The sequence below is a fragment of the Staurois parvus genome, unplaced genomic scaffold (assembly GCF_062004578.1).
Source record: "Staurois parvus isolate SC_StPar_1 unplaced genomic scaffold, SC_StPar_1.0 ptg000059l, whole genome shotgun sequence".
Taxonomy (NCBI): Eukaryota; Metazoa; Chordata; class Amphibia; order Anura; family Ranidae; genus Staurois; species Staurois parvus.
The window spans coordinates 12055511-12343868 of record NW_028317855.1 but is presented as its reverse complement, the minus strand read 5'-3'; the positions used below and the strand labels follow the sequence as shown (position 1 = coordinate 12343868).

The 288358-nt window shown below is 42.6% G+C and overlaps 2 protein-coding genes across 2 annotated transcripts in view; one reads left to right on the top strand and one right to left on the bottom strand.

Moving 5' to 3' along the window:
- SLC22A3 (solute carrier family 22 member 3) overlaps positions 1-19532 on the top strand; it is a 294105-nt gene extending 274573 nt beyond the window's left edge. The window contains exons 7-11 of the mRNA XM_089668612.1: positions 5500-5714; positions 6763-6871; positions 10008-10120; positions 11714-11822; positions 14269-19532. Coding sequence (XP_089524738.1) covers positions 5500-5714; positions 6763-6871; positions 10008-10120; positions 11714-11822; positions 14269-14347 — 625 coding nt within the window. The 3' untranslated portion in view covers positions 14348-19532. The remainder of the gene's footprint in view (positions 1-5499; positions 5715-6762; positions 6872-10007; positions 10121-11713; positions 11823-14268) is intronic.
- A 70561-nt stretch (positions 19533-90093) lies between these two features.
- PLG (plasminogen) lies at positions 90094-281196 on the bottom strand. Its single transcript, XM_089668611.1, has 19 exons — positions 281092-281196; positions 240165-240300; positions 210948-211054; positions 209007-209121; positions 202262-202401; positions 181050-181170; positions 157218-157336; positions 154294-154456; positions 148480-148601; positions 124582-124747; positions 123670-123845; positions 122370-122518; positions 120491-120587; positions 109736-109856; positions 108612-108686; positions 100387-100527; positions 95594-95700; positions 91556-91701; positions 90094-90344 (listed from the first exon to the last, which is right to left on the bottom strand). The coding sequence occupies exons 1-19, from the start codon at positions 281138-281140 to the stop codon at positions 90183-90185; spliced, it is 2412 nt and encodes an 803-aa protein (XP_089524737.1). The 5' UTR covers positions 281141-281196; the 3' UTR covers positions 90094-90182.
- Positions 281197-288358: the final 7162 nt, after the last annotated feature.

Here is a 288358-nt window from a genome sequence, read left to right as displayed (position 1 = left end):
GGGGGCAGAGTTGTGGATGGCTTTGTAAGGTAGTATTTTGAATTTAATTCTTTGATTAAGCGGAAACCAGTGGAAGGATTGGCAGAGGGGGGTAGAAGACACTGAGCGGTTGGTAAGGTGGATGAATCTGGCAGCAGCATTCATGAACTGAAGGGAGGATAGCCTATGTAAAAGTAAGTCAGTGAGGAGGGAACTGCAGTAGTCAAGATGACCAGTAGACTAGGGTAGACTAGGCGCTTTGTGGTGTCATTAGTTGGAAAGGGGCAGGTTTTGGGTAGATTGAGTTTGAGGAAGAGATGTGACATCCAGTCTGATATATCTGTTAGTAAATTAGTGGTGCTTGCAGAAACTAATGATGTAAGCAGAGGGGTAGAGAGATTTGGGTGTCATCAGAATAGAAATAGTATTGGAAGTCATGGGAGGCTATTAACTAGCCCAGGGAGGAGGTGTAGATCAAAAATAGGAGAGGTCCAAGAACAGAACTTTGGGGCACCCCGCCAGAGAAAGAAAGAGAAGAGGAATTAGAGTTGTAACTGACACTGAATGTGTGGTGAGATAGGCAGGATGCGAAGAGTGCAGTCACGAGGACCAAAGGAATTTTTTTGAGAAGGCAGTGGTCCACCATGTCAAAGGCAGCAGAGAGCTACAGGAGTAGGAGTACAGAATAGTGTCCATTGGTTTTAGCCATTAGTAGATCATTTGTGAGTTTTAGGAGACCAGCTTCTGTGAAGTGTTGAGGGCGAAATCCAAACTGAAGGGAATCAAGATGATTGTTGTCAGTAAGATGATAGCTCAGTTAGTTGTAGACCAGACATTGAAGGAGCTTAGAGGAAAAAAGGAGCAAGAAGATGGGGCATAGGTTGTTTAGATTGGTGGGGTCCAAGGAAGGCTTTTTAATTAGGGGGGGGGGTGATTAAGCCATGTTTTAGACCCGGAGTCGGCCACCCATTGATCGCAATCTACCTGTCAATTGCGGGAGGCCAACGTGTAGATGACGATCAGGGCAATGCCCCTAGCCTCTGTCTCTCTCCTTTTATTAGCACAGTGGAGCGAGAGGCAGCACAGTGCTGGATGGAGGGCGAGAGCACAGGAGCAGGTGATTGGTTGCTAGGCGGTCCACATGAAAAATTTACTCTGGTAGCTCCCGTCCGTCATCCAGCACTGTGCTGCCTCTCACTCCACCCTGATGTACAGCCAGTGTAAGGTATGAGAGATATACCTACACACGGCTGTGTGTTGTGAAGGGGGCAAATGTCACTACTTGTGGGGGACAGAGAACTCTTCTTTGGGAGGGGGGCACAGTACACTACCGAGGGGGGGGGCACAGAGGACACTACTGTGGGGGGTGGGGACGCAGAGGACAGTGCTATGCTGAGGGGGGCAGAGGACACTACTGTGAGGGGGGAGAAGAGAAGACAACCAATTGGGGGGTCGGGGTAGAGGACACTACTGTGGGGGGGATGCAGAGGACAGTGCTATGGAGGAGCAGCGGACACTGCTACGGTGGGAGGGGTTGTAATGGCAGAGGACACTGCTATGGGGGGGGCAAAGGGCACTACAGTACGGGGAGGGGGTGCAGAGGACACTTGCTTTGGAGGGGCACAGGACACTGATATGGGGGGAAGCAGAGGACACTACTGTGGGGGGGGGGGAGATGACAGAGGACACTGCTATGGGAGGGAAGTACAGTGGGGCGAGGAGAGATCACTGCAGGGCCACCATTTTGGAGGGGCAGAGGACATTATCATGAGGGAGGGCAGAGGACATTACCGTGTATGTGTGTGTGGGGAGGAGGGGCAGAGGAGACTACCATATGGGTGGGGCAAAGTACAGTGCTGTAGAAGGGGGGCAGAGGTCACTACTATGGAGGGTTCAGAGGACAGTGCTATGTAGGGGGTGCAGAGGACACTGCTGGGGGGGGTGGCAGAGGACACTGCTTTGGGGGGGCACAGGACATTGCTATGGGGGATGCAGACGACAGTGCTATGGAGGGGGTGCAGAGAACATTGCTATGTGGGAGGGGATGGCAGAGGACACTGCTTTGGGGGGGCACAGAACAATGCTATGGGAGATGCAGAGGGCAGTGCTATGGAGGGGGTGCAGAGGACTCTGCTATGGGGGGGGGGGATGGCAGAGGAAACTGCTTAGGGGGGGCACAGGACATTGCTATGGGGGGAAGCAGACGACACTACCGTGTGTGTGGGGGGTTGCAAAGGTCACTACAGTGGGGGGAGGGTGGTGGGGCACTGCTTTGGGGGGAGCTGTGGCGGGGTGTAGAGGACGCTGCTATGGGGGAATGGCAGAGGACACTGCTTTGGTGGGGTACAGGACACTGCTATGGGGAGAAGCAGTGGACACTACTGTGTGTGTGTGGGGGGGCAGAGGACACTACTCTTTGTGTGTGGGGGGGGGACACTACCGTGTGGGAGGGGCAGCAGACAATACTGTGAGAGGAAGGCTGAGAAAACTAGAGTGGGGGGGGCAGCGTACATCACTGGGGATGGGGGGGGTATTAAAGGAGGCAGAGGAGAACACTGTGGAGGGTAGCAGAGGATACTACTGTGGGGGGTGATTTAAAGCGGGGCAGGAAACACTGCTGTGACACACTGTGTTGTTCATGCCATCTTTTGTTTGGGGGTTTCAAATTTTTTTTTTCTAAGGGTAATGCCGCCGTACACTCCCTCATCCTTGAAGATCTTTGATTTCCCTCATGTTGTCCAGGTAGATCTCAACCTTGAAAGGTTACCTACCCCTGTTTTAGAGAATTGTGGAATGACAGAGAACTATTGTAAACAAAAGTGGCTATGTTGGAGTAAAACAGGGATGAATTTTGTCATAGAGGTGGTCAATAGCAGAGTAGAGAAGAGGAGGGTTGACAAGTTTTTACGGGTAACTGTTAGGCAGTTGGAGGGAGAGGCAGTGGAAGACAGGAGAGAGTAAAACTAATAAGGTAATCAGAGAGGAAATGGATTGTTGGAGAGGTTGCACGGTGTACATAGGTAAGAATACAAGGTCAAGGGTGTTGCCATCAGTGTGTAGAAGCGTGTATCTATTGCTTCAGGTCAAATAAGAGGTTAGACTGAAGTTTAGAAGTAGCAGGAGTTTTAGTATTAACAGGGATGTTGAAGTCACCGAGAATGACTGATTGTGGGAATTTCAGAAAAGAGAAAGTAGGGTTGCCAGGCAGAGAAGTCATCAAGAAATATTGACACCAGTTCAGGGGGCCAGTAGATCACAGCAGTTCTTAGCGAAACTGGAGAAAATAGATGAATGCAATGTGCCTCAAAAGGAGAGTGTCAGAAAGGGAGGAGTGTGAAATACCTGATAGTTGCTTTGTGGGGCTAGAAGGATTTCCACTTCACCTCCCTTTTGTCCACTGGGACTGGGGTAGTGAGTCCAGAGAAGATCACCATGGAAGAGGGAAGCAGGAGAAGCTGTGTCGGATTCATGAAGCCAGGTTCCAGACTTCCACATATTTGCAAATGGCAAATTTGTTCTATAAACATGGTTTCTGTTGTCTATTGCTTATTAACCTCATTGGAGTATTGAGACCTTTCAGATTTACTCCCTTGACTGTGGATGCAGCATACAGTCTGTACAAATTTTGTATTCACTTTTCTGGGGACTAGGGTATACTAATCAATATGTCAGCAGTGGGTTTCAGATGCAGATAATAAAGTACACCACACTACAGCAGTAAACTACGTTTTGTGGTGCCCTTGTCACAAGTAACGGGTATGCAAGTTCTGGCAGTGAGAATGAGGGTAAGATCTGGCATTGCAAGCAAATTATGTGGAGTAAAATGAGAATATTAAAGAAATGCAAATAATGAATAACTAGAATGTAGCGCTCATCTCCTTAAGCTCCTAAAACTGTAGGCGGAGCAGAGGTTAGGTGGTGTTAGATGCCATTTTTTGGGCAAGACCAGGCTAGAATGTCAAATGCAGCTTGGGAGCTTTTACATATTCAGTTTGAGGCCCAAAGTGAGATGTTTGCATATCTCATCTGCTATTTAGAATGAAGGTGATTTCCTCTCTACATAGCTGTTAATGCTTAAAAGTAGAGTCTCTTAGAAAGTGTTAGGAGGTTACTGAAAAGGTGTTGCTTACGTTCACAAGTGTTCCTGAATGTTGGGGAGTAGGGCCTCATTTCATGTATTCAGGGTAAACCCATGTCTTTGTTTAGAACAGGTAGAGGACTGATGCTCCAATACATCATAGATGCTACCAGTCTGTCAAAACTGATCAAAACTAACTTCTGAAATGGAACAACATTATATCTGAGATTTTTGGCACCTTCTGGCTCCAAAAACCTAATTCTTAATTTTTGCTTATGTTCCTTCTTCTGGAAGTGTCCATTCTGACTTTTAGACATGTTACCCAATTTTCAGAAAGCCATTCTTCCCTTCAGTAGTATAACTACAATCTGGTTGACATTAAATTCTGGCTGTCAGGTTTTGAAAAGTAGTCTCAGAGAATGTTCCTTGCAGGTCGGCTTGCATTTGATTGACTTCCGCATAAAAAAGGTTAGATCTTCTATAACAGTAGTGGTCAACTTTCTTGGTTTGGGGGCCTCAAATGTTGCCCCTGACATCACCAAAGGGCCACACATAATGTTCAGTAAATACTCATCAGAGACAGCATGCACACAACCAGGATATAGTCACTGTGGGCATGATGCAGGAGATAGTCAGATTGCAGACATGATACAGGAGATGGTCAAACGACTGTGGATTTGTTGGAGACTGGGGACATGTTTTAGGATACGGTCTTAGACTGGAGACATCTTTCAGGCTGCTATAAATATTTGCTACAACAGGACACCAAGGAAATGCAGATTAGCAGGGGCCCCAAGGACCACACAAAAAGTGTCAAAGGACTGCAGGTTGGGCCCCAGGGCTGTAGAGCACTTCTAGGCCAGACTACTGTCCAGTAAAACAGTAGTTACTGAAGATTGGCAAGCTATGTTTGCTAATGAGAAACAAATGTAGGCCACGATTTTTAGGTTAACCAGGGATCTGTTTCAGGAGAGTCGGGTGATATGGCTGTAGTAAGAAAGCATTTAATTAGTACACAAACTCACAACCTAAAACAAGCACTGAAAGGCCACATCAGTCTGTTCACTCTTCTATCTCTTGAACATTAGAAATTATAGAAGCTTTGGATGTCTCGGCTCTTGTCGGCCTTTATTTTTAATCTTACCTGAACACGGGTGATTTATTGGAGGCTTGCCTGCCCAGCAGACTTGTGTTAAATTAAGCCTGTTAATTTTTAAAAAAGAATGTTCTCATGCTGCTTGAACACAGGCTTGGTGAGCTGACAAATAGTTTTATGAATAACTGCTATAGCCCTCAAATGCTTTCTAGAAGCATTGTGCATGACATTTCTTTGACTGAATATTGACATTTATGTTCTTCATATATTTTGGGGAAAAATGCTTGCTGGTCATCATATATGTGCACCTTTTTTTGTTTCTAACAGTAATTTTTTTTTCTTTCAGGTTTACAAGTGCAGTTATCTACCAGGGTCTTGTTATGCGTCTAGGGATTGTATCTGGGAATCTATATACAGATTTTTTTATTTCTGCTGTGGTGGAGTTACCGGCTGCTGTTCTTATTCTAGTCTCGATTGATCGCATTGGGAGGAAACTTCCATTTGCATTGAGTAATGCTGGAGCAGGAATAGCTTGCCTAATAACTGCTGCAATACCAAAAGGTATAAACACAAACCCAAGGATCAGTAACTTTACTAAAGGACATTCGTCACTGTGAATATAAGAGTGATATCTTTTTTTTAATACATGCTGAGCAACCAATCTTTAGTGATATTGTACATTACTATAAAGAACTATTTTCCTCCTAAAATTAATACGGCATAAGATGAATATGAGGCTAAAAAGTTAACTATAACTAGAAGTAGCTTGTGAAAACCATGTTCTAGTTTGTTTTGGATCGTGGACACTTTGTGGAAACTTTTTACTTCACTCCAAAGTGATTTTAGAAGACACCTGCACACAAATGCACACCAGCAATTTTAATGTTTGTGTAAAATAGAATTAATAGTGCAAACATATTTTCAGTAAACTTATAGTGAATGTAGGGTCCTGGGTTTAGTAACACTTTATCTGGTCTCCGACAGTACACAGAACATAGAAATGCAATTTATTTTAATAAATATAAACTGCTAAATACCTTTTCTCATCAGCAGTATATAGCAGTCTTGTGAGTTCTATCATTGTACGGCTGAGCACTGGTTAATCTTGTAGGAATAGTTCTCATTCTCCTCTGAGGCTGCATGACCCCTGACTCTGTCTGGACAGTGCTGATTGCACCCTCCCCCAAAAAAATAACTCTCTAGCAGTACACACCAAATTGAGCATGTGCAGAATTCCTCCTAGGGCTCTGTACATAGATTGTGGACTGTGGATGAAGGGGAGGATAAGAGAAGACAGGATCAAACGGCCTTTTTACACAATGCGAAGGATTAACCCCTTAAGTTCCATAGTGTGTATAACAAGCATGCTTCACTGCATATAAGGACTGATTTTACTGTTGTAGGTTTAGTAGCACTTTAAAGGAGACCCATGCTAGAGAAATGTGTGCAAAGCAATAATGCCTATTGTCAAGCATTGTGGCCAGAATATTAAAGGCACACAATAGCTATTCGTATAGCTTGAGTTTTTGATTTTAAATAAACTGGTTTTATTATTTGTAAGTGTATCTTGTATAAAAAGTACTTTTCATAAATATTTAATGGTTTGCAGATGTCATGTGGCTTAAAATAACGTTGGCCACACTAGGACGACTGGGAATCACAATGGCTTTTGAAATAGTATACTTCATTAATACAGAACTTTATCCAACACCACTGAGGTAATTAAAACAAAATTTTTCTTTTATGGTACACTATTTAAGTGTTTCTACTATAATAACAGGATCATTGAAAATCACCCACTATCAAATTACTTTCTCGCATAAATAAAAACTTTAGATCTTGTTTACATGGTCATGTTAAATAGGAATTTTGCCATACCCATTTGGTTTCCACTTTTAAAGCCTGTACTAACAAAGAGCAGCTTCATGCGTAGCTGATAGAAGCTCTGTCCAAATCTTATTTGCTACCCATGGCAGAATTTTCACTGCTACGTTTAAACCTACACTAAATCAGTTATCTTGTAAAGTTTGAGTGGTATAAACTGGTGGATTGTGGTGGCACACTACGTGGTTGATTTACTAAAGTAAAACATTTTTCTCTGTAAAGTTAGTGGGAATTTGGCAAAGTAAAGTGTTCTGGTTACATTCTCCTGCATATGACTGCATTTTCAAATAAGAACAGGAATTTACTTTTCATTTCAGTGTATTTATATTTCAAACGTTTTTTCTAGATATAGTGAAATGGATTAAAGTAGAACTAAAGGCTAAACTTTTTTTTTGGGATAGCGTAAGAAAAAGCTATAACACATGCACCTGGTGTGTGTGTTTTTTCCCATTAATGAGATTTACCTTCATTTCAGGTCCAATAGCAACCAGAATGAAACAGGAAGTGAATGGTAATCCCTTGTTGTCCCCAGGGTTACTGGAACTAGTGACCCACTGGAAGACTTCTTCTGTTCTTGGTTTACTGACAACTCAAAATTTGGGACTTTCTTTCACTTTCAGTGATAATGGTAAACAGTACAAATAAAGGGTGAAAGCAGGGTCACAGATAGCAATAAAATTCTGACAAGTGTTCTAATTCCTCTCCAAAACAAAAAAGGTTTTGCCTTAATTTTACACTGTAAAACACTTTCATGTTTTTATTGCTTTGTGTCCGGCTATATAGACTCACCTCCCTAATTGTCTGAGCCAGAAAGTAATGAAAGATCCACACCTTTTCTGGTGACAGCTGTCTAAGAATGGAGTTTTCGCCTGACTGGTGCAGATCTCCTCTCGCTTCCTGTTTTCTCTTTGGGACGAAAGGGACGTTAAATCTTCTCAATGGGGCACAGCCTGCAAAATGGGTTTAAATAGCCCCTACCCACTCTATCACGAAAGGCTATGTATACATTTTATTTGTCTTACATTTATTAAGTGAACAGTCATTTCTCACTTAGTGTGTTAACCCCCTTGTTTGCATCTGGCTGCTGTAAATACCCAAGGAACTACAAATCTATACACTGCTCCCATGTTATGTAATTCTGAACGGGATTCTTAACATAGTTAAATGTGTTAAGATGCATTCGTTTGCATTGTATGCTTCTCAAAAGATTATGTAAGGCAATTAGATTCCCAGTTTTCATTTACGCAGGCTTCTTAAGATTTGTCTATAGGACTTGAGCTGGCCATAGATGGAGTGACTTTCTTTCCTGCAACTACAGGTTGCAGGAAAGAAAATCACCAGTTTCCCCCATCATTACAGTCAATGTTGATGAGGAATCCCTCCCATGGAGCCATTGTGCTCTGTTGGCAGGGGGAACTGTCCCCGCCAGGAGAACACAGTTATTACTGGGCAGAACAGTGGCTAAATGGTTAGCACTTCTGCCTGGCAGTACTAGGGTCCTTGGTTTGAATCCCAACCACAATACAACCTGCCTGGAGTTTGCATTTTCTCCCTATGCCTGTGTGGGTTTCCTCCGGTTACTCTGGTTTCCTTCCTAACGCCAAAAGACATGTTGGTAGATTAATTGGTTCTTGTCAATATTGGCCCTAGTATGAGTGTGAGTTAGGGACTTTAGATTGTACGCTCCTTGAGGGTTAGGGACTGACGTGAATGTACAATATATATATACATGTAAAGCGCTGCATAAATTGACAGCACTATATAAGTACCTGTAATAAATAAATAATCATTACTGCTAACGGCTATAATATCCGCTAGCAATAATCACATGTAAAATCAGGCTGATTGATCAACTTGGGTACATTCAGCCTGCATATACATGGTTTGAATCTCAGCTGGTCCCTGGTGAACCTGCCGAGATTATGGCCGGCTTTATTGTAATCAAGAACTGAGGTAAGAAATGGCTTATCTAATCAATGCAATCAGCAGTAGAGATCCCTGACTTTATGACTTCTTCATTGGTTATTGATCTGTTTTAAAAGAAAAGTAGCTTCAATCATCTCTTTATTCATTTGGAATGCAGTTTGCACCAGGGCATTTTGCAAATAAATACACAAAGAACTTTTTTTGTGTAGCACATTGTATGGTGTACTGTGTTTATCAGAAAATTACTTGTAATCAGTCTTACAATGGCAACATGGTACTACCAGCATTAAGATATTATAGAAAGTAGAAGCTTTCTGTTAGCTGATCAAGATGCCTTAGGACAATTTTATAATAGTGGTTCTGATTTTCTGTGTTAACACACAGTATGAACAGGAGAGTAACTATAAGGCTGTTGATAAAATAGCTGTGACAGTAAGGTAGAAGGATCCTGGAATGTATAAATGAACATCAGCCTCTGAAAACTTTGGTAACTAGCACTTATAGCCCCAGTGCACATAGATGTATTTTCATACAAAATGATATCAGTTAAAATGCAGTCCATTATCCAGCACGCTCGTACTATGTGTGCCTACACTAAATCATACTGATTGACACAGATCACAGCAGTGAAAGAAGTTGAATAATAGGGTCATAGAGTAAAAATAAGTTCTTGCAGATCTTCTAGCCCTTTCTCGTGCTGTCCAAAACAATAAATCTGTGGCAGGATCTGAATAGTGAAAGTTACCACTGCATGGGATTCCATTTTTTTTCCCTCTGCTTCAGAACTAGAAAGTTATGGTACACTGTGGAAGAATAGCTGGTACAGAGTTTAAAAATTAGACTTGCCAGTAAGAGGCACAGGAACACTATAAGCAGCAACTCTCTTCACAAAAATGGCTGTAGCATTCACAACCATTACATTGATCCATTGTCAGCACTTTAATGATATTTGCTTAATAATTATTGTGCTTGGTGCAGCTTCTTGGGAATAAGCAAAGTCTGCCTCATTCTTTCTAAATGTCCTTGATTTTTTTTGCCTTGTAGAAATTTTGGTGTATCGTTATGCTCAGGAATGTGTGATTTAGGAGGAATTATTGCACCGTTTCTGCTATTCCGATTGGTTGAAATATGGGTGGAGCTGCCGCTCATTATATTTGGTGAGCTTGTACAATTTTGTAATGGTCATACAATAATTTAATCTGCAAAAATAAACACATTGTAGAACATATACATCCCAAAACCTAAATGGTAAAATGATTGCCACTTTAAAAAAAGTAGGAATGGGAAGCAGACAAAAACAACCTCCCATTTCTAATAGTTCCCTGCTTGTGCTTGCCACAGTAAACATTGCAATGGTTAAATGCTCATTAACCACTTGCCCTCCTGAGGATTTACCCCCTTCCTGACCAGGCCATTTTTTGCATTATGGCTTTCTTTCAGTGGTTTTGATCACCTGTGTGTTTTTTGTTTTTTGCGTTATAAAAAAAAAGACCAACAATTTTGAGAAAAAAACAACATTTTTGCTATTAAACATGTCTAGTAAAAAAAAATTATAAAAATTTAATCTCGTCATATATTTAGGCCAAAATGTATTCTGCTACGTCTTTGCTAAAAAAAATCCCAATACGTGTAAATGAATTGGCTTACATGAAAGTTATAGCATTTACAAATGAAGGTATATATACTGGGATTTTATTTTTTAATTTTTACTAGTAATGGCAGTGATCAGCAACATATAGCGGGACTGAGGCGGACATTCTGACACTGGGGGGAACTGATTTGGTGTCACTGACATCCCCAGTGACACACATATAGCGATCAGTGCTAAAAAAAAAAGCACTGACACTGTACTAATGGCACTGGGCAGGAAGGGGTTAACATGAGGGGCAATCAAAGGGTTAACTGTGTGCTGGTTGTGTTTTACTATGTGCTTCACTGTAAGCACACTGCTTTGGATGGCTGTGCTGTGCACAGCCATCCAAAGCAGTGTGCCCGAGCTGACAGGGAGGAGAACTGTTAGTAAACAACACAGTTCTCCTTCCCATCAGAAATCTTCGGTAATTACCGGGCGCCAGCGAGTAATCACTGTCCGGGACCCGGTGATTGACAGCCCACAAATGGTGTGTTCCCCCTACCTGTAAATGCAAAATCACGTGTATATAGATGTGCATTTGCGCACCCGTGCCGCCCTGTAGCAGTATTTCTGCTGTAGGGCGGTCAGGAAGTGGTTAAAGTAGACTTAAAGGATAACACAGGTCTGCGACTAAAAAGCTGTTTGATTATTTTCATCTAATTTCCATGTATTTTGGTATGCTGAAAACAAATAAAATATTGAAAAAACTAGACGTCATGATTTGCCACTAAATGTAAAATTGTCTGCAAATTTATCAGTTTTTTTTAATTTTTTTTCTTTTATATTATGGGTTTTTAACCAAACTTAAAGTACAAATTTTTTTTCTTGTGCATGGAGTTATACTTTAAGGCTGCTGATTCATCTGAATGGGCTGCCTGATGTACTAAAATGCACCAAAAATGGTGCATTTTTGTAATGCAGCACACTACAACACACTGTAGTGTTACTATGCTTTGTGGTGTATGCATGTCTGTTGGCAAGGTGCATTATTGAGGTGCCATTCAGAATAAATTGCACTGCATCCATGAACTCTTGTTAAGACAGTATAGTGGTGTAAATGGAGCCTAAGGAACATAAAAAAAAACTAAATGCTACTCTTTTATTGATTTCTGTTCAGGAATCCTTGCTCTCGTATGCGGCGGTCTTGTTATGTTGCTACCTGAAACAATGGGAATATCCTTGCCAGAAACAATTGAGGACGTGGAAAATCTTGGAAATCTTGCAAGGTAAGTGCAGTTGATAACTAACTGGTAGATGTCATATCAGTAGGGGCATTTCTAAAATGAGAAACCATGGAAATTAGTTTTGACCAGCAAAAATTAAGATGTGTAAAATAGTAGTTTTTGCTTGCCATACACTTTTTGCTTGTCGTACACATCTTTGCACAAACTATTACAATTTGGAATTTATTATCATTTGTTATGCAATACTCTCATGTCTATGCAGCTTAAAAAAACTTCATAAAATCACTACAGTTTCCCCCCAATCCCCAAAATAAGTCTGTGCAAGGACTCAGGGGCATATGCTTCATAATTCTATACTTGGGGGACATCCAAGGCCACTCAGTGTACATCCACTAAATAGAGACTTACACTTTAATATATGTAAGAACCTTTTGCCAAATTGCCTATGAAGGAGACAGTTATGTGAACTGGCAGGATTTGGAAGATATTCTAATTCAAGATGCATCTACAGAGCATATGATACCGATTTGTAATGCACACAGACGTGTGGGGCTCACTATGCCCTCACACATTGCACAAGTGTGAGGAATGCCGTTCAGTCCTGTGTCTTTGCTGCAGCTGTGATTGTCCCTCACAGCTGCAGCAAAGATCCCTCCATTGTTTGTGTATGGGGAGGAGATTGGGTGCGTGGGGGGTGGGGGCAAGAGGACTGTGATTGGCAACTGCTGAGGCCAACTGCAGATCTTTGCTCTCCCTGCCTACCGGACCTGCTGCTATATATTTGAGTGTGCTGCATAGCATGTTCCCAGCACAGAGAATGAGCTGTGAAATAGCTCTGGATCTTGTACGAATGATCAGGAGGCCAGGTTTCTGATCACTTGGTCACTGTGATAACCACTGTACAACCCCATTCCTGTCTTTTCTCCCCATCATTGGAGAAAAATAGATTATACATTTTTTTTTCCTCTCTAGCAAAGAAAATTGTAAACAAAATGTGTTTAAAAAGAACTAGATCAAGGTTTGATCTAGGTCAGTGGCTGGGTCAGGGTCAGTGTAGTTTTTAGGTAGGATAAAAAAAATTTATAATTTAGTATCTGTGTCAGTGTGTTAGTGCACATTTTGCTTTGCTTTTGCCTATTGTTTCTGGGTCTTACTACCACCACAAACAACAAATAACATACATCTATGTGGTATGGCTGCGAGGAGGATTTATTTTGGGTTGTTCTTTAGTGGTAGGCTATGATAATAGAAATATACAATATAATTTTTTATTATTTTTTTTTTACCATTTTGTGCCAGCTTTCTTTTGCTAACAAAAGAAAATCAGGAGATATCTATTACTATTTACCACCAAATGAAAGCCCAATTTATAGTAGCAGCCATGACAAGTACAATTTTACTAACACATGTCAGATGCAAACTGTGTTCAGACATTATGATTTGTTTTATCTTCATCATGAAGGGGCTAAAGAAAGGGAGTTTGCCATCACAACAGTGAAAAATTGGTTCTAACCAAATTCATATAAGGTTTTCCTTCAAGACTAAATGCTATTTGAAAGGGATAATTTATTGATCAAATTGCCCATTTGGTTCAGTTGTTTTAAAGTGGTAGTAAAGTCTGTTTTTTTACTTGTACCTACAGGTAAGCCTATAAGGTTTACCTGTAGGTACTGTAAATATCTCCTAAACATGCACCGTTTAGGAGATATTCACTTGTACAGCAGCTCCGACGCATGCTTCCTGTAGAGCTGTGTGCCGTAAAAAAGTGACTCCCTCACATGCGTCATCATCGTGCCTCGGCCATTCAAGCCACCGAGCCTGGGAACCCGGAAGAAGGATCAGGTGAAGATGGAAGCCTTGTTAGCAGTGACAGCATGCCGCTGGAAGGCTTCATTTTAAGGCAAGTTTTACATAATGTGCTAGGATGTGGTGCATCCTAGCACATTATGACATTGCCTTGCAGGGGAAAAGTTGTTGTTTTTTTTATTATTATTATTTTTACAAGCTTTACTACTGCTTTAAGCACAATATGATTACATCACTTTCTCCTGACCTCTGTGTCACTTGCTACTGACAACTGAACTCTACATTCCTTTTTACTATACCCAATATTCAGTGCAGTTGAAAGCCACAGTCATTTTTCTTGCTGCAGTGCATTGTGTATTTTGCACTTTGTATGAGTGGGCCTGTGTGCAAGATCATATGTTGGGCCCATCTGTCTTTCAGAAAGCACCACTGATAATAACTAATGATTATCTTGAAGTGGTATGCTATAGTTCTAAGCTAAAAGTAGAGGGGGGAGGGGAGTACAACTTAACCTCTGTTTAGTGCTGCAAGGCTTGCAAACGCAGCTGACATTTGACCTATATATATTGCAAAAAATATGCTGACTCTGCAGATGTTAAGTTATCTTATTATTCATTGTTGTTTTCTCTGTATTGGTATTGTAATCAACTTTTTTTTAACTTTTAGTTAACCTTTGTTTTAGACCTCTAAAACTTGGGGAAAAAGAGAAGATGGACAATGCTGTTTTTCCAGGCCATGTAAAAACTGATTTAAGATTATGACCTTCAATGAAGAAAAACCTTTTGTGAAGTTAATTAGGATTTGTCTGCTACCAGTTTTGTAAATGTGTAAATATACTGTAAGTGTTAAACTTAAATCTGCAATGCGCTCTGTAATACAGCTCCCATAAGTGACAAGAATTGCTATAGGGCATTTTAAACTTTTAATTTTTTTTTATTCCAAATATTTTTACTATTTTACCTTAAGAATGTCATCAAAATTTTGAGATGTAGTAGAATTACCAGGTAAATAATTTTAGTGGAAGTTCATCTACTGTTAGCATATTTGCTGTGCAATATTCATTTTTTGAGTTGCATGTACTTGCATTGCTGTTCTGTTTTACTCTGGGCTTCGTTAATGTTCCTAAGTTCTGCCATTTGCTGTAGGTGATCAGCACACACATGAAGCTGCTCTGTATAGAACAAAATGGCTACTGGAATCCCCCTAACCCTTAGGGGTGTATTTATTAAAAAAAACTGCAGCTATTTGTGCTGCAAAACTGCGTGTATATGTGTTCTGTGTGAATGCTGGCAATATTGTTAAGTTAGGAAGTCAGTAGGCAGTTTCCACTCTAGGATGGATATTCTTAATATATACGAATAGCAAGAATCAAGGAAATATTGCAGTATTGCAACCAGATGTGGATGGTGATCATAGGAAATAGTTTTTTGATCATTGGGCCCATCTAGTGGCCATAATATGGTATTTTCCATATTGACACTATTCTTATGAATGACGAACATCCAATCTAGATAGACAATTACATAAACATATATATATATAAACCATATATAAGGTGCAGCGCTATAATAAATTGGCATATATGACATATAAATATATATAAACACTGAAGTGCAAATATCAAATCACACTGCGGTGAAGTTGAGTGAGATGAATAACAGTCCCAAAATAAATCAAACGTGGGGATCCAAACGATCCTAGTAGGTGCGTGGGATAAGATTCTGTGTAGCACACGGTGAATCTGAGGTAAAAATTACGCACTCACCAGAAGTGCGTCAAAAAAACGCATGTAAGGTTTTATCCTGTGATATCAGATAGCGATCATCCGTTGCCAAGATAGGGATAGAATCCTACACCTTCCAAATCGCCCCTTGAATGCGTACTTCAAGTTTCATAGGCGTATCTCAGGCATGTCACCATCCGGGGTCCCCTTTTAAGGTATATTCTGCAAGTGGGGACTCTGCAGATAAGGCGCCCTTTCTTCTCTTCCTTCTAAAATGTTGGGGCTGCCGGCTGTCACAGCGCCGCCTACTGTTAGAAGGACCGAAGAGACGTCTGGCACAGACAGACAATTGCCTAGTAACATTCAGTTTTGCCAGCATTCCATGGAACAAATGTACATGAGGTCTGAAAAATAAATAGCTGTGGTTTTTTTTATTATTATAAATGTTCCCCTTAGTGGAAGTGCCAGTCATGCATAAGGAGGACCATTGACCTCTCAGGAGAAAAGCAGTGCACACAGGAATGGTGTTTTGTTTTTTTTTTATCTTTTGACCCACAATACTACTGATTTGAAAATGTCATGCGAGTACTATTTTAAATTTCATAGTATATATGATGATTCTAATGTGTTTTTTTTATTATTTTGAGGTGCAGGGATGAACATTCAGATGAGTTTTCTAATTTGACCAAGGATTGTATGCTTTCCATATATGTAAATGCTTTCTCGGTTTCTTCAGGATATTTTGAGCACAGTTTGTAGGTAATTTTTGTAGCAATACTGAACAACCATACAAATATAATTATAAGAAGCAATGCCATCTATGAGGTATAATTTAACCCTGCCCAGTGTTAATGTCACAATCTCCGGTAACATGAAATTGACGTTTAAAACCCACTGGACATTTGAGAGTAAGTTCCACTAAGTTCTCCCTTCTATTAGTTATATTTTACTGTTAACATTTCTATACTGTAAATGATCATTTATTTAGTAATAGCACAAAGCATCATTTTAAATAAGACTGCACCTTTTTCTGTTAAATAGTGTTAAAACCTCCCCTGTGTTTTCATTTCTGTGTGTCCTAATTGGGGAAATTTTCCTCCATTCCCTGTTTTAGAGATTACTGGAACAGGAACTGAGGTGAAATCCCCTCTACTGGAAGCACCGACAACCATAAAACATTTAGTAGAATGGGGAGGGGTTGGAATATCTGCTGGGTATTTTATTACTGTATGTGTCCCTTTTTTAGGCAGATTTTTTTCTCCCTTGCTGTCTGAAAGACAATGGTTGTTTTTTAATGCTTTGTGAATGCATACTGGGGGGAAATTTATCAAAACTGGAGCAAAGTCAGGAGCATCTGTGCTTGACAACTAATAACTTCTGTCTTCAGCTTGTTCAGTTAAGCTTTGACAATGAGAGAATCAGAAGCAGCTATGCGTGGCAAGAAATCGGCTTCTGTCTGCTCCAGTTTTGATAAAATTCCCCTAAATTATCAAGATGCTCCATTGGGCTAGCTTTTACAAGCCGAATGGGCAGATCTGATCCCATTCTGCTGAGCAGTTTATCAATAAATTAGTTTTCTGAACACTGATTTTAGTTGGTTACAAATAACGCAAGTGATAAATAAGGCTGATAAATGACAGTAGTCTTATAAGAGACGGCCTGGATTAGGGAATCCAGTTATTTTTTTCTTCTTACAGATTGTCCAGCAGCACAATTGGTTGCAGATTCCTCCATCCAGTGACTGCATCTGATAAGATGCAGTCAGTGTTTTGCTTATTTTCTACACTGCTCAGTTGGCTCTAATTTCAACCATATTTAGCCGTCTAACCCAGCTTAAAGCCTAACCTAAAGTTTCTTTTGACTCTAAATAGTTTGGACTGATCGCAGCTCAGCCATACACATGACTCTTTGTATTTCATCAATGAATACAAGACTTCTTCTGACTGGTGAAGGTTGTTTACCTCAGGCAGTCAGAGTAAGCCCTAAGTTCATTGTTGAAATACAAAGCTTAATGACAAAGACAAATGAGTCTTTGTCATTAAGACTCATTTTATGAGGTCACATTTTTAGGAGGTGCTTCAATTCTTTACAAAGTTTCTTCTTTCCACCAGGACACCACAAGTGCTTGTGCAAATTCCTCCCCCTATGGAGAGTAGGAGGCGAACCATAAGAGTGGGAGGCATGGCGGTTTGGTGAGTGTTTATCCATAGAGGAGAGGAATTTGCATGAAAACTTGCAAGCAACGTTTTAAAGAATTGAAGCACCTTGTTTTACCCATTTGTCTGTGTAGACTATTTTCATAAAGACTGCACTTTTTGATGTTTATTTCATCACAGCGCCACTGTGGAGTGAATACTTTACATTTTATTGTTTAATGTATGGCCAGCTTTAAATTGCCCATGTATTTAGGCTTGGGATATGTGGTGGTCCTCAGAGTATGTGAGAAAAACCTGAAGGACACCCCAAATCCTCAAATTCTCGCCTATTTTACTATATGCAGTATACAGTATTACTGTTTTCATTTTATGCAGAGGTTTAATTGTACTCTGATGCCAGAACTCATTTTATTTTATTTTTTTTTTAAATGAGACATAGTGGATAAATACAATAGATAAATCCATTTACATGGGATCTTGAATAACAGTAGGGGTCACAAAACACAAAACGTTCAGATCAGAAATCCATAAATTGATGACTCTGACCTAGACACAGAAATAAAACACAGCATTACACAATGGTAACTATGTGCCTTTCATCTGATGACATGAAGTGTAATTATATTTAATTAGTCTGCATACTTGGGATAGCACGAAAATGTCTATACACACACCACAGGAAGAGTGTGGACTATTTGTGTCACTGGCAGTAGTAGTGGGCTTCTTTGACGACAGATGAATTGCAGAAGATACTTAAATGAAGTCATGTTAAGATACAAATATTGTTTCACAGGCTCAGTTCAAGGCTGGTGGCACACTGATCTGTGACAATCTTAGTGGATTAGTATTGGCTGCTAAAAGCAACATAAAGGACCAAATAAAATTTTTGCTCACATGCAGCCCACTGGGTGCATGCCTATGCTCTAGTTGCAAGGATACTCCTAGCTAGAGCAATAGCTGCCTGTGAAAGGAACACTCCAATCCCTTTAGATAGGACAGTTAAGTGACCATAGAAATGAAACAGCAACAGTTGATGCATTATGCACAGTATATATTGTTGTAAATGCTTGCAAAGCTAAAATGTCAGTTTTTTTAAATAGGATTATGAAGTTTTAAATCAAAATTACTTTGACTGCATTTTTCAAAATGTATTTATTTTCAGCACACTGGAGACTCTTTGGGTACAAACTGTACAAAAGTAGTCCCAAAACAGAAGTAAACTAATGGGCAAAATGTTCCATATTTCTAAAACAAAACATTTTGTGCAAGATGCAACAAGACTTATTCAGATTCAGAATACTTAACTCCAAAGAAAAATTATAAAATGCATTGTTGTGTCTGGCTAAAGAATTTCATCCTAAATTCTTCTTGCAAATAAAGTGTCTTATAAAAAAATGCTGAATTGCTCTTACTTCTGATCTGAATGTATAGAATACCTTAAAAGAAGCCTATATTGACAGAATTAGGGAGGCTGCCATTTCTGACCTATTTTGAAAATGATAGCTATCTTGCCTTTATACTTTGATACTGATCTGGAAAGCACGGTGAACTGGGACCTCTTGGTCGCTTAACCGAATAGGTACACAAATCAAGAAAGTAGTGAAGCCATGAAATCAGCATGATAGTTGGGCACCTAGAATTTTCAGCAGAAACATCCGCAATGTCCTCGTCCTATAAAATCCACCTATAGCAGTTGATTAATTATAGGAGGTGATAACTGTGTTTAGTGCTTTTAATATAGTATGCAAAGTCTTTTCTGGCTATCAATATGTTTTAATACTATCTTCAGAATCTATATTTACATATTTTAAAAAAACCTGTTATGCTGGTATGTAGGCAGGAGTAAAAGGGTCCAAAATAAAATCCCAAAGAACTACCCACATTTTGCATTTTTCACAATGGTGTCCTCTGTAAATGATATTACAGTGTATTTTACAGAACAGTATTTTATTTTTTGTTCATAAACATGCTATTTATATTTCAATTATGTGTTAATTCAATAAAAGTTTATACTGTGTTTTTTGGTTTCTTTCAAGATTATACTTCAAAGTAAATATCTGGACATCATAGTGAGTCGTCTCAATTAATTGTGCATTTATGGAAAACAGGACGACTTATTAACATCAAACCAGTTTCTTCAGTGTTTAGTACTTCAAGTGGTTGTAAACCTCAGACGTGAAATATGAACAAACTGTGTCCTTCTATAGTGTGTACTTGATCTCAATTCAGAGCACTAATGGTCCTTCACACGGGAGATTTGTATTCTGATCAGCAGGGGATTTGATCGCTTATAGGAGCGGATGATAGGTCCATGTCTGCTCAGTTTCAGCAGAGCAGACACACAGACCCTGCTCTGCTCTATGGGCAGCTGAGAGTAAATGGATGTCTCTGACTTGGCCCATCCAAACGGAAGAAGTGGTCATTTTTTGTTTTTTGTTTTGTTTTTTTTGCAGGCTTGATTGGACCTGGAGGTAGGTGGGTGTAAACGGGCCCAAGTCAGCTAATACCTGCAGGGTCCATAGTTATGCATGGACCATTCAATGAGGTCCACCTGAAAAATTAACTTAAAAGGACTCTTCAAATTGATACTACACATACACCGCTTTATTTACATTCTATTTCTGTATGTGGATGATGGCATTGTAATTATTTTAATAACAAAAAAAAATGTTTTTCTTAATCTATATACAGCTGTCACATGACCCAGATCTTTCCAAGCCTGTCTGAAGGCAAACATAAGCAGGAGGAGCTTCTAGTCCTCTGCTGCTGGTCACCTGTTCAAAATAAAAAAGCCTTCGGTATACAGAATAAAATAAATATCAATAAATTGTTTTAAATTGGCCTACAAATATATATTTAAAATTAAATCTTTATTATTGTGTGGCAATAACTTGGTGTGGGAGGATTTCTGCCAGTCTCAGGCTGTGTCATGCCCCTCCAGCTTGTGTCTTAGAGTAAGAGGGAGGTGATTCCTCCATTAGTCTACATGTAATATCCAGCCTTCATTGTATTTCGTAGGCATGGAGGAGGAGAGAGGGAGTGGGCTATCATTTACCACTGTGTATACGCCCAGATATGTGACTCTATAGTCACATGGGCTGCTCAGATGTGATAGGGAGGAAATGCCCAGCATAGAAACTGAAAACTGAGCATTTGCAGAGTTGCCACTACAGCTGCAAAATCCCCAGCTGAATTGGGGACTTGAACAGAAAGTGAAGATAGAGCACAGCAGGATCAACCAGGTTTATTGCAGAATACTGAAAACAAATGCTATAGTGACTGAGTGAGTATAAACAACATGTAATACAGCATTTGATAGTTTTTTATGATGTAGGTTTAGTGAAACTCTGTGTCATTTGTCCACTGCCTTTTCCTTCTGTTATCTGCATGAGTTGCTTCTGTCACTTTTGACCTCTTATTGGGAAACTTGTCAGGAGAGGGACATTAGCACACAGCCTGTGAATGACAGCCTCAGCTCTGTTGCTGTATGAAGGGGGGGGGGGTCCCTACCCTCCAATCAGCTCTCAGAGCTCTTATGAGATCTGCAGAGTGTACCTTCAGCTCCCTGTCCCCTGCTTTCTGGAAGCTCGGACAAGCTGTATAAATTATGGGCTTTGAAAAATGTAGAGGAGAAAGGGCTCTAGTTAAACAAGTATGTACTGTGGATGGGTGGCCGCTGTATGCAAAGCAACATACCTGTACGTCACTGCCTACTTGTGGGTTGCGGGCATGTGCATGCGAGCCCCCCCCCCCACCCCTGGCCAGCACCTGCTGTGATTGGCAAGAACCTGCTGACAGGCTCCCGCTGTGTACAATGATTCATGGCCGGGACCTGCTAATCGGCTGTGTACAATCAACACAGAGCTCTCTACAGAAGGACCATTGAGAAACTTGGAGATCTAGTAGTAAAATAAGCATTCTTTTGCACACATTACACATAGTTAGGCACACATTTAACCCCCTGATCGCTCTAGATGTTAACCCTGTCCCAGCCAGTGTCAGTACAGTGACAATGTATAATATTATCACTGATAATGGTATTAATGTCACTGGTGATGTCAGTAGCAGTTCCCCTCAGTGTCAGTTTTAGATTGGCCACCACACTATCGCAGTCCCACTATAAGTTGCTGATCACCACTGTTGGTAGTATAAAAAAAAAATAAAGAATTCCAGTATATATACCATAGTTTGTAGATGCTGTAACTTTCACGTAAACCAATCAATATACACTTATTGGGATTTTTTTTTTATCAAAGGCATGTAGCCGAATACATTTTGGCCAAAATTTATGAAGAAATTTTATTTTATTTGATATGTTTTTTACCAGAAAGTAAAAATATTGTTGTTTTTTTTCAAAATTTTCATTCTTTTTTTTCGTTTATCAGAAAAAATAAAAAATCCAGTGGTGATCAAATACCACCAAAAGAAAGCTCTATTTTTATAAGAAAAAAATATAAATTTTGTTTGGGTACAGCGTTTTATGATTGCGCAATTACCAGTTAAAGTAGTGCAGTGTGCTATAGCAAAAAAAAATGGGCTGGTCATGTAGGTAAAGTCATCTGGCAGTATGAAAGTGGTTAATGATCTTTGCTGTTGACCTTTGACAAAATGTGATCTGTACAATACAGAGTTAAGTATCTCAAAGCTAACCAACAAGGTAAAGTAAAAAATAAACCCAGTTACTAAAATCTCAGATAAACCTAACCTGTAAAAATGTTCACTATTTTTAAATCTGTGTCTTTCACTAAAATAATCTTTGGGGATTCTGCCATTATGGTCCTTGTATAAGCACTTTTTGATATAAGATGACAATACATTATACCTGTGCTCCTTCATTGTCAAACCTTTACATAGCCTTTCAATAGAGACTCCAAGTGTCCATTTAAACACACATTGAACAGACATGGAGCACTGTCACCATTATAAAACCTGCCCCAGCAAATGCCGTCCAGCATCCCTGAAGTGCATGCATGTAGACAGCAAATTGCTACAAAGGAGATCAGCAGTTCGTCACGAAACACAATTTACTTTAGCGAATGAAGTCTGTGTTCGTATTGCATGTACTTTAAATGCACCAAAGATTTACTTACGTGCATGTAATTTAAATCAATCTAAACATTAGTGTTTAAAAAAAAAAAAAGTTGACATTTTTATTGAAACCAGCATGACAAATATTGGGCAAATTGAATTGCAGTTAGCAAAGACTTGCCATTTCTTCCAAACATATTGCAGGGCAATTTCTCAGAACAGATAGGGAAAGCCAAAATGAGGAATAATGCTCTGATTGACCCTATTACTTAAAAAAAAAAAAAAGACAGAGCTTATTAGAGATATGCAAGTTAGAGACAATTTGGGTAATAGTGATCATGGTGTAATAACGTTTGTCATAAGAAAAAGACATGTTGGTATGACAAGAACTCTAGCTTTTTTTTTTTTCTTTTTATTTATAATGTCCATAAGCTGCGATCCATATTGTGCACCACTCAGAGTGACCAAATATTTGCAACAAAGGGCACACAAGGCATGTGAGAAGTGTTTTTTTTTTTTTTGTAAGTGGTAGTAAACCCTCTTCTGAAAAAACCCTAGAGGTCTGTTTTGTCATAAACCCTGCCTGTTAGTGGGTAATGCGATCTGAGCCACGTATGACTCCTGTACGCATGCATGGGAGTGACATTACCGTAGCCTGGCCATTCAAGTGACCAACGATTCGGAACCAGGAAAGAAGACTGGGTTAACATGGAAGCACGGGGACCAGGGGGAGCCGTGACAACCCAGCGCTGGAGTGCTCCGTTTGTACATACTAATACATTATGACTTAAACCTGCAAAGAGGCCCATTTTTTCTGTTTCTCAAGGAGACTTTACTACTGCTTTAAGAAATGAATTAAAGAAGTGCATTAGTCATTATATTCTATTGGATAAGGAGCATAAAAGAACAAAATTAAAACCTGTTGCGGCTAAATTATAGTGTAAAAACAAATTGGGAAAAATGTTTTTTATAAGGTAAAAAAAAGTAGAAGGAACACCCTCAGCATTCCTTGTAATGCAATAAGAAATGCTAGGAAGCAATCGGGATAAATCGTGAGCAATCCCAATAAGTGTATATTTATTGTTTTGTGTTAAAGTTATAGCGTCTACAAACTATGGAATAGATACTGGAATTTACGCAGCTTTTACTTTCTGACTGCCTATCACATTTCTTGAGGTGCTAAAATGCCAGAGCAGTATAAACCCCTCCCAAATGACCCCTTTTCGGAAAGTAGACACTCTAAGATATTTGCTGAGAGGCTTGTTGAGTTTGTGGAAGATTTTTGTTTTCCATAAGTTTTTGCATAAAAAAAAATATATATTTTTGTCATTTTCCAAACTTGTCAGTTAAATGATATATTACTCACACATGCCATGGGTACATGTTAAATTACACCCTAAAATATGTTCTGCTACTTCTCCCGAGTATGGGGATACCACATGTGAGACTTTTTGGGAACCTAGCCGCATACAGGAGCCCGAAATCCAATGATCCAATACGTAAATTCCTCATTTCACTTCCTCGCTACCTAGCACAGTTTCAGATGCTATGAAATTCCAGGATAGCACAAAACCCCCAAATGACCCATGTTTGGAAAGTAGACACCTCACACTATTTGCTGAGAGGCACATTAAGTCAATGGAAGATTTTTTTTACCACAAGTTTTGGAGAAATGACAAAAAAATGTTTTTTCTTTTACATAAAGTTGTCATTTAAATTATATAATGCTCACACATGCCATGGGTAGATGTGGAATAACACTACAAAATATATTCTGCTACTTCTGAGTATGGGGATACCACAGGTGTGAGACTTTTTTAGAGCCTAGCCGCATACAGGAGCCCGAAATCCAATGACCCCTTTGAAAGCCTAAAGGTGCATAATAATCTAATTTCACTTCCTCACTTCCTATCACAGTTTCAGAGGCCCTGCAATGCCAGGATACCCCCCCTCAAATGACTCCTTTTTGGAAAGTAGACACCCCAAGGAATTTAATAAGAGGCATATTGAGTATTTTGCAGATCTAATTTTTTGTCATAAGTTATTGAGAAATAAAAAAAAGAAAAGAAAAATACATTTTCGTTTTCTTTCTTCATTTTTCAAAAATTTGTGACAAAAAAGATCTGCAAAATACTGACCATGCCTCTTAGCAAATACCTTGGAGTGCCTACTTTCCAAAAAGGGGTCATTTGGAGGGGAGGGGGCAGATTTGTACTATTCTGGTATTTCTGGCAGTTCTTAAGACAGAGACCAGGTTGGCCAGGACTGGAGGGACAAAAAAAAGTGGGTGTCACGTGTAAGTCTATCTCTGCTACAGCCACAACATCTTTTCTGGGGTGTCTTAGGTTGGGGTACCAGGAATGGTATTAGGAACATGCCTCTCATGCAGCTGGCTCACTGCATCTGCGTTGGGGGTTTGGACCACAGCACCTTTTGGTTACAAAAGGGCTGTGATGATCTCTTCCTGAAATATTAGGAAGGATCCACTTCGTCCAGTTGCTTTGTAAAGCAGAAAAGTGTTGTACAGAGTACAATAGTGTACAACTTTTTAAGTACAGCTTCATCATCTGGTTGTTGAAGTCCACCCCTACCATGTTAAAGCTATAGTCGTAGACACAGAGGGACTTCTCAACAACACCAGTTGCCGTGCAAATTTGGACTGTCGTGTCTGCGTGAATGGAAGACAGGACGAAAACATCCAATTTGTCCTTCCACTTCACTGCAAGCAGTTCATCATTTCTCAAGCAGGCTTCCTCTCCTTTTTCTTAGTCAGGTATTTATAAGTCATTAGGGCAAGCTCCAGCGATTAGGTTGCCAATTCCAAGATTGTACAAATGTCTGAATAGTGGCACGCTTGTATAAAAATTGTCAACATATAAGTGATAACCTTTATGGAACAAGGGTGACACCAAGTCCCAAACTATCTTGCCATTGCTCCCCACGTAGTTTGGGCATTCGGGGGGCTTCACATGACTATCTTTTCCCTTTTCCAGTGGTACCAACTGATTGGCGCAGAGCGAATGTGATTCCAATTATTAAAAAAGGAATAGGACACTGTATATACCATGAAACTAAAGACCAGCCAGCCTAATATACAGTAAATAGTATATCATGTATTTGAGGAAATGGTTATGGATACTATACAGAAATGTGCCTTTGATAAGGGTGTCAAAAGTGACAACCAGCATGAAGTTATGAAAGACTGTTTTTGTCAGACCATACTGTTTTCGTTCTATGACCAAGTGAGAAATTGTATGGCGGATGTCCAGTGGATGTAGATTTTGCAAAGGCATTTGATACTGTACTGTAAAATATAAGGTCTGTTGGAGTTAATTAAATTATGTTGATAAGTGGAGTTAAAAACCGGAGTTGGAAACTGGAGATAACAGGAGTCTACTAACCTGTAAGTGACAACTGATTGTTCCTGTTAATATTGTAACTGGGATAATGTGTGCTAGCAGGGTTGAAGGTTTTGTGCAGTGCACAGTGTGCCACATGTATGCAGCAATGGAGCAACAGCTCCAGGATGGATACTGCTGCGACAGATGTGAGCGGGTTGCCATTCTGGAAACTCACATTAGAGATCTGGAGGAGCAAGTTGCAACACTGAGCAGAACCGACAACCTTGAAAGGGGTCTTCTGTTCTCTAAGCAGGTAGCTAATGGGATTGATGTGGAGGGCGGAGGGGATAATCAGGATTATCAGGTAGGAAGATGGGTTACTGTAACGAGAGGGAGTGGTGGAAGCTCACAGAAAAGGAAGGCCAGCCCTGGTTTTGTGCACCCAAACAGATTTGCCAAGTTGGGTGAAGATGTGGGGGTAGCAAGCTCAGGGGTGGCAGCCCTGGATGTCACTGCTATCCCTAACAGCCGGGAGGGCACACCATCTGGGAGGGGTGGTGAGGGTAGTGCAGGAAGGCCTGGACAGCTGGTGGTAGTAGGGGATTCTATAATCAGAATGACAGAATAATTTGTCACCAGGATCACCTCAACCGAATGGTTTGCTGTCTCCCTGGTGGTAGTTGATAAATTACTGGGAGGGGCTGACATGACCCAGCTGTCTTGGTTCATGTTGGAACCAATGACAGAATATATGGAAGGTGGAGGCTCCTTAAGAATCAATTTAAAGAACAATTTAAAGGCAGATAAGAAGGTTCCCATGTTACAAACAACCAGTGGAATTTGTACCATTTGTATGAAAATAAAAAATATGCAAAATAAGTGTGAACAAGGTGTCAATTGATTAAAATGTTTGTTCACCAATGGCAAAAGTCTGCCAAGCACATACAGGAAAAATAAAAATGCTCAATTTTAAGAGAGCTAATTTTCCAAGACTGAGAGCTGCTCTCCAAGACTTAGACTGGGAGGGAATATTGGCATCAATGAACACAACACAGAAATGGGAGTTGTTCAAAAAGACTGTATGTGAACACATTGCAAAATATATTCCCATGGGCAACAAGTTAAAAGGTTATAAATCAAACCTATGTGGCTTACGGCCAAAGTTAAAAAAGCTATCGATAATAAGAAAAGAGCTTGTATTAATTAAAAATATAAAGGAATCATTTAAACATTACAAAGAATTTAACAAAAGAATATGCAAAAAGGAAATAAAGGTAGCAAAAATTGAAAACGAACGACAGATTGCAAAAGATAGCAGGACCAACCCCAAAACATTCTTCAAATATATTAAAAGTAAAAAGGTCAGATCCGTGCATGTAGGCCCTTTACAAAATAATCTAGAGTGGGTGACTGGGAACAAAGAGAAGGCAAATGTATTATATACCTTCTTCAGCTCTGTGTATACAAAGGAGCATGGGGAAGCTCTTGTCCATAATGGGCATGGTATTGACCCAGCTCCAGATGATCCATATTGGCTCACAATTGATATGATCCAAAAATATTTAGACAGAATAAAGGTGCATAAAGCACCAGGACCGGATGGCATACACCCACGGGTCCTTAAAGCATTGAGCTCTGTCATTTCAAAGCCATTGTTTCTAATTTTTAGAGACTCTTTATTTACTGGCATAGTACCACTGGATTGGCGTAAGGCCAATGTGGTGCCTATATTTAAAAAGGGGTCAAAATCTTTACCAAGTAATTATAGACCTGTTAGTTTAACTTCTATAGTTGGGAAGATACTGGAGAGTTTAATAAAAGACCACATAGACGAGTTCTTGCTGGAAAAAAAAATATTTTAAGCAACAGACAGCATGGATTCATGAAAGACAGAAGTTGTCAAACAAATCTGATTTATTTTTGTGAGGAGTGTGTAAGGTAAAGTCTACAGGCTTGGAAAAATCTGTATGAAAATGGATAGAAAACTGGCTAAAGCTCGTATTCATAGAGTAGTGGTTAATAATTCATACTCTGAATGGTCTAGGGTTATTAGTAGTGTACCCCAAGGTTCAGTGTTGGAACCCTTACTTTTTAATATATTTATAAACAATATAGGGTCTGGGATTAAAAATAGCATTTCAGTCTTTGAAGATGACACCAAGCTGTGCATTGGAATAACGTCCTTACAGGCTGTCTTCAATTTACAAGCTGACCTCAATGCACTATTTAATTGGGCAACTATGTGGCAAATGAGGTTTAATCTTGATAAATGTAAGGTTATGCACTTGGGGGCTAAGAATATGCATGCATCATACATACTAGGGGGATAACAATGGGGGAATCAATGGTGGAGAAGGATCTGGGAGTTCTAGTAGATCACAAGCTTAACCACTTGCCCTCCTGAGGATTTACCCCCCTTAATGACCAGGCTTCTTTTTGCTACTTGGCACTGCACTAATTCAACTGATAATTGCGCGGTCGTGCAATGCTGCACCCAAACGAAATTTACGTCCTTTTTTTCACACAAATAGAGCTTTCTTTCAGTCTTATTTGATCACCTGTGCGCTTTTTATTTTTCACGCTATAAACAAAAAAAGACCAAAAATTTGGAAGAAAAATGATATTTTTTACTTTCAGCTATAAAAAATATATAGTAAACTCAAAGTTAGTTATAAATTTAGGCTAAAATGTATTCTGCTGAGGGGCGTGTCCAAGATGGCGACCGTACGAGTCGCATGACTCGGAGCTCCGGCAGAGACACTAACAATCCGCTGCCATCCAGGCGGCAGTGGACCCGGAGTGTCAGGCGGAGGCACCGCGGCACGAGCGGGAGCACAGCGGAGGTGAGCCGGGTGAATATCGCCCCCCTCCGTGGCGGCAAGCCATTGCGGCCTGTTGAAGCCGCGGCTGCGGCTGACATCACTACTGCCCGGGAGCCGGGTGAGAGCAGTTGGAGGTAGGAGGGGGCTCCTGTGGAACAGAGACCCCCTTCCCGGAACAGCGGACAATCCCCCCTGGCCTATTGGACCCCCCACACTCAGACCAGGGGATACGGCCTGTAATAAAGGCCTCTAGGCGCCCACACTACCATAGGCCTTACTGAGCCACCAGAGGGCCCAAAAGCTCCTCAATCCCTGCAGCCCTGCACCTGGGGAATACAGAGGGGCCCCTTGCTTGTACCCTGAGGAACCCGAGAATCAATACTCTACAGGGTTGGCGCAGACACTAGGATCAATACTCATTGACCGCCACTTACAATCTGAGGCCTTCATTGGAGCCCTCGATCATCCTACAGAGTAGCACATAAGTTTATAAGCACAGAGGGGCCAAGTTTGGGCCCAGAAAACATGATGGCTTAGTTACAAGAGCCCTGACACAAGGAGGTGGAAGTTTTGATACTATCAAGGAGAGACACCGCTGCTATGGGGAAAGTGGATAGGAGACCTGCTACCCCACGGTCTAGATCCCCCCGCCAGCCTAACGGTCCCACAAATCTCAGCATGCCGGAGTTATTCCGGTCTCAGACACCAGATCACACTGAGGCCTCCGCTCCTGCTTCTCTCACACAGTTGCTTCACAAGACGCCTCACTCGCAAAGTAGGCACACAGCCACAACACCCACAGCCTGTCGTCTTGATACCCCACCTCTTACTATAGAGGATTCGAAAGCGGTTGCATCAGATATTAAAGAGACCCTCTCTGCTGCGATTGCAGATTTACATATCGACATGCAGGCAGTGGCCCAAAGGCTTGAAGTGGTGGAGGATAAAATTATCACACAAGACCTTGCCATTCATGATATACGCACGCTGGTAGATATGCATACTATATGTCTAAGAGAGTTTGATCGCCACATCGAAGAGCTGGACAACAGGGGGCGACGTCATAATTTAAGGGTATGCGGTGTCCCTGAAACAATTGAATCCGGTCAACTTACCCAATCGCTCTTAGCCATTTTCAATGATCTGCTGGAAAGACCGCAAGAGTCTCCTATTGAGTTTTAACGCCTCCATAGGGCAATGCGCCCTAGAGGTAGAGAGACTGACCCCCCGAGAGATGTAATTTGTTGCTTAGTCGATTTCCGTCTTAAAGAAGAAATATTACGTAGAGCAAGGGATCGCAATCGTGTGATCTTTAATGGGGCAGACATTAAATTTTTTCAAGATCTTTCACATCTTACCTTACAACATAGAAAGGACTTGCGCCCTTTATTGGATCTACTACGCTCAAGGGGTATTGCTTACCGCTGAAGATTCCCATTTGGCCTCTCAGCAACACACATGGGGAGATCAGCGCTCCTGAGATTCCCGGAGGATGTAACACCATTTTGCGAGGCCCTTGACATTCCTAAAGTGGACATACCCAATTGGTCAGGTGTATCCCACCTCGCATCCCAGGCGGAAGAAGAACCGATGGAGGCACACTCTGCTGGATATCAGGGAGGAACAAGGCGACGCGGACTATCCCACTACACCTCGTCCTCTCCTGCAAGCCAACGGCTCAACTTTGGGGACAATCGTCCAGCCTCTCCAGCACGTTGTAAGGCACGTCATGAATGACACTTGTCCGTTCCCCCCTCCCTCACATCAGTGCATTACCGCTTATCCATTTAATGGCTTTTCTCGCATCTGAGCTAATACTTCACATGCCTTGCCTTCAAATCCTGGTTCAATTTCACCTCCGAAGGAAGTCCTAACCACTTTGAGACAGGCGCCAGGGTATGTGTATTATAATAGACTGTCCGCATTCTCATGTACAATATCTGCTCATTATAAGTGTACACCGATTTTGATTGTGGACACCAAGATTATGTTGGCTCTTGCTTTTTGCAGGCTGCATGGCAGTGGTGTTCACAGAACCTTAGTCAATACTCTTACCGACTATTAGTTTGTGGGATCGGTCAATGATGACCTTTCGCACCATGCTGGTGGCCTCGGCCGAGGCCGGAGCGTGTTGCCATTTTGAGATCCAGTGCTGCAGACTGCTTATTTTCCTTGTTTTATGTCTGCGTCACTGAATCATAACATACTTTGCAGATGGTTTCCCCAGATAGGACAGGTCATGCGATTGTGATCTTATGTATATCGTATTTTGGTATACTGAGGCCTCCCTGAGTTGCCTGCCAGGTACGTTTGATGATCCATGGGCTATTCCGGAATGAGCCTTATATTTGTGAGTTCATATGTGACACTACAGTTCTGTGATACTGCTGGTACAGATCTATGCCTTGCCTAAGCACATACCTCGCCCATTATGTTTATCCGCAGAAGTCTTAATTACCTATGCGCTCATGGGACCTTTTTCTTCCCAATACTGTCCCCTCCTACGCACACACAAGCATCTAGATTTATGCATTCACAAGTGAGATAATGCGGGTAATGCACTACTGCCCCTCCCCCTTCCCCCAAGTATCTATTCCATGTCACCTCCCCCAAAACTTACAGCTTAACTGCCTACACATCCTTCTCAGTTTTGGGTATGATTACCCTGGAAATCTAGGTTTCACCTAGTTCTCAAATACCAGCCTTTTAACTGCCTTTCGACTTGATGTGGCAGCAGGTATACGGAATAGGATTTCACTAATACGTTATTCACACTATCAATGTGCTTTGAAGTTGTGTTAGTTTTTAACTACGTGTATTTGATTTATGTTGGACTGCGCTCTCGACCGGCCACTACTACATGATACTTCCTTAGTGGTTTTTCATAACCACATGCATCTGGAGTTTGACTTTCATGTACGGTGGTGGCCTGTCGTACAGCGTACCACATCCCAGTTGAGATCAATATTTCTCTTATATTAGGACTATTGAGCTGCAGTTTAACCTGAGGATTGGCCCTTGACCTACATTTATGATTGTTATTGCATTACGTATTTGCTATTTCTATGACTTCATATACAACTAATGTTGTTTCAGTCTACATTGATATATTATAAGAGATCTTATCACGCTGTCTTTTTGGAATGCACTGTATGAAGTATGACCAGGCACAGATTAAACGAATCGCTACTATTATTTATTGCTTACCTTGTGATGCTATAGTATTGTAACTGTATAACTGCACCACACCCTGTGACATGGTCGCACCTTGATGCCCTCCTCAAATATATTACACATGACTAAACACATTAGCAATGGCCCTCAGACCATATTCCCTATATACCCACGAGTGACCACCTCGAATCTCACACACAAATGATTACCTACTGTAACTAACACACCTTTATATGTATTAACGCATACATGTATCCCCATGCTACCATGTGAGCCTCTCTCCTTCACAATTAGCTGACATCCACCTACCTCCTTGTGTCATGGCTTTCTTTTATTAGGCTTTACATTACACATGCTTTTTTCTTACACGATACCTGGTGGGCCCTTGAGGTTTTTGTTGGGTCTGTCCTGAGGCACCTCACAGAGGCCGCCGCTGGATCTGACACAACTCCCGTCTCTACTATACACCCATACACAATACACCAAATACCTTCTCAACGTATAAGACTACTTTTACAGGACAGCGTAGCAGGATTACTCGGTCCCCGGAGTTTATTTCTTTTGAGAAGTATTGGGATTAAACGTCATCACGTCTGTTTTTGAATGTGACTGACTAATGCTCCTCACCTATATTGTTTTCTGATTTCTTGAACTCTTTTTCTTTCTCGCTTTCATTTCTATTCCTCTTCTCTACCTCCGTCCTTCCCCCAATCACCCCCCCCATCAGGAATGGACTCAGCACTGGTGGTGGGACTCACCTGCCGTGTGGGCTGCAGTACCAGGGCTGACCAGCGGGTGCTCTCAGCAGCTAGAAGCTCACTCCTGCAGTCAGCCAACACCTGGGGCTGATTGCAGGAGGTGTATTTAAGGAATGACCAGGCCTGTGATCAGGGCCTTGGTGTATGTTTCCCATGAGCCCCTGTACCTGGTATCCTGTGTTCCTGCCTATCTGCCTAGTTGCTGACCCTGCTTTGATCCTGACCTCTGCTGACCGTCTCCTGTTGAACCCCTGGCTTGCCTGACCATCCTTCTGCCTGATCCTCTGTACCGCGCTGCCCGTGAGTTACTGAACCCGGCTTGTGACCCTGACTATTCTCTGCCTGCTCCTCCAGTACCTCACTGTCCGCACGTTGCTGACCTGGCCTGCCTGACTACGCCTGATGCTACCCTGCTATCAACCACATCTCAGAACCCTGTTCCCACTCGCTGCACATATCCTGCGTTTAATCCTGTAAAGAAGCCCTCTGTAGCAACTGCTCCTTCCTCTGTTCCATCCTCCAGCTCTTCTCTGTCTGCAGCTGCTCCATCTGTTTACAGACCTGCGTTTACTTACAGTGCTCCAGTAACTAAAACCAGGAAGAAGCGAAAATTATTTCCAACCAGTACCATCCTGCCAGTATCCAAATCAGTCAGCCTGCGGTCTGAGAACCCGCCTTCTGTTTAGCCTGATGCCCGGATGCCTGATGACCCAGTGTACGCTACCCAGCTGGATGATCCCACCCGGCCTGATGACCCGATCCAGCCAGATGACTCGTTGCCCGCTGTCGTGCCAGATGACTCGTTGCCCGCTGTTGTGCCAGATTGACTCGTTGCCCGCTGTTGTGCCAGATGACTCGTTGCCCGCTGTTCTGCCAGATGACTCGGTGCCCGCTGTTCTGCCGGATGACTCGGTGCCCGCTGTCGTGCCAGATGACTCGGTGCCTGCTGTTCTGCCAGATGACTCGTTGCCCGCTGTTCTGCCAGATGATTTGGTGCCCGCTGTTCTGCCAGATGACTCGGTGCCCGCTGTCGTGCCAGATGACTCGGAGCCCGCTGTCGTGCCAGATGACTCGGTGCCCGCTGTTCTGCCAGATGACTCATGGCCGCTGTTCTGCCAGATGACTCGTTGCCCGTTGTTGAGCTTGGTGACCCGGTGCCCGCTGTCGTGCCAGATGACTCGGTGCCTGCTGTCGTGCCAGGTGACTCGGTGCCTGCTGTCGTGCCAGGTGACTCGGTGCCCGCTGTCGTGCCAGATGACTCGGTGCCCGCTGTCCTGCCAGATGACTTGTTGCACGCTGTTCTGCCAGATGACTCATTGCCCACTGTTCTGCCAGATGACTCGTTGCCCGCTGTTCTGCCAGATGACTTGTTGCCCACTGTTCTGCCAGATGCTTCGTTGCCCGCTGTCGTGCCAGATGACTCGGTGCCCGCTGTCATGCCTCTGTCCGCTGCCCAGCCTGACGTGCCTCTGTCCGCTGCCCAGCCTGACGTGCCAGCCTCTGATGTTTAGCTAAACTGGCCAATAACTGATTCCCAACCAGCTCCTGGAAATCCTGTGTCCAGCGACCTGCCTTCCTGGGTTCCCCTACATAAAGAGAAGTCTGCCAGCAGGAAACCCAGCCAGCCGGTTGACTCCGGAAGTAAGATATTCAGCCAGTTACCTGACCCGGGCGGTGCAACATTTTGCCCACTAAGGACTGTTTGGAGCGTCCTGAGGCCGCTCCTTGAGGGGGGGTACTGTCAGGAATGGACTCAGCACTGGTGGTGGGACTCACCTGCCGTGTGGGCTGCAGTACCAGGGCTGACCAGCGGATGCTCTCAGCAGCCAGAAGCTCACTCCTGCAGTCAGCCAACACCTGGGGCTGATTACAGGAGGTGTATTTAAGGAATGACCAGGCCTGTGATCAGGGCCTTGGTGTATGTTTCCCATGAGCCCCTGTACCTGGTATCCTGTGTTCTTGCCTATCTGCCTAGTTGCTGACCCTGCTTTGATCCTGACCTCTGCTGACCGTCTCCTGTTGAACCCCTGGCTTGCCTGACCATCCTTCTGCCTGATCCTCTGTACCGCGCGGCCATACTCCAAAAAGTACATATGCTGGAATGCTCACATAAGCGCTCTAAAGCTGTCGATTCTGCGTACGAACTAGACCAAGCCCGCAAACAACTTCGAGACATAGTGGAAAAGAAAACAAAGCGTAATTACATTTTAACTCAAAAACTCTTTTACGAACATGGAAATAAGTGCGGTAGGTTTTTAGCCCGGGCCTTGCAATCTAAAAAAGCGTCTCGTACCATCTCTCAACTTCACTCTAAATAAGGTCACTCACTTACCACCTCCACGGATATCGCAGCCGAATTCGAAAAATACTATACCTCCCTGTACAACCTACCTTTACCACCCAAACCATTAGGGGATGTTAGATCACGTAAGGTCATTATTCAGTCTTTTCTTGCTCAATTCCTCCCTAAACCCATTCCCCAGTCTCAAGCAAAAGAATTAGATGGTGTTTTGACGCTGGAAGAATTGCAACAGGCCATTGCACAATTAAAACCAAGCAAAAGCCTGGGACCTGATGGACTTACAACCACATATTACAAATCTTTTGTTGACGTCTTAGCACACCCATTCCTAAGAGCTTTCAACTCACTAGATACCCCAGGACATTCCATGCGCCATCTCTCTGAAGCGCATATCACACTAACTATCGCCCGATATCCCTATTGAACGTCGATCTAAAGATTTTTGCCAATATATTGGCCAATTGCTTATTGCATATCATAGATCCTATTATCTCAACTGACCAGGTGGGGTTCGTTCCCGGTAGAGAGGCTAGAGACAACACGATCAGGGCAATCAACATACACCATTGGTTAACACAGAAGAAACAATCTGGCTTCTTCCTTTTTTTAGACGCTGAAAAGGCCTTTGACAGATTGGCATGGGACTACATGGAAGCAGTTCTGGTTGGCCTTGGGCTCCCTCCCCGTCTTTTGAACTTTATCATGTCGCTATACATCGCACCAACTGCTAAAGTGAGAGTCAATGGCCTCCTTTCAGAAGCCTTTTCCATAAGCAATGGGACTAGACAGGGCTGCCCATTATCCCCCCTCTTATTTATCCTTACGTTGAAACCTTTCTTGAATTGCATTAAATGGAATGACAATATTAAAGGGATCTCTATAAATGGCAAAACTCACAAAATAGCGGCCTTCGCTGATGACATATTACTCTTCTTGACACATCCACACATTACACTACCTAACCTACTACAAGATCTCAAACTGTTTCAGTATTTGGCCAATTTTAAAATAAACTTCAATAAATCCCAAGCACTCAATATCTCCCTAACCCAGGATGCGCTTAGACAAGCGAAATCTAATTTCCCCTTCACGTGGCAATCAGAAGCCATCACCTATTTAGGAATCCAATTGCCAACCCATCTTACAGAGCTCTACGCCAAAAACTTTTTACCCATCCTGCGTAACATTACCAAAGATCTGCAAACTTGGGATAAACCGTTTTTCTCTTGGTTTGGCAGAGCAGCTATCCTCAAGATGAATGTGCTTCCAAGACTTTTGTACCTACCACAAACGATTCCAATCTAATTGCCCAACTCCTTCTTCAAGTCCTACAAAACAATATGTACCTCGTTTCTATGGAGTAATAAACGCCCTAGAATTGGTTTTGACCAACTGACCATGCTCAAAACGTGTGGAGGTATAGAGCTACCTGACATCTCCCGTTATCACAAAGCTTGTCAAATGGCAAGAATAGTCGATTGGTCCACGAACCATGCGCGCAAGGCCTGGGTTGAATTGAAGACTGCTTTTTCAGGGACCCCGCTCGCCACCGCCCCTTGGCTTCTTACCTCTCACATTCCATCTGAGCTTAAGGAACACATTCTCATAGGCCCTACTTTGTCCTGTTACCATCAGATCTGCAGGAATACAGCATTCTCATCCTCCCCTGGTCCACTCACTCCGGTCAGATTGAACCCAGACTTCCCCCCAGGTATGTCGCATACCTTTCTTGCGTGATCTGGCCTCACAGACGGCGTGAGTCTGCACCACCTCTTCAAGGACGGATTGCTGTTATCCAGAGACCTCCTTATGAATAAATGGCCTACTTTGACCTTAACGCAGTGGATGTATAGACAACTCCACCACTTTATCCACAGCTCACCCCATCTAAAAGAATATACTAGACATCTTACCCCCTTTGAGAAACTTTGCTCAACGGACTCTCCCCAGAGACATGTTATATCCCTGCTCTATACATGTATCAAAAACACCAGTGACCTCTCAACCAGGAAAGCTTGCAAGACCTGGAGCGCTGACTTACAAATCCAACTTTCGCCTGCTGACTGGGACCACATATATGAACACATACACAAAGGATCTATATGTGTCTCCACACAAGAAAATAACTTTAAAGTATACTCTAGATGGTATAGGGTACCATCCCTGCTTCACCGCTTCAACTCCAACATTTCTGATTTGTGTTGGAGATGCCATCAAACGATGGGTACACTCCTGCACATTTGGTGGGAATGCCCGTGGTTGCAAACCTTCTGGGATAAACTTCAATCTGCAATCGCACAAGTTACTATGTATGCCCTAGACATTTCCCCTGCACAATTTTTGCTTCATCATACCGCTCTTCCATTTCGGACATACCGCAAATCTCTTGCCATGCACATGGTAAATGCTGCAAATCAATGTATCCCAGTCCACTGGCGCTCAACACATGTTCCCACTATACGAGAATGGTTTGCTAGGATCAACAAAACTGAGGAAATGGAGGAACTGATTTCTATAGCTAAGGAACATCCCGAGAGATTTAGGAAAACATGGGCATGCTGGAGTCATTTCAAATCCACTTCTACCTATCATCTAATAGTAAAGGATCAATCTATATCCCCTGACTAAATGTCCTAATACAATGCGGTTTTGGGAAATACCCAGATCACCGGGGACACTTTTACCACCGATCTTGCACGTACCATATTCTAAGCCTTATTACTACCTTTCTGGCTTGGCTATTGCTTAGGGAAGTGATCCAATTTAACTTTGTATTACCTATACATTCTACTGTCACTTAACCCCTTACTCCCCCCCCCCCCCAAATTATTTTTTTTTTTTCCCCCATATTCCCCCCGCCATCTCATCCTACATTTCTTTTTCTTACTGTCCTTCTTTCAGACCTCCTTTTTTTTTCACACCTGTTATACCAACTTATCATTCATTCTTCACCAACCAAATAGAGCATTTACTTCCACACAGATATGACTAAATGCAACTATATCATTCACTCAAGTTACAAATACGTAAACCATGACTTTCACAGCATCCAATGCTTTCCCTACTTTAATCTTCATATCACCTGCTGATATTCAAGAAGTGACAACAAATACATACATCGATCCTCTTTCCTCTGCGTATCCACTGGTTTACATTGTATGCCTGAAGTAATGTTCTACCACATTTTGACTTGTATTACAGTTTACAATATGTCCCGTCTGCGAAACAGGAGGCACCGTGTCATGTTTATGTTCTGACTGTGATCTATGGCTGTATATGCTCTATATGCTATTTTGTTTCTTCTTATATTAATAAAGTATTTTTGGAACCAAAAAAATGTATTCTGCTACATGTTTTTGGTAAAAAAAATCCAAATAAGTGTATATTGATTGCTTTGTGTGAAAGGTATAGCGTCTACAAACTATGGTATAGATACTGCAATTTACGCCAGTTTTTTGCTATACAGCGCTGCGCTAGTTTAACGGACAATTGTGCGGTCATGCAATACGATACATAAATGAAATTTATGTTCTTTTTTTCACACAAATAAAGCTTTCTTTCGGTGGTATTTGATCGCTTGTGCATTTTTTATTTTTTCGCTATAAAAAAAAAGGCTGACAATTTTGAGGAAAAAAAACAATATTTTGGACTTTTTGCTATAAAACATGTCCAGTAAAAAAAATTAAAAAATCAAATTTCGTCATAAATTTCGGCCAAAATGCATTCTGCGACATGTCTTTGCTAAAAAAAAACCCCGCTACGTGTAAATTAATTGGTTTACGTGAAAGTTATAGTGTTTACAAATGGTGAGAAAGATACTGGGATTTTTAATTTTTTTTATACTAATAATAGCGGTGATCAGCGACTTATGGAAGCAATCAGTGACTTATGGCGGCAATCAGCGACTTATGGTGGGACTGTGGGACTGCGGTGGACATTCTGACACTGGGGTGAAACTGACTTGGGGTCACTGACATCCCCAGTGACACCAATACAGTGATCAGTGCAAAAAAAAACCACTGACACTGTACTAATGGCACTGGGGAGGAAGGGGTAACTTTTTTATTTACTGAAAGGGTTAACTGTGTGAGGGGAGTGTTTTGCAAACAAACGTGGTTTTGCCCAGCTGTGCCACCCTGCCAACGTATTTCTACAGTGGCTGGGCGACATGTGGTTAATAATGGCATGCAATGCCAAGCTGCAGTTTCTAAAGCGAACAAAATCCTCTCTTGTATTAAAAAGAGGTATGGACTCCAGAGAGAGAGAAATAATTTTACCCCTGTACAAATCATTAATAATACAGTTGTGACCAAAATTATTCAACCCCCACTGAAATTGAGTGTTTTGGCCAGTTTGACATTGCTTTTGATCATTCAGTCATCTTGCTTACATTTACATTAAAGAGGCACTTGTAGGTCAGACAAATATAACATAACAGTTATAATGAAATAACCACAAATGTCTTTTCTGTGCTCACAGCATTATCAGTTTTATTCAACCCCCAAGTGACATTCAATCTTAGTACTTAGTACAGCATCCTTTTACAGTTATAACAGCTTTTAAACGTGAAGCATAGCTTGACACAAGTGTCTTGCAGCGATCTACGGGTATCTTCGCCCATTCTTCATGGGCAAAGGCCTCCAGTTCAGTCACATTCTTAGGCTTGCGCACTGCAACTGCTTTCTTTAAGTCCCACCAGAGGTTCTCAATCGGATTTAAGTCTGGTGACTGCGATGGCCACTCCAAAATGTTCCAGCCTTTCCTCTGCAACCATGCTCTAGTGGACTTGGAGGTATGCTTGGGATCATTGTCCTGTTGAAAGGTCCAACGTCTCCCAAGCCTCAGGTGTGTGACGGACTGCATCACGTTTCCATCCAATATCTCCTGGTACTGAAGAGAATTCATGGTACCTTGCACACGCTGAAGCTTCCCTGTACCTGCAGAAGCAAAACAGCCCCAAAGCATGATTGACCCTCCACCATGCTTCACAGTAGGCAAGGTGTTCTTTTCATCATAGGCCTTGTTCTTCCTCCTCCAAACATAGCGTTGATCCATGGGCCCAAACAGTTCTAATTTTGTTTCATCAGTCCACAGAACACTATCCCACAACTTTTGTGGTTTGTCCACATGGCTTTTGGCATACTGCAGTCGACTCTTCTTATTCTTTGGAGACAGCAAGGGGGTACGCCTGGGAGTTCTGGCACGGAGGCCTTCATTACGCAGTGTGCGTCTTATTGTCTGGGCTGAAACTTCTGTACCCACATCTGACAAATCTTTTCTCAGTTCCTCAGCAGTCACACGGGGACTTCTCTCCACTCTACGCTTCAGGTAGCGCACAGCAGTCGAAGTCAGCATCTTCTTTCTGCCACGACCAGGTAGCGTTTCAACAGTGCCCTTTGCCTTGAATTTGCGAATGATGCTTCCTAAGGTGTCTCTTGGTATGTTTAACATCTTTGCAATCTTCTTATAGCCATTGCCCTTCCTGTGAAGAGAAATCACCTCTTCTCTTGTCTTCCTGGACCATTCTCTTGCCTTCACCATGTTTGTAACCACACCAGTAAATGTCTAGAAGGAGCTGAGTATCACAGTCATTTTAAAGCTGCCTAATTGGTGCTTATTATGCTTGATTGCTGCTCGGTGACATCCACAGGTGTTTTCAATACCTGATGGAAAGCACCTGTATGAACCTCTGTTCTTCAGAGTGGTAGTCTTTAAGGGGTTGAATAATTGTGGCAATGAAGAAACCACATAAGAACCATTTACTACTGTATTACATAAACAATTGATGTCATTTTAGTTGCATTTGGGTAGTTACAACGTCCTTGTAGGATTTGATTCTGAATACAATTCCAAATGTACACTATAGTCCCTAAACCCCTTTACAGCATTGGGGGTTGAATAATTTTGGTCACAACTGTACCTCATCTGGAATACGTAGTTCAGTTTTGGGCACCAATTCACAAAAAAAACATTGGGGAACTGGAGAAAGTACGGAGAAGGGCAACCAAACTGATAAGAGGCATGGAGGAGCTCAGCTATGAGGAAGGATTAGAGGAACTGAATTTGTTCTCTCTTGAGAAGAGGAGATTAAGGGGGGATATGATCAACATGTATAAATACATCAGTGGTTCATTTAGTGAACTCGGTGTAGAGCTATTCACCCTGAGGTCATCACAGAGGACAAGGCGGCACTCTTTACATCTGGAGCAAAAGGAATGTAATCTCCAAACACGGAAAGGTTTCTTCACAGTGAGAGCTGTGAAAATGTGGAATAGACTCCCTCAAGAGTTGGTTCTTGCCAGTTCAGTGGATTGCTTTAGAAAAGGCCTGGATTCTTAGATACACAGAATATAACTGGATACTAACATTTATAGGTAAAGTTGATCCAGGGAATATCCGATTGCCTCTCAGAGGATCAGGAAGGATTTTTCCCCTGCAGGAGCAAATTCGATCATGGTTTGCTGTGTTTTTTGCCTTCCTCTGGATCAACTGTGGGTATAGGATTATAATTTTTTTTTTTTTTTTATGGTTGAACTGGATGAACTTTGATCTTTTTTTAGCCAGACTAACTATGTAACTATGTACATTGATATGATATTAGTTACATGTATGGGTCCAGAGAGTAGTGATCAATGCCTCTTTCTCTGAATGAACTTAAGTTTTAGTATTAACGATATGGAAGTTGGAATCAAGACCTCAATTTCAGTGTTTGCTGATTATGCAGATAAATAATTCAGCACAGGATATAGCATTAAGGGAAGTAATCAAGTAACAAAATTATGCATCACTCATATATATAAAAAAAAAACCAAAGTCTATTCCCCCAACTCAACCCCCACAGGAGGAGAGCATGTGGCATCGAAGGGTGAGTGTGGCCATATTGCACTAACAATGTAGACGCACACCCCTAAACCATGCACTCCTGAGCCCTGCACTCATAGTATGTAGTGTGCATCCCCTGTACTATGTCTGTAGTCTCTGGTCATCTCCAGTGCTATGTCCGCAGTCTCTGGTCATCGCCTGTAATATGTCCGCAGTCTCTGCTCATCTCCTGTACTATGTCCGCAGTCTCTGCTCATCTCTTGTGCTATGTCCGCATCTCTGTTCATTTCCTGTACTATGTCTGCAGTCTCTGCTCATGTCCTGTACGATGTCCGTAGTCTGAGCTCATCTCCTGTACTATGTCCTGTAGTGACTTTTGGGGGACTATTTATTAAAAACATGATTTCATTCCAACAGTAACAAGCCCAGCCATCTGTTAAGGATTAACCTTTCTTGGTGAGAATTCAAATGACCTTCTAGTGAAATTACACACACAATGAATGGAAGAAACCTGTTCCAGAGACAATAGGTTATTTGAATTTCTACAGGTTGTTAAACAGGGCCAGAAGAGATAATAGTGAGAGCTGATGTCGGTGACTATAAGACTGGCAAAAGTATGTGTTATCAACAAGTGCCATTGTCTATTGGAATTGAGGAGATTTCACCTACAAAAAACTAATTATAAAGTCAAATACAAGGTTGGACTTCCAAACAGTGAGTCACCACACCTGACCAAAATAACAATGGTGAGACGATACTTGTAAGTCTGGGAAGATTAAACAAATCCTTGGGGAGAGTAATGAACCAACAAACTTCTCAAACGAAAGTTACAAGTATAACTGGTTGTTTACCCTATTATCTTAACAATGGACAAGTAAACAGAGGTTTCCTGTTCAGGGAAACGTCATTCCTAAAACCAAAAGGTGAAACTTAGAACTTATATTTCTACCCACAAAGACATTAAAGAAGAGACATATTATTCACACTCTTTTTCAAACAAAAATATATTCAGCAGAGTTGGGGATTGCATACCACTAAATTAAGTATGAAATGGCGAAAAGTAAGATATTTTGTGAATTGGTATCAGTTGTATGTTTCCATCAGAAAGCAAATGTTTCACACAAGTTTGAACCTCAGGGAAATGAATAACTGAATACACATATATCTTTCTATGGTTCCTATCCAGAACATTAGAGGTAGACTCAAATATATTTGGATAAGATGTATATTTAATATCTAAAATCACCTTGGTTTCCAACCGAGGCATGAGTCATCATTAATACTCAAATTGTTTTGTGATCCCTGACTGCCCCCCAGTGGACAGGTGAGAGATATCTTAGGTACATACACCTCTCAACTGGCCAATCAAAAAGCCTGTAGGGAGGGTCTTTTAGAACAATGGTTTGGATGGTATAAAAAAGCCATGCACCTCATTTGAAAAAAAAACAAACATAAGCTGAAAAGCAAGCTGAAAAACTCATACTAAGAAAAATAAGAAAAGCTACAGAAAAACCAAGGAGATCTGAAAAGCTGAAGAAATCTGACGAGGCTGAAATCTATCCCATCTGAAAAACTCAAAGACCTTTTAATACTATTTCTCAATATTTTCTAACTACTAAAACTTCTACTAGACTCCTAAATCTCTGAACTTCTACCATCCTATACTTTTTCTCCACACTACACCTATCTCTCACTTGCTCCCTGAGGCCATTCTTCTGGAGGCGTTTCAATTGCCAGCTGAATCCACTGGGGAGGCGTCATAATCCAGGTTCTGGGTGTGGTGAGACTGTTAAGAATTAATAATGTATTGTATGTTTCCTCTCTGGTATAGAGTGATAATAATTGCATTGGGGTGATAATAACTGCATTGGGTGTTCATATATAGATAGAGAGATCCATATTATTACTGCTAGGAATTGTTTGGTGTCATATTGAAAATCTACATATTGCATAATTAATTTTCATTGGTTATAGTACGATTTATCAGGGAATATTTTCTCCCATTCCTATGGCCACGTTTTGGGAGAAATGATCCCTGAAGTACTATAAACTACCACTCATCACTAAATTTGATTTTAATCTTTATTATTATTATTAGAAAATTGTTTGGTGTATAGAATTGGTATAGTATATTTTTGATCGTGTGTACCAGTATTCATTTATTACCAGTCTTTTGCGTTTTGTGTTAATATATATATAATTTTTGTACATAAATAAATTTATCTATTTATTATAAGGCAATTTTTGTGTGTATGGTACAAAATCATACTGGCTAAAAGGACTCAAGGTATAATAATAAGTGGTGATCAAATTATTAAGGTGTCCAAATTATTGGTTCATTAAATATTTGCCGTATTTTAACGGCTGGAGGCACTGTGATATTTTATTTAAGGGAAAAGGACATCGCCCTTCATAAGTAGAATAAATTCTTACATAAACCACCACAGTCCGCAGTCTGTGCTCATCTCCTGTACCATGTCCGCAGTCTGTGCTCATCTCCTGTACTATGTCCGCAGTCTCTGGTCATCCCCTGTGCTATGCCCGCAGTCTCTGGTCATATCCTGTGCTATGTCTGTAGTCTCTGGTCATATCCTGTGCTATGTCTGTAGTCTCTGGTCATCTCCTGTACTATGTCTGTAGTCTCTGGTCATCTCCTGTACTATGTCTGTAGTCTCTGGTCATCTCCTGTAGTATGTCCACATCACAGGTAGGCTTTGACCTTATGCATTTCACCTTAAGGTGAAACGTCATCAGATGAAGAAGTTAGAGAATAAAATTCACACACATAGATTGAATTGGATGGCCCTATCTTTTTTCCAACCTTATAAACTTTAACTATAGTAACTGATTTGATAATGTTTTATATACTAAAGAAAATATATATATCAATGAACACAATTCATACTGATAAACCGCCACTGTGGAAAACATTAAGTAAACATTTTTAAACATACTGAAATAATGTCAAAGTGAATGCACTGGAGAAGTGTGGCATTCTCGCAAAAACTCATTCTGGAGTCGTTTTTATAGTGCCTTTTTTTCGATTAGCAGGCTAATTTTACGTAAACATTCAGGACTTTGGGATGAGTGATGAGCTTTCTTTTGAGCACTTGATAGGCAGTAGGATGAGTCTGAAACACTGTGCAGTACAGTACAAACCATAATTTTTCCTTTGTCCACTGGACTATGCAGCCCTGCTTTATACCATTACAAATGTGTATAGTGCCACCTGCAGGAGTAGATACAACTTTAAAACAAGGCAGCCCCTGCTGGTGGTCAACACATCAACACGTGAAGCAAGCTGTTATTATCCTAGCATCCAGTAGTTAGGACTTACACATTTTCTTCTGAAAGTCCTTGTTGTTTTGGTGTACTTCACACAAGTTGCTGGCTGGGTGACAGGCCTGATAAGATCCTTGTTGTCTCCCTAGTTTAAGCCACCATAGGCGAGTGCAGTTTTTGGCTGATGTATGTTTGGCTTCAATTGCTCAGTTTCGTTGTGCGCAATATGTGGGACATTTTTCCCTGGGAAGGTACCAATGACCAGCCCTTTGAATGGTTTGTCGTTATCACCCTTCACATGCCAGCAGCACCTCAATCTTGGACAGTGGTGTCCTGCAGGCAGCAGTGCTGATGGCTGGGGATCCAGACAAGCATTTCTGGAGCTGTGTATCCATTCCCACCCACCTTTCCACTCACAACCCTCTTTCTAGGTGGTGGGTATCTTGGGATAAACTGTGTCTCTAAGGTTTTCCATAGGGGGTTATCACTGGGGATAGAGAGGTGGCTAACTTTGTAGATGGAGCACACTGGTCCTTCTAAGAGGTAAATGGCACTTTGGTAGACTTGGCTGCCTGAGAGGAGGGAGTTGCAGCTGACAGTCCGGGGGCCCAGTTGAGATCAAGGCACTTTACCTTGGGTAAAATGTCTTACAAGCAAGGGAGTAAGCCCTGGCTGCTTTTTGTTGAGAGTTTCTGTCCTGATTACTGTTCTATTTCTGCTGAGAGAGACTGATTGGTCAAGGGATGGTTCCCCGCATACTGTCAGCACAACAAGACTTAACGTGTGCAACTGCACAATGCTTTTTCTGCTTTTGACTCACCGTGTTTTAATGCGTTTTTTAGCGTTAGAGCATTTTTTACGGCTAAAAAACTCCTCTAGAAACCCACTGTTTTTTTTCCAGCCAAAAAACGTCTCTGCCAAAAAACATTGATTACAGTCTATGAGTGCATGGACACATAGGATAACATGCTGGGGAGTTTACTGGCTGTAGAAAAAAACATCAAAAGCCAAAAACATCAGCAGTAAAAATGTCCAGTGTGCATGAGGACTTAGAGGCAGGGTTGACCATCTTGGGGAGTGATAAGGAAGCATCCACCTCAACCCTGCTTAACTGGTTGCCGACCAGCCACAGTGTTTTTACTGAGGCAGGGCGGCACCGCTGCGCAGAACGACGTTTTTAAACGTAGGTCTGCAAAACAGGTAGGGATCCCGCACAAGGCCACCGATCGTGGTAGCGGGTGTCAATCACCGGGTCCCGGCCAGTCATTACCCGCCGGGTCCCGGCGATTACTGGCAATCACTGACAGGGAGCATGGCTGCAGTGTTTACACTGCAGCTCTGCTATCTGTCAGTTCCGAGCACGCTGATCCTGAGAGAAGAGTTTATCTCTTGGGATCAGCGTGTTCCTGTGAAGTACACCCCCCGCCCCCTAGTAAAACACTCCCCTCACACAGTTAACCCGTTCATTATAAAAAATGTTAACCCCTTCCTCCCCAGTGCCATTAGTACTGTGTCAGTGTTTTTTTTTTTGCACAGATCACAGTATTGGTGTCACTGGGGATGTGAGTGACCCCAAGTCAGTTCCCCCCCAGTGTCAAAATGTCCGCCGCAGTCCCACAGTCCCACCATAAATCGCTGATCACTGTCATAAATCGGTGATCACCGAGTAAGTTGCTGATCGCCGCCATTATTAGTATAATAAAAAAAAAATCCCAGTATCTTTCCCGCCATTTGTAGACACTATAACTTTCACGTAAACCAGTTAATTTACACATATTGGGATTTGTTTTAGCAAAGACATGTCGCAGAATACATTTTGGCATAAATTTATGACTAAATTTGATTTTTACATGTTTTATAGCAAAAAGTCCATATATATATATATATATATATATATATATATATATATACGTGATTCGCGCTCCCGTGGTTTTCACGCCCCTCCCAGATAGCATCAGATTGCCCGTCAGTACACCAGTCATCACATTTAACCCCTTGATTGCCAGGAGCACGCTCATGCACAATAAACCTCCATTGCTAGTATAGTGTCTGAACGGGTCATTATCTTTGATCAGATCAGCACTATACCAGCGTTCACATTAGTATAGCGTCCCCAAAAATGCAGCGTTAGCGGGATCAGCCCCGACACCTGCCAGCACCTGCGTTTAGCCCCTACGCTTACCCCCCCTTCTCCCTCAGCAAGAGCAGTGTCAGTAGGTCACTGTCACTTGATACATTGCACACAAAACCATAGCGTTTGCAGAATCAGGCCTAATCTCTGTTAGCACTTGCCGGTAAATTTTGATGACTCTCATATGCAGCAGAGTGCCATAACTAGTGCCACTCTACCTTTTGGTGAACTGGCGAGTACCAGCGGTCTAGTACATCTTCACCTACCTCCTTGATTTTTGGAGCTGTTTTTAATGGGATATCTGTATGCGTTGATTGTGGATCAAAGCAATTTATATGCACAACAATTTATCGCTGCCAACCCAAATTCAAACCTTGCCAGACCAGTCGCATGGAAACTCATTACGGTTTTCGAATTTACATTTTTTTGGGCCTAACCCTTAGCATGGGCATTACTAAAAGAAATGAATTGCGGTTGTATTGGTCCGCAGACCCGATTCATCATATGCCCGTGTTCTCTGCTGCCATGGCCAGGCATAGATATGAGAGTATAATGTGTTTTATGCATTTCAATGACAATACACTCTGTCATCCTCGGGTAACCCTGAATTTGACCGACTCCACAAAATTCAGCCCCTCGTAAATCACCTTAACCAAAAATTTGCAGATGTCTATATTCCCCAGCAAAACACAAAACATCTGCGTTGAGTCCCTCATTAATTTTTCTGGCCGCCTTGCATTCAAACAATTTCTCCCCTGCAAGCGTGCCAGATATTGGGTCAAGATGTAGAAGACCTGTGAGAGGGCAACAGACTATACTTATACGTTTCGAATTTACGAGGGAAAAGATAGTTACGTGGAGCCCCTTGGATGCCCAGACTACATGGGGAGCAGTGGCAAGATAGTTTGGGACTTGGTGTCATCCTTTTTCCATATGGGGTACCACTTATACGTGGAAAATTTTTATTCAAACGTGCCACTATTTAGACATTTGTTCAATCTTGGAACTGGTGCTTGTGGCAAAGTGTGACCTAATGTGTGCCCACCATTAGAAGTGAGTGGATGCAGTGCGGTATATTCTAATGGTGGGCATACCACACACTTTTTCTGGCAGAGATTTCTTCTCATTTTTTCATTCAGTCCACAGACTGCATACAAAAAAAAAAGAACACAGCATATATACCCAACAAGGATCAGCGATGTACTGGTACATCACTGGACTTTGAATGGTTATACCAGGATGATGCCTACAGCTGCAGGCATCATCCTGGTATCGTTTTTTTCAGCCGGCGATTGGCTTTCATGTAAAAGAAATTCTAGTTGCTAATTAGCTGCAGGATTGCTTTTACAGGCAGTGGGAGATTATGCCCCCCTCCCCCGCTGCCTTCCATAGCCTTCTCGGGCTGTCCCGAGCCATTGGGGAACCTGAGAATGCAGCCGGTGTTTCTGCCAGCTGACCATAGAGCTGATTAGAGACCAGAGTGGTGCCAATCATCTCTATAGTCTAAGAATTTGGAAGCTACAAGCATTTCATCACTTCAGTTTTGCAGGATATAAACAGCACCATTTGTAAATTGGGAAAGCATCTGATCACACCGATTTTGGTTTGATTAGATAATGTAAGGGCAGAGGAGATATCCAGAGTCTGATAGACCCCAGATTTCTCAAAAAAGAATATATGACAATACCCATTGAAGTTATAGGGGATATTTGCATTCCCTGTTATAGCATTAAAAGTGATAAAAAAAAAAGATGAAAGGTACAATGTAAAAATAAAATAAAATCAAAATAACTAAAAAAAAAAAAAATTGCCCCTCCCATGAGCGCACACCTGTGTGCACAAGCCTTGACCCTGTGCCGTTATGTAAACAGCGGTTGTACCATGCATGTGAGGTATTGCTGTGAACGTCAGCTCAAGTGCAGTAATTCTAACACTAGACCTCCTCTGTAAATCTAAAATGGTAGCTTTTAAAGGCTTTTAAAAATTGCAGTACCCATCATTTTATTCACTAGGGTGTCTGCTTTAAAAAATATATAATGTTTGGGGGTTTAAATTAATTTCCTAGCAAAAAATACTGATTTTTTTCATGTGAACAAAAAGTGTCAGAAAAGGCTTGGTCTTCAGGTGGTTAGAAGAGTGAGTGATGTGTGGCATAAACTTCTAATGCTGGGCATAGAATGCCCCCACCACCCAAAACGACCCCTTTTTGGAAAGTAGACACCCCAAACTATTTGCTGACAGGCATGTTGAATCAATAGAAGAATTTATATTTTTACCACAAGTTTTTGGAAAATGACAAAAAAAAAATTTTTTTTTTTACGCAAAATTGTCACTTAAATGATTTACTGCTCGCACATGCCATGGGTATATGTGGAATTACTCCCCAAAATACATTCTGCTACTTCTCCCGAGTATGGAGGTACTACATGTGAGAGACGTTTTGGCAGTCTAGCCAAGTACAGGACCCCAAAATCCAATAAGTACCTTCAGGCTTTTAAAGGGCTTATCTCCTCATTACACTTCTAGACTACCTATCACAGTTTCGGAGGCCCTGAAATGCCAGGATAGCACCTAACCACCCTAAATGACCCCTTTTTGGAAAGTAGACACCCCAAGCGCAGCGCTGTATAGCAAAAAAATGGCTGTAAATTGCAGTATATATACCATAGTTTGTAGACACTATAACTTTCACACAAAGCAATCAATATACACTTATTGGGATTTTTTTACCAAAAACATGTAGCAGAATACATTTTGGCCTAAATTTATAACTAACTTTGAGTTTACTATATATTTTTTATAGCTGAAAGTAAAAAATATCGTTTTTCTTCAACATTTTGGGACTTTTTTGTTTATAGCGTGAAAAAAAAAAAGCGCACAGGTGATCAAATAGCACCAAAAGAAAGCTCTATTTGTGTGAAAAAAAGGACGTAAATTTGGTTTGGGTACAGCATTGCATGACTGCGCATTTATGAGTTGAATTAGTGCAGCACTGAGTAGCAAAAAGAGGCCTGGTCAGGAAGCGGGGGGTAAATCCTCAGGAGGGCAAGTAGTTAACCCATTTTTGGGTCAAACACGTCAGAATAAAACTATGAACAGATTATGTAGTCATGGACTTTGTGTGGACATATTAAAAAGAAACAGATTACCATAAAAACAACTTTATTACGTACCATTAAAAATCTATTACACCATATTTAAAATTACTCTTCACAACATGCAAAGATTCTGATTACAGTTCACATCTGGACTCAATGCATTTCGAGAATCCTTTAGGAGCACATATGACAGAATCAGTACACTAGAACCCAGCCATACAGGCTGGATTGATGTGAAGTGAGAAAAAACTAAGATACTTATCAAAAGCCCCTTCTTTAGAATATACAGTATGTGTCTTGACGGCTTTGACTACCATGCTGTCTTTATGACTTATTTACATTGGATCTGGATGGTTCCCCATTGGGAAGTTGGTCCCTCTATTTTAAGATTATGTATACAAGACCATTGGCTGTTTACTGAATGTACCTGAATTTTCCAACTGAGAGGCAGTGGCTTCACCTTGGCTTATTCATATGCACCTCTATGAACAACGTGCACATGCTATGAATCCAGTGTACCCTACTGGCTGATATTACTGATTAGGAGTGGGTTCCAGTGTACTGATTCTTTCACATGTTCTCCTGAAGAAGCATTCCCGAAATGCATTGGGTCCGCATGTGAACTGTAATTGGAATCTTTGCATGTTGTGAACCCTGTTGTGGACAGTAATTTTTATTGGTACATAATAAAGTTGTTTTTGCGGTACTCATTTTCTCTTCTATATGTCCACACAAAGTTCATGACTACATATTCTGTTCATAGTTGTACATGATTTGCTGGGATATGGACATATAGCACACACAGTCTGGGTTTCTCTCCCGTTATAGACATATCAGAGTAAGGCTTGATCTGGGTTGACTTTTCACATAGCTTTATTGTTCCAGGACAAGATCAGAGAAAATTGAGGTCACTGGAGAGTGGCTGACTTGTTTGGTTATCAGATTTATGTCCATCAAGGGAAACTTGGCCCAGGTGGTTAATAAAAATTCAGAGGTTTCTACTTGAACCTCTTCATGGCACCAAATAAGGGCAAAGTCTGACCTGTCTTGGATCTCAAGGCATTGAATGATGTTGTCAATATTCATATATTCAGTTGTGGTAGCCTTGCATTTGGGAGCTTCTTAGTATTCATCCATCAAGAATGCATACTTCCATGTACTCACCTACTGGGGGAATCTGTGCTTTGCTTGTGTTTCACGGCAGTGGAGGAGCATTACCTGTTGGCAGTTTTGCCATTCAGCCTAGGTATTGCCGCTCAGGTGTTCACCAAAATATTTATTGTCAGTGATATCTGTCTTGAAGTAACGATGGATACTGATTGTGGGGTACCTGGATGAGCTTCTATTGAGTACAGTCTTGCCATGAACTGGAGTCCAAACTGTCCATTACCATCCAGACTCTAGAGGGCTTTGGGGGATTTTAGAGATGTTCTCACTGGTTCAATAAATTCACCTGGAATACCTGAGCCTGTCCTTGGATACCAATTAGGCTAAAGTATTTTCACTGTTTGAAAACCTAAGGAAAAAAAATATCAGGTCCACTTACTAAAGTGCAGTTGCTCATCTATTCGCCAGTGCATGTAGATTCTGGGTCTCATGGTTTCTTTCAAAGTGATTCCACCAGACCTGGATGTTAGCCAAAATAAGGAAATATCTAGCGACTCCGTAAAGTCTTAAAAAATAGTGCCTTTATTTACTCACATGGTAAGATCCAGTCCAAAAATGGGTCTAACACATTTCAGCTATAGAGCTTTCATCATAGCATCTTGGTGTGAATAAAGAGTCTATTACTGAAGACAATAACAAGTTGCTGGCTATTTCCTTGTTTGGGCTTGTATCTTAAAGGTTAATAGAAACTCATGCCTGTTCATCTGTGTTTTCCATTCTACAAGTGCCAGGAGGTCGAACGCATCTTCTTCTTTTCTTTTCTTTTCTCAAGGCCATATTGCTTCAGCCAGAAATCCTTTTGCAGTGGAACAAAGTCTCCCCTGTATCTGGACAGGGAGATCAAGGTAAGTGTTCCGGCAAAATGATTTCTAGTTTGGTGGTTTCACTCTCCTTTGCTCCTAACCAGGAAGTCTTTTCATCCTCATTGCTAGAAATAGTAACTACTATCGGCTGCCTTCTCAGCTGGGAAAGTGTACTGGGTCTCCAGTCCACTGGACGTTCTTGGTGCCAGGAGGAATCCCTTTTTTCCCCAGCATTGTGCTGGAACTTAGGGTGATCGTGTGGATCCAGTTTCACTGGAAGCACCTTCTGAAGGAACACTTGGTCACGGTGCAATCAGCAGTAGCAATATAAACCATAAAGGGGGAGTAGAGACCTTGGCAGCAGCACTGAAAATATCTTGCACCCAGTGTTAGGCAGAGAGTTGAGTGCTGGTCCTGTCTGCAGTACACAAAGCAGGGTTAGAAATCTGACAAGCAAACTATTGAAAGGGTCTAGATTAGAAAAAGTGGGTTCTTCGTCCACTACACAAGATCAAATTTGAGGGGATTTTGGCAATCCAAGTGGTTCTGGTTGGGCCTTGAAGGTCATGGAAATGCAACTCTCATTCTTTTGGTTGTGAACAACCCTTGAGTTCTGCTGCTATGAGAAAAGGCCTGTTTATCACCCTGCTTTACAGTCACAGTTTTTAATAGCATGGCTGTTGCCACGTGCTAAGTGAAAAAGGGCTATCAGATGTCCACACCACGTTTGTAAGTCCACCTCTTGTAAGAGTTATTATTGTGCTTGGAAGACCTACTTTGTGTGGTGATTCCCTAAGAATACATTCTTACTCCTTCCGTTGCCCACATTCTGACTTTTCTCTTGTGCGAGATGGAGCAACAGTGGGTCTAAAGCACAATTAAGTGACAGGTGTCTGCATTAGTGGTACTATTTCAGTGTCCACTGGTCTAGCTGCCACTTGTCTGCAGCTTTTATTCAGGGCATTATGCACACTGCCCCTCTGGCCAGGTCATCATCTTCCCCGTGGGACCTTAACCTGGTGTTTGTGCTTCTAAAACACTTTTGGAAAGTGGTTTTCCTGTTAGCCATTACTTCAGCATTTAGAGTTTCTAAGCTGGTTACATTGCCTTGCAAGCCTACATGGTCCTTCATGAAGGGTAAGGTTGTTCTGTGCCTGAGTCTCTACTTTCTGCCTGATGTGGTATCAGCTTTTCCCTTGAAGAAATTGTGTTCCTGTAACTTTGTCCCAAGCTAACCAACCCTAAGGAAAGTATTTTACATTCCTTTAGGTGTAGTCAGAGTGTAGCGAATGCTATAAAGCCCCGTGAGCCACTGTTTCCAGTTACAGTGCATTCTATGAGAGCGCTAAGTACATCTTGAGCTTACTGCCATCAAACATTTATTTCATAGGTATGTAGGATGGCACCTTGGTTGTCAGTTCATATGTTCACCACATTTTACAAGATGAATGTGGCTCATTCCAATTTAGGGCTTACCATTTTGCAGATGACCCTCTGACTGACTTGTTTTCTTTTTAGCCTGTCATCTTGGTAGCACGGCATTGAGACTTCCCAGCTAAAGCAGAGTTGTGTCCTCCAATTAGCAAAAAAGAAAATTTTATTTTGTACTCACCATAACATTCTATTCTCTATTTATTGGAGGAGAAAGCGAATGCCTTTCTGGTTTTGCTGTTGGCCATGTGTGTGTATAATTTTTTTTTCCATGCTTTGGTATTTTGTTATTAATTGAGATTATTCACATGGCAAGGGGGGGGGGGGGAGGGACAGGAGTGCTGCAAGGTGCTATATGTTAGACCCAAGTACATCAATATTTGGTGAGTAGAGATGGGTTTTATGTTCGAGTCAAACATATGTTTGACTTGAACAGCTGGTGTTCGGTGTTTGGAAAACACACAAACAGTACTGGCATTCAGCGGGCTGTTCACCTGCCGCTCCCCACAATGCACTGCACCCCACAATGCACTGCGCTCTCACAGGTGCTATGCTTTGGTCAATCACAGCTAAATTCACTGTGAGAGCCATGATTGGCCAAAGTCTTGGTGACTTTAGCCAATCATGGCTCATATTATATAAGGCTGCTTACACAGCAGCTTTGTGTAGTGTGTTGGTGGAGTTAGGTGAGGATAGTTAGTGGTGTGTTAGGAGACAGTGTAGTCAGTGTAGTGCAGTGTAGTGGTGTCAGTATTTTTTTTACAGCACTTCTGTCTCACTGCTGTTAAATTTTCTGTTTCTTTGTTAGATTTTTTATTTTTGTAGTATCGGGTTCTGTTGCTGCATTTTTAATTTCCCCCCTTCTGTGACGCATGTGTTCCTCCTTCTGCATCAGCAGTAGTTTCCTTTTTCTTTTTTTTTTTGGGAATACTTGCTGTTCCTCCTTCTCGTTGTTCTTCTTCCTTCTGTGTCACCATTTTTTTGGGCTTTCTGAATTTATTTACATTTATTTTATTGTAACTTTTTTTTTGCCACAGCAGCAGTAAAAAAAAAAATCTATAATTGCTGCACCCCCTATTTGCTGTAAAAAAGCACCCAAGCACCAAATTCCCATCCCACACTCAAAAATAAAAAGTTATAAAAATCTCCTAAAAAGAAAACCCCATCATGTCTGAAGGGCCAACAAGGAGAGGCAGACACTCAAAGGCAGCTAAAAGAGTGCGAGAAGCCTCTGTGTCCACTGTGAAAAGTGGTGGTCATGAACATGGTGTATCCTCTACAGGTAGGGCGCGCTTGTCCTTTTTTTCCAGTGCTGTGTTATTAAGCCACAACATGCAGAACAGGTGGTGGAGTGGATAACTAAGCCATCCTCATCCTCTGTCACCTAGGCTCATACTAGTTTGCCTTCCACCGCAGCTGCCAAAGCGGCCTATTCCAGATGCTCCCTGTCCACCACAGCTGCTCCCTCTGTAAGAATCACCTGAATTATTCGATCGCAGTAGCAGTCTCATGCTGCTGGAGAATGCTCTGGTGTTGGTTCCCATGTTGAGGAAGGGAGTGACATGAGCCCAGAGAGAGGGGGTGCCAATGACGGACAAGAAATTGGCAGTCATGTTACCCCAGTCTCGGCATACTGCCAAGTTGGCTCCAGTGACGAGGAGGGAGGGGATGATGAGGACACTGACTGTAGCTGGGTGCCTGAGAGAACAGAGGAGACAAAACTCCATCGAGTCAGGCATAAGGCCAGCCACCCTATTGCATCACACGACAGAGCTCCACAGGTGCAGGGTGCTGTTGGCTCCCCGCTGACTTCCAAAAGTTCATTGATGTGGACTTTTTTCAACACATGTGCAGCAGATAGCAGCATTGCTGTTTTCAGGCTCTGTCTGAAGCAGATCAAGCATGATCAAAACAGCAGCCACTTGGGCACCACATGCTTGACAAGATATACAGTTGTGTTCAAAATAATAGCAGTGTGTTGAAAGAAGTGAATAAAGCTCAAAATCCTTCTAATAGCTTTTATTTCCATACACACAAATGCATTGGGAACACTACACATTCTATTCCAAATCAAAACATGAAGAAAAATATATAAAATTTGTGTTGTTCCTCTAAAAAATTTAAGAAAAGGGAATATTAGACTGTTCAAAAAAAATAGCAGTGTTTGTATTCTTTACAAACTCAAACATTCACTATATAAAAAGAAAAATGTTTGAAGATTTTGCTTTTCTTTGAATCACTTAATTAATATTTAGTTGTATAAGCACTGTTTCTGAGAACTGCTGTACATCTGTGTTGCATGGAGTCAACCAACTTCTGGCACCTGTGAACAGGTATTCCAGCCCAGGATGATTGGACTGCATTCCACAGTTCTTCTCTATTTCTTGGTTTTGCCTCAGAAACTGCATTTTTGATGTCACCCCACAAATTTTCTATTGGATTAAGATCCGGGGATTGGGCTGGCCACTCCATAATGTCAATCTTGTTGGTCTGAAACCAAGATGTTGTACGTTTACTGGTGTGTTTGGGGTCGTTGTCTTGTTGGAACACCCATTTCAAGGGCATTTCCTCTTCAGCATAAGGCAGTATGACTTCTTCAAGTATTCTGATGTATTCAAACTGATCCATGATCCCTGGTATGCGATAAATAGGCCCAACAATGTAGTATGAGAAACATCCCCATATCATGATGCTTGCGCAACCATGCTTCACTGTCTTCACAGTGTACTTTGGCTTGAATTCAGTGTTTGGCGGTCGTCTGACAAAATGTCTCTGGCCACTAGACCCAAAAAGAACAATCTTACTTTCATCAGTCCACAAAATGTTGCGCCATTTCTCTTTAGGCCAGTCAATGTGCTCTTTGGCAAATTGTAACCTGTTCAGCACGTCTTTTTTTTCAACAGTGGGACTTTGCGGGGGCTTCTTACAGATAGCTTGGCTTCACATAGGCGTCTTCTAATTGTAACAGTACTCACAGGTAACTTTAGACCTTCTTTGATTTTCCTGGAGCTGATTGTTGGCTGAGTCCTTGCCATTTTGGCTATTCTTCTATCCATTCGAATGGTAGTTTTTTGCTTTCTTCCACGTCTTTCCGGTTTTGGCTGCCATTTTAAAGCATTTGCGATCATTTTAGCTGTGCAGCCTATCATTTTCTGCACTTCTTTATATGTTTTCCCCTCTCCAATCAACTTTTTAATCAAGGTACGCTGTTCTTCTGAACAATGTCTGGAACGACCCATTTTCCTCAGAATTTCAGAGAAAAATGCACTGTAACCAGCATGTACAACATTTGCTGCCTTCCTTCCTTAAATAAGGACAATAATTGCCACCTGTTTTTCAAATAATGAATGACCTCATTAATAGAACTCCACACTGCTATTATTTTGAACATGCCCCTTTCAATTAATGATTCAATTACACAGAATCAGCAGCATGCATGTCATGACTGTTGGGTCTGTTGGATTTCTATTACTCTACTACACCTGCTAGTAAATTATTTGTCATGTAGAAATATCATTTCTACCAAAAACAGTGATCAGGTTAGTGATGTCTGACTGCTATTATTTTGAACACAACTGTATGACGACCTGCCATGCAGCCCGTTGGCAACAGCACCTGAAAGACCCACATCCAAAAAAAGTGCAGACTTCTCCTTTGCTCCTCATCTGGGATCTCTATCCCTACTATAATATCTCAAGTCTTCTCAACAGCCTCCAGAGATGGGTGATGATATAGCAATGGGTGTCACAGGTCCTTGCACCCATTCTGTTAGGTGTACACCACCTGTTGATTTCACCAGGTTAATTTTGCTACCCCAGTTGCTGAACCGTAAAAAAAAATCCCCACCCATCCACATGCGCAGTGTCTAAATGCTAACTTGGCCAAATTGCTAGCATTACAGCTGCTGTCTTTCCATCTGGTGGACTCTGCCCCCTTCTGTGAATTTGTGGAATGTTCTGTACCACAGAGGCAGGTTCTGATACTTTTTTTTTCATATAAGGCCATTCCAGCTCTGTACCTTCATGTGGAAGGCAATGTTTTGGCCTCGTGCACAGGGCAGTCAGCAGCAAGGTCCACATTACTGCTGGCACATGGTCCAGCAGGCAGGTCAGGGATGTTACATTTCCTTCACTGCTCACTGGATAACTCTGCTGGCAGCTGAGAAGGATGCAGGACAGGGTTCAGAGCTAGAGCTTGTTCCACCACCACCAAAGAGCTGGTGGTGATTCTGCCACAGCTGTCTTCTCCACCCTTTCCTCTTCCTCTATGGCCTCTATGGCCCAACACTATATAAGACAGAGGGGAAAATACTCTCCCAGAAATTTTTTTTTTTTAAAAATACATTAAAATTTTTTTTAGGGGACTTTTAACGGGAACCCCACCCCCAAAAACGAAAAAAGAATGGGGTCCCCCTAAATTCATTACAGACCTTTGACCTGAGCACATGCCTGGTAGGCCAGGAAAGTGGGGGGGAACGAACAAGCAGCTTCCCTCCGTGCACCTTACCAGGCTATGTGCGTGGCATTGGAATCATGTTCCCAATGCCAATGGGGACAAGGGCCTCTTCTCCACAACCCTTGTCTGGTAGTTGTGGGGGTCTGTGGGCAGCGGGGCTCATTAGCATCAGGGTACCCCTTTAAATAAGAGGGCACCCTGATGCTGCCCCCCCTTGTGAATGAGTAAGGGGTACTTGTACCCCTACCCATTCACTAAAGGGTTAAAATTGAGAAAAAATAGAGACCAGACTTTTGAAAAAATTCTTTATTGAGAAAAATAATTGCTTCCATCTGACCGGCAACTGTCATCACCGCTAGCTCCACCCAATTGTTGATGACAGTTCTGACAGTTGCCGGGCAGATGTAAGCAAGTGGCCAGAGCTAGTGGTGATGTTTATTTTGGCAAGTCATCATTGTGACAATGCTGGACGCCGTGATTGACAATGGATTACAAAGCTAGAACCATTTTTTTTTTTGCTTTTTTTTTTTTTAAAATAAAGGACTTTTTTTTTTTCAGTAAAGGATTTTTTAAAAAATCTGGTCTCTTTATTTATTCTCAATTTTAACCCTTTAATGAATGGGTAGGGGGTACAAATACCGCTTACTCATTCACAAGGAGGGGGGCAGCATCAGGGTACCCCCTTATTTAAAGATGTACCTGATGCTAGTGAGCCCCCCTGCCCACACACCCCCACAACCACAAGGCAAGCGTTGTGGAGAAGAGGCCCTTGTCCCCATCGGCATGGGGACACCGTCCAAGAGGCCCTTGTCCCTATTGGCATGGGGACACTGTACCTATGTCAAGAGCACGTGTCCTGGTAACGGTCGGGCGGGGGCACTCGTTCGTCACTCCCCCCTTTCCTGGCCTACCAGGCATGTGCTTGGATCAAGGGTCTGGTAGGAGATTATGGGTAAATCCATGCTTTTGTTGCCTCATTTTTGGGGGGTGGGGTTCCCATAAAAGTCATACCAGGCCTACCCTTCACACTTTTTAAAAAAAAAAATATTTTTACTGTGGGGCCCCTCCTAACCTTCCTACCAGACCTAAAGGGTCTGGTATGGCTGTTTTCTTTTTTAATAAAAATTTCATTTTTAAAAAAAAAATGTCAATCCTGCTGCAGCATGTTCTATATATTGTACAGATGTGCAACTTTGCAGGTAGATTAAGGGACCCCCCCCCACCCCCAGCATGATATTTAAATTAATTTTTCTTTTTTTTCTTTAGGCAATGAAAAATTACTTCCCCTTTAAAAAAGGTATTTTTTTAATTTTTTTTTTCACTGATTCATGTACCTCAGGGCAGTACTCAAGTCCCCCTATCACTTTTATGGCCAATAACTTGCAATCCTTCAATATTGGTACTTTTGAATTTAAACGTTTGAGTCCCAAAGACTTGCATTGAGTTTGAAGTCGAACTTTTGTTAGGTTTGACTGTTCAACCGTGACCTGATCATGTTGGTGTTCGGCCCATCACTATTGGTGAGATTCTTTATGGGGTGATTTAGTTGTTGGTGTCATTATTGGTACCTTGCTACCATTTGATGATTGTTGTAATCCTTAATAATCATTCTTGTTTTTTTCATTGTAGTTATGGATGGATAACTAGGAGGTGACACTAGAGTGGACTTTTGTTATTATTGTCGAGGACTGTTTAGAGTCAGATTATTTCTGGGGGATAATCCAGTTTTTCAAGTTAACTGCTAAATTGAGTGACTATGTGAAATATTTAATATACTCTGGGTGTTTCTTCTGTTGAATGTTACATTGAGATACATGTTTTTTAGAAATCATTTTAGGGGTGTGAAAAATGCTGTAAAGCAAGAATGTGAATGCTTTCAAAAATATATATTTTAATTGTTTTTATCATTTTACAAAATGTAAAGTGCAAAGAGCAAATAAAAATCTACATCAAATCAATATTTGATGTGACCTCCTTTTAACTTAAAACCAGCATCAATTCTTACACTTGCACACTTAGTACATTTGCACAAAACCAGGGATTTTGTGGGATTAGTCAGGTGTATGATTAACCATTTATATCAAGCAGGTGCTAAGGATCATAAATTTCATTTGTAGGTAGAAACACAGTCATTAACTGAAACAGAAACAGCTAAGCGGGAGACTTGAAAATGGGTGAGGGACAGCCAAACTCTGCTATAAGGTAATGTTGTGGAAGACAGTTTCATGTCACAGGTCATACACCATGGGAGAGGGCTTGCTGTCTGGACTGGGACACTGCTGAGTTGACTGGTCGGGAGTATAAGGGAATCTGTGCGCTGTCCAGGTAGGGACACTGCTGCTGGTGCCATATGTTAAGGTGCAGAAACTGAAAGGAGACATACTTTGTTGATTCCAATGCTTGCACTTTCTGGGAGGTTTTCCTTTCTTGGACTACCATCTGCGGAGGTTGTTTCTGCTTTTTTTGGTGGTTCTTCTTTGGAGTCCAGATGTAGAGGAGAGATTTATAGAAAGTTCCTGCTTTATCCGCTGATAGTCTGTGACAAAATACTGCGCATTTTGACCATTTCTTCTAGGGACATCCATATTTTCCAGTAAGAGGCTGTTTGTTTAGGTTGGTGAAGACTTTTCCTCTCCTAATGATATCCCAGGGACAACTTTCTGGAATTCTGCGGGTGGACTTGCTCACATTTACAGTTGCAAGAAAAAGTATGTGAACCCCTTGGGATTACATGGAGTTTTGCATGAATTGGGCATCAAATGTGCTCTGAACGCCATCTAAGTCACAACAATAGAAGAACACAGTCTGCTGAACATAATACTACACATACATTAGATGTAATCACATACATTACACGTAATCCCAAGGGGTTCACATACTTTTTCTTGCAACTGTATGTCCATTTAATTGCACCATTTGCTCTATGGATGGGACTATTCTATTTATATTCAACCAAAATATTAGCTTTGATTGTTTAGTGCTGCACCTTTTTAATTTATATGTTGTAGATTGTATCCTGAAATATTGTGTCAGCTGCTGTTTTTAAGGTTTAGAATTTTTTAACCTTTAGGAATCTGCTTTTGACCCAAGCGAGATTGTTGTTATGCTATTATACACCATGGGAAGAGTGAGCAAAGCAACAAGACACAAGGTAGTTATACTGCAGGGGGCGGAGCCCCCATGTCACGTCTCTAACCCATGGGTGAATGATCCCTCATTTAAACATACTGATTTGATTTAAATCAGGAGTGATGGTGGAACTTACTGATTGTTTATGTATTTTTTTACATTTTGTTTACTACACTATTGAAATAGTGGTGTTACCTACTGGGTTATACAAGCTGTTCTAACCTGATATTAGGTTTACTAGCTAGAATGGTGACACTTATATGCATAATTCACTCCTAAACACACAGCACAACATTTATTCTGTTTTTTACTGTTTTAAAAAAACACGGCTATGTGGAGCTCTATCCGCCCAGCTACCTCATCCATTCACAATGTTCTGAGAATAGGAAAACTACAAGTCCCGACAGCCTTTGCAGCTGTCGACTTGTAGTTCTCAATGAACTAGCAGGACGCTGTTGAGTGCTTTAGGTAGTTTATTGGGGTTCCTGTCAGTGTGTAATTGCCTGCCCATATTGGAGGTACAGGTAGACAGATACAAAAACAATCTGCAAGACCGTGGCATTACACCCACGATCTGCTGAATGCATATTTTTTACCTGCAAAAAAAATGTGCATCTATTTTTTTTATGTAAAGGTAAACCTATCCTCTAAGCAGTAGTATTTAGTGTTTCTTGAGTGCAGCTGTGGAAGATCTTATTGGTTTATAAGCACCAATCACAGTTTTTTGTTTTTGCTTTTAGTTATACTGCATCAGCAAGTTCTCTTCCAAGCAAAGATTTCAATGCAGACTGTTATTTCAAGTTGTGCTGTTCAAGATTTTTTGAAGAAGCACAAAGAAATGGGTAACGCTGAGGACCGTAGACACAGTGGTTGGCCAAGGAAAGTTGGTGGAAACCACTGGGGCTCAGGTACACACATCTACTGTCCGGAGAAGTCTGGCCAGAAGTGGTCTTTATGGACATATTGTCCGACGTGGTAAACAAGGATAAGCAACTTAAATATGCACAAAACCATATGAACTGGGGTGCAGAAAAATGTCATCAGGTGCTCTGGTCTGATGAGCCAAAATTTGAATTATTTGGCTGTAGCAGGAGGCAGTTTGTGAAGGGCTGGAGTGTGGTACAGTATTGAATGTCTGCAAGCACCAGTGAACCATGGTGAGGTTTCTTGCAAGTTAGGGGCTGCATTTCTACAAACAGAATTAGAGATTTGATCAGGATCAATGGTGTCCTCAGTGCTGAGTGTAGCAATCATGCACACAGAGATGGACGTGGTCATCCATTTTGCTCCAAACCCCTCCATTTGGTATCTCTCTCTCTCTCTCCCAAATCAGCTTTCCACATCCCTCCTCCCTCTCTGTTGAGTAACATGTGGTCTGTTTGATGCAGATCACAGGCAGCAAACTCATTGGGATGGCGTCATGGTTATAAATCTCACAACTAGCTGGTGCCCCTCTGTCTACGAGACTCTTGCTGGAGAAGGGGTCATAAGGCCATAAACTGAGCCTCCCTGAGCTTCAAGAGACATTCCAGGGAGTCATAAAAACAGACTTACATTTAAAAACTCACTTTTTCATATAATTTTATATCTCCAAATAGGAAATAATTACACAAACATGGAACACATATTCGGATGGCTCACGATAAGACAAGTCGCCTGGTATATTACACCCCCTATCTGACATACACAGGAGAGCAGAAAATTATATCTCCTTAACCGTTCAAGCAGATATTTCATATCTAACCGTTCAGCAGATGATTCTGGGTATTAATCTACTCGTGGATAGAATGTTATATGTACCTAGGAAAAGTTTTTGGCCATAGTATAATTTGAGAAGGCTTTGGTCAAAGCCTGAGCTCCCCGCCTACACAACCCCCTCCCCAAATGAGGTGATTGGTTCTCTGAGTCAGGGAAACACCCTATGGAGTTCCTAGAAAAGCTAAGCTGAGTTGAGCTGAGTTGAAGAATTCTCCCTTTTTTTACATCGGAACCAACTTTGGGAGAAAACGACTTTTGCTCAGAAAACTTGAAAGCTGCTTAACCCAAGGCTTTTGGCAAGTACTTTATCTATCTAAATTCCTTTCTGTTATCTCTTTGCTGTGCTATTGCTTTCTGTATATTTATTTATATATTGGCTACATCTTTTTCTGTATATATTTTTATTGCACCCTTTTGACCTTTTAGTAATAAATCTTACTTTCTGAAAGTGTTGAACTTCTAAAGCTCTTTAATGCAAACTCAGAACCCCTGCCTCTGAAAAGTACTACTGTGTGTGTGTTTTAAACTTCGGTATATCGCTGCCTGCGGTATACCGACAATTATTCAAACATCATAGTGTTATTGCTGATATTGCCTAGTTTCCTCTTTCTCTGTACAAAAAGGAGGTGGTGGCAGTGTGAAGGGTTAATTGCGTAATTAACCTGACCCAGTAACAATCGCGCTCAGGCTGCAGGTACATCGATTCTGGTCCATTAGCTGGAAAATTGTTGTGCAGGGTGCAGCTGGGCATGGCATTGTTACACACGTGACAGTGTGGTTTTAGATTGGCTAGTCCTTCGGTCATGAGTTTGGTGAGAAGGGCTGGGGTCTGACGCCGCAATCGTCACACTGAGAAATACAGGCAAAAACTTATCCATCATGTCATACTGTGATGGATTTGGTAAAATGGCTATTTCGTTTCCTATTGAATATATATATATATATATATATATATATATATATATATACGCTATTTCTATAAGTTTTATAAATATTTACTTTTATACTTTAATACATATGTTGTGTGAATATTTTCTGCCTGCTGGGCTTTGTGGTACTATAAGAAATCCTTGCTTAAGAAATGTCTGCTCACACACGCAGACCCCCTCCCACCGTGTGATTTGGGAAACAAAGGAATGTTTTTCTTCTCTATAAGATAAGATGGAAGAAGATCACAGCTATACCATGACGGAGATTGTTTTCGTGTGGAAATGACCAATCAAAGACTAATATAATGCTTATGCTGTTGTCACATGACTCTTGCATCATTCTGCATATATAAGTTCACTTTCTCATTATAATAAACTAGAAGCATTCATAGACTGAACTTGTGTGACAGCGTGAGTTTCTTCCAGTGTGCGCACATTCCAAAGCTAGCGTCATAAATTAGGACAGGAACAGATAAGCACCGGACATTTTTATAGTCCTCTACTAAAACAGCTGATGCCGAAATCCGGGACTCTGGGTAATGAACCCGTAGCCAGCCGACCTGAAAGGGCATTAGGTGTCAGTCAAACCGGACGGGACAGAGAGCTTGATCACCTCTCGGAGCATGGTAAGATATATTTTGTTATCTTACCATTGCTTATCCTGTCTTTGTTGTTGATTCATACCTGTGCCTAGTACGGCTGCTAAAGGTCACTAAAGGCAGGTAACTTTGCTTGCCCGGAGTTTATTTCAACCTTACCTGCATGTGCTTATCTGTTACCTGGGTCTCTGTTGTGTGTTTTTATGTATCAGTCTTGAGGTGGAAGAGGAGTGGACCTACTGAGGGTTTTGACACATAATTTCTCTGGGTGTGGTAACCTTGTGTGTTGACCACGAGAGGAGGTGTCGAGTACGCGTCACGGTAGTGTGGCAGCGTGGTGCCTTAGCCATGTTTGGGGCTAGGAAGAGTTACTCAGTGATCTGTACTCATAGCCCACCAAGATAGACTGCTATGTTATGTCCTAAATGTGTGTCTGTGAGTTAATGTTTGCCATTCATAACAGAAGGTTGGGGTTTGTTAAGGGTTAAGGAAAGTTTGGACAGCAGCCTGTGAAGTGTCTTAGATTCCTGTTAGGAAGGACAGAGAAGGGGGGAGGAGATGGGTCAGATGCTGATAAGACCCCTAGAAAGGAATGTTAGCACGTGACCTGGTTGCACAGAGGGAGGGGGAGGAGTATGTGAAGGGATTAGTTAAGTTAGTGAAAGTATGTGGAATCACAGATAAGGGAGGTCATTTACAGCCAGAAGAATGGCGAAGAAAAAAAAAAAAGAGAAGAGAAGAAAGATGTCTTAGTTGACAAATATTTGCTGAAGACAGCAAGAAGCTTGGTATAATGTAGCCAAAGTTATCCACAAAGAGCAGTGGACAGAACAGGTATTGCTACAGGAAAAAAAAACTGTTTATGTGTACCATTTAATGTGTTAAATATTGAAAAGGATTACTGGCATGTCATATTGTGAAGAGGTGTGAAGGAAGTGAAGCAGTTAAAAAGTTATCTAAAGTAGCGTAAGTTTGTAAGCTGAAGGTCAACGTTGCCTGACTTCAGGACTGGCATAAATCATTGTAGGAACATACAGGAATTTTATGTGATAAAGGTTTACTGAACGTGACAGAAGCTTGGTAAAAAAAAAAAAAAGAAAAAACTGCAAAAGCGTTGCATAAAGAAGAATGGTTGGAAGAAATTCAATAAAATGGCGATTGTATACTGTATGTGTATCATAAAATTGAAAATGGAAGTGTGCTAAAACCACGGCCCTATGATGATAGAATTCAGAACAAAGGAGGCCAGGAACAGTCCTGCCCAGCCCAGTGCACTTCCTGATGGCAGCCATCTTGCTGCACCTGCTTTGTCCCTTCCTGCCCAGCCCAGTACACTTCCTGATGGCAGCCATCTTGCTGCACCTGCTTTGTCCCTTCCTGCCCAGCCCAGTACACTTCTGATGGCAGCCATCTTGCTGCACCTGCTTTGTCCCTTCCTGCCCAGCACACTTCCTGATGGCAGCCATCTTGCTGCACCTGCTTTGTCCCTTCCTGCCCAGCCCAGTACACTTCCTGGAGGCGGCCATATTGATACACCAAATTAGACAAATGGAAGGCCAACTCCTCGAGTGAGCCGCCTCTCCCCAGTGTGTCCGGTCTTCCAAGTCAATGGTACATTCTACGTAGCACCGGATGTACTGAGCAGAATCCCAAGTTGTCTATGGTCCACAGGACCCGAAGATATTGGACGTTTAAAAGGTACCCCCAATTATGGTGGAACTGAAGCCTGGAGCTCCCCTACCCAGGAAACCACAGTACCCACTGAAATCCAAGGCCATTTCGAAGCAGGTCAAGTCCCTTGTGGCAAATGGTGCACTCATACCTTGTACCTCTCCATGTAATACACTTTTGTTCCTGATAAAAAAGAAGACACCCAAAGGAGAACCAGAGAAATACAGGATGGTACAGGACCTCCGAGCAGTGAATGAAGCCACTGACTTAGAGACACCTATCGTTCCAAATCCCCACACTTTACTCACAGGGGTACCTCCAACAGCAAAGTATTTCACTGTGGTGGACCTGGCAAATGCATTCTCCAGCGTTCCCTTGTATTCTCCTTGCAGATACTTCTTCATTTTTATCCATGAGGGGCAGCAATACACCTGGGAAGTTATGCCACAAGGGGGCGCAAAATTCCCTGAGCCAGTTTGCCAAAGCTATGACCACCATACTGGGCACGTGGCAAAAGGAACATTCGGCAGTGGTCCTTCTTCAATATGTGGATGACTTTCTCCTCTGTGCTGATGACCTGCCCACGGCTGAAGAAGCCTCAGAGAGTTTACTATGTTACTTGGCACACCAAGGCTGTAAGGCCTCTAAACCGAAGTTGCAATGGTGCTCTACAACAGTCATGTTCTTGGGCCGCTGCCTCTCACATGGAACAAGGCATCTTACGGAGGAAAGAGTTAAGGCCATCCAGAACTTGCCACTGCTGTTAGGCCAGAAGCCACTCCACGCCTTTCTTGGCCTCATATCCTACTGTAGGTCATGGATTCCTGATGTTTCTTGGTTTATGCAACCACTCTACGATGCTCTCAAGTCTGAGCCCTTCCATCTGTTCGAAGAGGCCGACTCCAACTTTTTTTTTGGCTCTAACATGCTTACTTTCTTCAGCCCCAGCCCTAGGTCTACCAGACTACGAGAAATTTTTTTTTGTTTTCAAACTGTTCGTGTCTGAACGCCAAGGCCACGCCACGGGGGTCCTAGCTCAGGAAAATGGAGGGCAAACCAGACCCATTGGGTACTATTCTTGCCATTTGGACCCCGTAGCTAGGGGTGGTTCTTCATGTCTAAGAGCTGTCTTCACTGCTCAAGCTCTGCTGGATAAGACCTCTGATATTGTTCTGGGACATGAACTTGTTCTTCTGGCACCGTATGCCATTGCTGCCATTTTAAACCAAGTCCAACCTAAACATTTGTCCACAGCAAGGCATCTTAGACTACAGTGTCCCCTCCAATTTCCTGATAACGTCACTCTCTTACGTTGCCAAACCCTGAATCCGGCCACTCTCCTCCCAATTGCTGAGGGGGGTAATGAAGATAATGCAGAAAGTGGAGAGGATGATGGAGCCACTGAGCCTCATAATTGTCTTGAAGTGATGAAAATGGAAACCTTCCATCTCCCCAAAGTGAGTGAAACTCCACTGCAGGACCCAGACTTCACCTTTTTTGTTGATGGTTCCAGATATGCAGATGATGGAGGCAAATATTATACAGGATTTGTGGTCACTACTGCAGACACAGTCCTACAGGCAAGAGCCCTATCGCCAGCAATATCTGCACAGGGAGCAGGACTTCAAGCACTCACAACAGCATGCCAGATGGCGGAAGGAAAAAGGGCCAATATCTACACAGACTCCAGATATGCCTTTGGGGTGGCCCATGACTTTGGACCCATATGGAAGGCAAGAGGATTTATGACTGCGGCAGGTACGTCCATAAGACATGGAGCAGCCATTGGACGACTGCTGGAAGCACTCCTTCTACCCATTCAAGTGGCTATTCTGAAGGTAAAAGTTCATGGGGAAATTAAACTCCTCAGAAGCCAAAGGCAATAATCTGGCAGATTTGGCAACAAAACGAGCGGCCATGGGACCACCAGAAATGGAAGGAGAGGAGACCGGAGAGTAAGAACCAATATTCATTTTACAGACCTTACCTGTGGACAGAAGCTACCTCAAGGAACTCCAAGAAGCAGCAAGTCCAGAAGAAAAAGAAAGCTGGAGACGGAGAGGAGCTATTTTCAAAGACGGTCTGTTTGAGTGCAACAAGAGGCTTTGTTTACCCAAGAATATGTTTCCAGCTGTAGTCCAGTGGGCACACGGAGCAGCCCATCTGTCAAAGAGCCTCATGAACTCTTTTATCAACAAGTACTATATAGCGCCTGGAATCACCACATTGACGAACAATTTTTGCAGAACATGTGCCATCTGTGCAAAATGCAATCCGGGACGCACAGAGAAGACACCACAGAAACATTTGGCCAAACCCCTATACCCTTTTCAAAGGATACAAATTGATCATATCAAGATGCCAAAGAGTGGGCGGTTGAGTACACCCTAGTGGTGTTGGACATATTTTCCAGTTGGCCAGAGGCCTTTGCTGTAACTAACATGACTGCTAAAACAACTGCGAAGAAACTCTTCACTGAGGTTGTATGCAGATATGGGCTTCCAGAGGTGATAGAGAGTGACTAGGGCCCTGCCTTCACAGTTTCAGTAACCAAAGGAATATGGGCGGCATTAGGAGTCACTCTGGCGTTCCATACCCCCCAAAGTAGTGGAAAAGTAGAAGGAATGAATGGCACTCTGAAAGCCAGAATGCTAAAAATGGCCCAAGAGACTGGCATGAGTTGGCCAGACAGTCTGCTTATTGCCCTATTTAGTGTCAGATACACACCAAGGGGAGAACACTCCCTATCCCTTTATGAGATTTTGTTTAGCTCAGCCCCCAGATTTGGTTGTTATTTTCCACAACAGTTGCAATTACAATTTGATGTGTTAACTGATTATGTGACTGTATTATCACGTGAATTAACCCGTATCCATGTCCAAGTGTTTTCTCCATTCCAGATCCTGAGTCAGATACAGGAACTCACAGCCTATTACCCGGAGATTGGGTATTAGTAAAGACATTTATGAGGAAACATTCTTTTGAGCCAAGATATGATGGTCCCTTCCAAGTTCTGCTGACCACAGCCCCTTCTGACAAGGTGGCCGGGAAGAACACTTGGATACACGCCTCCCACTGCAAGAAAGTCTCAACCCCTGAGGAAAAGGCGTCATCTACACCATGACAACTATGTTGTATATCCTTTTTCTTATAAGTCTGACAGAGGCTCAACAGGTGGATATCACCGAAATAGGTGACACCACTATATTTTGGTACAACTCATCCAACACTCATGTAGCTATATTCACCCTTGATTTCTGTAGTATAGATCCCATGTGGTGCTATGACCATAATCTATATGATCTTGACACAACGAGCATGTTCCGATAGTAGTGACCAGGTATACATATGTGTCATGGATGAATACTGGGGACCAAAAGATTAGAACCAGATTGGAAGGGATTTGGACTGGTGAGTATGCTCTTGCAAAGGCCATTATGCCTCTCCACATCCTAGCAGAAAATACCCATGACCCAATGCCTGGCCGTAGGAGGAAGCAAAAAGCTCCTTCTGGCAGTTTTGACCCACATGTGTATAGATGCTATTGGAGTCCCAAGGGGGGTGCCTAATAAATTTAAAGCCAAAGACCAAGTAAAGCAGGCTTTGAATCCCTGATTCCCATGATAACTGTTAATAAAAATGTAGATTAGATAAATTACATATACTACAACCAACAGAGGTTTGTGAATTACACCAGGGATGCCCTTCAAGGAATCGTTGACCAGCTAGCCTCTACATCCTACATGACATTCCAGAATAGAATGGCTCTGGACATGATTTTAGCAGAAAAAGGAGGTGTCTGTAAAATGATAGAAGGAACCGGAACATGTTGTACATATATTCCTGACAATACTGGCTCGAATGGTAAGGTTACTCTGTCTATAAAGAAATTGGAAGATCTGTCAGTTGAGTTGAAAAAGAATTCAGGGATCACAGACTTGTGGGATCAATATTTCAGTTGGATGAGTGGGTGGCAAAAGATACTTGCCCAAATAGAGGTAACTGTATTAATAATTCTGATTCTCCTGGTTCTGGTTGTATGCTGTGTTATGCCATGTGTGAGGAAATTGATGAGCAAAGCTGTAGACAACAGAACACCTACCTTCCTGAACCAGGAGCAAGAGGATCTCCATATGATAGATGAAGAAACACCTTATAACCCATTACGGTCCCTCTCTGCCAATAGTAATTTCACAATTTTGTAGGGATAGCATCTGACTTCCTTATGTACAAAGTCTGTGGCAAGGGAGGTGATGAAATAGTCATCACCTGTCTAACGTACAGCATAAAAGAGTTCCAAGGTACATAAGGACAGATGAGCTAGGCTTTATAGGGACAGAGTAAAATAGTAATTTTAAGGGGGGACTGTGATGGATTTGGTAAAATGCCTATTTCGTTTCCTATTGAATATATATATATATATATATATGCTATTTCTATAAGTTTTATAAATATTTACTTTTATACTTTAATACATATGTTGTGTGAATATTTTCTGCCTGCTGAGCTTTGTGGTACTATAAGAAATCCTTGCGTAAGAAATGTCTGCTCACACACACAGACCCCCTCCCACCGTGTGATTTGGGAAACAAAGGAATGTTTTTCTTCTCTATAAGATAAGATGGAAGAAGATCACACCTTTACCATGACGGAGATTGTTTTCGTGTGGAAATGACCAATCAAAGACTAATATAATGCTTATGCTGTTGTCACATGGCTCTTGCATCATTCTGCATATATAAGTTCACTTTCTCATTATAATAAACTAGAAGCATTCATAGACTGAACTTGTGTCAGCGTGAGTTTCGTCCAGTGTGCGCACATTCCAAAGCTAGCGTCATAAATTAGGACAGGAACAGATAAGCACCGGACATTTTTATAGTCCTCTACTAAAACAATACCACCACGGAGGCATGTGATTGGCCCCAAATTTATTCTGCAGCAGGATAATGACCCCAAACATACAGCCAATGTCATTAAGAACTATATCTTCACTGTAAAGAACAAGAAGTCCTGAAAGTGATGGTTTTGCCCCCACAGAGCCCTGATCTCAGCATTGAGTCTGTCTGGGATTACATGAAGAGACAGGGATTTGAGGCAGCCTACATCCACATAAATATTGATTTGATTTGGATTTCTCTGCTGTTCATTTACTTCCACTTTGTTAATTTATATAAAAAATAAACTCTGCTATTTCTGAAAGCATTCTTAATTTACAGCATTTTATCACACCTATCTGTTTATAAACATATTTTTTTGTTTTTTCTCAGCATTATGGTGGACAGATGTGTACATTTTCCTGTGATGTTGGATGATCTAATTTTTGTATAGATGTTTGTTATTATACTGACTATTTTGTTGATTGGTATGTGTTATTTTGTGTTTTTGTCCTTTCTATAATGGATTGTCTTTTTTCTGTCAACTTGTGTCCTGGCATATTCATCCTGAGGAAGTAGAATACCCATAAAAAGCATAGACTAGCAATTTAGTTAGGATGTGCCTGGTCATATATACACCTTGAATGATTTTATTGTACCAAGAATGGACTTTTAAACATTTGTAATAAAGTATTAACTATTTTATATACTTTTGGGAAGTGTCTTATTAATATTTTCCTGGGGTATTAATCTTAAAGTCCCTACTTTTCTTTATATTTTGGTTTGTTTAATTTATTACACACTGCTTTAGCTACTAGGTATCCTGTTGCCTTTTTTCTTATTTCTAAATGTAGTCAGAGCGTTTGTCATCTCCTTTTTACCTTGCCTGTTGTGTATATGTTCATGTGCCAGTGTTGTTGTTTATGTTAGCTTTTAGACTTTAGCTGGCCCACTGACATCACACCTGTGTCTGCATGCTTTAGGATGGGAAAGCCATGATGGTCATGTTAATACTTACTATCCTGACCTTGGGGTGGACACTAAGGGGGAAAGAAGGATATTTAAATCTGCAATATTGTCAGAATACTTCTCACTGTCAAGGGGAGAGGTGGTTTCTCTCTCTCTCTCTAATTTACTCACAGTGATTATTCTTTTTCTCTCTCTCTCTCTAGCTGGTCCAATCAAATTATTTTCCTTCACTAATCAATGCAGTGGTTGTCAGCACTGTATGAAGTGTATGTAGTCTTGCTACATACAGCATACTGCACTGTGTTCAGGTAGCAGGATGAAGACTTCCTGTTCCTGGAAATTGTGTCACAGGACCTTTTTTATTTTACAAAAGCTTCCTCTGCTTGGCTGAGATTGCGATTGTGATATCAACTGCCAACCTCTCTAACTTGGCCCATCAGGGGAAGCCTTGCATTCATTCAGAAAATACAAAACTGCTCAGCCTGACTAGATTTTGTTCCAGGAGCAGGATGGAAAGTTCCTATCCTGCTGCTGGAAAACATTGCTATATACTGTGTGTTGCTAAGGCTACATACAGATTTTACAGTGCTTGCAGCTGATGAATGTGTTAGCGAAGGAAATTTAAAGCTCACAAAAACATATGGCCCAGTTCACATATGAATGATTTGGAATCATGGGCTAAAATTTGGTCTTAGAGCTTCTTTGGAGCGACAATTGTACATACAGTGAATCAGCTGCCCTATATGCGACATGGTTTCGGCTATGCAATATGTTAATGGGGCCTTAGACTTTAATATTTAAAAGTTTGTATCCATTTCCTTTTTTCACTATGCTTATACTTCTTTGCTTTTGAATTTATTCAGCCATTTCTGTTAGTCACTGGAAAATAAATATACTTTCCAAAGAATAGAATAGAAAGACAGGGTTTCCTAACCCTAATGAAGCACATAATTTGAAATTCTAAATCCATTCTGGAGTTGCAATGACCCATCAGCACCCAGGTTTTGAGGGGTAAAGGTGACTTTGGAAGCATTTTCTTCTTCATAAGCCTTTGACTTTTCTCTTATAGAACATTTATTACTGCTGTAAAGAACACTATACAATTAGAAACATGAAAAGAAAAATTTGCTACATTTTATTTCCATAATTGTTTATCTCTACGTGAAGCAGATATACTGCCCCTAGAAGACTAATGCATTGATATAGACCTAAAGCAGTACATGATGATGCTGGATAATTAAGTAGTTTCCCCTTCTTGAAAGAAAAAAATCTGCTACAACAGTTTAGTTCCATAATTGTCTATCTCCATCTGAAATGGGCTTATTGCCAGAAACACTATGCTGACCTCCTTCAGAGATGTTTTAGGCTTTTGCATTGATAAAGACAGTATATGAGGCTGCTGGGGAAGTATACAGACCTGTGGTGGCATTTACACCTGTGCCTTGGTAAATTAGAACATAGAATGCCTTAAAGCAGAGCTCCACTCAAAAGTGGAAGTTTCGCTTTAAGGACTGGTTACCCGCTCCCCGTTAAGGATTGGCACCTTTGAGGAGTGGGTACCTGAAATTGACAGGTACCCGCTCCCACTTCCGCTGTGATTGCCTAGGAATCAGAAGTGGAAATTGTCCTCCCCCCCCCCCCCCGTAGTTTTGGGATACATGAGAGGTCCCAGAAGACTATAGGACCATTCACAAAGCACAGCACTACTCGTGCATGCGCAGTCACAGCTGTCACAGCCGGGTACCTACACTGAAGATGCCAGTGCCGGGAACACAGGGCTGCGAGGGGGACACCGTGGGATCGAAAGACGGGTAAATGTCTAGTTTTAAAAAGTCAGCAGCTACAGTTTTGGCCTTTTATTTTCACTGGAACTCCACTTTAAGGCAGGGTAATGGCTTAAATCATTAGTGCTCTAAATGAACTTAAAGTGTTACTAAACCCACAACAGTAAAATCAGTCGGTATATGCAGTAAAGCATGCTTGTTATACTCACTGTGGAACCTAATGAGTTAATCCTCTGCATTGTGTAAAAAGGCTATGTAAGGGCTCATGCACACGGGGCATTTGGAAAACTCTTCTGAATGATGGAAACTGACTGCTGGAAAACGTAGGTTAAAAAACCTTCCCAAATGCCCAGAATGCACTGAAAAATAGTAAATGCACTGTAAAAAGTGTATTTTTCCCAAAAGATTTACATTTGAAAAATCGCTGTGCAAATACTGTGTAAAAAATTTCAACACCCACCATTTTATTCTCTAGGGCCTCTGCTTTAAAAAATTATATAATGTTTGGGGGTTCAAAGTAATTTTCTAGCAAATGTTTTTTCATGTGAACAAAGTGTCAGAAAAGGCTTCGTCTTCAAAAGTGGGTGATGTGTGGCATAACCTTCTAATGTTGGCCCTGAAATGCCCCCCCTTCTCCAAATGACCCCTTTTTTGGAAAGTAGACACTCCAAAGTATTTTTAAGAGGCATGGTAAGTATTTTGCAGATCTCATTTGTTGCCACATTTTTTTTGGAAAACAAAGAATGAAAACAAAAATGTATTTTTCTTTTCTTTCTTTTTCAAAACCCTGTGACAAAAATGATATCTGCAAAAAAATACTCACCATGGTGCTTATCAAATTCCTTGGGGTGTCTACTTTCCAAAAAGGGGTCATTTTTGTGGGGAGTTTGCACTATCATGGCATTTTAGGGCCTCCGAAAATGTGATCGGTAGTGGGGAATTGATATGAGGAAATATGCCCTTTGAAAGCCTGGAGCCTTGGGGGCCTTTATGTAGATAGGCTTCCAAAAAGTCTTTCACATGTGGCATCCCCATGCTCAGGAGAAGTAGAAGAATTTGTTTTGGGGTGTTATTCCACATATACCCATGGCATGCATGAGCAATATATTATAAAAGTGACAACTTTGTGTAATTAAAAAAAATTGTCATTTTCAAAAAATTTGTGGCAAAAAAAATGTTCCATGGACTCAACATGCCTCTCTGCAAAATCATTGGGGTGTCTACTTTCCAAAAAGGGGTCTTTTTTGGGGGGGGGGGGGGGCTGCAGTCAGAAAGTACAAGCTACGTCAGAAAAGTAAAAGCTACGTATAGCTACATGGTATATACAGTCAGGTCCATAAATATTGGGACATTGACACAATTCTAACATTTTTGGCTCTATACACCACCACAATGGATTTGAAATGAAACGAACAAGATGTGCTTTAACTACAGACTGTCAGCTTTAATTTGAGGGTATTTACATCCAAATCAGGTGAACGGTGTAGGAATGACAACAGTTTGCATATGTGCCTCCCACTTGTTAAGGGACCAAAAGTAATGGGACAATTGGCTTCTCAGCTGTTCCATGGCCAGGTGTGTGTGTTATTCCCTCATTATCCCACTTACAATGAGCAGATAAAAGGTCCAGAGTTCATTTCAAGTGTGCTTTTTGCATTTGGAATCTGTTGCTGTCAACTCTCAAGATGAGATCCAAAGAGCTGTCACTATCAGTGAATCAAGCCATCATTAGGCTGAAAAAACAAAACAAACCCATCAAAGAGATAGTAAAAACATTAGGTGTGGCCAAAACAACTGTTTGGAACATTCTTAAAAAGAAGGAACGCACCGGTGAGCTCAGCAACACCAAAAGACCCGGAAGACCACGGAAAACAACTGTGGTGGATGACCAAAGAATTAATTCCCTGGTGAAGAAAACACCCTTCACAACAGTTGGCCAGATCAAGAACACTCTCCAGGAGGTAGGTGTATGTGTGTCAAAGTCAACAATCAAGAGAAGACTTCACCAGAGTGAATACAGAGGGTTCACCACAAGATGTAAACCATTGGTGAGCCGCAAAAACAGGAAGGCCAGATTCGAGTTTGCCAAACGACATCTAAAAAAGCCTTCACAGTTCTGGAACAACATCCTATGGACAGATGAGACCAAGATCAACTTGTACCAGAGTGATGGGAAGAGAAGAGTATGGAGAAGGAAAGGAACTGCTCATGATCCTAAGCATACCACCTCATCAGTGAAACATGGTGGTGGTAGTGTCATGGTGTGGGCATGTATGGCTGCCAATGGAACTGGTTCTCTTGTATTTATTGATGACGTGACTGCTGACAAAAGCAGCAGGATGAATTCTGAAGTGTTTCGGGCAATATTATCTGCTCATATTCAGCCAAATGCTTCACAACTCATTGGACGCCACTTCACAGTGCAGATGGACAATGACCCAAAGCATACTGCAAAAGCAACCAAAGAATTTTTTAAGGGAAAGAAGTGGAATGTTATGCAATGGCCAAGTCAATCACCTGACCTGAATCCGATTGAGCATGCATTTCACTTGCTGAAGACAAAAGTGAAGGGAAAATGCCCCAAGAACAAGCAGGAACTGAACACAGTTGCAGTAGAGGCCTGGCAGAGCATCACCAGGGATGAAACCCAGCGTCTGGTGATGGCTATGCGTTCCAGACTTCAGGCTGTAATTGACTGCAAAGGATTTGCAACCAAGTATTAAAAAGTGAAAGTTTGATTTATGATTATTATTCTGTCCCATTACTTTTGGTCCCTTAACAGGTGGGAGGCACATATGCAAACTGTTGTAATTCCTACACCGTTCACCTGATTTGGATGTAAATACCCTCAAATTAAAGCTGACAGTCTGCAGTTAAAGCACATCTTGTTCGTTTCATTTCAAATCCATTGTGGTGGTGTGTAGAGCCAAAAATTTTAAAATTGTGTAGATGTCCCAATATTTATGGACCTGACCGTATATTCCAATATATATACCATAGTTTGTAGATGCTATAACTTTCACACAAACCAATTAATATATATGTATTGAAATTTTTTTTACCAAAGACATGTAGCAAAATACATTTTGGCCTAAATGTATGACTAACTTTGAGTTTATTGGATATTTGTTTATAACCAAATATGAAAAATAGTTTTTTTCCAAAATTTTTGGTCTTTTATTGTTTATAGCGCAAAAAGTAAAAACCACACAGGTGATCAAATACCACCAAAAGAAAGCTTTATTTGTATGAAAAAAAGGACATAAATTTTGTTTGGGTACAGCATTGCACAACCATGCAATTACCAGTTGAAATAGCGCAGCAAAAAATGGCCTGGTCATGAAGAGGGGTAAATCCTCTGGAAGGCAAGTGGTTAATGATGGGACGGTCCGGTGGGTTGTTTTTATCTTTATGTATTTTTGGGACAATATAAATATTAGGAACTCTGCAGGCTTCTGGAACTAGATATTCTTCTCTTTCATTCAAAATTTGTTTCTTTAGTCCAATCTTCACCAGATCATCTAGTTTTTTCTTGCATTTCAATGTAGGGTTTCCTAAGTTTCTGATATGTGTCACCATCATCCAAAATCCTCTTAATTTCATCTTGGTATGCTTTTTTAGACAACACCACAATTCCCCTTCCTTTGTCTGCAGGGCGAATTGTAACGTCTTTCCTTTCTTTCGGGTTTTTTTTATCTCTTTCCTTACCTCAATAGGATTTAGTGTTTTCTTAATTCTTATCATTTTGCAGAAAACTTTGATATGTTTATTATCCGTAAGGAGGCAGGTTGAATATTGACTTATTTTTCAGTGGGCTTCCTGTATCTGTAATTCTTCCTTGTGGATTGGACAACATGTACTTCTTAATATTCACATTTCTTAAACATTTTTGTATGCCTACAAATGCTTTAAATTTATTAAAAAAATTTTGTGGAGCATATTAGAATCTCTTATTAAAAAAAAAAAATTAAAACCTTCACCTCCTCCTTTGACAAATTAAAGAAGTTTGGTGCAAGCCCTGCATCTGCTTTTCTTTCTGGGCTTTTTATTATCCAGCTGGCTCTGTCTTCTCTCCTGGGGGGGGGGGGGGGTGTGATTTGTATCTGCTTTGATCTAAAACAGGCCTAGGAGATCTCTTCTGACTATAGCTTCCATAGGGATTGTGCTGGGGAGACCTACCTCTCCAATAGACATCCCTCAGTAGAAATACCAACACCTGAGATTATACATTTTCCTCATCTGAAATGCTTAACAGATGTGATCCCTGCACTTGACCCTAATGCCTAAATGCTCCTCTTGCTAGTAAGAGACATTCTGAGGGTGCAGAAGGTGCATGAGCAGATTAATGGACCCATAATGCTCCTTATGCATGTTTAGATTTATTTTGGGTCATAGTTTGAAAGGTATGTTTAGGTGGAGATTACACACCGGCAGATGTGAAGTCATTTAAGACAAACATGCTGTATAGTGGGCGCACTTCTCTATTCAGCCCAAGTACCAGCTTTATGCGAGTAAGAGACCTTTAATGATTGCAAACAGCCATGCACCCCCTCACTATGCTATTCAGGAATTCGATGCATGAACAGTTTAGATTACGTGTTCGCTAGAACTCCAAATGGTGAAAAACCTGTTATGTCCATTGAAGACAGTATGTGCCTTGATATAGCTGAAAAAGAGATGTTTGTTGATGAAGCAAATCACTGGGCAGCACCCCTACCATTTCACCAAACAAGCAAACACAGAAGAGACTATAGTGTTCTTTTGCAGGAAAACCTAAAATGAACAATTTAAAAAAAAAAGAACATTTTGTTAACTATATGCAAAAGATCTTTGATCATCGCCAAGCAGAACCTGTCCCACCATTAAAACAGGGCGAGGACACGGTACCTACTAATCTTTGGCATCTATCACCCTCAAACAGCAGGGCAGATCAAGATAGTTTAACCATTAGCCGCCCGGCCAATGGCCGTTTGGCGGCTTCAGATGTGCCTCTTCATTCCGGGTGCATGCCATTTGGCGTGCTCCCGCACATGCGCCGTTTGCGGTAATGCAGAGCGGCGCAGCAGCGGGATCTGTCACGGGCCGTGCACCTCGGACACGGCCGATGACAGATCCGAGTACCGGCTCCCGTTGCTGGTACCATGTGACCTGCTGTGACCAATCACAGCAGGTCACATGACAGTTGTATACAATGGATGGCTTCATTCATGATGCCATCCATTGTATACTAGTGCCTAGCTGTGAATGGTCACAGCTAATCACATGCACATGTCATGTGATTAGCTGTGACCAAATCACAGCTAAGCACAAAAAAAAAAAAAAAAAGCTGAATGAATCGATTTCATTCAGGTAAATGCTTGCTTATAGCAAAGTAATTCTTTGCTATAAGCAAATTGTGTAAAAAAAAAAAAAAATACTGATCACTTCCCCAAAGTAGTACAGTGTTACTATGGTAACATTGTACTACTTTGGTCATAGTAAAATATGAAAAAAAAATCTTAAAAAAAATAAAAAAAAATGTAATAAAAAATTAAATATAATAAAAAAAATATATATATATATATATTTTTTTTTCATACTGTCACCAGTCAGTGTCCCTGTTAACCGCCATGCCAGTTATATGATGACGCTGTACTGCACTGGTGACAGTATGTAAAAAAAAAAAATAGTGAAAATAATTTTTTTAATTTTCTCATTTTCCGAAAAATTATGACATAAAAATACAACTTCAAAAAACTCGCCATGCCTCTTATGAAGTACGTCGGACTGTCTACTCCGCAAAAAGGGGTCATTTGTGGGATATCTGTACTGTTCTGACATTCTTGGACCTCAAGAAATTAGATTGGCTGTCAGTACTTCAGGATTGATCAATATTCAGATCTATACCATAGTTTGTGAACTCTATAACTTTCCTACAAACTAAAAAATACATCCTAATTTGGGTTACTTTCACCAAAGACATGTAGCAGAATACATCTCGGCCTAAATTTATGAAGAACAATTATTTATTTGTAAACTTTTATAACAGAAACAAAGAAAAATGTGTTTTTTTTTCAAAATTTTTGGTCTTTTTTTGTTAATTTAGCAAAAAATAAAAACCCCAGCGGTGATTAAATACCACCAAAAGAAAGCTCTAGTTGTGTGAAGAAAATGATAAAATTTTAGTTTGGGTACAGTGTTGTATGACCGCGCAATTGTCATTCAAAGTGTGAGAGAACTGAAACCTGAAAAATGGCCTGGGCAGGAAGGTGTAAAATTGCACGGTATTGAAATGGTTAAGATTCTAGTGCTCAGTACAAAGATATCTTATTGAAAAAAAATTTTAAATTATATAACATAAAAATATCACCAATGTGTTTAAGGAGCCATAAGTCTTCTGAATATCACAAAATGAGTTGTGCCATGCATGCCTCTACCACATATAACATATAACTGCTCACCTCCAAGATTTGACCTGTGAATTGAAAATGAGGTCAAATTGCGCTTGATAACCTCAGGGTTATTGCTAAGGTAAAATGCAAACTTCAGGCTTGTTTGATGAAATTTGTATAGGTTGTGCTACACTATTTTCCATATATATTTTATTACTTGGGGGTGTTGTGAGATCACTCTGTCAGTGTTTTAGCTAGCAACCACTATTCACAATTTATGAGGTCACGTTGAATTTTGTGTGACTGCGCTGATTGCTTTTAGTATTATTTTGTATCTCATTGAATGACATACTTCTTAGTGGCCCTGATTTGAATAATACACTTAGGTGTCCTTTTACATTTCTGCAAGTAACAAGTTGCAGTTACTACAACAAATGTTTTACTGTTTCGTAGGTAGAGAATATCACCACAGCTACTTGATGTTCCTTTGGGTTCAAGACAATGACCTTGACAAAGAAATTTACAGAGTCCAGGATGAAAGCGCATGTCTTTGGATATAGTCCTTCGCCTTCTGTAGCCATTTATGGTCTAAGACAAATGGCTAAGCAGGGAGAGGGCAAGTATGGAGAAGACATAAAAATAAAAAAAAAGATTTAATCTTAGGAAATTTCTATGTAGATGACAGATTTACCTCTGTGCCTACTGAAACTGAAGCAGCCAATCTCCTACAGAGAGTTAGGGAGATGATTACCGGATCGAATCTAAAGAAACACAAGGTGGCTGTTATGCCGCCTGGCAGAGTCTCTAGCAGCCCACCGCACGGACGCTCCCAGGGCGCGGGGTCTAAGTCCCAGCCTGCTGTTCACCAGGGCCCCTGATGGTGGGGATGGACTTGGTGCAGACTGAAACCAGGTCGCGACCCCCGAGTGCGTCCTGCGGTGGTAGAGAATACTGACAGGGGAGTGCAGGAACGGAATCTACTTGGAAGAGGCAGACAGATACACAGGTCTGACCCAAACCGGATGGATGGATGGATGGATACGGTATGCGTGGTCAGACAGGCCGGTCGGTATTATGCGGGCAGCAAGGTACAGAGGAGCGAGCTAAGAATGGTCAGGTCACAAGCCAGGTTCAGCAGGATGCGGGCAAATACAGTACCAGGGATCAGACAGAAGAGTAGTCAGGCAAGCCAGGGGTCAAACAGGAGAGAGCAGGATCAGGAACAAGCAGAGGTCGGCAACGGAGTATACAGCAACACAGGAACAGGATACAGGACACAGGATACAAGACCAAACGGCAACTAACATACCTGTTCCTGCGTTTAAATAGCCCGCCTCCCGCTGTCATTGGTGCCAGGCGCGCGTCCGTGATCCCGAGTGCGCATGCGCGAACCCCGCCGCTGCCATGCGCGGCCAGGTCCTACCGCCCGCCGGGTAGAGAGAGTGGGTGTTCTGCGCATGCGCCGCCCGACGCGATGCCGCAGAACACCTGGATCCTGACATTGCCCCCCCCTACGGGCAGCCGCTGGATGCCCAACAGTTCTCTCTTGCGTGGGTGGTTGTCAAAAAAATCCCGAATCAATCTAGAGGCATGAATGTTCTGGGAGGGTTCCCATGAGTTCTCCTCTGGACCATACCCTTTCCACTTAATGAGAAACTGGGTCTGACCCCCCCTCTTCCTACAGTCTAGAATTGTCTCAATTTCGAATTCCTCCTCCCCATCAACGTTTATGGCATCAGGAGGCCTAGATCTCCGGTTCGGGAATGGGTCCGGTGCCGCGGGTTTCAACAGCGATACATGAAATACCGGGTGTATTCTAAAGGATTCCGGGAGTACGAGCTCGTACGCCACTTCGTTAACCTTCCTCTTTACCTGGAATGGGCCCATAAATCTCGGTCCCAATTTCCGCGATGGGCATATCATCTTAAGGTTTGTTGTGGCCAACCAGACCTGGTCCCCTGGGTGTAACATAAGCTCCCCTCTTCTCCTTTTGTCAAAGGCTTTCTTACTGCCCTCCTGGGCCTTCAGGATTGCTTCTTGTAAGACCTTATTGTTTGCAGAAAGGAAGTGCAACATGTCCTGTGTAGCTGGCACCGAACTTTCAGGAATTGTGTCAGGTAAAAAGGTCGAGTGGAAGCCGTAGTTGGCAAAAAATGGGGATTGCTGAGTAGTCGAGTGGCTAGCATTGTTGTAAGCAAATTCGGCCAGTGGTAAAAGAGTTAGCCAATCGTCCTGAAGAAATGATGTGTAACATCGGAGATATTGTTCCAAGGTCTGGTTTGTACGTTCGGTCTGTCCATTGGTCTGTGGGTGATATGCCGAGGAGAGAGAGAACTTGATTTCCAAGGTCTCGCATAGTGCTTTCCAAAATTTGGAGGTGAACTGGGCACCCCTATCCGAAACTATATCCTTAGGAATTCCATGGAGTCTCACCACCTCTCTCACAAAGATTTGCGCCGTCTCCGCAGCGGATGGTGTGTCTTTGAGAGGCAAGAAGTGGGCCATCTTGGATAGGCGGTCCACAATCACGAAAATGGTGGTATGGTCTTGAGATGGAGGAAGTTCCACAATGAAATCCATCGAAATCATTTCCCACGGTCTGTTGGGTATGGGTAATGGTCGCAGGAGCCCCCAAGCCTTGTTCCTGGAAGGCTTATTCCTTTGACAGACCGCGCAGGTCTTTACGTAAGCCTCGCAATCTTTGGACATGCTGGGCCACCAGAACATACGTTGTAGAAGTTCCAACGTCTTCCGGGTCCCGAAGTGCCCAGCCAGGGGATGGTCATGGCAATGGCCCAAGACCGTGGTGCGAGATTCGTCAGGTACCAAGATTCGTTCTCCTTTCCACCATAATCCGTCTCTATTCTGTAGTGGCACCCCTGGAACCTTTGGAGCCCCTATGGATGCTGCCTGTAGTTGGGAACGTAGCTCAGTCTGTAATGCCAAAAAATTACCAGACGACAGGATGGTGTCAGGTTTGTGGGCCTCCTTTGGGTCTTCGAACATCCGCGAAAGAGCATCTGGTTTCGTGTTCTTTGATCCAGGCCTATAAGTGATATGAAACACAAACCGAGAGAAAAAAAGTGCCCACCTAGCCTGTCTTGGTCTCAAGCGCTTCGCCGTTCTTAAATATTCAAGGTTCTTGTGATCCGTAAAAATCAATATCGGGTGCACGGCTCCTTCCAGCAAGTACCTCCACTCCTCCAATGCTGCCTTGATGGCCAGGAGTTCTCGGTCCCCTATGTCATAGTTCTTTTCGGCCGAAGATAGTTTCCTGGAGAAAAATGCCACGGGATGCATCAGTTCCTTGATGCCCTTCCTTTGGGAAAGCACAGCCCCAACCGCGTTTTCGGAAGCATCCACCTCCAAGATGTAGGGTAGTGAAGAATCAGGATGGCTCAATACTGGGGCCTCGGTGAATAACCTCTTTAGGGACTCAAAGGCTTCCTGCGCCTCAGATGTCCACTTGAAACGCACTCCCTGCTTGGTAAGTTGCGTGATGGGGGATACTAGGCCTGAAAAGTTCCTAATGAATTTCCGGTAAAAATTAGCAAAGCCAATGAACCGCTGAACCCCTTTTTTATCTAACGGCACCGGCCATTCCAGAACTGCGGAGATCTTCTGTGGATCCATCGCTATTCCAGTAGTAGAAATAATTAAGCCTAAGAAGGGGATACTGTGCTGCTCAAAACTGCATTTATCTGCCTTTGCGTATAACCCATGCAAACGGAGCCTTTCCAGCACTACCCTGACGTGACCCCTATGCTCCTCCAGAGATGCAGAAAAAATTAAGATATCATCAAGATAGATGACCACAAAAATATCCAAGAAGTCCCTGAACACATCGTTAATGAAGTGCTGGAAGGTGGCGGGGGCGTTACACAGACCGAAGGGCATTACCAGGTACTCAAAGTGCCCGAACCTAGTACGGAAGGCAGTCTTCCACTCATCTCCCTCCCGAATACGGACCAGATTGTAAGCCCCCCTCAAATCCAACTTCGTAAAAACAGATGCAGTCCTGAGTCGCTGAAACAGTTCTGGTACTAAAGGAAGTGGGTAACGGTTCTTTACCGTGATCTTGTTAAGCTCCCTATAGTCCACACAGGGCCTTAAGGATTTATCCTTCTTCTCAACAAAGAAAATACCCGCCCCGGCCGGGGATGTGGAGGGGCGTATGAACCCCTTCTGAAGATTTTCCTCAATAAATTCCTTTAGTACCCCTAGTTCTTTTTCTGACAGAGGAAAGATCCGCCCGAAGGGTACCTCAGATCCCGGGAGCAGATCGATTGGACAGTCGTAGGCCCTATGCGGAGGAAGATTGTCAGCTCCCCGCTTACTAAATACGTCAAGGTATTGATGGTAAACTGAAGGGACGAGTTGTGTCAGCTCCATGTCAGTATCTACGCAGAATAGTGTGCGTGGAGCCTCCGGCTCATGTGGACAACAATGCTCTTAGCAGTATGTAGAGCCGAACCGGAGGGTACCGGCTTTCCAATTAATCTGGGGGTCGTGGGCCCGCAGCCACGGAAGCCCCAGAATAATTGGAAACAGAGGGGAGGAGATAGCATTCAAACACAGGAATTCCCGGTGAGTCTCGGATACAGTCACACAGAGAGGCGGGGTCTCCCGATCCACCACCCCAGACTTGATCCGAGATCCATCGGCTAGGAAAATATTAAACCCACATTCTTTAACCTGTAAGGGAATCTGTAATCGAGCCGCGAAGTCCAGATCCACAAAACAGCTACAGGCCCCGGAATCAATGATCGCTGTTGCCGTCACGACCCTTCCGGGGAGCTGGAATGAAATGGGTACCGCTAAATAATTGACATTGTGACTGGCTGTGGTAGGTGTGGCAGAGTAAACAGAAGTGCACTTATCAGCCTTCACCGGACAGGAACGTACCATGTGGCCAGCTTCCCCACAGTAGAGGCACAGGTTGTTGCGGCGGCGTCTTTGACGCTCTTCAGGTGTTAGGGAGGGACGAGCTAGCCCAACTTGCATTGGTTCCGGCGTATCCAGGGGTTCTGGATTGCGATTCCCAGCAGTGCTACTGACTGGTCCTGGAGCATGGGGAAACATCCAAGCAGGCCTCAGGCCCTGGCCTGACCTCTCCATCCTGCGTTCCCGCAAGCGTCGGTCGATCTGAATAGCCAGGGTCATGAGATTTTCTAGTGTGGCTGGTATGCCTACCCTGGCTAGTTCGTCTTTCAGGGACTCAGACAGGCCTATGCGGAACTGGTTGCGCAAGGCAGCGTCGTTCCATTGCGTGTCTCCCATCCACCGCCTGAACTCACCCGCATACTCCTCTGCAGGCCTACGACCTTGCCTGAGAGACTGAAGGGCCGATTCAGCTGATGCTGCTCGTTCGGGATCATCGTAAAGGAGGCCCATCGCTTCAAAAAATGCTGCCACAGATTCCAGCTGAGGTGGTTGCTGGATCTCTAATAGTCGATGCGCCCATTCTTGGGGTTCATCCAGTAGCAAAGAAATAATAAACCCCACCTTCACGGTTTCTGTCGCGAACGTACGTGGCTGGAGCCTAAAGTACAACAGGCAGGCATTACGAAATGCTCTGAACTTGGTGCGATTCCCACTGAATCGTTCTGGGACAGGAACATGAGGTTCTGGCATAAGTGTAGGTGTAGGTGCTGCTGGTCCGGCCAGGGTTTCAGTGGTACCACTGGCCGGAGCTGAGGGACTATGATCTTGGGGGGCCGAAATAGTGGTGGTTAGGGTCTGGATCCGACCATCCAGGTGATTATAGCCCTCCTCCAGCGCCCTTACCGCCTGAGTAAGAGCCGCCAGATGCTGGCACATATTTTCCAGGGGGGAAGGTCCTCTTCCAGGTTCCGTCATCTTTTGGCCGTTTGGTACTGTTATGCCGCCTGGCAGAGTCTCTAGCAGCCCACCGCACGAACGCTCCCAGGGCGCGGGGTCTAAGTCCCAGCCTGCTGTTCACCAGGGCCCCTGATGGTGGGGATGGACTTGGTGCAGACTGAAACCAGGTCGCGACCTCCGAGTGCGTCCTGCGGTGGTAGAGAATACTGACAGGGGAGTGCAGGAACGGAATCTACTTGGAAGAGGCAGACAGATACACAGGTCTGACCCAAACCGGATGGATGGATGGATGGATACGGTATGCGTGGTCAGACAGGCCGGTCGGTATTATGCGGGCAGCAAGGTACAGAGGAGCGAGCTAAGAATGGTCAGGTCACAAGCCAGGTTCAGCAGGATGCGGGCAAATACAGTACCAGGGATCAGACAGAAGAGTAGTCAGGCAAGCCAGGGGTCAAACAGGAGAGAGCAGGATCAGGAACAAGCAGAGGTCGGCAACGGAGTATACAGCAACACAGGAACAGGATACAGGACACAGGATACAAGACCAAACGGCAACTAACATACCTGTTCCTGCGTTTAAATAGCCCGCCTCCCGCTGTCATTGGTGCCAGGCGCGCGTCCGTGATCCCGAGTGCGCATGCGCGAACCCCGCCGCTGCCATGCGCGGCCAGGTCCTACCGCCCGCCGGGTAGAGAGAGTGGGTGTTCTGCGCATGCGCCGCCCGACGCGATGCCGCAGAACACCTGGATCCTGACAGTGGCTTCCAATAGAAATTCAGTACTGGAAGTGTTTCCTGCAGATGAAAGCGCTAAAGCGTTAAGGAATTGCTTTAAGTGTCAAACCTATGCCCCTTCAATGGAGTTTAGGAGGAAGTTGGAATCTACAGACCAACAGTGTTACCTTTCAAGTGTCCAGGGAGGTAAAGCCATACACATGGACAGATATCATGGCAATTGAAAATGGTCCTTACGATCCACTTAGGTTTGCAGCCCCAATCACTATGCAAGGTAAAGCCTTAGTTAGAATGCTCTCAATAGAACAATGTAACTGGGATTCTTCAATATCACCAGATAGAAAAACTCAGTGAAGAACATGGACAGAAGACATGATTGAAGATGTCAGTATTCCCAGACCCTATGTGCCAGTGTTGCTAACATCTACAGTGTGAAGAGAGGTATGTGTTTCTTCTGATCCTTCTACTGTGTTGATAGCAGCTGTAGTGTATCTCAGGGTCATAGACAGTAATGGTCAATGTCATGTGGACTTTATTCTTGGAAAATCTAAACTAGTGCTATGACCAGCCCACACAGTGCCACATTTAGAGTTACGTGCAACTGTTTTGTCAGTTGAGCTAGCAAAACTGATTATTGAAGAAATGCACTTTGGACTTGATGCAATTGAATATTACACAGACCGCAAAATTGTGTTATAAAATATTATAAAATAATCTAAACGTATCCTGAATATAACCTATGTATGTCTCAAACAGCGTAATCCACATTAGAAAATCCACTAATCCTGATCAGTGGCATTACGTTACCACTAGTCAGAACCCAGCAGATCATAGTACCAGACCAATCACTTAAAACATACCAAATGGTTCTCATGCTCAAATTTCTTACATCAAGCAGATACAAATAATCAACCTGAAGCCAATGTATTTGACTTTATTGATCCAAATTCTGACAGTGAGATCAGACCTGAAGTGAAGGTTTTAGTAGCCAAAGTGTATTAACACCAGTTAGGTTCACATAGATTTTTCAGATTCTCAAGTTGGAAGTCTCTTGTGAGAGGTATAGCAACACTTATTCGTATCAATAAATCTTTTGCCAACAGCAGTTAAAAATATTTATGTAAAGGCTGGCATTGTTTCAAAGGGTTATGCCATCCATAAGATTTCTTGCAAAACAAAAACACTTGATTGTTGCATGAAGTCCTCACTACATTGTTGACTGAAGTTGCAGCTATAATGAATGCTAGGCCATTGGATTCCATTCCAACAGACACTGAGAGACCTGAAATTCTTATACCAGCAATGCCCTTGACTCAGAAGACTTGTGCAGTATTAGCGCCAGCTAGTGAAGTACAAGTTGCTGATACCTTTTGGAATTGCTGGAAGCTAAATTTGTCATTCCGACAAACAATAAGAAAGTGGAAAGAGGAGAAACCAAATGTCCAAGTAAGAGATTGTGATGTTGAAAGACCCTCAAGCAAAGCGCAATGTATGGCCAATTGGTCCTATTTTGAAAGCCATTCCCAGTGGTGATGGTAAAGTTTGCAAAGTAGAGGTTAAAATCAGGGGACTGTTAAAGTCTACGTCTGACCTGTGTCAGGTTTGATCGTTCTTTTCCAGACTAAAGAAAAACATTTTTTTAAAGCACCCTTGCCCTCTGAACATATATGAAAATGCAAGCAGCACATGGGGAGCACACATGTATGTAAACAGCAATTGTGCCACGCATGTGAGGCATTGTCGCAGTAGTCAGAGTGAGAGCAATAATTCTTTGGCCATAATTCCTGATTAACTCCAAACTAATAGCCCCTAAAGTAACGCTTATGGACATTTTTGGGTACCGTAATGTTTCAACATTTCTCAGATGGACACCATTTTAAGGCCTTTGTTTTGGTATCTGTTTTATTCAATGCAACCCTATCTTTTGTATTCTACCAAAGAAATGGATATTATATAGTATATAGCACTGTGTGTAGCAGAATTATTAGTTTTTTTCCTAAAAACACGTATTTGATGAACAGTTACGCAAACATTGTGTGACAAAAAATTGCAATTGCCATTGTTTTACTCACGCCGGCACCTCCCTGCCCTTTAAGGGGCTTCTGACGTCGGGAGGCGGAGCGGGGTTTAGGGTCATATGACCACTGTGATTGGCTGTCACAGCAGTCACATGATTTAGAAAGGTCCCAATCGCAAGGGGAGATCGGGACCTTTCCAAGGGGCACCAACACATGTGCTAGGAGTGTGCAGGGCATGCGCTCTCAGCACATGTTTGTTTACAAATGGTACGCAAATATGCGGTCGCATTGCGTCAGGGCCCAGCTGCCAAGAGGCTACATATTTGTGTACCGTCGGCTTGAAGAGGTTAAGGTTCTCATTTTGGTCCACTATGCCCAACCCGGCGACTCTATGCACTATTCATCCTTTTGGCTATGGGGGGAAGGTTCACACTCGGCATCTTTGCCTCCTCGTTCTGTACTGTACATTCCCAATTTAACATTTCTACCTCATTCTGCACATCATCTTCTGTAAATCATCTCAGACTATAATCAGACCCCCTTTAATCCATTCCCAATATTTAGCACAATTTTAACCAAGCCCACTTTTTATTATTTTTTTTCAGTTCCTAGGGCCCACTTTTGATCTTGCACACGGGCCCACTGATTTCATGATACGCCCCTGTTCAAGCTATATTATAAAATCAACTTAATGGCAATATGATACAAAAATCAATACTTAAAAAAAAATATATTTCTTATTGATTCCAAATGTTTTGATGTGGGATTTCAATGGTCTGATTTTCTTGCATTTCACACTTTACAGGTTACAGGAGGAAAAGGTTTAAGTGGGGGGCAAACAGCCCAATAAAAGATAAAGATAGCTGCAATCACTAATAATTAAGGTGAGCAACACACTTGAGAAAAAAACATAACTTTAAAGCGAAATGCCAAGATGTGTATATGCCCCCTCGTTTAAATTCTGCCCTTATTAATGCTTCAAAAAATCTTGATACATAATGACAGCACACCTCTTTGCAAGTCACTTAATGACATGGTGCCACTCTTTGTTGCATTCTCTTCTGATTCCAGAGTGTAGGATTTGTAACTTCCTGGGCTCCCACAGAAAGAGAGTTGAACAACACTGGAGAGGTGCAGTGCTGGACTGAATATTCTAAGTGGGACAGCACCAGGGATCAGCTAAGTATAGCATTAAGAGCTTTTTTTTATATATTCTAGAGAGTGAGGACTGGTCTTTTTTTGCCCTAACTGGAGAAAATTATCTTTGTCTGGAGTTACACTTTTGGAAATTATAATGAAAACAACATGCATGTAATGAGACTACTATTCAATTCATTACAACTGACAAAAAGCATATTTATTTTGTGACATATTTATCAGTCTCTTTTGTTCATTTATAATTAAACATCAGCACTATTGGTGCATTAATTTGCTTTCATTGTCTGTTCAATCCATGGGATAAAGCGAGACACCCTTACATATACTCCTGGCTTCATGGGCTGAGCGCAGCCAAGACCCCATGAGGTTACTCCTTGTAAAATATACTTTTCCCCATCAAAGCAAGACAAAGGTCCTCCACTGTCACCCTGAAAGAAATCAGAAATACTTCCAATTTTCAATAAACATTTAGGTGTAACATTTTTATTTTATTTTTTTGAAGAGGTGTGACCTCTCTTTTTTTGTCTTATAGGGGTTTCCCCAGTCCCCACCCCACTTGTTCTGGCTTTGTAGGGAGGAAAAGTTGCAACTATAAAATACAGAAAACTGGCATTTGGGTGAAACCAAAAAAACTCTTATGTCCAAGAAGTGAACTTTAGCCCACCAAGCAGGGATTTCACTGCTGTTTACCAGGGGCTTTTAAGAATTAGGAACTCCTCTATATCTTTGTTTAGAGGGATACAGACCAACTTCCTACCCTTTACTATTACAAAAAGCAATGTTAGGAGATGATCAACATCGGAAGTATGAAGTTGTCTTGGTTTTAAATCCAGTAGTTGAAAATATGAAAATCACTTATGCACATCCACTGATGGTTAGATGATGAAGTATATGTGAATAATTCTAGTGGTTGCAAATGACCACTGATTGAATTATATGGTCTAAAGCTATGGTACCATTCTTCCAATGGTCTTTTTTTTCAAACTTGTGGCATTTGTGTTCAGATTGCCACAATGCAAAATAATTCCAAATTTAAGTGGAAATGTATACTAAACCCTTTAGATCAGTAAACCTTTCCTACCTAGTGTTTGGATTTTTTTGCCAGGCATTGAAAGCATTTGTCAGGCACCCCCTTTAGCAGTCATGTTAAAGTAGCCTTAAACTACATATGACGATTTAAGACATTTATTGGATTAAATGAACAATATTCACCTTCCTGATTTTTATTTATTTAATCTTGTAAGTAATATGTTTAATTGTTTTCACTGTACACTGTAAACATAAGACTGAAATAAATGTTTGATTTATATTTTTTTACATTTTTCTAGGAAGGTAAATTACAGTTGTCATTTTCTATAGGCAATACATTGCACCAATCATAAGGCATCCAAAGCTGGCCATGTATTCAGCCCAGTGGGCTGAATAAAAAAAGACTGATCCAATTGTATACTGACAGCAGGGAGACTCACCACTGTAAGGATACACAGATCAGTGCTGACTGAGCAGTTTTCATCCAAATAGATTACCTTTTGTTCAACTACAGTGGTCACACATAGATTAAAATTTGTCTGGTCCCTCCTGAATCGAATTTTGATCCAAATATGGCCACCTTAACCAAGCAAAGGTTAGATTATCTTACCTGACAACTGTCAATTCCTCCATGGATGTTGCCAGCACACAGCTCCCGGCTTGTCACTCTGTTATTAAGGTATTCTGGACTGTTACATACTTTATTTTCAATGACAGGGAAACCAGCTTCTTTAAGCACTCCTGCTTTACCAGTGCCTGGAATAAATTACAAAAATGTTAGTTATAAAGCAAAACATTAAAGCTAAACTACAGGTAGTTAAAAACACATAAATTAATGCAGATCTCTATTAATTAATACATTATTAAATATATATTTAAAATGTAAGCAATATAAGTAATTGGATTTGATATGGTATCAATCTTTTACAGTCCCTGTACAGCAGAGTTCAGACTGGGGGATGGAGAAGAAGCACATGAAGCCACTAAGTCATGTTGCCATGCAAGGAGCATATAGATAGAAGAGAGCTGAGCAACAGAGAGATGAGTTCATCAGTGTGCTCCTTTCAAGATCCAATAACTGGCAGGGGGAGGGCACTGCTATTTTACTTCAGCAGAGAAAACGTAGGTCTCTAGCACTACTAGACAAGACTGTGCTGTTTGGAGAAGCTGCATAATTCTCAGGACTGGATTGAAAGAAACATGAATCTTTTAGCAGGTGAAACTGCCCTCCATATACAGTATGCATTTCATCTGTATATTTGGTTGTTTGGAGTTCAGCTATGCTATCACGTAGCACATTTCTTGCAGACTTACTAAAACAATGGAAACCATACAGGTCCAAACCACTATATGCTTGAGTTTCATGCCACCACCATACTTATAATACCCTGGCCTGAGGTTCTGCTTTAGATATGATATCTATATGCCCTATCAATGGATGAATTAAAGAAGTGTAAAATACACAGAATAGGAACACAAAAAAGTTACTTCCATATAGTGATACAGAATGCAGAGAAGAATGACTGACTTAATTCATTATAGTAAGCTAAGCAAGCTAATAATGTTCTGACAAGCAAGCAAAAACAAAAATATAAAAAACTAACAATGAACTGTTCTGATCCTCAAAGGACTAAATGGACTAACTGCATTGTTAATACTAACAGTAGTAACACTAACAAAAGTACACCCAGCTGTTAAATAGTAAAACTATATAAAGAAAGTCTGAAAAAGCTCAATAGTGAATATTTTTTGACTAGATGTATTAAATAAGCGTATTTAAAACAAAACATACATTAAATGCTGTGTAATTTCTGGGGCTAGTTGCCAAGTCCAGACTAGTACAAATGCGTTTAGTGTGGGGAAATTATGGGGGATCATCATTTTGGAAGTGAGATGGTTATCTTGGTCATCAGCTTGGAAAAGCTGTGGCCACCAATATATATGTGAGGGATGTAGGAGGCCATAAATGTGTGTGTGTGTGTGTGGGGGAGTGCACATAATCATCTGGAGGACGTACTGGTTGTTGTCATTCTGCACGAGTAGGGATTGCGGCCATCAGTGTAGAGGTGTGTATTGTGTGACTAGATGTGTGGTGGGTAATCACCCTTTCAGCGGTGCTGGAGGTGGACATCCTACTGCCATGCTCGCTACCTCTACATCCTGGTATGCCTTGTTTAATATGTGGGGTGCATGAGCTGCTAGAACACCTGATGGTATGACCAACATGATCACAACATTCTACACCATTGCATCGAAAATTGCTTTACATTTGACAATGTAGGCAATATTAAGGCAATGACTGGTTAGGTTTGAATTTCTGGTGATTTCAGAGAAAATAATGCTTGAAGCTGAGACAGGTGTACTTTAAGAAATGTATTGAGAGTAATATGGATACCATTGCTGATATCCTTCTAAACATTTGAGTTGCCTGGCTGCCATGCTGTCCTCTTCCATCCAAACTTTCAGCAACGCATTCAGTAAAACAAGTGCAGCAAAATGCAATAAAACTGCATTGGGTTCTAAATGCTATAGTGTCCAATAGAATCCAGTCTTAAAGAATAATGTTTTCCTATCAAAAAGAGAGAGAATATTACATCCTAACTAGAACCTAGCTGATGCCAGTAATATTCTTTAAATCTATGCCCAGATGTAGGCCCCTAAGCCAAACGTTTCAGAACTCAATAGGTACGTATCCTGGGGTCCTTGATAATCCTTGAATTTTGGAAACAAGTGGTTAATGTGAACATGGTAGGCTGGGATCACCAGCCACTCTTGACCCAAAATTATGTCTCTTGGGTATATTGGGAAACCTAGAGTTCAATAGATCATCTTAATCCAGGAAATATTATTCCTAGCCAAAAAGGAGATAGCCAAACAATAGATGTCTGCAATACTCCTGATAAGAGTGTTGGATAGCTGATGTCAATGCCAATGTTCATATATTAATAGTGGTTGTGCAGCCAAGTTCAACATAATTTGGAACAGAGGGAAAGCCCAGTGGTTCATCTGTGATGATCGGGAGTAGTTTCTTCTACTTCCGTATAAAGAATGGAGCCAATGCCTAACCCATACAGTTCCCAAGCTCTATTTCTTCACATTACCTATATTAACTACTCAATATAAGAGGTATGTACCTTATCTATAGCTGGCAGTGTGAAGTAGTGATCAAAAAATGTATTTCTCCTTAAGTGGTTTGCCTTATTGCTGGTTGTATCATTTCTTCCTAGAAATCCAGTTGACATTAAAGAATAAGTTTACCTTTGGGAACATGTTCCATGTGCCACCCGTTTTTAGTGTGGAACATGTAGCATGTTCCCACTGCTGCAGCCTCTCCCCAATCCATTGCCTCTAGTGACAGCGAGTCGGGGATCTTCTCCCTCCACTAGCTGTCACTATTTTAAAAAAAAAATGTGTGAATGGGAAAACTACAACTACCTTCAGCTTTTGCGGCTGACAGCTTGTAGTTTTCAATGAACTACCAGAGCACTAGTGAGCACTCTAGGTAGTTCATTGATAGTTCCTGTCACTGTGTAAATGCCTGTTCGTGCAAGATAGGAGCAGACAGGTTACACTGACAGTCTGCAGGAGTCTTGCATTGCACCCAAGCAATGCTTTACAGACTCCTAACAAATAAATACATTCAATTTTTTTAACATGCAGAAAGATGTGCATTAATTTATTTATTTGTAAGGTGAACTTATATTTTAATGAATGGCTAAGTCTAATCTCCATGATATACTGTACACTTGTAAAACCTTTACTTACGTTTCCTGTTTGTGGCATATTTGTTTATGGATGTAATGTAATTGTTCTCTATGCTATGTCAGTTCACTTTATTCACAGCTTAGTATTTAGTTCACTACTTTACCACCCTGTCTTTATGTGTTTGTTTGTTTTAATTAAAAGAAAACTTTTCATTTGAAACTGCAGCTGCTGTAATTTTCTAAAATTGTCAAAAATTAAATGCAATAGGGCAACCTGGAGACATTCTGTACACTGTTGGTGTACAGAATGCCCACAGAAATGTAATTTCCTGCTTTGTGATTGGATCACTGGATTTCTGACATCTGCCCTAAGATACAAGAAACATTTTAGGTGTCTCCTGCGATAGAAATTTCATTTTTGGAGAGATACTCCCCAAGGATTATTTACTTCTAAAGGGATAGAGGTGCTACAGCTTTATTCATCAGAACACCGAAAGTGCACCAAGTGGGTAAATTGAACTGGAACCCTCTGTTTGGGAATCATTCTGGAAAGGACATAGTGAAACAAAAAGCAATTTTTTCAGAACATGAAAAAGTAGAAATCTGCTACAAAGTTTGTTAAAATCCCTGCAATGTACATTACTCACAAGGGAATGATTTTGCTCAATAAAAGTGGAGTTAATTATAATCAGTTCCCTTGATTCACAGTTTAGTAACCCCAGGCAGATGCACTGCTATGCCTGCTCTTGTTTTAGAAACATGACTGTTCTATAGTCATATTATAAATCATTGTCATGACATAATCCTAGGTATGCAATCATTTAACCTGGATGGGGTAGGATGTTAGAGCAAACTGCAATGTTGTATGTACAGTATGTAATCGCAGTAATGTGTGTAATGGGACAGCATCAAGATTTATTATGTTAATCATATATCAGTTTTACCTTGTGTCTCACCCCATCCTGTTACATAACATTCAGACTTGTCGGGTACCACATAATTTTCAGGTGGTAGGCAAGCAGGGAGAACTTCATCTGTTATTAAAGCTGGGCTATAAAATAAATATATCAACTATTTTATCTACAAATGAACAAATTGAAAGTTTATATTAAAAATGTGATTCTAGCGTTACTCATAGATACTGTATAAGCATGACTAATCAATCAACACTAATCAGTACAATTCACTAAAGGTTGAGATTCACAAGCATTTGGAGGTCCATGTGGCATTTGCTGCCTAATGTACCATGCTATTTGTAACACAGAGTGAGGTCTGGTAGGCACACCATTTATCTGTACCCCAATCTGTGATCTGCTGTATCCAAAGGACAGACCGATCACAGATCATGCCTCTGTGTGGCCTCAAGGCTGCACACAAATGCCATAAATGTAAGAACATACCGGTATATCCTTCTGGATCAACAAAACTCCCACTAGGCAATTTTTATTGGCTGGACAGCAAAAAAGAAAAAAAAAATGTAAAAAAGGAACCCGCTTAGATATGATTTTGTTTGATTCACAGGCAGTGGGGCTGAACAGGTCACAATCTTTGGGATTCGAAAGACATAGAATTTGAACCCCATTGAAGTAAATTAGGAAGCATGCTTCTGTTTTGCAGGCTTCTGGAAGGTACATACAACAGCCAAATGCAACAAAATGGCATGAGAAGTCCAGCGAGGACATTTGTTCAGCAGTGTGGAGGGCAATTTTAGGAGGTTTTGAGAGTAATATAAGGAAAACACAAATCCTTCAATTTACAGTTTTCTGTGTGGATGGTCCTATAATGCTGTACATGCTGTTACGGAATTGCTAACGAACATTTTTGGAACTCCCAACAGCGACAGTGTTTTTCGGTCAACATTTTTTTTGTATACCTTTGTACAGAGCATCAGCAGCACCCCAAAAACATTTTTTTTTAAAAAGTGTCAGGAAAACTAAAAGGCTTTTTTTCTTGTAGTGTGAGCCTCAACTGGGTGTGTTAGCCATGCATTGGTCTGCTCCCCCAAAAACCCTTATTTCAACATTACCAGTGGGCAAAAGGTTGTTTTAGCAGTTCTAAGCTATAACTAAAAACTCCACAGTAGGTATCTGTCAACATAACCAAAAATTAGAACTTTTGCCTGATGTAAATATGTAAAAATGGGTAATAGTTGTTAGTATTGTTGTGGAAACAGGAGTGCACCGACAGGAAAAGAATGCAAACTCCTCCAGTACAAATTAATTCCTGCAGGAACCTCTTTCAGAGAGTCGCATTTATAGGATTCAGCAATAGATGACAAAGTCCAACAGAGTACTGTACTTGCAAAATAATACAATGATCAGAAACCTCCAGAGTACCCAGTTTTCCAGTCATAATAAGCATATGGACACTCCACATCCCATATACTGTATGTCCAATCTATAATATACACCAGGTGGCTTGCATTCATGCAACAATGTATCCTATATTCCAGAACCTTCCATAATAACACCTTTTCTTAACAAATAAAATTTCCCCCTGAAATACCATACAACTGACCCTGGAGGGGTTTCTGATTGGCTGATCATACACATTTCATTTTGCTGTTAAACAAGATGAAAATTCCAAGGTCAGCTGTAGTGTTTAAAACCATTGTTGCTTATGACAGTAAACAACTGCCCATTCGACCAATTAACATTTTTCTCAGTACAGTTACAGTTTGCCCTTTGAATATATTGGACATAGGAAGAGTCTATCAATTGTATCAATCTTGATGATTTCCCATTTAATGTGCAAATGGAGGTTACCTGTCTATGCCTGTACATGTACCTGTCTATGCCTGCACATGTATATACACTATATTGCCAAAAGTATTGGGACACCTGCCTTTACATGCCCATGAACTTTAATGGCATCCCAGTCTTAGTCCGTTGGGTTCGATATTGAGTTGGCCCACCATTTGCAGCTATAACAGCTTCAACTCTTCTGGGAAGGCTGTCCACAAGGTTTAGAAGTGTGTATATGGGAATGTTTGACCATTCTTCTAGAAGCACATTTGAGAGGTCAGGCACTGATGTTGGATGAGAAGGCCTGGCTTGCAGTCACCACTCTAATTCATCCCAAAGGTATTCTATTGGGTTCATGTCAGGACTCTGTGCAGGCTAGTCAAGTTCCTACACCCAAAACACTCATTTATGTTTTTATGGACCTTGCTTTGTGCACTGGTGCACTGTCATGTTGGAACATGAAGGGGCCATCCCGAAACTGTTCCACAAAGATGGGAGCATGAAATTGTCCAAAATGTCTTGTATGCTGATGCCTTGAGAGTCCCCTTCACTGTAACTAATGAGCCAAGCCCAACACCTGAAAAACAACCCCACACCATAATCCCCCCTCCACCAAACTTTACACTTGGCACAATGCAGTCAGGCAAGTACCGTCCTCCTGGCAACCCCCAAACCCAGACACGTCCATTGGATTGCCAGACAGAGAAGCGTGATTCATCACTCCAGAGAATACGTTTCCACTGCTCTAGAGTCCAGTGGTGGCATGCTTTACACCACTGCATCCGACACTTTGCATTGTATTGCTGATGTAAGGCTTGTATGCAGCTGCTCAGCCATGGAAACCCATTCCATGAAGCTCTCTATGCATTGTTGTTGTGGTAATCTGAATGCCGCATGAAGTTTGTAGGTCTTTAACTATTGACTCTGCAGACAGTTGGCTCACTCTGAGCTTCAGCATGTGCTGACCCCGATCTGTCATTTTAGGTAGCCTACCATTTTGTGGCTGAGTTGCTATTGTTCCCAGTTGCTTCTACTTAATTACAATACCAATAACAGTTGACCTTGGAATATTTAGTACCAAGGAAATTTCACTGATGGACTTATTGCAAAGGTGCCAAACTATGACGGTACCATGTTTGAATTCACTGAGTTCTTGAGAGCGACACATTCATTCACAAATGTTTGTAGAAGCAGTCATCATGCCTAGGTGCTTGTTTTTATAATTTTATATATGTGTGGCCATGGAGGTGATTGGAAAACCTAAATCCAATGATTTTGAGGGTGTCCCAATACTTTTGGCAATATAGTGTGTGTGTGTGTATATATCTATATATATATATATAATACACTGTATATTATTGTGCTGTATTATATGAGGTATTATAGACTTTTCATTTATTTTATACTTTTTGGGGTTATTAGGTACAATAGCGATTTTAGTTGTTGGTTTTATCATTTGGTTCATTAGGGGTTTACATACTGTACATATAGTTTTCATTTAGTGTGGAGTGGTTATTGTTTCTTTTTACTACCTTTGTTGGCTTCCACCCCAGGAGTTTCTTCCTACAGCTGGGTCTTGACCAGGATCTGGCTCTCACACTGTCAAGGGTCAGGTTTTTGCCCTTCTATTTTGTTGGTCTCTTTCTCTTTGAGAATTTTAAAAAAAGGGGTCTCTCAGCTCCCCTAGCCGTTCTCCTGTAACTCAATTGGATCTAAATTGCATTCTCTTTGGACACTGTGGTTTGAACACATTAGAGACACTCCTCACTCTACAGTCACCCACGAGGTAGTGTTTCTTGGAGCCATCACCTCTGCAAGGTGCATTTCTGAACTGGTGGCCCTATCCTGCAGGTAGTCCTTGTCTAAAGTAGGTTCTGCTTTTCACATCAACCAGGGGGACACGAATGCTTTTAGTAAGGTAGATTTTTCATTGAGTGTGTGTTTTATCTGAACTTCACCAGGGTATGAACCTCACCAGACCTGGTGAAATTCACAGTAAGGTGAATAAAATGTATTGCCTGGCAACACACTGAGCTATGCTAAGCCAAGCATGTTGGTGACTGGACAGATAATGAAGCTATTTACCTACAAATTGTAGCATGAAATTGGACAACAGGGATGCAGAGTCTGCTTAGAATAAGCTGAGAATTTGCAGTGAGTCTCCTTAATGCTTAAAGTTCAGCTGATGATTGAAGCTCATGGAGACCAGGATTACTGCTAGGGCCTGGATATACATCTGCTGCTAAGTATCCAATTCATAAAATATTTTGAATACATTTTGCAGCAGTGCAAAGATATACTGTTTCTACTGACTTCAGCCAAGTGAATTTAGCTGTAACACTAAGTGCTACAGCCAATTCAAAACTTTTTAACAGTGTGTTTTAATGCTGAATGTTGTTGCAACTACTTATGTAAGTGGATCATTTTAAGAATCCATAAAAATGCTGCTTAGTTACTGATACTGGCATTAGGCTACAGATTATTGAATCAGTTGTGTGAGAATTGTTTAGATGGTTGACTACCTAATTGGTGTTGTGTTTGTATTCTCTGCCGTATAAATAAATGCCCATGTAAAAAAATTAATACTCCTTGCTGATTGTTTGTTTTTTTTTTTTTTATTTTGAATTCGAACCATTGTCAGGTTTTTAGGTATTTGCATTTTCAATGGTGAGTCTCCCCAGTTCCTTTGCCACTGGAAAGGTTTCTCCAGACAGCAATAAAAGCATGTTCTAATTCATCACCAATTGTTCCAAAACCAAACAAAAACATTAAGGGTGAGTTATAGTTTAAATTACTAGCATGATTTTGGAGCATGAGCAGAAGATGGAGCTCCTGAGGAAATCAATGTAAACAAACACAGAAAGCACTCATTTCATTGATATAGTGCTGCAAAGACATTTATAAAGCGCTTACAAGTTTGTCAGCCATGTAATGAGATGGTCAGCATAAGTTTATGCCTATATGAACCAATAAAATGTAAGACAATTTATTACCTTTTCAGTTTCAATAGTGCTATATCTGCATTTGATGGTTCCAGGAATATCTTCTCAACATCTCTGACTTGCTTAGATGGTTCATTGCTGACTTCTTTATGGATTCCAAGATGTATTTTGTAATATGATGGTTTGCTGGAACTGTATAGCAAAATGTGGACAAAAGTCTTTGTTAACTATGTATTATTCTGATATACAGAAATGAATATAAGTTGTACTTTATTTGAAATAATGACCTTGTTAATCATTAATTCTGTTATTAGTGGCATCATTCATTCATCTGTGTATACAGAACACTATATGCATAAATAAATAGTGTTTTCCAAATCAGTCCCTCGAGGACAACCTGTGGTGCACTTTTTCCAGACATTCAGGCAGCATCACAAGTTTAATTAGTAGCAATTTAAAATGGCTATGCTAACCATTTCAGTTGTGACTTACTGAAAACAAAACAGGCACCTAAAATCATGTGGCTCATATGTTTAATGCAATCATAACTTATACCGGGCTCCCCCCATGGTGTGTGTGCATCGTGAACTGTTCTAGTCTCAACATCTGAAAGATGTTGCAGTGTGAGGCAGTGCAGAGTGCATGAATGACATAGGTAGTCACATCTCCTGCACACAGTGATGATACCATAAGATGCACAAATAATGCACATGTGTGGGATTTTATTCCCTGATGGCATTTTAGGCCAAGGTTTTAGGTCTTTGTAATAGATGCTTGAAGATTCAAAGATAGTACTTGCTTGCTTCCTGGCTTGAGTGACTAAAGCAAAGATAAATAGTTCTACAATGGAGCATATGACGGTGTACATAGGTATATTCAGAGGTAATTCATTTATAAACACATAGTTTGTGAGGTTGAATAAAGACACCAGCCCATCACTTTCATCCTGAGTGAGTGCCTGTGTGTGTGAGAGAGACACTACTATTCTCCTTATCCTTGTACATTGCACTAGCTAAGAAACATATATATTTTTATATATATTTTCCAACTGTGGAAGGAAGATCCACATTCTTACCACTCTAATAGTAAAGAACCCCTTACACATTTGAGAATGAACCACTTCTTGTCCATCTTAATTGTATGGCTGCATGTCTAGTTTCCTCCCAATGCTGCAGTAACCATTCACAGATTTGTATATTGCAGTCATATTCCCTCTTAAGCATCTGTTCTCAAGGGAGAATAAGTTTAATGTTTGTAGTCATTCCTCATACCTGAGATCCTCCAGCTCCCTTAACTTTTTTGACCTTTGCTGGATTTTTTCTAGTTCAAACTTTCTGAGGTTTGGTGACCAAAACTGGACCACATACTCAAGGTGTGACCAAACCAGAGTTTTGTAAAATGGTAAATTGTAATGCCCTTTATAATGCAGGCTAAATTTCTGCTGGCCTAGCTTGCTGCAGCTTGGCATTACATGCTATTACTGAGTTTGTAATCTACCAGGTCTCCCAGATCTTTTTCCATCCTTTCCTCCCCCAGAGACTCTCCCCCTAGCAAGTAAAATGCATGCATATTCTTAGCACATTAAGTTTATTATTTTACGTTTTTCAACAGTAAACCTCATCCTCCATATAGATGCCCACCCTTTTATAAAATAAAACTAAGATTTCAAGTTGCTGTATCTTGCTGTGAAGTTGTAGCCCTGCTTAGCTTTTTGTCATCAATTTTATTATGGATCTCCATTTCAGATCAAAGAGAAATTAAAACATACCTGTTGTGTGGTGCTGAAAAACAGGCCTAGTAAAAGCCATGTTTATGTTGACTAATATAGAACAATAAAATATTTATATACTTCTTAGGCTACATGCACACTGGGCTTTTAATCCCTGTGTGTGTCATTTCCTGGCATTTTCAGGTGCCTGGCACACACAGATACAGCACACAGCCCTGCTGCCAGCAGCCTGTTAAAATCTATGGCAGTCTAAAAATATGCAGTGGCTGGACGCTATATTGAATAATATGTGTGTTTAGGGCTGTATGCGTTCATGAACATACGCCCAGATTGCAGAATATTTACACGTTTGTGAATGCATATGACCTGAGTAGCGCTAGGTACAGCGTCCAGCCAACATGTATTTTAGACTTTTAGAGATTTTGACAAGTTGCTGACAGCAGTGTGGAACACTGCACCTGTGCCTCCTGGGCATACAAAAAAGCCAGGATTTATGTACAAGAGCAATCACGTGACCGCCAGAGCCCCATTCACCCATTCGCATAGTCTTCAATTGCTCAGGGATCTTGAGCATTTGATCCTTACTCTGCTGTTTATCATTGCAGTCTATGTGAATTGGTGGGAATGGCTCTGATGGCCACAACATTTTTTTTAAAAAAAGGAGATTTATATGTAAATAACATTATGTAAAACAAATCTATGAAAGCAAACTATATCAGACTGCGAGAACATCTCCTGTGCACAGCCTTCTTCAGGTCCCCCACAGATTATCAATTGGTTTCAAATTCGGGCATTGGTTGGGCCATTTTAAAAATGTGATCTTCTGGTGAAGCCATTCTTTTGCCAATTTGGAGTTATACTTTGGGTCATTGTGCTAAAAGTTAAAATTCCTCTTCATCTTTTTAGCAGAGCACAGATTGTTTTATGCCAAAATTGACTGATATTTGGAATTGTTCATAACTCCCTCCACCTTTACTAAAGTTCAAGTTCCAGCTGAAGAAAAACAACCACTGCTACAAATACTACTATGCTACTACAAATACTGCTGCCACCACCATGCTCCACTGTGGATATAGTGTTGTGCAGTGTTGGTTTTGCACCAAACACACTTTTTGGAATTATAGGCAAAAAATGAAATCTTGGTCTCATCAGACCATAACACATTTTACCACATGCTTTTGGCAAACTTAATGTAGGTTTCTGCAAATGTGACCAAGCTTGGATGTTTTTTTAGCAAGAAAATGCTTCCAACTTGCCACTCATCCCCCACAGCCAGTACTTGTCAGAAATTCCTGCAGCTCCTTTAATTTTGCTATAGACCTCTTGGCAGGCTCACAGATTAGGTTCTCTTTCTTTTTTAAGCAGTTTTGGAGGAATGTCCTGTTCTTGGCAATGTCACTGTTGTGTCATATTTTCTCTAATTGTTGATGACCATCTTATCTTCCCTATGTTATGGGGTATATGTAATGACTTGGACATTACATATACATATTACATGTGTATCCTTACTGATACATTCCAACAATGAGATCCCTTTGATGCTTTAAGCACCAGAAAAAGATCAACATTTTGGAATGACCCAACCAGAGCCCGGACCTGAATCCAATTTGATTTGGAGCGCATTTGCAAGGAAGAGTAGGCAAAGATTCCTAAGGCAAGATGTGCCATGGTGATAGACTCCTACCCAAAAAGACTAAATGTTGTCATAAAATCAAATGGTGCTTCAACAGATTATTAGTTTATGAGTGTGCCTATTTATGCAACCACAATAATGTAATTTTTTATTTTTAATTGTATTGCACAGATTATAGGTCACGGTGGCAAAAAATTCAGAAGTGACTTTATCTTTATCTGATTTTGTATATCTCAAAAACCCATTTTTACAGGTGTGTCTATTTGTTTTATATTCACTGTGTAGCACTATTTGTACACTCTTTGTGGCTACTGGGGTATGATGGTGCCACCTGTATAGTATTTAAGAGCAGAATCCTTATAATCTGTGTGATCAGGACAAGATCTCTAACAAGCGCTAGTGCCTCCACTCAATTGGGACTTGTGGATAACAAGTGAAATCCCAACTGAGAAATGTATCATCCAAAGACAGTAATCCACACAGCCGTGTATATGAAAGTCCATGTATTGAAGAAATAACATTCAGTGAACCATCAAACATAAAGTATCTTCAAAACAGGAACATTAAAGCATTAACAGTCTTTTCTGCATGTCTCAGTGAGGGGAGGCTGCAACACTTACAGTCTGAGTTCTCTCTCTCTCAGGAGAAACCACACTTCCCTCTTTTTCACAAGTCTCTCTCTGATGACCTCATCCTCAGTGCCCAGAGAGCATAGCAGCCATATTGGAAAAGGGCAAAACAAACACTGCATAATAGAAGTATACCCTGGAAAATGGGCAAAGAAATTATCACATCACTATATTCTCCCCCTGCTGAAAATCCTTCCGACCCGGCAAGGATATACACATAAAACAACAACAAAATGTAGCAAGTTAACATCATTGTCGCCTTCTGCAGACCACGTCTCCAGAAGCAATCTATTACAGAGATTAGCTGCAAAGAAAACATGGTTAGTAACAAATAGGCATCATGGTAACCAGTCTAGAATGGGCTGTAATCATGTCCATCAGAACATGAGGTTGTACAGCATAGTTCTGTACAGCATAGCAGGGTCTTCCCAAAGTGTCATAAGTAAACAGTGGTGGAGGTCGTCGAACATAATCTCCTCTCCTCAAGCCCTCAGGCATTGGTCCAGATAAATCTGGGACTGCACTAGTGGGAAAACTTGGTGCTCCAATTATGCCTGGAACTGTAGGCACAAAGGTTTGGGCTGTTGGCTCAAAAGCAGGAGTAGTTGGGTTCAGACCTCCCCTCTGAGGAAGACCCCCATTAGTAATAGGTGAAGGAGCCTGTATAGGAGACTCTGGTGGAGGTGTAAACCAGTCATTGTCATCACACTGTTCTCCACTGTCTGCACTAGGCACATCATTAGAATCTGTAGCAATATCAGGTTGTGGTTCCTCATCCGCAGTAGCAACTTGTGGTACTGGAAGCAAGTGATTCCTATGCCAGGCTTTGATCTGACCCTCAGGTCCTCGAATCTGGTAGACTGGAATTCTAGGCAGTTTTTCTATAACTTCAAACAACTAATTTCTCCAGCGATCAGCTAACTTATGCTTGGCTGAGGGTCCCAAATTGCGAAGAAGCACTTTATCACCAGGTTGCAAGTCTTTGTAACGAACTTTGGCATCAAAAGCGTCTTTTATTGGCAGCATTTATTTTTGCAGCATTTTCCTCAGCCATTTGATAGGCCTTTGTCTGGTACAATTATAGGCATGTACAATAGCTCCGACATGTCGGCTCCAGGTTTGTTTAGCACCATTAGGGAGGGTACTCAACACATTCAACAAGGTACGATTGAAACACTCAGGGAGAGCATCACCCTCTGGATGATAAGGTGTGGTTCGGCTCTTGTCGATGTTAAGCAATGTAAACAGCTCTTCAATTAGGCGATTTTCAAAGTCCCATCCCTGGTCAGAGTGAAGTCGATTTGGCAGTCCACAATGAACAAAAATCTTCTCCCACAACACTATGCCCACAATTACTGCTTTTTGATCTTTGGTGGGATAGGCGATCTTTAGGAGGTATGCGCCTGGATCTCTCTCTAAAGGGGGTGCTATCTGTTAGGCGAATACTGTGTTATATACTTTTAGCACACCCGACATCCATGTCATCAGTAGAGAAAACATCATTGTATTCCATTAGCTGCTCTTCTAGTACTTGTTTGTGCACTGCAGGACTATCAGCATCATTAAGGTGAAAGTCTAATTTGGTTTCTTTCTCCTCGAGCTTGGCAGGGTAAGAGCTAATGGTTTCCACTGGGTAACAATAGGCTACCTCCTGCCAGGCTGGTATTATAACTGGGTATGTGGTAACATTCCAAACAGTAACAACATCCATTCTTGGACATTTTAAACGATAGTCTTTCCTTTCTGGTACCATCTCCCAGCCATTCTTTGCAGCCTCTTTCGGATCAGTCTCTAGCAGGAAAAAACTACCATTTGCACCCAGTGAAATTTCCACATAAACCCACAACACTCTCACTCCCCAAGCTGGAAGTTCTATGGGATGCCATGGATTCCCCACACATCCTCCAGGAAGATCAGGAGCAAAAGTTTGGCAGATATTTTGAAGTTCTGGAGCAACAGGCAGTGAAGGTAGAGGAGTACCCTGTTGTGGCTGAAGAAGCCTTATGAAAGCAGCCTGAATGGCTTCAACATTGGAACCCACAATCATAGGAGCATAGTCACTACCCCCGGGTGGAGGGCTCACATAGGCAGTGACTTTAAGTGGGGGATCCTCATCAGCTGTCACACCAGGAATGCGAAGCTCAACTTCCAGACAACCATTCAACCCACACCATAAACAGACATAGTGTCCATAGGTTTCAAAGGGAGGTGGCTTAAGTATTGCTGATAGAAGGGTGTGTAGATAATAGTCAGCTGAGAGCCAGTGTCAAACAGAGCAGTAGTGGGTATATCATTAACAAACAAATTGAAAGTACATCGCGGCCTACTCCAAGCAGTTTAGGGAACATATGTTTTCTTGATTTTCCCTGTTTTCTTTTATACATTTGTCCAGCTTTACTGTGAATTTCAGAACTATCAGCAAGCAGTGGACACTGACGAACTGTGTGGCCTGCTTGTCCACACAAGAAACATTTAATGTGGAAAAGAGGCTTATCACTGGAGGTTTTATCAGCAGATAGAGCTCTAGGCTGTGGAAGTCTACCAACTTCTTTATTTTAAGCAACAGTCTAATTTTTGTGCTCACCCAAAGAACTCTGATAAACTTTGCTTTTAGAAGGGGTACTAAAAAGGATATCAGCCTCCTGTTTCTTTACTTCATTCATAGTTTCAGTAAAAGTAAAGTTTCTCTCTCTCAAAACAGCTCTTAGGACCGCTGACATTGGGTGATGCGGCAGTTAACCCCTTTATGATTTCAGCAGTCCTTAATTTATCAACATCTGTAGGAGAGATGACCTTTTCAGTGAGCAATCTTCCTAGAAGCACTTCTAGCCTCCTCACAAACACAGAAACATCCTCTCCCTCTTTATGCTTTGTCTGTTTAAAATCAGCAAGCATCTGATCCGGGTCACGGTGCAGTCCATAAACATCTGTCAAAATATCAATATATTCTTGAGCAATGGTACTCACATGTGTGTCCTTGTAAGCTCTAACAATAATGGATGCTGGTGGTTTTAAGCTTTCCATGATGCGCTGTTTTTTCTTTTCCTCTGAGCAGGTCCATTCCTAAATCACTTGTTGTGCAAAATCTTTCCACACTTCAAAGCTTTCTGCACCAGCAGGGACAGGTAGCACTCCTGAAAAAGCCTTTAATTTGCGGTAAGAATCAGCATGTAAATTCTGAGCAATGACTTCAGTGACTTTTAGCAGCAGATGCTCAATATTTGTTTCCTGCTTAGTGGCTGTAGCAGGCAACATTACAGTCTCTCCTGATGAAGCCGTTGTATTCAATGGTTCACACTTTACAGGCAGGGCTAATAACTTTCGCCTCACTGGAGGTGAAATCACTGGAAATACTACAGCACAACCAATTGCTTCAGCCCCCTTTGGATTTATGCAAAAGGGCCCTTTAACTGGATTTAAATCCACCTCACTGAGACAGAGATAATGGGTATACAGTTCACAACTCTCATCTTCTTCTCTTTTATCCACAAGAGTGGCATATTGCAAGGTTTCATTTGCTTTTAGTGCCTCCTGCAGTCTGTGGGAACTCACAGTGATATGCACATATGAAATAGCAAATGTCCTTTCAGGTGGCAGTCCCTCTTCTAGGGCCCACTGCCTCACAGCTTCTGTTGATAACAGTGACATGGTCTTTCCGTAATGTCTTGATCCAAGATATATTGATCCAGCAGTGCCTCCAAATGTAGCGCTATTTGTACACTCTTTGCACCTACTGGGGTATGATGGCACCACCTGTATAGTATTTAAGAGCAGAATCCTTATAATCTGTGTGATCAGGACAAGATCTCTAACAAGCGCTAGTACCTCCACTCAATTGGGGCTTGTGGATAACAAGTGAAATCCCAACTGAGAAATGTATCATCCACAGACAGTAATCCACACAGCAGTGTATATGAAAGTCTATGTATTGAAGAAATAACATTCAGTGAACCATCCAACATAAAGCATCTTCCAAACAGGAACATTAAAGCATTAACAGTCTTTTCTGCATGTCTCAGTGAGGGGAGGCTGCAACACTTACAGTCTGAGTTCTCTCTCCAGAGAAACCACACTTCCCTCTTTTTCACAAGTCTCTCTCTGATGACCTCATCCTCAGTGCCCAGAGAGCATAGCAGCAATATTGGAAAAGGGCAAAACAAACACTGCATAATAGAAGTATACACTGGAAAATGGGCAAAGAAATTATCACATCACTACAATTGTATATAGTAAAGCATGCACACGTGGGTTGAATGTCACTTTAGTAATTAAATATTATCCATACCGCTCTAAGCAATGTTTCGCTGTGACAACCCATTCACGGTCAATCAAAGTTCCACCACAGAAGTGCAGGTGAAAGCTGTAAAATAGAGAAACATTTCAGTGAACACCAATTCTTATAGAAAGGCATGTGAGGAGTAGACAAAGGAGTCAGAACCAAGTGTGAAATCATTGTTAAACACAGGGTATTGTTTGTTGTACTGAAGCTAACTGAAGAAAAATTTAGGGCTACATGCAAATAATTATGTATATATACAGTATGTATATATATATATATATATATATATAGTTAGGCAAGTTATACTTGCACAACTGACATTTTACTAGACATGTATTTTGGATTGCTATGCAATGAATGGTTAGCCAACATAATACACAATATGTATACAGGCCTATAGAATGATAAAATGAACAAAATTAAATTATGTTGACACTATATGGTTGATATACTAAAAGCTTGATTTGCTAAGCCCTGGGTCAAATTCCCTTGCAAAATGCTATGTCTTTTTAAAAGTGAGCAGTCAATTTGCTTTGAATCCACCCCTATATTCATCATTCCTCTCAGCAATTTTCTAGGGGGTACCACCCTGGAAAGTCCTAAAATGTATTTAACCCTTGACAGTTTTTAACAATATCAGGTACATCTAGTAGTAGTCAAATTCAAATGCAATAGTTCTGTAATGGTGAAGATGTTTCATCACTTACAAAAAACTTCTCCAGAGCCTAGAGTGTCAGGAAGATGCTCCAGCATTTATATTCACATTCTAGTGTGCCCTAACTCAATCAGTAGGCAGTGTAGATATTGATTGTCCACAAGAAGGATGGGACCATAGTGACAAGAAAATTTGAAGAAGCAGAAGGGTAAATTTGTCTTGATCTAATAATTATTAACAGTGTAAGTGGTTGTTGCTTGGTAAAGCCTATTCTTTCCAAAATAGAATGTTAAAGCAAATGACATTTTTAAAAACCTTCATATGAACGTTTGTTAAAAAATCTACTAGTGTATACCCAACTTTAGCCAAGGAAAGTTATTATCTTCCAGTAACCTGGAAGTATTTGCATGAATTTTACAGTTAAAAAGTTCTGTAAGCAATTTTCTTGAAATGACAAAAACAGGGCAACATTTACCTTGTTCGAAGACTAATCTGCCAAGGCCAAGAATATGGATACGATTCACATCCACCTACTATTCTTCCATAACACTTTCTTTGTTTTTTTTTTGGCTTTCCACATTCAATTTCTGTTGAGGCTTAAACAGTAAAATACATTAACATCATATCAGTGGAGTACCGGTGCATAGCATTCCTTAAATACTTCAACCCCTGTATCTTTATACCCCTTATGGACTTTCCACTATGGGCAAACTTATTTGGCAAGAACTTTGTCATTACTTTAGATAACCAAGTAATAAATGCATTGTGTTTTGGTGGACCAACTAAGCTTTGTGATGGCAATGTTTTTTTAACAATTATTTCATTTTCTATGTAATCTATAGACAAAAAACATACGTGGTGAAACATGTCTCCTACACATGCTCTCAGCCAAGCACTGAAAGGTGGAGCCAGCTGTCAATCAGGCAGACCGGTAAATAACCCACTATCAGGGGAACAAAAGTAAAGGTACTCTTGTGACTCTTAAGGGAAATTTAGCCAAATGCTTTGGCCATACTTCTCTTTTAAGAAACATTTTTTTACTTGTAAAGTTGCTTTACCTAAGGTAATATTCAGATCAAAGGTCACACCTATAGGTACATATGAATGAAAAAGTAAATACAATACATTGTTACATTGTATTTACTTAATAATACATAGTTAAATTGTATTTACCTAATGGCACTTACAGACAATGTGCAAGTGACATTTTACTCAGGAGCACCTGCATTTTGTATGAAATAGCAATTCCTGGCTGTTATTGTGACAACTGGTTATTTCTGATAATAGCATCGGGAAAGCGTTGGCAAAGAGGGAGGAGCTGAATGGAAGAGTCCTAAAGGTTTGGTGAAGTTTTTAAGTGTATTCTCTACAATTTTCGTCTTCAAGTTGTTAATGATTGTTGCCAAATTGAGGTACACTCTGCAAGGTACATATTCAGTTAAAGCAAACCCCCTTTTTATGCATTGCCCAAACCATATATTTCAGTGCAAGGTTACTCTACAGGCTGGATGCAGAAAAGCCTTGTTTTAAAGTCAATGAAGTCTGGGTTATGCGTTCGTAGAGGTGCAGTACAGGACTGGAAAGATTTTAAAGAGGCTGCACAGTACTGGGAAAGCTGTATTTTGGAGATCTGCTTGGAGCAGCATTTCAGTGAATAGTACAGCATATAGTAGCAGAGTGTTGTACTTTGTTAGCCACCCATCAGTCCAGAAAGTTTGGAGATTAAGTTGATATCCTATATTGGGCAACTTTTGGGGGTTTCTTTCCATAAAGTCTTTTATTGAAAACAGATTATATCAACAAGACTAGCATTGCAGAATCATTTTTAAATGAGACTATTACATCAGAAAGAAAGAAAATGTGTAGAACAGTCATATACAGTCAGTTTACAGCAAAATACAACTCAATCCAACATCAAGTGTCTACAGAGGAATAGGAGTATGCAAGCCATATTCTGTCGGAAGAATAGTTCTATCAACCTACTGAGTATAAAGAACAATCAATAATAGAATTCCATCCTCAGCTGTAGTACACCAGATTTACAATCATAACTGGACTGCTGAGAAGTAAGAGAAAAAAAAAACCCAAGAGATGAGCGAATAGCAAACAATTGGTCTGCCTCCCACACAAGCACATGACCTATCACCTCAGAAATTCCAAGAATTTCAACCCCCCCCCCCCACTGACAATGTCTGGGGGGGAAAACCGAAGGGGGCATCTTTAAATACCCAAAGGAAGGTCATCCAGTAAAATCATTCAAACATTTCTCAGATAATACACAGTGAACTTAAAGCAAATCCAATCAGACCAAACTGTGTGAAATTTCTGCATGTTTTCATTTAAAACATAAATAAGCTTTTCCATTTCCTCAGTTTTAATAATTCTCATAAACCACTCTCTAATCGTTGGGGCAGTCTGTGAGTGCCAGTGGAACGGTATACAGATTCTAGCCGTATTCACCATGTGCAAGGCTAGGGACTTGAAATATGTCCTTCGAGGGAGGATAGAGTAATGCAATAGATATTGAGATGGAGTGAAATTCAAGGATAACGCAGTAATTTGTCAAATAAAACCTTATTTGTTTGGTTATGTACAGCAGACCAAAAAGGTGTCAGAAGGTTACAACTCCACCATATATATGAAACATAGATCCCTCCTGTCAGCCACATCTCCAACACAGGTTAGATACTAAGGGGTAGCATTTATGCAAGAGCGGAGTCCTATACCATCATGTTCTAACTTTGTAGGCATTTTCCTGAACCGCTACGTTAAGGGATCCCTTGTTCACAGACTCAGTAAGCTTTTCCCAGACATCATCCAAAAATAGGCGTTGAAGCTCCTTTTCCCAAGCCCCTCTTGCCTTATCTGATACCTCCAAAGAAAAGCCAGTAACATGGAGTATATTGTCGAAATCAAATGAGATTGAGATCTTTCGAGCACACAAGGATTCAAAAGACGTTAGGGATCTAGACCACGGTTGTATAGCGGTGGCAGGTTGTAGGAAATGCTTAATTTGTCTATAGGTCCAGGACGAGAAGGTCTTAGTAGGGGAGATGGATCAAGATGTGTAAGCAAGACAAATTTCCCCCAAAGAAAAAAATGACAGCTCAAAATATCTCTGTGAGGCCACTCAAAATTTAGGAACGTGCCTGAGAGCCCAGGTGGAAAATCCATATTGTGTCGGAGGGGTGTTAAAGGACCAGAACTAGATGGAAAAAGTGGGGATTTACATGCCTCTTGCAAATTTTTAAGTGACAAGTCCTTCTCCAGATCCACCCATGCTTTCCTCGCAGCATGGATATACCTGTCTACAACACGAACGAACAAAAACACAAACTAATTGGCAGGCCAAGTAATATCTATGGAGGTCCGGGAGTCCGATACCCCCTTGCAATTTTGGGAGGGTGAGCTGGGAGTAATTAATATGGGGCGTCGAGTTCTTCCATAAAAATTGTAAGCATGCCGTTTTATACATTTTAAAGAAGAACTTTGGAAGAGCGATAGGAATGGTTGCATCAAATATAGCAGTCTAGGAAGTATGTTCATTTTAACTAGCGCCGCCCTCCCAAACCAAGAGACATTAAGACTGGCCCACCGCTGGAGGTCACATTGACTTGTAGTAAGAAGCTGTTTAAAATTTCTATCATAAAAGTCAGCCAAGGAAGCTGGAATCAGTATACCAAGATAGGTAATAGCGCGGTCTTGCCAATGAAACAGGAAGTGATCCATATATTGAGCCACAACCGACTGCAGCAAGGAGACATTCAGAGCGTAGGATTTGTAAAAGTTGATCTTCAAATTGGAAAGGGTATAGAAATTGTCACGATCGCGGCATCAGACCCCAGACCTTCTCACCAAAATTGTGACCGAAGGACTGGCCGATCCAAACCGCAATGTGATGTGCATAACAATATCACACCCAGCACAAAGATTTTCCAGACTACAATCTATGTACCTGCGACCTGAGCAATTGTTACTGGGTCAGGTTAATTACGCAATTAACCCCTTTTACACTGCCACCACCTCCTTTTTGTATAGAGAAAGAGCGTTATCAGTTATAACACTATAATGATTGAAATAATCGTCTGTATAAAACGGACCGCAGGCTGGTTATACAGATGTTTAAACCAACAGTAGCGTCTCTTCAAAAGGCAGGAATTCGTAAATTGCAATTAAGGGCTATAGAAACAGTTCAACACTTTCAGAAAGGAAGATTTATTACTAAAAGGGTCAAACAGGTGCAATAAAAATATTTACAGAGAAGATGTAACTAAGATATATATATATATATATATCTATACAGTATATATAACAGCACAGCAAAGAGATAACAGGGAGAAGTTAAAGGGTTAAGTTACTTGCATTTTAAGCCTTTGATGTAAGCAGATCCAAGTTTTTTAGAGCAGAATGATGCTTTGATCTCCCGCTGTTACGATGGAAAAATGGGAGATGTCTTTAATTCCCCTCTCTTAGGCTTGACAGCTGGTTTTAAAGTTTCCCGGCAGGGGGTGGTTCTGAAGTAACAAACCAATCCCTTGTGCAGGGAGGGATCCTCGGGCGAAACCCTAAACTGGAGCCCACATCGTTCATAATTCATATTCTGGTTCATAACTTCCCAGCTGCACAAGCTACAGTCCACCCGCAGGTATTTTATTATGCAGATAATCCTGAGGATTATTTAGATATGAATTATGAAATTATATGTGGCATGGTTCGCGAGTTCTATGTTTCGGCTCCCCTGATGGTCCAAGACAATTAGAATGACCCATCAAACTGTTTGTCTGCTCATTGGCCATCTGACGAGGGGTATGGTTTTTATGTAGGTCTCTCATATTCCAAGATATGAGACATAGTGGAAAAATGGAGTTTAGCAGAGTTTATCTGATTCTGTCACCTCAACTGGGTTAGGCTCATCAGGTCAGCATTTCTTTCAACTTCTGGGAAGGCTCCTTATCTGTTTTACGAGGTGTGAAAATACACAGGATCTTTGGACAGTGGTGCACCACGTGGCTCCCTGCTGGGATCTGGCCTGTGACACTTTTAACACACACACATCTGTCACTGTGCCTCTCAGGAAGGAAGAAGGGAAGGAGAAGGATGAGGGAGAAATGGATACCCTTAGCAAGATGGAGTCTGAAACCAAAATGGTTGAACCACGTCCATCTCGGATGCGTGCGTTTGTGACAGAAATGGTCTAGTTCGCAAAGCAAAACAGGCAAAGAAAGTTAAGGCACCTGTAAGAACAACATGAGATCGTCAGCAAGTGCAGCCACCTTGTATTCCCTACCTCCTACTGAAAGGCCCTTTATGTCCATATGCGATTGAATTATATACAAAAAGTGTTCCAGCGTTAAAACAAAAATTAAAGGGGGGATAGGGCAACCTTGTCGAGTGCCATTGGTTATAGAAAAGGCCTCTGACAAATGACCGTTAGCTCGGACTCGAGCAGTCGGATTGGAGTACAATGCCAATATATTGGCCATCATCCTGGGAAGCAATCCGACCGCCCGAAGGACCTCTTGCATATAGGGCCATGCAACCCTACCAAATGCCTTTTCGGCATCAACGGATAGAAAGAACCCCTGGGTTTGGCTAGTCGTAAGCCAGTGATGAAGGTTAAGAGCTTTAATGGTATTATCACAGGCCTCTCTGCTCGGGACAAAACCCACCTGGTCTAGTCCTACCCAGGAGGGTAACAAAGGAAGCAGTCTATTTGCTAACATTTTTGTGAACAGTTTTAAATCAACCTTGCCTGTATTTTACTTGCCGGACCTTTGACAAAGTGGACATTTGATAAGTGGAGTTAAAAAACTGGAGTTGAAAACAGGAGATAACAGGAGTCTACTAACCTGTGACAACTGATATTTCCTGTTAATATTGTAACTGGGATAATGTGTGCTAGCAGGGTGGTTTTGTGCAGTGCACAATGTGCCGCATGTGTGCAGCAATAGAGCAACAGCTCCAGAATGGATACCGCTGCTGCAGATGTGACCAGCTTGCTCTCTGGAAACTCGCATTAGAGATCTGGAGGAGCAAGTTGCAACACTGGGCAGAACCAACAACCTTGAAAGGGGTCTTCTGCTCTCTGAGCAGGTAGCTAATGGGATTGATGTGGAGGGCAGAGGGGCTAATCAGGATTATCAGGTAGGAAGATGGGTTACTGTAATGAGAGGGAGTGGTAGGGGCTCACAGAAAAGGAAGGCTGGCCCTGGTTTTGAGCACCCAAACAGATTTGCCAAGTTGGGTGAAGATGTGGGGGTGGCAAGCTCAGGGGTGGCAGCCCTGGATGTTACTGCTATCCCTTACAGCTGGGAGGGCAGACCACCTGGGAGGGGTGGTGAGGGTAATGCAGGAAGGCCTAGACAGCTGGTGGTAGTAGGGGATTCTATAATCAGAAGGACTGATAGAATAATTTGTCACCAGGATCGCCTTAACTGAATGGTTTACTGTCTCTCTGGTGCCAGGGTTCGGCATGTGGTGGACCGGGTTGATAAATTACTGGGAGGGGTTGGGCATGACCCAGCTGTCTTGGTTCATGTTGGAACCAATGACAGAATACATGGAAGGTGGAGGCTCCTTAAGAATCAATTTAAAGAACTAGGCTGCAAGTTGAAGGGAAAGACCTCCAAGGTGATATTCTCTGAAATATTACCTGTGCCATGCGCAACTCAGGAAAGACAACGGGAGACTAGAGAACTCAATGCATGGCTGAAGACCTGGTGTAAGAGGGAAGGATTTGGGTTTCTATAGCACTGGGCTGACTTTTCATTGGGGTGCAACCTATATGCTAGAGATGGTATGCACCTAAATGGAATGGGGTCTACTGTGCTAGGGGAGAGGCTGGAGGAGTATTTTAAACTAGGATCGAGGGTGGAGGGAGAATTAGATTATAACGCGGTAGACAGATCAGACAGGGGTCAGTACTTATTGGTGGGTGGAATGGGGAAAGATGGGGGGAAGGCTATGGTAGATGATAAGAAGGTTCCCATGTTGCAAACAACCAGTGAAATTGGTACCATGTGTATGAAAATAACAAATATGGAAAACATGTGTGAACAAGGTGTCAATTAATTAAATTGTTTGTTCACCAATGCCAGAAGTCTGCCAAACAAAATAGGTGAGTTGGAAGCTTTGGTGCATGAAGAGAACTATGATTTAATTGGTACTGCTGCATCTTGGCTTCATTCTTCACATGACTGGGCCATTGATATTCCTGGCTATGTTCTCTTGCGGAGAGACAGGGTAAATAGGAAAGGTGGTGGGGTCTGTCTCTATGTGAGAAATGATCTCAGAGTGAGTGTGAAAGATGACCTAGTTGATGGAGAGTGTAATGAGGCTGAAGTATTATGGGTGGAACTGCACATGGGGATGCATACTACGAAGGTAATTTTTGGAGTTTGTTATAGGCCTCCCAGTGTTAACGATGAGGTGGAAACTCAGCTCCTTGCACAGATAGAAAGGCTGCAAGGGCTGGGACAGTGATAATAATGGGGGATTTTAACTACCTGGAAATTGACTGGAGTAATGGTAATGCAGGAACAGTTAAAGGGCAAAAATGTTTAAACCTACTACAGGACAATTTTATGGTACAGCTCATAGAAGCCCCTACTAGGAATGATGCTCTTCTAGACCTGGTAATCTCAAACCACGCAGAGCTTATTACAAATGTCCATATAACAGAACATCTGGGTAGCAATGACCATAACATGATTTAATTTATTATTAGCTGTAAACAGTGAGCACATATGGGAAAAATAAAAATGCTCAATTTCAAGAAAGCTAATTTTCCAAGGCTGAGAGCTGCTCTTCAAGACTTAGACTGGGAGGGAATATTGGCATTGATGAACACAACACAGAAATGGGAGTTCTTCAAAAAGACTGTATGTGAACACACTGCAAATATATTCCCATGGGCAACAAGTTTGAAAGGCTAAAAATCAAACCTATGTGGCTTACGACCAAAGTTAAAAAAAATATAGATAAGAAAAGAGCTTTTATTAAATATAAAAATGAAGGAACAGTATCATCGTTTAAATATTACAAAGAATATACCAGAATATGCAAAAAGGAAATAAAGGCCACAAAAATTAAAAATGAACAACAGATTGCAAAAGATAGCAGGACCAACCCCAAAAAATTCTTCAAATATATTAATAGTAAAATGGTCAGGTCCGAGCATGAAGGCCCTTTACAAAATAGGGACAAAGAGAAGGCAAATTTATTTAATACCTTCTTCAGCTCTGTGTATACAAAGGAGCATGGGGAAGCTCTTGTCCATAATAAGCATGGTATTGACACAGCTCCAGATGATCCACATTGGCTCACAATTGATATGATCCAAAAATATTTAGACAGTATAAAGGTGAATAAAGCACCTGGACTGGATGGCATACATCCACGGGTCCTTAAAGAATTGAGCTCTGTCATTTCAAAGCCATTGTTTCTAATTTTTATGGACTCTTTAATGACTGGCATTGTACCACTGAATTGACGTAAGGCCAATGTGGTGCCAATATTTAAAAAGGGGTCAAAATCTTTACCAAGTAATTATAGACCTGTTAGTTTAGCTTTTATAGTTGGGAAGATACTAGAGAGTTTAACCAGTTGCCGCCCGGCCTATAGCCAGATGGTGGCCGGACAAACAGCTCGTCCGTCTGGGTGGACACTATATGGCGTCCTTCCAGGCATGCGCATTGCACCTGCCTGCAGGGCAGCGCAGCGGCACGATCTGTCACCAGCCGTGTACCTCAGACACGGCCGATGACAGATCTGTTTACCGGCCTCATTGCCAGTACCATGTAACTTGCTGTGACCAATCACAGCAGGTCACATGACAGTTGTATACAATGGATGGCTTCCTTTCATGCCATCCATTGTATACAAGTGTGTCTAGCTGTGAATGGTCACAGCGATCACATGCACAGGCTGGGCCAATCACAGCCCAGCTGTGTCATGTGATTAACTGTGGCCAAATCACAGCTAAGCACAAAAAAACCCCTGAATGAATCGATTTCATTCAGGTAAATGCTTGCTTATTGCTTTCGAGAGAGATGCAGGCAGTCACCAAATTTTGGTCTGTTGGACCCGTTCAGAAAAAGACAGACAAAGACAGTGTGATAGGATGATGGTCAGATAGAAACATCGGCTCTATCGTAGCGTGAGTTAGTAAGGGGAGGTCCCGTTGGGAAAGAAAAAAATAATCTATTCTAGAGTATTTATTATGAGGAGCCGAGTAAAAGGCGTTATAAAATGGTGTTATAAAATGCTTTATAAGGGATAGCTGCATGACCTGAAGAAAAATCAACTAAGGGGTTCAATTGAAATCTCCTCTGACAACTAGCATCCTGGCCTGGAAGATAAAGAGGTCTCCAACAGAATGAAAGAGACTTGTTCATTGGGACAATAAACATTCACTAAAGTGATCGGGTGATTTGCATAAGTGCCTTTTTAGAAAAATATAGCGACCATCTGGATCAATAAGGGTATCAGAAAGCTGAAAAGGGGCATTTTTGGAGATCAAAATCGATATGCCGTTAGTTTTAGCTTGAGAATTGGTAGCATGGTATACCTGAGGGTATTGCTTACTAAATAGTCTAGAAATAGAATCTGTCCTAAAATGGGTTTCTTGTAAAAATAAGAAATGAGCCATTCACGAAGAGGACGTGGGGCCAGTGAAGTTGGATCCAGGAATCTGCGATGGGTGTGCGATCTCTGTGCTTTAGGGGAAGGGTTGCTAGAGACTGGCTTCCATGGTTCCAAGGGGAAGTAAAAAGGGTATCACTCTGGGAGATCCATTGGAGTGATGTCAAGATCAGTACAAAAAGCAAGGAGATCCTCGGGGGTGCAGAGAAGGGCAGTGTGTCCCCTGAGAGTTGCAGACAAGCAAAATGGAAATTTCCACCTATAAAGGATTCCTCGCATCCTGAGAACATCCAACAGAGGTCGCAAAGCTCTACAATTTTGCAGTGTGAGCTGCGATAAGTCCTAAAAGAGCTTAATCAATTAAGTCATTATATATATAATGTGGTTACTTTCTCTGGCTTTACACATGATTTCCTCTTTGAGTGGAAAGTTGACTAGGCAGCATATAATATCCCGCGAAGGCTCTGAATACCGAGGTCGGGGTCTTAAGGCTCTGTGAGCCATTTCCAATTCTATAGGGGTATCTGGGGTTCTACCCATTAAATCATTGAAGATTGAGCATAAAGCAAGTTGTACGGCTTCTGCTTCCACAGCCTCAGGTATCCCCCGCGCTCTAATGTTATGGCATCTGCCCCTATTGTCCAAATCTTCAATGTTTCTATGCATGTCCAAAAGATGCAGGAGTTGGGCGTCATAGGCACGCTGAAGTTGTTTAATAGCATCTGTGTGTAAATGAGAGGCCTGTTCCATTTCATCCAGCCTAGTTGCTAAAGCTTGTATGTCCGCCCTGAGATCACTAACAGCCATGGTGACTGTATTCTTGACGTCTGAGGCCACTTTCTGGAGGTCAATGAGGTTCACACACTTATTGGAGAAAGTGTGCATTGTCGTGTCACCCGCGGGAGGCGGGGAGTCTGAGCAACTGCTCGGGGTGCCGGAGGTCCCAGTCTGAGAGGCCGCATGGCTGTCCGAGGCCTGTGTCCAGAACAGCTCCGGGATATGCTGAGAAAGTTGCGTACCTGGATCGTTCAGTGCCCGGGGGTCTGGTCACTCTGTCCGATCTTTCCCATAGTCGGTCAGTGCGGTGTTCTCTCAAAAAGATGGGTATTAGTCCCCTGTTGTGCCAAAGCTCCTGAGCTAGGTGGCCATCTTGGACAGTGGTCAAGTCCTGCCCTCGGCAACTTTGTTTTTAGAAAACAACCTTTACTGTAAGAAGCCCCCTTCCCTAATACCATTACAACTGGTACCACCCAGGCCTGATGTCACACAACTTCAGTAAGTGTCAACTTACTGGTAGCTTATGGCAGTGGATAGAATGAAATACAGGTGATTTTCAATAGTTGACATTGTTTTCTTGAAAATATATGATCAATTTGCAAAATTTACAGTAAGTTAAATACTATCCCAAAAGGTATGCATATTAGAAAAATGTGCATGTGTAACTGAGGTTTTATGGCAACAGCTAAATTAGGAACAAAGTACATGACTATCACTGATAATTTTTTTGTAATATCCCACAGGCTACCACAAATTATAAAGCTTCATGTTATTTTATAAAAGTAATACAATGAGTATGCAGAACATTTACCACAAGTAGGAATTTCACAGTAATCCCAACTGACTGGGCCAGGACTTGCTATAAAGCACCATGGACCATTTATATCTCCATCAGGGTTCCTGCAGTACTGTGATAAGAAAACACAAAGGTGCATTTTAGAAATAAACCTTTAGTAAACTGTAACTGTACCTACAATGTTGTACTTTATCCACTTCAATATCGGACGCTTTTACCCCCTTACTGCCCAGCTACATTTTCAGCTTTCAGTGCTATAACACTTTGAATGACAATTATTCAGTTGCACAACACTGTACCCAATTGAATTTTTTATCATGTTGTTCACACAAATAGAACTTTCTTTTGGTGGTGTTTGAGCACCACTGGGTTTTTTTTATTTCCTGATAAACAAAAAAAGAGCAAAAAGTTTGAAAAAAAGGTGTTTTTCCTAGTTTTGCAAATAAATAATCTCTCTTCATAAATTTAAGCCAAAGTGTATACTGCTACAATTACTGCACAAACTATGGTGTATATATATATACAGAATATATATGGATATATATATTCCTATATATATATATACTGTTTATATATACATCAATCCTGATGTACTGCTCTCATTTCTTAGGGCCCGAACATACCAGGACAATACAAATACACCCCATATGACCCATTTTTGGAAAATAGACAGTCCAAAGTATTTAGTCAGAGGCATGGCAGGTTCTTTGAAGTTGCAATTTTTCTGTGACAATTTTTTGGAAAATTAATAAATTAAAAAAAAGAGGGGGGTTTCACATTTTTTACATACTGTCATCAGTGCAGTACATCATATAACTGGTGTGGCAGTGATGAGGGACACTGACTGATGACAGTCTTTAAAAAAAATAATAATACAAATTTTTCAATTTTTTTTTCTTTTTTATTACATTTTTTTTTCTTTTTTTCTTTTTATATAGACAGTACTGTGACTAGAGCAATACAATGTTACCACAGTAACTGTTTTTTTTTCTTTTACACACTATGATTGTTTATAACAGTGATAATCTTTGTATAAGTACCCATTTTTTTCTGAATTCCATTATTTAGTGTATACTATTGTGATTAGCTGTGATTGGCCATTGCACAGATGGGTTGTGATTGGCCCTGTCTCTACCATGTTATCACTGTGACCAATCACAGAGATCAACACAATAGTACACAATGAATGGTATGAATGGAAGTCATCATTCTGATCATCATGTGATCTGCTGGTGTTGGTCATAGCGATCACATGCTACCCTCAGCAACCTGGTACAGTGATCTGTCTTCTGTGGTGTCTAGTGGACACAACGGGTTACATATTGTGCAGCAGTGTGGCCCAATCCCGGGAAGACATCATATGATGTCCACCAAGAAAGGGAGAGCTCTCGCCCAGCCATCTTATTACAATAGCCCCGGCAGGAAGCAATTATAGCATATGACGTATTGATATGCAATACCCTTTTCAATATAATCACATTTATAAAGCTAGTGACCTATAAATAATTCAGTAAAATTCTAATTAAAGGCCAATTTCTATCTGCTTCAGTGGCAAAAGCAGCATGCTATTGACATCAGTTTGAGCTGCTTCTGAGATAATTCAGAACATTTGTACTGTAGTTGACCTGCATCAAGTTGCATTTGCATTCCCATAGACTTGTATTGGAAGAGTTGCAGTTCTGCAGCAAACACAAGCCAGTTGGCACAGGCCCTAAATCAAATCTTTCTGCTGAAATCATTATAGAAAAGAAAAAAGGCATTCACTGTAGTAGAGTATCTAAGCTGCAGAAAGATAAGGGATGTAATATTTATACCAATGATATTATCAAAAATGTTAAATACATAAATATTACATTATCATTATCTGATGGTGTTTATTCTTAAACAACCTTACATTTTTATCTAATCCAGCATCTGGGTGAGTTGTTGGCGTGAAACTGTTGTGTGGATGAGGTGTCTGGGAGCTCCATTCTTGACAAGTATAACCTTTAACAGTGGCCGATCTTGTACCACGATAATCTTGACCTTTACCAATAATACAATCTGAGAGATATATATAAAATAAAGCTAATTAGCATTGTATTGTGCTACTGGATTTAGCCTTGTGTGTTGCTTACAAATTAGGAATTTTAATTTGTTAGGTGCCCTAGGTATTTTAAACCAAAAGAAAATGTAATTCATACATTGCTATATTTTCTATTTGAATCTTAATTTGAAATAAAAAGAGTAGATTCTTACTAAAGAATTGAGAAGTTACTAAAGTGCACCGGAAATTTAGAGAGTCAGCATACAAAGTTTTCTCTGAACATACCTTTGGTAGTCCTTTATAGCACCACAGGAGCTCTAAGGGACCTGCACTAACATTCTGCGGACACCATCCAGATTTCAATAGAATTTCATTTTCAAGACACTCTTAAATGTACCAATGAATAAACTGCCAATAACTGTATAGTCCACTGCTTTGGAAATACAGTATCAATTTTAATATATGAAGGCCTATTTAAAAAGATCAAAACACAGCAGCCAATTTCACCTTATTTGTCATTAAAATGTATTAAAATTTGAAATTACAGTTATGTGTGCAAATCCATTGAATTACACAGGGTGCCTTTCTCCAGATTCTCTCCATTTAAAATAACAGATTGTTTGCTTTAAAAAAAGTCCCTATAACACAGTTATCTGCAACATACATTTCAAGTTTTTTTTTACCTCCGGTAAAATATGATGACATTAAACGGATAGTTCTCTGAAGTATGCTTACAGACTGTAAGAAATACAGTCTACAGTAGCTTCTAGGAGCAGAAAAAATGCTAATAACAGCTTCTAGGAGCTAGAACAAAAAAAACGCTAGTGTGCATGGAGCTTTAAGGCCTATTCACACCAATGCATTGAGGTAATGGTAAAATGCTTGCATTACTGCAACACGTGGTATCACACAGTGTAACGATGTGCATTGATGTGTGTTGCAGCATGCATCAAAAACTACAATAGTGATTTTTCCTACATGTGGTCCAAATCAAAATGAGTGTACTACTGTAAGTGTAAAATAAAGCAGTATCAAAGCATGTTGTTGGTCATGCATTACCTCAACACAACTGTGAACTGAAAAATATATATTTCAATACACAGATAATGCTTGTTTTAGAGAATGGGTGTTGTTTAAAGTGACAAAACTGGGCTGTTTGTCTTCTTGCCTGGACTGCTGGATACTAGAGTAGGCTTTGTTGTCTGTACAGGCTTCTGTTCTATAGGTGGTACATCGGTGCATTTCTTCAGGTTACAATACTCCCATCGTAGACTAGGATCTGTAGTATAACACCATGGGCTTTTGTCATCATCTGGATTTCTGCAGTAATTCTTTTCCAGTCCCCTGCAATATAAATGTAATGTGTGTGATTCCATTTGTTTTCTCCAAGGAAATTACTGCATGTGATGATCACAATGGGCAACACAAAAATTGAACCTACCAAAAAATTGTCATGCATTAATCTCTTATCTATAAAATATGCTTTCAGGACAAATATTAGCGGTTAACCGGCCCATAAACTATGTGAATTTCACCCACTACATTTTTAACCAGTTGAAATTCGCTACATAGATGGCTCTGCCCCACCATCCCACCTGACTTCCTGCAATTGAAAAATCAAAGAAGGACAGAAAACTGTTTGCTGAATAGTAGCTGCATTCACTCAGATGTGAATGCCAGCTGTCAAACTACAATAGCCACAGTGGGAGATTCATCCATATGTGCTATATAGCGTGGAAGAAATGAATCTGTTAGATTTACCTTTTTAGTTCAGTCCACTGGCTGAATTAAAAAATCTAATTGCATATGGGCAGCTTTAGGCAGATCGTTTGTCTTAAAAGTGGGAACAGACAAATCGTAATTAGGTCTATTTGGCAGGAACTGGCTGAATTTTGATATATGTGCGGCCCTCCCTGTTTGACAGAAGTCAATTGTTAGGTTGATTTCTGTTGAACAGCCATACTGGTAAACATTCATCAATCAGCAGCTCTTAGTTCTATCACCACTGAGCACACTTTCACACATTCTGCTGCTTCCATCGTTTTGGTTTGTTCTCTGTAATAATGGCAGCATCACTTACGCATTTGGAAATTTAAAAGGTGTCTTGGTATGTGAATGTGGCACTTGGGAGTTCCAGTCCTGACATCTTTTACCAGAAATTGTCATGTAAGTTGTGCCTCGGTATTCGCCTCCTTTTCCTTCATAACATTCTGAAACTCCTGTAGGTGTGGTAGGCTCAGGTATAACTGTAAAGAAAAATGTAAAAATTAATGTAATATAAATTACTATGCACAGTAGAAAACATTCATATGGTAAATACTTGGATTCTAAATTGCAACATACTTACCTACTCTTTGTTTCCCACAGCTTACTATCCCTTGATATGATAAGTTGACCAATGGTGAGGTGCAGAAATCAGAAAGAGGCAGAATAGGGCTTGAATTTCAAAGTAGTGGAACTTGCCTCGCTATACCCAAAGTTAGTAGCAAGTGCCTATAGGTACTTGCTTTGTACTCCCACCACCAGTTTAGTAGCTTTAACCTAAGCACAGGTTTACTTTAAAAAGCTAACATCTTCCACAGTGGTAAACTGTTATGTACAATTATGATAGGAGAACCTTTCATAGCTGGTAAGATTGAATAAAGACACAAGTCCATCCAGTTCAACTTGACACTACCATATTCCATATCCCTGTTCAAAGAAACACATCTAAAAGTTTTTTTAACTTATCTACAATCTCCACTGACACCACTACATATGGAAAGAAGGTCCACATCCTTACAGCTCTAAGAGTAAAGAATTCTTTATTCAATTAAAATTAAACTGCTTAGGTTAAATAGTTTCCTCCCAATGCTAGAGTCACCATTTATAACTCTGGACCCTGGATATACAGCGGCTTAGGTCAGTGCAGCTGTTGTCACACAAGCCTGTACATATCAGCGGCACAGCATCCTACAGCCTACAGAACAGCAATGTTTGTCTAATGGAACTGTTATACAAGTCAGTTTGTGCACCATCCATGTATATAGTGGAAGCAGCCAGCATTACCACTTGCCATTCTGTTTTCTGCTTATAATGCCTTCTAAAACAAGCCTAAGAGTCTAAAAACAGATTGTGTTTCACAAACAACCTCCAGACACACAGCTAAGCAATTAATACATTTCTCAAAGACTCTCAGTTACCACTTCCATTGTCAGCACTATGTCTCAGCAAAACATTGCACTTTCTGTAGAAGCTGAAACGCAGAAACAACAAAAGTCTTACCAGATCAGGTAGTAAGCAGACAAGGTAATAGCTTGGTTAAACCAACTTGGTAGGCTGAACAGAATTACGAGTCTTATAAAGAAGAACTGGCTAATGTTAAAGCGGTAGTAAACTCTACTTAAAAAAAAGAAAAAAACAAGTTTTCCTCTGCAAGACAAAGGCATAATGTGCATCGCATAGACTGTACTTTAACCGCTTAGGGACCACCCACAGAAAATTTACTGCTGTAGGGCGGCCGCTTTGCGCAGTATCATGTATATACACATGATTCTGCATTTGCAGGTAGGGAAAGCGCGCGATCGCCCTATCCACACCGTTGATCGCAGCCCTGGGTGTCAATCACTGGCCAGTGATTACCTGCAGGCGTTCGGTGATTACCAGCGATAACTGACATGGAGAAGGGCTGTCAGTTTGGACACACTGCTCAGGATGGCTGAGCACAGCCATCACGATCAGTGTGCTTTACAGTGAAGCACACACTACCACCCCCTAGTAAAACACTCCCATTACACAGTTAACCCTTTGATCGCCCCCAAATGTTAACCCCTTCCTGCCCAGTGATAATAGTACAGTGTCAGTGCTTTTTTTTTTACCACTGATCACTGTATTGGTGTCACTGGGGATGTCAGTGACACCAAGTCAGTTCTCCCCCAGTGTCAGAATGTCCGCCGCAGTCCCGCTATGAGTCGCTGATCGGCGCCATAAGTCGCTGATCACCGCCATAAGTCACTTATCAACTCCATTATTATTATAAAAAAAAATTTACAGTATCTATACCGCCATTTGTAAACGCTATAACTTTCATGTAAACCAATTAATTTACATGTATTGGGATTTTTTTTTAGCAAACACATGTCGCAGAATACATCTTGGCCTAAAGTTATGACGAAATTTTATTTTTTATTTTTTTTACTGCACAGGTTTAATAGCAAAAAGTCCAAAATATTGTTTTTTTCTGAAAATTGTCTGTTTTTTTATAACGCAAAAAATAAAAAATGCACAGGCGATCAAATGCCACCGAAAGAAAGCTCAATTTGTAGAAAAAAAGATGTAAATTTCATTTGGGTGCAGGGTTGCATGACCGTGCAACTGTCAGCTAAATTAACGCAGCGCCTTAATGCAGACCGCTTCTTTAACTGCTTACTGACCGCCCTATATCAGAAAAACTGCTACAGGGTGGCCCGGGGGCGCAAAATCACGTGTGTATATATATGTCATACGCGCACCTGTGGTTTTCACGCACCTCCCAGATAGCATCAGCTTGCCCGTTAGTACACCACTAATCATAGTTAACCCCTTGATTGCCAAGAACACGCTCATACACAATAAATCTCTATTGCTAGTATAGTGTCTGAATGGATCAATATCTTTGATCAGATCAGCACTATATAAGCGTTCACATTAGTATAGCATCCCCAAAAACACAGTGTTAGCGGGATCAGCCCCGGCACCTGCCAGCACCTGTGTTTAGCCCCTGCGCTTACCCCCCCTTCTCCCCCAGCAAGTGCAGTGTCAGTAGGTCACTGTCACTTGATACATTGCACACAAAACCGCAGAATCAGGCCTGATCTCTGTTAGCAGTTGCCGGTAAATTTTGATGACTCTCATATGCAGCAGAGTGCCAGTACTAGTGCCGTTCTACCTTTTGGTGAACTGGCGAGCACCAGTGACCTAGTACATCCTGGTCTTTCACATACTGCAGTATCACTTTGTGATGTGGCGAGTCCCATAAATGCAGTACAAGATGGTGCGATAGTGAGCACAAGTAGTGTCTCACAGCCACCTAGAATTCGTACACAGGCTTGTAGAGCCCCAAGTATCCTTCTGCATGTGCTTGCAAATCCTGATTGGCAGCCCACAAATTCTGCGGCACCCGTACTTCCACCCAAATTCAGGTGGAAACAGCAAATTTAATTACTCCCCTTGATTTTTTGGAGCTGTTTTTCACGGAAGATCTGTATGCATTGATTGTGGATCAAAGCAATTTATATGCACAACAATTTATCGCTGCCAACCCAAATTCAAAGCTTGAAAGACCATTAAGGTTTCCAAATTAAAATTTTTTCTGGGCCTAACCCTCAACATGGGCATTACTAAAAAAATTAATTGCGGTTGTATTGGTCCACAGACCCAATTCATCATATGCCTGTGTTCTCTGCTGCCATGGCCAGGCATAGATATGTAAGTATAATGTGTTTTATGCATTTCAACAACAATACACTCTGTGGACCTAGGGGTGACCCTGAATTTGACTGGCTCCACAAAATTCGACCCCTCGTAAATCACCTTAACCAAAAATTTGCAGATGTCTATACTCCCCAGCAAAAAAATCTGCGTTGATGAGTCCCTCAATAATTTTTCTGGTCACCTTGCAGTCAAACAATTTCTCCACAGCAAGCGTGCCAGATATGGGGTCAAGATATATAAGACCTGTGAGAGGGCAACAGGCTATACATATAAGTTTCGAATTTACAAGGGAAAAGATAGTCACGTGGAGCCCCCCGGCTGCCCACACTATATGGGGAGTAGTGGCAAGATAGTGTGGGACTTGGTGTCATCTTTTTTCCATATGGGGTGCCACTTATACGTGGACAATTTTTATTCAAGCGTGCCACTATTTAGACATTTGTACAATCTTGGAATTGGTGCATGTGACACCGTGCGACCTAATGTGTGCCCACCATTAGAAGTGGGTGGATGCAAGGTGGTATATTCTAATGGTGGGCATACCACAGACTTTTTCTGGCAGAGAGTTATTCTCTTTTTTTTCATTCAGCCCACAGGCTGCATACAAAAAAAAAGAACATAGCATATATACCCAACAAGAACCAGTGACGTACTGGTACATCACTGGAATTTGAATGCTTCTACCAGGATGATGCCTACAGCTGCAGGCATTATTCTAGTATCGTTTTTTTCAGCTGACGATCGGCTTTCATGTAAAAGCAATCCTAGTGGCTAATTAGCTGCAGGATTGCTTTTACAAGCAGCACGAGCCAATGCCCTCCTCCCCCACTGCCTTCCATAGCCTTCTCGGGCAGTCGCGTGCCATCGGGGAACCTGAGAATGCAATAGGAAGAAGGGTCAGCAGCACACCAGAGGATAGATGAATATAGTGTGTATTTATTGATCCATAGGACACATAGGACACACAAAACACCAGGACATACATGCAGGACTTGTTAACACTTTTCACACAATCTCGTGCTTAATCATAACAGAGAAAACAACAAAAGTGCTTTCTTATATAGGTAATAGTTAATAAAGAACACCTGTCCTAATCAGCACTCCTGAATCGTGAGGGTACGCCTACTAATACATTGTAACAAGACATATAAAACCATTGTATCAAACATGTAGCAGAATACATTTTGGCCTAAATTTATGACTAACTTTGATTTTACTATATATTTTTTATAGCCGAAAGTAAAAAATGTAGTTTTTCCTAAAAATTTTCGGTCTTTTTTGTTTATAGCGAGAAAAATAAAAAGTGCCCAGGTGATCAAATACCACCAAAAGAAAGCTCAATTTGTTTGAAAAAAGAACGTAATATTTGTTTGAGTACAGCATTGCATGACCGTGCAATTATCAGTTGAAATAATGCAGCACCGAATAGCAAAAAGAGGCCTGGTCATTAAGGGGGGTAAATCCTCTGGAGGGCAAGTGGTTAAATATACTGGACCTCTCAAAGCGGTAAAACACTAAAAGGTCACAGGAAGAATTAAAGGAATTTGATGAGCTTAATCTAGAGAGAGACAGTTTAGTACTAAAAACAAAGACAAAGGCAGAAGTGAGAATCACACAATTTAATACATCTAAACCTCATCCCTCTGCATCTACAAAACACTCCTCAAGATCCACCAAGTCTCTACAATCAAGATCTTCCTCTCTCAACCTTAAAACTTGTTAAAGCCGATGCCGAAGCTAAAACCTCTAAAATCCAGACAGCCTTTGCCCAAAAGAAAGCAAAGATGGAAGCAAACACTTCAGAAGCTGCAAGAAAGCGTCATTGAAAGCAGAAATGGAAGCAGAAAGTGCATGTAAGAAAGCAGAGATTGAAGCAGAAGCCACTGCAGCTGCATGCAAAAGAGCAGAGATGGAAGCAGAAGCTTCACACAAGAAAGTTCAAATGAAAGCAGAAATGGAAGCAGAAACTGAATGCAAGAAAGCACAGATTGAAGCAGAGGTAAGAAGGAGCTGCATGCAGGAAAGCAGAAATGGAAACAATGGGCTTTGGAGAAACAATACCACACCACAGCCATGGCAAAGTTAAAGGTTTTAGAGTACAATGCTAGCAAAAGTGAAGGAGGTAACAGCAGCAGACTCAGTTGCATTGTAGGCATCATATTCCTCACATGCTTTCCCAAAAGTTCAACTCCAGGTCACAGCAGTTGTACCCCCCCCCCAACCAAAGGTCAGTACATTGTGCCTACCACCTCTCAAGGAAAAATTGAGAACACACACAAAAAATATAGACTTAGCAGACTTTTAAGGCATCCACATATAAATACTATATAAAATCAAATGACTTTTTCATTATTTATTCACATAATTAAAATATAAAAATAAATTTGAAGCATGTTTACATATAACAACAAATAGCAAATAGCCCCAGATGGAAATAAGTAGCTTGACAGAAACAGGTGCTATCCCCTATTGGGCAAACCTCTTGGGGTCTTCAGATGTTGAAACTGGATCTAAGTTTTTGCCCCTCAAAAACCCTGATAAATTTGATTTAGTAAAATATATTTATCTCTTTGCTCGCAACCATACAAATATTTTTTTGAAACACAATGTACTGATATTCTACAACAACCTAGGCATGATAAATTTCAAGGATTTACAGTACTATGGATGATTGTTGAGCATTGAGAGATTTGATGCAGTTAATACATGAGAACACTGCTCTCCCAATACAGACACAGAGATACGACAGCCTCAAGTATAGTTAAAATAGCACAAAATACAACTTTTGATTCCACCATTGCAATTTCATATAACATACCTATTAAGAAAAAGTCATCCAAGTTTCCCTCCTTGCAGTCATGTCCATGTGTTTTGACTTTAGATGTGTCTTTAGATTTTGGCCAATTAAGAATGGTATGTACCAATTACAGTAGATACGGTCAAGGAATTTGAAAAGGAATTCAATTAAATCCGACTTAATGGCTCATCTGAGGTTTTGATAGACAAGGACACCTGGGAGTTCCTACGTCTTCCATGTTCCTACAGTTTACTATGCCTAAAACCAACAAAAGTCTACAAAGCCCCTCTGGAAGATCCATAGTCTCTGGGCTTGATTCCATCTCAGCGAGCTAGTTTGTAGATGTTTTGCCTTACACTACACATTACATGTCTGCCTTCATTTATCAAATATACTATGGATATACTTAAAATATGGAAGGCACGATAATTCCTACTTCTGTACTGTTAGTGACAATTGACATTGAAGCCCTCTATTTCAGTGTCCAATGTGAGACAGGCATTCTCACTATTAAGCAGCTCCTAAAAGAACAAGATACATCCATTTGGGCATTTAATGAGTTTGTACTTTTGCTACTTGTATTTATACTGACAGTGCTTTTTTTTCAGAGAATACGTGCAGGTACTCCCCCCTTCCAAATCATCCCTTGTCTCCTCCACTATACACCTCCAAGCACTTTGTTTCATCCCCAACCCACCTCTTGGTACAGCCCCTTTTAGAAAATACAGAGCCAATATTCACTACTACCAGATACAGGGCAATGGGGACTTACTGCACCCCATTGTATGCAAACCTGTACCTGGGGGATTGGGAGAGGAATCTGTTTTCAGATGAGGCCTTCTTCATGTACCTATACATGCATGTGCATATATGAGATCCTTGCTATGTGGACAGTTACCAGGAGAAAATTAGAAGCATTTATGTTGGCACTTAATACAAACATACAACTTAAAATTCACAATGAGTTGCAGCTCAAATTTTTTTGGACTTATAAATTGTTATTCAATCAGATGGTGCACGTAGTACAACATTTTACAGGAAGCCAACATGGGTAATACTATTTTACATGTGCATAGAGCACAACCGACCCCACTTACTGTATTTGTAGTATCCCATACAGCCAATACAAAGTTGTATATTAGATTGAGGCAATTGGCAGGTTACTCACAAGAGGATATTGCAACAAACTTTTAAAGATATCTTACTGAAGAGCTAAGTGACAACAATGCTCCAAATTGCTATTTTAAAACTGCCCCAAAACATCAGTTGATACAATCAAACTAATAATGACTTATTTCAACCAAACCCATATTACATGGGACATGATACTTAAATATTGCTGCCTACTAGCAAATGATCCCATGATAGGTAGGTACTAGAGATGAGCGAAGAAATGAAAAATTCGATTCGGCTGATTCGGCGAATTCCAGTGTGAAATTCGATTCGATGCGAATTTCTCCGCTACGAAGATGACTTATTTAAAGGGTTTCTAGGCTTCAGAGAGCCTTTAAATTAGTGCAGAACACTGTACCTTTAATTTAAATGCCCTTGGAGATGAGGAAGGAGAAGGAGAAGGAGAAGGATGAGAAGAAGGAGAAGGAGAAGGATGAGAAGAAGGAGAAGGAGAAGGGTGAGAAGAAGGAGAAGGATGAGAAGAAGGAGAAGGATGAGAAGAAGGAGAAGGAGAAGGATGAGAAGAAGGAGAAGGAGAAGGATGAGAAGAAGGAGAAGGAGAAGGATGAGAAGAAGGAGAAGGATGAGAAGAAGGAGAAGGATGAGAAGAAGGAGAAGGATGAGAAGGAGAAGGATGAGAAGGAGAAGGATGAGAAGAAGAAGGCTGAGAATAAGGAGAAGGATGAGAAGAAGGAGAAGGAGAAGGATGAGAAGAAGGAGAAGGATGAGAAGAAGGAGAAGGAGAAGGATGAGAAGAAAGAGAAGGATGAGAAGGAGAAGGATGAGAAGAAGAAGGATGAGAAGAAGAAGGATGAGAAGAAGGAAAAGGATGAGAAGAAGAAGGATGAGAAGAAGGAGAAGGATGAGAAGAAGGAGAATGATGAGAAGAAGGAGAAGGATGATAAGAAGGAGAAGGAAGAGAAGAAGGAGAAGGAGAAGGATGAGAAGAAGGAGAAGGATGAGAAGAAGGAGAAGGATGAGAAGAAGGAGAAGGATGAGAAGAAGGAGAAGGATGAGAAGAAGGAGAAGGAGAAGGATGAGAAGAAGGAGAAGGATGAGAAGAAGAAGGATGAGAAGAAGGATGAGAAGAAGGAGGAGAAGGATGAGAAGAAGAAGGATGAGAAGAAGGAGAAGGATGAGAAGAAGGAGAAGGAAGAGAAGAAGGAGAAGGAGAAGGATGAGAAGGAGAAGGATGAGAAGAAGGAGAAGGATGAGAAGAAGGAGAAGGATGAGAAGAAGGAGAAGGAGAAGGATGAGAAGAAGAAGGATGAGAAGAAGGATGAGAAGGATGAGAAGAAGGAGAAGGATGAGAAGAAGGAGAATGATGAGAAGAAGGAGAAGAAGGAGAAGGATGAGAAGAAGGAGAAGGATGAGAAGAAGGAGAAGGATGAGAAGAAGGAGAAGGATGAGAAGAAGGAGAAGGAGAAGGATGAGAAGAAAAAGGATGAGGAGAAGGAGAAGGATGAGAAGAAGGAGAAGGAGAAGGATGAGAAGAAGGAGAAGGATGAGAAGAAGGAGAAGGATGAGAAGAAGGAGAAGGAGAAGGATGAGAAGAAGGAGAAGGAGAAGGATGAGAAGAAGGAGAAGGAGAAGGATGAGAAGAAGGAGAAGGATGAGAAGAAGGAGAAGGATGAGAAGGAGAAGGATGAGAAGGAGAAGGATGAGAAGAAGAAGGCTGAGAATAAGGAGAAGGATGAGAAGAAGGAGAAGGATGAGAAGAAGGAGAAGGATGAGAAGAAGGAGAAGGAGAAGGATGAGAAGAAAGAGAAGGATGAGAAGGAGAAGGATGAGAAGAAGAAGGATGAGAAGAAGAAGGATGAGAAGAAGGAAAAGGATGAGAAGAAGAAGGATGAGAAGAAGGAGAAGGATGAGAAGAAGGAGAATGATGAGAAGAAGGAGAAGGATGATAAGAAGGAGAAGGAAGAGAAGAAGGAGAAGGAGAAGGATGAGAAGAAGGAGAAGGATGAGAAGAAGGAGAAGGATGAGAAGAAGGAGAAGGATGAGAAGAAGGAGAAGGATGAGAAGAAGGAGAAGGAGAAGGATGAGAAGAAAAAAAATGAGGAGAAGGAGAAGGATGAGAAGAAGGAGAAGGAGAAGGATGAGAAGAAGGAGAAGGATGAGAAGAAGGAGAAGGATGAGAAGAAGGAGAAGGAGAAGGATGAGAAGAAGGAGAAGGAGAAGGATGAGAAGAAGGAGAAGGAGAAGGATGAGAAGAAGGAGAAGGATGAGAAGAAGGAGAAGGATGAGAAGGAGAAGGATGAGAAGGAGAAGGATGAGAAGAAGAAGGCTGAGAATAAGGAGAAGGATGAGAAGAAGGAGAAGGAGAAGGATGAGAAGAAGGAGAAGGATGAGAAGAAGGAGAAGGAGAAGGATGAGAAGAAAGAGAAGGATGAGAAGGAGAAGGATGAGAAGAAGAAGGATGAGAAGAAGAAGGATGAGAAGAAGGAAAAGGATGAGAAGAAGAAGGATGAGAAGAAGGAGAAGGATGAGAAGAAGGAGAATGATGAGAAGAAGGAGAAGGATGATAAGAAGGAGAAGGAAGAGAAGAAGGAGAAGGAGAAGGATGAGAAGAAGGAGAAGGATGAGAAGAAGGAGAAGGATGAGAAGAAGGAGAAGGATGAGAAGAAGGAGAAGGATGAGAAGAAGGAGAAGGAGAAGGATGAGAAGAAGGAGAAGGATGAGAAGAAGAAGGATGAGAAGAAGGATGAGAAGAAGGAGGAGAAGGATGAGAAGAAGAAGGATGAGAAGAAGGAGAAGGATGAGAAGAAGGAGAAGGAAGAGAAGAAGGAGAAGGAGAAGGATGAGAAGGAGAAGGATGAGAAGAAGGAGAAGGATGAGAAGAAGGAGAAGGATGAGAAGAAGGAGAAGGAGAAGGATGAGAAGAAGAAGGATGAGAAGAAGGATGAGAAGGATGAGAAGAAGGAGAAGGATGAGAAGAAGGAGAATGATGAGAAGAAGGAGAAGGATGAGAAGAAGGAGAAGGATGAGAAGAAGGAGAAGGATGAGAAGAAGGAGAAGGATGAGAAGAAGGAGAAGGAGAAGGATGAGAAGAAAAAGGATGAGGAGAAGGAGAAGGATGAGAAGAAGGAGAAGGAGAAGGATGAGAAGAAGGAGAAGGATGAGAAGAAGGAGAAGGATGAGAAGAAGGAGAAGGAGAAGGATGAGAAGAAGGAGAAGGAGAAGGATGAGAAGAAGGAGAAGGAGAAGGATGAGAAGAAGGAGAAGGATGAGAAGAAGGAGAAGGATGAGAAGGAGAAGGATGAGAAGGAGAAGGATGAGAAGAAGAAGGCTGAGAATAAGGAGAAGGATGAGAAGAAGGAGAAGGAGAAGGATGAGAAGAAGGAGAAGGATGAGAAGAAGGAGAAGGAGAAGGATGAGAAGAAAGAGAAGGATGAGAAGGAGAAGGATGAGAAGAAGAAGGATGAGAAGAAGAAGGATGAGAAGAAGGAAAAGGATGAGAAGAAGAAGGATGAGAAGAAGGAGAAGGATGAGAAGAAGGAGAATGATGAGAAGAAGGAGAAGGATGATAAGAAGGAGAAGGAAGAGAAGAAGGAGAAGGAGAAGGATGAGAAGAAGGAGAAGGATGAGAAGAAGGAGAAGGATGAGAAGAAGGAGAAGGATGAGAAGAAGGAGAAGGATGAGAAGAAGGAGAAGGAGAAGGATGAGAAGAAGGAGAAGGAGAAGGATGAGAAGAAGGAGAAGGATGAGAAGAAGGATGAGCAGAAGGAGAAGGATGAGAAGAAGGAGAAGGATGAGAAGAAGGAGAAGGATGAGAAGAAGGATGAGAAGAAGGATGAGAAGAAGGAGAAGGATGAGAAGAAGGACAGTTCTGTGACAGTTTCTGTCTATTTCTGACAGTTCTGGGACATTCACTCCATACAGCGGTTTCAACCGCTGTATGGAGGGAATGTCATAGAACTGTCAGAAATAGACTATTAATGACAGTTCTGGGACTGTCCTTCCATGCAGCGGTTGAAACATTGTATGTATTTGTTTCCATAAATGGATCCATTTATGGAAACAAATACATACAATGTTTCAACCGCTGCATGGAAGGACAGTCCCAGAACTGTCATTAATAGTCTATTTCTGACAGTTCCATGACATTCCCTCCATACAGCGGTTAAAACAGCTGTATGCAGTGAATGTCCCAGAACTGTCATAAATAGTCTATTTCTGATAGATCTGGGACATTCACTCCATACAGCTGTTTTAACCGCTGTATGGAGGGAATGTCATGGAACTGTCAGAAATAGACTATTAATGACAGTTCTGGGACTGTCCTTCCATGCAGCGGTTGAAACATTGTATGTATTTGTTTCCATAAATGGATCCATTTATGGAAACAAATACATACAATGTTTCAACCGCTGCATTGAAGGACAGTCCCAGAACTGTCATTAATAGTCTATTTCTGACAGTTCCATGACATTCCCTCCATACAGCGGTTAAAACAGCTGTATGCAGTGAATGTCCCAGAACTGTCATAAATAGTCTATTTCTGATAGATCTGGGACATTCACTCCATACAGCTGTTTTAACCGCTGTATGGAGGGAATGTCATGGAACTGTCAGAAATAGACTATTAATGACAGTTCTGGGACTGTCCTTCCATGCAGCGGTTGAAACATTGTATGTATTTGTTTCCATAAATGGATCCATTTATGGAAACAAATACATACAATGTTTCAACCGCTGCATTGAAGGACAGTCCCAGAACTGTCATTAATAGTCTATTTCTGACAGTTCCATGACATTCCCTCCATACAGCGGTTAAAACAGCTGTATGCAGTGAATGTCCCAGAACTGTCATAAATAGTCTATTTCTGATAGATCTGGGACATTCACTCCATACAGCTGTTTTAACCGCTGTATGGAGGGAATGTCATGGAACTGTCAGAAATAGACTATTAATGACAGTTCTGGGACTGTCCTTCCATACAGCGGTTGAAACATTGTATGTATTTGTTTCCATAAATGGATCCATTTATGGAAACAAATACATACAATGTTTCAACCGCTGCATTGAAGGACAGTCCCAGAACTGTCATTAATAGTCTATTTCTGACAGTTCCATGACATTCCCTCCATACAGCGGTTAAAACAGCTGTATGCAGTGAATGTCCCAGAACTGTCATAAATAGTCTATTTCTGATAGATCTGGGACATTCACTCCATACAGCTGTTTTAACCGCTGTATGGAGGGAATGTCATGGAACTGTCAGAAATAGACTATTAATGACAGTTCTGGGACTGTCCTTCCATGCAGCGGTTGAAACATTGTATGTATTTGTTTCCATAAATGGATCCATTTATGGAAACAAATACATACAATGTTTCAACCGCTGCATTGAAGGACAGTCCCAGAACTGTCATTAATAGTCTATTTCTGACAGTTCCATGACATTCCCTCCATACAGCGGTTAAAACAGCTGTATGCAGTGAATGTCCCAGAACTGTCATAAATAGTCTATTTCTGATAGATCTGGGACATTCACTCCATACAGCTGTTTTAACCGCTGTATGGAGGGAATGTCATGGAACTGTCAGAAATAGACTATTAATGACAGTTCTGGGACTGTCCTTCCATGCAGCGGTTGAAACATTGTATGTATTTGTTTCCATAAATGGATCCATTTATGGAAACAAATACATACAATGTTTCAACCGCTGCATTGAAGGACAGTCCCAGAACTGTCATTAATAGTCTATTTCTGACAGTTCCATGACATTCCCTCCATACAGCGGTTAAAACAGCTGTATGCAGTGAATGTCCCAGAACTGTCATAAATAGTCTATTTCTGATAGATCTGGGACATTCACTCCATACAGCTGTTTTAACCGCTGTATGGAGGGAATGTCATGGAACTGTCAGAAATAGACTATTAATGACAGTTCTGGGACTGTCCTTCCATGCAGCGGTTGAAACATTGTATGTATTTGTTTCCATAAATGGATCCATTTATGGAAACAAATACATACAATGTTTCAACCGCTGCATTGAAGGACAGTCCCAGAACTGTCATTAATAGTCTATTTCTGACAGTTCCATGACATTCCCTCCATACAGCGGTTAAAACAGCTGTATGGAGTGAATGTCCCAGAACTGTCATAAATAGTCTATTTCTGATAGATCTGGGACATTCACTCCATACAGCTGTTTTAACCGCTGTATGGAGGGAATGTCATGGAACTGTCAGAAATAGACTATTAATGACAGTTGTGGGACTGTCCTTCCATACAGCGGTTGAAACATTGTATGTATTTGTTTCCATAAATGGATCCATTTATGGAAACAAATACATACAATGTTTCAACCGCTGCATGGAAGGACAGTCCCAGAACTGTCATTAATAGTCTATTTCTGACAGTTCCATGACATTCCCTCCATACAGCGGTTAAAACAGCTGTATGCAGTGAATGTCCCAGAACTGTCATAAATAGTCTATTTCTGATAGATCTGGGACATTCACTCCATACAGCTGTTTTAACCGCTGTATGGAGGGAATGTCATGGAACTGTCAGAAATAGACTATTAATGACAGTTGTGGGACTGTCCTTCCATACAGCGGTTGAAACATTGTATGTATTTGTTTCCATAAATGGATCCATTTATGGAAACAAATACATACAATGTTTCAACCGCTGCATTGAAGGACAGTCCCAGAACTGTCATTAATAGTCTATTTCTGACAGTTCCATGACATTCCCTCCATACAGCGGTTAAAACAGCTGTATGCAGTGAATGTCCCAGAACTGTCATAAATAGTCTATTTCTGACAGTTCTGGGACATTCACTCCATACAGCGGTTTCCGGCAAAAAGTGTATGTGCAGAGTTCCTCTATTCTGCAGATACACTTAGAGGAGCTCTGCAGATACACTTAGAGGAGCTCTGCACATACACTTTTTTCCGGTTTGGAATTATTCTTATTTTCATCCTACTTCTTCTTCTTCTTCTTCATCCTCATCCTCATCCTCTTCTTCTTCTGAGGATGAGGATGAAGGAGAAGAAGAAGAAGAAGAAGAAGTAGGATGAAAATAAGATTAATTCCAAGCCGGCAAAAAGTGTATGTGCAGAGCTCCTCTAAGTGTATCTGCAGAGCTCCTCTAAGTGTATCTGCAGAATAGAGGAACTCTGCACATACACTTTTTGCCGGCTTGGAATTATTCTTCTTTTCATCCTACTTCTTCTTCTTCTTCTTCTTCATCCTCATCCTCAGAAGAAGAGGATGAGGATGAGGATGAGGATGAGGAAGAAGAAGAAGAATGAAAAGAAGAATAATTCCAAGCCGGCAAAAAGTGTATGTGCAGAGTTCCTCTATTTCTGACAGTTCTCTCACAGCTTCTTCACATGTACAGCGGTTGAAACATCTGTATCCTAAATGGAAACTAATAGATACAAATTGTATCTATTAGTTTCCATTTAGGATACAGATGTTTCAACCGCTGTACATGTGAAGAAGCTGTGAGAGAACTGTCAGAAATAGAGGAACTCTGCACATACACTTTTTGCCGGCTTGGAATTATTCTTCTTTTCATCCTACTTCTTCTTCTTCTTCTTCTTCTTCTTCTTCATCCTCATCCTCATCCTCTTCTTCTGAGGATGAAGAAGAAGAAGAAGTAGGATGAAAAGAAGAATAATTCCAAGCCGGCAAAAAGTGTATGTGCAGAGTTCCTCTATTTCTGACAGTTCTCTCACAACTTCTTCACATGTACAGTGGTTGAAACATCTGTATCCTAAATGTAAACTAATAGATACAATGTTTCAACCGCTAAACATGTGTTCCTTCTGTCAGAGAACTGTCAGAAATAGCGGAGCTCACTGCAGGGACACTTTTGCCGGCTGATCGGGAAATGTTCGATTCGCGCACCCGAAGTAGGCAAAATTTCGGTTTCGACACGAATCGAATATTTCCTGAAATTCGACTCGAATTCCGGTTCGCCTAGTTCGATTCGCTCATCTCTAGTAGGTACCTATGTCTGACCCCAGAGATTGTGTACAGACATGGCATATCTATTCGGGACAAATTTACTCAGGGGGGGGACACTTGTATATGGAAATGCACCTTTAGGTGCTGGCAATGCCCACAATGACCATGGATAGAAGATACAACTGTTTGGTTACCCATTCATGAGTTATCCTACCACATCACTACATCGACTGTAGGTATTGTCAATTAATCCTATTCAGCTGTGTTCATCTGTGTTGCCTTTTATGTAGGGAAAACTGTTTGACCTTTTTTGATGAAGGATATACAATATATTGCCAAAACTATTGGGACACCCCTCCAAATCATTGGATCCAGATGTTCCAATCACCTCTATGGCCACAGGTGTATAAAAGCAAGCACCTAGGCATGCAGACTGCTTCTACAAACATTTGTGAAAGAATGGGTCACTCTCAGGAGCTCAGTGAATTCAAACGTGGTACCGTGATAGGTTGCCACGTGTGCAAATTTTCTTGTTACTAAATATTTCAGAGTCAACTGTTGGTGGTATTGTAACACAGTGGAACCAACTGGGAACAACAGAAACTCAGAACAGAGCGGGGTCGGCACATGCTGAAGTGCACAGTGCACAGAAGTTGCCAACTGTCTGCAGAGTCAATAGCTAAAGACCTCCAAACGTCATGTGGCCTTCAGATTAGGACAGCAGTGCATACAGAGCTTCATGTAATGGGTTTCCATGGCCGAACAGCTGCATTACATCACCAAGAGCAAAGCAAGGTGTTGGATGCAGTGGTGTAAAGCACGCCACCACTGGATGTGTCTGGATTTGGTGGTTGCCAGGAGAATGGTACTTACCTGACTGCATTGTGCCACATGGTGGAGGGGGATTTTGGTGTGGGGTTGTTTTTCAGGGGTTGGGCTTGGTCCCTTAGTTTCAGTGAAGGGAACTCTTAGGGTGTCAGCATACCCAGACATTTTCGACAATTTGGAGATGGCCCTTTCCTGTTCCAACATGACTGCACACCAGTGCACAAAGCAAGGTCTATATGTACTTTTTGTACATGGATGAGCGAGTTTGGGGTGAAGGACCTTGACTGGCCTGCACAAATTTCTGACCTCAACCGATAGAACACCTTTGGGATGAATTAGAGTGGAGACTGTGAGCCAGGGCTTCTTGTCCAACATCAGTATCTTCTTGTTGGAGGCTGCCATTTTGCTGAAGCCCAGAGCCCTTGAGTAGCACTAAATCTTTAGGTTGTTGGCTGACTGACCTTTAGTGGATATGATTTTTGGCACAGTCCCCAAAAATAAAGAGCAACTGAGTTTGTACACTGTAGGGTGAGACAATTGGATTGATTTACTAAAACTGGAGATTGCAAAATCTGGTGCAGCTATGCCAATCAGCCAATCAGCTTGATCAATTAGGTTTTCACAAAAAAGCTGGAAGCTGATTGATTTCTATGCAGGGCAGCACTCTCCGAATTTAGTAAATCAACCCCAGTGTATTACTGGATTTTAAACAGCATAGGCACTTATTTTTAATGTTTTACACAGATATAACAGCAAAAAAGGCCAGCATGAATTAATCTAGTAGGTCTTAACTTTCTGACTAGAGTTCTGCTTTAAGCCTAAGAATAAGGTGCATAGACCCTATGATATGGACTTTATCACGGGTTTTAATTACCAATATAGGCAATTGGAAAAAACATTGTTAAAAACACTGACCAGTTTATGTAGCAATCCCACTTTGGGTAAAATTTTACCAAATAAACCTTCTTTTGTGTATAGTAGAGAGCTCTAGGTCTTACGAACACAATTGTACATAATATCCCTGATTCCCCAATAAAACAGTAATGTTTTTAAAGTTTATTTTTTTAAGCGTGGAAGATGCCTGCTGTGTAAAATGGTTCACAATCAGCTTTGGAAAAAGTCCAGTTTTCTATCATATCAGACTTTAAAACAATACCCCAACAAAAAAATGTATCATGTGCAACAGCACGCATGTCACATACATATGCCATACATATGCGAAAATTTATAAACAGCACCAGTTTTTTTTACTGACAAAAATCATGAAATTTACTGACATAGCCACATTTTTTACTGACACTTCAAAAAATACATAAAGTGGCCATTTTCAGTTCAAAACAGTGCAAATATCAATATTTAGGCTACACGTGTGTAGCTAGTGCTATCAGCAATGTGTTTAAGGTATAACAAAAGGCAAAGACATATTTTTCCAATTATATAAAGGTCAGGTTAATATAACCCAATACAGAGTACTTCTTTGCATTGTAAGGGGGAACTCTGTGGACCCTGACATAAAAGGGAACAATGTGAACCCTGATGTAAAGGAGAACTCTTAAGGCTCTGATGTAAGGGGGTCTCTGGTCACCACAGCCCCCTCTTTACACTAGAGTCCACAGAGCTTCCCCTTACATCACAGCCCACAGAGACTGTAGACATACTACAGGAGATGGTTAGAGACTGCGGACATTACACAAGAGATGGTCAGAAACTGCATACATGGCTGGGGAGGCAGAACATATTACATATTTAGATAAAGCAAGAAGGGTGGATAGGTTAACAGCTATTAGAGCCAAGTTAACTCATGGGGAAGAGTGACCAACTCATGGAAGTCTGCATTTAATGTGATCCAGGTATCTCATGTCTATATCCACCTTGAGTCATATGATAAAATATGTTGATGTGGTCCAGCACAATAAAGAAAACTCTGAAGAGCCATATAATATATTACAATAGACTTTCCTGTTTACTACCGGGTCAAAACCTCTGTCATTTCAAAGCCATTATTTCAAATTTTTAGGGACTCTTTAATGACTGGCATAGTACCACTGGACTGGCGTAAGGCCAATGTGGTGCCTATATTAGACCGCCCCCCACCCGCCATATAAGGAAATGATGGGCGCAAGGTGGTTCTATCGTTCTGGGAGGACAAGGTGGTTCCATCATTCTGGGAGGACATCATATGACGTCTTTCCACTCTAACCATGTGTGGGACACAGTGGATCACCGATCAGCGGAAAGAGCCGATGACTTCGGCTCTGTCATATAATCAGCTGTGTCCAATCACAGCTAATCGCATGTAAATAAGGAAATGCAGGTTACTGGCATTTCTCTCCTCTTGAGCGGTCATGCTGACAGCTCCTGAGGAGAGGAGAGCCGGTAATCAGCATTCCTCAGAGGGGACATCTACACTGACCATCAGGGCACTGATGATCAGTGCCCTGATTATCAGTGTAGCCCCATCAGTGCCACCTGTCAGCGTCCATCAATGCCACCTGTCATTGACCATCAGTGCACATCAATGCCACATATCAGTGCCCATCTGAGCTGCCTTTCAGTGCCAACTATCAGTGCCAGTCAGTGTCACCTATCAGTGCCAGTAAGTGCAGCCTATCAGAACCCATCAGTGCTGCCTATCAGTGCCAGTCAGTGCCACCTAACCGTTCCAGTCAGTGCCACCTAACAGTGCCAGTCATTGCCACCTATCAGAGGCAGTCAGTGCTGTCTATCAGAGCCAGTCAGTGCTGTCTATCAGTGCCACCTATCAGTGCCACCTATCAGTGCCATATATGAGTACTGCCTTTCAGGGCCCATCAGTGATGTCTGTGAATGCCCACCAGTAATGCCTGTCAATGCCCATCAGTGCCACCTACCAGTGCCTCCTCATCAGTGCCGCCTATCAGTGCCCATCAGTGCAGCCTCATTAGCACACATCAGTGAAGGAGAAAAATTACTAAATTACAAAATTTTATAACAGAAACTAAGAAAAATACTTTTTTAAAATTTTCAGTTGTTTTTGGTTTGTTTATCAAAAAATAAAAAAACCCAGAGGTGATTAAATACCACCAAAAGAAAGTTCTATCTGTCTCAAAAAAAAATTGAAAAATGTCATATGGGTACAGTGTTGCATGACTGCGCAATTGTCATTCAAAGTGAGACAGCACTAAAAGCTGAAAATGGGCCTGGGCAGGAAGGGGGTGAAAGTGTCCGGTTGGCAAGTGGTTAAAAATGGATCAAAATATTTACCAAGTAATTATAGACCTGTTAGTTTAACTTCTATAGTTGGGAAGATACTGGAGAGTTTAATAAAAGACCAGATTTCTTGCTGAAAAAAAAACATTTTAAGCAACAGACAGCATGGATTCATGAAAGACAGAAGTTGTCAAACAAATCTGATTTCTTTTTATGAGGAGGTGACCAAAACTTTGGACAGAGGGGTGGCGGTGGATGTATACAATACTTGGATTTTTCAAAAGCATTTGACACAGTTCCCCTCACATGGCTAATGTGTAAGGTAAAGTCTATGGGCTTGAAAAAAATCAATTTGTAAATGGATAGAAAACTGGCTAAAAAGATCGTATTCAGAGAGTAGTGGTTAATGATTCATACTCTGAATGGTCTAGGGTTGTCAGTGGTGTACCCAGGGGCGGACTGACCATTTGGAAACTTGGGCACTGCCCAAGGGCCCGGGGTCAGTAGGGGGCCCCATGAGATGCCCCTGGTACCTTTTTCATAGGCTTTTTTGAGTTTGGGCAAGGGCACAGGGGCCCCATGATCCCCTATTGCACAGGGGCCCCGTGATCCCCTATTGCACAGGGGCCCCATGAGTTGTCAGTCTGCCCCTGGGTGTACCCCAAGGTTCAGTGTTGGGACCCTTACTTTTTAATATATTTATAAATGATATAGGGTCTGGGATTAAAAATCCCATTTCAGTCTTTTCAGATGACACCAAGCTGTGCAGTGAAATAACGTCCTTACAGGATGTCTTCAGCTTACAAGTCGACCTCAATGCACTGTTTAATTGGGCAACTATGTGACAAATGAGATTTAATGTTGATACATGTAAGGTTATGCACTTGGGGGCTAAGAATATGCATGCATCATACATACTAGGGGGGTTACAACTGGGGGAATCAATGGTGGAGAAGATACTGGGAGTTCTGGTAGATCACAAGCTTAATAATGGCATGCAATGCCAAGCCGCGGTTTCTAAAGTGAGCATAATCCTCTCTTGTATTAAAAGAGGTATAGACTCCAGAGAGAGAAATATCATATTACCCCTGTACAAATCATTAGTAAGACCTCATCAACCAAACTGATAAGAGGCATGGAGGAGCTCAGCTATGAGGAAAGATTAAAGGAACTGAATTTATTCTCTCTTGAGAAGAGGAGATTAAGGGGGGATATGATCAACATGTATAAATACATGAGTGGTTCCTATAGTGAACTTGGTGTAGCGCTATTCACTCTGAGTTCATCACAGAGGACAAGGGGGCACTCTTTACGTCTGGAGGAAAAGAAATTTACTCTCCAAACACAGAAAGGTTTCTTCACAGTAAGAGCTGTGAAAATGTGGAATAGACTCCCTCAAGAGTTGGTTCTGGACAGCTCACTGGATTGCTTTAAAAAAGGCCTGGATTATTTCTTAGATACACATAATATAACTGGATACTAACATTTATAAGTAAAGTTGATCCAGGGAATATTCGACTGCCTCTCGGGGGATCAGGAAGGATTTTTTTTACCCTGCAGGAGAAAAATGGATCATGCTTTGCTGGGTTTTTTGCCTTCCTTTGGATCAACTGTGGGTATAGGATTATAACTTTTTTTTTATGGTTGAACTGGATGGACTTTTGTCTTTTTCAGCCAGACTAACTATGTAAAACCTGGTTGTTTCATAGAAACAAAATCCAAAGTTAATTGCCCCATTTCAAAATAAAAAAGGTAGATTATAGAACCTGCAAGGTTTAGTGTTGGGTGGGTTGGTGTATGGTATGTATGTGTTGTATAACTATATTTTCAATAAAATATATCAAAGCTAAATAAAGCTAAATTCCATTTTTTTTTATTTTATTTTATTTTTTTTACATGTTAGTGCTGCTGATCCCTTCAAACCTCTTTCCTCATGTTGAGCAGTAGTAGCACACCATTACTCAGGGTTAGCTTTCTGATGGTGACAAAGTACAATATGTCTAAACAATGAACATCAGCATGGCCACTTAAAGGCTTCACTGGAAGAGCATATGACAGGGAGACAACCCTGGAGAGGAAATGGGAAACAGAGCATTGTCAACCATAACAGAGAGTGCATGAACATGGACCTTCATGGCAGGATAACTAGGTATTATTCAATTGAATACTGCAGATCTAAAACATCAAACATGATTATGAAAATGAATTAAAGCATAGAGAGATTTTAGTGTTTGGCTTTAGCTGTACCTCAATACTGTTATATAAATTCCATATAAAGCAGCACTCATGTGCTGGTGGTGAACATGCTGGCAGAAGGACAGAGCAGAGGCATAACCTACCAGTGTCCTGTTTCTCCTTCACTGTCCAATTAATGAGCTGTGAGTTTTCATAGATCTTGCTTTAGAGCTGTAGCTTTAGTGAAAGACCAGTCTTGGCTGTCTATCAAGGTGCTAGGTGGCAAGACTGGCTGCAGAGGATTACTTACACGCTGGCAGGAATAACACTACCTATATAAGCATTTAGTGTTTAGTTGTTTGCCTGAAGTTGAATTTGAAGTACAGTTGCAAGAAAAAGTATGTGAACCCTTTGGGATTATGTGGAGTTTTGCATGAATTGGGCATAAAATGTGCTCTGAACGTCATCTAAGTCACAGCAATAGAAGAACACAGTCTGCTGAACATAATACTACACAAACATTAGATGTTGCCATGGTTTAATTGTACATAACATGTAAACATTCACAGTGCAGGGAGGAAAAAGTATGTGAGGCCCTAGCTTAATGACTTCTCCCAGAGCTAATTGGAACCAGGAGTGAGCCAACCTTGACTCCAATCAGTGTGATGATATTGGATGTGTTGCTGACAGCTGTCCTGCCTTTCAAAAACACACACCTGTTTTGGGTTTACTGGTTTCAAGAAGCACGGTCTGATGTGAACCATGCCTCGCAGAAAAGAGCTCTCAGAAGACCTACGATCAAGAATTGTTGACTTGCATGAAGCTGGAAAGGGTTCCAAAAGTATCTCCAAAAGCCTTGATGTTCATGTGTCCACGGTAAGACAGACTGTCTACAAATGGAGAAAGTTTAGCACTGTTGCTACTCTCCCTAGGCGTGGTCGTCCTGTAAAAATGACTGCAAGAGCACAGTGCAGAATGCTGCATGAGGTAAAGAAGAATCCCAGAGTGTCAGCTAAAGACCTACAGAAATCTCTGGCACATGCTAACAGTTTTGTTGACACATCTACAATAAGGAAAACATTAAACAAGAATGGAGTACATGGGAGGACACCACGGAGGAAGCCATTGCTGCCAAAAAAGAATATTGCAGCACGTTTGAAGTTTGCAAAAGAGCACCTGGATGTTCCACAGCACTACTGGCAAAATATACTGTGGACAGATGAAACCAAGATTGAGTTGTTTGGGAAGAACACACAACACTGTGTGGAGAAAAAAAGGCACAGCACACCAACATCAAAACCTCATCCCCACTGTGAAACATGGCGGAGGGAGCATCATGGTTTGGGGCTGCTTTGCTGCCTCAGGGCCTGGACGGATTGTTGTCATTGATGGGAAAATGAATTCCAGAGTTTATCAAGACATTTTGCAGGAAAACGTATGACCATCTGTCCGCCAACTGAAGCTCCGCAGAGGATGGGTGATGCAACAGGACAATGACCCAAAGCATACAAGTAATTCAACAAAACAATGGCTGCAACAGCACAGAATACGCCTTCTGGAGTGGCCCAGTCAGAGTCCTGACCTCAACCCGATTGAAATGCTGTGGCATGACCTTAAGAGAGCGATTCACACCAGACATCCCAAGAATATTGCTACACTGAAACAGTTTTGTGAAGAGGAGTGGTCCAAAATTACTCCAGATCGTTGTGCAGGTCTGATCTGCAACTACAGGAAACATTTGGTTGTGGTTATTGCTGCCAAAGGAGGGTCAACCAGTTATTAAGTCCAAAGGTTCACATACTTTTTCCTCCCTGCACTGTGAATGTTCACATGTTATGTGCAATTAAACCATGGCAACATCTAATGTTTGTGTAGTATTATGTTCAGCAGACTGTGTTCTTCTATTGTTGTGACTTAGATGACGTTCAGAGCACATTTTATGCCCAATTCATGCAAAACTCCACGTAATCCCAAGGGGTTCACATACTTTTTCTTGCAACTGTAAATAGGTTTCTGTGTTGATCAATGTTAATGATATTTAAAGAAACAATGCCACCTTACCCATTCAGGGCAAAGTGACATTGCCTGTGTAAAGTCTATCGTCCAACCAAATTGTGTGATTTTGGAGCTGAGCAGGAGTGGTGATTTCACCCACTCTGTTATGTGACAAATGATTGGCTGCTAGGCCCCAGCACTTCATCATGGAAGAAGGTTACATGTTTCCCCATACCCATAATGTTCAGTTGCAGCTACAGTAGGAGTGTTAAGGAGCACCAGAGATGTAAATATAAGGTGATTGGGGGTGGGCTTTACACAGACACTGTCACTTAGCCCGGAATGGGTAAGGTGACATTGTGTCTCTAAAGTCTTCAGATTAAATTCTAGTTGTGAAACAAGGAGAAACATTATGCACCATATAATAAATAGCTTTACCAATAGGTTGCAAATCACAGTTGGGTATTTCACAATATTCCCATCGTGTTGCTTTGTCTGTGGTATAACACCAGGGCATTGTCTCCCCATCAGGGTTTCTGCAATAATTCTTTTCTAGATTCCTAAAAAAAAATATTTTGGTTTAGAAAATATCATATAAGTATGTCAAAGCAGGTCAGATGAAAGGTTTGAACTAAATATGCTGATTACCTTTCTACTCTTACACACTTTATTAGGTTTTCTCCATTCTTTGGTTTTGATTCATGGTCCTAGCTATCCCAGTCAGTGGCATCTGGCTATATACCCAACTGTGCTTCTGTTTAATGTTCTGGCACTAGCCCTACCTGGCTATATTTTGTCCTTGATTACAAATTTGCCTAATGACTGATACCCTAACCTGTTTACCTGTCACTTGTCATTTGTTGGCCTCGTTCTGCCTGCCATATTAGTTATAATCCTGCTACTAAGGCTTTGGTAAGGAACAGCAACAGGAGCACAGTCTACACCTTGAAGAGAGCATATTTCCCATCCTCAGCCATTCTATTCCATCTACATGGATCATAGTTCTCACCTAGGACCCTCGCAGAAAGTTGGAGTATACAAATAGTATCTGTACTGAATGCAATTTTGAAATTGTGCTCCCTCACTTGAAGTAGCATGATTTCAAAGTCACAGGTCAGTGGAATTTCTGGTGCGACTTGCTTTATATCTGTGCGACTTCATGCACAAACGTCTATGCAAGTTGCACGTGAAAACGCAAAAAATCATGCAGGAACCTTTTTTTCGGTGCAGCATCGCAAAGTTGGAGCCGCACCGATTTGAACAGTTCCATTGCTGACAATAGGGTGTGACTTGTCATGTGAGTTGGAACTGTCAAATCGCATGACAAGTCGCACCAGTGTGAACGGAGCTTATGTGTCAATTTATTACAGCCATTGTATAAATTAAAAAAAACACAAAAGACACTATAACACATTGGAGATTCCAGAACACGTCTTCTAATCGACACTGCAGGCTGCAACTCTGTTAAGTATTTCTCACCTGGTATAGTATTAGGAAACTAGAATTTCTCTGTCCTTGTCATGTGAAATATATAAAACTCTCCAAATATAGACTGTGAAATGACCAGAGAAAATATTTCTCAAATGTAATATCAATTAACTAAAGAGGTGTACACGCTATAAGTTATTTTTTCGTTCAGTCTAGTGCGTTGAACAAAAAAAAAGGAGAGATTGCTGTACTAACACAAGTGATGTTGGTGCTGCGCTTTCTCCCGCTGTGTCTTTGTGTTTTGACGTGGCGTGCCATTGGTTGTGCTGATTGCATGCTGGTCTGATGCTGATTGGATGCTCGTCCGATGCTGGTTTTCCAGCATGCCCCTTCTACAGAAGCTGGTTGTAAGACCTGCTTCTGCAGAACAGACAGCTGTACATGCAGGCCGAAAGGTGGCCGGTTCCTGCCAAACCAATCCTATTTGGACGGTTTTTGGCCCATGCATACCAAGCTTTAATGACCAGGCACAGTGCAAAAGCACTTGTTTATTCTTACATTTGGCCCATTGTTCTTCACATTTAAATGCAATCAATCTCTAATAAAGGTAAATATGACTGCCTATAGTTCTGTAACATTGAACATTGTGACTGAAGCATAGATCATTTTTACAAAGGTGCTACTGAACTTTTTAACCACTTGCCTACTGGGCACTTTCACACACTTTCTGCCCAAGCCAATTTTCAGCTTTTAGTGCTGTTGTACTTTGCATGACTATTGCGTGGGCATGCAACACTATACACAGTACAGTTTTAGCATTTTTTAGATATATAGAGCTTTCTTTTGGTGGTATTTAATCACCTCTGGGTTTTTTTATTTTTTGCTAAACAAACAAAAAAAGACCCAAAATGTTGAAAAAAAATGTTTGTTTCTTAGTTTCTGTTATAACATTTTGCAAACAGGTAATTTTAAATCTTCACTGATGTGCACTGAAGAGGCTGCACTGATGGGCACTGATATGCAGCACTGATGGGCACTGATATGCAGCACTGATGGGCACTGATAGGTAGCACTGATGGGTACTGATGAGGCAGCACTGATGGGCACTGACGAGGAGGCACTGATGAGGCTGCACTGATAGGCGGCACTGACTGGCAGTACTGATGGTCACTGACTGGCGGCACTGACGATCAGTGACTGGCGGCATTGATAAACACTGCCATGTGGCACTGATGGCCACTGACAGCACTGATCAACACTGACTGGCAGCACTGATGGACACTGACGAGGAGGCACTAATGAGGTTGCACTGATATGGGGCACTGATAGGCAGCACTGAAGGTCACTGATAGGCTGCACTGACTGGCAGCACTGATGGGCACTGACTAGCAGCACTGATGGACATGGACTGGCGACACTGATGATCACTGACTGGCAGCACTGATGGACACTGTTGGGACTGCACTGATGGACACTTTTGGGGCTGGGGGCTGCACTGGACTGCCTCTGACTTTCTAAATACACTTGCCAATTACCGGCTGGCCTCTCTCCCAGAAAGTGCAACCAATAACCGACAACTGTATTTGCATTGTGATCAGCTATGTCATTGGACACAGCTAATTACGTAGTAAAAGGCTACTGTGATTGGCCCTTTATCATGTCATGTCATCAGCTGCGTCCAATCACAGCAATCACACAGCTCACCAGGAGGCGCGGTTCTGGAGGACATCATATGATGCCCTCCCAGAACTAGATGACTGCACTGTAGCCGTCATTCGGCTATAGCTTGGTCGTCAAGTGGTTAAGCAACTTTTTTTTACTATAAAACATAAGGAATGCTGCGCTACATTCAAATCATAGAGAAATGTGAATGTGGGATCCCAAAATATCAAATAAAATGTGACAATGTTATCAATACAGATCAATACGTGTTCATTGATAATATCATAAATCAAATAAATAACTCAAAACATGTGGAAACACAAAAACCATATCTATATATATGTGCATCAACCAAAAATACACATATATATGATGTAATCACACGTGCCTATTGTGAAGTGAAAATAACCATAATAATGGTACACACAAATTAATATCTCAAAGTCCAAAAAATATATTGTTGGTGACAAAAACAGTAAACGGTGCTTCGAAATTATACTGTTAGTGACCACAGGTGAAAAAACTCGTGCAGGTTTCTGGGTGTATACAGATCTGAGAATCCAACCACCATCTGGATTAGCCTCTCACCTCATCCCTTCGACCCTTGCGGATCAAAGAGCAGTAGTGGATCCCTCTCACAGATCCTCCAAGCAACAAAACACTCCAAAGGCAGTTTTCTCAGAGTATAATATTCCCACTATGGCTCTTCTCCAGGAAAAGTTGTAATATCAATCTCTCAAAATGAGACAAAGGAATCCTCCCATAGTGTAGTATATTTAATTATACCATAGGAACATGTAGCATATTTACACTGTAACTTACGTAGCAGCCAGTCCAAGAAAAAACCTCATGCTTTCAGATGAGGATATATCTGTTGGGTGTACAGCTGAATGCACAGGTGTACCAAGATGGCCGCCACGCCGGAAATACGTCACCGCGTTAAGCCGACGCGTTGCGTCACAGTGTCATGTGACTTCATCAGGGCTGTCAATCACAGTGACGATCACTCTTTAAATACCCAGCTTGTTAGAAGGAACCACCTACATAGGAAGGGTTTTCTTCAGCATAATTCCAACACTACTTCCTGCGGCCATAACACTGAAGACCACAGGGGACTCCTATGTAAATACTGCATACTAGTAACTACAGCAGGCACATCTATACAGGGATCATCCGAGCACTGTATAATGATGCACCTACTAAAGTAAATATACCTAATTCTTATAAAAAACAACAAAATGCCCTTATATCAAATTCCCATTTTAATTAAATTTTATTAAAAGCAAAAAATATATATTGTTTATTAAATTTAAAAATTAAAATAAATTAAAATAAAATGAAAATAAATTAAATTAAAATAAAATAGACCATCTCTCACATAATTACACATGCTATTATCAATCCTTGTTATAGTAAATATCCGCATATGATCTCTAATTATATATACCAAACCTACAACCAATTATTTTGTATAATTATCTGGAAATATATATATATACCTGTGCACAGGTATATATATATTTACCTGTGCACAGGGCATTTTGTTGTTTTTTATAAGAATTAGGTATATTTACTTTAGTAGGTGCATCATTATACAGTGCTCGGATGATCCCTGTATAGATGTGCCTGCTGTAGTTACTAGTATGCAGTATTTACATAGGAGTCCCCTGTGGTCTTCAGTGTTATGGCCGCAGGAAGTAGTGTTGGAATTATGCTGAAGAAAACCCTTCCTATGTGGGTGGTTCCTTCTAACAAGCTGAGTATTTAAAGAGTGATCGTCACTGTGATTGACAGCCCTGATGAAGTCACATGACACTGTGACGCAACGCGTCGGCTTAACGCGGTGACGTATTTCCGGCGTGGTGGCCATCTTGGTACACCTGTGCATTCAGCTGTACACCCAACAGATATATCCTCATCTGAAAGCATGAGGTTTTTTCTTGGACTGGCTGCTACGTAAGTTACAATGTAAATATGCTACATGTTCCTATGGTATAATTAAATATACTACACTATGGGAGGATTCCTTTGTCTCATTTTCAGAGATTGATATTACAACTTTTCCTGGAGAAGAGCCATAGTGGGAATATTATACTCTGAGAAAACTGCCTTTGGAGTGTTTTGGTGCTTGGAGGATCTGTGAGAGGGATCCACTACTGCTCTTTGATCCGCAATGGTCGAAGGGATGAGGTGAGAGGCTAATCCAGATGGTGGTTGGATTCTCAGATCTGTATACACCCAGAAACCTGCACGAGTTTTTTCACCTGTGGTCAGTAACAGTATAATTTCGAAGCACCGTTTACTGTTTTTGTCACCAACAATATATTTTTTGGACTTTGAGATATTAATTTGTGTGTACCATTATTATGGTTATTTTCACTTCACAATAGGCACGTGTGATTACATCATATATATGTGTATTTTTGGTTGATGCACATATATATAGATATGGTTTTTGTGTTTCCACATGTTTTGAGTTATTTATTTGATTTATGATATTATCAATGAACACGTATTGATCTGTATTGATAACATTGTCACATTTTATTTGATATTTTGGGATCCCACATTCACATTTCTCTATGATTTGAATGTAGCGCAGCATTCCTTATGTTTTATATTTACTGAATCACTGGTATATGATTTAATGCTAGCAGCTTCCTTTGGGATTTATACACATATTTATTTGATTTACTATTTTTAGTTTTAAATTAACACTTGGGAGCGCAGGAGGTTCACACCATCAACTTTTTTTACTGACACAACACAGAGGGCCTCCTCACACTTGTCCCTTCTGCTGTGGTGACGCACACAGACACAATAACATGCAGTATTTTACACTTGAATTGGATTAAGGCATTGCATTTGTTTTAAATAGGCTGCCAGTGCATGGTAATGGAAGCAAAGAAAACTAGCACTGCACTTGTGTTGTGGTGTGCTGCAATGCAGGTCTGTGGCCACCTGTATCTGTGTGTTGGGGTGACATTTTAAATGTATGAATTCTAAATCAATGCCACTACAATGCACCCCCCAGAGTGCCTTGTGTTATTACAACACAATGGTATGAAGCCAGCCTTAAGGCAGAAGTGTGATTGCACCTCTGACTATAAATTCTTTGCCAACTGACTTATACTAAATATGTAAACAAGCACAATCTCTTACTTGCAGGGGTAGTTCTCTGGGGTTCTGGAATGGGCGTGGGGTTCCTGGGTGCTCCAAGCCTGACAAGTCTTTCCTGATGCTGTGACAGCGATATTTCCTCGATATGACTCACCATCCCCAGACAAACACTGCAATCCCGGTGGTGATGGAGGAGGATTAGAGGCTTCAAAATGGAAAAATAAACCTTTAAAAATACTTAAATCTAGTTTTATGCAATATTTTCTCTTCATATAATTAGTGTAAATCTATGCAATGGGTAAAGAGTTAGAACATTTTGGTTTCCACTATAAAAATACAAAGAATTTGTCATTATACAATAAAGGATAGCTAAAAAGAAAAAAAAACAAAAAACTCAAACATGTTATATATAGTTTTCAAGTGATGGCTGTATTCATTGTTTTTGGCTTTTTTTTAACCTGATAATCCTACAAAGAACATTTTTCCTGCCCCAGGGTATCAACACTCACTGGCTGTATTATATCGATGAATCAGCAGTGTTGTCTCCCTAAGTTGTTCTCCCTATTTGAACAAAAAACACTTTCTCCTCTCCATTACATAGGTGGGAGCGGGTTATGTAGTTTATAAAAGATAGCTGGGTCTTCTGCTAATCTTGGTCAAGATTCCAGTTCAGTCTGCTGGACGTTTTTACAACTCAAGATTTATGGCAAGATTATCAGGTATTTTTCTCCCATGGTAAAAAAGTTATTACCTTGAATAAAGAAAACAAATGCAGCCATTAGATATAAGGATTGGTAGGTATTTTTAGTTTTGGGTTTAGATATGCTTTAATCACTCCTGCTGGCTGACAGCTGGGGTCCAGTGCTAAATCCAGAAGCTGAAACAATCAGGTGCTAGACTACTGTTCCTTAACAGATCCATCAGTAGGAGTGTGCTGTAGAAGTGAATGTAAACACAATGCTTCCATATTGTGTTTACCTTGGGAGCGTTGTGACTGGTGCCACTCTGTCCAGCTTCACCCTGCAGCAGTAGATTGCTGGAATAGGCTGGCTGTTTGCAAAGATAAAAATCCAGATAATATATATACACACACAGACACACAGTATATTATACATACACTATAGTGCCAAAAGTATTGGGATGACTGCCTTTACACGCACATGAATTTAATGGGATCCTAGTCTTAGTCTGTAGGTTTCAATATTGAGGTGGTCCAGCTATAACAGCTTCAATTCTTCTGGGAAGGCTGTCCACAAGGTTTAGGAGTATGTATATGGCAATGTTTGATCATTCTTCCAGAAGTGCATTTATGAGGTCAGAGGCACTGAGGTTGGATGAGAAGGACTGGCTCACAGTCTCCGCTTTTAATTCATCCCAAAGGTGTTCTATCATCTTGAGGTGAGGACACTGTGCAGGCCAGTCAAGTTCTTCCATCCCAAACTCACTCATCCATGTGTTTATGGACCTTCATTTGTGCACTGGTGTGCATTCATGTTGGAATAGGAAGGGGTCATCCCCAAACTGTTCCCACAAAGTTGGGAGCATGAAATTGTCCAAAATGTCTTGGTATGCTGACTCCTTAAGAGTTCCCTTCACTGGAACTAAGGGGCCAAGTCCAACCCCTGAAACACAACCCCACATCATAATTCACCTTCCACCATATGTTTTACTTGGCACAATGCAGTCAGGCAAGTACCATGCTCCTAGCAACTGTCAAACCCAGACACGTCTATTGGATTGCCAGACAGAGAAGCGTGATTCATCACTCCAGAAAACACGGCTCCACTGCTCTAGAGTCCAGTGGCGGTGTGCTTTTCACCACTGCATCTAAAGCTTTGCATTGCACTTGGTGATGTATGGGTTGGATGCAGTTTCTTGGCCATGGAAACCCATTCCATGAAGCTCTCTGCACACTGTTCTTGTGCTAATCTGAAGGCCACATGAAGTTTGGCGGTCTTTAGCTATTGACTCTGCAGACAGTTGGCGATTTCTGCGCACTGTGCGCTTCAGCATGTGTTGACCCCGCTCTGTCGTTTTGACTACCACTTTGTGGCTGAGTTGCTATTGTTCCCAGTTGCTTCTACTTTGTTATAATACCACTAACAGGTGACTGTGGAATATTTACTAGCAAGGAAATTTCACAGAAATTTGACGGAGCACTCTTGAATTCACTGAGCTCTTGAGAGCGATCCAATATTCCACAAATGTTTGTAGAAGCAGTCTGCATATCTAGGTGCTTGATTTTATACACCTGTGACCATGGAGGTGATTGGAACACCTGAATCCAATGATTTGCAGGGGTGTCCCAATACTTTTGGAATTATAGTGTATATATTAAAAATAAATACTCCCTCCTCAGTTTAATCACTATGTCACACACTCCTACTGATGGATCTGTTGGATGATCTGGATGACATTTGTGTTTACTGTCAAGTGTCAAAAGCAAATTTATTCCCAATAAAAAAACAACAAATAAATATAATGTACCCAAGTCTGCGATCAAATTAAAACCCTACTTGCCCCCCCCCCCCAAAAAAAAAAATGTTTAACATGTTAGGGCACACTACAAATACTAAAAGTATAATGTGCAGATTTGAGACATCGCTGAAATGAAAAAAAAATGTTCTGGGACCAAGGGAGAAATGTTTGGAAACTCTGTTAAGAAAAAGAAATAGTAAAAAAGATAATTATAACAAAGGTCTCATGTAGCAAATTATGAATATACAGTAATATAAGGACCATTCCTATAGTTTTGCACCTATGAGACTGTCTGAGTTATTTAGTAGTTTTGAGGATCCACCAAAAATTGTTACTGATTTATGTAAAACAACTGAAAAAAAATTTTGCCAATGCATTAAATTCAAAAGTTTTCTGCACAAAAGTAATCACCATGCTGGTTTAATAATGACATTTTAGAAAAGTGACCTGTACAATAAATATAAAGGCATTAAAACTTCAGCACTCACTGCAGCGTGGAACATTGCAGTATTCCCACCGCTTGTTTGGGTTAGTAGTAAAGCACCATGGTCGTGGTTCTCCATCTGGATTCCGACAGTAATTCTCGATGAGATTTTTTTCTGGAATGCTAAAAACATACATACAATTTATAAGATCTGATGCATCAAGTGCTGGTAAACTGGGTGATATTCAATTGTAATTATCTCTCAGAATCACGTTAGTTGGTAATTAATTTAAACTCAGTAACGGAAAATAAGCATACTGTATAATGATAAAAGATAATTACAAGTGAGTGTTTACAGGATATCACGTGAGTTTTTTATTCATTATGAGTACTGGATTTAAATGAACAATAAACATTGTTATTTGTGTTGTTCATGTGTTGTTACATGATAAGTACTAGGAGTTATGTTCTAAATAGAGATACTCCTCTCAAACCACTAGTGCTTAAAGTGGACCATTTCCTCGCTTTTATTAAAAATCATTTTAGCTTGCAGACCATAAATATAAGGCTAATCCTTATTGTATATAACGCTACAACACAACAAATCTGTGTTCATAAATAAGTAAATAACTGTCCTCCAAAAACGTGTTTATAAATTTGAAATGTCTCTCTCCCACTTATTTGAAAGCTACAATGTAATATGTAACTGAAACACAGTGTCCATTTGATTAGGTGCACGATCCATTTTTCATGTTAACTCCTTATGTGCATACTTCAAACAATCTTCTTGAAACATCTTATTCCCCACTGTGAACAAAATCCGATCACTTCCAGTAAATGTTACCACCCCTCCTTTCCATGTTCTCATTTCTTCTGCTGCCTGGCCCCCCTGTATGCCCCAATGTAGTGCTGCCAGCTCCACCCCCACCCTTATTGCCTACTGCTGCAGGGATCGTTTGAGGATGGGGAGCAGGGGAAAGGGCTGGTAAATATGTAAACAGTACTGATCACTTACTGTGTTCATTCATAACCGAAGCATTGTAAACTGTTTTCTATGCTTCAGTTTGTGAATGAGCAGGGAGACTTTGCAGAACTCTTCCTGTTCATTTATTCTGTGCAGATGAGGCTGCAGAGATGGACATTGAGGAGATAGTTCTCAATCTTATTTTTCTGTATGAAAAGTGAGACATCAGAGGTCTTTTTAGACCCCTAATATTTCAACAAAGTCCCCCCATCAGCGCTGGTAAAAAATTTAAAAAGGAATAAAAAAATGTAATAGGGAGGATGAAATAGCTTTATATGCAGAGGATGCTCTAGTGTTTTTAGGGGCTATGACTGGATCAATAGAGCGCCTGATCTTTCTTATTAACTTTTTCAGGTTTCACTATAAATTGGAGTAAGTCTATGCTGCTATAAAGTAACCCATTACAAGATCCCATGCCATTAGCAGCCTCCCAGGTAAAAGTGTAAGAAACATTGGCATATTTATGAATTTTAATACAGAAGGATGTCAAACAATATGGTATAGGTTGAATATAGACCCATTAATAGTTAAACTTAAACAGAAGACTAACAGTTAGTGTAAATTATCACTGGCAGTAGTGGGGAGATGTTAAAAATGTTATGGATGCCACAGTTGCTCTATGTATTGCATAATGCTCCAGTGTAGTTACCCATGGTCATTTTTGAAAGAACTGAGGCTATATTCCAGGCATTGATGTGAAAACAGTGAAGGGCAAGGATTAAACTACATACATTACAAGAGGCTAAGGAGATGGGTGGATTGGCAATCCCTGCTCCTTTCCTGAATTATTTGTGGCCCAGATAGAACATATGGCAGCATGGTTGGAATCAAATGTAGACCCCTTTAAAGGTGTGATAATAGGGGTATTGGGAAGTCAGAGGCTGGTAGATAGTTTGGAGGTGGGAGAATTTAGGAAAGAGAAGCAATATCCAATGATGGTTATGATGGATAAGGTATGGGACAAGATTAAAATGTATTTTGAATATGGGGGATATAATGATTACACCCGCATAATATTAAAATTACAGGGATTTGGCCAGTGGCAGAACGTGGCCTGGAATATATCCCACAGTTACATCAGGGCCAGGGTCAAGTTATGAAGGAGTTTTGTATTTTACAGGATGAATTCAATTTACTAAGTGCTTTTATCAATACTAATTGCTGTTTCTGGCTTGGAAACGGATTGCACAAAGGTGGTTGTCCAGGACTCCCCCAAGTCATACACTATGGGTTAAAATGGTAAATGAAGTACTACAAAAGGAACATATGGTATATTATCATAGAGGTGGTTCGGATAGATATGTTAAAATATGGGGTAAATAGGTTAATAATATAGTTGTAATGCCTATACAGTGGGTAAGGGAAAGGTTAATGGATAATGAAGATATGGTTCTTATAAAATAAATAATTAGTCCCTAAATGTATAAGGAAAAACAGAGACAAGTAGAGAGGATATGTTTATATATGTGTTGTAAGGTTGAAAGGAAGTATGTTGTTTTGTGGGGAACTAAAAAAAAATGGAAAAGGAAAAATAAAGGTTATTGTAATGAACATGAGTATTAGGCTAAAGAATATGATGGATATGCCAGTCTGGTAGATTTTATCAATAACTTTGTCTAAATGATTTGTATATCACATATAAGTATGATTTTATGTTGTTTATAGTCAGTCTGTACTATATTGCTCTGTTTTTCAGTAAATTGTTTCTATTTTCTATGTGCGTGGGAGAATGCATTTGAAGATGTTTGTAAGACTTTATTTATCTTTAATATCAATAAAAAATTAAAAAATAACATTGTAAAAAATAATAAATACAACATTGTAAAAATATATAACAAAAATAAAATAAAAAAAAATTAAAACTACTGACACTGTCTTCTGCCCTACTGACACCAAGAACTCTGCCCTACTGACACTGTCCACTGTCCTACTGACACCATCCACTGCTCTACTGACACTGTCCTCTCCCTTACTGATACTGTTCACTGTTCTACTGAGTGACATCACCCTCTGCTTTACTGACTGACACCATCCACTTTCGTAATGATACCAACCATTCACTACTCTAGTGACACCGGTGGTATCAAATGATATACAGACTGGTATATCTTTATGTTGAGCAGGTATCTTCTTAGGGAAATTTTTTTTTGTTTTTATTTTTAATAAAAAAACAAGAAACTGGGAAATTCTGCTAGGTTTCAACATATACTCCCTTTTTTGTAACTCTGAGGATTACGTTAGTGCCAAAGAATCAAACATTTCCAACTGTGAAATTTCTTTCAGCTTGAAATTATACTTGATAGTACATCTTCCATTACTTTGACTGACCTCAAATGTGGATACTTGAATGATCCACATTCCTGATGATCCAAACCCTACATTTATATCTGGTAAATTGGGAAATGATCAAGAGGCCACAGCATATTTTATAAGCTTCACTTTCACTTCCACTTTCAGTAATATTATGAAACTTGTAGAAACTTGTAGCATTCTGATACCTAGTCCCCAGCTGAACACTGCATTTTGATTTAGGCTATTTACCACTAGTATTTTGAGGCTATTTGGATCAGGGTTACATTTAAACAATTGTAAACAGCTTTGGTCCAGAACCCTTTAAAGGTTTGATTACACTAGCAGCTGGGGGGTGGTAAAATCAGACAGTTGGGCAACAGTTTTAATGCTCCCCTCCTCCAAACACAGTAATGCACCCGCACAGAACTGTAACCATGCTGAAGTAGCAAAGCAGTGCTTCATGGGCATGGCAAAAATTAAATGGCATGCCACAGTCAGCAGATGGTACCATCGCTGAACACGACCCATTCAAATGAATAAGGCTCTGCTGGAACTGCATGCCATGCACATGATTGCAGTGCAGTTGGTCAACATTTTGAGTAATAAAGGAGGTGGTGAGGAGGCAAAAAAACACATCCTCACCGTGTGTCGAACGCCTCTGAAAAGCAATCCAGTGTGAAGTGGCATGCACTGGTGCACATGTGAATAAGGCCTAAATGACATTGGCTCCAAGCATGCATTGGCATACATAAGAATCCATTTACAGCTTTCCTAAATAAGCGTGGCAAGGTGACCTTCAGGATTTAAAATATTACATTGCTTCCATATATATATTCTCTGCAACCAATCAAGTTATAGCTAACGCTTTTAAGGCTCCTGCCATCACCTTTATCAATAAAGAGACCCACCTTATATGGATGATGGTTAAGGAAAACTCTTTGCTTTGAGTGTATTTACTTTTATATAGAATTTTCACTTATCTTAGTGAATAATGTTGTAAGGGGAGTCTAAATAGCAAAAGGAATAGTGCTACAACCCCAACAGTCCACAGCAGTCATCAGAATGGAATAGAGAGCAGCGTGCCTAGATAACCGCAGTACTACAGCATGGTAACCTTCAATATAAAATTTGAATCCAGCAGCACAGCATCTCAAAAATTAGAACAATGCAATTTGATTTTCTCATCTTAAAAACAGAACTCAATGCCTGTACATATTGGCGCGTTTCAGCCTCCTACAGAGGCCTTGGTCATAATTGTTGTCTTCCCTTTGCACCTCCTCTCCTTGGAAGCACCACAGAATAGGGACCACTTCCCCCACGTATGCTAAGTTCACAGCATTCAGCTTCCTTCACCAAGTATAATCAAGGTATCTTCATTAGGATACAGTACCAGGCTCCCCCAATGTCCCTTCCATAGCTCTGACAAGTTTGGCATACTTCCAAATGACACACTCATTCCCAGGCGCCATAGTACTTATATCAGATGACTCTGGCCTGGCCTAAAAGGCCTTTTGCACCCCACTCACAACCTGCAGAAGACTGTAAAAAGAGTCAGGGAGACCACGCTGTTCCTTTTGAGTTCTGAAAAACCTTGCCTGAGATTTCACTCCTGTAGACAGCCCTGTAGGTCAGTATTGGATTTCATTATTGTAGCTCTGGGGTGTTTGGCTTCCATTCACTATCTCACTAATCTCTCTAGGCCCCTCCCATTATGGCACTCATATGGGCACTAACTCCACCCATTACATCACTAGAAGAAAGTTTTCTGTAAAAGGGGCCCAATCCCAAACCCAATCACCACTTTCCCTATACCAGACAAAATTGGCAACAGTGGCAAACAAGCTAACTGCATCTGCCAACAAGGAGAAATATTGAAAATTGACTTTGCAAAGAAAACAAAATCAAGCACAAGGAAAATTAAAAACCAAGATTTTCATGCACATGATTGGATGGTTCAAGTCAGCTCAACTTCACCTCATCTTTTAAACTAAGTGATTTTTTTTTCCCAAGTGAATGTTCACTTAGCTTAGTGAATGAGATGAAATTGTGCTCACTTTTAGAGATGAGCGAATTATTCAAAAATTCGGTTCGGCTGATTCGCCAAATTCGCCGAATAAATTCGCTTCGAGCCGAATATATTCGCTGCGAATTTAACTTATAAAAAGGGTGTTTCTAGGCTTCAGAGAGCCTTTATATTAGTGCAGAACACTGTACCTTTAATTTAAATGCCCTTGGAGTCTGCTGGGGAAGAGAAATAATACTGTCAGTCAGTATGACATGCAGATGAGTGCCGTCGATCTTAGAATCACCGCACACTTCACTCATTTGGGCAGTCACGGGGCCAAAACCAGAGTGTGGAGCCACAGTGTGGCGGTGGAGGCAGCAGCAATGGGAGGCCATACAGCACCCTATGACAAAATGGAACCCACCAGCAGTGTGAGGAGACCTGAAAGTGGCACATGGCAGAGTGTGGCGATGGAGAGAGCAGCAATGGGAGGCCGTACAGGGACCCATGACACACTCTGGACCTGGCAGCAGCATGAGGAGGCGGTACAGGGGCCCATGACAGATTACGGGCCAGGCAGCAGCATGAGGAGTCGGTACGGGGGCCCATGGCAGATTACGGGCCTGGCAGCAGCATGAGGAGGCGGTACAGGGGCCCATGGCAGAGTGGCGGAGCGTAAGCAGCTAAAATTGAAGGCCATACAGAGGCCTATGTTAAAAAGTCCCCCCAGCAGCAGCGTGGGGAGACGACTATCAAGAGTCCAATGGCAGAGTGGCGGAGCAGAAGCAGCTTCAATTGAAGGCCATACACAGGCCTAGGTTTAAAAGTCCCTCACAGTTAATTCCAATAACGAACTCTACTCCTCCGTGCAATCTACTTACGAGACCCTGGGCAGGTCTGGGTCCAATTTGTGGTAGAGACTGGTTTTGTTCAGCCATGCTTGAGCGAGTAATAACAGGTCTGTGCTGCCCTTTGGTGTCTGGCTTAATGCGCACAACACTGAACGTCCCAGCGTTTGTCAACGATTTGCCGTTAAGTGATGCAAACCCGCTGAACCACGTTCATGAGGAGCCGGTACAGGGGGCCATGAATCAGTATGGACCTGGCAGCAGCGTGAGCAGACGACAGAGGCACATGGCGCAGGGTGGCGGTGTAGGCAGCATTATTCTGAAGCCATACACAGGCCTAGGTTAAAAAGCGGAAGCCGTCAGCAGCGTGAGCAGACGACAGAGACACATGGCGCAGGGTGGCGGTGGATGCAGCAGTATTCGGAAGCTAAACACAGGCCTCGGTTAAAAAGCGGAAGCCGTCAGCAGCGTGAGCAGACGACAGAGGCACATGGCGCAGGGTGGCGGTGGAGGCAGCAGCAATGGAAGGCCATACAGCACCCTATCACAAAATGGAACCCACCAACAGTGTAAGGAGACCTGAAAGTGGCACATGGCAGAGTCTGGCGATGAAGTCAGCAGCAATGGGAGGCGGTACAGGGACCCATGACACACTCTGGACCTGGCAGCAGCAAGAGGAGGCGGTACAGGGGCCCATGGCAGAGTGGCGAAGCGTAAGCAGCTTAAATTGAAGGCCATACAGAGGCCTATGTTAAAAAGTCCCCCCAGCAGCAGTGTGGGGAGACGACTATCAAGAGTCCAATGGCAGAGTGGCGGAGCAGAAGCAGCTTCAATTGAAGGCCATACACAGGCCTAGGTTAAAAAGTCCCCCCAGCAGCAGCGTGGGGAGACGACTATCAAGAGTCCAATGGCAGAGTGGCGGAGCGGAAGCAGCTTCAATTGAAGGCCATACACAGGGCTAGGTTAAAAAGTCCCCCCAGCAGCAGTGTGGGGAGACGACTATCAAGAGTCCAATGGCTGAGTGGCGATCCGGGAAGTCAGCGTTGTGATTGCAGATGCAATGCAGAAATTCTACGAAGTAATGCCGTGGGTGCGAAGAAGATCATATACCGTCGTACTTCCATCCATAAGACGGAACAACCTGCGAACCGGGAGCTTTATTGCCCTGACCCGCTGAGCAGCTTCTGGGATACCCAAGAGGCCCATGGCAGAGTGGCGGAGCGTAAGCAGCTTCAATTAAAGGCCATACAGAGGCCTATGTTAAAAAGTCCCCCCAGCAGCAGCGTGGGGAGACGACTATCAAGAGTCCAATGGCAGAGTGGCGGAGCGGAAGCAGCTTCAATTGAAGGCCATACACAGGCCTAGGTTAAAAAGTCCCCCCAGCAGCAGTGTGGGGAGGCGACTATCAAGAGTCCAATGGCTGAGTGGCGATCCAGGAAGTCAGCGTTGTGATTGCAGATGCAATGCAGAGATTCTATGAGGTGATGCCGTGGGTGCGAAGAAGATCATATACCGTCGTACTTCCATCCATAAGGCGGAACAACCTGCGAACCGGGAGCTTTATTGCCCTGACCCGCTGAGCAGCTTCTGGGATACCCAAGAGGCCCATGGCAGAGTGGCGGAGCGTAAGCAGCTTCAATTAAAGGCCATACAGAGGCCTATGTTAAAAAGTCCCCCCAGCAGCAGCGTGGGGAGACGACTATCAAGAGTCCAATGGCAGAGTGGCGGAGCGGAAGCAGCTTCAATTGAAGGCCATACACAGGCCTAGGTTAAAAAGTCCCCCCAGCAGCAGTGTGGGGAGACGACTATCAAGAGTCCAATGGCTGAGTGGCGATCCGGGAAGTCAGCGTTGTGATTGCAGATGCAATGCAGAGATTCTATGAGGTGATGCCGTGGGTGCGAAGAAGATCATATACCGTCGTACTTCCATCCATAAGACGGAACAACCTGCGAACCGGGAGCTTTATTGCCCTGACCCGCTGAGCAGCTTCTGGGATACCCAAGAGTTTGGCTTCTGTGGGGAATATGGTTGAAAACTGAAACTTAAAGGCATGTTGACGGAAGGGCACCAGTGTCAGTGCTCCGGAGGGAATATAGCTTCAAAGCTGACACTTAAAGGTATATCGACGGTCAGAGACCACAGGAAGTGGAGCTTGCGTCTTAAATCGACTGAATGTGGCAGACGTGAAACGTCTACGGGCCGTATATGAAACGGGTTGTTCCTCTTTCTGGAATAAGTGTTGGAAATGGCCACTCTTTTTGGTGTGGCGTTTGGTCTATTTAATTCCGATAACGGACTCTACTCCTCCGTGCAATCTAGTTACGAGACCCTGGGCAGGTCTGGGTCCCAGCATTTGTCAACGATTTGCCGTTAAGTGATGCAAACCCGCTGAACCACGTTCATGAGGAGCCGGTACAGGGGGCCATGAATCAGTATGGACCTGGCAGCAGTGTGAGGAGACCCGAAAGTGGCACATGGCGCAGGGTGGCGGTGGAGGCAGCAGTATTCGGAAGACATACACAGGACTAGTTTAAAAAGCGGAAGCCGTCAGCAGCGTGAGCAGACGACAGAGGCACATGGCGCAGGGTGGCGGTGGAGGCAGCAGTATTCGGAAGCCATACACAGGCCAAGGTTAAAAAGCGGAAGCCGTCAGCAGCGTGAGCAGACGACAGAGGCACATGGCGCAGGGTGGCGGTGGAGGCAGCAGTATTCGGAAGCCATACACAGGCCTAGGTTTAAAACTGGAACCCAGCAGCGTGAGCAGACGACAAAGACGCACATGGCAGAGGATGGATCTGGCAGCAGTATGAGAAGGCGGTACAGGGGCCCGTGGCACAGTGTGATGATGGGGGCTACAGCAACTGGATGCCAGAAAGTGGCCGATAGGGCTATATACTGCATGGAATTATAAAGTTGTAAAGACAGCGGCCTGTAAGGCTATACACACTATAACAATCATGACTTGATTGACCATTGGCCTATAAGGCTATACACAGCATGAATATCATGACTTATTCTGAGAGTGGTTTGGAAGGCTATATACAAAAAGTAATTCATGAGCTGTCCGGACAGCGGACAATAAGTACATATATACAAATCAATTCATCAGCTGTCCAGCCAGCGGCCTCAAAGGCGACACATATAGAAAGCAATTCATGAGCTGTTCAGACAGCGGCCTCTAAGGAGACAGATATACAAAGCAATTTCCGAGGTGTTCAGGGAGTGGCCTGAACGGCTAGGTTATTACTAAATATATTTTTGTGGCCAAACATCGGCCTATAAATAGATGTCTACACAGTGACAAAAAATTATGTCGCCAGACAGCGGCCCCTAAGGCGACAGATATACAAAGCAATTCCCGAGGTGTTCAGTGAGCGGCTTGAACGGCTAGGTTATTACTAAATATATCTTTCTGGCCAAACATCGGCCTATAAATAGATGTCTACACAGTGACAAAAAAGTAGGTCGCCTTACAGCGGCGTATCCTACAAATTGACATTATAAGAAATGGTTTAGACCAAAAAAAAAAAAAAAAACTTTGATGCGATGCTATACCTTAGTAGATTGTGGAAAGTCGACAAGTCAAGCGTAACTGTGTACATTACAGAAAATCTTAACAAGCAACCAAACATGTGGCCAAACCGTGACCGATACAACAAGTTAACAATGTAAGAAACAGGAGGGGGCCAAACCGTGGCCAATAAATAAACAGTCCACCTCATTGATGAGATGGACAACACGTGCCAAATAAATATTTAAAAAAATTGCTATTCCATCGGTCTGGAACTGGTCGACTATAAATAATTAAAAAGTTTAAATTCATGTGACAGTCGTCCAGCGACGTATAAATAATTTAAAAACACCAATTCATGAGGGGCCCGACCAGCAGAGTATAAGTCATTAAAAAGGTTCAATTCATGTGACGGTCGTCCAGCGAAGTATAAATAATTTAAAAACCCCAATTCATGAGGGGCCCGACCTGCAGAGTATAAGTCATTAAAAATGTGCAAAACATGAGTCGGCCGACCAGCAGCCTCTCAATAAAATATATATACAAATGTACGGATCAGGTGGAGGTCTTCCATTTGTCCCTAATAACATGTTTGGGGCATGATTCATGGCGGATTTAGTCAGTTGTGTCAGGAACTGGTGGTTTGAAATCCAGACTAATCCACGCCTGATTCATTTTCACAAACGTGAGTCTCTCCACACTTTGGGTGGACAGTCGTGTCTTCCGCGGAGTTACAATACCTCCTGCCGCACTAAACACGCGCTCCGATGCCACGCTACTGGCCGGGCATGACAGCCTTTCAAGGGCAAATTCAGCTAGTTGGGGCCAAAGGTCAAGTTTCGTTGCCCAGTAGTCAAGGGGATTGTCTACCTCGGTTGGCAGGGTGCTGTCCAAGTAGGCCCAAGCCTGTTGTTTGAGGTCCTGCTCCAGGTCCACCTGATGCTGCTGCTGCTGCGGCTGGTTAGTAGTTTCCTCACTGCGCTGGTGAAGAAAGCTACTCATCATCGACTGCAGACTGAGGCAGCCGCTGCTGGTGGAGCTGCCACTGCTCCTACCACCCCACCCCTCCCCTGCTGCCATGGCAGCGGAACGCGAGCGCACAGGGCCCACAGTGTCTGAGGATGGACGTTGGCGCAGAAAGGCAGAGACCAACTGACTACATAGGTGGTTTTTATAGTACTTTATTTTGGCCTCCCTCTCAGCAGGTGTGAAAAAGGCCACCATTTTTGAACGGTAGCTAGGGTCCAACAAGGTGGACAGCCAAAAGTCATCCCTCTGTCTGATGGTTATTATTCGGCTGTCGCTACGCAAGCATCCGAGCATGCTATGGGCCATTTGTGCCAAGGAATGCGAGGGACTCCCTGCCTCCATCTCCACAGCATACTGCCACGGTGCGTCTGGGTCCTCTGTCTCCTCCTCCTCCTCTACCAGATGCTCCTGCTCCTCCACTCCTGTCCGCTGAGTGGAAAAACCACCCATTTCACTCAATAATTCCTGAGCACCAATGTCCTCCTCTACCTCCTCCTCTTCTTCCTGTCCTGCCCCCACAGGGGTCATGTGGCGTTGAGATCTGTGCGCCACGTCTACCGCACCCTGACCAGCCATTGTTAACAGCATTTGTTCCAGGACGTGCAACAGAGGAATGACGTCGTTCATCCCATAGTCCTGCCGACTCACGAATAGCGTGGCCTCCTCAAAGGGCCTGAGCAAGCGGCAGGTGTCACGCATGAGCTGCCAATGGTTGACATCTAAGTTACACAGGGGAGTACCTTTATCCGCTTGTAACATCAGGAAATCGGTGATGGCCTTTCGCTGTTCGTAAAGGCGGTCTAACATATGTAGGGTTGAATTCCACCTTGTTGCAACGTCGCAGATCAGGCGATGCTGTGGAATTCCGTTCTGCCGCTGCAGTTCAAGGAGGGTGTGCTTTGCGGTGTAGGAATGGCTGAAATGCATGCAAAGTTTACGTGACATTTTAAGGATGTCTTGCAGTGGGATGGTGGATTTTAGGAACCGCTTGACAACCAGATTGAACACGTGAGCCATGCATGGCGCATGGCACAACCTTCCTTGACGCAGAGCAGACACCATGTTCTTTCCGTTGTCGGTCAACATGGTTCCGATTTTCAGTTTGCGCGGAGACAGCCATCTGTCGATTTCTCTGTTCATTACACTCAGAAGTTCCTCCCCTGTGTGACTACGTTCGCCAAGGCATACCAGGTGCAGCACAGCGTGACACCGTTGCGCCCTGCACATGTGATATGCCGGTCGGGTAATGGGACTTGGCACGGGGGTGGCGGCTGAGGACACGGCGGAAGAAGAGGTGGTAGAGGCGGACATCTTTGCTGGACCAAGGACGTGCAAACGTGGAGGCAAAAGCGGCGTGACCTGTCCAAGTTGCTGGTGCGGCTGTGACGGCACCACGTTCACCCAGTGGGCCGTAAATGACATGTACTGTCCCTGACCGTAGTTACAGCTCCACACGTCGGCGCTGCCGTGCACTTTGGCAGAGACCGACATGCTCAAAGACTGGCCCACCATCTCTTCTACATGTGAATGCAGGGCTGGCACTGCCTTTTTGGCGAAGAAATGCCGGCTTGGCACTCTCCACCGCGGCTCGGCACAAGCCATCATTTCTCCGAAAGGTGCTGAGTCCACCACTTGGAAAGGGAGGGACTGCAGCACCAGCAACTTGGACAGGAGGACGTTCAGCTTCTGCACCGTCGGGTGCGTGCTCGCAAACTGTTGTCTCTTGGAAACGGATTCCAAGAAAGACTGCTGACGGAATCCGTGAAGAGGAGTAGCAGGAGAAGGAGCATCTGAACGAGCGGAAGATGCCAACGAGCGACAACTCCCCTCAGCAGAGGTGTTGGAGCCTTGACTGGCTGATAGAGGGCGATTGACGTCGGGTGACGGAGCAAGTAACGGAGCGGGGGCTGGGGCAGGCAGAACCGCCGTATCTTTATCACGGTTTTCCCAGGCCACCGAATGGTGACGCTGCATATGCTGACGCAACGCTGTAGTCCCAACATTGGCCCCCTGGCCACGCTTGACTTTCTGGCCACATAGTCGACATACGGCTACGTTTACTTCCTCGGGTGGCTTGACGAAAAATTGCCACACCGCCGAGTAGGAAACTTTGCCCCCGCTAGTCCTCACTGGCTGACTGCTACTTCCTCCGTGCACACCGGCACCACTACTGGCCGTGGTGGTAGGCTGCAGTGGAGCTGGTGCTCTGCTCCGTGGCCGTTTGACTCCACTGACACTGCTGCGACCCTGCTGCCTCCTGGGCAACCCACCGACTGTTTTGCTCGCTGGCAAGCTGGCACCCTCTTCTCCTGATGATGCGGAAGCAATAGCCTGATGACGACGAGGCTGCCAAGTGTGATCAGCCTCATCATCATCAATTAGGGTCTCCGCGTCACTACTAGCCCCCTCGGCTGCGTGTGGGTCAGGAGACAGACCTGTCTCTAGACCGGCTACCGAGCCACTCTCCTCGCCAGTACTTCTTCGCCTGGCTGCTGAAGAGGCGGATGTCTCCCCCCGTTCCTGACCGCCCTCTGTTAGCTCTTCCTCACTGTACAGTGGGGCTGAGCCCACAGCATACGATACTTCGCTTGGTGAGGGAACACCAAAGGACAGGGGCAGGTCGAGGACACGTGATTTCAGTGGGCTTGCTCCCGGGCCATGCCAACTAACGGTTGTGTCTGACGTACCCACCGACCGTTGGCTGTAGGTGTCAGAGGTGACCTGGGAAGAGGAAGACGACCGAGTCAACCAATCGATGACAGCAGGGTTGTCGGTGGAGACACGACCGCTGGATGACACCGGGAGCACTGGCCTCTGGCTGCGACTAGTGCTGCCTCGACCCCTTCCTCTGCTGCCACGTCTGCTCGCTCCTGAAACATTGCCTCCTCTGCCACTCCTCTGCGTGTTGTCTGACATACTCTTTAATTCAATAAGCACCCCAAAAATAAAACCGGATTTAACTCTTTGAACGTACAATAGTGGTTGTGAAGCAGAAAGTCAGTTTATTTAGCACAATCGGTCAATTGCAGCTTGCCGTTGGCTGTAAACTGTACGTTTATGTCACTGGAATGCACTAATCACCCAAAAAATATTACCGCCACCCGGCGTGTATATGGATTTAACTCTTTGAACGTACAATAGTGGTTGTGAAGCAGAAAGTCAGTTTATTGTACACAATCGGTCAATTGCAGCTTGCCGTTGGCTGGAAACTACATTTATGTCACTGGAATGCACTAATCACCCAAAAAATATTACCGCCAGCCGGCGTGTAAATGGATTTAACTCTTTGAACGTACAATAGTGGTTGTGAAGCAGAAAGTCAGTTTATTGTACACAATCGGTCAATTGCAGCTTGCCGTTGGCTGTAAACTGTACGTTTATGTCACTGGAATGCACTAATCACCCAAAAAATATTACCGCCAGCCGGCGTGTAAATGGATTTAACTCTGAACGTACAATAGTGGTTGTGAAGCAGAAAGTCAGTTTATTGTACACAATCGGTCAATTGCAGCTTGCCGTTGGCTGGAAACTGTACGTTTATGTCACTGGAATGCACTAATCACCCAAAAAATATTACCGCCACCCGGCGTGTAAATGGATCTAACTCTTTGAACGTACAATAGTGGTTGTGAAGCAGAAAGTCAGTTTATTTAGCACAATCGGTCAATTGCAGCTTGCCGTTGGCTGGAAACTACGTTTATGTCACTGGAATGCACTAATCACCCAAAAAATATTACCGCCAGCCGGCGTGTAAATGGATTTAACTCTTTGAACGTACAATAGTGGTTGTGAAGCAGAAAGTCAGTTTATTGAGCACAATCGGTCAACTGCAGCTTGCCATTGGCTGGAAACTGTACGTTTATGTCACTGGAATGCACTAATCACCCAAAAAAATATTACCGCCACCCGGCGTGTAAATGGATCTAACTCTTTGAACGTACAATAGTGGTTGTGAAGCAGAAAGTCAGTTTATTGTACACAATCGGTCAATTGCAGCTTGCCGTTGGCTGGAAACTGTACGTTTGTGTCACTGGAATGCACTAATCACCCAAAAAATATTACCGCCAGCCGGCGTGTAAATGGATTTAACTCTTTGAACGTAAAATAGTGGTTGTGAAGCAGAAAGTCAGTTTATTTTGCACAATCGGCAAACTGCAGCACCAACTGTGCACGACAGCCACCAAAAAAAAAAGCGTGTATGTCACTTTAAATTTTCGATTCTTTGATAGCTGTGGCCCTAAGTAACGATTCTGTGTCCCTGAGTAACGATTCTGTGTCCCTGAGTAACGATTCTGTGGCCCTAAAGTCTCTGTGGCCCTAACTCACACAGACTTTACACACAGGTCTGTCTCTCTTGAATGACCGGAGGCTAATGGAGAATTCTAAGATGGCCGCGATTTATAGCTCCACCATTACACAGTGCTGGCTGGCTGCTGATTGGCTAATGCGATCACATGTCATGAATGCATTATGGGTCAGCGCGCCTTGTCTGCGCGCCTTCCCAGAGATCCCTGCCCCATCTTCTCTGTCCATTTTCTCCGTCGCCACACATGTCGCCGCCATTTTTGGGAAAATTCGATTCGTGCATCCGAAGTTTGCTAATCTTCGGATTCGTCGCGAATAGAATTTTTCCAAATCTTCGGAACGAATTCCACTTCGTCATGTTCGATTCGCTCATCTCTACTCACTTTAACAATCCAATCAGGTGTGAACAAAATACTTTTTTTTGTTTAATTTTTCTATTCACATGATTGGATATTCTTTGCAAAGCCAATTTTAGTTTATTTAAATTGACTTCACAAAGTAAAAAAATCACTTTTAACCCTTCGCTGCCAGAGACTTTTTTGCACACGTTTGAAAAATCATTTTAGGCCTGAAGATTACACAAAACCCCCAAACATTATATATTTTTTGAAAGCAGACATCCTAGAGAATAAAATAGTGGTAGGTCCAATATTTTTTGTCAAATTATATTACTGAAAAAGTTCTAGGAAACCCCAAATTTCAGTAAAAAAAAACACAATAAATTAATTTTAGGGCAAACTAACAGAATAAATTACCCACTTTTTTGGTAAAATATAAAAGACAAGGTTGCGCCTAGTAAATAGATACCCAACATGTCAAACTCTAAATTTGTGTGCGCCTATGAAATGGCGGCAAACTTATTAACCCTATATTTTCTATAGACGACACTTTAAAAGCCCCTACATGTCCATCGGTTTAGTGTTATGGAGGAGGTCTTGTGCTAGAATTATTGCTCTCCGGTGTGCACAACAATGTGTATCACAATCAACGTTTTCACGTTTAGGCTTCAGGATGTGTGCATTTACATTTGTATGTGTGTATATATGGGGGTGGGGGGGAGGGCTCAGACTTTTTTTGGGGGGGATGTTATATCCTTTGGTGTAACTTCATTTTCTCGCAATTTAAAAAACTTTTTTTTACTTAACTTTTTTTTTCATCACATAAAGAACACAAAGTCTCCTATGTGATGATTTTTAGGTGACAGGTTCTCTGCATGTCTCCTCTGGGCCTCACTGGATGTATTGAAATGCATATTGCATTGCAATACATTTCTTCCTGGCAATCCTAGCTGGGGAAAGTGACAGCCATGACCCGGAAGTGATGTCAGTTGGCCAGCTTAAAGCGAAGTTCCACTCACTGTAAAAAAATAAAAGTCAGCAGCTACAAAAACTGTAGCTGCTGACTTTTAAAAAACAGCCATTCACCTGTCCCATGATCCCGCGTTGCCCCCGCCGCAGCCCGTTTCACTGGCCGTCCTGTATTCCAAGCGCCGGCATCTTCAGTGTGGGCACCCGGCTGTGACAGCTTGCGGCTTCACAGCCGGGTGCCCACTGCCATGTGCGAGTAGCGCTGTGCTTCCAGAATGGCCCCATCATCTTCTGGGACCTGTCACATGTCCCACAAGACTTAGGGGAGGGAGGGTAGGAGGACAACTTTAGTTTCCGATCGCCTAGGCGATCGCAGTGCAAGTGGGAGCAGGTACCTGTCAACTTCGGGTACCCGCTCCCCAAAAGTGCCAATCCTTAATAGGGAGCAGGGGACCAATCTTTAAAGCAGAACTTCCCCTTTTGGGTGGAACTCCGCTTTAAACATGCATTGCAATATGTGTGAGCAAAAAATCCCTATTTTTTATTGCAACGTTTGCTGAAAATGGTAATTAGCAGTGTGGAGAGGGTTTCTCCAGGAGTTCTACACCCCTTTAGCACCTAATAGATACTGTAAATGCATGTACAAGCTATTGGGATTTGAGCACAGGTATATCTTGTTTGTTCCATTGTGGGTCAGTAGCCAGACCTAAACCTGATATCTCTCCCCCACTTTGTGTCTGTTTGCATCAGGTTGGCATTGTGTCCGCAGTAGCATTTGCGTTGGCAGAGCAGAGTAGGACCGGCCATAGAGGGATTACTTTGACGCAGTTGGCTGGCTTAAACATGTATTGCAATATGTGTGAACTAAAAGTCCTTATTTTTTTATTGCAACATTTGCAAGAAAGGGTAATTAGCAGTGTGCAGAGGGTTGCTCCAGGATTTCTAGTGTTAACATGTAGTTACACCCCTTTAGCACCTGATAGATAAATGCATGTACAAGCTATTGGGATTTGAGCACAGGTACATCTTGTTTCTGGAAGTGATGTGATACATGTCTCCTTCTGTGTCACCGCTCTTCTCCCCCCCCCCCCACCCACCATGTCGGCTCTGGACCCACAGATAGGCAATAGGTATAGGGCAGGGGTCTGCAACCTTTAAGACATAAAGAGCCACATGGACCCCTTTCCGAGAGGGAAAAAAAGACTGGGAGCCGCAAAACCATTGCAACATTTAAAACAAAGCCGACACTGCATATATTGCAAAAAGCGCTCTGGTCATGAAGGGGGTTTAAGAGCCCAGTAAGCAAAGGGTTAATCAGGGCCACAGTGTATCGTCATAATCACAATCATAGCCTTAGGTCAGTGGTGGGCAACCTTTTTTTTCAACTGAGCCAAATCTCACCAAAACCACGATTGAAATTTATTTTGAGAGCCACATTTTTAAAACTGAAAATACATCCCCCATATAGTAATTCACCCCCCATAGTAATTCATCCCCCATATAGTAATTTATCCCCCATAGTAATTCATCCCCCATATAGTAATTCATCCCCCATAGTAGTTCATCCCCCCTATAGCAATTCATCCCCCATAGTAATTCATCCCTCATATAGTAATTCATCCCCCATAGTAATTCATCCACCATATAGTAATTCATTCCCCATAGTAATTCATCCCCCATAGTAATTCATCCCCCATATAGTAATTCATCCCCCATAGTAATTCACCCCCCCTATAGTAATTCATCCCCCCTATAGTAATTCATCCCCCATATAGTAATTCATCCCCCATATAGTAATTCATCCCCCATAGTAATTCATCCCCCATATAGTAATTCATCCCCCATAGTAATTCATCCCCCACATAGTAATTCATCCCCCATAGTAATTCATCCCCCATATAGTAATTCATCCCCCATATAGTAATTCATCCCCCCTATAGTAATTCATCCCCCCTATAGTAATTCATTCCCCATATTGTGTCAATCCACTTACCTTTGCTCCGCGCGTTCCTCGCGCCGTGTTCCCGCGCCGTTTTGGTCTTCAGGGCGGACTGTGAGAGGAGAGGAGTTCGTCACGCTGCCCCGCCTACATCCTGACAGCCAATGTTTGCCACGCTCCGCGGGCCGGATTAAAAGGTCCGCCGGGCCATAGTTTGCCCATTGCTGGGCTAGCTGCAGAGTCCTGACTTTTGGGGCGGCCGCCCGAGAGGAGGGAGGGGAGCTGGCGCCCGGCACACAGAAGAGCCGCATTAAAATGTGTAAATAGCTGCGGCTTGCTGACCACTGAGCTACGTCAACCCTATTGCCTGTCACCTGGTGGGCAGTGTGCTCCGGAGCTGCAGCAAAGGTGAAAAAGAGCCGCATGCGGCTCTGGAGCCGCGGGTTGCCGACACCCGGTATAGGGGATTGCAGCCTCCCAACTGCCTCAACCTGACAGGCAGGAGTCTGCCTGTCAGTTTTACATATATATATTGCTTAAAATTCATATACTGTCTCACCCTGCTTTGCACATGCTCTATTGCTCTCGATTTTTTGCCACTTTACAGAAAATGTAGAGGCCAATCTGCTGACAGCCTAAAGATTTACTGCTGCTCAGGACTGTGGGCTTCAGCAAAATAGCAGATTCCAGCAAGAAGAAACAGGAAAAACTGGAAACAATTTACAGCCCACACTAATTTTGGTAGCATAATTGTTAGTGTGGAGTGTATTTTCCTTTTAAAAAACATTATTTTTATGAAGTTGTTATGGTGAAACTTCTGCTTTAACCGCTTCCTGACCACCCTATAGCAGAAGTACTGCTACAGGGTGGCAGAGCTGTGTAAAATTACTTATATATGTGATTTAGCAGTTCCAGGTGGGGGGGGGGGGGCGTACGCGCATACGCGCACCATCATTAACAGCCTCAGCTGTCAATCTCCTGGTCCCAGCAGGAGATTCCGAACCGACACCTGGCGATCGCCAAGTATCACTGACAAGGGAGAGACCTGTGTGTAAACAACACAGGTCTCTCTCCTGCCAACAGTAACATGCTGCTGTGTATATCTCTGCACAGCAGAGAAATACACAGCAGCATGTTTCCCTAGTAAAACACAGGAAGAAGTTGGAGTGTAACCGGGTGCCAGATCACTTCCAAAACTTAAGTAATATTTGAGTGCCATGTCCTAATTGTAATAATCAAAATTTGAAGGAAAAAGGGGGGGGGGGAAGGTTGCTAATAGGATGGGATTCATCTGGTGGCTATTATGTCTCCAGTCACAAAGGTGTTCCTTGTATATGGTGGGCTGTGGGACATTGCCTGCGGGGATAGTATAACTATTATCTTTTTAAACTGCAAAATGTTTTTCCATGACATATTGTCACAATAAAGTACAAATGATTTTACCAGTAGGTGTTTGGAATCTCTGTGCCTTTAAAGTCCATTTGCAACCTATTCCCCCCCCCCCCTTTTCCTTTCAAATTTTTAATGTTTCCCTATTAAAACACACACTGCACACACAGTAAAACAGCACACAGTACACAGTCAACCCTTTGATCGTCCCAGATGTTAACCCCTTCCTGCCCAGTGTGATTAGCACAGTGTCAGGGCTTTTTATTAGCACTGATCACTGTATTAGTGTCATTGGGATGTCAGTGGCAGTTAGTCAGTTCTCCCCCAGTGTCAGAATGCCCGCCGTAGCCTTGCAGTTCCACTATAATTCGCTGATCCCCGCTATTGCTAGTATAAAAAAAAATTCCAGTATATATACCGCCATTTTTAGACACTATAACTTTCACATAAACTAATTCATTTACATGTATTGGGACATTTTTTAGCATAGACATGTAGCAAAATACATTTTGGCCTAAATTTATGAAGAAATTAGATTTTTAAAATTTTTTACTGGATATGTTTTATAGCAAAAAGTCAAAAATATCGTTTTTTTTTGTCAAAATTGTCAGTCTTTTTTTGTTTATAGTGCAAAAAATAAAAATGCACAGGTGATCAAATACCACTGAAAGAAAGCTCTATTTGTGGGGAGGAAAAGGAGATAAATTTAATTTGGGTGCAGCATTGCATGACCCCAAGTAACACAGTGCCATATTGCAAAAAATGGCCTGGTCAGGAAGGGGGGTAAATCCTCTGTAGGGCAAGTGGTTAACAAAACTCTTGAAAAGGAAAGTAAAACATGCTCTTCTCCTTTAGTAAATCAGGGTCACTGTTTTTTTTAATTTGGAACCACTGGACAGAGAACTTTCCATGCACACATAAAACCACTTTATTTAGCTTGCAGGCTTCTACTGTGTGACATTTGATTTGCAATAAGTGAAGGCCAACTCTAGCTAAAGCTGTTTTTAGCATTGGATAGAGTTTGTAAGGAGTATGTAAGCAGGTGCTTCCAAGGGGCTAGTGTTTTTTTTCTATGCTGACTCAAATTCCCAGTTATCAGGGTCATGTCTGCTGTCTTTCCTGTGAAACTGTTATAATGTTGTGTACACTCTGTCCTTAGGATGACCTGCTAGGTGGATGGATCCTAGGAGAAGGAGTTAACATTGCTGGCCAGGTTTTCCTACCATAATTGTGAGAGCCACTGCCCCCTACAAGTCATCCCATACAAACGGGCTCTTCTGTGCCCCCAGAGGTCTCCCTGCTGAAATACTGCCAATATGTAGGCTGTCATGATGCTGGACTGAGCCCCAGCTGGGGAAGGTCATGACTCCCTGAGGGAATGGGGACCTGGGAACTTGCTACACTTTTGGGTACCTAAGATGGGCTGATTGCCTTTTAAGGATTATTGCCAGACATGGACTTTAAGAACTTTGTGCTATCTCTTGTGGATTATTGCCTTTATGGACTTTTGCCTCTAAAGAACTATAGACTTGCGGCCACTCAGGTATGATTACCGAATGGGCACTAGAGCACATCTGTACAGGATGTTATGTGAGTAGTTGCTTTACAAGAAATGTTCCTGTTTGTTTACAGGGGTCAAGGGTACTGTAGGTTAGAGTAGATACAGTACATTTTAATCCAGCATGTAGTTTGCTGTCCAGTCTAGGCTATTTTGTCTTTGCTAGGAACAACCGTAAATGTATAATTTCTCAAACAGCCAACCAGCCAGGGAATGGGTGACCGGAGTAGGGTGATGGTTATTCTGGTGGTGAAGGGGGTCAAGTGCTTGGCACTTTCTCTTGGGGCTGGTTCCCCACATACTAAGACCAGGTCCATGGCACAGCATACCTAGGGACCTAGCCTGGAGGTCACATGAGAGTATGTTATGTAGAGGGGGCCCCAGAGAGAAAGCAAGCACGCAGTTACAGAGTGAGGTTAATTTCCTGTATCTGTTGGTAACTGTGGTAATGCCACTGGGAGTGAAGTGACAGGTACTGCTGGGTTCATGGACACTGGTGCAGGCTTTGCAGCACCAATTCCTAAATACTGCACACCTGACAATTGGTGTTCTCTAATTTTAGTCTAGAGTGCTTAGCGTTAACAGTACAGCCAGTTAGCCTCGGGTTGCTAGAGGGTTAATTGTGTTCATTGCAGCTTGCTTCTAAATCTGTAGTTTTGCTTTAATGCTGATTTCACATGGTAGGAAACTCCTTCCTAGAACCTAGGCAATTAGCAAGTGTAGTTCTTAGTGTCCCCCACTATGGCGCCCAAGCCTGTTAGGGATTTCCGGCAAGACGAATCGCGATCAGAAATGCGCATGCAGATTGGAATTCCCGGAGATGAATTACCGGTTATGCGCATGCGCGCAGAAATGCACGATCGTGCACGCGCACGGCAAAGATTGGTGCCAGACGGCCTATTTAAAGAGTGTCTCTGCCCATGTTGAGTGCTGACTGGTCTTCAGCTCCCCCGTGTCCTGCTTGTTCCTGTGTGATTCCTTTGTTGCTGACCCGGCTTGTTCCTCACCTGACTCTGATTGCTCTCCTGATTGATACTGGTTCCTGACTTCGGCTCTGCTCCTGACCTTGGCTTTCCTTCTGATTCTGTACCATGCTGCCCGACTGCTGATGACCCTGGCTATTCCATAACACTGCTCCTGTCTCTTACCCTCACTACCTACCTTGCTCTGGTGCACGCCTGGCAATCTACAAGACCCGCTCTGCTTGTTACTACTATGCCTGAATCAGAAGATCATCAGTCTTCCAGAGTCATCATCTGCAAGAGCTGCAAACAACAACTACTGGCGCTCTTGTTCCCCTGGGTCTTAGACTCCCTCTGTTTCAACTCCATTGGGTCACGGCTAGTGACACAAGTGAGACCGACCTCGTCATTTCAATCTCCCATCAGGTACGTGACAAAGCCCCACCTACAAGTAGAACATCTGAGGTGTTTTATGGTTTTCTTTATTACTGTTGGTAGCGTTTCTTTCACTTCTGTATGGTCAACAAGGCAGCCAAATCTCCATTACTGGAACAAGGACAGCCTATCCAAAGGCAAAAAAAAAGTTTTGGCTGAAGATGTACTGTATCTAATATATTAATGGTGGCATGTCCAAGAAATTTTTTCTTTCTATAATTTGTCTATAAATATAGTTTCTTGAAGCTGTCAGTATAAGTTAAGTGTTGTAATAGCAAAACATTTTTTTTGTTTTGAATAGAAAGGAAGGGTTGGAACCCCTGTTTATTTTTTATGTTTGCTCATTTCTCCATTGATAACTGTCTAAGAAGGGAATTTAGGTGGAGAGATTCCCCCTCACTTCCTACATTACAGGAAGTAAAGGAAAATCTCATAAATGGGACACAGGCAGCAAACAAAATTAATCAATAGGAGTTTTATTTCTTCTGTAACTTATGCAAAAAAAAAACCATTTACCTTTTTCAAAAATACTATATCTTACAAATATACAATGCAAACACATACATAGATTGCATTAACAAAACCCAGGGACAAAACAGGGATTGGTTCTCACACTTTCACACAAATAGGCGTCACTTAAGACAGTAAAGGGGTGTTTCAGGCTGAGACACCAGCTAGCTATAGCAAAGGCCATATTTAATATTGATGTTTTCCCTGGCACACATGTATGATGACAATGAAATATATTTCAAGATAGACTTCATCTATTTCCTCGCAACCAATTTTCCATGCTTGTAATGATATTTAAACCTGTAAGAATTACAGAATTTGAAGCAGAATGAAGAGCTCCCTCATTCCTCTGATTTGCCAAGGTACAGATTCAGAGATGGAGATGCTAACACATATTAGTAGCTAGCATCAAGAGGTAAAAAATAATACATTTATGATAAAATTTTTTTATAAGAATAAAAAATTATCGGTTTTGGTACGGTCCCTTTTACATAGTTGCCCTAGGCATAAGCGTGTTATGGCAACTCTTTTCATATAGAGATGAAGGAAGCCAATAATTTCCAAGTGCCTAACTGAAGAGTAATGAGGGGTTTACTAAAAAAGATTCATTTGTTTACTACTGCACATATAGGTAATTTTAGGACATAAAGTACACAATATTCTAGTAACAATGGCAGGATTTCTATTTACCTTGATTTTTTTTTTAGTTTCTACTTTGGAGCCCTTGAAGCTAAATGCTTATGTAGTATTCTGAGAGCAGATCTTTCCACTGCAATCTTACCTTGCAGGGTTGTAACCATGAGAATGAGGGGTTTGTAAATCCCATTTCTGACACTCCAAATCGGACTCAGTCTTTGAAATTTTCCCCTTGTAATTTTCTCCACTGCAATGAAAGCAATCCTCTGCAGAAGAAGCATTAAATCTTGGTCAATATTTTCCATTGATACAATAATATGCCATGTCGCATAATCACATCATGAAAGCTTGCATAATTCATTAAAGTGATATTAAAGCTTCCATTTCATAAATTAAAATAATAAACATATTATACTTACCTGCTCTCTTCCTCTTCTTGGGTCCCCTGATGGCGCTCCTGGCTCCTCCACCCTGCCCAGTGCCCCCATGAAAAGCTGCTTTTCATGAAGGCACTCGTGTGGGCTAGCTCCCAAGCCTTTCTGTCTGCGTATATTGACTCTGGATTTGATTGTCCAGAGCAGGAGCCAATGGCTCCCACTGCTGTCACTCTGACCAGTAGTGAGGAACAGAGCTGGGAGACCCACAGTTATTATCCACAATACTGGATCAACATGGGCTCAGGTAAATATAAGGGGATGAGGGTAGAGTCTGTGACACAGAAGGTTTTTTACCCTAATGCATAGAATGCATTAAAGCATAAGTTCACCTTTGGGAACATAGAAAATAGTGCAGTACATAAAAAAACTATCAAAATGAGTGATGTAGCAAATCAGTGAATAAAACAAGATAATTTATATCTAAATGTGTCACAGTATAACCAACAACAGAATAATAAACAATAAAGTCCTTCCAATGTAAATCTGTAAACTTATGGTATCAATCACGAAATATACTGCAGGACTTCTCCAGGGCTTCACTCATCCTCTGGAACTCACTACCCCAATCCATCAGACTGTCACCTACCCTTCTCTCCTTTAGGCGCACACTGAAAACCCATCTCTTCAGGGAAGCCTACCCCACCCTCACCTAACAGCCGATCTCCTCCACTCCTCCTACCACTCCATCCCCCACAGCCACTTCCTCCTGTGCCACTATCCCCTCCCTCCTAGGTTATAAGGCCAAAAGAGCAGGGCCCTCGAACCCCTCATATACTGTTTTGTTACTGTATTGTCTCATGCACTGTCCCCCACTACTCTGTACAACGCTGCGCAAACTTTCTGGCGCTATATAAATACTGTATAATAATAATATAATAATAGTGTTCAATCCCACAAAGTGCTCTTTATCCAGTGCAAGGTCCTCTACCACTATGCACTCACCAGAGAGCTACTTGGTCAGTAGCATGTATATCATGAGGTCTATGACATCTGCTCTCCAGCAACTTTACCAGTCTGGTTAGACCCTAAGGAGACATGCTCACCACACAGAGCCCCAGGGTTGATATATAGTGTAGTAGTTTTAAAGGGAACACAGGGTGGAATACCCATAGGTAAAACCCCCCAAGGAATTCCGATCATGAATATAGAAGACAGGAGAGGAAAAACTCTTTCCGTGGGTATGACCACGAAATGGTTGTCCACTCAGGTTTTAGGAGGATTTTTGGAAATTCCTACAGACAGAACCCTCAATATTCATCTGATGGAGGACGTAATGGAGGGAATGGAGGAACACCACCTTATCGTGGTTATAATAAGGGAACACCATCATATCTGAATGGTAATTACCAACAGAATGGAGTAACTCCACCTTATCGTGGTTACAACAAAGGAACACCATCATATCAGAATGGTAATTACCAACAGAATTTCCAGGTGCATTTTGCAGGAATAGGCCAGCCCAGAAAAAGGAATATACACACAGAAGAGACACAAGAGGTGTAAAGAGGGTCAATAGACCCCAAAAGAAGACAAATGTAACCAACGATGCTATACTTAATCTGAGTAAGACTGTTTTGATGCCTGAGGAGCTAACACTATTGAATAAGGGTTTAAAATATGCTCCTCAAACAAGTCTGAATACATTTCAAACATACATTGATATTCATAAAATGACTAGAAATGTTTGTTTGAAGAAGTATTTTCTGCAAAATCCTATTATTAGGAATTCACAAGGATTAAAAGATGTAAAAAATTCAAATTTGAGAAATGCTTGCAAGTTTAACCCCCCAGCTCGTAACGACTCCCTTATTACTATTTTTAAACAATGGTCCTTAAGATATAGAAACATTAAAGGTCAAACAGGCAAGACAGTTGCACAATATTTCGACAGGGATCACTAGCCTTTTGGAGAGAAAAGATCTGGTTATCAGACCAGCTGATAAGGGGGGAGGAGTAGTGATCTTGTACAAGAAAGGCTATGTGGATGAGGCATACAGAATACTTGATGATGGTGAGATCTATCAGGTTTTATTGAAAGACCCCACATCAGTGTATAAAAGAGATCTAAAAAAAGATTATAAAATTATTCTATAATGATGGAGTTATTAACAAAACAGACTTTGTATGCACAACAGCCCCCAGACTACCTATTTTATATTGCCTTCCGAAGATTCATAAAGATCCGGTTCATCCCCCTGGATGTCCTATTATCAGTGAGATTGGCTCTTGGTTCTCTAGAGCTCGAGAATACATTGATTTTTTTTTACAACCTTTAGTAACTGAAACTCCAGCTTTTTTAAAGGACACAAAACAAGTCCTGAGAGACATTAAGGATATTGTGACTACCCCCTCTACCTTCCTTTTAACAGCAGATGTTGCCTCTCTGTATAGCAATATTGGACACAAGGATGGGATGGGAGCTGCAGAATATTATTTAGCAGAAACAGATGGTATTCCCAACATCCAAAAATCTTTCATATTAACACTACTTGATTTCACCATGTCCCATAATTACTTTTGGTTCAACAAGAGGTTTCATTTACAAACCAGGGGGGTGTCTATGGGAGCTAAATTTGCTCCCAGTTTAGCAAATCTCTTTATGGCTAGGTGTTAGGAAGACATCATTTATTCCAGGGACTGGCTTGAATTATTGTTTTACCAATGATGCATTGATGATGTTGTGTTTTTATGGCAAGGGGATGAAGAGTCTCTGAACAATTTTGTCGGCACTTTAAATAACAACAATTTGACCATTAATCTCACGCATTCATACAGTCGGAAAGAAATCAACTTTCTTGACTTGACATTAAATAATTATGGCACTAAGATTTTCACTAAATCACATTTCAAACCTACTGATAGGAATGGGTTTATTCCAACTGAGAGTTCTCATCATCCTCTTTGGCTGAAGAATATACCTAGTGGTCAGTTTATAAGAATTAGATGTAATGGTCAGAACATAAGTGATTTTGACTCACAAGCTGATATTTTAAGAAGTAGATTTCTTGAAAAGGGATATCAGGCAGCCTCCTTAGACAATATCATCGGGACGCGCATGCGCGGGTCCGCCGGAACGGACATGTCCGCCTGAGGCTCCGCAGCATAGCGGGGGAAGAAGCCTCCCAGACTCCACGCCCACCCCTACTCAGCCCGGTGCCCCATCCAGTTGCTGTGACATCCTCCTGCTGGGATGGTCCAGGGAGTCACCAAACATCAGCCACAGGCCAAACCCATAAAGGAGGCCCTGGCTCGAGCTACATCTAAGAGGGCTACCACTGCTGCATCTGTGACACAGACACAGCCATATGTAGCCCTGCAGGCTGGTCATCCCAGATGCACTTCGGATGGTGAGTCAGATTCCGACCTGGGGACACCAGTACACTCTCTGACCTCTGACCTCACTTCTTCTGATCTTCTCAAACAATTTGAAAAAATGCTACACAAAGCCCTGAAACAGACCTCAGACCTTATTACTGACAAAATGTCTAAAGAAATCCGCAACCTGGGACAATGCACATCTGACTTAGAACACAGGGTTGATGACCTGGAACCACTCTCCATACCCACTCTGACGAACCTGAACTCCTACGTGATGAAAATCTGACTCTACAGTCCCGTCTGGGGGACTTTGAGAATAAGGACCTCATGATATACATGCTACTGACCTTTCCACAGTCACAGCCCTGTTCCAAGAGTTGGCCCTGGCAATACCCATCGAACTACTTGAACCAGACAGAGTTCACCGTGCACTGGCCCCCTGACGCCCAGAAGGCGCACCACGTAATATTATTGCCAAATTTCACTACTTTCGCACAAAGGAGCAGCTTCTAGAAGCAGCACGTAATGCAGGCCCTCTAACCTTCCAGGGCCATACCTACCAGCTATTCCAAGATTTGTGCCCAAATATGATTACCAAACGTAATCATAACCCCACCTCCAGGTCCTTCAGCAACATGACATAGTGAACAGATGGAGCTTCCTATTTGCGGTTTGATTCTCTTTACAATCTCGGGACTACACCTGCAGGACCCCTGATGACCTACTTGACACTCTGTGGAATCTCCAACTTCAACCCCGAGCAGCCACTCCAGAAGGCTCTCGTCAACGGTCGGCATCATGCTCTCTGCAAAAAAGCCGCCCTTCTCACTCTGCCATGGGTCAACTTAGCTCCTACAAGAGAGGTCTATATTCCTCTTCAGCTCTGGTCCCCCAGTACTCAATGGACTGTATTTTACAAGTACAATGGATCCCCTTTATTGCCCTCCGTTGGGCTGAGTCTTCTCCTAAGACCGTCTTCCTTGGCCCCCCTGTAGTTGCTTGATGCAAATGCACTTCACCCTCCTTGATGGCTACGGTAGAACACCCCTTAGCCTGACTTGGCCTACAGGCTGTTGACTGCATTAACGAAACTTGAGGTTTTTCTGTTCGGTCTGTTGTAACTGTTATGTATGGTTACAGAAGCATCATTTGGCATATTTGGGAGGCCTGGACCTGGTGGCACTGACGGCATCTTACAACTTCAACATTTTATCATCCTTTATAGGCTGAGATGGCCAGAAGTGCTGCCAAGCCCTTGGAGTTCCTCAACATCTCGGGATCCTAGGCTCTTGCTGATCCAGCGAGAGCCTACTAACATATGTTTGTATTTGGGCTGTTTTCCTTCCTATGTTTTTCACTGTGTACCCACCACTAACCATGCAGTACTGGGTTTTTGTACTGCCTGGGTTACCTTTGTCCCCCCGGTGTGTCCGCTATATGTATATCCCATTGGGCCTTTGCTGCCCTATTTCTTTACTACCAGGGTTTGTTTATCACTCTCTCTCGCTCCCCCGTGTGACTTCCCTGTTTCTCTTCCCCCGCTCTATTTTTTCTTTTCCCCTCGGCACCGTACCGTGTACACACAATTTCAGACTTACCACTTACTAGCAGACCATGCTTCCCCACCATGGGTCCCCTGAATATCTTTACTCTGAATGTTCAGGGCCTTAATATCCCATAAAAACGTAACAAAGCCTTCCGATCTTTTGCTCTCCAAAAGGCACATGTCATCTGCTTGCAGGAGACACATTTTACTACTACTTCCACACCAAGATTTTTTGGTCCCCAATATCCCCAAGTTTTCACTGCTTCTGCAAAAACCAAGCGTAGAGGAGTCCTTGTAGACCTTCCACCGCACAGCCCATTTTACACATCATACCGAGATCAGAGATCCTGAGGGTCGGTACCTCCTCCTATCGGGGCTTCTCCTCATTTATGAAGTTACCATTGTTACCTACTATGCTCCCAACCAGGGCCCGCTACCGTTCCTCTCCCACCTAATGACTATCATCGAGTGCCATAAGCTTGGTACTCGCGGTGCTTGTTTGTTTAGACTCTAATTGCATATTATACCCCTTTCTGGACAAATCCCCCCAACCGCCACTCCCGCTGTCCTGCAAAGTCTCCTTCCAACAACTTCTGCATTGTCATTCTTTAGTCTATACGTAGAGAGAGCTTAATCCTGTGAAACGCTGATATACTTTACTCTCACCCCCACAAAACATTTTCGCATATCGATCATATTTTCACGACTGTTGTCTCTTCTTCTCGACTTCTCGCCTCTGACATCCTCCCCATACATTGGTCTGACCATAGTGCTGTCATCACGTCCATCTCATCCTTAGCTTCCTTGACAATGGATGCCTCTTGGTTTATCAATGACAACCTACTATCCCATCCTTCACATAGCCTGGACATAGAGAAAGCTCTTAAATAGTATCTGTCAATGAAATCTTTTTTAAATAAAGAAAAATGTCAGCTGCGCTCCCCCCTTGAGGCTAACTATACTCAGGTTCATCAGGCCTTCTAAGCCACTCCATCGTCCTGTAACCATCAGACCCTTGAGCAATCCCATTTGGAACTGGATCTCTTTCTCACAGACCAAGTGGAACTCTCTTTTCGTAGATCACGGCACAAGTACTATACTAAAGCAAACAAACCAGACACATTCTTAGCCCTCTCACTCCCCAGACTAGATCGAGGCGCTAAGCCAATCTGCCTTCGGGTATCCCAAGGCAGTCACACTAACAATCAGTGCGTATATTAAAAGTTTTCCACAAACACCTGTCTCAACTATACTCCCAGTCAGAACCCTTTGATCTGCCTCATGCTGAAACCCTCTTAGCTCACCTTACTTTCCTGCAACTGTCAGCACATCATCCTGTGAAATCCTTGAGAAACCAATCACACCTGTTGAAACTTTGAGTGCCACCAAGGCCCTGAAGGTGCATAAGTGCCCAGGCCTGGACGGCTTCTCCTCCGCCTACTCTAAGAAATTTGCTCACCTTCTTTCCCCAGGCAAATGCCTTCAATGCCATCCTCGCGGGTCAATCCTATAGACCCGAAACAGTGATGGCCACTATCTCCATGATCCCAAAACCCAACACAGACGACTCAGTATGGTCCAACTATAGGCTCATTTCCCTCCTAAATATTGAGAAACTCGCGAAAATCCTTTCCACCCGCCTTAACCCATTCATAGGCTCTCTAGTCCACAACAATCAAGTAGGCTTCATACCCTCACGCCAAGTGGGTGACAATGTAAGACACTTAGCCATCCTATCACACTTAGCCCGTACTTGCAAAATCCCCATTTGCTACCTATCTTTAGATATTATTAAGGCCTTTGACACGGTCTCATGGCCTTACCTCAACTTCATTCTATGTCACTGGGGTTTTGGGACTTGCTTTCTGTCATGGATTTCCTCCCTGTACTGTGAACCGGCCTGTGTTAGATACCTGGGGCACAAGTCAGCTGCGTTTTCAATTCTTTCTCCGTTACTCTTTGCTGTAGCCATCAAACCATTGGCCCTCCTGATAAGAGCTGACCCTGATATATGTGGACTTGAGTTGGGAGGTTCTCATCATAAGCTTTGTCTCTTTTGCTGACGACGTGCTCCTCTTTCTCACCTCCCCACTGACTTCCACTCTGACTTTACTCTGACTCCTTCAGGATTTTGGCCAAACTTCCGGCCTTCATGTTCCCAGAAGTCAATAGTGTTAAATATCTCCCTACCCCTTCAGGAGTTGACCCACCTGCAGCAGGCTCTGCCATTTACCTGGTCTCAATGCTCCATTCCCTGTCTAGGCATTAAACTGATGGCTAACCCGTCAAGCCTTTATTCTGCCAATTACCTACCTATGCTAGCCCACCTTACTAACCTCATGACCAAATGGTCCTCCCTTCCATTGGCATGGATGGGTAGAATCACAGTATTGAAAATGTCCATTCTTTCCAAAATCCTATACTTGTTTAGAGTTCTGCCTATTCCAGTGAAAGCAAACTTCCTCCGCATTTTGCAGCGACAAGCTTTTGTATAAATCTGGGCTTCCATCCGCCTTCGTATACCTCGAGCAACCACACATAAACCCTGGGTCTCCCAGATTTTACTAAGTATTACCAAGCTGAGCATCTTGCGCAATTGTCTAAATACCACGTGGCACACGAAACCCCTCAATGGGTTGTAATTGAATTGGTTGATTGTGACCCTCTCTCAGTCACTAACCTCCTTTGGCTTAGGTCTCCAGATTGTCGGCCACTTTGTAATCCAATAACTTCTCATTACGTTTCGCTCTGGGACAAACTAAAGTCCCGCTATTCTCTCCAGTTGCCGCACAACCCCTACTTTCATACCTTCGGAATCCGACTTTCTCCCCAGCCTGGTTCTCTCCACACTCCTTCATGCATTGGTATTCAGCAAACTTGCTCCGTACACATCACTTTTTGACCAACAAGAACCTCAAGTCCTTTTCTTCCCTTCGTGAATCCCACTCTATACCGGCGTCGGAAATCTTTAGATATCTCCAGCTGAAAAATTTTTACGCCCTGCTCACTGCTCAACTCCATTCAGCCCGATCTATGACATTTTTGAATGCTCTTGCTACAGGAACCCTCACAGGAAAGGCTTTATCTCCGCCCACTATAACCTCCTTTCAACCCCTGAGTCTTCGCCAACCCCTACCTATGTCGCTAAGTTGGAGAAAGATCTTGAACATCAATTGAGTCCTAAAGATTGGGAAGGCATTTGGTTGGCTACCAAATCCTCCTCGCAGAATGTAATAGCTGTAGAGACTAATTACAAAGTATTGACCCAATGGTACCTGGTCCCAGCGAGGATTGCTAAATATACTCCCAGTTATTTCCCTAATTGTTTTTGGGGCTGTGTGGTGGTAGGAACATATTTTCATATTTCGTGGTCTTGCCTGGTAACCCAAGCTTTTTGGGCCGAAATTTTTCATATGCTGTCCTCCTCTGTTCCCTTTCTTGGTCTCCTTTATACTTTCCTTCCTCTTTCTAACCTGCTACCATTTTTTTTTCTTCATTAATTTTGCATGGAACCTATAGGTAGTTCTGAGGTTAATCATAACCATGCTTTACCCCCTTTGTATTGCATTTTCCCAAATGTTTCATTGTGGTTCCCAGTTGTATGGTTTCACATGATACTTTTCTCCTTGCTTTTAAGCAACATGTTCTCCAATACTTCTGTATACGTATTTACATGTCTTAAGCTTGTTGCTAGCTTGGAAAATCAATAAAATGTTTGAACAAGATAATATCAGGTGGCTGAGTTGGAAAGAGACACTTTACTCCCAGAAGGTTATTATATGTTCTGGGATGATGTGTCCCTATTACTAATTTCTCTGTTCAACATTCGCAGATTAGGAACATTATTACTAAACATTGGGGTATTCTTAAAAATGATTCAGTTTTGGGGGATTTTCTACCAGAGAAACCAGTAAGCAGTGATTTTTCGGAGAGCCGCCACTTTAAGAGATAGGATTGCACCTAATGTGGTTGATCCCCCAAAGGAAGTTTCATTTTTTTCAGATTTAAAACGATTTTCCCCTTGTAATCGATCCATGATCTGCAAATTAGGGGGAGTCAGACGTAGTAAGGTTGTTTCTTTCACACACAACACAATTTCTAACACAATTGGGAAAAACTATTTCATTAATTCCTTTATTACTTGCAATAGCTAATATGTTGTGTATTTGCTTGAATGTTCTTACAATAAACAACATATTGGGAGAAAACAAGACGTATGAGAAATAGAATGAGGGAGCATTTGTATAACATTAAGAAGGGGTTCAAAGAACACTCACTTTCTAAACACTTTAGAGATTGCCACCATAGGAATCCAAAAGGTATTAAGTTTACAGGTATTGCTATTATACACCCTCATTGAAGGGGATGTAACAAACGTAGGTAAGTGTCCATGCTTGAGATGAACTGGATTTATGAGATGCGTACATTTGTACCCCGGGGCTTGAATATAGAAATTGATAAAAACTGTTTTATAGACAATAGTTGAGGGTTATATTGTTTATAATCCCTGTTCTTTTTATGTTAATGATTTGTATTCTATTTTATATTATGTTGCAATGGTATTTTTAAATTATTATTAATTTTTTACCAATGTGAATAGCCTGCTATTTGATTGGAGGTGTAGGTCTGAGTTCCTCTAAAATTGAAAGCGTTATTACATTGGCATAACGGTCTAGTATTTCTCCATTTTTATTAATTTCAATTTGATTCCTTTTTTTTAAATCTATTAATGATGATCACTATTAACCATCTGGTGTATAACTGTATATTTGTAGTTGTTTGCCCAGGTGATGTTGATACTATCACAAGGGTTTAATATGTGAATATCAGCTTTTTTTGGAAGATACAGGTAACCATTGTACTATAATGGTATGGTGCCGCTTCGCAGGCTGTTTAAATGGTATTGAATTCTGACGTCGGCAATGGATGTACTTGTGCACAAAACGCGTTGGGTAGAGCCTAGGTGCTGATGTCACACTGCCGTGTCTGCTATCTGAAGAAGCGGCCATCTTGGTATGTGATACATTGATTGTTCCATGTGGAAATGTTTTATATGTGTTATGGACCGACTGGCGGTAGCCTCTAGCGCTCTACAGACCAGAATTCCCCAGGGCGCAGAATCTAAGTCCCGACCTGCTTGTTCACCAGGGCCTCTGATGGTGGGGATGGACTTGGAGCAAGCCGAAACCAGGTCACGGCCCCTGGGTGCACCCAGCTATGGTAGAAGCACTTGGCGTTGGTATGTAGCAGGTGAGAGCCTGATGTGAGGAGGCGGAATGAGCAAAGTCAGACAGGCCAGGTCGGTAACAGCAGGGACAGGTCGGTACAAGCAGCAGGCAGGAGAATAAACGGGTCACGGTCCAGGTTCGGCAACAGGAGATCAAACGTACAGGATTAGACAGGAGAATGGTCAGACAAGCCAGGGATCAGAGCATGGGGACGGTCAGCGAATCAAGGTCAGGCAGGGTCGGCAACAAGGCAATCTCAGGAAACACAGGATACAGGTAAAGACCATACGGCAACTAAAGCACATACCTGTCTTGTTTAAATAGGGCGCCCTGCGCCCTCATTGGTGCCAGGCGCACATCCACGATCGCGAGTGCGCATGCGCGACCACCGCTGCTGTCGCGGGTCCCCAGGTCCTAATGCTCGCACGCTAGTGCGCGCTGGCCTACTGCGCATGCGCAGACTCGTGCGCCGCGGTAAGGTCTGGGGTCCCTGACATTGCCCCCCCCTACGGGCAGCCTCCGCAACCAGCCTCGAAGGAGAAATCAGGTGGGCATCCGAAGGAATTCCTGCATCAATCTGGGGGCATGGACATTTTGAGCAGGTTCCAACGAATTCTCTTCTGGCCCATAGCTTTTCTACTTGATAAGGTATTGTGTTTGACCGCCCCTTTTTCTGCAGTCAATAATTGTCTCTACCTCGAATTCCTCTTCCCCAGCAATGTCTATGGCCTCTGGGGGTCTATATCTACGATCTGAAAAAGGATCTGATACTGCGGGTTTCAACAAAGACTCATGGAAAACGGGGTGTATTTTAAGAGATTCGGGAAGTGCTAATTTATATACCACTTCATTGACCTTGCATTCTACTTGAAAAGGGCCCACAAATTTGGGTGCCAATTTCCTAGATGGGCATGCCAGTTTCAGGTTGGTTGTTGCCAACCAAACCCGATCCCTGGGGTGTATAACCAATTCCCCTTTTCTTCTCCGGTCAAAAAACTTCTTGCTATCTTCCTGGGCTCTAGCCATTGTTTCCTGTAATAATTTATTATTGGTTGAGAAGAAATTTAGGTTCTCTTGGGCTGCTGGGACTGAGTTCTCTGGGACCAGATCTGGCAGGAAAGTAGGGTGGAACCCATAGCTGGCGAGGAATGGGGATTGATTGGTGGCAGAATGATTCACATTATTGTAAGCAAATTCCGCCATCTTGCAGAAATGAAGTGTAACATCTAAGATATTGTTTGAGCATCTGATTGGTCCGCTCAGTCTGTCCATTAGTCTGTGGATGATACGCTGAGGAAAAAGATAGCTTGATTTCCAAACCCTCACATAAAGCCTTCCAGAATTTGGACGTAAACTGAACTCCCCGATCCGAAACAATATTCTTTGGTACACCGTGAAGTCTCACTATCTCCTTAATGAAGACCTGTGCCGTTTCGGAAGCGGATGGTGTCTTTTCCAGTGGAAGGAAGTGGTCCATTTTAGAGAGACGGTCCACCACTACAAAAATTACGGTGTGATCGTGTGAAGGTGGCAGTTCCATGATAAAATCTATGGAGATCATGCTCCAGGGCCGGTCAGGTATTGGCAAGGGTCGCAACAGGCCCCAAGCCCTGTCTCTAGTGGGTTTATTCCAATTACAAATAGGGCAAGTTTTAACATACGTTTCACTATCTTTGGCCATACTTGGCCACCAAAACGTGCGTCGTGCCAATTCTAGGGTCTTGTGTATCCCAAAGTGATCCGCCAATGGATGATCATGACAATAGCCTAAAACCAGGGTCTGAGCTTCCTTGGGTACCAGGATCTGTTCCCCCCTCCACAAGAGACCTTCCCTGCTTTGTATTGAGGTTCCAGGTAGATCAGGAACCCTGGTGAATGCAGCCTGTAGTTTAGACAAAAGCTCAGACTGGAGCAGCAAGAAACTACCTGCCAGTAAGATGGTATCCAGTTGGGGTGTTTCTCTAGGGTCTTCAAACATACGGGAAAGAGCATCCGGTTTTGTGCTTCTAGACCCAGGTTGATAGGTGATATGTAGATTGAACCTCGCAAAGAATAGTGCCCATCTGGCCTGGCGTGGTCGGAGGCATTTAGCTGTCTTCAGATACTCTAGGTTCTTATGGTCGGTATAGACCGAAATGGGGTGTAGGGCTCCCTCTAATAGATACCGCCACTCCTCTAATGCTGCCTTAATGGCTAACAATTCCCGATCCCCGATATCATAATTCCTTTCCGAGGGGGAGAGCTTCCTAGAAAAGAAGGCTACCGGGTGCATAAGTTCCTTGGCACCTACCCTCTGAGATAATACTGCTCCTACCGCTACTTCTAATGCGTCCACCTCTAATATATACGGTAACGATGCATCGGGGTGGCTCAGGATGGGAGCTGTTGTGAACAGTTTCTTTAAAGCCTCAAAAGCAGCCTGTGCTGCTGCGGTCCATTGAAAACGCACCCCTACCTTTGTGAGTTGGGTGATGGGCGCTACCAGGCCTGAGAAATTCTTTATAAATTTCCTATAAAAATTTGCAAACCCAATAAATCTCTAAACCCCCTTCTTATCTGTGGGGGCCGGCCATTCTAAAATTGCCGTGATTTTCTGAGGGTCCATAGCAATCCCAGTGGTAGAAATGATTAGACCCAAAAACGAGATACTACTCTGTTTGAAACTGCATTTTTCGGCTTTGGCATAGAGCCCGTGCTGGCGAAGTCACTCCAGCACGCTCCTGACATGCCCCTGATGCTCCTCCAGAGATGAGGAAAAGTTCAAAATATCGTCTAGATAAACAATTACGAAAACGTCCAAAAAGTCTCTAAAAATATCATTCACGAAGTGCTGAAACATGGCCAGCACATTACATAACCCAAATGGCATAACTAAGCATTCAAAGTACCCGAGCCGAGTGCGAAAAGCAGTTTTCCACTCGTCCCCTTCGCGTATACGGACCAGGTTATAAGCGCCCCTGTGATTAAGTTTTGAAAAAATAGAAGCCGTCTTTAACCTCTGGAATAACTCAGGGACCAAGGGAAGGGGGTAGCAATTCTTGACTGTGATTTTATTTAAGTCCCTATAATCGACACATAGTCTCAGGGATTGGTCCTTCTTCTCAACAAAAAAGATTCCTGCCCCAGCCGCTGATGTGGAAGGGCGGATAAAACCCTTCCGAAGGCTCTCATCAATATATTCTTTCAGTGCCCCCAGCTCTCGTTCTGACAGGGGGAAGATTCGGCCGAATGGTATTTCAGATCCCGGGAGAAGGTCAATAGGACAATCGTAAGCCCGATGCGGGGGAAGAATATCTGCTCCCCGTGGGATAAAAATGTCAAGAAACTGATGATAGGCCGCAGGCACAATTTGGGCTAATTCGGTATCGATACTCACACCTAACAAGGTTGGTGTATCTAGTGGTAACCTGGGTAAGCAGTGCTCCTGGCAATAGGACGAGTGAAACTGAATCGACCCGGCCTTCCAGTCAATTTGGGGGTCGTCAGCTTGTAGCCAGGGAAGCCCCAAAATAACTGGAAATAGGGGGGATGCAATGGCGTCCAAACGGAGAAGCTCTTGATGATGCCCTGCCACTGTGGTGTGTATAGGAAGGGTCTCCCGATCTACCGTCCCAGTTTTTATGCGAGACCCATCCGTCAAAAAAACGTTTAGGCCATGCTCCTTGGAGAGCAAAGGAATCTGCTGCTGGGCTGCGAAGCTAAGGTCAATAAAGGAGCTACACGCCTCGGAGTCAATAATAGCTGTCACCTGTACGATTCTTCCGGGGAGCTGAAAAGACACAGGCACAGCTAAGTGAGTGGGGTTGCCTGTGCACACAGTAGACATAGCAGAAATAATGGAAGAGCACTTATGGAACTTCTCTGGACAGGAGTGCACCATGTGACCGGCTGCTCCGCAGTAGAGGCCTAGATTGTCCCTGCTGTAAGGAATAGAGGGCTGCCTCAGCCGAGGCTGTCCGATGCGGGTCATCATAAAGCTGCGCCATTGCCTTGAAAAAGGTAGTAACGGAGTTCAGGTGTGGGTGGTGAGTCTCCATCAGGCCGTGAGCCCATCCCTGGGGTTCACCCTGCAACAAGGATATAATGAATCCTACCTTCACAGATTTAGACCAAAAGGTCCAGGGTTGGAGATCAAAATAGAGCTGGCAGGAGTTCTGGAAGGCCCTGTACATTATTCAATCCCCATTGAACCGCTTGGGTGTTGGCACTCGCGGTTCTGGCGGAGGGATGGAGAATGCTGCCACAGTGGGAGGTTCAGTGGAGCTCCTGGCAGCAGGTGCACTCACCGGTTCTGATGTTATGGGAATAGGTGTTGCTAGGCTCTGAACTTGTCCCTCCAAATGTTTATATCCATCTTCTAGCGTTTTAACGGCCTGTGTGAGTGCCGCCAGGTGTCGGGACATCTCTTCCCAGGGAGAAGGTCCTCCTCCAGACTCTGTCATGGCCGTATGGTTTTGTTATGGACCAACTGGCGTTAGCCTCTAGCGCGCCACAGACCAGAATTCCCCAGGGCGCGGAATCTAAGTCCCGACCTGCTTGTTCACCAGGGCCCCTGATGGTGGGGATGGACTTGGAGCAAGCCGAAACCAGGTCGCGGCCCCTGGGTGCACCCAGCTGTGGTAGAAGCATTTGGCGGTGGTACGTAGCAGGTGAGAGCTTGATGTGAGGAGGCGGAATAAGCGAAGTCAGACACGCCAGGTCAGTAACTGCGGAGACAGGTCGGTACAAGCGGCAGGCAGGAGAATAAACGGGTCACGGTCCAGGTTCGGCAACAGGAGATCAAACGTATAGGATTAGACAGGTGAATGGTCAGACAAGCCAGGGATCAGAGCGTGGGGACGGTCAGCGAATCAAGGTCAGGCAGGGTCGGCAACAAAGCAATTTCAGGAAACACAGGATACAGGTAAAGACCATATGGCAACTAAAGCACATACCTGTCTTGTTTAAATAGGGCACCCTGCGCCCTCATTGGTACCAGGCGCGCGTCCATGATCGCAAGTGCGCCTGCGCGACTGCCGCTGCCGTCGCGGGTCCCCAGGTCCTAATGCTCGCACACTAGTGCGCGCCGGCCTACTGCGCATGCGCAGACCCGTGCACCGCGGTAAGGTCTGGGGTCCCTGACAATATGGCATATTTTTATGATCATTAAAACTGCTACACTATATATATCAACCCTGGGGCTCCATGTGGTGAGCATCTCTCCTTGGGGTCTAACCGGACTGTAAAAGTTGCTGGAGTGTAGATGGCATAGACCTCATGATATACATGCTAATGACCAAGTAGCTCTCTGGGTCTAACTGGACTGGTAAAGTTGCTGGAGAGCGGATGGCATAGACGTCATGATATACATGTTACTGACCAGGTAGCTCTCTGGTGAGTGCATACTGGTGGAGGACCTTGCACTGGATAAAGAGCACTTTGTGAGATTGAACACTGTCTATCGTGATTGACACCCTAAGTTTACAGATTTACATTGAAAGGACTTTATCCGCTTGCCGCCCTGCCACTGTGTATATACGTGTGCAGGGCGGCAGTGGAGCGCAAAAGCACGTTTTAAAACGTGCTCCGCGCTCCTGACACATTCGTGGGTAGGGGGCGCGCGCGCGCGCTCCCACTGACCCGCGGGTGATACGATTCGATCCAGGAGGGATCGATCATTAGATTTCAGCCAGTGATTTCTGGCTGAAATCACATGATCGGTCCCTGTCCTATCCTGTCCTGTGTTGATATTTACACAGGGCAGGATATGATGTCATTCTTCTCTGCCTGGACACATTCCGTTCCAGACAGAGAAGAAGACATCCAAAAAGTGAGTACACAAGCACTACACTACAGTTAGAACACACTAGGACACATTTAACCCCCTGATCGCCCCCCCCCAGTTAACCCCTTCACTGCCTTGTCACCAGTGTCACTGATCAGTGAAGCGATTTTTACTGATCAGTGTCGCTGGCGACTTCCGATAGAGTTAGCGCCCCTCCCAGATTGCGCCAGTTTGCCCGCCAGTACACCAGTAATTCCGTTTAACCCCTTGATCGCCCCCCCCAGTTAACCCCTTCACTGCCCTGTCACCAGTGTCACTGATCAGTGAACCAATTTTTACTGATCACTGTATCAGTGTCGCTGGCGACTTCCGATAGTGTTAGCGCCCCTCCCAGATAGCGCCAGATTGCCCGCCAGTACACCAGTAATCCCGTTTAACCCCTTGATCCCCCCCCAGTTAACCCCTTCACTGCCCTGTCACTAGTGTCACTGATCAGTGAACCAATTTTTACTGATCACTGTATCAGTGTCGCTGGCGACTTCCGATAGTGTTAGCGCCCCTCCCAGATAGCGCCAGCTTGCCCGCTAGTACACCAGTAATCCCATTTAACCCCTAATCTCCCCCCCCAGTTAACCCCTTCACTGCCCTGTCACCAGTGTCACTGATCAGTGAACCTATTTTTACTGATCACTGTATCAGTGTCGCTGGCGACTTCCGATAGTGTTAGCGCCCCTCCCAGATAGCGCCAGATTGCCCGCCAGTACACCAGTAATCCTGTTTTACCCCTTGATCGCCCCCCCCCCCCAGTTAACCCCTTCACTGCCCTGTCACCAGTGTCACTGATCAGGGAACCAATTTTTACTGATCACTGTATCAGTGTCGTTGGCGACTTCCGATAGTGTTAGCGCCCCTCCCAGATAGCGCCAGTTTGCCCGCCAGTACACCAGTAATCCTGTTTAACCCCTTGAATGCCCCCTTCCCCCCCAGTTAACCCCTTCACTGCCCTGTCACCAGTGTCACTGATCAGTGAACCAATTTTTACTGATCACTGTATCAGTGTCGCTAGTGATTTCCGATAGTGTTAGCGCCCCTCCCAGATAGCTCCAGTTTGCCCGCCAGTACACCAGTAATCCCGTTTAACCCCTTGATTGCCCCCCCCAGTTAACCCCTTCACTGCCCTGTCACCAGTGTCACTGATCAGTGAACCAATTTTTACTGATCACTGTTTCAGTGTCGCTGGCGACTTTCGATAGTGTTAGCGCCCCTCACAGATAGCGCCAGATTGCCCGCTAGTACACCAGTAATCCCATTTAACCCCTTGATCCCCCCCCCAGTTAACCCCTTCACTGCCCTGTCACCAGTGTCACTGATCAGTGAACTGATTTTTATTGATCACTGTATCAGTGTCGCTGGCGACTTCCGATAGTGTTAGCGCCCCTCCCAGATTGCGCCAGATTGCCCGCTAGTACACCAGTAATCCCATTTAACCCCTTAATCTCCCCCCCCAGTTAACCCCTTCACTGCCCTGTCACCAGTGTCACTGATCAGTGAAGCGATTTTTACTGATCACTGTATCAGTGTCGCTGGCGACTTCCGATAGTGTTAGCGCCCCTCCCAGATAGCGCCAGATTGCCTGCCAGTACACCAGTAATCCCGTTTAACCCCTTGATCGCCCCCCCCCAGTTAACCCCTTCACTGCCCTGCCACCAGTGTCACTGATCAGTGAACTAATTTTTACCGATCACTGTATCAGTGTCACTGGCGACTTCCGATAGTGTTAGCGCCCCTCCCAGATAGCGCCAGTTTGCCCGCTAGTGCACCAGAAATCCCATTTAACCCCTTGATCCCCCCCCCCAGTTAACCCCTTCACTGCCCTGTCACCAGTGTCATTGATTACAGTGAACAGATTTTTACTGATCACTGTATTAGTGTCACTGGTGACTTCTGATAGTGTTAGTGCCCCTCCTAGATAGCGCCAGTTTGCCCGCTAATGCACGGGTTTTTTTTTACCAAAAACATGTAGCAGAATACATTTTGGCTTAAATTTATGACTAACTTTGAGTTAGGCCCGGCGGACCTTTTAATCCGGCCCGCGGAGCTAGGCTCCTCTCACAGTCCGCCCTGAAGACCGGTGTAGCATGAAATCTGTCTCCTATGAGGATCTGTCCCCCTCGACGTATCTGCGCATGTGCCGGAGATCGCCGATCGGCTGCTAATGCCTGAAACTGGCACATGCGCAGATGCGTTGAGGGGGACAGATCCTCATAGGAGACAGATTTTCATGCTACACCGGAGCGGCGCGGGACACGGCGAGAGGAAAGGTAAGTGAATTGACACAGGGGGGACTTGGGGACTTAATATGGGGAATGAATTACTATAGGGGGAATGAATTACTATAGGGGGGATGAATTACTATATGGGGGATGAATTACTATGGGGGATGAATTACTATAGGGGGGATGAATTACTATATGGGGGATGAATTACTATATGGGGGATGAATTACTATATGGGGGATGAATTACTATGGGGGATGAATTACTATATGGGGGATGAATTACTATGGGGGATGAATTACTATAGGGGGGATGAATTACTATGGGGGATGAATTACTATATGGGGGATGAATTACTATGGGGGATGAATTACTATATGGGGGATGAATTACTATGGGGGATGAATTACTATGGGGGATGAATTACTATATGGGGGATGAATTACTATGGGGGATGAATTACTATGGGGGTGAATTACTATGGGGGGATGAATTACTATATGGGGGATGAATTACTATATGGGGATGAATTACTATATGGGGGATGAATTACTATATGGGGGATGAATTACTATAAGGGGGATGAATTACTATATGGGGGATGAATTACTATGGGGGATGAATTACTATATGGGGGATGAATTACTATGGGGGGATTAATTACTATATGGGGGATGAATTACTATATGGGGGATGAATTACTATATGGGGGATGAATTACTATGCTTACTATGGGGGAATATTACTATACTTACTATGGATGACACATACACATCATTCATCTACTCTTGGTCCGGCCCCCGGGTCCAATATATGAACCCATTGCGGCCCTCAAGTCAAAAAGTTTGCCCACCCCTGATCTATACCATAGTTTGTAGACGCTATAACTTTCACACAAAGCAATCAATTTACACTTATTGGGATTTTTTTTACCAAAAACATGTAGCAGAATACATTTTGGCTTAAATTTATGACTAGCTTTGAGTTTACGATATATTTTTTATAGCTGAAAGTAGAAAATATTGGTTTTTTTTTTTAATTTTTGTGGTTTTTTTTGTTTATAGCGCAAAAAATAAAAAGCGCACAGGTGATCAAATACCACCAAAAGAAAGCTCTATTTGTGTGAAAAAAGGACGTAAATTTCGTTTGGGTACAGCATTGCATGACCGCGCAATTATCATTTGAATTAGTGCAGCACTGTATAGCAAAAAAAGGCATAAATTACAGTATCTATACCATAGTTTGTAGACGCTATAACTTTCACACAAAGCAATCAATATACACTTATTGGGATTTTTTTTACCAAAAACATGCAGCAGAATACATTTTGGCTTAAATTTATGACTAGCTTTGAGTTTACGATATATTTTTTATAGCTGAAAGTAGAAAATATTGTTTTTTTTTCAAAGTTTTTGTGGTTTTTTTGTTTATAGCGCAAAAAATAAAAAGTGCACAGGTGATCAAATACCACCAAAAGAAATCTCTATTTGTGTAAAAAAAAGGACGTAAATTTCGTTTGGGTACAGCATTGCATGACCGCGCAATTATCATTTGAATTAGTGTAGCGCTGTATAGCAAAAAAAGGCATAAATTACAGTATCTATACCATAGTTTGTAGACGCTATAACTTTCACACAAAGCAATCAATATACACTTATTGGGATTTTTTTTACCAAAAACATGTAGCAGAATACATTTTGGCTTAAATTTATGACTAACTTTGAGTTTACGATATATTTTTTATAGCTGAAAGTAGAAAATATTGGTTTTTTTCAAAAGTTTCGTGGTTTTTTTGTATATAGCGCAAAAAATAAAAAGCGCACAGGTGATAAAATACCACCAAAAGAAAGCTCTATTTGTGTGAAAAAAAGGACATAAATTTCGTTTGGGTACAGCATTGCATGACCGCGCAATTATTATTTGAATTAGTGCAGTGCCAAACAGCAAAAAAAGGCTTGGTCATTAAGGGGGGTAAATCCTCTGGGGCTCAAGTGGTTATTGTTTATTATTCTGTTGTTGGTTATACACATTTAAATATAATTTATCTTGTTTTATTCACTGATTTGCTACATCACTCATATTGATAGTTTTTTTATGCGCTGCACTATGCGCTGCACTATTTTCTATTTACTTTGCAATAAAGATTTTGTCACCATTTTTTTGCACCAGCTGCTTTCTAATCAATAGAACATGTTCTCAATGCTGCAACCGTGCCCGCCGTCAGATTTGAAAACAGCACGGCCGTGTGGGGCTCCATGAATGAATGAACTCCATGAATGAATAAACTGCAAGTCCTGACAGCCTTAGCAGCTGTGGGCTTGTAGTTTTCAATGAACTACCACGGTGCTTTGGAGCGCCATGGTAGTTCATTGAAGCTTCTTGTCAGAATATCTGCATGGCTGCACATCTCTGTAAGGCAAGTAGATATTCTGACAGGTCTGCAGGAGACCTGCAAGACATCAGCGATCTACTGACCGCTGGTGCAATGCTTTCCAGGCTCCTTTAGACAAAAATAACAATTGCACAGTTTTTGACATGTCCAAAAGGTGAACTTATCCATTAAGGCAAAAAACACCTTGAGGCTTTAGAACCACATTAAAGTTTTACTTTGAGTGTTTAAGTACCCTTAGCCTTAAAAAAAAGAGTTGCAGATTGCAAAAGATGCATGGCTTTACACAGCAGCTGATTGGCCTGGAGAATAGTGCTTTTATAGAGTGGTGAAATTATTTGTTGACGGTTATAAGTAAATTTACCCTTATACTTAACATATAATTAAACTTATACTCACCTTCACATTGGGGAAGGTTGCAAAATTCAAATCTAACCATGGGGTCTGTAGTGTAACACCAAGGTCCATTTGGATCTCCATCTGGATTTCTACAAAAATTTGCCTCAAGCCCATCATTTGGAAACTTTTCAGGAGTTAGGCTGGACAAGAAAAAAATCAGTGACATATTAAAGCACCATAATGTAAAACATGCTAACCATGTCTTCATATGCTAATGCAGCAGGGGGATTAATAAAAAGTGAGAAAAGTTTGTGTCAACTGGAGCTCAGCCAATCAGGTTTTAAATTTTCAATTTTCTAAGATGTGTGAAAAAAAGAAGATAGAATCCGGTGTGTGTCCCCCCACACACACATGTACATACAGAAATGCTCGCACTTTGGCGCCTGAAATTGCCTTACAGGTCATGTACCCCCACGCACTCCTGAGTGGGAGCAATAATTCTAGCATCAGAGCCCCTGCATAACACTAAACTGATGACCTGCAGGAGCTTTTAAAGCATTGTCTATGAAAAAATATAGGGTACTGAGTTTTTTGCCATTACATGGACGTACAGGTCATCAGTTTAGTGTTATGCAGGAGTCCTGATGATAGAAGCTTATTTCTTTTCTTGGGGGGGGGGTGCAAGTAGCTGGTCTTGCTTAGGGTGCAAAATAGTCTAGCACCAGCCCTGTAAATCTGTACCCTGTATCTTACTGCCAGAACACTCAGTGTAAAATGCTTGTACTGGCATGTAAACTACTTGTATGTAGGTGCTTGTAGACACGTATCCAGCCATACGGCATTTAGAAGTGTATAATTCTTCATTCACTCCTCTAGCTCCACTAGAATAAATTTCTGCATGTACTGTATTTGCGTAAATGGATGCATGTGCTTATGCCCAATTACAAGAGTATAGGTGGAAATTACTCCACAATATTAATCTCAAATGTAGGACTTGGGAATTTTTTTTTTCATGATGCTAAACACTCTGCTCTAGATTACAGAATTAGGATATGGCTGTTCTCTATGAAAAAAAAAATAGCCTTTGGTCCTAAAAGGTAAATTTTTTGCTCCTGTGTACACAAGCCCTTACTGAAGTCATTATAATTAAGATCATATACAGTAGATGAATGTCATTATTGTAAATGCATTATTAAGCATGGCACTTACCTGCACTTTTACCAAAAGTTATTGATTGATTATAATCAATATTTTCTTGTGCGTTTAAGAAAAATCCTCTTTTAATCTAGGTTATTATGTGCTCTTCTTTCTATTGTTTCTCTTTTATCTCAGCAGTCTATAAATAATACACACACGCACATATACTATACCAATTATACATACATTATATTGCCAAAAGTATTGGGATGCTTGCCTTTACACGCATGTGAATTTTAATGGCATTCCAGTCTTAGTCCGTAGGGTTCAATATTGAGTTTGCTAAACCTTTGCAGCTATAACAGCTTCAACTCTTCTGAGAAGGCTGTCCAGAAGGTTTAGGAGTGTGTCTATAGGAATGTTTGACCATTCTTCCAGAAGCACATTTGTGAGGTCAGGCACTGATGTCAGACGAGAAGGCCTGGCTCGCAGTCTGTGCTCTAATTTATCCCAAAGGGATGGACATTGCTTTGTGCACTGGTGTGCAGTCATGTTGGAACAGGAAGAGGCCATCTCAAAACTGTTCCCACAAAATTGGGAGCATGAAATTGTCCAAAATGGCTTGGCATGCTGACCCCTTAAGGGTTCCATTCACTGGAACTAATGGGCCAAGTTGGTTACTTCTGCATGCGCTGACCCCGCTCTGTCATTTTATAAGGCCTACCACTTCGTGGCTGAGTTGCTGTTGTTCCTAGTTGCTTTCACTTTGTTATATTACCACTAAGAGTTGACTGTGAAATATTTAGTAGCAAGGAAATTACATAGAAGGACATGTTGCACATGTACCACTCTTGAATTCACTGAGCTCCTAAGGTTGACCCATACTTTCACAAATGTTTGTAGAAGCAGTCTGCATGCCTAGGTGTTTAATTTTATACACCTGTGGCTGTGGAATTGATTGAAACACCTGAATCCAATAATTTGGAGGGGTGTCCCAATACTTGGGCAATATAGCCCAGATGGAAGAAAAATCTATTTTGAATATATTTTAAAAACATTCTTCCCAAATATATTGATATAAAAAAAATCTGAAGAATATACTTAAAAAATATATATGTTTAAAAAATATTTTTCATATATTTTGTCAAATATAAAAAACGCATTGCAACATAGGGAAGAATATTTTTAAAATAGATTCGAAATAGATTTTTCTTCCATGTGGTAGTGTATACAGTGTGTGTGTATATATATATATATATATATATATATATATACAAGGAACACTTTTTAATCAGAGTATAGCATCAAGTCAATTAAACTCCTTGTATGTTGATCTGGTAAGTTAAGTAGAAGAGGGGGTTGTTAATCAGTTTAAGTTGCTTTGGTGTTATGAATCTAGATAGGCGACAGTGAGACGGCCCCCAAAACAGGAATGGTTTTACAGGTGTAGGCCACTGACATTGTTCTCCCTACTCATCTTTTCTGACTGTTTTTCACTAGTTTTGCATTTGGCTAGGGTCAGTGTCACTATTGGTAGCATGAGGCGATACCTGGACCCTACAGAGGTTGCACAGACAGTCCATCTCCTTCAGGATGGCACATTAATACACGCCATTGCCAGAAGGTCTCAAGAGCATGGAGGAGATTCAAGGAGATAGGCAGTTACTCTAGGAGAGCTGGACAGGGCTGTAGAAGTTCCTTAACCCATCAGCAGGACCAGTATCTGTCACAATCCGGCTCACAGGGAGAAGTGCGGTTCTCCATTTTACCCCAAACTTCGGTATTTTGGTACTAGAGCAGACGTTATCCCCTCATTCCCCCTCCTTCAGGAATGCAACTTCTTTCTGTTACCTGTTTGCTGTGCTGTTGTGCTCTGTATATTTATATATAGATACTGTATATTGGTTACATCTTCTTTCTGTAAATATTTTTACTGCATCCTTTTGACCTTTTTGGTAATAAATATTACTTTCTAAAAGTGTTGAACTGTTTCTATAGCTCCTGAATGTAACTTCCAAATCCCTGCCGCTGGAGAGCGCTACTATGAGTATTTAACCCTCTGTATAACCGGTCTGTAGAGATAGCGGGATACTGACGGTTAACCAATCATCCTAGTGTATTGCTGAGTTTCCTCTTTCTCTGCATAAAAAGGAGGTGGCGGCAGTGTGAAGGGTTAATTACGTAATTACCCTGACCCAGTAACAATCGCTCCCAGGCTGCTTGTACATAGATTGTGGTCCAATTAGCTGGAAAATCGTTGTGCAGGGTGCAGCTAGGCGTGGCATTGTTACGCACGTGACAGCACGGTTTTAGATTGGTTAGTCCTTTGGTCACGAGTTTGGTGAGAAAGGCTGGGGTCTGACGCCCTCACAGTATCCAGTATCTGCTCCTTTGTACAAGGAGGAAAAGGATGAGCACTGCCAGAGCCCTACAAAATGACCTCCAGCAGGCCACTGGTGTGAATGTCTCTAACCAAACAATCAGAAACAGACTTCATGAGGGTGGCCTGAGGGCCCGACGTCCTCCAGTGGGCCCTGTGCTCACTGCCTGGCACCATAGAGCTTGATTGGCATTTGCCATTAAACACCAGAATTGTCAGGTTTGCCACTGGCTCCCTGTAGTTTTCACAGATGAGAGCAGGTTCACCCTGATCACATGTGACAGATGTGAAAGGGTCTGTAGAAGCCGTGGAGAACGGTATGCTGCCTGTAACATTGTTCAACATGACCTTATATAGTGGTGGGTCAGTGATGAGCTGGGGAGGCATATCCATGGAGGGATGCACAGACCTCTACAGGCTACAAAATGGCACCCTCACTGCCATTAGGTTTCAGGATGAAATTCTTGGACCCATTGTCAGACCCTACGCTGGTGCAGTGGGTCCTGGGTTCCTCCTGGTGCGCGACAATGCCCGGTCTCATGTGGCAAGAGTATGCAGGCAGTTCCTGGAGAATGAAGGATTTGATACCATTGAATGGCCCCCACGCTCGCTTGACCTAAATCCAATAGAGCACCTCTTAAATATCATGTTTCGGTCCATCCGACACCGCCAGGTTGCACCTCACACTGTCCAAACGCTCAGTGATGCCCTGGTCCACATCTGGGAGGAAATACCCCAGGACACCATCCATCGTCTCATTAGGAGCATGCTCCAATATTGTCAGGCACGCATACAAGCATGTGGGAGCCATGCAAACTATTAGGGATGCACCAAAATTTCGGCCACCGAAACATATCGGCCGAAAATAGCTCTATCGGCATTTTGCTGATAGAAAAAATGTAGTAGTTACCGGGAACTGTGAGTACTGCAGATGTGGGGGGCAGTGGAGAGAGGCAGGAGAGGTGCAGTGTATACAGTGACTGACTGTCACTATGTCAGTGCCGGTTTTTAAATGCAATTGCTATTTTTTTTTTCTTCACTATAGCTCAGAGAATCAGCTGTTACTTTCCCCGAGATAAAAGAAACAACATTTCTTTTTAGTTTCTTTCTTGAGCTAAAAGAAAAAAGTTTCCTTTAGCTCCAGGGAAAGTGACAGCTATGGTGAAGAAAAAAAAAGCTGGCAATTGCACTCACTGCCCCCCCCCCTTACAAAGAGGACCTATCACTTATATGCTATCACATAGTAGACTATTGGTCCTCTATGTGATAGCAATAAAATTATAAGTTGAAAAAAAATATACATGGAAGTAGAAAAAAAAATTGGAGCCTCCCTACCCCCACATATGCAGACATTTCGGTATCAGTTTCAGCACAAGAATTTTCATTTCTGTACACCAATACAAACTACTGAGTACCATTCTGAGTTTCTGCAATGAGAGATGTTGGGGTGTCTTTGAATTCAGTCCTCTGTAGGTTGATAATTTGCATTTCCATCAAACGATGGGGCATCCTTACATTCCTAACACATTACCCAGTCCATATCAGTATAGATATCCAGCATGATATTTTTCCCCATTGAGAGAGAGGCACAGTGGCTAAATGATTAGCACTTCCTCCTGGCAGTATTAGGGTCGTTGGTTCAAATCCCAACCAGAGCACTACCTGCCTGGAATTTGCATGTTCTCCCTTTGCCTGTGTGGGTTTTCTCTGCATACTCTGGTTTCCTCCCACACTCCAAAGACATGCTGGTAGGTTAATTGGATCCTGCCTAAATTGGCCCTAGCTTGTGTATGTATGATTGTGAGTTAGGGATTTTAGATTGTATACCACTTGAGGGTTAGGGTCTGATGTGAATGTACAATATATATGTAAAGCACTGCAAAAATTGATGGTGCTATATAAGTACCTATATTATTATTATTATACAGTATTTATAAAGCGCCAACAGTTCGCTCAGTGCTGTACAATACAATGGGAGACAATACATGCGACAGTACAATAACAATACAATGCGATACACGAGGGGTTCAAGGGCCCTGCTCCTTGGAGCTTACAATCTAGGAGGGAGGGGATAGTGGTACAGGAGGAAAAGCTGTGGGGGATGGAGTGGTAGGAAGAGTGGAGGAGGTCAGCAATTAGCAGGGGGTGGGGTAGGCTTCCCTGAAGAGGTGGGTTTTCAGGGTGCGCCTAAAGGAGAGTAGGTAATAGTCTGATAGATTGGGGCAGGGAGTTCCAGAGGATGGGTGACACCCTGGAGAAGTCCTGGAGGCGGGCATGGGAGGAAGAGACCAGGGAACTAGAGAGAAGGAGGTCTTGTGAGGAGTGGAGAGTGCGTTTTGGGTGGTATTTGGATATTAGGTCGGTGATGTAGTTTGGGGCAGTATGATGGACAGCTTTGTACGTCAGTGTTAGGATTTTGAATTTGATACGTTGGGCAATGGGAAGCCAGTGGAGGGATGGGCAGAGGGGGGTGGCGGAAACGGAGAAGTTGGTAAGGTGGAAAAGTCTGGCTGCAGAATTCAGGATAGAATAAAGTGGGGATAGCCTGTGGTGAGGCAGGCCAGTGAGGAGGGAGTTGCAGTAATCGAGTCGTGATATGATGAGGGAGTGGAGGAGCTGTTTAGTGGTTTCTGGGGTTAGGAACGTGCATATTTTGCCGATGTTGCGGAGGTGGAGTCTGCATGAGTTTGTTAGTGATTGGACTTCGGGCTGGAAGGATAGATTGGAGTCAAGAATGACACCAAGTACTCTGGCCTGTGGGGCGGGCCTGATGGTGGCATTGTTGGATGTGATGGAGAAGTCAGTAGGGGGTGGTGTGCGGGCTGGGGGGAAGATTAGGAGCTCGGTTTTGGAGACGTTCAGTTTAAGGAAGTGGAGCGACATCATTCAGTAGGCTTGTGATTCGGGCGGAGACTGAGGGGGTGAGGCGAGGGGTTAAGAGATAGATTTGCGTGTCGTCGGCATAAAGGTAGTAGTTGAAGCGAAGGGGCCCGAGGACAGAGCCTTGAGGGACCCCAACAGAGAGGAGGAGTGAGGGGGAGGTGGTAGCATTATAGGTAACTCTGAAGGAGCGTTGTGATAGGTAGGATGAGAGCCAGGAGAGAGCAGAGTCTCTGTACCTATAATACAAAGATATATATATATATATGATAAATGTACATATTCTCTTAAGATAACAAAAATTGCATCATTTCCAATTATGAGGAAGTAAAAATAAGTAAAATCAGCATTAGTAAATGCATTTGAAATAAACACGTCATATTATGAATGATAAAAAAAATACTCTACTTTGGTAAATGGGGGGTGTTTGATGCCCAATCTTGACATGTTTTCCCAGTCTTTGTTTTAGATTCAGTTCCTCTGTAATCCTTTCCACTTCCAGAAATGCATTCTTCAAGGTAAACTACAGAAAAGATACATGAATGAATTAAATGAAATACAGATTTTGTTCCTAAACAGCCGTATTAGCATTGTTTTTTTTCTTTCTGGTGTGCTGTGTGAATGGGAATATATAATAAACATATAGTAAAGGTTTTTCAAATTTGACCGCAAAAGTGGAAATACACTTTAGGTCCCGTTGTTTGCTGACAACACACAGCATTTTTGTGAACCGAATGTTCACTGCCCTGCCAAAATTTTTTGCTAAACTACTCAATCATTCTGACTCTCAGATCTCTACAACAAAATTTCTAGTCATTCTGTAGTCCAAAATAAGAACTAGAAGGGTTCTTTGCAATAACCCTGAAAGTGTGCAGATGGCACTGTGAATTTCTGTCAAGATGAACATTTTTTTTCCACATTTTTGAACAGAAATCATAAAATGCTTCCAAAGGTATATTAAACAGACTAAAAAAGAAAGATACAAGAAGTTTATTGCTAGGGTTTACATAGACTTTAAACACTTCACGTCCTGCCCATTTATATAAACAGTCGGAAGGGAGCAGTGCAGGAGCGGGTTGTTGTTCATAAACGGCGCCTGCATTTTCAGGTTGTGCGTGCTTCCTGGGAGCGTGCAGCACTGCGATCCGGTGCCCGCTGCTGTACGGGACCTCTGTGTGAGGTCCCGATCAAGTAATCACTGATTGGCCAATCAGTGATCACATGAATACTTCTGACATCATTACGTACTACGTGTGAAATCTGTGAATGATCACAGAGATCACATAGTACAAAGCTATTCACAACAGCCTTGTACCATGTGACAGTATTTCTCAATGGCTGCAGGAATGCAGCCAGAGAGAAGGAGAAATGATTGCTTTTACAGCCTTTATGAGTGTAAAAGCAATCAGTGTAAACAAAAACAAAAAAAAAAATCTTCATCATCCTCCACAAGTAGTACAGTGTCACTATGGTGCTACTGTACTGCTAGGGAGACAGTATGTTCAAAAGGAAAAATAATAATATAATAATAATATAAAAACAATTTACAAATTTTATTTTAAAAATTATAATTTTTGGTTATAAACCAATTTGGGTTTTATTTTTACTAAAAAGATAACCAAATAAATTTATGAAGATTTATGAAGAAAGATTATTTATTTGCAAAATTGTAGAAGAAAAACACTTTTTTTCAAAATTTTTGGACATTTCATTTATATAGCAAAAAAAATACAAATCCCAGTGGTGAATAAATACCACCAAAATAAAGTTTTATCTGTCTTAAAAACATGCTAAAAAATTCATATTGGTACAGTGTTGCAAGACCGCGCAATTGTCATTCAAAGTGTGATAGCACTGAAAGCTGAAAATTGGCCTGGACAGGAAGGTGCTAAAAAAATCTGAGCTTGAAGTGGTTAAAAAGAGTACAAAGGTTAATTTGCTTACAGAATGTAGTATCTGCAGGTATGTTTGGTTGGTCCACATTTTCATATAATTTGACAAATTTTCAAGAGATAGAGTTTTAAGCCTCTTTCACACGGGGTGAATTAATTTGTGCCCTGTGCAGGGCTATGTTTACTGACACAAGGATGCACGGGTGTTGTGTGCATCCCCATGCCAGTAGTCCTAAAGCTGTCTATTGGAATGCAACAGTTGCACGGACAAAGCCTTTGGTCCCAATGTGACATCTGTGTGTATGCACACAACATCCATGTTCCAGTAAACAGGGTCCTGCATGGAGCAGGTATTAATTTGCCCTGTGTGAACAAGATCTTATATATGAAAACTTCTAAACATAATCTAATAAGTATAAACACAATAAATAATAAATGATGCAAACTGAGCACATACGTTTTTTTTCGTATATAGCTACATCACTCCTTCGATGCACCAATGAAGACTTCTGATTGTCAAGAAGCGTAAGACATAGTTGGTTTTTTGAACCATACAAAAAAGATCTGAAGGATGTAAAAAATAAAATTAGCAATTAGCAAATTAGTAAAATTAGTATATGCAAACGAACAGCTTCTTCAGAGATTCCATATAAAGTGACAAGAGGCATAAAATCTACTCTATAAATCAGTACTTTCTGACTGCATTTTGAAAACAGCAATATTAAATAATTGTCCACACTGGTGCTGAAAAGGCTGTAAAATATCACTAAATATACATAACAAGAAAAATGTATGTTAACTGATACTAGCACACAAATGACAAACTCCATGGTATATCAGAAGGAATTTTAGAAAGGTATTAAAATATAACTAAAAGCAAAATGTGTTCTTTTATGCTTAGATTGAGTAGAAAGGAACTAGAATGTGCCAGGTTTTTATGCAATATAAAAAAAAAAGAACAATATTTTTTACTTTCTGCTATAAAACATATTCAATAAAAAAGAATTAATTTCTTCATAAATTTAGGCCAAAATGTATTCTGCTACATATTTTTGGTAAAAAAATCCTAATAAGCGTATATTGATTGGTTTATAAGTTTAAGTTATAGTGCCTACAAACTCAGGTATATATACTGGAATTTTTTATAATGTATATATATATACTAGTAATATATATTAATAATCAGCAACTTATAGTGGAACTGTGATATTCCAGCAGACAGTCTCACACTAACTGACGCTATGTGGGGATCAGTGACACTAATGCAGTGATCAGTGTTAAAAACATACACTGTCACTGTATTAACCGCTTGCCGCCCTGCCACTGTGTATATACGTGTGCAGGGCGGCAGTGGAGCGCAAAACCACGTTTTAAAACGGGTTCCGCGCTCCCGACACTTTCGCCGGCAGGGGGCGCGCACGCGCTCCCGCCGACCCGCGGGTGACACTATTTGATCCAGGAGGGATTAATCATTAGATTTCAGCCAGTGATTTCTGGCTGAAATCACATGATCGGTCCCTGTCCTATCCTGTCCTGTGTTGACATACACAGGGCAGGATATGATGTCATTCTTCTCTGCCTGGACACATTCCGTTCCAGACAGAGAAGAAGACATCCAAAAAGTGAGTACACAAGCACTACACTACAGTTAGAACACTCTAGGACACATTTAACCCCCTGATCGCCCCCCCCCCAGTTAACCCTTCACTGCCCTGTCACCAGTGTTACTGATCAGTGAAGCGATTTTTACTGATCAGTGTCGCTGGCGACTTCCGATAGAGTTAGCGCCCCTCCCAGATAGCGCCAGATTGCCCGCCAGTACACCAGTAATCCCGTTTAACCCCTTGATCGCCCCCCCCCTCCAGTTAACCCCTTCACTGCCCTGTCACCCAGTGTCACTGATCAGTGAACCAATTTTTACTGATCACTGTATCAGTGTCGTTGGCGACTTCCGATAGAGTTAGCACCCCTCCCAGATAGCGCCAGTTTGCCCGCCAGTACACCAGTAATCCCGTTTAACCCCTTGATCGCCCCCCCCTCCAGTTAACCCCTTCACTGCCCTGTCACCCAGTGTCACTGATCAGTGAACCAATTTTTACAGATCACTGTATCAGTGTCGCTGGCGACTTCCGATAGAGTTAGCGCCCCTCCCAGATAGTGCCAGATTGCCCGCCAGTACACCAGTAATCCCGTTTAACCCCTTGATTGCCCCCCCCCCCTCCAGTTAAACCCTTCACTGCCTGTCACCCAGTGTCACTGATCAGTGAACCAATTTTTACAGATCACTGTATCAGTGTCGCTGGCGACTTCCGATAGAGTTAGCGCCCCTCCCAGATAGCGCCAGTTTGTCCGCCAGTACACCAGTAATCCCGTTTAACCCCTTGATCGCCCCCCCCTCCAGTTAACCCCTTCACTGCCCTGTCACCCAGTGTCACTGATCAGTGAACCAATTTTTACTGATCACTGTATCAGTGTCGCTGGCGACTTCCGATAGAGTTAGCGCCCCTCCCAGATAGCGCCAGTTTGCCCGCCAGTACACCAGTAATCCCGTTTAACCCCTTGATCGCCCCCCCCTCCAGTTAACCCCTTCACTGCCCTGTCACCCAGTGTCACTGATCAGTGAACCAATTTTTACTGATCACTGTATCAGTGTCGCTGGCGACTTCCGATAGAGTTAGCGCCCCTCCCAGATAGCGCCAGTTTGCCCGCCAGTACACCAGTAATCCCGTTTAACCCCTTGATCCCCCCCCCCAGTTAACCCCTGCACTGCCCTGTCACCAGTGTCACTGATCAGTGAACCAATTTTTACTGATCACTGTATCAGTGTCGCTGGCGACTTCCGATAGAGTTAGCGCCCCTCCCAGATAGCGCCAGATTGCCCGCCAGTACACCAGTAATCCCGTTTAACCCCTTGATCACCCCCCCCTCCAGTTAACCCCTTCACTGCCCTGTCACCAGTGTCACTGATCACTGAACCAATTTTTACTGATCATTGTATCAGTGTCGCTGGTGACTTCCGATAGAGTTAGCGCCCCTCCCAGATAGCGCCAGTTTGCCCGCCAGTACACCAGTAATCCCGTTTAACCCCTTGATCGCCCCCCCCCCCAGTTAACCCCTGCACTGCCCTGTCACCAGTGTCACTGATCAGTGAACCAATTTTTACTGATCACTGTATCAGTGTCGCTGGCGACTTCCGATAGTGTTAGCGCCCCTCCCAGATAGGGCCAGTTTGCCCGCCAGTACACCAGTAATCCCGTTTAACCCCTTGATCACCCCCCCCCAGTTAACCCCTGCACTGCCCTGTCACCAGTGTCACTGATCAGTGAACCAATTTTTACTGATCACTGCATCAGTGTCGCTGGCGACTTCCGATAGTGTTAGCGCCCCTCCCAGATAGCGCCAGATTGCCCGCTAGTACACCAGTAATCCCATTTAACCCCTTAATTTCCCCCCCCCAGTTAACCCATTCACTGCCCTGTCACCAGTGTCACTGATCAGTGAACCGATTTTTACTGATCACTGTATCAGTGTCGCTGGCGACTTCCGATAGTGTTAGCGCCCCTCCCAGATAGTGCCAGTTTGCCCGCTAGTGCACCAGAAATCCCATTTAACCCCTTGATCGCCCCCCCCCCCAGTTAACCCCTTCACTGCCCTGTCACCAGTGTCATTGATTACAGTGAACAGATTTTTACTGATCACTGTATTAGTGTCACTGGTGACTTCCGATAGTGTTAGCGCCCCTCCTAGATAGCGCCAGTTTGCCCGCTAATGCACGGGATTTTTTTTACCAAAAACATGTAGCAGAATACATTTTGGCTTAAATTTATGACTAACTTTGAGTTTACGATATATTTTTTATAGCTGAAAGTAGAAAATATTGTTTTTTTTCAAAATTTTTGTGGTTTTTTTGTTTATAGCGCAAAAAATAAAAAGCGCACAGGTGATCAAATACCACCAAAAGAAAGCTCTATTTGTGTGAAAAAAAGGACGTAATTTTCGTTTGGATGCAGCATTGCATGACCGCGCAATTATCATTTGAGTTAGTGCAGCGCTGTATAGCAAAGAAAGGCATAAATTACAGTATCTATACCATAGTTTGTAGACGCTATAACTTTCACACAAAGCAATCAATATACACTTATTGGGATTTTTTTTACCAAAAACATGTAGCAGAATACATTTTGGCTTAAATTTATGACTAACTTTGAGTTTACGATATATTTTTTTATAGCTGAAAGTAGAAAATATTGTTTTTTTTCAAAATTTTTGTGGTTTTTTTGTTTATAGCGCAAAAAATAAAAAGCGCACAGGTGATCAAATACCACCAAAAAAAAGCTCTATTTGTGTGAAAAAAAGGACGTAAATTTTGTTTGGGTACAGCATTGCATGACCGCGCAATTATCATTTGAATTAGTGCAGCGCCAAACAGCAAAAAAAGGCCTGGTCATTAAGGGGGGTAAATCCTCTGGGGCTCAAGTGGTTAATTACTCTGGCTAGGAAGGGTTAAACATCCAGGGCAATCAGGGATAACTGTGTGCCTACCTATAAGTTTTGTGTACACTCTGTGCTGTTTTTACTAGGCAGTCTGCTAGACTTTATTCCCTGCTTTGCAGGGAAAGAAAATCTAGCAGATCACTGCTGACAGAACACAGCTCAGCCTTGTTAACATAGGCAGAGCTGTGCTCTGTCAATGTCCTTGGCGATCAACAAGTGCCAGCATTCCATTGTCTGGCACCTGTTGATCAGCTTCTGATCAACAGGGAAAGAAGGAGAGTCAGAGAAAATCCGGGTTGAAAGGGTCTTTGCTCATTTGCATATAATTCATTATATTGATAAGATGTTGAGACATGCTGTAGTCTTATTATATTCATATATGTTGTTAATTTTGCAAAATCCTTTAGATATTTGGAGGTGTAAAAAAATTTCCTTACATGGGTCTGAGAACCCTTTATTTACAGCCCACATTCTGATTTCATGTGATTCCCTGACACGTGACCCCACCCTGTCACCGAGCATGGCTGGAGATGTCACTGCCCAGACAAGGAGTGGCCGCTTCACTCCCCATGTTTTACGGTGGCGGGGCTTGGGCCCGGTTGGCCCTTTGATGTTAAGTTTCTATGTCCTTTCAGGAAAGGCATCTAGCCTACCTGATCCATGGTTCATTGTGTTTTCTTTTGTTATAGTGGCTCCTAGAGCCCTACTTCTATTGTTTTATGTTTTTGTTTTTTTGATAACTTTGGTGATGGTAGTCACACACAATTTTGTGAATGTCCCGATCACAATTTGGGATCTGGGTTGTTTCATAAAATGATACTGACAGATTTTATCTTTTAAGATGCAGATATAGATGCTCCACTGATTAGACAATCTTTTTTACATATTTTTCAGATGGTCATAATAATGCTGACTAATACTATTTTTTTTTGCCATGGTGGTTCATTGTATCTCACATAATGTCCAGGGTTTCAATTCCCCAACCAAGCGTAAAACGGCCTTCCTCCAGTATGGACGCCTAGAGGCAAAGATTATTTTATTACAGGAAACTCATTTCGCAGCCGCTAAACACCCCACATATTTCCACAGATCCTACAAGCAGGGGTTTTACACCTTACATTCTACTAAATGTAGAGGCGTTGCAATTTTTCTTCACAACTCGTTCCCCCTTGACGTTCAACATGTTCATCATGACCCTAAAAGCAGATTTATCATTATTAAAGGCACTCCTTGGGGTCGTGCACTCACAACAGCAAATGTTTATGCACCTAATGTGGCGCAAGCATCCTTTTTTCACATTTTTTTACAGTTCTTGATAGGTTCTTATCCCCCCATTTATTGGTGGGAGCAGACTTTAAGTTGGTAGCTAACCCCCTTTTAGACAGAAGTTCATCCTCACCTTCCTCCCCAGCCTTTCCAAAATCCCTCACTAAATAACTAGAAACATTCCAACTGGTAGACTCCTGGAGGGCACATAATATGGGAGTGAGAGACTATTCTTTTTACACCCACCCACATGACTCTTACTCTAGGCTGGATTATATCTATTGCTCCCCCATATTGCTAGCCAACTCCAGGAAGGTGTGCATACATATATGCACTTGGTCGGAGCACAACATAGTGGCACTTTCTATCACTTTCATTGGTCTAGCACCTGCCCCCTACTCCTGGAGACTTAACAATTCTATGCTTACAGATGTTAATTCTCGTCAGAAAGTAGTTACCTCTATCCAAGAATACTTTCAATTGAACGCCACTCCTGATATTTCCCCGACTACTCTGTCGGTGGCCCATAAGGCGGTCCTTAGAGACGGCCTTATATCCATGGCATCATCTAGGAACAGGGAGCGGTGGAAACAAATTCAGAAACTTACCCAGGAATTAGAAATGCATTATAGAACTCATGTTGGCAATCCTTCTCTCCTTAACAAAAAGTTGATATCACAAAAGAGGCTAGAACTGAATACTATACTATCCCAGAAAACTGAAAAAGCTTTACGGTGGTCTAAGGCATCTTTCCTATTACATAGTAACTCTGCGTCTACTATGTTTGCACGGAAACTGAACCATTCTATACAGCCTCCACATATATATAAATTACGCACTAAAAATGGTACCATCTCCTCTTTACCTCATGAAGTATTGGGTATTATTGAACTTTCCACTCTATTAGCTCCCCCACAAACGACTTCCACCCCTCCAGATGGCTCATGTCTTGATTCTCTACCCCTCCCTGCTCTCACACCCTCTCAGATAGGCTCCCTTAATGCCCCATTTTCCATGGAGGAGATAACCTGTGCGATCAGCGCACTGCGAGCTTCTACAGTACCAGGCCCAGATGGGTTTATGGCTAGTTACTATAAACATTTTGCCCCCGTGCTGGTTCCTTTCTTGCTGTCATTGTTCAATGATACTTTGCAGGGTGGGAAGCTTCCTGAGGAGATGCTGTTGGCTAATATGTCCCTACTACCTAAACCCCTAAAAGATCATCATCTACCTCAAAACTATAGACCCATCTCAGTGATGAACAACGAACTTAAAATATTCAGCTGTATTTTGGCAAATAGACTGGCCCCTATTATCTCCTCTTTGGTCTCACCTGACCAATCGGGTTTTATTCCGGATAGACTTATCACAGAAAATATAGGTCTCACACTAAATGTTATTCAAGATGCTAACTTACATTCTAAAGAAGTGTTGTTACTAAGCCTGGACATTAATAAGGCCTTCGATAGTGTCCTCTGGCCCTATATGTTCTCACTGTTACAGTAGATTGGCTTTCACGACGAATTTCTGTCTGGTGTACATGTTTGTATGCCTCCCCCCAAACAAGAATTAGACTCCCAGGCTGCAACTTGGAATTTTTTATGCTGGGCAGGGGCACCCGACAGGGCTGTCCACTTTCACCCTTGCTATTTGCACTAATTTTGGAACCCTTGGCGATTGCTATAAGAACACACCCAAACACCTTGGGGTATCCCCTCTTGGTATCGCAATGTAAATTATGTATGTATGCAGATGATGTCATGCTTTTCCTTACTAACCCATTAGTATCACTGCCGAATTTATGTACATTATTGAATGAATTTGCATCCATATTGGGCCTCACTGTAAATTTTACCAAATCAGTTGTTATGCCTATTAATGTTACTGGTTCCCTGGGTGCATCTCTCTGCAGCTCTTTCCCATTTCGTTGGGCCACAGATCGGATCTCCTATCTGGGTGTCTATCTTACTCCTAGCTACTCAAGCTTATTTGCAGTTAATTACCCACCATGTGTGTCACGCCTTTCTACTTTGTTAAAGATCTGGCATGGATACCCTATCTAATTTTTTGAGTCATGGCAGTGAAGATGAATGTTTTGGCGAAATTACTATACTTGTTTCGAGCACTCCCAATTTCGGTCTAAAAATCATTTCTAGATCATTTTCAACGCGTGATTAATCATTTTATTAGTGTAACAAACGACCTCGTTTTACTTCATCAATCCTATACCAATTGCACAGGGTGGGTGGCCTTGGTCTTCCCAATTTCTGGCTCTATTACCTGTCGGCCCGCTTCGCACAATTATTGCAATGGGCGACTATTAACTCCCAAGTCCCTTGGATCAGAATTGAATCTCAATTTATACGTCCGTTATATTTACCAGGTATACAGTTAGGTCCATATATATTTGGACACAGGCACAATTTTAGTTTTTTTCAGGTATTTACCAAAACATATTCAAGCTATAGTTATATAATGGATATGGGCTGAAAGTGCACACTCTCAGGTTTAATTTGAGGGTATGTACATGCAAATTGGAGGAAGGGTTTAGGAATTTTAAGCTCTTAATAGTAGCCACCCCCCCTTTTTCAAGGGACCAAAAGTAATTGAACAATTGAATATAATCATAAATTAAATTTACATTTTTAATATTTTGTTGAGAATCCTTTACTGGCAATGACTGCCTGATGTCTGGAACCCATGGACATTACCAAAGACTGGGTTTCCTCCTTTCTGATGCTTTGCCAAGCTCTAACTGCAGCTATTTTCAGTTGTTCTTTGTTTGTGGGTCTTTCTGCCTTTATTTTTGCCTTCAGCAAGTGAAATACATGCTCAATTGGTTTGAGATCAGATGATTGACTCGGCCATTGCAGAATATTCCACTGTTTTTCCTTCAAAAGCTTCTGGGTTGTTTTTGCAGTGTGTTTTGGATCATTGTCCATCTGCACTGTGAAGCACCGTCCAATCAACTTTGCTGCATTTGGCTGAATCTGGGCTGACAGTATATCTCTAAATACTGCAGAATTCATCCAGCTGCCTCTGTCTTCTGTCACATCATCAATAAACACCAATGACCCAGTGCCACTGGAAGCCATGCATGCCCATGCCATCACACTTTTTTTCTTCCCATCATTCTGGTACAGATTAATCATAGTTTCATCCATCCAAAGAATGCTTTTCCAGAACTGGTCTGGCTTTTTTAGATGTTTTTGGCAAAGTCTAATCTGGCTTTTCTATTCCACAGGCTTATGAATGGTTTTTGCACCTTGTGGTGAACCTCTGTACTTGCTCTCATGAAGTCTTCTCTTGATTGTAGACTTTGGCAATGATACGCCCACCTCCTGGAGAGTGTCCTTCACTTGTCTGGATGTTGTAAATGGGCTTTTCTTTACCATAGAGAGGATTCTGCAATCATCCACCACTATTGTCTTCTGTGAACGTCCATGCCTTTTTATGTTGCTGAGCTCACCAGTGCATTCTTCTTTCCCCAGAATGTACCAAACTGTTGATTTGGCCACTCCTAATGTTGCTGCTATTTTTCTGATGGATTTGTTTCATTTTTGAAGCCTTACAACGACCTGTTTCACTTGCATGGACAGCTCCTTTGAATGCATTATCCCTTTGAGGACCATAAGATTACAGAATGCCAAAAGAATCAATTTTTTGTTTTTAAAGTTCGTACACTTCAGTTGCTATAACTGAGCCATTTCATGAAATAATTGGCAAAACGCTAGATCCATTTGTTGATAAGAACTAATATTTTGACTCAAACCAAAAAAAAAAAAAAAGTATTTTAAGTTCTTAATTCTGCAATCATCCACCACTATTGTCTTCTGTGAACGTCCATGCCTTTTTATGTTGCTGAGCTCACCAGTGCATTCTTCTTTCCCCAGAATGTACCAAACTGTTGATTTGGCCACTCCTAATGTTGCTGCTATTTTTCTGATGGATTTGTTTCATTTTTGAAGCCTTACAACGACCTGTTTCACTTGCATGGACAGCTCCTTTGAATGCATTATCCCTTTGAGGACCATAAGATTACAGAATGCCAAAAGAATCAATTTTTTGTTTTTAAAGTTCGTACACTTCAGTTGCTATAACTGAGCCATTTCATGAAATAATTGGCAAAACGCTAGATCCATTTGTTGATAAGAACTAATATTTTGACTCAAACCAAAAAAAAAAAAAAAGTATTTTAAGTTCTTAATCAGATGATACAGGCAATTAAAAACATGGGACAAATACGTCCCTTGGTCCTCAAAGGGTTATGTAGGATCACAGCAAAAGATTCCAAATGAAAATACCACACTTATAATCAACTCCAGACATTTACCTGCTTAATTGATGAAGAAATAATGAAGGAGTAGCCCACACCTTGTCATGAAACAGCTTTTGATTCAACTGTCCAATTACTTTGGGTCCCTTGAAAAAGGGGGGATGGCTACTCTTAAGAGCTGTAATTCCTAAATCCTTCCTCCAATTTGGATGTAAATACCCTCAAATTAAACCTGAGAGTGTGCACTTTCAGCCCATATCCACTATATAACTATAGCTTGAATATGTTTTGGTATTTGGGTTCTTCATTTTTTGGAGACCCGAGATTTATTATAGCATTCTCATCTCCACAGGCTTTTCATTAGTGGTATGATCATTCCTTTATCAAATTATCTGATTTTCAAAGAGGAGGGTCTTATATAACTTTTGAGATGTTATGTACACTTTTTGAAATCCCGCTTCGGGAATACCATTGTTATAGGCAAAAAAAGACATTTTTTCCATACACATTTTGATCTGACACCTGCGTCCCCGATTGCATTTTTCGAACGTAATAGCCTTGACTCTCCTAGGGGCAGGGGTCTTATTTCGGATTTGTATCGTCTTTTTTTGGTAACTATCTACTACTCACCCCCCTTATATAGACAGAAATGGGAGGCAGATAGTGGTGGCACTTTTTCGGAAGAGAACTGGGACACCATGGTGGAGAATATACATAAAAGCGCTATATCTCTTTCTGTTTGGGAGACGGCCCTCAAAGTATTAACCTGATGGTATTATACCCCTTCTAGGCTGAGTGTCATGTTTCCAGGGACATCCCACCTTTGTTTCCGGGGTTGTGGCCTAGCTGGTACCTTAGTGCATATATTTTGGGCTTGCCCAAGCCTTTTATTAGTGTGGAGCAAAGTCTCTGAAGTGGCCTCTGCTGTGGCAGATGTCCCTGTGCATCTGTCTATGCAGTCTTGCCTATCGGGAGCCCGCATCTTGGAGATACCGATGTGGGCTATAAGGTTGATCCACACCATCTGTGTTTCTGTCCTGTGGGCCATTGCCCTGCATTGGAGGTCGCCCACTGTGCCATTGCCCTCGGTTTTGCGGAGAGTTGATGCAGTGATGCTCATGGAGAGAATTCATTATAAGTTACTGGATAGGATGCAATTATTCGACAGAAAGTGGGAAGTTTGGAAAACTCATAGACATTTAGGGGTTTATTTACTAAAGCTGGAGAGTGCAAAATCAGACTCACTTCTGCATAGAAACCAATCAGCTTCCAGGTTTCATTGCCAAAGCTTCATTGAACAAGCTGAGGTTAGAAGCTGATTGGTTTCTATGCAGAAGGGAGTCTGATTTTGGACTCTCCAGCTTTAGTAAATAAACCCCTTACTATCTGAATAATGAATACTTATGATTCAATTGATCGTGTTTTTCTGTTGGTGCTATTATTGCTCTTATCTATCTTACTCATACACTTAATTTTTATGCCTTACATTACTGTACCCTTTTGTACTGCATATTGCAGATGTGCCTTGTTTCTGTTTTATATTTTACTTGATGCTGTAATGTTGTTTTTGCAGCCTATTTCATAAAAAAAAATAAAATCATTTGTAAACAAAAAAAATAAATGCAGTTTCCACCCCTTGTGCCTGTTTTACTTTAATGCCCCTTGTACTTTGAGGAAATGTTATTATGGTTGTTTGCGTTGTCTTTGAATTGGGACAGCACTGACCAATATAGCTCAACAAACTTTCATCTTTGCTATGTAAATATTCATATAAAATGCAAGAATAACACCCTTGCAAATATATTATTTATGTGACATAGGGTATTTTCTGTTATTTTACCTGTGTGGCTCAAGAAGAAGCACATTAAGGTCATAGAGTGGCCTAATTCCTTAAGTATTTAGAGAAGATCTTTAAGGAAGTGTGAACCAAAATCCCTCGTGAGATGTGTGCAAACCTGGTAACCAACTACAAGAGACATCTTACCTCTGTGCTTGCCAACAAGGGTTATTCCACCAAGTACTAAGTCATGTTTTGCTTGGGGATCAAATACTTATTTTACTCACTGAACTACAACTCAATTTATAACATTTGTATCGTGTATTTTTCTGGATTTTTGGCTGATATTATTTCTCTGTCATTTAAAATACACCTATGATAAAAAAGTATTTATTTATTAATAGAATTAAACCATTCATGGTATGAATTATTAATTACTACTCTCTAAATATGGTCTTTTAGCCAGTTTTTTATCCATTTTGAAACTGTATTTTCTAAGCCTGTAGATTTTACTTTACAGATTAGCCGCACGTATGGACCTGTGTAAAATATAGGAACTACATTGGCCTTATGCCGATCCAATGGTACCATGCTAGTCAATAAAGAGTCTCCAAAAATTAGAAACAATGGTTTAGATATAACAGAGCTCAGCTCTTTGAGGACCATCTGTTGTAAGCCATCTGGTTCAGGTGCTTTATTCACCTTTATTTTCTAAATATTTCTGGATCATGTCAATCTTGAGCCATTGTAGATCATTTGGAGCTATGTCAATATCATCCCCATTAAGGATTTGAGCCTTCCCATTTTCCTTTGTATACATACAGTAGAACTGAAGAAGGCATTTAATATGCTATGTCTCTATGTCCTCAGTAACCAACTCAAAATTATATAGAAAAGGGCCTACATGCTCAGACATCACTTTTTTACTGTTAATATATTTGAAAAATTTTGGGGGGTATATCCTTTCAATTTTTGCAGCCTTGATTTACTTTTTACATATTGTGTTATATTCTTTGTACCGTTTAAATGATCATAATGTTCCTTCATTTTTCTTTTCAATAATTTTTATGGGGTTTTATAAAAAAAAATAAAATTACATTGAATAAGGATTCGGTAAGCTCATTGGCCACATGGCTGAATAATGTGGATCACATACAAAATATTCAAAATATAAACATAAGTGTAAAGTAAGGCAGAAAACATTCCAATTATGTAAATTGAACCAAACAAAGATTTCCTAAAATGAACCTCTGGAAATTTAACAGCTATCATAAAGCTGAAACGTCTTGTAGAAACTACTTATGCAGTCAAAGGACACAGAAAAAGTGTCGAAGAAGGACGGAAGAGGGCCACCTTCTTTTCTTCCACCAACATAATCCTTCAAATATCTTAGTTTGCAGGGCATTAGGTGTGAGACACAAACAAATCACAACAGACTGAGTATATTTCAACACATTAAAAGAATCAAAGATAGGGAAAGGAGTAAAGGGGTTATGGTGTTCTATCAGAGTTCTGCATTCCCTACCTACCAACCAGCATATGCTAAAATGGGCATTGCAGGTAACATAGCCAAGGGTCCCAAACTTTTTCACATTTGGCATGCTTATCCCGAAGGATACTAACCAGTTTTTCATGTAACATATCTCAGGTAAGTTGTGCTTCCTTAAAGCTAAATCTACCATGGAGGTTTTCCAAGCAGTAGCTATAGATATGTTAGCAGCCAAAAACATATAAAAGATAAGAATCTGAATATGTTAGGGAATATTATTAACGGGCTCATTAAGAAGAGCTAATTGAGCTTTTTTGGTAATGTCGACCATTGTTACCGAATAAATTAAAGTGTGCACTCTCACCCAAAAGTGCCTAACCTTAAGTCCACTAGGTGTGAAACATTACTCCCTCCTCGCCACAGTCTTGCAAGCACATGGGGGCACCTCAGGGTACATTTTAGATAGCCTGGCTGGGACGAGGTACCACTGTGACAAGACCTTATAATTGGTCTCTATCAACTGGACATTCATGATACCCTTGTGCATACTGGAGGTCCATGTGTTCCAGTCTCCATCAGCCATCAAAATTTCCAAATCCTTTTCCCAAGCCAATCTATATGAAAGTCTCAGAGCAGATCCAGCCAAATACCTATATAGGAACGATATACTGCCCTTTTGAGGTACTCCTTTCAGGCATTTCAAATGCCGTGTGAATAGTAATGCCCTCTGCCCTCCTCTGCAAGGAAGCAATCTCAAGTATGTGTGGTAGTGAGTCCTTATATCACCAACTTGGGTTCCCCAGGGCTCGGAGTCTAAGCCCCAGCCTGCCTGTTCACCATACTATCCCCTGATAGTGGGGATGGACTTGTAGCAAGCTGGGACCAGGTCGCGGCCCCCAGGTAGACCCAGCTGAGACCACTCCTGTGTGCAGAGTACCAACAGAAGGAGACAAAGGGAAATCCAGGACACAAGCCGTGGTCAGGACAGGCAGCAGACAAGCACATATGAAAGACAAAGCCAGGATCTGTACATGGATAGTCAGTCACAGGATACACTAGAAGTAGCAAACGGGAACTGTGAAGTTGCTCCTGCAAGGATTACCTCACTGAGCTCGTGTATGTATACAAACATGGAGGCAACCTAGGAAGTGATAGAAGGGAAAAGTATATAAATCCACAGTGGAGCAGGCAATGCCCATAGGTGAACAGAGAAGCCAGCAGCACACGAGAATGGAAACAGATCTAGCAGAACCACTACAGCAAGGATGTAAGAAGTGCATAAACAGAAATCTGCAGGCTAGACTTGAGGTTGTTGGAGGTAAAAGTTCACTTTTTGGGCACCCTTACTGTCAAGGAAGTGTCCTGTGCAGTACAATCCCTTATCTATCCACCATTGGAACAGGAGGCCATAAGCCAGGAGGGAATTCAGGGTTGCTGAATGTTAGAGCTACCAGTACATGCAGGGATTTCAGAGGTGTTATTTTGCAGGAGGAGTCTCAGAGATGCATCAAATGGGAGATAGAGGGACAGAGGATTGCTTGGAGGTTTTGAAATGGGATCCACATTAAAAGGTCTATGGGCAGAGGTCTACAAGCATGTACTTCTAGTGAAATCCAATCTGGCTTATAGAGATTGGAATACATTTGATATGGGGGGGTTCAAAAATAATTTTAATTGAGGTAAAACCGCCATTTTAACAGCAGCAGCTCATGATAACGTATGCAATTGCCACATCTCCACCTCCTGAAGCAATATCGTATGTTCATTTAACGCCCAAGTAGGGCATAGAATGCATATGCCAAGAAAATGGAAATTGAGCTTTAAGACTCTCGAATGTCTAGTCCAAAAGATTTATATTGAAAGCTTCTGGTTTGTTCCTTCATTTCTATATTTTATAAATGCTCTTTTCATATTATTTGTAGCTATTCTAACTTTGGACATGAGCCACATAGGTTTTACTTTTAAACAGAAACATAGGTATTGTCTTTAGCTTTTTAAATGTATTGCCCAAGGGCATACTTGCAGTGTGTTTGCATATAGTCGATTTGAAGCATTCCCATTTCTGTTCTATTTTCTTTAATGACAACATTCCCTCCCAGTCTAAGTCTTGTAGAGTAGCCCTTAGCCTTGGAAAATGTGCTCTTAAAATTAAGTGTTTATATTTTTTCAGTATGTGTTTGTTGTTTACAGCTTACATTAAGTGAAATCATATTATGGTCACTCCTACCCAGATGTTTCTTTATATCCAAATTACTAATAATCTCTGCATTGAGAGTAACAGGTCCAGCAGAGTATAATTTCTAGTTAGGGCCTCTATGAACTGTACCATAAAATTGTCTTGCAATAAGTTTATAAATTTCTGCCCTTTTACAGTTCCAGCAGTCCCAGTACTCCAATAAATTCCCCCATTTTTATCACTGTCCCAGCCCTTGCTGCCCTTTCTATCTGTGCAAGGAGATGAGACTCCACCTCCTCATTAACACTGGGTGGTCTATAACACACTCTAATAAATAACTTAGAAGGGTGCACACCCATATGCATCTCCACCCATAATGCTTCAGGGCCATCAATAAGGTCCTTTTTCACACTGACTTTGAAATCACTTCTCACATAGAGACAGACACCACCCCCTTTTTTGTTTTACCCTCTCTCTCTGAAAGAGAGCATCGACAGATGTATTAATAGCCTAAATGTGTGAAGAATGAAGCCAAGATTCAGCAATACCAACTAAATCATATTTCTCTTCAGGCAGACTTGTGGAATTAGTTAAAAAACATGTTCCAATTGTGTTTTGCAATTTTTTTTGTAGTACAAATAGTACTATAATTTGCAATGGTTGTTTGTAACATGAGAACCTTCTTATCACCTGCCATAGCCCTCCCCCCATCTTCCCCCATTCCTCTCACCATTAGGATTTGACCTTACCCTTCCCTTACCCTCCCCCCTCAGTCCTATTTTAAATACTCCTCCAGCTTGCCCATAAACATCTTCCCCAACACAGCAGACCCCTTTCCATTTAGGTGCAAACCGTCTTTAGTATATAGGTTGCACCCCAATAAAAAACCCAAATCTTTCCCTTGTACACCATGTCTTTAGCTATGGATTTGGTTCCCTAAGCGCCCCCTGTCTGTCCTGTGTTGCCCAGGGCCGTCTTTAATATTGATTGGAACCTTGGCAAACATTTTCTTGGACCCTTCCAATGCAATTTCGCTCTCAACTTGCTCTGAGCTATACAATAAATAGGAGCTAGACTCAAAATTAGTTTACTGCAGAAGATCGTGTAGCGATTGTGATTGGTAGCTGGAGGTTACAGAATATCATTACCGTTCACTGACTGGATGCTAGAGATTACAGCACACATTACAGCTCACTGATTAGTTGCTAGAGGTTACAGAACATGATTTCTGCATGCTGATTGGTTGCAAGAGGTTAATGCACATTAATAATGCTCACTGATTGGTTGCAAGAGGTTACTGTACATTATTACTGCTCATCCATTGGTTGTTAGAGGTTACTACACACCCTTACCACTCACTGATTGGTTGCTAGAGGTTACTGCACATCATTACCCCTCACTGAGTGGCTGCTAGAGGTCACTGCACATCAATACTGCTCACTGATTGATTGCTAGAGGTTACTGTTCATCATTACTGATAACTGATTGGTTACTAGAGGTCACCACACATCATTATTGCTCACTGATTGGTTGCTAGAGATGACAGCAAATCACTACTGTTCACTGGGGGGGGGGGGGGAGGCAGTGCTGGGAAATGTGTCAGTGGTTTTTTTTTTGCACTGATCACTGTATTGGTATCACTGGGGATGTCAGTGACCCCAAGTCAGTTCCCCCCAGTGTCAGAATGTCTTCCGCTGTCCCGCAGTCCTGCCATAAATCGCTAATCGCCACCATAAGTCGTTGATCGTCGCCATAAGTCTCTGATCACCTCCATTATTAGTATAAATAAATAAAAATTCCAGTATATATACTGCCATTTGTAGACGCTATAATTTTCACATAAACCAATTAATTTACATGTATTGGGATTTTTTTTTAGCAAAGACATGTCGCAGAATACATTTTGGCCTAAATTTGTGATGAAATTTGATTTTTTAATTTTTTTACTGGATATGTATAGCAATTAGTCCAAAATATTGTTTTTTTCAAAACTGTCGGTCTTTTTTTTTATAGCGCAAAAAATAAAAACCACATAGGCGATCAAATACCACCGAAAGAAAGCTCAATTCATGGGGAAAAAAGGACGTAAATTTCATTCTGGTGCATTGCATGACCGCGCAATTGTCAGTTAAAGTAAAGCAGCACCGTAACACAAAACGCTTCCTAACCGCCCTATAGCAGAAATACTGCTACAGGGCGGCACGGGTGCGCAAAATCACATATATATATATATATATATATACGTGATTCGCACTCCCATGGTTTTCTCACCCCTCCCAGATAGTGTCAGATTGCCCGTCAGTACACCAGTAATCACATTTAATTACTTGATTGCCAGGAACACGCTCATACACAATAAACATCCATTGCTAGTATAGTGTCTGAACGGATCATTATCTGATCAGATTAGCACTATACCAGTGTTAACATTAGTATAGTGTCCCCAAAAACGCAGCATTAGCGGGATCAGCCCCGGCACCTGCCAGCACCTGCGTTTAGCCCCTACGCTTACCCCCCCTTTCCTCCCCAGCAAGTGCAGTGTCATTAGGTCACTGTCACTTGATACATTTTACACAAAACCGCAGTGTTTGCAGAAACAGGCCTGATCACTGTTAGCACTTGCCGGTAAATTTTGATGACTCTCATATTCAGCAGAGTGCCAGTACTAGTGCCACGTTACCTTTTGGTGAACTGGCGAGCACCAGCAGCCTTGTACACCCTGGTCTTTCACATACCTTCACTGCAGTATCACTTGGTGACGTGGTGAGTCCCATAAGTGTAGTACTGGCACAGTGTAAGCTGGTGCGGTGGCGAGCACAAGTATTGTCCTGCAAACAACAAGAATTCGCAAACAGGCCCGTAGAGCCCCTAGTATAGTTCCGGATGTGCTTGCAAATCTCGATTGGCAGCCCACAAATTCTGCAGCACCCATACTTCCCCCATTTACTGCCCAACCTTAAATTCAGGTGGAAACAGCACATTTAACTACTCCCCTTGATTTTTTGGAGCTGTTTTTCACGGAAGATCTGTATGCATTGATTGTGGATCAAAGCAATTTATATGTACAACAATTTATCGCCACCAGCTGCTCACACATGCCATGGGTATATGTGGAATTACTTCACAAAATACATTCTTCTATTTCTCCCGAGTATGGGGGTACCACATGTAAGAGATGTTTTGGCAGCCACGTACAGGACCCCAAAATCCAATATTCACCTTCAGGCTTTGAAAGGGCTTTATTTCCTCATTACACTTCCTGACTACCGATCGCAGTTTCGGAGGCCCTGAAATGCCAAGATAGCACCAAACCTTCGCAAATGACCCTATTTTGGAAAGTAGACACCCCAAGGAATTTGATAAGAAGCATGGTGAGTATTTTTCAGATCTTGTTTGTTGACACAAGTTTTTGGAAAATGAAGAAAAAAAACACAAAGATGTTTTTTCTTTTTTTATATTTCAAAACCTTGTGAGAAAAAATGAGATCTGCAAAAAAATTCATCATGCCTCTTTTTAAATCACTTGGGGTGTCTACTTTCCAAAAAGTGGTCATTTTGGGGGGGGTTTGGTGCTATTCTGGCATTTCAGGGCCTCCAAAACTGTGATAGGTAGTGAGGAAGTGAAATGAGGAAGTTACGCACCTTTCAAAGTGGTCATTGGATTTCAGGCTCCTGTATGTGGCTAGGCTCCCAAAAAGTCTCACACATGTGGTATCCCCATACTCAGTAGAAGTAGCAGAATGTAATTTAGGGTATAATTCCACATATACCCATGGCTTGTACGAGAAATATATAATTTGTATTTCAATGGTTTTTATTCATTTATAACAATTAACACAGGAGCAACAAATCATGTCCATGCATGGGCTATCAATTGTACATAGAGGAACTACAAATTAGAGAAATCAGTGCTCTAACACCAACAGGGCAAAAGATACGCCCACGCAGGGGCCATCAATGGCACTTAAATAATAAAACATAAATATAACACTGGTAATAACTCAAACTAAAAGCAAACAGAGAAAAAAAGGGGGGGAAAGGAAGGAGAAGTACAAAAGAAAAAAGGATAGCCAAACCAAGAGCAGGGATCCAAGAACGTCAAAGCCGAACAACATCACATCCCCAGGCTAGCTGGGGGGAGTGTGGGAAAGGTATATTGCAACCACAGCTCCCATATTTTTAAGAATTTACATTGGGAGTCGTTGGAGATACTCGACATCTGTTCATTGAGCATCATAGCAGTCATACGGTCCTGCATTCCCTGAAGAGGGACAAACGGGCTCTTCCAGGCCTGAGCAATTGTTCTAGAGGCTGACAAAAACAAATAGTCAGCCAACTTCTGCTGGTGAGCCAAGAGGCCCGGTATGGGACAATGAAGCAAAGCATACCGAGCATCCCGTCATATAGAAAGATGACACAAGGTGAAAAGGAGGCCAAACACACAAGACCAAAAATGAAGCAGCCTCGGGCATGACCACCAGATATGCAATACATCACCACGATGGCCACAACCCCGAAAGCATCGATCACTGCAGGCAGGGTTCGCCTGTGCCAAACAAGCCGGAACCCAATACCAACGAAACAACACCTTGTAGGCCGCCTCCAGCGTGGTTGTATAAAAAGAGCATTTAGCTACAAGCGACCAGGCCCTATTCCAGTCCTCCGGATCCACAACCACTCCCAGGTCGTGCTCCCACTGAACGACATATGAAAGAGAAGTATGCTGCGACGAGTGTCTATTCAAGGCTTCATAAAGAATGGAGATAAGGCCTGAGGCACCTGGACGCTGTTGGCAAAGCAGTTCAAAGGCAGATTTCTGGTATGGGAACACAGAAGTGCCCCGCAATGAGAGCAGCCAATGAAGCAATTGAAGGTAACGAAAAAATTCCGCCGGAGGGCCATCCTATGACTCCCAAAGAGAATTCCACGTGGGGAAGGACAGAGAGGTCAATAAGTGTCGTACTTGTGAAAAACCGTTGGCCATCCACCAAGAAAACGCCCTTGGTTGATCTAAACCCAGTGGAAAGAGGGGGTTGTTAGTAATCGGGAGCAAAGGCAAGAAAAGTGACATTAGGCCACTGGAATAACGTACCGAGTCCCACACTTGTAAGCCATGGAGCAAAATCGTCCGTGGGGCGCAGGGCAGGGGGAAGCCAAAGAAGCGTTGAAATCGCAATAGGGGCACAAATAGGTAATTCCAGCAGGACCCAGAGAGGTATGTCTGAGGAAGCATGCAACGTAGATAGCGGGGTGATCTGGCTCGCCTGATAATATTTAGTTACATAGGGAACCCCAAGGCCACCCTAGAGTCCATGGACAAAAGCGTAGTTCTGGAAACTCTGGGGCGTTTATCGGCCCAGATAAAACGCATAATCTTCGCCTGAAGTAACCAAAGGAAATGAGGAGGAACCCGCACTGGGAGGGTGCGAAAATAGTATAACAATTTTGGCAAGATGGTCATTTTCACTAAATGAATCCGTCCTATCCATAACAGGAGCGGAACATGCCAAGAATGCATAAGAGAGGACATAGAGCGAAGCAATGGATAATAATTTGCAGTAAACAGTGAGTCATAGGTGGGGGACAAGCGAATGCCTAGGTATTCAAGAAAAGAAGAGGCCCATTTATAAGGGAAGTGGGACTATAGGCGCGAAACCAGATCTGAGGCCAAAGTAATATTAAGCATGACAGTCTTATTCAAATTGATACAGAGACCCGAAATCAAAGAGAAGCGCTCAAGAACCTGTTGTAAATTTGGAAGCGTTGTCAGGGGATTAGTGAGAGTCAAGAGGGCATCGTCTGCAAAAAGGTTCAGCTTGAACTCCTGTCCCGCATATGGAACCCCCGATACATTACAGTCAGTCCGGAGCGCCATAACCAGAGAAATATATCATTTAAATGACAACTTTGTGTAAAAAAAAATGTTTTTGTCATTTTCCAGAAACTTGTAGAAAAAAATAAATCTTTCATGGACTCAATATGCTTCTCAGCAGTAAGCTTGTGGTGTCTACTTTCTGAAAAGGGGTCATTTGGGGGCGTTTGTACTATCCTGGTATTTTAGCACCTCAAGAAATGTGATAAGCAGTCAGAAAGTAAAAGCTGTGTGAATTTCATTATCTATACCTTAGTTTGTAGATGCTATAACTTTCACCCAAAGCAATAGATATACACTTATTGGGATTTTTTTAACCAAAAACATGTAGCAGAATACATTTTGGCCTAAATTTATGAAGAAATTTTTATTTTTTTGGATATTTTTTATGACCAAAATGAGAAAATATAGTTTTTTTCAAATATATTATTTTTTCTTCAAAACGTTTTTTGTTTATAGCGCCAAAAATAAAAAGCGCACAGGTGATCAAATACTACCAAAAGAAATTTCTATTTCTGTGAAAAAAGGACACACATTTCATTTATCTACCGTATTGCATGCCTGCGCAATTGTCAGTTAAACTACTGCAGTGCTGTATAGCAAAAAAATGGCGTAAATTGTAGTATCTATACCATAGTTTGTAGATGCTATAACTTTCACACAAAGCAATCAATATACACTTATTTGGATTTTTTTTTACCAAAAACATGTAGCAGAATACATTTTAAGAGGTGCTGTATCCTATCGAAAGATCCAAGGGGAACCCCAGATGGACAGAGGTGCCCAGAGGGAAACCCAGAGATGACAGACGAGTCCATGAGAGGATTCCATTTTTGAGACCTTGTAGTGATTACTATTTTCTACATACATATTGGAATTATGCATCTGGTGAGTGTATAATTCAAATATTTGATCACCAGAAGACGCACGAAGGATCACTAATCCATAGACTTTTTGCACTTTATTCTGACACCATTAGTTACCTATACTTATACCGTTATCATTTGAGTTTTTCATTTATGTATTATCTTGCCTTTATTTCATGTGGATTTATCTGCTTATAGCGCTGCGCCTTTTTTACTACATTAGTTCTTGAAGGTTTTTTCTGGTGCCTTTCGGCGTGCAGCAGCTTATCACCTAGCGCTCACTTTTCTCCCCATGCTACTCCACAGAATACATTCTGGCCTATAACTTTGAGTTTACTATATATTTTTTATAGTCGAAAGTAAAAAATATTGTTTTTCTTCAAAATGTTCGGTATTTTTTTTTTTTTTAGCGTGAAAAATAAAAAGCGCACAGGTGATCAAATACCACCAAAAGAAATCTCTATTTGTGTGAAAAAAAGGACGTAAATTTCGTTTGGGTACAGCATTGCATGAGTGCGCAATTATCAGTTGAATAAGGAGCACCGAGTAGCAAAAAGAGGCCTGGTCATTAAGGGAGGTAAATCCTCTGGAGGGCAAATGGTTAAGATTTTCACCATGGTTGTCAAAGTCTACCTGCTCAAAGCATCTGATGGCTCATCCCCTAATTGGTATGACTTAAGATGATCTTGCAAAGGTTGAGGGTTTTGCTAGCACTCCAGGCCCCCTCACCCCCATTGTTGATAAGTTTCCCCCTGGGTTGGAATGTGGAGTGATTCTGATGCACGAGTTGGGTCTATCTCTATTGGCAACTCATTTTCTCAAGAGAGGGGAGTTAGGTCCAAAGGAGAGCTTCAGAAGATATGTGGTCAGGTTTCTCTCCCATACTGGACTTACAGTATTTTCAAATACATAGTTACTTGACAACCCACAGATGGAAGGCAGCCTTCTCTAGACCTCTTATGACTCTAGAAACGCTATGTCTGAAAGGGAAACCCATTGACAAAACCATCTCTTTGGCCTATTCTTGGCTTCAAAACAATCTTTCTATCACCCATGACAATTTTTGGCTAGGTTGGGAATCAGCAGAGTTCTCCGATGACCAACGGAGAAAAGCCTGAATTTTTGATCACAAATGCTCCATCAGCACCAGGACTCAAGAAACCTCTTACAAATTGTAAATGCATTGGTACGCTATGCTGGACAGGTTAAAGAGGTGGTTTCCCCAGACATCAGGCTTATGTTGGTGCTGTGAGTCAGCTGAGGGCTCCTTGTTTCATGTTTGGTGGCAATATCCATGGCTTAATCCATTCTGGGATGAAATTCAAGAGTTGATCTAGTCTACTACGGAGACTGCATTGCCCTTGATTCCTGAATGTTGCCTCCTCCATATTTCTGAGTGCTTGTTGAAATCGTACAAGAGATCCTTGGTGCGGCACCTTTTGAATGCGGCTAAATCCTTAATTCACTCACACCCCCTCGATTCAAGACTGCATAAGAGAGGTTAATGTTATTCAGGAATTGGAACGGACACTGACTATGACTGATGATATGGTTCCCAGGTTTCACAAATTGTGGTCCAGTTGGTATGATTCACAAATAGTGCAGCGCTCACTCAAAAATAATATTAAATACTAAACCACTGGGTGTGAATAAATACACTCAAAAGTGCAAAGATATTACAATAAAGTGCCAAAATGAAACAATGAAAATAAGTAATTAAATATAGTGCCACTATAAATAAAGTGACGCACCGGAAGCTGCGTATTAGCGTACCTACACGTTACGTCACAGACTGCTCGTGACTTCCTTGGGGGATACCTTTAGGAGATCCTCTGCATGAGGATTGTTACCAGCCCTTATGGTAAAGTATCCAGGGTGATCCTGAAAGCTGTTTCGCCCCTGGGGGTCCCCGGGAGGAGGTGAGGAGGCATTTTAGCCGCAATAGAAGAAGTGTGTTGACAAGGTCACGGAATTACAAAGCACCATTGCACAATGCATGAACTCATCCATCACATATTGTTTGCTGTATGGACTTTTTGATTATTTGAGTGTTTTAAAGTGTGGACACTTATTTGGCACCTAAGAACTTTTGGTTATCCCCTTTTTTCAAAGGGGTCTACATCATTCTTTGTGTGTATACACGGTTTATGAGTCACTTTATTTATAGTGTCACTATATTTAATTTATTTAATTTGATTACTTATTGTCATTGCTTCATTTTGGCACTTTATTGTAATATCTTTGCACTTTTGAGTGTATTTATTCACACCCAGTGGTTTAGTATTTAATATTATTTTTGAGTGAGCGCTGCACTATTTGTGAATCATTTAACACTGTTTAGGTATCAGTTTTGAGTGTTGGCAGCTTCAAGTGAGGTTACACTTCCTTATAAGCGCAGGAGGACCCTGGTTTATAACTGTGGTCCAGTTGGTATGCTTTCACTTTTTCGGAAAAATATAAAGGCCTGATGGGTGAATAGCTCTTTTTCTCTTTTGGACGTGTGGGTCATGTTGGTGAATTCTAAGCATCTCTTGCAGAGATAGATCTGTTCTGTTTTACTATGTGAATGCTTGCTAATGTTTTGATTATACTACTGAGTTTGCTCCGAAACTAATTTGTAAACTGTGTACTACATGATATGATAATATGCTATGCTTTCTTGTAGCTCATTCTTGTTCTGCTTTTTCTTTCTGAATAAAAGCCAATTGTTTACAAAAAAAAACATATGTTCACATTTGTGTGTCAGGAATGCATGCAAAAATTGCTTTTCTGACACCACATAAACTTGCTGCCCTTTAGCAGATACACAGCAGTGCCATTAATTTTTAATGACACCCTCATGCATCTACTGATGTGCACAGTTTCACATGCACCAAAATTCATGGTTGCTTGGTGTGATTTTTCAAAAGGGTCGGGGACCTTTTTTCTGTATTTATAGCACATAGAGCAGCCCATTGAAATTAATGGGCTGTCCTATCTTTATCCACCCCATCAGTACACCTTTGCATCCTAAATTTCAGTGCTAACCTCTGCATCCCAAACCTCCCCATCCTCTTCACTCCAACTTCCCCCCCCCACCTTAACTCTAAATGCCTCCTCTGCTCATCTTTGCACCCACCTTCCTTACCTCTGTACATCCCCTCCTTGCTGACCTGTGCACCCAAACTGTAATTCCTTTCCTGCCTACCTCTGCAAAGCTGACTCCTTACACAAATTTTTTTAAATCTTGGAGCCGTGATTGACATATGCTTTTCCCACGCTCCCCCTGGCTAGTCTGGGTCTAGGTTGTTGATTGGATCCCTGATGTTGGTCTTGTCTTTTTCTTCTTTCCTTTCTTTTCTTTTTGCCTTTGTCTGACATTTGTGAGGCAGTAGAGATCTGCCTTTGATTTACCTCACTGTTGGAGTTATAACACTATATTTTTCACATTTTCTGTGCCATTGATAGCCCCTGCGTGGGTGTGCCTTTTGCACTGCTGGTGTTGTAGCATTGTTCCTTTTGTATCCTATGTGTCATTGACAGCCCCTGCATGGGCGTGCCTTTTGCTTCTGTTCTTTTTAGTTTAAAATGTTTACAATTAATAAAAACCATTGAAATACAAAATATAGTTCAAAATTTACACCATTATACAGGTTATTGTATTGGTTTCCATCTAGAATGTTCTTAGATAATGGTCTAGCTGTTCGCCAATGTAGAGTCAAATGAGTTGTGTATTTGAATTTTGTCATTCTTGCTTTTCCTTGCAGTAAATGTAGCTGATTCAAGTGACTAATCACAGTGATTAAAATGTAAAAAGTGTAGTGTTTTCATTTGGAAAGCCCTCCCCTTCCTCTCACAAAAAAAATGAAGGTGAAGAAAGAAGAACTAATGAGTGAATGAGTCATTAATTATTTTCAGATGGCAGCACATATCAATGGCTGCAGTAGATCAAGGGTTGCTTTTACCCTTGACCCTTTTATCCCTCTCTTGTGACCTGTATATTAACTCTACACCTCCCTTATCATGCACATTAATCCATTAATCCCCATCTGTCCACTGTATGTTCCCTGTAAATTAACTTTTTCACCCCTTTTTTACACTGTGTATGCACTAGATTTAGAGCACCATTACCAAGCTCCATTGCTAACTACCTCATTGCTAGCATTTTTCTTAATTTTCAGCAAACTGCAGCAACTGATATCACCTTGGGGGGTCTTTCCAAAAAGGAAAAATTTTCAGGGAAGTTCATACTGTCTTGCTTCTTTGATGTTTTATAACAGAAAGTGAGGGGAGCAGGATTTTTTAAAAACATTGTTGGTCTATTTTTCCTTATTTAACTTAAAATAATAAAAACTGTGGTTAATAAATGCTTCAGTAAGAAAGGTTTATCTGTTTCTAAAAATGATATAAAATTCTTTTGGGTACAGGGTTGTATAAGCAAGTAAATGGCAGTCAAACTATCAGAGAACTGAAAGCTGAAAAGTGTCATGGTAACAAAGGGGTAAAACAGACTGGTACGTCGGTGGTTAAACAACTGGAGGTGTTGGCGATCTCCTCACATTTCCCTGGTGGAAAGATGTCTGATGTTAATGGATGCAGAGGGGTTCTTTGGGCATTTAAAAAAGCAACCATTCAGTGGGGAGACAAGCATGGAATCATCAGGACCTGGAGCACCCAGAAAGTTGTGGGGTGCATTTCCTGGGCAGGCACCTTTTTTAAATAACATATTAATTGCCGACATTTCTAACTTAACAAACACCACTTCCCACTATGCTTTTAATTGGTATGTGCAATGATGGATAATGCCCAATTATTGTAGTTATGCTCACTGTGTATATATAACACTGATACGATAAGGACAGCGCAATCAGCACTGAGTCTACACAAGGGTGGTGAGGTGACTGGTTACCCTGCTGAGCCAAAAGTTTCTGGTCCCCTGAATAAATTTTTGGGAAAAATGTATGTATGTTATATGTAATTTTTATTTCTAACCAACTAATGCTAAGCATGCACATGTAAACACTCATGATACCCTGGATACGGCTATATTTTATTATTGCTTGCTCTTCTATGATGGTTGTAAGCCTGGAAAGCTGTATGTTATCGGATAAGGAGGGAAGATGTAAACACTTGAAATGTTAAATCTGTGCCACTCAGAGCCAAGATGCAAAGGAATTTTAGCAGGATAGACATTAGCTAGGAATGGTTCTTCCTGAAGGTAATGTATTTAGAAATCTATAAAAGGTATTGCAAATTCCTAGAATTGTTATCTTTTGCAACTGATTTTGTAGTGTGAATCACTCTGCTGTGCCGGTTTTCAAAGAAATTGTGAAATAAAGTATTCAAGCTTTATGACAATTTATAATATATGCACTGTGCTACAGCATGATATGTGAGTATATACAAGATGATTCATGGGCTTATGATTAGCACCAGCTTTGAGCAGAGCATTGACTAAAAATGTGATAACAATTAATAGCCAATTAAAAGATAAGAGAAAGAAAACAGATTTTGCTGCAATACTCACAATCAACCCAGTGATTTCCCCCACTGTACTTTTTTTTCTGCTACTAGTTGTCCTCAGTCTTCATCCAGCTCACTTTCTCTGAGCCTAGGGTGTCCTGGAACTGTCCAGGCTGTGAATGGACAGTGAAAGGAGAAGCAGCAAAATGATGAGCTCATCCCTCTGTTACACTACTTTCTCTTCCTCTCATCATGTTTCTCGGCAGCACATGAACTGATTAACTCCTTTTACTGCTTCTTCCTCTTACAGTTAAGGGACTGCAAGAGGCTAATGCCTGGTCAAAATCAGGTATTTAAGTTGCTGGCATTTCACGCATTTTTAAAATTATGTATTACTGATTATAGAACTGCATTCATGTGTGTCTTTTACATCTGGTAGCAAAATTTCCCTTCCATTAATTCTGGCACTGTTCCTGCCCACACTGGTTTTGTACCCACCTTTGGATTTTCTTATTTTCTATGTATTTTAAATAGATGCATTTAAAACACAGCAAGAAGGATGGTACCCAGATTCAACGATTTGGGCATGAAAAGTCAATATAAGACGTAGGAAATACATTAGTTGTGTGAAAGCAAAACAGAAATACACATGAAGTTCCACTATAAATCTGGCCAAGATTTTTTTTTGTTTTTTTTTTAATTTTACAGTAGATAGGAAGGGAGAGGGATAGAACTTAGAACTGCCAGGTTTTGTTTACTGTATTATGCGTAGACTTTCCTTAACTCCTATTCTACAGGGAATATAGATAGAAACCAAAAGGGTGGCTTTCCCTACTCTACTTTAATTTTTTTGTTTAATTGTTTAAGCATCTTTTGGAGATAATAATCATTACCTGTCCTGTAAAAACACACACAAGAGGGCTCAAAGTCTTTGTGCATTACCTCCATAAAATTTATTCAAACCATAGCGACAAATACTTACTCACGAATGATTAAAAACAGCAGGCAGATAGCATAAATGTTTCAGCTTTGGACAATGCATTCCATCTTGGAACCGTCTTGTCAGAAAGCTAATATGTTTCAGGAGTCAAACCCCCTTCCAAAGAGCAGGGCCGGAGATAATGTTTTTCTGGAGAAGAGGGGAGGGGGGGGAGTCTGTTCGCACCCCTCAATGCTCTCTCTTTAGCTGCAAAGGCAGCAGATAGAAGCAAAAGTTATACAGACTATTGCACTAGGCAGGGAGTAGCACCTATCAAATGTGATCCATTCGCCATGCAGGTTTTTAGGGGGTTACACATGCAGGGATGAGGCAACTTTAGTAGTGCCTCCTCACAGATGCATAGACCTAAACAAAATAAAGAAAGTGGACAAACACTTTTCCTGAGCCTACTGCTAATATGAAACAGTTGCAAAGTACACAGCAATAGGCAAATGTTGAAGAAATATTACACTTTAGTCAGACATATGGAACACATAATATAAGTGGAGTGCAAGTGAAAGGCTAGCCATACATGGATTGTTTTTTTTTTGTTTGTTTTTTTTTTATCAGCCAGTGGTCACAAAAGCATGGTGGATGGAGAAATCCTCCCCATTGTTAAGGTACTCCATACGTGGCCATACATGGATCGAAATGTGGCTAGTTTAGCAGGGAGAGGCTGAATTTTGATCCAGGTATGGACTGACTGGTTGTACACAAGTTGATCTATTTAGATTTTTTTTTGTACAATCATTGTGAAGGATAATAGTACAATTACTTGCGTTGGGAAAACTTTTTCTTTATATGTTCACCATTAGTTCATGGGGTACAGCTATGCTACTAGGCTCAACCCAAACTGATGTTAGGAAAAACCCCTTCTACACCATATGTACAATAAATGCTAATGCATTACAAGAAAATTACATATAATTACATATAAACCCTACCAACTGCAACCTTTGATGGCTGCACTATTATAGCAAAAGTGATACAAGAGGAATTGTGAAATTAACAGTTCCAGATTTTACATTTCATACTTACCTACAAGTAAACTTCTGCTCTTTTTCACATAGTTTGGCACAGCCTAACGCATCTACACCCGTGTATATCTGTCTTTGTCTACCTGCCATCCATACTCCTTCCGTTTTTACATAGTCATCTAGTTCATCACCTAAAACTAAACAAACATAAAAAACAGTGGTTATCACATGAATTTAGAAATAATAATGAATCTTATTTAATACTGAAAACATATTCTATTTTGCATCCTGTCTGTTGCAAAAGTTGATTAATTAGAAGATTTTAATATTGGAAAAAATATTTTAAAAAATATGCATTCTATGTCAATAAAAACTGTTTGAATTTTCACAGACATTTTGAACTGGATGAACTTTTGTCTTTTTTCAGCCAGACTAACTATGTAACTATGTGATGAAATTTTGTTCCGGAAGAAAATAAATTGTATTTTGGAATGAAATATAGGCAAGTTCAGCCTAACCTGGATGACAGAATATTTTAGGGTTTCTCAGAAGGTAAGTAAAGTTTTATTAGTGGGGCATGTCCAAGATGGTGACTGAAGCAGATGCATAGTGAGGAAGCTCTGCTGTCTATTATCCTGTTCCCTGCAGATTGAGTGTATTTGGCTACCACCGCCTTCTTCTCCCTGCTATCCTGCACTGCTATGACCATAGGATGGCCATCACTGTGTCCCGGAGCACTGTCACATCATCCTCAGTGTCTAGCAGCATGGGCGCATGGCCTACAGGGACCTCCAACATGGTGAACCAGACAGAGGATGCAGACCCCGCACTCCGGGAGCAGGATAACTTCTCAGCCCTGATGCAAGCTATCACCACTTGCCAAACTACCCTGATGGGTAAGATTGATGCCCTGCAGATGGACTTAGGTCTTAAAGATATACGTAGATAAATTCTGAGCCTGACTATCTGAGGCTGAACGGCATGTAGCTGAGTCTGAGGATACGCTCCGTGATCACTCAGTCTCTCTCCGTTAGGGCTCTGGAATTTTGGACCGAGGATGCTGAAAATCATAACTGGAGGAATAACCTCTGTATCTTGGGTCTACCTGAGGGGAACGAAGTCCCTGACCCTGTGGCTTTCACAAAGCATCTTCTCCGCATCCTACTCCTCGAAGCATCATTCTCTCCGTTCTTCACAGTGGAACGGGCACACAGGATGCCGGCGACCCAGGGTCCCCTAGAAGCACCTCCAAGAACCTTTAGTCTCCATCTCCTGAATTTCCAAGACCTTGACTGGTTCTCCGATAGAATAGGAAGTTGGATACCCTTCTATTGAGGGAGAAAAACTCAAGATTTTACCTGATTTCTCTGTGGAAACGCAAAAGCTTCGGAAATATTTTGACCATGTGAAGCTCAACTTATTAGCCCCTCAACTAATAGGGGCTTCAAATATAGTATGCTTTTTCTGGCCTATCTACAAGTACGAGATGGCAAGTCCTTTCCCTTTTTCACCTCCCCTGAGGAGGCTTCTACCTGGCTGGAATCTTTGCCCAGGCAATAACTGATCCTGATTCTGGTCTGACTTTTCCATTGTACCCTTGGGCCCTCTGGCTTGCTACTGTTTGGGCCTACTACACCCCCTTAATGTTTTCACCTGCCTATCACTGCTACAGCCTGGGATGACATATCCTCACTATGTTACGGTACACGGTCTACTTTGTGGCTGATCACCAGAACTTCATGGCCCTCTGATACGAGCCCTTCTGGGCTACTACTTTACCATTTGTGCTGACGGCGTTGGATATTATTGGACTTTCTGTGGCTCCCTGGAGGTTCCTCCACTCCTGACTGCCCTACGCTGTCCTTCCAGCTGGGTCCTCTGGGCTCTTTATTTAATGGCAGTGGTGAGACTGTTCCAGTTGCATTTTATGAAACACACATTGATTTATTGTTTGTTAAGTGATGTGCCCCCCCAGGTGACTTTCTTTCTGCAGGGATATTTAATCTTTTTTTTCTACAGGCAGCCCCTTCGATATGGACTGTTAATGGACTTTACACTCTATATCTCAGGTTCCTTTTTCCTTACTGCACCCCGCTGGCCAGTGGCCTTGTTTGTTTTGGGGATTCAGGCATGCCCGAGTTCTAGGGGTGACACAGGGAGGGAGTGGGAGGGATGTTATGGTTGGGTTGTTTTCTTGTTTTTGAAGCACATGATGTCCTGGTTGGGCTACTTGCACCAGTGGGCTAATGCCCACCTCCTTCTCCTGTCTAATCTGCTCTGCAATCTCAGATCAGAGAGAGCCCTGTGGGGTCCAAACAGAAGATTATTGTATTTCTGGGCAGCCCATTTTTTACACCTATTGCTGTGGCTCCTTTGACACTTATCTGTTGGAACGTCAGGGGCCTGAATTCTAAACGCAAGTGATCCCTCATGCTTTCATTTTTAAAACGCTATCGCCTACATGTTTGTATACTGCAGGAGACGCATCTCGTTGGTAGCTGAGTGCTCTCTCTTAAAAAACCATGGATTGGTTCCTATTACCATGCTAAGTTTTCTTCTTACTCCCGGGGAGTCAGTATACTGATCCATAAGACACTGTCCTTTCATCTGTTAAATTTTTGTTGGACCCTGAGGGGAAATATGTGGTTATCCATTCTCTGTGTGATTGTATTGAGATGGTTATTGGAGGGATTTATATTCCACCTCCTCTGACCTTATCGGTACTGCATAAACTGGAATTTTCCCAATACCCTACTAATAATGTGATTTTAGCTTGGGACTTTAATATGCTGCCTAATCCTAGCCTAGACAGGCTGCATCCAGATGCAGTGGTTGACTCCCCATTGTCTCACTGGGCACAGGCTTCTGGTCAGCATGGCGCATGGCGATGGAAACACCCACGGGAGAGGCTATACACTTGTCGTTCGGATACCTATGCAACTTTTTCCCACATTAATTTAGTGTATGTAAGTAACCCTCTGCTCTCCCACATCCAGGAGATTTCCATCCTAACACGCAGCATCTTGGACCATGCCCCTCTTTTGTTAATTATTGTTACGGATTCGGCTGCTGGATCCAGGCTATGGTGCCTGGATCACAGATGAGAGAGTTGAGCCGCTGATATCTTCTAAATTTAGGGACTACTGGTTGCATAATGATCAGTCCATAGTACCTGCCACGACTTGGGATGCGTTTAAGGCATATGCTAGAGGCCGCTACCAATTCACTATTGCCAAAATTAGAAAGGAATCTCGTATTCAACTTTCTGTGATCAGGCCCGTCCTCAGGCACTAGAAACTAGATATGCTGCTACCCAGGATCTGGGAACCTATAAAGACATGCTGACTGCCTATCGGAAACTTGCGCTGCTCCAAGCCACCTCCTGTAAAAAATTTCTTCTTTCTCAGTCCCAACGTGTCTTTGAACAGGAGGAAAGGCCGAGTAGACTCCTTGCCTGGCTGTCCATAAAACAGGTGGAGAACTCCCATATAGCTAATGTTAGAGCTGACGATGGTATGCTTCTTTCAGACCCTTTGCAAATTAATTCCCAATTTGAATGGTACTATACTCATCTTTAAGCTTCCAAAGCGTCTTACTATATTGAAACTCTGAATGCTAATTTACCAATATTGATTTTCCAGTGTTGCCTGTGTCGGCCAAACAACGATTGGAGGCCCCTATTACTTTGAAGGAGATTCGGGCGGTGATCACCACTAGAGATGAGCGAATTATTCAAAGATTCGACTGATTCAGCGAATTCGTGAAAAAATTTCGATTCGAGTCGAATATATTCGCTGCGAATTTAACTTATAAAAGGGTGTTTCTAGGCTTCAGAGAGCCTTTATATTAGTGCAGAACACTGTACCTTTAATTTAAATGCCCTTGGAGTCTGCTGGGGAAGAGAAATAATACTGACAGTCAGTATGACATGCAGATGAGTGCCGTCGATCTTAGAATCACCGCACACTTCACTCATTTGGGCAGTCACGGGGCCAAAACCAGAGTGAGGAGCCACAGTGGGGCGGTGGAGGCAGCAGCAATGGGAGGCCATACAGCACCCTATGACAAAAATCGAAACCACCAGCAGTGTGAGGAGACCTGAAAGTGGCACATGGCAGAGTGTGGCGATGGAGACAGCAGCAAAGGGAGGCCGTACAGGGACCCATGACACACTCTGGACCTGGCAGCAGCATGAGGAGGCGGTACAGGGGCCCATGACAGATTACGGGCCTGGCAGCAACAATGCGGAGTTGGTACGGGGGCCTATGGCAGATTACGGGCCTGGCAGCAGCAATGGGAGGCCGTACAAGGACCCATGACACACTCTGGACCTGGCAGCAGCATGAGGAGGCGGTACAGGGGCCCATGACAGATTACGGGCCTGGCAGCAGCATGAGGAGTCGGTACGGGGGCCCATGACATACTCTGGACCTGGCAGCAGCATGAGGAGGCGGTACAGGGGCGCATGACAGATTACGAGCCTGGCAGCACCAGCAACTTGGACAGGAGGACGTTCAGCTTCTGCACCGTCGGGTGCGTGCTCGCAAACTGTTGTCTCTTGGAAACGGATTCCAAGAAAGACTGCTGACGGAATCTGTGAAGAGGAGTAGCAGGAGAAGGAGCATCTGAACGAGCGGAATATGCCAACAAGCGACAACAGGGGCCCATGACAGATTACGGGCCTGGCAGCAGCATGAGGAGTCGGTACGGGGGCCCATGACACACTCTGGACCTGGCAGCAGCATGAGGAGGCGGTACAGGGGCCCATGACAGATTACGGGCCTGGCAGCAGCATGAGGAGTCGGTACGGGGGCCCATGACACACTCTGGACCTGGCAGCAGCATGAGGAGGCGGTACAGGGGCGCATGACAGATTACGAGCCTGGCAGCACCAGCAACTTGGACAGGAGGACGTTCAGCTTCTGCACCGTCGGGTGCGTGCTCGCAAACTGTTGTCTCTTGGAAACGGATTCCAAGAAAGACTGCTGACGGAATCTGTGAAGAGGAGTAGCAGGAGAAGGAGCATCTGAACGAGCGGAATATGCCAACAAGCGACAACAGGGGCCCATGACAGATTACGGGCCTGGCAGCAGCATGAGGAGTCGGTACGGGGGCCCATGACACACTCTGGACCTGGCAGCAGCATGAGGAGGCGGTACAGGGGCCCATGACAGATTACGGGCCTGGCAGCAGCATGAGGAGTCGGTACGGGGGCCCATGACACACTCTGGACCTGGCAGCAGCATGAGGAGGCGGTACAGGGGCGCATGACAGATTACGAGCCTGGCAGCACCAGCAACTTGGACAGGAGGACGTTCAGCTTCTGCACCGTCGGGTGCGTGCTCGCAAACTGTTGTCTCTTGGAAACGGATTCCAAGAAAGACTGCTGACGGAATCTGTGAAGAGGAGTAGCAGGAGAAGGAGCATCTGAACGAGCGGAATATGCCAACAAGCGACAACAGGGGCCCATGACAGATTACGGGCCTGGCAGCAGCATGAGGAGTCGGTACGGGGGCCCATGGCAGAATAGGGGCCTGGCAGCAGCAATGGGAGGCCCGTAATCTGCCAGCACCCTATAACAAAAAATGGAACACACCAGCAGTGTGTGAGGAGACCTGAAAGTGGCACATGGCAGAGTGTGGCGATGGAGACAGCAGCAATGGGAGGCCGTACAGGGACCCATGAGAGACTGTGGACCTGGCAGCAGCATGAGGAGGCGGTACTGGGGCCCATGGCAGATTGCGGGCCTGGCAGCAGCAATGGGAGGCCCGTAATCTGCCAGCACCCTATGACAAAAAATGGAACACACCAGCAGTGTGAGGAGACCTGAAAGTGGCACATGGCAGAGTGTGGCGATGGAGACAGCAGCAATGGGAGGCCGTACAGGGACCCATGACACACTCTGGACCTGGCAGCAGCATGAGAAGGCGGTACAGGGGCCCATGGCAGATTACGGGCCTGGCAGCAGCAATGGGAGGCCCGTAATCTGCCAGCACCCTATGACAAAAAATGGAACACACCAGCAGTGTGAGGAGACCTGAAAGTGGCACATGGCAGAGTGTGGCGATGGAGACAGCAGCAATGGGAGGCCGTACAGGGACCCATGAGAGACTCTGGACCTGGCAGCAGCATGAGGAGGCGGTACAGGGGCCCATGGCAGATTAGGGGCCTGGCAGCAGCTATGGGAGGCCCGTAATCTGCCAGCACCCTATGACAAAAAATGGAACACACCAGCAGTGTGAGGAGACCTGAAAGTGGCACATGGCATGAGACACTGTGGACCTGGCAGCAGCATGAGGAGGCGGTACAGGGGCCCATGGCAGATTAGGGGCCTGGCAGCAGCTATGGGAGGCCCGTAATCTGCCAGCGCCCTATGACAAAAAATGTAACACACCAGCAGTGTGAGGAGATCTGAAAGTGGCACATGGCAGAGTGTGGCGATGGAGACAGCAGCAATGGGAGGCCGTACAGGGACCCATGAGAGACTCTGGACCTGGTAGCAGCATGAGGAGGCGGTATAGGGGCCCATGGCAGATTAGGGGCCTGGCAGCAGCTATAGGAGGCCTGTAATCTGCCAGCACCCTATGACAAAAAATGGAACACACCAGCAGTGTGAGGAGACCTGAAAGTGGCACATGGCAGAGTGTGGCGATGGAGACAGCAGCAATGGGAGGCCGTACAGGGACCCATGACACACTCTGGACCTGGCAGCAGCATGAGGAGGCGGTATAGGGGCCCATGGCAGATTAGGGGCCTGGCAGCAGCTATAGGAGGCCCGTAATCTGCCAGCACCCTATGACAAAAAATGGAACACACCAGCAGTGTGATGAGACCTGAAAGTGGCACATGGCAGAGTGTGGCGATGGAGACAGCAGCAATGGGAGGCCGTACAGGGACCCATGACACACTCTGGACCTGGCAGCAGCATGAGGAGGCGGTACAGGGGCCCATGGCAGATTAGAGGCCTGGCAGCAGCTATGGGAGGCCCGTAATCTGCCAGCACCCTATGACAAAAAATGGAACCCACCAGCAGTGTGAGGAGACCTGAAAGTGGGACATGGCAGAGTGTGGCGATGGAGAAAGCAGCAATGGGAGGCCGTACAGGGACCCATGAGAGACTGTGGACCTGGCAGCAGCATGAGGAGCGCGGTACTGGGGCCCATGGCAGATTACGGGCCTGGCAGCAGCAATGGGAGGCCCGTAATCTGCCAGCACCCTATGACAAAAAATGTAACACACCAGCAGTGTGAGGAGACCTGAAAGTGGCACATGGCAGAGTGTGGCGATGGAGACAGCAGCAATGGGAGGCCGTACAGGGACCCATGACACACTGTGGACCTGGCAGCAGCATGAGGAGGCGGTACAGGGGCCCATGGCAGATTAGGGGCCTGGCAGCAGCTATAGGAGGCCCGTAATCTGCCAGCACCCTATGACAAAAAATGGAACACACCAGCAGTGTGAGGAGACCAGAAAGTGGCACATGGCAGAGTGTGGCGATGGAGACAGCAGCAATGGGAGGCCGTACAGGGACCCATGAGAGACTCTGGACCTGGCAGCAGCATGAGGAGGCGGTACAGGGGCCCATGGCAGATTACGGGCCTGGCAGCAGCTATGGGAGGCCCGTAATCTGCCAGCACCCTATGACAAAAAATGGAACCCACCAGCAGTGTGAGGAGACCTGAAAGTGGCACATGGCAGAGTGTGGCGATGGAGACAGCAGCAATGGGAGGCCGTACAGGGACCCATGAGAGACTGTGGACCTGGCAGCAGCATGAGGAGGCGGTACTGGGGCCCATGGCAGATTACGGGCCTGGCAGCAGCAATGGGAGGCCCGTAATCTGCCAGCACCCTATGACAAAAAATGTAACACACCAGCAGTGTGAGGAGACCTGAAAGTGGCACATGGCAGAGTGTGGCGATGGAGACAGCAGCAATGGGAGGCCGTACAGGGACCCATGACACACTCTGGACCTGGCAGCAGCATGAGGAGGCGGTACAGGGGCCCATGGCAGATTAGGGGCCTGGCAGAAGCTATGGGAGGCCCGTAATCTGCCAGCACCCTATGACAAAAAATGTAACACACCAGCAGTGTGAGGAGATCTGAAAGTGGCACATGGCAGAGTGTGGCGATGGAGACAGCAGCAATGGGAGGCCGTACAGGGACCCATGAGAGACTCTGGACCTGGCAGCAGCATGAGGAGGTGGTATAGGGGCCCATGGCAGATTAGGGGCCTGGCAGCAGCTATAGGAGGCCCGTAATCTGCCGGCACCCTATGACAAAAAATGGAACACACCAGCAGTGTGAGGAGACCTGAAAGTGGCACATGGCAGAGTGTGGCGATGGAGACAGCAGCAATGGGAGGCCGTACAGGGACCCATGAGAAACTGTGGACCTGGCAGCAGCATGAGGAGGCGGTATAGGGGCCCATGGCAGATTAGGGGCCTGGCAGCAGCTATAGGAGGCCCGTAATCTGCCAGCACCCTATGACAAAAAATGGAACACACCAGCAGTGTGAGGAGACCTGAAAGTGGCACATGGCAGAGTGTGGCGATGGAGACAGCAGCAATGGGAGGCCGTACAGGGACCCATGAGAGACTCTGGACCTGGCAGCAGCATGAGGAGGCGGTATAGGGGCCCATGGCAGATTAGGGGCCTGGCAGCAGCTATGGGAGGCCCGTAATCTGCCAGCACCCTATGACAAAAAATGGAACACACCAGCAGTGTGAGGAGACCTGAAAGTGGCACATGGCATGAGACACTGTGGACCTGGCAGCAGCATGAGGAGGCGGTACAGGGGCCCATGGCAGATTAGGGGCCTGGCAGCAGCTATAGGAGGCCCGTAATCTGCCAGCACCCTATGACAAAAAATGGAACACACCAGCAGTGTGTGAGGAGACCTGAAAGTGGCACATGGCAGAGTGTGGCGATGGAGACAGCAGCAATGGGAGGCCGTACAGGGACCCATGAGAGACTCTGGACCTGGCAGCAGCATGAGGAGGCGGTATAGGGACACATGGCAGATTAGGGGCCTGGCAGCAGCTATGGGAGGCCCGTAATCTGCCAGCACCCTATGACAAAAAATGGAACACACCAGCAGTGTGTGAGGAGACCTGAAAGTGGCACATGGCAGAGTGTGGCGATGGAGACAGCAGCAATGGGAGGCCGTACAGGGACCCATGAGAGACTCTGGACCTGGCAGCAGCATGAGGAGGCGGTATAGGGGCCCATGGCAGATTAGGGGCCTGGCAGCAGCTATGGGAGGCCCGTAATCTGCCAGCACCCTATGACAAAAAATGGAACACACCAGCAGTGTGAGGAGACCTGAAAGTGGCACATGGCAGAGTGTGGCGATGGAGACAGCAGCAATGGGAGGCCGTACAGGGACCCATGAGAGACTCTGGACCTGGCAGCAGCATGAGGAGGCGGTATAGGGGCCCATGGCAGATTAGGGGCCTGGCAGCAGCTATGGGAGGCCCGTAATCTGCCAGCACCCTATGACAAAAAATGGAACACACCAGCAGTGTGAGGAGACCTGAAAGTGGCACATGGCATGAGACACTGTGGACCTGGCAGCAGCATGAGGAGGCGGTACAGGGGCCCATGGCAGATTAGGGGCCTGGCAGCAGCTATGGGAGGCCCGTAATCTGCCAGCACCCTATGACAAAAAATGGAACACACCAGCAGTGTGTGAGGAGACCTGAAAGTGGCACATGGCAGAGTGTGGCGATGGAGACAGCAGCAATGGGAGGCCGTACAGGGACCCATGAGAGACTCTGGACCTGGCAGCAGCATGAGGAGGCGGTATAGGGGCCCATGGCAGATTAGGGGCCTGGCAGCAGCTATGGGAGGCCCGTAATCTGCCAGCACCCTATGACAAAAAATGGAACACACCAGCAGTGTGTGAGGAGACCTGAAAGTGGCACATGGCAGAGTGTGGCGATGGAGACAGCAGCAATGGGAGGCCGTACAGGGACCCATGAGAGACTCTGGACCTGGCAGCAGCATGAGGAGGCGGTATAGGGGCCCATGGCAGATTAGGGGCCTGGCAGCAGCTATGGGAGGCCCGTAATCTGCCAGCACCCTATGACAAAAAATGGAACACACCAGCAGTGTGTGAGGAGACCTGAAAGTGGCACATGGCAGAGTGTGGCGATGGAGACAGCAGCAATGGAAGGCCGTACAGGGACCCATGAGAGACTCTGGACCTGGCAGCAGCATGAGGAGACGGTATAGGGGCCCATGGCAGATTAGGGGCCTGGCAGCAGCTATGGGAGGCCCGTAATCTGCCAGCACCCTATGACAAAAAATGGAACACACCAGCAGTGTGAGGAGACCTGAAAGTGGCACATGTTTGGGGCATGATTCATGGCGGATTTAGTCAGTTGTGTCAGGAACTGGTGGTTTGAAATCCAGACTAATCCACGCCTGATTCATTTTCACAAACGTGAGTCTCTCCACACTTTGGGTGGACAGTCGTGTCCTCCGCGGAGTTACAATACCTCCTGCCGCACTAAACACGCGCTCCGATGCCACGCTACTGGCCGGGCATGACAGCCTTTCAAGGGCAAATTCAGCTAGTTGGGGCCAAAGGTCAAGTTTCGTTGCCCAGTAGTCAAGGGGATTGTCTACCTCGGTTGGCAGGGTGCTGTCCAAGTAGGCCCAAGCCTGTTGTTTGAGGTCCTGCTCCAGGTCCACCTGATGCTGCTGCTGCTGCTGCGGCTGGTTAGTAGTTTCCTCACTGCGCTGTTGAAGAAAGCTACTCATCATCGACTGCAGACTGAGGCAGCCGCTGCTGGTGGAGCTGCCACTGCTCCTACCACCCCACCCCTCCCCTGCTGCCATGGCAGCGGAACGCGAGCGCACAGGGCCCACAGTGTCTGAGGATGGACGTTGGCGCAGAAAGGCAGAGACCAACTGACTACATAGGTGGTTTTTATAGTACGTTATTTTGGCCTCCCTCTCAGCAGGTGTGAAAAAGGCCACCATTTTTGAACGGTAGCGAGGGTCCAACAAGGTGGACAGCCAAAAGTCATCCCTCTGTCTGATGGTTATTATTCGGCTGTCGCTACGCAAGCAACCGAGCATGCTATGGGCCATTTGTGCCAAGGAATGCGAGGGACTCCCTGCCTCCATCTCCACAGCATACTGCCACGGTGCGTCTGGGTCCTCTGTCTCCTCCTCCTCCTCCTCTACCAGATGCTCCTGCTCCTCCACTCCTGTCCGCTGAGTGGAAAAACCACCCATTTCACTCAATAATTCCTGAGCACAAATGTCCTCCTCTACCTCCTCCTCTTCTTCCTGTCCTGCCCCCACAGGGGTCATGTGGCGTTGAGATCTGTGCGCCACGTCTACTGCACCCTGACCAGCCATTGTTAACAGCATTTGTTCCAGGACGTGCAACAGAGGAATGACGTCGTTCATCCCATAGTCCTGCCGACTCACGAATAGCGTGGCCTCCTCAAAGGGCCTGAGCAAGCGGCAGGTGTCACGCATGAGCTGCCAATGGCTGACATCGAAGTTACACAGGGGAGTACCTTTATCCGCTTGTAACATCAGGAAATCGGTGATGGCCTTTCGCTGTTCGTAAAGGCGGTCTAACATGTGTAGGGTTGAATTCCACCTTGTTGCAACGTCGCAGATCAGGCGATGCTGTGGAATTCCGTTCTGCCGCTGCAGCTCAAGGAGGGTGTGCTTTGCGGTGTAGGAATGTCTGAAATGCATGCAAAGTTTACGTGACATTTTAAGGATGTCTTGCAGTGGGATGGTGGATTTTAGGAACCGCTTGACAACCAGATTGAACACGTGAGCCATGCATGGCGCATGGCACAACCTTCCTTGACGCAGAGCAGACACCATGTTCTTTCCGTTGTCGGTCAACATGGTTCCGATTTTCAGTTTGCGCGGAGACAGCCATCTGTCGATTTCTCTGTTCATTACACTCAGAAGTTCCTCCCCTGTGTGACTACGTTCGCCAAGGCATACCAGGTGCAGCACAGCGTGACACCGTTGCGCCCTGCACATGTGATATGCCGGTCGGGTAATGGGACTTGGCACGGGGGTGGCGGCTGAGGACACGGCGGAAGAAGAGGTGGTAGAGGCGGACATCTTTGCCGGACCAAGGACGTGCAAACGTGGAGGCAAAAGCGGCGTGACCTGTCCAAGTTGCTGGTGCGGCTGTGACGGCACCACGTTCACCCAGTGGGCCGTAAATGACATGTACTGTCCCTGACCGTAGTTACAGCTCCACACATCGGCGCTGCCGTGCACTTTGGCAGAGACCGACATGCTCAAAGACTGGCCCACCATCTCTTCTACATGTGAATGCAGGGCTGGCACTGCCTTTTTGGCAAAGAAATGACGGCTTGGCACTCTCCACCGCGGCGCGGCACAAGCCATCATTTCTCGGAAAGGTGCTGAGTCCACCACTTGGAAAGGGAGGGACTGCAGCACCAGCAACTTGGACAGCAGGACGTTCAGCTTTTGCACCGTCGGGTGCGTGCTCGCAAACTGTTGTCTCTTGGAAACGGATTCCAAGAAAGACTGCTGACGGAATCCGTGAAGAGGAGTAGCAGGAGAAGGAGCATCAGAACGCGCGGAAGGTGCCAACGAGCGACAACTCCCCTCAGCAGAGGTGTTGGAGCCTTGACTGGCTGATAGAGGGCGATTGACGTCGGGTGACGGAGCAAGTAACGGAGCGGGTGATGGAGCGGGGGCTGGGGCAGGCAGAACCGCCGTATCTTTATCACGGTTTTCCCAGGCCACCAAATGGCGACGCTGCATATGCTGCCGCAACGCTGTAGTCCCAACATGGGCCCCCTGGCCACGCTTGACTTTCTGGCCACATAGTCGACATACGGCTACGTTTACTTCCTCGGGAGGCTTGACAAAAAATTGCCACACCGCCGAGTAGGAAACTTTGCCCCCGATACTCCTCATTGGCTGACTGCTGCTTCCTCCGTGCACACCGGCACCACTACTGGCCGTGGTGGTAGGCTGCAGTGGAGCTGGTGCTGTACTCCGTGGCCGTTTGCCTCCACTGACACTGCTGCGACCCTGCTGCCTCCTGGGCAACCCACCGACTGTTTTGCTCGCTGCCAAGCTGCCACCCTCTTCTCCTGATGATGCGGAAGCAATAGCCTGATGACGACGAGGCTGCCAAGTGCGATCAGCCTCATCATCATCAATTAGGGTCTCCGCCTCACTACTAGCCCCCTCGGCTGCGTGTGGGTCAGGAGACAGACCTGTCTCTAGACCGGCTACCGAGCCACTCTCCTCGCCAGTACTTCTTCGCCTGGCTGCTGAAGAGGCGGATGTCTCCCCCCGTTCCTGACCGCCCTCTGTTAGCTCTTCCTCACTGTACAGTGGGGCTGAGCCCACAGCATACGATACTTCGCTTGGTGAGGGAACACCAAAGGACAGGGGCAGGTCGAGGACACGTGATTTCAGTGGGCTTGCTCCCGGGCCATGCCAACTAACGGTTGTGTCTGACGTACCCACCGACCGTTGGCTGTAGGTGTCAGAGGTGACCTGGGAAGAGGAAGACGACTGAGCCAACCAATCGATGACAGCAGGGTTGTCGGTGGAGACACGACCGCTGGATGCCTCGACCCCTTCCTCTGCTGCCACGTCTGCTCGCTCCTAAAACATTGCCTCCTCTGCCACTCCTATGCATGTTGTCTGACATACTCTTTAATTAAACGATTCTGTGTCCCTGAGTAACAATTCTGTGTCTGTCCCTGAGTAACAATTCTGTGTCCCTGAGTAACAATTCTGTGTCCCTCAGTAACAATTCTGTGTCCCTCAGTAACAATTCTGTGTCCCTCAGTAACAATTCTGTGTCTGTCCCTGAGTAACAATTCTGTGTCTGTCCCTGAGTAACAATTCTGTGTCCCTAAGTAATGTTTCTCTGGCCCTAAGTAACGGTTCTGTGGCCCTCAGTAACAAATCTGTGTCCCTCAGTAACAATTCTGTGTCCCTCAGTAACAATTCTGTGTCCCTCAGTAACAATTCTGTGTCTGTCCCTGAGTAACAATTCTGTGTCTGTCCCTGAGTAACAATTCTGTGGCCCTCAGTAACAATTCTGTGTCCCTCAGTAACAATTCTGTGTCCCTCAGTAACAATTCTGTGTCCCTGAGTAACAATTCTGTGTCCCTCAGTAACAATTCTGTGTCTGTCCCTGAGTAACAATTCTGTGTCTGTCCCTGAGTAACAATTCTGTGTCTGTCGCTGAGTAACAATTCTGTGTCCCTGAGTAACAATTCTGTGTCCCTCAGTAACAATTCTGTGTCTGTCCCTGAGTAACAATTCTGTGTCTGTCCCTGAGTAACAATTCTGTGTCCCTCAGTAACAATTCTGTGTCCCTGAGTAACAATTCTGTGTCCCTCAGTAACAATTCTGTGTCCCTCAGTAACAATTCTGTGTCTGTCCCTGAGTAACAATTCTGTGTCTGTCGCTGAGTAACAATTCTGTGTCCCTCAGTAACAATTCTATGTCCCTCAGTAACAATTCTGTGTCCCTCAGTAACAATTCTGTATCCCTCAGTAACAATTCTGTGTCCCTCAGTAACAATTCTGTGTCCCTCAGTAACAATTCTGTGTCTGTCCCTGAGTAACAATTCTGTGTCTGTCGCTGAGTAACAATTCTGTGTCCCTCAGTAACAATTCTGTGTCCCTGAGTAACAATTCTGTGTCCCTGAGTAACAATTCTGTGTCCCTGAGTAACAATTCTGTGTCCCTCAGTAACAATTCTGTGTCCCTCAGTAACAATTCTGTGTCTGTCCCTGAGTAACAATTCTGTGTCTGTCGCTGAGTAACAATTCTGTGTCCCTCAGTAACAATTCTGTGTCCCTCAGTAACAATTCTGTGTCCCTGAGTAACAATTCTGTGTCTGTCCCTGAGTAACAATTCTGTGTCCCTGAGTAACAATTCTGTGTCCCTCAGTAACAATTCTGTGTCCCTCAGTAACAATTCTGTGTCTGTCCCTGAGTAACAATTCTGTGTCTGTCGCTGAGTAACAATTCTGTGTCCCTCAGTAACAATTCTGTGTCCCTCAGTAACAATTCTGTGTCTGTCCCTGAGTAACAATTCTGTGTCTGTCCCTGAGTAATAATTCTGTGTCCCTCAGTAACAATTCTGTGTCCCTCAGTAACAATTCTGTGTCCCTCAGTAACAATTCTGTGTCTGTCCCTGAGAAACAATTCTGTGTCCCTCAGTAACAATTCTGTGTCCCTGAGTAACAATTCTGTGTCCCTCAGTAACAATTCTGTGTCCCTCAGTAACAATTCTGTGTCCCTCAGTAACAATTCTGTGTCTGTCGCTGAGTAACAATTCTGTGTCCCTCAGTAACAATTCTGTGTCCCTCAGTAACAATTCTGTATCCCTCAGTAACAATTCTGTGTCTGTCCCTGAGTAACAATTCTGTGTCTGTCCCTGAGTAATAATTCTGTGTCCCTCAGTAACAATTCTGTGTCCCTCAGTAACAATTCTGTGTCCCTCAGTAACAATTCTGTGTCTGTCCCTGAGAAACAATTCTGTGTCCCTCAGTAACAATTCTGTGTCCCTGAGTAACAATTCTGTGTCCCTCAGTAACAATTCTGTGTCCCTCAGTAACAATTCTGTGTCCCTCAGTAACAATTCTGTGTCTGTCCCTGAGTAACAATTCTGTGTCTGTCCCTCAGTAACAATTCTGTGTCCCTCAGTAACAATTCTGTGTCCCTGAGTAACAATTCTGTGTCCCTCAGTAACAATTCTGTGTCTGTCCCTGAGTAACAATTCTGTGTCTGTCCCTGAGTAACAATTCTGTGTCTGTCGCTGAGTAACAATTCTGTGTCCCTGAGTAACAATTCTGTGTCCCTCAGTAACAATTCTGTGTCTGTCCCTGAGTAACAATTCTGTGTCTGTCCCTGAGTAACAATTCTGTGTCCCTCAGTAACAATTCTGTGTCCCTGAGTAACAATTCTGTGTCCCTCAGTAACAATTCTGTGTCCCTCAGTAACAATTCTGTGTCTGTCCCTGAGTAACAATTCTGTGTCTGTCGCTGAGTAACAATTCTGTGTCCCTCAGTAACAATTCTATGTCCCTCAGTAACAATTCTGTGTCCCTCAGTAACAATTCTGTATCCCTCAGTAACAATTCTGTGTCCCTCAGTAACAATTCTGTGTCCCTCAGTAACAATTCTGTGTCTGTCCCTGAGTAACAATTCTGTGTCTGTCGCTGAGTAACAATTCTGTGTCCCTCAGTAACAATTCTGTGTCCCTGAGTAACAATTCTGTGTCCCTGAGTAACAATTCTGTGTCCCTGAGTAACAATTCTGTGTCCCTCAGTAACAATTCTGTGTCCCTCAGTAACAATTCTGTGTCTGTCCCTGAGTAACAATTCTGTGTCTGTCGCTGAGTAACAATTCTGTGTCCCTCAGTAACAATTCTGTGTCCCTCAGTAACAATTCTGTGTCCCTGAGTAACAATTCTGTGTCTGTCCCTGAGTAACAATTCTGTGTCCCTGAGTAACAATTCTGTGTCCCTCAGTAACAATTCTGTGTCCCTCAGTAACAATTCTGTGTCTGTCCCTGAGTAACAATTCTGTGTCTGTCGCTGAGTAACAATTCTGTGTCCCTCAGTAACAATTCTGTGTCCCTCAGTAACAATTCTGTGTCTGTCCCTAAGTAACAATTCTGTGTCTGTCCCTGAGTAATAATTCTGTGTCCCTCAGTAACAATTCTGTGTCCCTCAGTAACAATTCTGTGTCCCTCAGTAACAATTCTGTGTCTGTCCCTGAGAAACAATTCTGTGTCCCTCAGTAACAATTCTGTGTCCCTGAGTAACAATTCTGTGTCCCTCAGTAACAATTCTGTGTCCCTCAGTAACAATTCTGTGTCCCTCAGTAACAATTCTGTGTCTGTCGCTGAGTAACAATTCTGTGTCCCTCAGTAACAATTCTGTGTCCCTCAGTAACAATTCTGTATCCCTCAGTAACAATTCTGTGTCTGTCCCTGAGTAACAATTCTGTGTCCCTGAGTAACAATTCTGTGTCCCTCAGTAACAATTCTGTGTCCCTCAGTAACAATTCTGTGTCTGTCCCTGAGTAACAATTCTGTGTCTGTCGCTGAGTAACAATTCTGTGTCCCTCAGTAACAATTCTGTGTCCCTCAGTAACAATTCTGTGTCTGTCCCTGAGTAACAATTCTGTGTCTGTCCCTGAGTAATAATTCTGTGTCCCTCAGTAACAATTCTGTGTCCCTCAGTAACAATTCTGTGTCTGTCCCTGAGAAACAATTCTGTGTCCCTCAGTAACAATTCTGTGTCCCTGAGTAACAATTCTGTGTCCCTCAGTAACAATTCTGTGTCCTTCAGTAACAATTCTGTGTCCCTCAGTAACAATTCTGTGTCTGTCCCTGAGTAACAATTCTGTGTCTGTCCCTGAGTAACAATTCTGTGTCCCTCAGTAACAATTCTGTATCCCTCAGTAACAATTCTGTGTCTGTCCCTGAGTAACAATTCTGTGTCCCTCAGTAACAATTCTGTATCCCTCAGTAACAATTCTGTGTCTGTCCCTGAGTAACAATTCTGTGTCCCTAAGTAACAATTCTGTGTCTGTCCCTGAGTAACAATTCTGTGTCCCTAAGTAACGTTTCTGTGGCCCTAAGTAACGGTTCTGTGGCCCTCAGTAACAAATCTGTGTCCCTCAGCAACAATTCTGTGTCTGTCCCTAAGTAACAATTCTGTGGCCCTAAGTAACGTTTCTGTGGCCCTAAGTAACGATTCTGTGGCCCTAAGTAACGATTCTGTGGCCCTAAGTAACGTTTCTGTAGCCCTAAGTAACGTTTCTGTGGCCCTAAGTAACGTTTCTGTGGCCCTAAGTAACGATTCTGTGGCCCTAAGTAACGTTTCTGTAGCCCTAAGTAACGTTTCTGTGGCCCTAAGTAACGTTTCTGTGGCCCTAAGTAACAGTTCTGTGGCCCTCAGTAACAATTCTGTGTCCCTCAGTAACAATTCTGTGTCTGTCCCTGAGTAACAATTCTGTGTCCCTAAGTAACGTTTCTGTGGCCCTAAGTAACGGTTCTGTGGCCCTCAGTAACAAATCTGTGTCCCTCAGTAACAATTCTGTGTCTGTCCCTAAGTAACAATTCTGTGGCCCTAAGTAACGTTTCTGTGGCCCTAAGTAATGATTCTGTGGCCCTAAGTAACGATTCTGTGGCCCTAAGTAACGTTTCTGTAGCCCTAAGTAATGTTTCTGTGGCCCTAAGTAACGTTTCTGTGGCCCTAAGTAACAGTTCTGTGGCCCTCAGTAACAATTCTGTGTCCCTCAGTAACAATTCTGTGTCTGTCCCTAAGTAACAATTCTGTGGCCCTCAGTAACAATTCTGTGTCCCTCAGTAACAATTCTGTGTCTGTCCCTAAGTAACAATTCTGTGGCCCTAAGTAACGTTTCTGTGGCCCTAAGTAACGTTTCTGTGGCCCTAAGTAACGATTCTGTGGCCCTAAGTAACGATTCTGTGGCCCTAAGTAATGTTTCTGTAGCCCTAAGTAACGTTTCTGTGGCCCTAAGTAACGTTTCTGTGGCCCTAAGTAACAGTTCTGTGGCCCTCAGTAACAATTCTGTTTCCCTCAGTAACAATTCTGTGTCTGTCCCTGAGTAACAATTCTGTGTCATTAAGTAACGTTTCTGTGGCCCTAAGTAACAGTTCTGTGGCCCTCAGTAACAATTCTGTGTCCCTCAGTAACAATTCTGTGTCTGCGATTTTCAGTTTGCGCGGAGACAGCCATCTGTCGATTTCTCTGTTCATTACACTCAGAAGTTCCTCCCCTGTGTGACTACGTTCGCCAAGGCATACCAGGTGCAGCACAGCGTGACACCGTTGCGCCCTGCACATGTGATATGCCGGTCGGGTAATGGGACTTGGCACGGGGGTGGCGGCTGAGGACACGGCGGAAGAAGAGGTGGTAGAGGCGGACATCTTTGCCGGACCAAGGACGTGCAAACGTGGAGGCAAAAGCGGCGTGACCTGTCCAAGTTGCTGGTGCGGCTATGACGGCACCACGTTCACCCAGTGGGCCGTAAATGACATGTACTGTCCCTGACCGTAGTTACAGCTCCACACGTCGGCGCTGCCGTGCACTTTGGCAGAGACCGACATGCTCAAAGACTGGCCCACCATCTCTTCTACATGTGAATGCAGGGCTGGCACTGCCTTTTTGGCGAAGAAATGACGGCTTGGCACTCTCCACCGCGGCGCGGCACAAGCCATCATTTCTCGGAAAGGTGCTGAGTCCACCACTTGGAATGGGAGGGACTGCAGCACCAGCAACTTGGACAGGAGGACGTTCAGCTTTTGCACCGTCGGGTGCGTGCTCGCAAACTGTTGTCTCTTGGAAACGGATTCCAAGAAAGACTGCTGACGGAATCCGTGAAGAGGAGTAGCAGGAGAAGGAGCATCAGAACGCGCGGAAGATGCCAACGAGCGACAACTCCCCTCAGCAGAGGTGTTGGAGCCTTGACTGGCTGATAGAGGGCGATTGACGTCGGGTGACGGAGCAAGTAACGGAGCGGGTGATGGAGCGGGGGCTGGGGCAGGCAGAACCGCCGTATCTTTATCACGGTTTTCCCAGGCCACCAAATGGCGACGCTGCATATGCTGCCGCAACGCTGTAGTCCCAACATGGGCCCCCTGGCCACGCTTGACTTTCTGGCCACATAGTCGACATACGGCTACGTTTACTTCCTCGGGAGGCTTGACAAAAAATTGCCACACCGCCAAGTAGGAAACTTTGCCCCCGATACTCCTCATTGGCTGACTGCTGCTTCCTCCGTGCACACCGGCACCACTACTGGCCGTGGTGGTAGGCTGCAGTGGAGCTGGTGCTGTACTCCGTGGCCGTTTGCCTCCACTGACACTGCTGCGACCCTGCTGCCTCCTGGGCAACCCACCGACTGTTTTGCTCGCTTCCAAGCTGCCACCCTCTTCTCCTGATGATGCGGAAGCAATAGCCTGATGACGACGAGGCTGCCAAGTGCGATCAGCCTCATCATCATCAATTAGGGTCTCCGCCTCACTACTAGCCCCCTCGGCTGCGTGTGGGTCAGGAGACAGACCTGTCTCTAGACCGGCTACCGAGCCACTCTCCTCGCCAGTACTTCTTCGCCTGGCTGCTGAAGAGGCGGATGTCTCCCCCCGTTCCTGACCGCCCTCTGTTAGCTCTTCCTCACTGTACAGTGGGGCTGAGCCCACAGCATACGATACTTCGCTTGGTGAGGGAACACCAAAGGACAGGGGCAGGTCGAGGACACGTGATTTCAGTGGGCTTGCTCCCGGGCCATGCCAACTAACGGTTGTGTCTGACGTACCCACCGACCGTTGGCTGTAGGTGTCAGAGGTGACCTGGGAAGAGGAAGACGACCGAGCCAACCAATCGATGACAGCAGGGTTGTCGGTGGAGACACGACCGCTGGATGACACCGGGAGCACTGGCCTCTGGCTGCGACTAGTGCTGCCTCGACCCCTTCCTCTGCTGCCACGTCTGCTCGCTCCTAAAACATTGCCTCCTCTGCCACTCCTATGCATGTTGTCTGACATACTCTTTAATTAAACGATTCTGTGTCCCTGAGTAACAATTCTGTGTCTGTCCCTGAGTAACAATTCTGTGTCCCTGAGTAACAATTCTGTGTCCCTCAGTAACAATTCTGTGTCCCTCAGTAACAATTCTGTGTCTGTCCCTGAGTAACAATTCTGTGTCTGTCCCTGAGTAACAATTCTGTGTCCCTAAGTAATGTTTCTGTGGCCCTAAGTAACGGTTCTGTGGCCCTCAGTAACAAATCTGTGTCCCTCAGTAACAATTCTGTGTCCCTCAGTAACAATTCTGTGTCTGTCCCTGAGTAACAATTCTGTGTCTGTCCCTGAGTAACAATTCTGTGTCCCTCAGTAACAATTCTGTGTCCCTGAGTAACAATTCTGTGTCCCTCAGTAACAATTCTCTGTCCCTCAGTAACAATTCTGTGTCTGTCCCTGAGTAACAATTCTGTGTCTGTCCCTGAGTAACAATTCTGTGTCTGTCGCTGAGTAACAATTCTGTGTCCCTGAGTAACAATTCTGTGTCCCTCAGTAACAATTCTGTGTCCCTCAGTAACAATTCTGTGTCTGTCCCTGAGTAACAATTCTGTGTCTGTCCCTGAGTAACAATTCTGTGTCCCTCAGTAACAATTCTGTGTCCCTCAGTAACAATTCTGTGTCCCCGAGTAACAATCCTGTGTCCCTCAGTAACAATTCTGTGTCCCTCAGTAACAATTCTGTGTCTGTCCCTGAGTAACAATTCTGTGTCTGTCGCTGAGTAACAATTCTGTGTCCCTCAGTAACAATTCTATGTCCCTCAGTAACAATTCTGTGTCCCTCAGTAACAATTCTGTGTCTGTCCCTGAGTAACAATTCTGTGTCTGTCGCTGAGTAACAATTCTGTGTCCCTCAGTAACAATTCTGTGTCCCTCAGTAACAATTCTGTGTCCCTGAGTAACAATTCTGTGTCCCTCAGTAACAATTCTGTGTCTGTCCCTGAGTAACAATTCTGTGTCTGTCGCTGAGTAACAATTCTGTGTCCCTGAGTAACAATTCTGTGTCTGTCCCTGAGTAACAATTCTCTGTCCCTGAGTAACAATTCTGTGTCCCTCAGTAACAATTCTGTGTCCCTCAGTAACAATTCTGTGTCTGTCCCTGAGTAACAATTCTGTGTCTGTCGCTGAGTAACAATTCTGTGTCCCTCAGTAACAATTCTGTGTCCCTCAGTAACAATTCTGTGTCTGTCCCTGAGTAACAATTCTGTGTCTGTCCCTGAGTAACAATTCTGTTTCCCTCAGTAACAATTCTGTGTCCCTCAGTAACAATTCTGTGTCTGTCCCTGAGAAACAATTCTGTGTCCCTCAGTAACAATTCTGTGTCCCTGAGTAACAATTCTGTGTCCCTCAGTAACAATTCTGTGTCCCTCAGTAACAATTCTGTGTCTGTCCCTGAGTAACAATTCTGTGTCTTTCCCTGAGTAACAATTCTGTGTCCCTCAGTAACAATTCTGTATCCCTCAGTAACAATTCTGTGTCTGTCCCTGAGTAACAATTCTGTGTCCCTCAGTAACAATTCTGTATCCCTCAGTAACAATTCTGTGTCTGTCCCTGAGTAACAATTCTGTGTCCCTAAGTAACAATTCTGTGTCTGTCCCTGAGTAACAATTCTGTGTCCTTAAGTAACGTTTCTGTGGCCCTAAGTAACGGTTCTGTGGCCCTCAGTAACAAATCTGTGTCCCTCAGTAACAATTCTGTGTCTGTCCCTGAGTAACAATTCTGTGTCCCTAAGTAACGTTTCTGTGGCCCTAAGTAACGGTTCTGTGGCCCTCAGTAACAAATCTGTGTCCCTCAGTAACAATTCTGTGTCTGTCCCTGAGTAACAATTCTGTGTCCCTAAGTAACAATTCTGTGTCTGTCCCTGAGTAACAATTCTGTGTCCCTAAGTAACGTTTCTGTGGCCCTAAGTAACGGTTCTGTGGCCCTCAGTAACAAATCTGTGTCCCTCAGTAACAATTCTGTGTCTGTCCCTGAGTAACAATTCTGTGTCTGTCGCTGAGTAACAATTCTGTGTCCCTCAGTAACAATTCTGTGTCCCTGAGTAACAATTCTGTGTCTGTCCCTGAGTAACAATTCTCTGTCCCTGAGTAACAATTCTCTGTCCCTCAGTAACAATTCTGTGTTCCTCAGTAACAATTCTGTGTCTGTCCCTGAGTAACAATTCTGTGTCTGTCGCTGAGTAACAATTCTGTGTCCCTCAGTAACAATTCTCTGTCCCTCAGTAACAATTCTGTGTCTGTCCCTGAGTAACAATTCTGTGTCTGTCCCTGAGTAACAATTCTGTGTCCCTCAGTAACAATTCTGTGTCCCTCAGTAACAATTCTGTGTCTGTCCCTGAGAAACAATTCTGTGTCCCTCAGTAACAATTCTGTGTCCCTGAGTAACAATTCTGTGTCCCTCAGTAACAATTCTGTGTCCCTCAGTAACAATTCTGTGTCCCTCAGTAACAATTCTGTGTCTGTCCCTGAGTAACAATTCTGTGTCTGTCCCTGAGTAACAATTCTGTGTCCCTCAGTAACAATTCTGTATCCCTCAGTAACAATTCTGTGTCTGTCCCTGAGTAACAATTCTGTGTCCCTCAGTAACAATTCTGTATCCCTCAGTAACAATTCTGTGTCTGTCCCTGAGTAACAATTCTGTGTCCCTAAGTAACAATTCTGTGTCTGTCCCTGAGTAACAATTCTGTGTCCCTAAGTAACGTTTCTGTGGCCCTAAGTAACGGTTCTGTGGCCCTCAGTAACAAATCTGTGTCCCTCAGTAACAATTCTGTGTCTGTCCCTAAGTAACAATTCTGTGGCCCTAAGTAACGTTTCTGTGGCCCTAAGTAACGATTCTGTGGCCCTAAGTAACGTTTCTGTAGCCCTAAGTAACGTTTCTGTGGCCCTAAGTAACGTTTCTGTGGCCCTAAGTAACAGTTCTGTGGCCCTCAGTAACAATTCTGTGTCCCTCAGTAACAATTCTGTGTCTGTCCCTGAGTAACAATTCTGTGTCCCTAAGTAACGTTTCTGTGGCCCTAAGTAACAGTTCTGTGGCCCTCAGTAACAATTCTGTGTCCCTCAGTAACAATTCTGTGTCTGTCCCTGAGTAACAATTCTGTGTCCCTAAGTAACGTTTCTGTGGCCCTAACTAACGGTTCTGTGGCCCTCAGTAACAAATCTGTGTCCCTCAGTAACAATTCTGTGTCTGTCCCTAAGTAACAATTCTGTGGCCCTAAGTAACGTTTCTGTGGCCCTAAGTAATGATTCTGTGGCCCTAAGTAACGATTCTGTGGCCCTAAGTAACGTTTCTGTAGCCCTAAGTAACGTTTCTGTGGCCCTAAGTAACGTTTCTGTGGCCCTAAGTAACAGTTCTGTGGCCCTCAGTAACAATTCTGTGTCCCTCAGTAACAATTCTGTGTCTGTCCCTAAGTAACAATTCTGTGGCCCTCAGTAACAATTCTGTGTCCCTCAGTAACAATTCTGTGTCTGTCCCTAAGTAACAATTCTGTGGCCCTAAGTAACGTTTCTGTGGCCCTAAGTAACGTTTCTGTGGCCCTAGGTAACGATTCTGTGGCCCTAAGTAACGATTCTGTGGCCCTAAGTAATGTTTCTGTAGCCCTAAGTAACGTTTCTGTGGCCCTAAGTAACGTTTCTGTGGCCCTAAGTAATGTTTCTGTGGCCCTAAGTAACAGTTCTGTGGCCCTCAGTAACAATTCTGTTTCCCTCAGTAACAATTCTGTGTCTGTCCCTGAGTAACAATTCTGTGTCCCTAAGTAACGTTTCTGTGGCCCTAAGTAACAGTTCTGTGGCCCTCAGTAACAATTCTGTGTCCCTCAGTAACAATTCTGTGCCTGTCCCTAAGTAACAATTCTGTGGCCCTAAGTAACGTTTCTGTGGCCCTAAGTAACAGTTCTGTGGCCCTCAGTAACAATTCTGTGTCCCTCAGTAACAATTCTGTGTCTGTCCCTAAGTAACAATTCTGTGGCCCTAAGTAACATTTCTGTGGCCCTAAGTAACGTTTCTGTGGCCCTAAGTAACGATTCTGTGTCCCTCAGTAACAATTCTGTGTGTGTCCCTAAGTAACAATTCTGTGTCTGTCCCTGAGTAACAATTCTGTGTCCCTAAGTAACGTTTCTGTGGCCCTAAGTAACAGTTCTGTGGCCCTCAGTAACAATTCTGTGTCCCTCAGTAACAATTCTGTGTCTGTCCCTAAGTAACAATTCTGTGGCCCTAAGTAACGTTTCTGTGGCCCTAAGTAACAGTTCTGTGGCCCTCAGTAACAATTCTGTGTCCCTCAGTAACAATTCTGTGTCTGTCCCTAAGTAACAATTCTGTGGCCCTAAGTAACGTTTCTGTGGCCCTAAGTAACGTTTCTGTGGCCCTAAGTAACGATTCTGTGGCCCTAAGTAACGTTTCTGTGGCCCTAAGTAACGATTCTGTGGCCCTAAGTAACGTTTCTGTGTCCCTAAGTAACGTTTCTGTGTCCCTAAGTAAAGTTTCTGTGGCCCTAAGTAACGTTTCTGTGTCCCTAAGTAACGTTTCTGTGGCCCTAAGTAACGTTTCTGTGTCCCTAACTATCGTTTCTATGTCCCTAAGTAACGTTTCTGTGGCCCTAAGTAACGATTCTGTGGCCCTAAGTAATGTTTCTGTGTCCCTAAGTAACGTTTCTGTGTCCCTAAGTAAAGTTTCTGTGGCCCTAAGTAACGTTTCTGTGTCCCTAAGTAACGTTTCTGTGGCCCTAAGTAACGTTTCTGTGTCCCTAACTAACGTTTCTATGTCCCTAAGTAACGTTTCTGTGTCCCTAACTCTCTCCCTGAATACAGCCAGGTCTGCCTCTGTTGAATGACTGGAGGCAAATGGAGAATTCTAAAATGGCCGCCATTTATAGCTCGACCATTACACAGTGCTGGCTGGCTGGCTGCTGATTGGCTAATGCGATCACATGTCATGAATGAATGCATTATGGGTCAGCGCGCCTTGTCTGCGCGCCTTCCCAAACATCCCCGCTCCGTCGCCGCACATGTCGCCGCCATTTTAGGAAAAATTTCGATTCGCACATCCGAAGTCTGCTTATTTTCGGATTCGGCGCGAAAATCGAAATTTTTCTAATATTCGAAGCGAATTCCACTTCGCCTACTTCGATTCGCTCATCTCTAATCACCACCCTTCAGGCTGGTAAGACTCCAGGGCCTGATGGCCTTCTCACAAAGTTTTATAAAACTAATGTTGATATTATAGCCCCCTACTATTTTCAGATCCTTCAGGTGGCTCTGGACACCAGGGGATTTATTTACTAAAGCTGGAGAGTCCAAAATCAGACTCCCTTCTGCATAGAAACCAATCAGCTTCTAACCTCAGCTTGTTCAATGAAGCTTTGGCAATGAAACCTGGAAGCTGATTGGTTTCTATGCAGAAGTGAGTCTGATTTTGCACTCTCCAGCTTTAGTAAATAAACCCCCAGTTGTCTTCCACCCTCTATGTCAGAGGCTATTGTTGTTGTGGTGCCAAAGCTGGGGAAGAGTCCTGAATCCTGTGCCTCTTATAGGCCAATTTCGCTCCTTAATGTGGATGCCAAAATCCTAAACAAAATATTGGCTAATCTCTTAAACTCTGTCATTCTGCTATTAGTTCATGGCGATCAAACTGGCAAGGGCACAGACATCAATATTCACTGCTTACGGCATAATATTGCCTTTTCCCATGAATGTGACTTTACTGGGTTAGTAGCATCTCTAGATGTGGAAAAAGCCTTTGACTCTGTGGAGTGGGAATTTTTATGGCAGGTGCTTAGAAGGTTTGGTTTTGGGTCATAATTTATTTCTTGGCTACAGCTGCTGTACGTTGCACCTACGGCTTGATTGTGCACTAATAACAACCTGGCCTCCTCATTTCCCCTTGGAAGAGGAACTCAACAAGGATGCCCCATCTCCAGGATTGTTTGTGTTGGCGATTGAGTCTATGGCTCTCTTTCTTCGCTCCTCGCCGGCGGTTGGGGGGATATCAGTGGGCCCTTTAACTGAGTTTATATCACTTTATGCGGATGATATTCAGCTTTATCTGGAGGATGCCTCCACTTCCCTCTGGGCAGCACTGGAAATCATTAATTTGTACAGTTGTTTTTCTGGAGTGTGGGTCAACTGGGACAAGTCAGTCTTGTTTCCGCTAACCTTCTTGACGCCTACTGATCCGACCCCTCTACAATGGGTATCTCACTTTAAATACTTAGGTGTAGTGGTAAAAAATTAATCTTTATCCTGTGCTACATCTGATACACAAATGCCAGGTCTGGAAGACACTCCCTCTAACTACGTTGGGCCGTGTTAATTTGATAAAGATGACTTTCCTTCTGAAATTCTTGTACATTGTACATCTTTCATCACACCTCGGTACCTACTCCTGTTTCTTTTTTTTTACCAATTTGGACAAGATCTTTACCTCTGGGCTGGCTCGGTCCCTCGGATAGCAAAAGCTGTCTTGCAATTACCTCTCTCTGCTAGGGGTTTAGTGTTACCCTGCTTTTGGAATTATTATTGGGTGGCAGTGCTGGTCACTGTCCGCTGGTGGTTCTCACAATTGAGGTCTAATCTATCGGTCAACCTGGAGGCTGCTTTCCTGAGGTCATACCAGGTATACTGAGGTGTGAAGGCTCCCCCCCCAACATGACTCGTCTGATGCGCACAACAGTCAGGGTCTGGGAGCAGACCCTTTCCCACACTTCAAGACACTTTTCAGCTTCCTTCGTGGATGCTCTTTAGATACTTGCAGCTGAAACATGCGGTGCAGACACAGTTCCTGATGGCAGTAACGGTAGTGCCTCATAAGGTGGAAAGATTTCTTATTACTCTAAATGTGAATAAGTTTCTTTCCTCAATTTACCTTCACATCACTTGCACTGACTCTTAGTTTGGCCATCGCCTACTACGCACCTGGCAAGCTGATATCCCCACTATCACTGAAGATGATTGAAATGAGGGGATCCAGCACTGTGTGTCCTTATTTTGGAGACAGATTCATTCAGTTAAAATTTCTTCATAGGGCTTACTATACTCCTCTGTGCCTCTCCTGGATCTATCCCACCCGATCCACACTCTGTCACAGGTGCAACCAGGCACAGGGCCCTGGATAATTTTATTTCCCTGGCGGGGGTTCAGCTCTCTCAAATTCTAAGACATTGTTTACATTTGTATTGAGTACCACCTGCTGAATGCAATCCATTCAACTGAATAGGGGCAACCTGCAGGAACACAATGCATGTGGTTTTGGCATGCTCGTGCAGGGTTTAAAGTGGTTAAAACTGGTGGTGAAGAAGCAACACAGCACCTCCTCACTGCCTGCCAAATATTTTACTTGGATGCATACTGATTCTTTTCTTAAACACTGTGAGGACATAAAATGTTTTCAAAAGAGAGTTATAATTGGTACCTACTGCATAAGTTCACTGTGTATCCACCTGTATTTGCACATCCATTGACTGGATATTAGCTAACCTTACTGTGCATTACTGTGTGTTTTTGCACCTCGTCAGTAAAGCTGGCCATACATGGGTCGAATTCTGAAAGAAGTTTCTTTCAAAACCCTTTTCTAAGAAATTTCAGTACATCATTTTGCCTACAGCCATCATTTTGCCTATATCAGCAAACACATTATCTCCCCCCTCTCCCCAATCAAAAATATCTACCATTAAAAATCCCCACTATGCCAGGTAAAAATGTTTGCAATAAGCACCTCATTCCCTCCAGCAACCCCATAAAAATAAAAATTTGCCCCTCCAAGGAAATCTCCCTCCTAAAGCAAACCCCCCCCCCTCAAGCATCCCACTGAATAGGAAAACATTTCCCCTTCTACCTTGTAAGAAACCCCCCACGCCAAGCAAAGATCACCTCTGCAAAATACCTCCCTCCCTCAAATATCCACAGAAAATGAATCCCCATCTCTAAACTCACGTTCCCAAAGCAAAATACCTGGCTCGGTCAACATCCCCCCCCCTCAGCAACAATTCCTAATCCTGAAGAAATCTTCCCTTCATTCAAGTAAACTCTCCTCCCAGAAGCAGGTTATTGCTCTTAACCAACCACCTGTACATTTCCCCAAAATAAATTCCCCCCTTCCCCAAAAGCAAATCCACTCCTCTCTCCTTATCCCCTCTCCAAAAGAAACTCCCCTAGCTGGAATTTTCACCCTCTTCTTTCCCCAAACAGAAGTTCTTTGCCTCTCCATTTATCAGACCGCAGGAAAACTTTTGCATTCCCTTCAGTCTCCTTTCGGCTGTGTTGAGAAGAGATGAGAAGGAGTCTGAGATCCTTCAGTTGTGCGCTGTCAGTTGCCTGTATCTGTGTGCATTGTGAGCATTGGGATCTCACACGAGATGGCGGGTAGGCATCTGGAGCTTCATGTCTCTCTGGAGCCTCCTGTACCAGTTTATCAGTAGCCTTTTAGCTGTCAGCTAAAAGGCTACTGATAAACTGACTGCTTTTGCTGTGCTGTTGCTGAGGCTGAGCAGTGGGGCAGCAAGGACACCGACTGGGCATTTTGGTAGGATACTCTGGGGAGGTTTGGACCCCCCCCCCGCCCTTATCTACACCCCTGACCAGGCAGATGGGACATTTTTCCATGTTATCAGAGAATGTCCCCTTATCCAAAGTTTTTGGCAGGAAGTGATCAGGGATAGTAACACAATGGGTGATTTAGCTGTCGGGTTAGACCCCAAGAACATTCTTTTAGGCATATGTGCGAGTTTTTATGCTAAAAAGGCTATCCTTAAGAACTGGAAACTCTCTGTACCCCCCACGATTACACAGTGGCTCTCACTGATTGACTCTGCACTGCCCCTGTATAAACTAACTTATATGGGACATAAGTGCAAAATCTGGGATGCTTGGGTAGAGGCTAGAGCCTTGAATAGGCATTCACCCCTGCTGGTTCCCCTTGTTGGGGTTCCCCTCACTTTTGCGTTTACTCTCTGAGGTGATTTTCCTTCCAATCTTTTCTCCCTCTTCTCTTTAATCCTTTCTTCTCCTTCCCTTTTCTGTCTTTTCCAACTGTCCCCTATCTCTAGTTTTGTGTTTCTGTTTTCTTTTTCATAGGGGACTGTAGGAATCTTCTTCTGTTCCCCTATGAAGTTGGAACTCACTTACTTATTTCCTCCTTAATCCCTGTGGTGGTATTTGGAGATTGGCTCTAACGGATCTGTTATTAGTTATTTCATTTCTCTGAACAGTTTTGAATGTCACTGACCCTGATTTTCTGAATTGCAGATTTTTTTAGTGGTTGTCCTTGTACCCTTGCAATTCCTTTATTTAACCGTGTTTCACAGAATATTATGTGCTTCACTGTTACAGTGTTATGTTCTGTATTATTTTTTTTCTTATTGACTAATAAAACTTTTCTGGTAAAGAAAAAAAAAAGTTTTATTCGGAATTAGGCAACTTTGATTTCTGTTGGGAAGGATGTTCCAGTTAATGGGTCCAAAGGTAAAAACGCTCCTTGCCAAAATAAACCAGTAAAAGGCCAGGTCATTTCTTCCTCCTGCTTAACAGTGATCTGTATCAGACCTGAACATTCCAATGATGAAATGTGATATAGAGCAACACACAGTATTTTTTTCAGAACACACTTCTCTTTATTTCACCAAATTTAGCCCTTTGGCGCCAAAGCACCTTGTCCTCATGTTGATGGGAACAAGGGCCTCTTCCCCACAACTGTGGCCTGTGGTTGTGGGGGGTCTATTGGAATCTGGAAGCCCCCTTTCCTAAGGGGGCCCCCAGATACCAGCCCCTCCCCATATGTAGTGTAAAAAAAAAGGAGACAGTCTTTGACAAGTCCTTTATTAAAATTAAAAGTTAAAAAAATGCCCCCCAAAGTAGATCCAACACCAATCACGATGCCTGCTGCCACCGCCAACCCGAAAAAAAAAAAACCTGCTCCACTCTCGATGCTGACTCCCAGCCGTCTGACAGCTGCGCCCCGATAACAGTTCTTAAATACTGTCATGATGACACGAGGGGATGGGCTTCCCCTTGTGATGCCATTCTGTGTTGTGATTGGCCAAAGCATTGCACCTGACCTGGGGTCAGGTGCATTGCTTTGACCAATCATAATGCTCTGTCAGGGTGTATTGCATTGTGGGGCATGGCGGGCAAACTTAGGTTTGACTCGAGCATAGAGTCCAACACTATTAGATAGTGCCGAGCTGAGATTAAAAAAATCTGCCTGGTTTAGATCTGCAAAAGGTTTGTCGTTTCTTGATTGAAATCCATGAACGACAAAATCAACAGTGAACCCCTTTGAAATCTACAGGAGGTGAATCATGATGCTAAATTAAAAGAAAAAAACAAGTGAAATGTGCCAAAAGTCTCACAAATGTGGTATCCCTATACTCATGAGAAATAGTAAAATGTGGTTTGGGGTGTAATACTAAGTATGCCCATACAGTTTGTGACAAAATATCTTATTAATGGACAGCTGTGTGTAAAAGAAAAACATTTTCATTTTCTTTCTTCATTTTTTAAAAACCTGTGGCAACATGTGACCTTCAAAAGACTCTCCATGCCTCTAATTAAATACCTTGTAGGGACCTTTTGTGTATGTTTCTCCTCTGATGTTCAAAAAATGTGATAGGTAGTTAATCGGATGCAGTATTTAGACCTCTAGTGCACTACAGTTTTTTGTTTTTCTTTACAGGAGTAAATGCAGACAAGTTTTTTCAATGTGCCTGTACACATAATTCCATAAACATTCACTGAGTATAGTTCAGTAAACAAACAAAGAAAACTCCAAAAAAACAGAAATCTGAGTTGCTGGTCAATATTTTAGGTGTGTACACATACAAATACAGACATATGTTTGTACAATATTCCCCTCAATAAAATATCACATTCTGAGAGGTAGAATTATCTTATGCAGGTACATGTAAATACTCTAAAAACAAATGCCTGAAACTACAGCCAGGAAAACTGATGTTCAAACATTAGTACTGTGTGCAAGTACCCTTATGCTCCTTGGAAGCCTGAAGGTACTCCTTGGTTTTTTGGGCCCCTCTATGAAATTGGAAGTGAAACGTCTCATATGTGGTATCCCCATACTAGAGAGGAGTAGAAGAATGTGTTTTAGGGTGTCATTGTAAATATGCCCATGCTGTGCTTGAAAAATAACTTGTTAAAATTACAACTTTGTGAAATAAAATCAAATGTATTTACTTTCTATGTTTACAAAAATATTGTGGCAAAAAACTACAACTTCAAAAGACTCACAATTCCCTTTCACTAAATACCTTGGAGTGTCTGTCTTCCAAAATGGGTCATTTTGGGAGTGTTTGCACTGTATTGGCTATTTTGGGCCTCAAGAAATGAGATTATGCAGACAGAACAATAGGGTTTATACATTTCACATATACAGTATATACCGTATATAGCTTGTAGATTCTATGTTTCACACAGACTAAATAATATACACTTTTCTTACCAGAAAAAGTAGCAGAATACGATTTTGTCTAAATTTATTAAGAAAGATTATTTATTGGCAAAGCTTAAACATTAGTCTTTTTTCTTTTATACACTAAAAAATAAAAACCCAGTGGTGATTAAATATCCCCAAAAGAAATCCATATCTGTCTATAAAAAAACATGTATAAAACTCATATGGCTACAATGTTGCATGACCAAATAATTGTTAGTCAAAGTATCACAGTGCTGAAAACTGAAAAATTGCCTGGATAGGAATAGGTCTTAACATGCTGGTCTTCAAGTGATTAATTAATAGAAGCAGGCTCAAAATTATTGAAATTCAATGTGTACATGATTTAAACAATTGATACATGTTAACTATCTAGCTGATGCCATGTAAGGCTTATGGCGGCAGCAGCAGGTGTATTTGCGAACACCGACTACTAGCTATCAGTTTTCTGGTAGAAGTGACAACCATCTGTTTTAAAATTTCTGTAAATGATGAGGTATGTTCCAAACACTCATGAGAGCTGAAGAAAGGGCTTTTAGAAACATTCTCATTTTTACAGAACAAGTCCAGTTGGCTGCGGCTAACTACTACTTGATATACCATAGCCTGAATAAATGGGAACCTTCACAGACGTACAAACTGGAAAAAAATATTTACTGTAAAATGTAGTCCTGTTCCTAAGCATTCCATGAGAAGTGCAGAACTTCATGTTCTGTAAATTGAGAATTAATTACACTAGAAAAAAGACTCCATTTTAGCATGGTTTTCTAATCCTTTATGAGTTTCATTTTTACTTTATCAAATTTCTGCATTTTATAAACTGGTGTAAAAATAACTGCTATGTGCAGAATTATTGGAAATGTTCAGGAAAACAAAAACATTTTTTAGATCTTTACAAATAGACTTCTAAGATTATTGTATACAGTGATCAATGTATACCCATCATAATGGATTTAAAGAGCCTGCTCTTGCTGGCCTCTATCTAAGAATGCTGATTTTCTGGTGATTTTAATACTCCTGGTCACTGTCCAGAACAAGTGCTCATAAAAAAGGACAGAGAAAAGTCAGAATTCCTATTTCCGATCTTTACATTTACTACAGTAGGGAATCTTGTATCTGACTTCTGATACATGTCTCTATAAGATATATTTTTGTACTTTCAGAACACCTGCTCCAACCAGCGTATGCAATGGAAAACTAGCAAACAGTTGAGACAACAGATATCATTTTGTATCAGCCACCTGCGTATGTCCCCTTCTTTGCCATATTATTGCCTCTGCTGGTGAAAACTGTGTAGTTATAAAATACAGTGGATCTCTGTTTTATTTCTGTATGTTACAGTCTAGTAAGTAATGTAATTCACACTGGGATCTACTGAGAATTTGGAACCCTTACAGATACAGATCCTGAGTTTTGGGGAAAAGAATATGTATTCCACATTCTAGTAAAACTATTAAACATATACAGTATAAAGGAACCCTTTTTTAATCAGAGTATAGCATCAAGGGATATTAATCTGTTAAGTAGCAGAGGGGGTTGTTAATCAGTTTCAACTGCTTTGGTGTTAATGTAATTAACAATGGGTGCACCAGATGGGCAACAATGAGACAATCCCCAAAACAGGAATGGAGGCTACTGACATTTTTTCTCTACTCATCTTTGCTGACTGTTTTTCACCAGTTTTGCATTTGGCTAGAGTCAGTGTCCCTACTGGTTGCATGAGGTGATACCTGTACCCTGCAGAGGTTGCACAGGCATTCCAACTCTTCCAGGATGGCCCATCAATACCTCCGATTGCTAGAAGGTTTGTTGTGTCTCCCAGTCTCAAGAGCATGGAGGAGATTCCAGAAGACAGGCAGTTACACTAGGAGAACTGGACAGGGCTGTAGAAGTTCCTTAACCAATCAGCAGGACCAGTATCCAGTATCTGCTCCTTTGTGCAAGGAGGAAAAGGATGAGCACTGTCACAACCAAACAAAATGACCTCCAGCAAGCCACTGGTGTGAATGTCTCTGACCAAACAATCAGAAACAGACTTCATGAGGGTGGCCTGAGGGCCTGACGTTCTCTAGTGGCCCTGTGCTCATTGCTCAACACCATAGAGCTTGATTGGCATTTTCCATTGAACACCAGAATTGGCAGGTCCGCCTTTAGCACCCTGTTCTTTTCACAGATGAGAGCAGGTTCACCCTAATCACATGTGACAGATGTGAAAGGGTCTGGAGAAGCCATGGAGAATGTTATGCTGCCTGTAGCATCGTTCATCATGAACGTTTTGGTGGTGGGTCAGTGGTAGCCTGGGGAGGCATATCCATGAAGGGCCGCACAGACCTCCACAGGCTAGACAATGGTACCCCGATGGCCATTAGGTATCAGGATGAAATACTTGGACCCATTGTCAGACCCTATGCTGGTGCAGTGGGTCCTGGGTTCCTCCTGGTGCACGACAATGCCTCATGTGGTGAGAGTTTGCAGGCCCCCATTGAATGGCCCCCACTCTCGCTTGACCTAAATCCAAGAGAACACCTCTGGGATATCATGTTTCAGTCCATCCGACGCCGCCAGGTTGCACCTCAGACTGTCCAGGAGCTCAGTGATGCCCTGGTCCAGATCTGGGAGGAAATACCCCAGGACACCATCCATTGTCTCATTAGAAACATGCCCCTACGTTGTCAAGCATGCATGCAAGCACATGGGGGCCATACAAACTACTGAGTACCATTTTGAGTTGCTTCAATGAAATTTCAGTAAAATGGCCTAGCCTGTTGTATAATTTTTTCACTTTGATTTTCATAGTGTCTTTGGATTCAGTCCTCTGTAGGTTGATAATTTTCATTTCCATCAAACGATGGGGCATCCTTACGTTCCTAACACATACCCAGTCCATATCAGTATAGGTATCCAGCATGATATTTTCCTCATTGAGATCTGATGTGTTTTCAAATTGTTCCTTTAATTTTTTTGAATATATATATATCTATTCAAAAAAATTAAAGGAACTGACAACTCATGGGGCCCCTGTGTCCTTGCCCACACTCAAACCACACCCAAAAAGCCTATGAAAGGTACCAAGAGCATCTCATGGGGCCCCCTTCTGACCCCGGGCCCTCGGGCAGTGCCCAAGTTCCCGAATGGTCAGTCTGCCCCTGACATATATATATATATATATATATATATATATATATATATATATATATACATACATACAGGTGAAACTTGAAAAATTAGAATATCATGCAAGAGTTCATTTATTTCAGTAATGCAACTTAAAAGGTGAAACTTATATATGAGATAGACTCATTACATGCACAGCAAGATAGTTCAAGCTGTGATTTGTCATAATTGTGATTATTATGGCTTACAACTCATAAAACCCCCAAATCCACAATCTCAGAAAATCTGAATATTGTGAAAAGGTGCAATATTCTAGGTTCAAAGTGTCCCACTCTATGCAGCTAATTAAGCCATAACAACTGCAAAGGGTTCCTGAGCCTTTAAATGGTCTCTCAGTCTGGTTCAGTAGGAATCACAATCATGGGAAAGACTGCTGATCTGGCAGTTGTGCAGAAAACCACCGTTGACACCCTCCATAAGGAGGGAAAGCCTCAAAAGGTAATTGCAAAAGAAGTTGGATGTTGCCCTGGACATGGGCTTCAAATTAACTTTTGCACAATATTCTAATTTTTCGAGTTTCACCTGTGTATATATACACACACACTAAAAAGATATGCATGTATATGTTTTATATTTACAGATCAGCCTAATTAGAGTAAAATTATTTATAGGGGGTTTATGATTGTGGAATGTGTAGCGAGGCCATTGCTGTTTCCCTTTTAACCACTTCCTGTCCGGACACTTTTACCCCCTTCCTGTCCAGGGCAATTTTCAGCTTTCAGTGCTATCACACAGTTGCACAGTCATACAACACTGTACCCATATGAATTTTTTGCCATTTTTTTGAGACAGATAAAGCTTTATTTTGGTGGTATTTATTTACCACTGGGATTTAAATTTTTTTTGCTATATAAATGAAAAAGTCCAAAATTATTTAAAAAAGTGTTTTTCTTATAAAATTTTGCAAATAAATAATATTTCATCATAACTCTTGACCAAAATTTATTCCGTTATCTTTTTAGTAAAAAAAAATACGCCAAACTAGTTATAACCAAAAATTATAATTTTTAAACTTTTTTTTTACATTTTTATTTTATTTTTTTATATTATTATTTATGTTTTTTTTTTTTCTTTTACATACCGTCAACCTAGCAGTGGGGTAGTTATGAAGATTTTTTTTACAGTGATTGCTTTTACACCCATATAGGATGTAAAAGCAATCATTTCTCTTTCTCTCTGTCTGGATTCTTGCAGCCATTGAGAAATACTGTGTGAGCTGTGATTGGTCAGAGCTTGTCACATGGTACAAGGCTGTTGTGAATAGCCTTGTACCATGTGACCTCTGTGATCATTCACAGATTTCACACATAGTAAGCAATAATGTCACAAGTGAAATCTTGCTTACTACTTTGCATGTGATCACTGATTGGCCAATCAGTGATCACATGATCGGGACCTCGCACAGAGGTCCCAACCGACGATCGGTGTTTCACTGTGTCCGGAGGAGGCACAACTAGAAATAGCGGGTGCCGTTTATGACCGGCAACCTGCCCCTGAAGTGCCACCACTTTGCCGTTGAAAAACAGCAGGCGGACGGCAAGTGGTTAAAGAAATGTTTCCATTTTAAGACTACATGTTGTCAGAAAGGGTTTGATTGGCTCATCTCTCAGCAGTATTGGAGTGTTTGTGGGAGTTGCAGTTTCATCACAAAGGCAATGTAACTTTATACTGCACAGGACTACAGGACCAGGATGCTTTGCAAGGAGGAGGGGGGATGGTGAACCATGTGTGCTTTTGCAGAGGACATGTGAGGGCTAGTCTGCAGCCCTTACTGTGGAAGTACACTGACACTGTTTCCAGATCATCAGCAGTTGCTAAGGACAACGGTTATCTACAGCAGCTGAAGTCAGCAGCAACTGTGATAATTGGTACCAGTCACCCATTACATCTCCCACTGCAGAGAGAGGTCAGAGTGTTGGAAATCGCAGGTGTGTGTGACCATCCCAGGAGAGGCACCTAACAACAGGAAACACTAGTCAGAGAGAGAGAGAGAGAGAGAGAGAGAGAGAGAGAGAGAGAGAGAGAGAGAGAGAGAGAGAGAGCCCCATTCATCATCCCTTTGTCAGGGCCTGGGATTGAACCTGGTCCTTCTGCAGTGAGAGGCAATGTCTCTTCTCACTGAGCTATCTGGAATGCTGGACAGCTCCCTTGACAATTCTTGGATAATCCTGCCTTGTGCCTTGATTACTCTTGAACCTTGAACCCCTTGCTCCTCCCATGAACTTCCTTATAAAAGCCATGTCCATGCACTTCCTCCTTGCCAGATTATTGTGCCTTTCCAGTCAATATCCTGCTACTGGTCCTGCTGCTGTCTACACCTCCGCTAATGACCTTTGGCTTGTTCCTGACCACGATTTCGTCTCATCCTAACGTACTACGATTGATCTGCTACCATTTGTGATCGACCCTTGGCTTGTGACTGACTCTGCTTTCGTCTGATCCCTAACCTGTTGATTCCCAGTCTGCTCATTCCCTGGTGGGGTGATCCTGAGATCTGCGACCTGGTATTAACATCCCAGGGGGATCTGCTGGTGTACCTATCCTGCTGGTTTCAGGTAAGCATTTTACTGCTATAGCAACTGGTCTCTGAACCTGACCTTATATCGTGACACCCTTCAATGAGTTAACCCCTGGAGACTGTTCTTCTTGGATGTGGTGAGCAACAGATAACCAGTGGCACGTCAGTCCTTAAAGCGGAGTTCCACTCACTCTGTAAAAAAATAAAAGTCAGCACCTACAAAAACTGTAGCTGCTGACTTTTAAAACAGCCACTTACCTGTCCCATGATCCCACGTTGCCCCCACGGCAGCCCGTCCTGTATTCCAGGAGGCCAGCATCTTCAGTGTGGGCACCCAGCTGTGAAAGCTTGCGGCTTCACAGCCAGGTGCCCATTGTGCATGTGTGAGTAGCCCTTTGCTTTCAGAATGGCCCCTTCATCTTCTGGGACCTGTCACGTGTCCCACAAGACTCCGGGGAGGGAGGGTAGGAGGACAACCTCTGTTTCCGATTGCCTAGGCAATTGCAGCGGATTTGAGAGCGCGGGTACCTGTCAAATTCGGGTCCCCCCCCCCCCCGATTCCCAAAGGTGCCAATCCTTAATGGGGAGTGTGGGACGAATGTTTAAAGCGGAACGTCCCTTTTTGGGTGGAACTCCGCTTTAAGAGCGCTCCGCCGATTCAATAACACAGGCCTGTGCAACACATAGACTCACACAGTGTTCAGTGTTACAATCCTACAGCATACAAGTGAATTTGGGACTGAGCCTAAAGAGATGTCAGTTTATCTGGGGACATATTGCTGCTGTAGTTGCAGGGGGTTAATTCTGATCTATAACTATACCGGTATATACATATATACATGAATATTGTGTTTATTAATGTGATTGTGACAATTCTAGAAGGTCTGTGTATTCAGTGCATTTAACTGCTATTTTCCAAGTTAATTTGCAGTCTATTTGCAGAGTTTTACCTGTCTTATTAAACCTATTATAAAACGTTCCACAAGGTGTACTGGTGTGCTGTGGATCCAATATATATATGGTTCATCACTGAAGTAAGGACAGAAGTGCCCATTAATTCCAGCAGCTCCTTCGGGGGTGAGCGCTACACGTGATAACAAAAGAACATCTCTACATTTTATCCCTCTAACGTAATCATGGCATACAAAGATGTTATGAGACCTCTCCAGGTTGGATCATCTATGCTCGTACTTCTCAAATCCATGAAAACAAGTACAGGTACACTTTGGTAGACGGAGATCTCTCTTCCTTAAGCATACCTGTACATATTTCTATGGATTTCTAAAAATAAAGGTGTATTTTCTGAGTTTACTGAAAGTGCAGTCATGTGTTCATTTACTATTTTAACTTGCATATACTGTACATTAAAGTGTTACTAAACCCAGGACCCTACATTCCATATATCTGTTCTCCCACAGTACACACAACATGGAAGTGCAATTATTTTAGTAAATATAAACTGCTAAATACCTTTTAGAGCAGTCTTGTGACTTCTATCAATGTCCAGCCCACTACTAGCTAAAACTTGTAGGAGGAGTTTTCTTTCTACTCTAGGATGATGGAGATCCCCTTGACCTCTGTCTGGACAGTGCTGATTGGCCCTGTGCGGATCACATGCACTCTCCCAAGAAAAAAAAAAACCTCTCTCTCGCAGTACACAGCAAACTGAGCATGTGCATGTGACCACAGGTTCATTCTGTATCAGGTGGTCATTTCAGCAAGAGGAGGGGCAGAGAAAACAGAATCAAACAGCCTTTTTACACAATGCAGAGGATTAACCCCTTAGGTTTACTGCATACACAGACTGATTTTACTGTTGTAGGTTTAGTAACACTTTAGACTACTCAAGAGTTGGTTCTGGCCAGCTGAGTGGATTGCTTTTAAAAAGGTATGGATTCTTTCTTGGATACACAGAATATAGCTGGATACTAACATTTATAGGTAAAGTTGATCCAGGGAATATCCGATTGCCTCTCGGGGGATCAGGAAGGATTTTTTACCCCTGCAGGAGCAAATTGGATCCTGCTTTGTTGGGTTTTTTTGCCTTCATCTGGATCAACTGTGGGTATAGGATTATAACTTTTTTTTTAATGGTTGAACTGGATGGACTTTTGTCTTTTTTCAGCCAGACTAACTATGTAATAATAATGCCTAGGAAACACTGCAGATTTGAGAGTAAGATAGTTAACTGGCAACAGAGTGCTGTATCAGCATCACAAACTTTTTTTAATTATGGCAATAAAAACATATCAAAGAAACATAAAAGTCCTTACTAGATGGTATCTGGTTTCCTTCTTACCTGTCAAAACTCTATCCAACTTCGTTGCAACTCGTTTTAGGGGATGGCATCTCCAATGTACTGTGTACTATGGTAATAAGGTGGCAATGCCCTAGCCTCAGGGGATTTTGGAATAGAGTTTCTGCCCTACTGAGACAAGTTACTGGAGTCTCAATCACAATCCCCATTTATTGCTCTTTTGCATGAGCCACTTGAGAATCTTTCCAGTGCTGCTCAGAGACTTAAATTTTTTATGCTATTAGTGGCTAAATTACCTATTGCTAGATCATGTTGAAAGACTTCAATTTCTCAGATATAGCAGAATGTATTATGGATTAAGACCCATTAAAAACTTGCTGGTATCCTTCAGGATATGAGCAAACATTTTGAATAGGTTTGGAGCCCATGGGCGTGCTACATGCATGTCAATCCCTAATTTTCTTGGGCCACACATTTGATCATTCCTACAGTGCTCTGGGTTTCTCCTTTCTTTCTTCTCATATTCTTTTATGCTTTTCCTTTCTACTTCTCTTTCACTTTTTTCTTTAAATATTATAAACTCAGGCGATTGTGACATAGTCCTCTGCTGTAGATATCTGCCTTATGGTGACTACTATGCATTTTATGTGCAGTGTGTGAGGCACTCTAGCTAATATTCTTTTAATATGGTGAAGTATTGTCACATTACTATCAATTCTGACTATCACAGCAATGTTTTCCTACCTTAAATCCTTAATAAAAACATTGAATGTAAAAAAAACATTTAAAAGAATAAAAAGAAAACATGCTTTTAAATGCTTCTGTCAATATTACATAATTTCTGCTAAATGCCTTATTATACTTCTATTCAGTCCCATACATCAAATATTCCAACAACTCAAAACACTCTATTTCAACAACCTTTAACTTTACTACAACCCTAACAATTTTAGCAAATACAACTTTAGGCATTCTAACAGCAAATGTAATGCATTTAAATCCAGCACCTTACCTGAACATGTCAGTGAAATAAGGAGCAACACAAATTTGCTAGTGATCATGGTAGGTGATGTTTAAAAATGAGGTATAAATTGAAACCTAAATGCACTTTAGATGATGGACACAGAAGTCTCTTAAGCAAACAGAGCAACTAGTTTCGATCAATCATTATCCAAGTGACCTCTAGAACCTTATACTTTAAATTGTTCAAACATAGCCTTGAATGGAGGTGTTGTAAGCTCCTATTTATGTTTAATGCTTAGTAAGTAGAATATGTACATCTTTGAAGATCTCTGCGGCCCACAAAAATCACTGTGCGAATGTCAAAAATGATTAAAATATTACAGCAACACACTGAGCTGGTTCTATGGTTTAATTTAGTAGTTTTTGGGGTGGAGCTCTCACCGCTTAATGGTACTCCCTGTTCTAAGTCTCCCATTCATTAAAAGAGAAGTTTGGGGAAAAAAACAGTTGTACTCACCTGGTTGGATGCAGTGTCAGTCTGTTACAAGACTGAGACCAAGAGCAATCAAAATAAAAAAACACTGATCGCTCAGTACTCAGTCCCCAGTGAGCACAGAGTGCTGACTGTCATTCTCCAGCTCTCTGCTTTGCCCCTCCAGCACTCAATAGAGTGCTGGGCTCTGGAGGGGGCAGGAAAGGCTGGCTCAGGCGCTGAGGTGCGCTGAGAGGCTAATCCAGCTGCCGGTCAGTGATCTGGGTGGATCCACACATTAACCACTTGCCCTCCAGAGGATTTAACCCCCTTAAAGACCAGGCCTCTTTTTGCTATTTTGGCGCTGCACTATTTCAACTGACAATTGTGTGGTCATGCAATGCTGTACCCAAACACAATTTACGTCCTTTTTTCACATAAATAGATCTTTCTTTCAGTGGTATTTGATTACCTGTGCACTTTTTACAGTATTTTTCACACTATAAACAAAAAAGACCTAAAATTTTGAAGAAAAATGATATTTTTTACTTTCGGCTATAAAGAATATATAGTGAACTCAAAGTACACTCATAAATTTAGGCCAAAATGTATTCAGCTACATGTTTTTGGTAAAAAAAAAATCCCAATAAGTGTATATTGATTGCTTTGTGTGAAAGTTATAGCGTCTACAAACTATGGTATAGAGACTGCAATTTAGGCAATTTTTTTGCTATACAGAGCTGCACTAGTTTAACTGACAATTGCACGGTCATGCAATATGGTACATAAATGAAATTAACATCCTTTTTTTCACACAAATAGAGCTTTCTTTTAGTGGTATTTTTTTTTTTTTTTTTGGCTCTATAAACAAAAACGTTTTGAAAAAAAAATATTTTCTCATTTCTGTCATAAAAAATATCCAAAAACTCAAATTTCATCATAAGTTTAGGCCAAAATGTATTCTGCTACATGTTTTTGGTTAACAAAAACCCCAATAAGTGTAGATTGATTGCTTTGTGTGAAAGTTAGAGCATCTACAAACTATGGTATAGATAATGAAATGTATACAGCTTTTACTTTCTGACTACCAATTACATTTCTTGAGGTGCTAAAATACCAAAACAGTACAAACACCCCCAAATGACCTCCTTTCGGAAAGTCGACACCCTAAACTATCTGCTGAGAGGCATATTGAGTCCATGGAAGATTTATTTTTTTCCCACAAATATTTGGAAAATGACAAACTTTTTTTTTAAGCTGTCATTTAAATTATATATTTCTCCCACAAGCCATGGGTATATGTGGAATTACACCCCAAAATACATTCTGCTTCTTCTATCGAGTATGGGGATACCACATGTGTAAGACTTTTTGGGAGTCTAGCCACATACAGGAGCCCTGAAATGCCAGGATAGCACCCTTTTTGGAAAGTAGACACCCCAAGGAATTTAAAAAGAGGCATGGTGAGTATTTTGCAGATCTCATTTTTTTTTCACAAGGTTTTAAAATATAAAAAAGAAAAGAAAAATATGTTTTTGGTTTTTTTTTGTTCATTTTTCCAAAATCTTGTGGCAACAAACGAGATCTGCAAAATACTCACCATACTTCTTATCAAATTTTTTGGTGTGTCTACTTTACAAAAAGGGGTCATTTGGGGGGTTTGGTGCTATCCTGGCATTTCATGGCCTCCAAAACTGTGATAGGTAGTCAGGAAGTGTAATGAGGAAATAAAACCCTTTAACCACCCCCCGCCCGCCATATAGTAATATGACGGGCGCAAGGTGGTTCTCTCGTTCTGGGAGGACGTCATATGACATCCTCCCATTCTCACTGCGCATGCGCGGCTCAGGGAGAGCTCGGCGATCGGCAGATCACCAATCACGGAAAGAGCCGAAGATGTCGGCTCCGTCATGTGATCAGCTGTGTCCAATCACAGCTGATCACATGTAAACAGGAAAATGTCGGTTATCGGCATTTTTCTCCTCTCAAGCTGTCACGCTGACAGCTCGAGAGGAGAGCCGGTAATGAGCTTTCCGCGGAGGGGACATGTACACTGATCATCAGAGCACTGATGATCAGTGTGCCCTGATGATCAGTGTAGCCCCAGCAGTGCCACCTGTCAGTGCTCATCAGTGCCTCGTGCCAGTGTCCTTCAGTGCCTACCAGTGCACATCAAGGCCACATATCAGTGCCCATCTGAGCTGCCTTTCAGTGTCACCCATCCGTGTGCATCAGTGCCACCTATCAGTGTGCATCAGTGCCGCCTAACAGTGCCTGTCAGTGCCGCCTAACAGTGCCAGTCAGTGCCATATATCAATGCTGCCTTTCAGTGCCCGTCAGTGATGCCTGTCAATGCCCATCAGTGCCACCTACCAGTGCCTCCTCATCCGTGCCCATCATTGCCACCTATCAGTGTCCATCAGTGCAACCTACCAGTGCCCATCAGTGCAGCCTCATTAGCGCACATCAGTGAAAGAGAAAAATCACTTATTTACAAAATTTTATAACAAAAACTAAGAAAAAACATTTTTTTTTCAAAATTTTCAGGGGTTTTTGGTTTGTTTAAGAAAAAATAAAAAACCCAGAGGTGATTAAATACCACCAAAAGAAAGCTCTATCTGTCACCAAAAAATGATAAAAATGTCATATGGGTACAATGTTGTATGACCGCGCAATTTTTATTCAAAGTGTGAGAGCTCTGAAAGCTGGACATTGGCCTGGGCAGGAAGGGGGTATAAGTGCCCTGTAGGCTAGTGCAGTGGTGGGCAACCTTTTTTTTCAACTGAGCCAAATCTCGCCAAAACTACGATTGAAATTTATTTTGAGAGCCACATTTTTAAAACTGAAAATACATCCCCCATATAGTAATTCATCCCCCCCATAGTAATTCATCCCCCCTATAGAAATTCATCCCCCCTATAGAAATTCATCCCCCATATAGAAATTCATCCCCCATATAGTAATTCATTCCCCATATTAAGTCAATTCACTTACCTTTGCGCGTTCTTCTCGCCGTGTTCCCGCGCCGTTCTGGTCTTCAGGGCGGACTGTGAGAGGAGAGGAGTTCGTCACGCTGCCCCGCCTACATCCTGGCTGCCCCGCCTACATCCTGACAGCTGCAGAGTCCTGACTTTTGGGGCGGCCGCCCGAGAGAAGGGAGGGGAGCGGGCGCCCGGCACACAGAAGAGCCGCATTTAAGTTTGTAAAGAGCCGCATGTGGCTCACGAGCCGCGACTTGCCGACCACTGGGCTAGTGGTTAAAAGCCTGAAGGTGCTTATTGGATTTTGGGGTCCTATACTTGGCTAGACTGGCAAAAAGTCTCACACATGGTATCCCCATACTTGGTAGAGGAATGTATTCTGGGGAGTAATTCCACATATACCCATGGCAATTGTGAGCAATAAATCATTTAAGAGACAATTTTGTGTAAAAAAAAAAATAATTTTTTTGTCATTTTCCAAAAACTTGTGGTAAAAAATTCTTCTATTGACTCAACATGTTTCTCAGCAAATAGTTTGGGGTGTCTGCTTTCCAAAAAGGGGTTGTTTTGGGGGTGGGGGCATTTTTATGTCCAGCATTAAAAGTTTATGCCACACATCATTCACTCTTCTAACCACCTGAAGACCAGGAAATTACTTTGAACCCCCAAACATTATATATATTTTTTAAGCAGACACCCTAGTAAATAAAATGGTGGGTACTGCAATTTTCTATGTCACATAGTACTTGCGCAGTGATATTTCAAATGCAGATTTTTTGGCAAAAAATAATTTTTTACTTTTTAATGCACATAAACACAATATATATTGGCCAATTATTTGGTAAAATATAAAAGATGATGGTATGCCGAGTAAATGGATACCAAACATGACATACTTTAGAACTGCACAATGGCGACAAACTGCATACATTTTTAATATCCATAGGCAATGCTTTAAAAGCCTTTACAAGCTACCATTTTAGATTTACAGAGGAGGTCTAGTGCTAGAATTACTGCCCATGATCTGATGTTCGCGGCGATACCTCACATGCATAGTGCAACCGCTGTTTACATACTGGCACAGGGTCAACGCTCGCAGGTGATGATATGATGAATCGGGTCTGTGGACCAATACAACAGCAATTAATTTTTTTTAGTAATGCACATGTTGAGAGTTAGGTCCAAAAAAAATCTAAATTTGTAAACTGTATTGGGCTTCCATGCGAATGGTCTGGAAAGGTTTGAATTTGGGTTGGCAAGGATAAATAGTTGTGCATATAAATTGCTTTGATCCGCAATCAATGCATACAGATCTTCCGTGAAAAACAGCTCCAAAAAAATCAAACGGAGTAGTTAAATTTGCTGTTTCCACCTGAATTCTGGGTTGGGCAGTGAATGCGGGGAAGTACGGTGCTTCAGAATTTGTGGGCTGCCAATCGGGATTTGCAAGCACATCCAGAAGGATACTATGGGCTCTACAGGCCTGTGCGCGAATTCTTGCTGGGTGGGGGACAATACTTTTGCTTGCCACCGCACCAGCTTGTACTGCACTTATGGGACTCTCCACATCACCAAGTGATACTGCAGTGCTGGTATGTGAAAGACCAGGATGTACTAGGCCGCTGGTGTTTGCCAGTTCACCAAAAGGTAGCGTGGCACTAGTACTGGGACTCTGCTGCATATGAGAGTCATTAAAATTTACCGGCAAGTGTTAACGGAGATCAGGCCTGATTCTGCAAACACTGTGGTTTTGTGTGCAATGTGTCAAATGACAGTGACCTACTGATACTGATGTTCTAAATATAGCACTATCCTTCTTTAATTCTTTGTCCCTGTTTACAAAGTCCGGATGTGACGAAACGTGTCCGGGGCACGTGACGTGGTGACGTAGTGACGCTCTTCCGGAAGTGCGGTGGCGACCATCTTTGATCCTGGTACACGCGGTTGTGCCTTCCTGGAATCCTCATGTGTTTTGGGTGACTGGAAACCTACCACAGGTGATCTATTCCCCCTCGGGAGTGGGATGGTGAGGATACCTACACACTTCTGAGGAGAGGCAGGATTGTGGAATAATCTTCTTGGTGTGGAAGCTGATTTCATCTTATTTTAATGTAAGTTGCTACAATAAAGTGTTATGAGTTTTTATGACACATACTAATCCCTGGTCTGTTTATGAGGTCTGTGGGAAGTGGCTGGAAAGGCTGAAGGAACAAAAAGGTTGGAAATAAGTATTCAGACCCTTGATACTATTCTGAGGGTAATTATGCACTTCTCTTATTGGTATGCAGTGGATTGATACCTAAGGCAGAGGGATTTCTTTTCACGGTTGCGGTGGCACGTTAGTTTTGTCTGCATGAAACACGTGTGGCACGTTTTAATATACTTTTTTGGAGATAATACACATGTTGAGTTGTTTTTTCTTTGAGGTATATGAAGATTTTGTTTGGAGTATATCACAAAAGTGGTTTGAAGATATGAAGAATTGAGAAATTACAGATAAAGATTGTTTCTATGAATTAATATTTTTGGGACTTTATTTGAACTTTGGTTTTTGATTTTTGTTTTTGGACTTTATTTTTATACACTAACATTTAGTATAGGGTAATCAAGTTGCTGAAAGATTGATTTGGTGACCTACTGATACTGCACTTGCTGGGGGAGAAAGGGGGGGTAAGCGTAGAGGCTAAACGCAGGTGCTGGCAGTTGCCGGGGCCGATCCCGCTAACACTGTGTTTTTGGGGACGCTATACTAATGTGAACGCTGGTATAGTGCTGATCTGACCAAAGATATTGACCTGTTCAGACACTATACTAGCAATGGATGTGTATTGTGTGTGAGCGTATTCCTGGCAATAAAGGGGTAAAATGTGATTACTGGTGTACTGACAGGCAATCTAACGCTATCTGGAAGCGGCGTGAAAACCACGGGAGCGTGAATCGTGTGTGTGTGTGTGTGTGTGTATGTATATGTGTATATGTATATATATATATATATATATATATATATATATATATATATAATGTGTGTGTGTGTGTGTGATTTTGCGCACCTGTGCCGCCCTGTAGCAGTATTTCTGCTATAGGGTAGTCAGGAAGCGGTTTGTGTTATGGTGCTGCATTACTTTAACTGACAATTGCGCGGTCATGCAACACTGCACGCAAATGAAATTTATGTCTTTTTTTCCACACAAATTGAGCTTTCTTTCTGTGGTATTTGATTGCCTATGTGTTTTTTTTTTTTTTTGTTTTTTTTTGCGCTATTAAAAAAAAGTCCGACAATTTTGAGAAAAAAACAATATTTTGGACTTTTTGCTATGTCCAGTAAAAAATTTAAAAATCAAATTCTGTCTTATGCCACCTTCATTTAAAAATCCAAAACATCTGGGGAGTTATAGTGGATAGTGGAACTGCAAAATCCCGAGCACATATCTTCATACTATTTCACAATTTTTAGGGGCATTTTTAGTATAGCAGATGTTGGTGGTAAAAGTTGTTTTTTTTCTTTTTTGTTATGTAGATTTAGTCACTGCTCCATAAGCATGAAAGGGTTGAACATTTATTTATTCATCTGGTGAATTAGTTGAGTTCATTTTTTACTTTAAAAACTACTGATGAAATGGAACACAGTCATGTTAAATAACTTTTTTGTCGGTATAAATACACATAATATGCTCTGTTTTAGAGCTTTAAGCAAAAGATGGTTTTGAAAGACATTTGTACACTTTTCCAGTTTATTGTTCTGATAGCAATGATTATAGGCAGTCTGGATCTGTTACTTATGCCACAGCAACAAAGTACAATTTTTACTAATAAATATTAATATTCATATTGTCTAAAAGTTACTGAGAGTTGTTTTCTTTTTT

What these genes read in the sequence shown, in the direction of transcription:
- PLG (XM_089668611.1), bottom strand. Translation starts at nt 281,140, where the DNA reads ATGATCACTAGCAAATTTGTGTTGCTCCTTATTTCACTGACATGTTCA. An exon ending in CAACCTTCCCCAATGTGAAG is followed by an intron (nt 181,171 to 202,261) that starts GTGAGTATAAGT and finishes CTTCTTCTGCAG; the next exon opens with AGGATTGCTTTCATTGCAGT. An exon ending in CCTTTTAAATTTCCAAATGC is followed by an intron (nt 123,846 to 124,581) that starts GTAAGTGATGCT and finishes TTTATATTGCAG; the next exon opens with GGGACTGGAAAAGAATTACT.